This window comes from Carcharodon carcharias, chromosome 6 (assembly GCF_017639515.1).
Source record: "Carcharodon carcharias isolate sCarCar2 chromosome 6, sCarCar2.pri, whole genome shotgun sequence".
In the NCBI taxonomy this organism is placed as follows: Eukaryota; Metazoa; Chordata; class Chondrichthyes; order Lamniformes; family Lamnidae; genus Carcharodon; species Carcharodon carcharias.
In genome coordinates this window covers 112,657,411-112,945,768 of record NC_054472.1, presented here as the reverse complement: position 1 = coordinate 112,945,768, position 288,358 = coordinate 112,657,411, and the positions used below count along the sequence as shown (strand labels likewise).

The following is a 288,358-nucleotide window of genomic DNA, read 5'->3' as shown; positions in this document are numbered from 1 at the left end:
TAAATGCTGGTCATTTAAGACTATAGCATATTGCTTAAGTGACTTAATACTATAGCAGCAATAGTGAAACCTTTAGCATGCAACTGGCTTCCAGTCAGTAATGATCAAGAATTTAGCCTAAGGATATAATAAAATGTGATGCACTTGGTAAATAGTTTTTTTTCCCAAAATACCATTCTTGTGTATAATTTATTTGTACAGCTTCTCAGTAATCAGAATGCATGTTACAGAAAAGGTACAATTGATTGCACTGCTAAATTTTCCTCTATGGATATTTTTATGGATCTTTGTTCATCTCACAAACAAACAAGGCATGAATACATCAAGCCAAAACCATAAACAATAAAGAACTTGATCATATAAGTTTGCCACGGCCAGCAGTTTGTAGCTGAAGCTGCCATTTGTCATAAGATAAATAACAATGTGATTGTTATTCGTCATCGAAAGAGTAAAAGTAGTGTTTGGTTATCAACTCCTGGAAAGCAGACCAGGAAAAATAACTGAAAGAGCCTTTTAATGACATGTCTGAATAATAACTTAATGTTTTACTTTACCAATAGCAGTAAATACATGTAGCCATAATATTAATATCTTGAAATATATTCAATGTTTCACATAATTATGTTCTTTTCAGAGGGTGTTAGGACTAAGGAGATCAGCTAAGAATCTAGATAGCATGGCAAAAAAAATTCTTAAAGCCTGGAATCTAAAACACAAATATTTCAAAGAGAAAAATATGTTAAACAGAACCAGTAAGGCCTTTCAAAATTGCGAAGGAGCAAGAGGTTCCAGTCACCCTTCTTTATTTGATTTTTTTTGTCTTAAATCACTTTCTTTGATGACTCATAAAATAATATTGAAAATGCAGCACAGAAACAGGCCATTAGGTCTAACCAGTCCATGCAAGTGTTAAGCTTCACTCAGGCGCTCCCCCACTCCTTCTTCTTCCAACTCTATCAGCATAACTTTCAATTCCCTTCTCTCTTATATGCTTACCTAGATTCCCCTTAATGCATCTAAACTCTTCACCCCAACCTGTGGTAGCAAATTTCACATTCTTGCCATTCTCTGTGTAAGTAAGTTTCTTTTGAACTCCCTATTTGATATCTTGATGACTATCTTGTATTGATGGTCTCTACTTTAGCTCTTCCCCACAAATGGAACACGCACTCTGGGTGGAATCTTAGTCCCGCTAGTCGCTGGACCTAAGGCGGGACCATTTTTGGGTTTGGAATCCGAACCTCAATCTTCATGCATTGTGGCCACCCTTTACCTGAGCAAGCCAATTAATAGCCCACCTCTGGGGATCCTGACCAATTAGGAAGGACAGGTGTGATGACACAGGCATTCTGTTAAAATAAGGTTCCTATTTAAAGGGGTCATGGCATGTTACGGAAAAGCCCACCAGCACTTAGATTTTTCAGACTGCAGCAACCACAGGAATGGAGAGGAGACCTAGGAAGGTTGCCACCTGGATTTCCTGCTGCGTGATCTGAGGGGCAGTAGTGCGGTGAGCTTTCCCAAGGATGGAAGAGAAAAATCTCTCCAAACAAGCAGGCATGTGTGGAAGTAGCCAAGGAGGACAGCAGCTGGAGTGCGCTTCCTTTAACCTCGAGACAGTGCACTGAAAGGTACCAGGATTTCAGGATGGCATGGCAATGAGTGCCATAGCAATTTCAGGTGCCAAGCCTAACACTCTGACTTACCCAGCATTCCCCTGTGCAACAGGCCTCAGGTCAACAAACATTGCAAATCCACTCATTCCTCTCTTTGCAGTCACCTCACGACCCCAAACCAGCAGTCAGCATTAACTCTCACATTCAGCTTATTGATCTCTTGCACCCATACCTCACAGTCACCCACAAATCTGTCCTTCACTCCTCTCCATACAAAGCCATTCTGACCACTCATCAGATGCCACAGTGGCTTGCTGTGAAAGCCTGAGCTTTCTGAGGCAGTGGTGTTCAGACAACTTGAGTTGCAGTGGTGAAGGCTGGCAGCAGGGAAGTGAAGCTGTGCAATCATTTTTCAATGGCCAGAGCTGGAGCTCTTCAGTAATCAATGCCTTCAAAACTTGTCAGTTTCATGGAAGAAGCTCTTACCACTGTGTGCTCACCTCATTGACCCTGGTGAGTTGCTGACAGGTCAGGAAATATGCTGCATGGCTGGGAAATTCAGGATTCAGTGTTAAAACAGTTAATAGTTGGCTTTTTTAACAATCTCAACCACGACTTAATTACTTACCTGCCAGATTCCAGGGCTTCCCCACTCTTCGCAATTGCGCCCTGGGGAATTCGAGGGAGTGCAAGATCATGTCGGGATTCTGAACCAACATCACTTTTTAGATTTCTATCTTGCTTGCTCACGAGCCCATCTCTAAAGGCCTGGGAAAATGTTCCTTCTGTATCCAGTTTATCAAAACCTTTCATAATTTTAAAGATCTCTATTAGGTCACCCCTCAGCCTTCTGTTTTCAAGAGAAAAGTGACTCGGCCTCTTGATCCTTTCCTGATAGGTATAACCTCGCATTTCTGATATCATCCCTCTAAATCTCTTCTGCACCTTCTTCAGGTCTTCCATATGCTTTTTACTATATGGCAGCCTGAAATGTACACAGTACTGTAAGTGTGGTCCACTCACCTTTCCATACAAATTTAGCATAACTTCTCTAATTTTCATTTTGGCAATTCTAATTCCCAAACATACCTTCCTCTCTGGATAAATGGTCAGTAATGTGCCCAAAATGAACAGGAAACACTAGTCTGTCAATTTTTAAGCTACTGGAATTATTCTTATGGCTCCACAAGATCAATTATATCAAACATAATCTAGCTTAAACATAAACAATAAATAAATAAATTTGTAATAAAATGTAACATTTATGTATATCTTTTGCAGAAATTCTGAAGGGGAAATTATAAAATGTTACAAATTTAAATGTTATGCTATATTTTTAAAAACACATTATCCCCTTGTCTGCTTGTGAGCTATGGGAGCTTGCTAAAACATATCTGCCCCTCAATAAATATCTCAGTTTGTTCAATTCCATTACAGTTGGAGCACTATTGGATGTTTGCTTGTCTTTGTAGCTCTTGAGGTCTCTCCAATCATCATTCAGAAAGCTAGCATGTGCATTCACCATGGCACTAGCAAGCCAGAATCTTCCTCACCCTTCACTATAACCTTAATCTCAAGAAATTTTGCTCATTCATTCTTAGTTCATGCTATTCTTACCTACATGTTTATTACACAAGGAGTTGGGCAATGGAAGATAATCTAGAGAAAATGATAATCAGGAGCAGTAGGCAGAGGAGGAGGGAAGAAATTTAGATTATGATAATCATAACAAAGCTGGTGAAGAAGATGAGGATCAGACTATGTTGGATTCTCTGGATCAAAAGCTTGCCCCGTGTTCATCTGTTTCAGTCACTTCAATCTCATTTTATGTGTCACTTCCTTTCTCACTCCCAATCACAAGCTCAAAAACTTTGACTGGGTTGAAGTAAATATTATAAGTGAGAATGTAACACCAGGTAATTCAGAGATGAAACCAAAGAAGTAGGATTGTCATCTCCCCAGTGCAGGAAGTTACCCCTACTTTTGGGGTTGTGGGATGTTGATCTCTTAGGCACTTTCTTGTATGAAAATATCTTAGAAACAGACTCTTAGGTCAGTTTCCTAGGAAGTGCATCAACTGAAAGGTATAACTCTGAAGACTGTATTCTTATTTGCAGTAACATCAGGGAAGCTTTTGCCTCATTGGAGGCATCAATGGAGCGTGTAGCAACTTTATTGGAGTCTGATAATGTTCCCAAACTGATAAGTGACCAAAACCAGTACAGCCTCCTAATGCATTAAAGCACAGGAGTACAGCCTTGTGGCTGTGGGAAAAAGATTAGGCAGAACACCGGGTACCAGCTTTACAACATCCAGAGCAAGGATGCAGGCTCTTGTCTTTCAGGATCTGATAACTGCCATTAGTCCAGCTAACATGCTGAGCAGCAGACGAACAGTTTCTGGACCCAATAAATTAAAACAGCTGCAATCGATCAGCAGGCTTTCGTTTCTCAGGGCAGCAGCACTTGACAAGCATCCAGCCCATCTAGACAGGGCACCAAGCGTGTGGTACATAGAGGGACCACACAGGCAGCAGACACTCAATAGCTGCAACCTTTATCAAGTCTCTCCCAGAATCAAGCATGAAAGGAAGGTCACCTCAATCCCACAGAGAAGAAGCACTAAAATAGGAAAAGGAAAAGCACATTTATGCATCCAAGGGAAGAACAATGTGAAGAAAGACTAGGATGGCTAATGGTCATGTTTAAATTCCTTGTATGAAAAGAGAAGATGCATTTATTCTGTGCTCAGTTTTCTTTGGAGCTTACAAAACTTTGCGTGGTCATTTAGAGGTAAAGAGGCCTACTGTGTTGTGAGCTTCCAGGATGAATTCTGAATGAGGAACAAAAACAGAATTACCTGGAAAAACTCAGCAGATCTGGCAGCATCGGCGGAGAAGAAAAGAGTTGACGTTTCGAGTCCTCATGACCCTTCGACAGAACTTAAGTGAGTCCAAGAAAGAGGTGAAATATAAGCTGGTTTAAGGTGTGTGTGTGGGGGGGGGGGGGGGGGGGGGGGGGGAGAGAGAGAGAGAGAGAAGTGGAGGGGGTTGGTGTGGTTGTAGGGACAAACAAGCAGTGATAGAAGCAGATCATCAAAAGATGTCACAAACAACAGAACAAAAGAACACATAGGTGTTAAAGTTGGTGATATTATCTAAACGAATGTGCTAAATAAGAATGGATGGTAGGGCACTCAAGGTATAGCTCTAGTGGGGGTGGGGGGAGCATAAAAGATTTAAAAATATTTAAAAATAATGGAAATAGGTGGGAAAAGAAAAATCTGTATAATTTATTGGAAAAAAACAAAAGGAAGGGGGAAACAGAAAGGGGGTGGGGATGGAGGAGGGAGCTAAAGTTGTTGAATTCAATATTCAGTCCAGAAGGCTGTAAAGTGCCTAGTCGGAAGATGAGGTGTTGTTCCTCCAGTTTGAGTTGGGCTTCACTGGAACAATGTAGCAAGCCAAGGATAGACATGTGGGCAAGAGAGCAGGGTGGAGTGTTAAAATAGCAAGCGACAGGGAGGTTTGGGTCATTCTTGCGGACAGACCGCAGGTGTTCTGCAAAGCGGTCGCCCAGTTTACGTTTGGTCTCTCCAATGTAGAGGAGACCGCATTGGGAGCAACGAATGCAGTAGACTAAGTTGGGGGAAATGCAAGTGAAATGTTGCTTCACTTGAAAGGAGTGTTTGGGCCCTTGGACGGTGAGGAGAGAGGAAGTGAAGGGGCAGGTGTTGCATCTTTTGCGTGGGCATGGGGTGGTGCCATAGGAGGGGGTTGAGGAGTAGGGGGTGATGGAGGAGTGGACCAGGGTGTCCCGGAGGGAACAATCCCTACAGAATGCCGACAGGGGGGATGAAGGGAAGATGTGTTTGGTGGTGGCATCATGCTGGAGTTGGCAGAAATGGCGGAGGATGATCCTTTGAATGCGGAGGCTGGTGGGGTGATAAGTGAGGACAAGGGGGACCCTATCATGTTTCTGGGAGGGAGGAGAAGGCGTGAGGGCGGATGCGCGGGAGATGGGCCGGACACGGTTGATCGGACACGCCGATGCTGCCAGACCTGCTGAGTTTTTCCAGGTAATTCTGTTTTTGTTTTGGATTTCCAGCATCCGCAGTTTTTTGTTTTTATCTCTGAATGAGGAAGTTGGAAATGATCTGTAGATGAGGGAAATAGAGTAATGGCAGATGGTAAAGGTGGAAACGGATGAGGATATTTCATTGATGTCGATTCTAAAAGGCCTTCCAGCAATCTCTGAGGAATATTCTGTGATGGTTTTCATGTTGATCCCTTTCATGCTCCTGTGCTTCCAAAGTAACCTTTTTAGGATACAAAATTATACATGCACAGCAAGTTACCAATGTGTCAGTTACATTTTCAGGGATGTATTACAGATACCCTCTATCAAGGCACCAGAAGTGCCCCTTTAAAAATCCCAAACAGCTTTCTCAAGGACAACTTTAATACATAAGACATATATCTCTTTATGGCTCTCTTCAGCTTTCTTCCTGCAATTCATTGATGGGCTGTTATCCACAGTAGCAAGACTATATTAGTTGCATGCCATTTATTGCATTTACAGGGAACAAAGCATCATGATAAAACTGGATGGCTCTAACATGATGTTGCCTTTTGTCATTTTGAAACGAATGATTTCTCTGCTCTTCTAAAAAATAGTTTAAATGAAATGATGAGTGCAAGTCCAGATATTATATATGCTGATATCACACAGGTACCCCTGACTGCTTAAGAATGAGTAACACAAAAAGTGGGTGCCATGGTACAGTTTACAGACCTGAGTAAAGTTGTCCAGGAAGCTTGGCTGCAGGTCATAATACAAATACACAGTTCTCCATTAGCCACTTTGCTTGTCACAGATTTTCTCACTGATCCTCATAAGCTCTGCATAGGGATAATATGTTGTGAAATGTATTGTCCCTGAATCTGTTTCTTTTTTTTGTATTCTCTACTGCTTCTGTTACTCCATTAAATAGAGAACAGGGAAATTCCCATTGAAAATCCTATTACTGTTACTTAGATCTTATTTTGGATGAGGAAAAAAGAAATTCTCTGTGGTATCATAGGCTCTCAGGCTGTGAGAGGCAAGGTCTGGTCTGTCCAAAGTAAAGGAAACAAAACGCTCCAGAAGTTCTCTTTTAATTCCAGTAATCACTTTTATTTTAAAAAAATCCCATGTTATTTGGGTATTTAAATATTTTAATTACTTACCTGACAGCTCCACAGGGTTTCCTGCTCACCTGCAAAACTGCCTGGTTTAAACCTGAAAGTGGATAGGATCACGTTGGGTTTCCAACCGACCTTATGCGACTTTTTAGGACTATAATCCCCTGTCCACACCTGAACTCCCCCAACCCTTTGCATTTAAAATTCTACTCCAAGTGTCTCAAACACAGGTAAGCAGGGTGATTGTTTGAAGTACTCCTTATTCTGATGAAATGTGGAAATAATAGGGTAGTAGAAATGAGGTACATCAACTGTTTAGAGATAAATATGGGGAAGACATCTCAGAGGGTATGAGTCAATAAATAATGTCTTAGAATGAAAGATACAATAATGGATGTGGCTCTGAGTAAAGCATTGGAGCAAAAGAGCAACATGAATATGACAGACAAAATAGGAATAAACAATTAGCTAAACTAAAGGAGGAAAAAATGGTAAAAATAATCTAATCAAATTTATTTAGAGATGTGCAGATTACAATGGGATCAAAGACTTAGCCTGGATAAATGGGGGGTGGTGCTTGATAAAACAGTGAAGCAGCTGTAGCAAATGTTTAAGTTCTGAGCATGGTACAATACATTTGACGAACATTCCCACGAGGAATAAAAGGACTGCATTAAGGTCATGGTTCCTTGGATGAACTTTTAAGATTAACCTGAAAATAAGCACTAACAGAGAATATGACAAAGTTAAAACTAATGACACAATACAGTCTCGGGAGAAATACCATACTCTATAAATAGAAATTAAGAACCTAAAAAGGCATATGGAAAAGAACACCACCAGAAAGGGAAAAAGCAAAGATTTTCATAAAGGCATTAGGAAAACGATAATCAGTAAGGAGGAGAATGGATCCGCAATTGAAATTGCATGCTGAGATTGTAATTGCAGTCAAAGAAATAGCAGAGTTTCATGATGAAAACTTTCCTTCAGTGTTTACAGAGAAGAATGTGGAGAAAGCGTTCAAAGTCTGTGGATGAGGAAGTAAAGGAACAGTTAATAAGGAAACTGTTCTTAAGGAGCAGAGGGCACTTAAAACTGCTAAGTACCTAGCACTCATTGGAATCTTCAGGGATGACAGGGAGGAAGTAACAGAATCATGATTTTTCTAAAATAAAAGCAAAATGCTGTGGATGCTAGAAATCTGAAATAAAAACAGAAACCACTGGAAAAACTCAGCAGGTCTGGCAGTATTTGTGGAGAGAGAAACAGAGTTAACATTTTGTAGTAATTATGGTTTTATTTAGTGTATAATGTACCTTTAAGAAGAATACGGGTTAAGAGAGATCACATGATCTGTAGTAACCAATAGGAGAGTAGCACAGGCTACTTCAACCATCAGTATAAAGATAGAGTTGGAGTTTAAAACACATGTGTAGTTGCTGCTGAGTATATTGTAAATAAACTTAATGTTTCCACCCAAGAAGTGTCTGCTGATCAACTCTATCATTAGTAATACAACTCGGCCACATTGGGCGGGAAACTCCAGCCGAAAAGGGTGCAAAAATGCAAGACTCCACCAAGAAATGGGAAGAATAAAGAAAAATAGCTTAGCAGCAAAATGGAAGAATAATTTTAATAGAGGTGGGAACAAACAGTCTTTTAGTGATTGGCAGTTTAAAAAACTGGCAATGGGGATAAAACAGGATTGAACAGAAGAAATCAAGTTTAAAAGAAATTGGCACTATACCTCGCCCTGTGATTGTAAGTAGCAAGCTCTGTTAGAATTGAAGAAGCTGTCCTCTCTCAAAATGCGACATTTTGGGAGAATTGATCCTTTTGAACCTGCCATAGACGATAGGTCTCAATACATAGAACGGCTCAGGTTCTTTTTTCAAGCAAATGAGATTACAGGGGAAGAGAAGAGATGAGCGATCCTCTTGAGTACTTGTGGGAGCAAAACCTATGGTTTGATTTGAATTTTGACGGCACCTAGTGCCCCAGATTTGAAGAATTTCGATGAATTGGTGGACCTCATGAAGTGTCATTTTCAACTAAAGCCCTTACTCACGATGCAGAGGTTCAGGTTTAATTCGCAAAATAATGAGACGTGCTACATGGCAAATTTGAAGCAGCTAATAGAACATTGTGAGTCTGGTATGACTCTGAATGGCATGCTCGGAAATCGTTGAGTGTGTGGTGTGAAAGAGGTCTCTATTCAGAAAAGATTATTGTCCAAAGTGAATCTGGATTTCAAGAAGGCACTAGAGATAACGCTGGCCATGGAAGGCAAAGTAAGAGATTCAAATGCAATACAGGGTGTGCAAATTGGCGCTATCCTCCACATTGGACAGGAAAACCCAGCCGAAAAGGGCACGAAAATGCAAGACTTCGCTGAGAACCGGGAAACAGCTGAAGAATAAAGAAAAATAGCTTAGCAGCGAAATGGAAGAATAATTTTAATAGAGGTGGAAACAAGCAGCCTTTTAGCGATTGGCAGTTTAAAAAAATCGAATGCTTCTGTTGTCACAGAAATGGACATATAATGAGACAGTGCAAGGAAAGATTCAAGCAGGCTTGCAAACAATAGAAGAAGCCCAATGATATCTACAATGTAGAAGAGCCTGAAACAACAAATTCAGACATTTACTCATTGTTTAATCTGAAAGTTAGAAAGACAGAACCAATATTTGTCACAGTGAAAGTAAGTGGCAAACCTATTAGAATGGAATTGGACACGGGAGCTTCCACTACAGTAATTGGGTAACATACCTTCAGATATCTGAATAAAGGTGAACATCAATTAAGTTTAGAAGGAACAGCTGCCAAGCTCAAAACATATACGGATGAAGACAATCAAGTAAAAGGCATAAGCACAGTAACTGTCCATTATGGAAGCCAACAGTAAAGCTACCAGTGCTGGTATTGAGAGGCACAGGACTAAGCCTTCTAGGGGGAAATTGGCTCATGGAAATCAGCATTGGTTGGCCACTGGGATACCAAAAGGAAGCTGGAAGCGTTCCTGTTTTGAAAGAGTGTGTAAGGACTCAACAACTTGAAGAAATGCAGGCTGTCTTAAGCCAAAACCTGGGGAAGAGCAGCAGAAGAAACATGAAGAGACCCTGCTTGATGACAGGGTTCAAGACGAGGTGAGCAGGCTTCACAGGGAAAAAGAAAACCTGCTGAAAGACCTTCTCACACTATAGGATTCCCTCGGGTCAAAGTTGGTACCTCTGGAAAAGTATGAAGAGGAACAGAAAGAATTTAGCACTTTTTGAACAAACTGAAGAATGAGTTGGCAGGGAAGACACAACAATGCTCAACCTTCCAGGAGGCAGCACAGAAATACAAGAAAGAGACAGAAGACCTGAAGAATCAGCTAAATGAAGCCAAAGAGGTTTTGGAAGCAAAAGTCGCATATGTTTCCAAGAAGCAGACAGATAAACTCAGCCACTGAGTTCAGACAAGTTCAGATGGCATCTGAGAGAAGTCTGGCCAATAGTGAAGTCAAAAAGAAGGCTGAGATTAAAGTCTGCACTAGAAAGAAGAAGGCATGTAGAAAGAAGATACAGAAATACGAACAGGACTTTAATTCTGGCAGCATAGGAATACATTTTCGTACATTGGTCTGGCAATCAAATTGCAAACGCTGATGCCCTCAGTCATTTGCCTTTATAAGAAAATGATGAGCACGTCCCAGTTCCACAAGAGCCTGTTTTACTGTTAAATTTGTTAGATTCCTCGACAGAGTGTTCAACAGATCAGAGACTGGACAAGTCAGGATCCAGTCCTGTCTCAAGTATGAGAACAGGTGCTACTTGGTTAGTCATAGGAGCCTGCATCTGATGAGATGAAACTGTACTTCAACAGAAGACATGAAATAACCAGCCAGGATGGCATCTTATTGTGAGGATCACGAATGATAGTTCCTCCAAAGGGAAGGGAGCCACTTTTAATTGAACAGTACCCATCCAGGAATTTCCTGAATGAAGACCATAGCACGCAGCTGTCTATAGTGGCCTGGGATGGATGGCGAAATAGAGAGTTTAGTAAAACACTGTGTGCAATGTCAGCAACTGCAAATGTTGCTAGTGACGGCTCCATTACACCCATGGAAGTGGCCAGGTAGACCCTGGGTGCGGTTACACATTGACTACGTTGGACATTTCCTGGGAACAATGTTTCTGCTCATTGTCCTCGCCCATTCAAAATGGTTGGACATATATGAGGTGAAGTCACCAATGTCGGCCACTACAATTGAAAAACTATGTCAGAGCTTTGCCATTCATGGACTGCCAGAAGTGGTTGTTTCCAATAATGACACGGCATTTACAAGTGCTGAATTTCAACAGTTTATCAAGGTCAATGGTATCACTCATGTAAAAACTGCACCGTACCATGCTTCTTCAAATGGATTTGCCGAAAGGGCAGTTAAAACATTCAAGGCAGGCATGAAAAAGTTAACTGGCGATTACTTAGCAAACAAGCTAGCATGCTTTCTTTTTCATTACAGGACTACCCCTCACACAACAACATGTATCACACCTGGGGAGTTATTGTTAAAACATTATCTCAGGCAAGATTGAGGTTAATAATGCCAAATTCAGAGGGGAAGTTGGAAAGGAGTCAGGGAAGCCAGAAAACCAGACACGGCTGGCATAGTCATGAGAGGAAATTTACTGTGGGAGAGCCGGTATACGTGAAGAACTTCAGAGAAGGACCAAAGTGGTTACCGGGTGAAATAAGAGTGGTGAGTGGACCTTTATCTTACCACATGGAGGTGGTAGCCTGGATCATCTGTAGACATGTGGTCCATTTAAGGAAAAGAGAGACAAATCACCAAGAGTTGGTTCCACCAGCGACCTTGACCGGGCCTGCGTTTCCTGTTGAGGATACTCAACCCAGGGCAGACATGTCTGATGTTCCTGTAAGAGTTGAGGGTACAGAACTGCAAGTGCCCACTGAAGCACCTGATGTTCAGACAACTCCAGAAAAGGAGGTACCTGACAAAGAACCTGAAACTGTGGAGCTGCGACATTCCACACGTGCCAGGAAACCACCTGAAAGACTGAACTTGTAAATTCCTTACCAAGTGTAAATATTATGTTGTCTGAAAAAATATGTACTTATAAATATAAAATGTATAGCCAAGCTAAAGGGGGAGGAATGTAGTACTTATGGTTTTATTTAGTGTGTAATATACCTTTAAGATTAGTACGTGTTAAGAGAGATCACATGATCTGTAGTAACCAATAAGAGAGTAGCGCGGGCTACCTCAGCAATTAGTGTAGAGATAGGGTTGGAGTTTAAAGCACACGTGTAGCTGCTGCTGAGTATATTGTAAATAAATTTAATGTTTCCATCCAAGGAGTGTCTGCCAATCAACTCTATCATTAATAACACAACTTGGCCACTCAACACATTTCGAGTCCAATATGACTCTCCTTTGGAACTGATTTTTCTAAATTCATTATAAATGATACTGGGAATTTCCACGGTGGTTCTCTTGATCACTTGCCATAATGTTGGTGAAAGATTGGCATAAAATCCTTTATCCATGTATTCTGGCTTTCTGCTGAAATTAAAGCAGCTGAACAAGAGAAATTCTTAGTGAGTATCTAAAGGAGTACAGCAAGGCAAATGTTACTTCTCTGTCCAAAAATGGGGTAAGACCCCTATCAGGTAGTGCCACTGATTCCTCACCATCTTTCCTAACTAACCTGAAGACTGGATAAGTTGTCTTTCCGTTAATTATATGGTTATCACAGGAAAGGATAAGTACATTCTCACAGGTTCATCCTGGAGAAAATGGGCATGTTTAGAATGCATTTAAAAAGTACACTAGATGCCTGAAGTTGTAGAGTCACCCTCGCATGAAATGCAAATTGGAGAATTATAGAGGTCAGCAAGACAAATTTGTGGTTTTCCTGATCATTCAACCATCGATTTTAATAGATAGAAAATTTGTGAACAAATGAATTAGATGAGCTGACCTCCATACTAATTCTTGACCTATAGTCCAGGTAAGCTTTGTTGCACCAGCCTCCACACTCAATTCTCTGCCCTGTGCTCTGTTATACAGCACAGCAATTTCAGGTTGTAGCTTTTTTAAAATCTTTACTTTTGCCTTTGTCGCTTATTTACATATTCTTGTCATAGCTATAGAACAAAACCTGAAGTGTCCTGATAGGATATATTGTGCTATGACTGATAATTTATTATATTGGTCTTTAAATGATCTTTTGCCAGTCAGATGCAAAAGTTTCTATGTCAAGTAAAGTGGGTCGCGATCAGGCTATTCCTAAATACTGAGGTAAGCAGCTAGTGTCCCTCATTATCTATGGTCATGCGCAGGTGCATTTGTATTGATTCTGAAGTAGATGTTGAGGTTAAATAGCATTGAGTAGATGAAAATTATTCTGCAGCTGAATGTTTGTTGGAGGTACAAGTTATCTCATATGCCTGGTTGTGATGAAGATCTGCTGTTGTCTATCTAATCACTGAAGTCATGAACCATAGTTGCAGTTTCTAATCTAAATCCTCTAATAATAAGCCTTATAAACTGTCATTGTATTCAAATGCCACAATCAGAAGTTACTGGCTGAGAGTGAACTGTACACTAGCATGTAAATGCTTCCTGCTTGCATCACAAACTCCTTGCATACTGATACCTTTTTATTGATGCATGCCACAGGATTGACTGTTTTGCCCTTAATTGTTGGTGCTTCAATCTCAGTATGTGTGGAATGGATGATGCCTGAGATAACGGGAAAGGTAGCAATGGAGTAAAAAGTATGCTGCACCTCTGTGGAAATGGATTTAACTGCTACTCTTTCTGAACAATGCAATAGTCACATCTTGAGCATAGACAGACAAGATTTTCTGATTTGTACTGGAAATAACTTCCGATATGTTTAACTTACTCTTGGTGTATTGACTACATATTAAACAAGAGGTGCTTTATTCTTCCTTTTTCAAAGTGTACACACAGCAATTGACAAGTTTTCCAGTGTATATTTTTGGAGATTGGATTCTTTTCAATAAATCTGAATTTGAAATAATACGTGTATAAAATTATGAGGGGCATAGATAGGGTAGACAAAAAGGAACTTTTTCCCTTGCTGGAGGGATCAATAACCAGGCGGCATAGATTTAAGGTAATAGGCAGGAGGTTTAGAGGGGATGTGAGGAAGAATTTTTTCACCCAGTGGGTGGGGGAATCTGGAACTCACTGCCTGAAAAGGTGGTAGAAACCTTCATAACATTTAAGAAGAATTTGGATGTGCACTTGCGATGCCACGACATACAAGGCTATGGGCCTAGTGCTGGAAAATGAGGTTAGAATAGTCAGGTACTTGTTTGGCTGGTGCAGACTCGATGGGCCGAAGGACCTTTCTCTGTGTTATAGACCTCTATGACTCTATGCCTAAATGTACAACTGAACAGCTGATCAGGACACTCCTATAATAAAGTGCTGAATTAGTTTTGAATCATCATAATGAATGAGCAAACATTTATATAGCACACTTTATGGTCAACTGACTTCAAAAAGCACTGTACAGCAAGAAGTACATTCAGAATGTAGTCACTGTTGTCATGTTCACACAAATAGAAATGAAAATTCTCCGTTGGTAGGAGTCATACTCAGCACAAAGGAAGATTGTTGTGGTTGTTGGAGGTCAGTCATTTCAGTTCCATGACATCACTGCAGGAGCTCCTCAGGGTAGTGTCCTAGGCCCAATCATCTTCAGATGCTTCATCAATGATCTTCCTTCCATCATAAGGTCAGAAGTGAGGATGTTTGCTGATGATTGCACAATGTTCAGCACCATTCACGGCTCCTCGGATACTGAAGCAGTCCATGTCCAAATGCAACAAGACCTGGACAATATCCAGGCTTGGCTGACAAGTGACAAGTAATATTCGTGCTACCCAAGTGCCAGGCAATAACCATTTCCTACAAGAGAGAATCTAATCATCATCCCTTTAGATTCAATGGCATTACCATCGCTTAATCCCCCATTGTCAACTTCCGGAGGGTTACGGTTGACCAGAAACGGAACAGGACCAGCCATATAAACACTGTGACTGCAAGAGCGGGTCAGAGGCTAGGAATCCTGCAGTGAGTAACTCACCATTTGATTCCCCAAAGCCTGTCAACCGTCTACAAGGCACAAGGCAGGAGTGTGATGGAGTACTCTCCACTTGCCTGGATGACTGCAGCTCCAACAACACACAAGAAGCTCAACACCATCCAGGACAAAGCAACACATTTGATTGGTACCCCATCAACAAACATTCACTCCTTCAACCACTGACGCACATTGGCAGAAGTGTGCACTGCAGGAACTCACCAAGGCTTCTTAGGCAGCATCTTCCAAACCCACAACTGCTACCATCTAGAAGGACAAGGGCAGCAGATACATGGGAATACCACCATCTGGAAGTTCCCCTCCAAGCCACTCACCATCCTGACTTGGAAATATATCACCATTCCTTCACTGTCGTTGGGTCCAAATCCTGGAACTCCCTCCCTAACACCACTGTGGGCGTACCTACATCACATGGGCTGCAGTGGTTCAAGAAGGCAGCTTACCACCGCCCGCTCAAGGGCAGTTAGGGGTGGGCAATAAATGCTGGCCTAGCCAGTGACGCCCACATCCCATGAACAAATTAAAAAAAGAGAGGATTTGAGTTTAACATCTCATATGAAAGGTGACACTCCCTTAGTATTGTACTAGCTTAGATTATGTGGATGGAATAGAAAATTTCTGGAATGGAGCTTCACCCCACAACCACCTACTTCAGAAGTGACAGCCCCGCCACTGCGCCAAGGCATTTAGTTGTATGATATTTGCCATGTAATGAAGGAGGGCATCTATTAATTTTATGGAGCATTGAAAGGAAATGGTCAATTCTAGTGAAGTCTTCTACTAATACTTAGAAATATCCCATGGCACAGGGGTTTAATGCAGTGTACTCCTCAACAGCTTCATAATAAGAATGAAAGTGTCATTCAAATGTTACACTTGACTTCAGGTCTGGTTCTACCAGTTGAAATTTTAATATGGTTGGAATGGTTGATTCAGCAAAGAGGATTTTTCCCCTCAAATCTGGTTGAATGTATAACATTGTCAAAAAAACCTCCATTCACAAGTTGGATGATAACCTCTTAATGACTACCATGTTGTAACTATTTAACAGCTTGTGGATAGAAGAATTTACAAACAAAGCTAATAGCCTCCAACTTAATGAACAGATTGGGAAATAACCAATTTAAAGAAATACGAGCAGATCTCCTATGATGTTGCTGATGGGTAATGCAGGAAATGGAGTGGAATTTCTGATGCAAACCTTGGACTGTTGTAAGCCAAATGCAACAATACAGCAAATGTCCTGAAGTAATATTTTATAGTAGTGGCTTGAGGTTAGAAAGATATATTTTGTCATTGTGCTGTTAGAACTAAAACAAAAGAAGACTTTCACTAAATTAAATTAAAGAAAGACTTGTATTTATATAACACCTTTCATGACCTTAAGATGTCCCAAAGCGATTTACAGCCAATTAAGTGTTTTTGAAGTGTAGCCAAATTGTGCACAATAGAGTCCCAAAAACAGCAATATGATAATGGCCAAATAATCTGTTTTAGTGATGTTGGTTGAGGGTAAATTACTGGTCATAACACTGGGGAGAACTTTCCCATTCTTCTTCAAAAGAGTACCATGGGATCTTCATTCATTCATGAGGTTGTGGCCGTTGCTGGCAAGGCCAGAATTTGTTGCCCTCCCTAATTGCCCTTGAACTGTGTGGCTTGCTAGGCCATTGCAGAGGGGCAGTTAGGATTAAACCAGAGTGCTATGAGTCTGGAGTCAGATATAGACCAGCCAGATAAGGATGGTATATTTCCTCCCCTAAAGAACGTGTAGTAACTGAGGGTATTGCCCCTCCTCTGCCTATCAGGGGTCACATGATGCTCTGTGGAGGCTCTGACCAGTGAGCCCTAAGGGCGGGCAATCCGGGGGCTTCCTGACGAGATTTCTGATCGAGCATGTAGCACCTGAAAAGATCTCTACAATAAAATTTAGCTGTTTCTTGTTGAATCTGTCCACTCCATCAAGTCAGTATATTTGGCGACGAGGGTAAAATAGCTCGACTCTGCATCTTGCCCTGTTACCATGAATACATCGAATCTTAAGAAAAAAATTAAAAAACGACTACTCACCAGTCATACCACTCTTCGGCAGAATTGATCCATATAATGCAACTAAGGAAGACTAGAGCCAGTACGTAGAGTGACTCAGGTTTTATTTTGTAGTGAACGGAGGAAAAGCAAAAAGCTATCCTTTTGGGTGTATGTGACAGTCAGACGTATCATCTCATTCTCAACCGGACGGCCTCAAGTGTGTCCAATTCAAAGGCCTATAATGAATTAGCAGACCTCCTGAAAATGCACTTCCAGCTGAAGCCATCTGTAATAATGCAGTGTTTTAAATTTAATTCCAGGATTAGGGCCCTGGGAGAGTCCATTGCAACCTATGTAGCGAGCCTGAAATAGTTGACAGAACACTGCGACTTTGGGGACACATTAAATGATATGCTGTGGGACTGATTAATTTGTGGAGCTGAGGACAATGCCATACAGCGCCATTTAAATGCCATTGACAATTGACATCAACTTTAAGAGCGCCCTAGAAATCACCTTGGCCATGGAAAGTGCTGCGAGAGACCCGCAGGTTTTGCAACACATACCACCAATCATGGCCAAAAGCCAGACCCAGCAAAGCAAGATGCAACGTCTACTGTTAGAAACATGAACAGGCCTAGTAGAAACACATCAGCAGTGACTCCGAGAGTGAGTTGTTATAGATGTGGAGGTGACCACGGAAAGGATGCCTGTAAATTCAAGGAGGCAGAATGTCATTACTGCCATAAGAAAGGTCATGTGGTAAGGCAATGCAGGGCAAAGTCGAAGCAGCCTGCAAAGCAGCAAACCAACATGATTGAATTAAAGAATGAAGCAAAACCTAAAGCTGCCGACACTGGCATTAATTCCCTATATAACATGGCTACTGTGAAAACCGAACCTATCACTGTCATGATCCAAGTTAATGAGAAGTCACTAATAATGGAGGTGGAGATGGTGCTTCAACTACAGTGGTGGGAGAGCACACTTTCAAATACCTTACTGAAGGTGGACAGTCAACAACCACCAAATTAAGCACATACACAGGAGAACCCATTCAGGTAAAGGGCATCACCACATTCCCAGTGTCTTACAGGCAACAGACAGCCCAGCTGCTGATGATAATAGTGAAAGGAGAAGAGCCCAGTGTTTTAGGCCCAGACTGGCTACAAAAAATCAAGCTTGACTGGTCTGTGGTAGTTCACCTGAAATGAAGAAGAGTTCCTGAACTGCTAAGAAAACATGGTATCGAGATGAATTAGGGAAGTTAAAAAGCGTGCAGGCCAAGATATATGTGGATCCTCAGGTGATACCATGTTTCTTTAAGGCCAGACTTGTGCCTTACATGTTGAAGGAGGAGATGGATGCAGAACTGTGCCATTTAGAAAAGCTGGGTATTATGCAACCTATCCATTTCTCAGAATGGGCAGCACCCATACGGCAGAACTTTCCCCCCATCGGGGGCGAAGTTGAATGGCGGGCACGCATAGGTGCGCCTCTGATCGGTGCCCCCAATGGGGGGACGGCGCCATTTTACGTGGGCGGGCCAAATAAGACCCACCCAGTGCGACTTCCGCATGGAAGCGCTATGCGCTCCCTGTGTAGGTGGGGGGGGGGGGGGCGGGTGGAATCCCTAAATTGAGAATGTGCTCTTTCGCGCACATGCATGAAAGTGCACACTCATCTCCCTAAGGCTACGCGCAGCCTCAGGGAAATCAGCTGTTCTGTGACGAAAATTAAAAATAGAGAAAAAAAAAATTCCTGACATGAGTTGGGACATGTCCATAATTTTTACAAAAACTTTAAGAACATTTTTTAAAACCTACATGAAAGCTCACCCCGCCGGTGGATGAGGTTTCATGCATTTTCTAATTCCCGCTGGGACTCTTGGCCGGCCCACCAACTTTAAGGTTGGATGGGCAAGTCCATTAATTAGTTTAATGTTGGCCATTGACAGGTCAGCAGGCACACAGCTGATTTTGCTGCGCTCCCACCTACCGTAAAATTTAAATGGGGTGGGGTGACGTCGGGAGCTCTGCCCGACATCACTGCACAGCACTGTATGTGGCGGCGAGCGGGCCCCGGCCCCCTGCACACTGACAGGAAAATCCTGCCCATAGTTCCAGTGCTTAAACCTGACCAAACCATACGCATCTATGGGGACGATAAATTGACCATAAATAAGGTAACAAAACTAGACAAGTTCCCCATTCCGAAGATAGGCGACTTATATGCAAAGTTGGCTGGAGACAAGTCCTATACAAAATTGTATATGAGCCACGCCTACCTACAATTAGAATTAGATAGCACATCAAGAGAATACATGACTATTAACACACACAAGGATCTTTATCAGTACACTCGCCTACCCTTTGGAGTATCGCCTACTTGCGCTATCTTCCAGAGAACAATGGAGAGTTTCTTGCAAGGACTTCCCCAAGAGGTAGTATACCTAGATGATGTTCTAATCACAGGGTCAACCAAGATCAAACACTTGGCTAACATGGAGGAAGTGCTAAGAAGGTTCATGGACGCTGGTGTACGGTTATAGAAGGAAAAATGCACATTTCAAGTGCCAGAAGTTACTTACCTGAGTCACGGGGTAGATGCCATAGTTTGCATTTGATAGAAGAGAAAATTTGGGCAATAAAAGATGTACCCTCACCAAACAATGTAACCGAACTCAAGTCCTTCCTGGGTATGATCAACCACTATAGCCGCTTCTTGCCTAACCTATCAACTGTGTTAGCACCATCACACTTGTTGTTAAAAAAGAATCACCGCTGGCTGTGGAATTCACAATAGGAAGAAGCCTTTGTGGAAGTAAAGAAACCATTGCATTTGTCACGTTCATTGGTACACTACAACCCATCGAAAGAGTTGGTATTAACATGTGATGACTCTCTTTATAGAGTAGGAGCCGTGCTATCACATAAAATGGAAAATGGCTCAGAAAGGCCCATTGGCTGTGGCTCAAGAACACTCTCACAGCCAAGTAGAGTTATTCCCAGCTAGAAAAGGAAGGTTTATCGGTGGTACTTAAGGTGAAAAAAATTACACCATTGTGTCGGACCATAAACTGTTAATGGGTTTATTCAGTGAGGATAAGGCCATTCTGCTAATAGCATCAGCAAGAATACAACCTTGGGCTCTGACATTATCATGTATGAGTACACTTTTGTGTACTGTGTGGACATACTCAGTCGTCTCCTGTTACCAGGTAGCATTGTACATGCTCCTGTTCTACAAGAAGTAGTGCTATTACTGAACTTCTTGGATCCTTCACCTGTGTGTGCGAAGCAAATTAGAAATTTGACAAACAGAGATCTAATATTGTCAAAAATCAGAGACCTTGTTTTGCATGGATGGTCAAATTTGCCTTTATCTGAAAATTTGAGACCATTCCAAGCTAGAATCAGAGTTAAGCTCTCAAGATGGAATTTTATTGTGGGGATCAAGAGTTATTGTCCCATCACAAAGTAGAGAACCACTCTTGACAAAGCTTCACTGTGCACATTGAGGCATTTCAAAGATGAAAGTGCTTGCGTGAAGCTATGTCTAGTGGCCAGGCATTGACAGTGACAATGAATGCATGGTCAAGCACTGTCTCCACTGTCGGCAACAACAGACGTTGCCTGTTTCAGCTCCCCTGAATCCATGGAAGTGGCTTGGTCGACCCTGGGTAGACTAAATATCGATTATGTCGGACCATTCTTAGGTACAATGTTTGATTGTAGATGTATACAAAGTCAAATTGCCAATATCGAGCATCAACTTTGAGAAGCTGCTTCAGTGTTTTAACAAAAATGGCCTACCTGAAAATGTTGTTTCTCATAATGGTTCAGCCTTTACAAGCACAGTGTTTCAGAAATTCATGGACATGAATGGAATCCACCATATAAAGACAGCCCCTTGGCATCCCTCATTGAATGGTTTAGCCGAGACAACTGTATAAACTTTCAAGTCTTGTGTGAAAAGGTTAATAGAAGGTACTCTAGAACCTTGACTTTCCCACTTTCTTTTCAGTTATCGTACAACACTGCATTTGGCTACGGGTTCAACGCCATCTGAATTATTGAGGAAAGGCTGCCTGAATACATGGTTAAGCCTGGTGTTGCCAAATTTAGAGGAGAAGGTAGAGCAGAATCAAAGTAATCAAAAATTTAACCACAACATACACAGTAAAGCTTGAACATTCAGTGTAGTTGACATAGTATTCATGCAAAATTTCAGAAGTGGACCTTGATGGACTTGTGGAACCATTGTCTTAGAAACTGGTCCATTATCTTTCCAAGTACAAGTGGAAGATAGAATTGTCCATAAGCACATAGATCATAGTTGTGTTGGAGAGACTTCCAACAATCAACTATTCTGCCTGTGATTAACGTTGAAGCATCAATTCCTGAGGTGACTGATCGACCTAGAATAGACTTGCCCGATATCTCTGTAGAGTTGCCAAACCTTGAACTTTCTGATGATGTGTCTCATGCTGCAGTTCCAGGTCATGTCAATCCTGTTAAGGAACTTCAAGTGGTAGAGCTATGCCGCTCTAGCCATATAAGAAGAGCACCATAGAGACTTGATCTTTAATCACCTGAAATTGTATATATGTATATGTTATGGGATATTCAAATGCTTCCCTGTAAATAGAAGTTGTAAAAAGCTAAATGGGGAAGAAATGTAGTAACTGAGGATATAGCCCCTCCTGCTGTCTATCAGGGGTCACGTTGAAATCTGTCCGCTCCATTGAATCATTACAGGACGTCAATAAACCAGATGGGTTTTTACAACAATTGATTGTTGTCATAGTCGCCATTACTGAGACTAGCTTTATAATTCCAGATTTATTAATTGAATTTAAATTCCACCAAAAGCCATGGTGGGATTTGAACATTAAGCTCTGGATTACCAGCCCAGTCACATTACCACTACACCAAAAGTCCCAAAATCTTTCACATCCAACTTAGAGGTCAAAATATTTAACATCTCATCCAAAAGACAGCACTTCTGACAATGTAACATTCCATCCATGAAGTGTCAGCCTATGTTTTATGCTCAGTCCCTGGGTTGACACTTGAACTCACAACCTTCTGACTCAGAAGCAATAGCACTACTACTGAGTGACAGCTGACAGTCAGATAATTTAAATATCCTGAGGTATACAGCCTAAAACATTTTAGGAATACTAGGGTGCTGGAAAGAAACAAAAATGCGTGTGGCCAAAAAGAAGCCATGAGGCAGGCCCGGAAAATACCTGTGAAGGGAAATGAGAAATTTGGGTGTATTGGGTGTAAAGGAAAACGGGAAATGGGATTAATGAATGGGAACTGTAAAATACTTGAAGGGTGGCAGAGAACTAGTGTAGCTGTTGGACATAAAACCTGCTGCTATTAAAAGGGGCAAGACTGGCACTGGATGACAATGGCAGTCAGACTGAAGAAATGAGTAACAAACTTCAGGGTACCAAATCTGGATGCCTTGTTAATGGAGCTAAGGAGTAGGAAAGAAGGTCTTTTTGGTATTGGAAGCCAAGGTAAGTTACCTGCTCCCCTGATCCTTACCCTTCACAGTGCCAGTGCAGTTAAAAGTAGTATCTGATAAAGATTTAGGTGATATTTATTGCAAACATAAATATAGGGCAGGGAGATGATATTAAAGATCCTAATATTAGAAGCCTGCTGAAAGGTCACAGACCTGAAACATTAAATATGTTTCCTTCTTCACTGCTGCTGCTAGACCTGCTGACTAGTTCCAGTACTTTCTGTTTTTATTTCAGGTTTCCAGCAACCACAGTACATTACCTGACAAAATTTCCATCTTCGAGAGGGAGCCTGTAGGCCAACAGAGAAAAAATCAATAACGTTGTAGCAGAAACACTACCGTGGCACCTGAAGAAGCAACAAGGGACATTACAGGGACAGAAAAGCCGTGAAGAAGAAAGAAGCTTCAGCACTATCCTGGATCAAGTGATAAATTGAGGTTGGGCATGGAAGTGGTGATTGGCCTCACTGGTCTATCTTCCCACTATTTGCCATAATCTCACCCAATATAGCAGTGTGGAAGTGTGGGGGGATTGTGGAAAAGTAAGTTACAGTGAAGAGTTTAATGATCTATCCAGAACCTTAACAATCAGCTGGTAACAGTGGACTTATTTCCAGGCTGAAACTTTTAATTTTCATTTCAGCTGCCTTTGGCTACAGTCACTGAATTGGGAGCAGGATGCCTGAGCACAGATCAGGGATGCTATTTGGCTTCACTGTATTTGCTGCAGTCCACATTTTGAAGCACTGAGCCAAAGTACTCAAAACAAAACTAAGCAATTGTATGTATTCCTGTTTGATAGCTTCACCAGGTTGACACCTCATTTTTAGGTATGCCAAGTGCTGCTCCTGGCATGCCCTGCTGTACTCTACATTGAACCAGGGTTGATCCCCTCCCTGGCTTGATGGTAATGGTAGTGTGGGGGATTTGTCGGGCCACGATGTTACAGATTGTGTTCGAGTACAATTCTGCTGCTATTGCTGGCCCACAACACCTCATGGGTGCCCAGTCTTGAGTTGCTATGAGTATGAGTATGTTAATGCTACCTGTGGACATGGAAGGAATACACATCATTAGTCTGAGATCAGAAGAATGAAAGTTTCTCAAGTAATGATTTTTGTAGCGGCCATGAGGAGACACAGAAAGAAAGGATGAAGTGCTAGCTTAAGGAAAGGAAGTACAGGTTTCCTGGATGTCCTGCTGAAATTAGCAGCAGGACTTCTAAATTTTTTCAGCAGATTTTTGCCCAATGCAAGGGGAGGCGGGAGGTGTGGTGGTAATGTCATGGGACGTGTAATCCAGAGGCCCAGGCTAATGCTCTGGGGATGTGTGTTCAAATCCCACCATGACAGCTGGTAGAATTTAAATTCAATTACTAAAATCTGGATAAAAAAAGCTAGTCTAAAGATGACCATGAAACTTTGTTGTAAAAATCCATCTGGTTCACTAATGCCTCTTTATGGAAAGAAATCTGCTGTCCTTATCTGGTCTTGCCTACATTGACTCCAGACCCACATTAATGTGGTTGACTCTTAACTGATCTCTGAAATGGTCTAGCAAGCTATTCAGTTGTATCAAACCACTTAGAAGCCTAAAAGGAATGAAACCAGTCAGATCACCTGGCATTGATCTAGGCACTGGAAATGACAATGGCACACCCAGCCCTGTCGACCCTGCAGAATCCTTCTTACTAAGATCTGGGGGCTTGTGCCAAAATTTGGAGAGCTGTCCCACAGCCTAGTCAAGCCTGACATAGTCATATTCACATGATCATACCTTATTGACAATGTCCCAGGCACCACACCACCATCACCATCCTGTGCATGTCCTGTCCCACTGACAGGACAGACCCACCAGAGGTGGCAGAACAGTAGTATACTGTTGGGAGGGAGTTGGCATGGGAGTCTTCATCATTGGCTCCGGACCTCATGAAGTCTCATGGCATCAGATCTAACATGGGCAAGGGAACCTCCTGCTAATTACCACGTACCACCCTCCCTCAGATGATGAATCAGTGCTCTTCCATGTTGAACATCACTTGGAGGAATCTCTGAGGGGGGCAAGGATGAAGAATGTGCTCTGGGTGGGGGCATTCAATGTCCATCACCAAGAGTGGCTCGGTAACAACACTACTGACCGAGCTGGCCTAGTCCTAAAGGACATAGTTGCTAGACTGGATCTGCGGCAGGTGGTGAGGGAACTAACAAGAGGGAAAAACATACTTGACCCCATCCTCACCAACCTGCTTGCTGCAGATGTATCTGTCCATGACAATATCGGTAGGAGTGACCACCGCACAATCCTTTGGAGATGAAGTCCCACCTTCACACTGATGATATCCTGCATCATGTTATGTGGCACTTCCACTGTGCTAACTGGGATAGATTTTGAACAAATCTAGCAACTCAAGACTGGGCACCCATGAGGTGCTGTGGGCCAGCAGCAGAATTGTGCTCAAACACAATCTGTAACATCGTGGCCCGGCAAATCCCCCACACTACTATTACCATCAAGCCAGGGAGGGGATCAACCCTGGTTCAATGTAGATTACAGTAGGGCATGCCAGGAGCAGCATTTGGCATACCTAAAAGTGATATGTCAAGCTGGTGAAGCTATCAAACAGGAATATATGCGTGCCAACCTGCATAAGCAGCAAGTGATAGACAGCTAAGCAGTCCCACAACCAACGGATCAAAAGACCATAAGACATAGGAGCAGAAATTAGGCCATTCGGCCCATCGAGTCTGCTCCGCCATTCAATCATGGCTGATAAGTTTCTCAACCCCATTCTCCCACCTTCTCTCCGTAACCTTTGATCCCCTTACCAGTCAAGAACCTATCTATCTCGGTCTTAAATACACTCAATGACCTGGCCTCCACAGCCTTCTGTGGCAATGAATTCCATAGATTCACCACTCTCAGGCTAAAGAAGTTTTTCCTCATCTCTGTTCTAAAAGGTCTTCCCTTTACTCTGAGGCTGTGCCCTCGAGTCCTAGTCTCTCCTACTAATGGAAACATCTTCCCTATGTCCACTCTATCCAGGCCTTTCAGTATTCTGTAAGTTTCAGTCAGATCCCCCCTCATCCTTCTAAACTCCATTGAGTATAGACCCAGAGTCCTCAAACGTTCCTCATATCTTAAGCCTTTCATTCCTGGGATCGTTCTCGTGAACCTCCTCTAGACCCTCTCCAGGGCCAGCACATCCTTCCTGAGATATGGGGCCCAAAATTGCTCACAATATTCTAAATGTGGTCTGACCAGAGCCCTATAAAGCCTCAGCAGCACATCCCTGCTTTCATATTCTAGTCCTCTCGAAATAAATGCCAACATTGCATTTGCCTTCCTAACTACCGACTCAACCTGCAAGTTAATCTTAAGAGAATCCTGGACTAGGACTCCCAAGTCCCTTTGCACTCCAGATTTCTGAATTCTCTCCCCATTTAGAAAATAGTTTATGCCCCTATTCTTCATACCAAAGTGCATGACCTCACACTTCCCCATGTTGATTTCCATCTGCCACTTCTTTGCCCATTCTCTTAACCTGTCCAAATCCTTCTGCAGCCTCCCCGCCTCCTCAATACTACCTGTCCCTCCATCTATCTTTGTATCATCTGCAAACCTAGCCAGGATGCCCTCAGTTCCTTTATCTAGATCATTAATATATAAAGTGAAAAGTTGTGGTCCCAACACTGACCCTTGCGGAACTCTATTAGTCACCGGCCCATGATCTAAGCTCTGCAGTGCTGCCACATCCAGTCGTGAATGGTGGTGGATAATTAAACAACCCACAGGAGGAGGAGGCTCCACAAATATCCCCATCCTCAACGATGGGGGAGCTCAGCACATCAGTGCAAAAGATAAGGCTGAAGCATGTGCAACAATCTTCAGGCAGAAGTGCCAAGTGGATGATCCATCTTGGCCTCCTCTGGGAGTCCCAAGCATCACAGATGCCAGTCTTCAGCCGAATCAATTTACACCATGTGATATCAAGAAACGGCTGAAGGCACTGGATAGTGCAAAGGCTATGGGCCCTGACAATATTCCAGAACTTGTGCTCCAGAACTTGCTTCGTCCCTAGCCAAGCTATTCCATTGCAGCTACAATACTCGCATCTACATGGAAAATTGCCCAGGTATATCCTGTACACAAAAAGCAGGACAAATCCAACCCAGCCAGTAATTGCCCCATCAGTCTACTCTCGTTCATCAGTAAAGTAAAGGAGGGCGTCATCAACAGTGCTATCAAGCGGCACTTGCTTCGCAATAACCTGCTCACTGATGCTCAGTTTGGGTTCAGCCAGGACCTCTCAGCTCCTGACCTCGTTACAGCCTTGGTTCAAACATGGACAAAAGAGCTGAACTCCTAAGGTGAGATGAGAGTGACTGCCCTTGACATCAAGGCATCATTTGACCAAGTATGGCATCAAGGAGACCTAGCAAAACTGGAGTCAATGGGAATCAGGGGAAAATGCTCCACTGGTTGGAGTCATACCTAGCATAAAGGAAGATGGTTGTGTTTGTTGGACTTCAGTCATCTCATCTCCAGGACATCACTGCAGGAATTCCGCAGGCCAAAATACAGGGCAAATCCAACCTGGCCAATTACCGCCCCATTAGTCTACTCTCGATCATCAGTAAAGTAATGGAGGGTGCTATCAAGCGGCACTTGCTTCGCAATAACCTGCTCACTGATGCTCAGTTTGGGTTCAGCCAGGACCTCTCAGCTCCTGACCTCGTTACAGCCTTGGTTCAAACGTGGACAAAAGAGCTGAACTCCTGAGGTGAGATGAGAGTGACTGACCTTAAAATCAAAGCCATATTTGACCAAGTGTGGCATCAAGGAGCCCTAGTAAAATTGGAGGCAATGAGAATTAGGGAGAGATCTCTCCACTGTTTGGAGTCAAGGGTAGATGTTTGTGGTTGTTGGAGGTCAGTCATCTCAGCTCCAGGACGTCACTGCAAGAGTTCCCCCGGGTAGTGTCCTCGGCCCAACCATCTTCAGTTGCTTCATCAATGACCTTCCTTCCATTATAAGGTCAGAAGTGGAGATGAACGCTGATGATTGTACAATGTTCAATATGATTCGCGACTTCTCAGATACTGAAGCAGCCCATGTCCAAAGGCAGCAGGACCTTGACAATATCCGGGCTTGGGCTGACAAATGGCAAATAACATTCACGCCACACAAGTGCCAGACAATGACCATCTCCAACAAGAGAGAATTCAACCATAGCCCCTTGATATTCAGTATGGCAGTACCATCACTAAATTCTCCCACTAACAACATCCTGGAGGTTACCATTGACCAGGAACAAACTGGACTAGCCATATAAATACTGTGGCCACACGAGCAGGCCAGAGGCTAGGAATCCTGTGACGAGTAACTCACCTCCTGACTCCCCAAAGCCTGAGCACCATCTACAAGGCATAAATCAGAAGTGCGATGTAATACTCTCCACTTGCCTGGATGAGTGCAGCTCCCACAACACTCAAGAAGCTGGACACAATCCACAACAAAGCAGCACATTTGATTGGCACCACATCCACAAACATTCACTCCCTCCACCTCCGACACTCAGTAGCAGCAGTGTGTACCATCTACAGGGTGCACTGCAGGAATTCACCAAGCCCTTCCAAACCCACGACCACTACCATCTAGAAGAATAAAGGCAGCAGATAGATCAGAACACCAGTACCTGGAAGTTCCCCGCCAAGTCACTCACTATCCTGACTTGGATATATCACCATTCCTTCACTGTCACTGGATCAAAGTCTGGGAACTTTCTTCCTAATAGCATTGTGGGTGTACCTATACCACATGGACTACAGCGGTTCAAGAAGGTCACCAGCACCTTCTCAAGGAAAACTAGGAATGGGCAATAAATCCTGGCCCAGCCAGCAAAGCCCACACCCCGTGAATGACTAAAAAAAAAGCTGAGAGGAGATTTGATAGAGGTATTCAAAATCATGAGGGACCTGGACAGAGTAGATAGGGAGAAACTATTCCCACTCATGAATGGAGCAAGATTGAGAGGGCACAGATTTAAAGTAACTGGAAAAATAAGCAAAAACAACATGAGGTAAAACATTTTCATGCAGCAAGTGGTTAAGGTCTTGAATGCGCTGCCTGAGTGTAGTGAAAGCATTGAAAAATTAGTTAGACTGTTATCTGAAAAAGAATAATGCGCATGGTTACAGAAAGTACGGCAACAGCAACACGTGAATTGCTCATTCGGAGAGCCGATACGGGCACAATGAGACAAATAACCTCCTTCTGTGCTGTAACAATTCTGTGATTCTGTAGCACTTAAGACCTGTGCACCAGAACTAATTCTTCCCCTGGCCATGCTACAACACTGGCATTTATCAAACAATGTGGAACATTGCAAAGGTACATCCTGTCCACAGAAAGCAGGACAAAACCAATCTGGCCAATTACTGGCCACCATTCATCAGCAAAGTGATGGAAGGTGTCAATGATGATGGTGTCAAGCGGCATCTACTCAGGAATAACCTTCTCACCAATGCACTGTTTGGGTTCTGCCAGGGACACTCAGCTCCAGACCACATTACATCTTTGTCCAAAGATGGACAAAAGAGCTAAATTCCAGAGGTGAGGTGAGAGTGACTGTCCTTGACATCAAGGCAATAGCTGACTGAGTGTGGCATTAAGCAGCCCAGCAAAACTAAAGTCAATAGGAATCAAGGTGGAAAACTCTCCACTGGTTGGAGCCATATTTAGTATAAGGAAACATGGTTGTGATTGCTGGAGGCCAATCATCTCAGCCCCAGGACACTGCTGCAGGAATTCCTCAGGATAGTGTCGTAGGCACAGCCATCTTCAACTTCTTCATCAATGATTTTCCCTCCATCTTAAGGTCAGGAGTTAGGATGTTCATTCATGACGGCACACCGCTCTGTACCATTTGCGACTCCACAGATGCTGAAGTGGTCCCCATCCACATACAGCAAGACTTGGACAACAGTGAGAAGTGGCAAGTAACATTTGCACCACACAAGTGTCAGGCAATAACCATCGCCAACAAGATAGAATTTAACCATCTCCCTTAATGTTCAGAGAAATTACCATTGCCGAATTCCCCACTATCAACATCCTGGGGCTTACAATTGACTAGAAAACTAGACTAGCTGTATAAATACTGTGGCTATAACAACAGGTCAGAGACTGGGAATTCTGTAGCAAGGAACTCACCTCCTAACTCTTCAAACTCTTCCACCATCTATAAGGCACAAGTCAGGAATGTGATGGAATACTCTTCACTTGACAGGATGAGTGCAGCTGCAACAACACTCAAGAAATCCAAAACCATCCAGGACAAAGCAGCCTGCTTGATCAGTACCCCAATCATCACCATAAATGTTCCCTTCCTCCACCACCAGCACACAGTGGCAGCAGCCAAGGCTTCTTTGACAGCATTTTCCAAATCACCATTTGCGTGGCACTACCACCGTGCTAAATCGAATAGATTTCGGACAGATCTAGCAACTCAAGACTGGACATCCATGAGGCACTGTGGGCCATTAGCATCTGCAGAATTCTACTCAACCAAATCTGTAAGCTCATGGCCCAGCATATCCCCCACTCTACCATTACCACCAAGCTAGGGGATTAACCCTGGTTTTAAAGGAAGTGGCTGCAGGGATAGTGGAGGCATGGGTCGAAATATTCCAGGACTCACTGGATTTCAGGAGGGTCCCAATGGATTGGAAAACCGCTAATGTTCAAGAATGGAAGGAGACAATAAGCAGAAAACTATAAGCCAGTCAGCTTAACATCTGTCATAGGGAAAATGCTAGAGTCCATTATTAAGCAAGAAATAGTAGGACATTTAGAAAAGCTTAATGCAATCAAACATGGTCAGCATGGTTTAGTGAAAGGAACATAATGTTTGACAAATTTTCCAGAGTTCTTTGAGGATATAACAAGCAGAATCAATAAAGGGAAACTGGTAGATGTAGTGTACTTGGATTTCCAGAAGGCACTTGATAAGGATTTTTACACAAGATAGGAGCTTACAGTATTAGGGGTAATGTATTAGCATGGATTGAGGATTGGTTAACCCACAGAAGACAGAGAGTCGGGATTAATGGGTCTTTTTCAGGTTGGAAAGGCATAACTAATGGAGTGCCACAAAGATCAGTCCAAGAGCCTCAATTATTTACTATCTATAGTAATTACTTGGAGGAGGGGGCAGAGTGTAATGTATCCAAATTTGCTGATGATACAAAAATCAGTGGGAGGAATGTTGTGATGAGGACATAAGAAATCTGCAAGGGGATAGAGATAGGTTGAGTGATTGGGCAAAAACTTGGCAGATGGAGTTTAATGTAGGAAAGTGTGAGGTCATGCATTTTAATAGGAAGAATCAAAAGGCAGACTATTATTTAAATGGAGAGAGACTCAAAAAACGTGCAGCACCAAGGGATTTGGGTGTTCTTGTGCATGAAACATAAAAAGTTAGCATCATGACAGGATGTGGTAGGACTGCAGCTCTGTTTATCACTTGCTGCTTCTGCTGCTTGGTACGCAAGTGGTCCTGCGTTGTAGCTTCGCCAGGTTGACACCTCATTTTTAGGTTGCTCCTGGCATGCCCTCCTGCAACAGATCAGCCCTAAGCTCGGCAGTCCTACCACATCCTGTCGTGAATGGTGGTGGACAATTAAAATACTCACTGGAGGAGGAAGCTCTACAAATATCCTCATCCACAATAATGGAGGAGCCCAGTACATCAGTGTAAAAGATAAGGTTGAAGCATTCGCAACAAACTTCAGCCAGAAGTGCCAGTGGATGATCCATCTTGGCCACCTCCTGAGATCCTCAGCGTCACAGGTGCCAGTCTTCAGCTAATTCGATTCACTCCATGTGATATCAAGAAATAGCTGAAGGCATGGGATACTGCAAAGGTTATGGGCCCTGATAACATTCCAGCAATAGTACTGGAGACTTGTGCTCCAGAACTTGCTGCACCCTAGCCAAGCTCTTCCAATACAGCTACAACACTGGCATCTACCCAGCAATGTGGGAATTGCCCAGGTATGTCCTGTTCACAAAAAGCAGGACAAATCCAACCCGATGAATTAGCACCCCTTCAGTCTACTCTTGACCATCAGTAAAGTGGTGGAAGGTGGCATCAACAGTGCTATCAAGTGGCACTTGCTTAGCAATAACCTGCTCACTGACACTCAGTTTGGATTCCGCCAGGGTCACTCAGCTTCTGACCGCATTACAGCATTGGTTCAAACATGGACAAAAGAGCTGAACTGCCAATATGAGGTGAGAGTGACGGCCCTTGACATCCAGGCAGCATTGGACCTAGTGTGGCATCAAGGAGCCCTAGCAAAACTGGAATCAAAGGGAATCAGGGGGAAAACTCTCCGCTGGTTGGAGCCATACCTAGCACAAAAGAAGATGGCTGTGGTTGTTGGAGGTCAATCATCTCAGCCCCAGAACATCACGCAAGTGTTCCTCAGGGTAGTGTCCTAGGCCCAACAATTGTCAGCTGCTTCATCAATGACCTGGCTTCCATCATGAGGTTAGAAGTGGGGATGTTTGCTGATGGTTGCACAATGATGAGAACCATTTGAGACTCCTCAGGTAGTGAAGCACTTCATGTCCAGATGCAGCAAGACCTGGATAATATCAGGGCCTGGGCTGACAAGTAGCAAGTAATATTTGTGCCACACAAGTGCCAGGCAATGACCATCTCCAACAAGAGAGAATCTAACCATCATGCCTTGACATTCAATGGCATTACTATCACTGAATCCTCAACTATCAACATCTTGGGGGTTACAATTGACCAGATACTGAACTGTACTAGCCACGTAAATACTATGGTTATGAGAGCAGGTCAGAGGCTAGGAATCCTGCGGTGAGTAACTCACCTCCTGACTCCCCAAAACCTGTCCACTATCTACAAGGCGCAAGTCAAGAGTGTGATGGAATACTCTCCACTTGCCTCGATGAGTGCAGCTCCAACAACACTCAAGAAGATCAACACCATCCAGGACAAAGCAGCAAGCTTGATTGGCACATTCCACAAATATTCACTCCCTCCATCAGACAAACAGTGGTAGCAGTGTGTACCATCTACAAAATGCACTGCAGAAACTCACCAAGGCTCCTTCTGCATCCCCTTCTAAATCTAGGACTGCTACCATCTAGAAGGACAAGGGCAACAGATAGATGGGAACACCACCACCTGGAAGTTGCCCTCCAAGCCACTCATCATCCTGACTTGGAAGTATATCGCCGTTCCTTCATTGTCGCTGGGTTGAAATCCTGGATCTCTCTCCCTAAGAACATTGTGAGTGTATCTGCGCTACAGAGGCTGTACGGCTCAAAAAGGCAGCTCACCACCACCTTCTCAAGGGCAATTAGGGATGGGCAATAACTGCTGGCTTAGCCAGCAAAGCCCACATCCCATAAATGAAAAAAAACTCTCCAGAAATCTAGACACCCACTCTGTTGAGTTCTGCAGGGCCCCTCCAGAGCAGTTCCAGGTAGCGAAAGCCCTGTTTAAGCTCGCCAAAGGTCTGCTCTATCAGATTTTGTATGGAAGCATGGCATACTGCTCAAGTATGCATGGGTTCTGCACCAAATCATGAACCTTGGTGTCATTGGACAATAAGCTCTTTGATTTTCTGCAATGGTTCAAATACAGATGGCACTGCGAACTGCCACAAAATAAATGCATTACCACTGCTGCCAGGATATTGGGCATTGTCCTGCATGATACGTTGCATATGGTCAGGCAACAGCTGAAAGTTGAGGCAATGGAATCCCATTCGGCTGCAGTAAATCTCACAAAGCAGTGTGCTTGCAGTCAATCGCATCTTGCATGAGGGGAACCCTGCAATGCTTGAAAAGCTGCGTGGTCATGGCATTTGCTGCTCTCTGGCAAGATAGTGTCCAGCTGTCTTTGAACAGAGAGTGTCAATGACCTCCCTTGTGCAACAGTGAAGGGAAAACTGTGAGATATTGCATATATCTCTGCTTGCAACCTTACTGAAGCTCAGACATCTCCCACACTGTTGCCATTCGGGTCAGAAAGAAAAATTGCCTAAATACTCTGGGCAGATATGGCCTCAGCTGTGTGCCCTTCTCACCATCCTCTTCTTTCCTCTTCTAGAATCTTGCCCTGCTATGTGTCACCTATGCTCATTCTCCCAGTCATTATATATCCTAAAGCAAATGTCTACAATTGCACCCATGTCTGGGAGCCACAGGTTTATGCAGAAGCCTTAAAGTCAGAACCAAGTCCTTCAGCATATGCCAAACCACTCCTTGTTGACTTTAGCAACTCTGAGGAACTCTAGAAAGTACCAAATCATAGCAACAGCCAGGAGAACTCAATTGGCCATAAACCTGAAAGTAGTTGATCCTTTTAATCCTTTTAAATAGTTCTGGTGGCCAGGGTGGTCGGGGTAGGGGGTGGTGGTGGGGGGGTGGGGGAGGGGTTGATGTGGCTGTGGGAGAAGTGGTCCTTCCAGCTGTTGAATCTATGTTCAGCTATGATTAAAAGAAAGCGGTGGATGGATGACATAATCTGCCTACTCTCCATATGACCTCAACAACATGGCGTCTGATGCAACTTGAACTAAAAATATGCGTGTTTGCTGTGAAGCACATTTTGGACCTCTGAGGCCACTCGTGGCACCCAAATAACGAGCATAATGCAAATGGATTTTTAAACTCCTATCTCAGCATCCCCTACAGACAGTATTAGCACGACTCCTTAGGAAGAAGATTCCCATTAAATCTTTTAATGAAATGTGTACCTTCACACACAAATTTTTTTTGTCAGTTATTTGGGTGGTATTTCATTAATTATATATGTAACAATTAATTTAAATTAGTGGTAGAAAATTCTTTATTGTGAACATTGATCAGTGAATGTAACTAAAATCAAAATACATGCTATAAGTATTTGCATCCTCATATTTTTAAATAATCTGGTTAATATATTGGTTAGGTTTCCCTAAGGTGAACATCTGACAGTGTGGCAATGGTAATCTCAATTCAAGTTTAGTTTTATAATTTCACAAATGGCTAAAAGTAAAATCATATCATAACCCTTTCACTGAACACAAAAACTGAAAAACAGAGTTATTGCTATCTTAAAAATCCTTCCTGTGTTTAACAGTTTCTTCTTTTATTCATTATGCAACTGGAGACATATTATGCAGTGCCAGGATTCCTGCAGTACTAAATTCTGTTATATATCCATTTACATCAAAAGTGAGTAACGTTCTTTGTAAGCACAGGACTCTGGTGTTAGCATCTTCTAACTATAGAATTGTTCACTCTCAAATCTTTTGCACTTCAGTAACCCACTTAAAGTTGCTGCACAGAGATATCTGGTGGATTGAGCTTCACTGCCTCTTCATCTTTTGAACTAATGTATTCTTGATCACCGTTTAATGAAACTATATACCACATGGAGTTTCCACATTAGATAAGCAATGTGAGTCTCTCATCAAGCAAGTAGCTGTGGCTGTTAGTAATCTTTCAGATTCAGAGTTTGAGACTAGCAGGCTTCCTGATTTAAATAAACCCTTTTTAACTATAAAAAATTGACATGACATGATTGCTAAAAAAAAACATTTTAAATTTTTATGTTGCTAAGTATTGTAGTTGCTGTGAAAAAGCAAAACATGCATTGAAAATATAAAACATTAACTGGTCACTGAGGGGATCCAATTTACAGCCTGTGGAGACAACTCACATGGCTCACTGACACTGGCATTATCAGGTTTGTGGAGGGCACTCACCACAGCTAAATGCCATAAGGCAACAGAGATTTTCTACTGATGCAAATAAAGATATTTATTCCTCAACCACAATTTAATCTACAGTCAACCCTGTTTACTACTTATTTGTATCTACAGATAGTCTACGCTCAGAAACAGAACAAGACACTTCTTACTTTACTAAAGAATGTCATTATTAACCCTCCAAAGGCAGAAACAACAATGTACGTGCAAAGAAATATAGAGAACTATCAGAGCTCTGTTTATTCAGAAACGCTGTGAAATTAGTCTTATTTTATGAATCACTTCAATTCCACCACAACAGAAAAGGTAATTTGATCACCATTACATTAGAATGTTGAATTTGGCTGGGAGTCTCAGGTCTCAGCAGTGATTGAAAGTCACACTCCAGCAGATAGTGTGTTTCACTAGTTTAGATGGGTTCTTTGGAGGAGGCAGGGAAAAAGATTCATGTACTTCATGCACTGTTCATGCATGTCTCCTTCTGAATCAATCATGACTCAGCCATGTATATGTTATAAGGGTTCAACCATCTGTCTTCCCCAGCAAAGCTAATAGGGAGAAGTAGAAATACTCTTGTGAGGGAGGGGGGAAATGTGTACAAAATTACAGATATAATACATAAACCAGTAACTAAATAGTTAAATATTTTCACAATGGCTTCTGAACGTTCTTCCCCAAATACAGAATAAATCTCAGCATCAAATGGGAAGCAAAAATAGTGTACTTCTTTCCCCCCCGTTCCAATGGAGTTTGGCCTGTAAATCTCTCAGCTGTTTCAAGAACAACTCAGATCAGTGGCTGCACTTCCACATGTGACTTGTATAGATAATACCAAAGATCTGGGATTCCCAGAGAGTGCATCACAGGCACAATTTCCAAAGATCTACTCCTTGTGAATGTCACTTCCTTGATCACAATTCAATCTACAGTCAAACCTGTTTACTACTGATTTGTATCTACAGATAGTCTAAGCTCAGAAGCAGAACGTCAGGTCATAGAATCATTCCAAATATATCAGCTGTCACACTTGTGTGTAATTAGCACAGGAGATAGTGCAGACATATTGCTGTTATTGATGGCCTAGAAACGAAACAGATACTATTTGATTTCAATCGATAAAGTTCATTTTTGTGTCATTATTGTGTGGTGGCTGTAGCTGGCAACAGAAGCAAAATATCAAAGTTGTTGATGGTGCACGGGTTAGGGAAGAGAAAAATAAAGCTGGCAGCTCAATTTTTCCTCCAGGGATGGGAAACAGAAGTCAGCACTGTTTTGGTGCGTTGGTGGGGGGGCAGGGGGGCTGGTGGTAGGAGACAGTCACATTTGGAATTTCATGAAGACAATCCTCCTTAATTGTCATGGAGACAGGTTCCCTGTCCAATTAAGGACAGCAGCCAGGCTTTCAAATTTGGAGGGCCAATCAGAGGTCTTCCAGCTTGAGGGGAGCGACAGATTGTGATGGCAAGTACGTCAATATGAAGTGCCCCGTCACCAACTTTTTAAAAAACTTTAAATGAAAGGTGGTTCCTGCAGCCAGGCCATGACTACAGGTTTTGGGGACAGGAGGGCATGTGGCTGCAGCTGTAACTGGGTAGGTAGGCAGGTAAGCCTGCCTGGAGTGCAGGCCCCTGACTTGCTGCCAGGTGCCCACCTCCAGACATCTAAACTGTCCATCACTGGTGCAGCTAATGCCAGTCAGCCTTTTTTAAGTGGCTTAATAAGGTTCTTAATGAGAAGCATGGGCATGGGTAGCTCTGCCAGTTCCAAAGCTGCTTCCTCGGAAATGGCCTATGCTGGGAACAGCATCTGGAAACTGACACACTAGCATTTTTGCAACCTGTCCACCTCTGTTCCCTCCCCCGGATCCTAAAATCCTGAACTGGGTTTCTGCCAGTTGTGGCTCAGAGTGGATAATACCCTTTCCTCTGAGTTAGTAGATTGTCAGTTCAAGTCCCGCTCCAGATACTTGAGCACAAAAAATGAATCAAGGCTGACACTTCAGTGCAGTATTGTGGGAGTGCTGCATTGTCAGAGGCGCAGTATTGTGGATGAGAGGTCCCGCCTGCCATTTTAAGTGGATGCAAAATTTCCAATGGCACTATTTCATAAAAGAGTTATCCCTTGTGTCCTGGCCAATTATTGCTAAACCAACATACTAAAACAGATAATCTAGTCATGATCACACTGCTGTTTGTGAATGTTTGCTCTGTGCAAATTTGTTGCTGCATTTCCTACAACAATGGCGAAACTTCAAAAGTACTTCCATATCCACAAATGCTTTGGGGCATTCTGAGGTCAAGAAAAGTGCTATAGAAATGCAAGCCTTTTCTTTCCTGATCACTGACCTATAATGAAAAGTTTCAACCATGATGTCCAATGAATAGTCTCACCATAGTCAACATTCCATCTCATACACAAGAATGAACTCTTCAATGGGTATTGGGGCTACTGCTGGAAAAGCAGCACAGCAGAAAAAGGAATAAAAAGCCACTGTTTATAAAACACTTGCAAGAATAGAGAATTTACCTCAAAAATTTATCTTTCCCTCTACCGTAACACTAAACAAATGCGTGGAAAAGTGATCTAAAGTCTTGCAATTATATAGAATTGCATCAAATTTACAATGCAGAAACAAATCAGTGGGCTGGGTTTTACAGGGGGCAGTGGGGTCCCCAACCTGCGGCATAAATGACAGGGGTGAACCCACGCCTGCTCAGCTGGTTTGTGCCACAGAAATTTAATGGCTGTCAGGCCATTAATTGGCTTGAAGTGGAACTTCACCATCGATGAAGGGACCCGCCTCCAAGAACTGCCAAGCAATCAAATGGCTGGCAGCTGTCCGATCCTAGCAGCATCATAGAACAATGGCCACTACCAATATTGCAGCCAGTCCCAATGAAGGTGTTCAGTGATGCAGCCCAGATGGTGCACAGGGAGGCAATGGCATAATGATATTGTTGCTAGACTAGTAATCCAAAGACTCAGGGTAATGCTCTGGGGACCTAGATGGACTAGTAATCCAGAGACTCAGGGTAATGCTCTGGAGACCCAGATGGACTAGTAATCCAGAGACTCAGGGTAATGCTCTGGGGACCCGGGTTCGTATTCCACCACAGCAGATGGCGGAATTTGAATTCAATTAAAATCGGGAATTAAAAGTCCAATGATGACCATTGTCGATTGTTGTAAAAAAAACATCTAGTTCACTAATGTCCCTTTTGGGAAGGAAATCTGTCGTCCTTACCTGGTCTGGCCTACAGGTATCTCCAGAACCATAGCAAAGCAGTTGACACTTAAATGCCCTCTGAAATGGCCTAGCAAGCCACTCAGTTGTAACAAACTGCTACAAAGACACAAAAAAAAAGAATCCAGATGGACCACCTGGCATTGACCTAGGCACCAGAAATGACAAAGGCAATCGCAGCACTGCCGACCCTGCAAAGTCCTCCTTACTAACATCCAGGGGCTAGTGCCATAATTGGGAGAGCTGCCTCACAGACTAGTCAAGCAACAGCCTGACAGAGTCATCCTAACAGAATCATACCTTACAGATAATGTCCCAGAGTCCACCGGCAGGACAGACCCAGCAGAGGTGGCGGCACAGTGGTACACAGTCAGGAGGGAGTTGGTATGGGAGTCCTCAACATCAATTTCAGGACCCCATGAAGTCTCATGGCATCAGGTCAAGCGTGGGCTTGGAAACCTCCTGCTGATTACTACGTACCACCCTCCCTCAGCTGATGAATCAGTGCTCTTCCATGTTGAACATCACTTGGAGGAAGCACTGAGGGTGGCAAGGGTGCAGAATGTTCTCTAGGTGGGGGACTTCAATGTCCATCACCAAGAGTGGCTTGGTAGCACCACTATTGACCAAGCTGGCCAAGTCCTAAATGACATAGCTGCTAGACTGGATCTGCGGCAGGTGGTGAGGGAAACAACAAGAGGGAAAAACATACTTGACCTCAGCCTCACCAAACTGCCTGCTGCAGATGCATCTGTCCATGACAGTATCGGTAGGAGTGACCACTGCACATTGTGGAGGCGAAGCCCACATTCACATTGAGGATACCCTCCATCTCATTGTGTGGCACTACCATCGTGTAAAATGGGATAGATTTCGAACAGATCTAGCAACTCAAGACTGGGCATCCATGAGGCGGTGTGGGCCATCAGCAGCAGTAGAGTTGTACTCGAACACAATCTGTAACCTCATGGCCTGGCATATCCCCCACTCTACCATTACCATCAAGCCAGGGGATCAAACCTGGCTCAATGAAGAGTGCAGGAGGGCATGCCAGGAGCAGCACCAGGCATACCTAAAAATGAGGTGTCAAGCTGGTGGAACTATAAAACAGGACTACTTGCGTACAAAGCAGCAAGCGATAGACAGAGTTAAGCGATCCCACAACCAATGGATCAGATCTAAGCTCTGCAGTCCTGCCACATCCAGTTGTGAATGGTGGTGGACAATTAAATAAATCACTGGAGGAGGTGGCTCCACAAATATTCCCATCCTCAATGATGGAGGAGCCCAGCGCAGCAGTGCTAAAGATAAAGCTGAAGCAATCGCAACAATCTTCAGCTAAAAGTGCCATGTGGATGATCCATCTTGGTCCCCTCCAGAGGCCCCCAGCATCACAGATGCCAGTCTTCAGCCAATTCAATTCACACCACATGATATCAAAAAACGGCTGAAGGCACTGGATACTGCAAATGGGCCCTGACTACAATCCGGCAATAGTACTGAAGGCTTGTGCTCCAGAACTTGCCGCGCCCCTAGCCAAGCTGTTCCAGTGCAGCTACAACACTGGCATCTACCTAGCTATGTGGAAAATTACCCAGATATGTCCTGTACACAAAAAGCAGGACAAATCCAACCTGGCCAATTACCGCCCCATCAGTCTACTCTCCATCATCAGTTAAGTAATGGAAGGGGTCCTCAACTGTGTTATCAAGCGGCACATGCTTGGTAATAATCTGCTCACTGAAGCCCAGTTTGGGTTCCACCAGGGCCATTCAGCTCCTGACCTCGTTACAGCCTTGATTCAAACATGGACAAAAGAGCTGAACTCCTGACGTGAGGTGAGAGTGACTGCCCTTGACATCAAGGCAGCATTTGACCAAGTGTGGCATCAAGGAACCCTAGCAAAACTGGAGTCAATGGGAATCAAATGGAAAACCCTCTGCTGGTTGGAGTCATACCTAGCACAAAGGAAGATGATTGTGGTTGTTGGATGTCAGTCATCTCAGCTCCAGAACATCACTGCAGGAGTTCCTCAGGGTGGTGTCCTAGGCTCAACCATCTTCAGCTGCTTCATCAATGACCTCCCTTCATTCATAAGGTCAGAGGTGGGGATGTGCACTGATGATTGCACAATGTTCAGCACCATTCATAACTCCTCAGATACTGAAGTAGTCCATGTCCAAATGCAGCAAGACCTGGGTAATATTCAGGCTTGGGCTGACATGTGGTAAGTAACATGTGTGCCACACAAATGACCATCTCCAACAAGAAAGAATCCAACCATCGCCCCATGATATTCAATGGCATTAACATAACTGTACACATCCTGGGGGTTACCATTGATCAGAAGTTGAACTGGACTAGCCATATAAATACTGTGGTTACAAGAGCAGGTCAGAGGCTAGGAATCGCGTGACGAGTAACTCGCCTCCAGGCTCCCCAAAGCCTGTCCATCATCTATAAGGCACAAGTCAGGAGTGTGGTGGAATACTCCCCACTTGCCTGGATGAGTACAGCTCCTACAACACTAAAGAGGCTGGACACCAACCAGGACAAAGCAGTCCGCTTGATTGGCACCACATGCACAAATATTCATTCCGTCTACCACCGACCACAGTGGCAGCAGTGTGTACCATCCACAGGATGCACTGCAGGAATTCACCTAGGCTCCTTGGACAGTACCTTCTAAACCCATGACCAGTGCCGCCTAGAAGGACAAGAGCAGCAGATAGATGGGAACACCACCACCTGAAAGTTCCCCTCCAAGTCACTCACCATCCTGACTTGGAAATATATCGCGGTTCCTTCACTGTCGCTGGGTCAAGATCCTGGAACTCCCTTCCTACCAGCACTGTGGGTGTACCTACACCACACGGACTGCAGCGGTTCAAGAAGGCAGCTCACCACCACCTTCCCAAGTGTATCTAGGGATGAGCAATAAATGTTGGTCCAGCCAGTGAAGCCCACATCCCGTGAATGATTAAAAAGATCTGAGGCGGGGCTAAGCCCTGGAGGGGGTGGGGGTGGGGATGGAGGAGAGAGTTCATAATCTAAAATTGTTGAACTCAATATTCAGTCCGGAAGGCTGTAAAGTGTCTAGTCGGAAGATGAGGTGCTGTTCCTCCAGTTTGCGTTGAGCTTCACTGGAACAATGCAGCAAGTCAAGGATGGACATGTGGGCATGAGAGCAGGATGGAGTGTTGAAATGGCAAGCGACAGGGAGGTCTGGGTAATGCTTGCGGACAGACTGAAGGTATTCTGCAAAGCGGTCACCCAGTCTGCGTTTGGTCTCTCCAATGTAGAGGAAACCACATTGGGAGCAGCGAATGCAGTAGACTAAATTGAGGGAAGTGCAAGTGAAATGCTGCTTCACTGGAAAGGAGTGTTTGGGCCCTTGGACGGTGAGGAGAGGGGAAGTAAAGGGGCAGGTGTTGCACCTTCTGCAGTTGGATGGGAAGGTGCCGTGGGAGGGGGTTGAGGCGTAGGGGGTGATGGAGGAGTGGACCAGGGTGTCCCGGAGGGAACGATCCTTGCAGAATGCCGCCAGGGGGGTGAAGGGAAGATGTGTTTGGTGGTGGCAACATGCTGAAGTTGGCCGAAATGGCGGAGGATGATCCTTTGAACGCGGAGGCTGGTGGGGTGATAAGTGAGGACAAGGGGGAACCTATCATGTTTCTGGGAGGGAGGAGAAGGCGTGAGGGCAGATGCGCAGGAGATGGGCCGGATACGGTTGTGGGCCCTGTCAATCACCGTGGTGCAAAACCTCGGTTAAGGAAGAAGGAGGACATGTAAGAGGAACTGTTTTTGAAAGTGGCATCATCAGAACAAATGCGACGGAGGCGAAGGAACTGAGAGAATGGGGTGGAGTCCTTACAGGAAGCGGGGTGTGAGGAGCTGTAGTTGAGGTAGCTGTGGGAGTCGGTAGGCTTGTCACAGATATTGGTGGACAGTCTATCACCAGAAATTGAGACAGAGAGGTCAAGGAAGGGAAGGGAAGTGTCAAAGATGGACCATGTGAAAATGATGGAGGGATGGAAATTGGAGGCAAAATTAATAAATTTTTCCAGGTCCAGACGAGAGCATGAAACAGCACCGAAGTAATCATCGATGTACCGGAGAAAGAGTTGTGGGAGGGGGCCAGAGTAGGACTGGAACAAGGCATAAAGAGACAGGCATTGCTGGGGCTCAAGCAGGTACCAATAGCCACACTTTTTATTTGCAGGAAATGAGAGGAGTTTAAGGAGAAATTGTTCAGTGTGAGAACAGTTCAGCCAGAAGGAGGAGAGTCGTGGTGGATGGGGATTGTTCGGGCCTCTGTTCAAGGAAAAGGCAGAGAGCCTTCAGACCATCCTGGTGGGGGATGGAGGTGTAGAGCGATTGGACGTCCATGGTGAAGAGGAGGCAGTTGAGGCCAGGAAACTGGAAATTGTTGATATGATGTAGGGTGTCAGAGGAATTACGAATGTAGGTGGGAAGGGACTGGACAAGGGGAGAGAGAATGGAGTCAAGATAGCAAGAAATGAGTTCCGTGGGGCAGGAACAGGCTGACACAATCGATCTGCCGGCACAGTCCTGTTTGTGGATTTTGGGTAGGAGGTTAGGCGGGCCGTCCGAGTTTGGGAGATTATAGGTTGGAAGCTGTGGAAGGAAGATCTCCAGAGGAGATGAGGTCAGTAACAGTCCTGGAAACAATGGCTTGATGTTCAGTGGTGGGGTCATGGTCCAGGGGGAGGTAGGAGGAAGTGTCTGCGACATGATGGACCACATGGTCCATCACTGACACTTCCCTTCCCTTCCTTGACCTCTCTGTCTCAATTTCTGGTGATAGGCTGTCCACCAATATTCATTACAACATTTAATTTTAGGCTGATAACTCAGCACACCCTGACTACAGTATGTATCATGCGCAAGCTACACTGCAGTAAGTATCTTCCAAACCTACACCCTCCACCACCTAGAAGAACAAGAGAGCAGGCTCCTGAACAGTACCATGTGCAAGATCCCTTCCAAGACTCACACCAAACTGACCAAATCACCAGATCTTCATCATCACTAAATCAAAATCCTGGAACTCCCTTCTGAACAGGGCTGTGGGTGTACCTACACTACATAGACTACAGTGGTTCAAGAAGGTGAAACAGCACCACTACTCAAGGGCAATTATTAACCAGTAATGAATGCTGGTCTTGCCTGTGATGCCCACATCCCCTGAATGAATATCAAAAGGTTCCCTTTGGTGTAAACTATGCAAAGCTCATAGATAGGAACATTGGTTTTGAAGAAGAAACCAGTTCCATTCTATCTCATTTCTGCAGATATATGCTGAAGTTTCTTCACTTTCAGTTTTGGGAATAACCAACAACTCATAATCATATAGCACATCTAGTGTAATAAAACATCCCAAGACGCTTCAGAGTGGCACTGTAAAATGAAATATGACACCAAGGCACATAAGGAGATATTAGGGCTATTGACCAAAAGCTTGGTCAAAGAAATACATTTTAAGGAATAGTTTAAAGAAGGAAAGCAAGGTAGAGAGGTAAGGAGATCTAGGGAGGGAATTCCAGAGCTCAGAGTCTAGGCTGCTGAAGGCACAGTCACCAGTGGCAGAGTGACTAAAATCGTGGATGCTGAAGAGGCCAAAATTAGAGGAAGGCTTTATTTTATATCTATAAATCATTACAAATAATTCATGCTTGCTCATTTATGCACAGAGAATTAATATTCATCTTTAAGGATAGAACCTTTGCTCCCAAGATTGCTAAAAGTTAGGATCTATCAAGCTGGGATCAGGCTTGTTCAGGGTAATCTCAGCTGGCATCATAAAGTGGGGGCTCTTGTGGGATTTTAATCATGGACAGTGAGTGATCAGCGAAGAATTTTGAACCTTTGGCTTATTACGACACAAAAAGACCAAGTTTTGCATTAGCTTTGTCAGGTGCTAAATAGTGCATTTTCTGCATATGCTTCTTCCAGTGAGGCATACAAATCAGGAATGCCCCATGTTCAATCAAAAACACTCTCAGTTATATGGCACCGGATTTTGGCTACCATGATGGATAGCTCAAGTCAGGAAATTCCTGACTTGCCAGGCCCATTTCCATAAAAAGTACCCCAAAATGCATGGTTTTCGCTCCAGCAGGGGTGGATCTAGGATCTAGCCTGTCCTGCCAATCTTAGAAGCAGAGCGTAAATAGCCACGGTGGCGGGCGAGTGCTTAGTGCTGTTTAGAAGTTCCGCCTCAGTGTTCTAGGACTTTGTGCCAGTTGCCTTAGAGGTTGTTAGGCCCTCTAGCCCTCACCTGTCACAGCTCTCAATGCATGGTCCCTCATACCGCCATGCCACCTCCATAGTCACTCAACCAGGATCCACCATGGCAGACCTCAGGAGGCATGTGGAGATCAAAAAGATAAACTTCTAACAATCTAATACAGCTCTCGCTCCTACACACCTGATGGTGAAAAAAATTTTCACAGCTTTCAAATCTCCTCAAGTGGTTAATCTCTTAGAAAAACAAATCTCTATTCAGATCCAACATCAGACAAGCTAATCCTTTAATAGGCTGTTTAAACTGTCAATCAAACTGAACTCAGAACCCCTTTGCTGAGATAACTGTAGCCCTTTGGAAAATATCAACTAAGAGCTCTGTTGAAACTGCATGACCAGATGCTACTTTAATTTTCTAATGTATGCCTGTCGATCAAAGCAGGTCAGCAGAGGATTTTTTAATCTTTCACTTATAGCCGTGGCCCGTTTGTTTTTAAGTTTAAAGAGTGAGGCATTTAAAAAAATTCACATCATGACAGTTAGACAGACCTTATCTGCCCTTCAGGAGCATTTATGCCTATTCTATCAATTCTTGATTCTCACACTGTGGGTTAAACCCTTGCCACAGCCAAAATGAGCACTGAGTTCAAATGGACCTGAAGTGTTCAGGTTTCCCATTGTGTGACACACACCCCATCCCCTTTATCCTACCACCATAAAATTGGATCTGTTGGAAAAGGTACAGGACTTCCGCATCCGGGTCCCGCCTGCCACTTTTAAAAGTCCACAGAGCCTTCCCAACTCCACGAAAATCTGGCCCATGATTTCAGCTAAAGTGAATGTAGAAGAAAAACAACAGATTGGGTTAGGATATCAAGGATATTTTGTGGAATTTGATTGCAGAAAGAATCGAGCTCAGCTGAGATATTCTTCCTTGGTTCAAAAGCTAGTTGATGCTCTTGGCCGATGCTCATGCATGAACAATATGGCTTTGACAAAGAGTGCTGGGAGTCGGGTGAGTGAAGGAATTAGGTGAAGAGGGGAAGGAGGTGCTTCTCTGATTTTTTCACCCTATAGGAATTGGTTCTTACTACAGGGGGAGAAGTTAACTGTTTGGTGAGTATCTGGTAAGTGGTTAGGGCCTATTCTATTCCTGAGGTTTAAAATAGTATATGAACTGGTGGTAAGGTTAATAAAATATATAAGAAGAGAAAATAATTAATTGAAGGAAATAATTGAATAGCTAATTAAATCACATTAAGGGTGGCAGGTCAGCTGATGTCATGGCTGCAGCACATGGAAGCTCCTGGGTGGCAGTGTGATCCAGGGCAAACATGTCTGCAGTAAGTGTGTGTGGCTTAGGCTCAGAGACATTGAGCTGGAGGCCGAGCTGCAGACATTGCAATGCATCAGGGTGGGGGAAAGTTATCTGGACACTTTGTACCAGGAGGCGGTCATGCCCCTTAGAATAGGGTCTTCTGATTTGGTCAGTGGTCAGGGATAGGAGGGTGTAACTGCGAGTGAGGCAGGTAAGGGGACCCAGAGGGCAGGAGTGCAGGAGCCTCAGCCTTTGCAATTGTCTCACAGGTTTGGGGTTCTTTCAGCTTGTTTGGATGAGAGTGGGGGCTGCAGGGTGGATAAGGGGACTGGCCATGACACCATGGTACAGGAAGCCATTCTCTGGGGGTTTTTAAAAAGGAGTGTAGTAGTAGGAGGGGACAGTATAGTGACCCGGATTGACACTGCTCTTTGCAGCAAAGAGTGAGGGTCCAGGATGCTGTGATGTCTGTCCGGTGCTAAGGTTCAGCATCTGCTCAGGGTGGAGAGTAACTTGGAGTGGGAGGGGGAAGATCCAGTCATTGTGGGCCATGTAATTACCACCAATATAGACAGGACAAGGAAAGAGGTTCTGCATAGTCAGTATGAGGAGCTAGGCACCAAATTAAGAAGCAGAACCTCAAAGGTAATAATCTCTGGATTATTACCTGAGCCACGTGCAAATTGGGATAGGGCAGATAAGATTAGAGGAATGGATGTGTGGCTCAATGATTGGTGTGGTAGAAGTGGGCTCCGGTTCGTGGGGCACTGGCACCAGTATTGGGGAAAGTGGAGGCTGTACCATTGGGACAGTCTACACTTGAACCATGCTGGGACCAGCTTTCTAGCAAGCTGCATAACTAGGGAAGTGAGAGGATTTTAAACTAAATATTGGGGGCAATGGATTGAATTTATAAGATATGGTAAATCAAATAATAGAGACAAGGCAAGAGAGAAATATGGGAAATGATAAACAGACAGTGACAAGAAGGGATAGAGAGTACAGATCTAGGAGTAAATCAGCTCATAAGGCTAGTGGTTACAAAAATAATAAAAGAACAAACCTAAAGGCTCTCTATCTGAATGCATGAAGCATTCAAAACAAAACAGATGAACTGATAGTACAAATAGAAATAAATAAGTACAATCTGATAGCCAAATTAGAAATATGACTGCAGGATGACATAGATTGGCACCTGAATATTGAAGGATACATGACAGTTAGAAAGGACAGGAAGCTAGGAAAAGATGGATGGGTGGCACTGTTAACTATTGTCGGTATTAGCACAATAGAGAGGGATGATCTAAGTTCAGGAAATCAGGATGTTTAGGTACAGATGAGAAATGATACAGGCAAGAAGTCATTTGTTGGGTGGCGTACAGGCCCCCTTACAGTACCCACACTATAGGTCAGAGTATAAATGAAGAAATAATGGAAGCGTGTCAGGAGTGTACAAGGATAATCATGGGGGATTTTAATCTATATATAGGCTGGAAAAATCAGATGGGCAAAGGTAGCCTAGATGAGGATTTCATAGAATGTTCTTGGGATAGTTTCTGAGAACAGTGTGTTCTAGAGCCAACGAGAGAGCTGGCTATACTAGTACTATGCACTGAGATAGGATAAATTAATGACCTCATAGTGAAGGCACACCTAGCTAGCAGTGATCATAATATGATTGAATTTGACATTCAGTTTGAGGGAGAGAAGAGTGGTTCCAAGACTCGTATTTTTAAACTTAAATAAGGGCAATTTTAAGGGCATGAAAGCAGGGCTAGCTAAAGTGAACTGGCAAATTAGATTAAGGGTTAGGTCACTAGAGATGCAGTGGCAGACATTTAAAGGGATATTTCAGTATACACAGAATAGATACATTCCACCAAGAAAGAAAAATTCCAAGGGGAGGACCCACCATCCGTGGTTAACTAAAAAAGCTAAAGGTAGTATCAAATTTAAAGAAGAAGCATATCACTGTACAAGAATGGGTGGCAGGTCAGAAGATTGGACAGAATATAAAAAACAGCAATGAGTAACAAAAGGATTAATAAAATGGGAAAAATTAGAGTACGAGAGAAAGCTAGCTAGAAATTAAAAACAGATAGTAGGAGTTTCTATAGATATTTAAGAAAGAAAAGCCAACAAAGTGAGCATTGGTCCTATACAAAGTGAGTCTGGGGAATTAATAATGGAATTTAAGGAGATGACAGATGAATTAAACAGGTATTATGCATCGGTCTTTACTGTGGAGGATACAGTAACATCTTAGAAATAGCCATAAATCAAGACAGGGAAGGGACAGAGGAGCTCAAGAAACTTACAAGCACCAGGGAAGTGGTATTGAGAAAACCTTTGGAGCTGTGGGCTGACAGGTCCTCGGGTCCTGATGGACTTCATCCTGGGTCTTAAAAGAAGTGGCTACTGAGATAATTGATGCATAGGTTTTAATTTTCCAAAATTCCCTCAATTCAGGGAAGATTCCATTAGATTGGAAAATAGTGAATGTTACTCCTTTATTCAAAAAGGGGTGACAGAAAGCAGGAAACTATAGACCAGTTATCTGTCATAGGGAAAATGTTAGAAGCTATTATTAAAGATAGTATTGCTCTCCTTATTTAAGGAAGTATGTAGATGCTTTGGAAGCTGTTCAGAGAATGCTTACTAGACTAATACCTGCAATGGGCAGGTTGTCTTATGAAGAAAGTTTGGACAGGCCAGGCTTTTATCCTCAGCACTTTAGAAGAGTGAGGGGCTACTTGATTGAGAGATATAAGATCCTGGGGGTCTTTTGACAGGATGGATGTGGAAAGGATGTTTCCTCTTGTGGGAGAATCTAGAACTGAGGACACTGTTTAAAAATAAGGGGCTGCCCATTTAAGACAGAAATGAGGGGAATTTTTTTCTCTCAGAAAGTAGTGAGTGTTTGGAATTTTCTTCCGCAAAAGGCGATAGAAGCAGAATCTTTGAATATTTTCAAAGCAGAGCTAGATAAATTCTTGATGAGCAAAAGGGTGAAAGGTTACCAGGGGTAAGTGGCAATGTGGAGTTGAGGTTACAATCAGATCAGCCATGGTCTTATTGAATGGCAGTGCAAGTTCGAGTGCCAAGTGGCAATAGGCTCCTAATTTGTACGTTTGTATGAATGGCACCCATGAAACATACTGTACCCCACCAAGAAGTCCATTTGTCTCAGCAGGGAGAGAAGTGGAAGAAAGTCAATAAGAACAATATAGAACGTCGTACAGCACACATCAATGCAATACCTAGGGATAGTAATAAGGTAAGAAGACAAGCCAATATCAGAATACAAAAACCTACTCAAAACAGTTGGAATTCAAGTGCAATGCTTACATAGATAAAAACAGAGTGCAAGTGATCTGTTGAATTTTTACATTTTATAGAAGTAGAGCAAAGTGATCCAAGAGTAACCTAAATATGCTTTAGGCCTCTTTGGACAATGAAGCTCCTGTCCAATCCAATGTTGTGCATTACTATCAACCTGATGTATTCAGGATTAAGTTCATGTAGCTTCCCATTCTGATTTTCTATCTCGCTTGTAAGGAGGCACCTGGCCTTTGCTGCCTTGCTGTAAAGCTTGCTTATGATCAGGAACCCAGCAACTTAAAGAACAACTATTCTTTATTTCTGTGCATTCATGCTCAAACATGATCTTGTGCAATCTACCTGTTACTATGTTGCAATATAGTTGCTAAACTGTCAATTAAAGATAAATGTTAACTGTGGTTAAAAAGGGGTGAGCTGTGTTATCCATGAATTAGCACTCAAATTGGTGGTAATAACTTCAATAACCATTTTTATTTATAGGCCCTCTCGAAGATTCCCAAAGAATTGGAAAAGAAACATAAAAGAAATGGAATTAGTACAAAGTGAAGTGCTTACTCCCGTCAGGAAGTAGCGCCTTAGCTTCCAAGCTCCAGGGCAGTGTATTTGTGGGATGCCCCTAAGATGTGCTGGGGAAACCCCCTAAACATTTACAGGTAAGGAGTGATCGACAATTGCCCAGGAAGTTCAAGCTTCCTTTGGGCAATTGCCCTACACTGTGAACCTTCTGAAAATGCAATATAAAATGCAAACTTCAGATGGTTCCAACTGTCTTACAGCAATAGTTAACAAGAAAAGTTAGAAGAAGTAAAACCACTACTAGATTCTGGGTAGCTATTGTACTGACCTCCCCTGACCAAACCACAGAACTGTCCCCACCCCCTGGCAGTCCACAAGACACACTGCATGCCCCCACTACACCGCCTAGTGGACTCCCCACAACCCCCCATTAACCCCAGCCGGCACTACATCCCCCTCATCCACGGGACTACCCTCACCACGAGACTCCCCCCACCTCCAACTACCTCTCCGCCGACCTGACTCCACCCCGTCATCCCAGGCCCGACGCGACCCGATCTGGCACCCACCGCCAAGATCTGACCTCCCCCATCCAAGGCATGACCCGACCTGACACCCCACAACCCCCAAGCCCAACTCGACCCTTCCTCCCACCACCAGGCCAGGCCTGACCTGACATGATCCCAACCAGCCCCCACCACTGCCCTCCCAAGCCCAACCTGATCCTGATCAGACACCACCTCCCTAATCCCTCAAGCAAATCCTATCTATTTACCTTATAAACTTACTTTTTCCCTGGCTTGTCAAAGTGGCTGGACCTTTAAACTTACCCGCTTTACAGCAGCTACTGCCATAAAAATGGGGCTTACTTACCTTTGACTGAGCTGCCCTTGACTGTAGGCTTCAGGAACCTGATGTGCTACAGATCTCACCCAGCCTGAGTCAGAAGTTTGGGCGAGATGGGAGGGCTGGATTTTGAGTCCATGTCCAAATACAGCAAGACCTGGACAACATCCAGGCTTGGGCTGACAAGTGGCAAATAACATTCGTACCACACAGGTGTCAGGCAATTACCATCTCCAACAAGAGAGAATCCAACCATCGCCCTTTGATGTTCAATGGCATTACCATCACTGAATCCCTCGCTATCAACCTCCTAGAGGTTACCATTGACCACAAACTGAATTGGACTAGCCATATAAATACTGTGGCTACAAGAGCAGGTCAAAGGCTAGGAATAGTGCAACGAGTAAATCACCTCCTGACTTCCCAAAGCCTGTCCACCATCTACAAGGTACAAGTCAGGAATGTGATGGAATACTCCCCACTTGCCTGGGTGAGTGCAGCTCCCACAACACTCAAGAAGCTTGACATCGTCCAGGAAAAAGCAACCCACTTGATTGGCACCACATTCACTCTCTCCACCACCAATGCTCAGTAGCAGCAGTGTGTACCATCTACAAGATGCACTGCAGAAACTCACCAAGGTTCCTTAAACAGCACCTTCCAAACCCATGACCACTACCATCTAGAAGGACAAGGGCAGCAGATAGATAGGAGCACCACCACTTGCAAGTTCCTGTCCAAGCCACTCAACATCCTGACTTGTAAATATGCCACCATTCCTTCACTGTTGCTGGGTTAAAATCCTGCAGCTCCCTTCCTAACAGCACTCTGGGTGTACCTACACCTCATGGACTGCAGCAGTTCAAGAACGCAGCTCACCACCACTTTCTCAAGGGCAACTAGGGATGGGCAATAAATGCTGGCCCAGCCAGCAAAGCCCAAATCCCGTGAATGAGTAAAATAAAAGGTAAGTATTTACGAGCGGAATGGCAATCTGAATCAACCAGAAGTTACAAGCCCTACTGTTCAGTTTAAAATATGCATGCAATACATATACTGGCAATGTCTTACTGATTAACTTGTTATGGATAAATGGCAATTACATAGTTAAGGTTTAATGGCAATTACATTGTTCAACAGGTGATGAGTGTTTGTACGCCTGTAAATGAGGATAGCTGGGACACTGGCGTTTATAATTGGGTTGACTGCGAACTAAGTCAATAAACTCCCTCCAGCAAAGAAATCGGCTGTATCTTAGTTTTAACTTCACCAACTGCCATAGATTCAGTTAACACATACCACTTTGGCAGGACTAACAATGGTGTGGCGGATGGTTGGGGAGGGGGTGGTGAACGTCTCTCAAAAAAGACTGATGTTACAGTGTATTATGGTGAAACATGTGACTCCATAGAATGCCAGATGCATGTTTGATCTTGCGAATGTTGATTGCCTAATCTCAGGTGCTTAATTGTGAACAGTGTTGAAGAAGTTCCAGATGTAGGGGCAGCTGTCCTGGAAGTGCCCTTTTCAGAGAGGCATTGATCTAAATAGGTCTGTTTTTGACCTGTTGGCCAGTTTGGACAAAAAAGGGAAAAAGGGATTTATTTGAAGAAAAATTACCGAGGCTTCTCATACACCTTCTAGTGGTCAAAGCTGGAACAAGCATGTAATAAATTGTTGGCCTACCTTAACTCCATAGAGGATAGCATTAGTATGCTTGAATTATGCATTCCTAAACTGCTATTATATACTTTGTTCAGGTACTCATTTTAATTTTAAAAAACTTCTAGTTTACTGTTTAAAGATCATTGAACCCATTTAAACATTATAGGGGTGCCAATGTTTTTGTGTTAAAGGCTAATCCTATAATGCCATCACTTCAAAATTCACAACATGAGAACATACCTGGGCTTTTTGTGTTTTCAAAACTGAACCTTAAAGTTGGTTAACAGTCAATGCAACACTTCCAATTTTGAGAAAAATTTGCTCTGAAACTGCCAAAATTTGCATTTATTATAAAAAAGAAATGCAATTAATACAAGTGGTAGAGCTGAAAAATCAGTCTGTCATCTGTACTTACCCCGACCTCTTGACGTTTATCCTTGCTATCATGAATCAATTTCCAATGCTCTTCCTCCACATGTGTTTTCCTTTTCATAGCTATTTCAAGGTCTGCCTTAAATTTGGCGATGAGGCTTGCAGCATTATTTTTCTTGAACTCTACTGCTTCCAGAATTGGTCTTGAAAGAATAGATACACAAACATAATTAAGACCAAAACACTGATTTCATAGAATGGGTTACAGAAAGAGGCCATTCAGTCCATCGAGTCCATGCTGGTTCTCTGCAAGTTTGCAATAAAATTATGATAGGAAACTAAAGTCTTCACAGGCATTTAATACAGCCTCTTCAATATAATACAAAAGTGGAAAATTTATAACTGTTGTGACGCGGCAGATGATATATGGTAGGTGGATCAAATCCACATGGGAAACTTGATTACGCGGTCACAATAATTTTGCAATTTGTATTTTATTTTGAGAAGTGTGCCCCGAATTCAACAGAATCCACCAAGACTTAGAGATTTTTTTTAGAAAACTAAAACATTTATTAAGAAAAGAAAATATTTCAAGCACACACTTAGGTCTACAAATTACTACTATAATAACTCCTAAAACCCCTAATTAATCTGGCTTCCAGTTACACCCCCAATAAGGCAATGGTTAAAAAAAAGATTTAAACAGATCCAGGCAAGTCAACACAATACTCTGGACAGTAGAATTCAAAGTGGCTTTTCCTAGTTCAGTTTCTGTAGACAGCAGCTTAATGCACAAATACTGGTGGCTTTTCACACTTCTGTTAGATCTTGCAACGCCTTTTTCCCTCTGACACATGGCCTCTTTTCCTTTATACATGCTTCTCCCTTTTAATGCAAATTCCATTGTTCCCATATGTCTTTGGAACTTTATCTTTCTCATAATATAAATCTTTTCATGGTGCTCATATTATCAGTAATCTTTGGGAAAAATAAACACATAGCTTGGCCTAGCTTCTCTGGCTAGGTGTAACATTCTACCATCTTCTTGAAATTCAAACTACAATGGTTTATCTACAAATACAAATTCTCCTCACCTCACATTCTAAAACTTCAGCTATGTTTACACACCTAGCATTTCAAACCTAGCTTCTTTTGATAAGTCAAAGCCTCCAGACCAGCTGTCTCCAATTCAATTAAATCACGCACGCACACCCACACAGAAACCATCCAAACGCCACCATTAACCTACTATTACAATACATCACAATAATATTATGAGAATTATTATAATTGGGTGACAAGCCCAAAGCTTCTTTAGCATTTTCAATAGTTTTCGGATTATATTTTGCCTATTCTGTCAAGATTGAAGTACAACTTCCGAGCAACATGAACAAAAATGACCAAAAATACAGATCATATTTGAAATATGATGTGAGATATAGGGCAGAATTGTCCCAGATTTGCAATAAGTGTGGTAGTTGTTGGGAGAAACGATGTTTTACATGCTGGCCGCAATGGCGGCTTCTCACACTATATCGTCCCAGTCCTACTTCATTAATTGTGCATTCCCGGGAAACATGCCGTTTCAATGGTGGGTGGGCTCTAATTCGCCCGCCAAGCCACTGATTCATCACGCTAGGTGCCATATTTAAAGTGCAGCCGCGTGCACACATTTCAGTGCTTCCGGCCCACGACTGCTGCATGGAAGACATGGCCCTGAAAGGCAAAAAGACTGCAGCCCCTAGGTTTAATGACACATCCCTTTTAGACACAGTGGAGGCCCACTGTGATGTCCTCTACCCTGGCTCTGGCCAGAGGTGGGCAACAACATCACCAACCTGACTCAGGAGGCGGTGGTGGCGGTGGTTAGCGCCAATGCCCTGCAAAAGAGGACAGCCACCCTGTGCTACAAGAGGATGAACGATCTCCTCTGTTCTGCCAGGGAAAGTCACTTTTCACTCTCAACTCACATACTCACAAACCCATCACACATCCACAGGGATATCACACCTCAAGGGAAAACACCACTAATTCTCACACGCATACTCTCACATCTTCCTCAGACTCATATCCTCTGGAGCTCACAGCCTCATCCTGTCCATGTTTCTGCTCACTGCACAAACATTCCATGCAGTGCCATGTGTCCTGCTCACACTCTCTCCATCTGGTTTCTTGCAGGAGTAGCCTGTTCACATCAGCATGGAGAAGTCCCAGACAGGGGGTGGAGTGGCTCACATTAGGCCCCTCACTCACTTTGAGGAGTGTGCCATCGCACTGACTGGTGAGGATGTGAACCATGCCTGCGGTGACGGTGAGATCAGCGGTGAACACCCTCGTGAGGATCCTGCACCTCATTATCCCTCTCTAAATGCAAATGTGTGTGCTCTCTCTCCTGCTTTTGACTCTGCTGCCATGCACTAATTATCTCTACTTTATTTCACAGGGAGCTCTTAACCGACACCCTCAGTCAGCCAGTCCCTCAACTCCATCCACGTCCTCACCTCCAGCCAAGAGGACACTTCCTCCATTGAAGAGCTGGAAAGAAGCAGCCTGGAAGACCCGTCACAGTGCTTACCCATATCCTCCAGCAGCACAGAGATGCACACCTCCGTATTATCTTGTTCTTTGTTTCCAATTCAGAAAACCTGTCTGTTTAATTCTTTATAATCTGAAAGCGTACATAGTGGGACTCCTGCAGTACTGGCAAAGCACATCTTTGTTAAATTCAAAACAAAATCCTGTTATAGTCAGACCTTGAGTGGTAAACTAGGGGAGTCAATTTTTACCTTTCCTACATGGTTGTATCAATAGACAGATCTAAGCAGCTCCACAACCAATGGCTCAGAGTGAAGAACTAGTCCTACCAAGTATAGTCAAGATTGGTGGGAGAAGTATAGAAAAAGCATATAATTGTGCAAGGATAATAGGAGAAAGTGACTCAATTAATATCTCCATCTTCAAACATGGAAGAGACCAGAATATGAGGACATGAGACAAGACTGAAGCAATTATGTCAACCAAGCCAAATGGCTGATCCAATTCAGTCTCCTCCTAGTCCATAGTAAAATGATGGTAGTACTCATAAAAATGTTCCATCAAGTAATACTTATTCACCCATAGCCTGGTTGATAACGCTGAGTTGGTTCTGCCACAACTACTTGCCACCTAGCCTTTACACATCCGTCATTTAGACTTGGATGCAAGAGTTGAAATCTAGAGACGAGGTAATAGTAGCTGACCACAACATCAAGACAGCATCTGACTGGCAATGACACCAAAGAGCCCAAGCATAACTGAGGTCACTGGGGATCAATCAGAAAATTCCAGTGGCTGATTGGGCACAAAAGTAGATGATCATAATTGTTGAAGGCCAATCATTACAGCCAAGGATATTGTTGTAGAACTTCTTTAGGGCAATGTCTTTAGATGCTTCAGCAATAATCTTCCTTCTATTATAAGGTTAGGAATTGGCTGTTTGCTAATGATTCTACAGTGTTAAGCTGTAGTCATAACTCCCCAACAATGCGACAGCCCAAGTGAGGCTACCACAGGGCCTGGAAAACATCCAGGTTTGAGATAAGAAATGGCAGATAGCATTCAAACCACTTAAGTGCAGGGTAATTACTATCCCCAACAAGACAACTCCCACCCATCTTACCTTGGTCTTCAATGGGATCAGTATCAATATCTTGGGGCTTACCATTGACCAGAAGCTTAAACATACAGAAATGTCAATACAGTGACTTCTGTAGATTTTAATATACAGATAGACTGGAAAAATCAAATGGGCAAGGGTAGCCTAGATGAGGAGTTCATAGAATGTTTTTGGAATACTTTCTTTCAACGGCACGTTCTGGAGCAAACTAGAGAAATTAGAGTATGAGAGAAAGCTAGCAGGAAATATAAAGTCGGATAGTAAGAGTTTCTATAGATAGTTAAATAAGAAAAGAGTTAACAAATTGAGCATTGCTCCTATAGAGAGTGAGTCTGGAGAATTAATAATGGAAAATAAGGAGACGGCAGATGAACTGAACATGTAATTTGTATCGGTTTTCACCATAGAGGATACAAGTAACATCCCAGGAACAGCTGTAAATTAGGAAATGGAAGAGAGAGAGGAACTCAGGAAAATTACAATCACCAAAGAAGTGGTATTGAGCAAATTGTTGGAGCTGCGGGCTGACAAATCCCCAGATCCTGATGGACTTCATCCTAGGATCCACTTCATCCACTTGAGTGTGGCTTACAATAGAGTGCCAGAGTTGAGTGCTTCAGGGAGTTAAGCAGGTAAAAGGAAAGAGGTGTTTGGTTGCTTTTGTCTAAACTTTTTCAGCCTCCAAGAATTGATTCTTGCTCTACTACGGGAGAAGTTAGTTAATTGGGAGTATCTAGTAAGTTGTTAAGGTTTATTACATTCCTAAGGCTCAAAATGGTATATTTTAAATGAGAGGTGAGCGGGAGAGGATAAAACGCGTGGATCAAGAGGCCTACCTGCAGTGAGACCAGTGGCGGAGTGACATCACGAACCACAACATGATGCGAGTGCAGGGAAAGAAGCTGATTGATGAGTATTGCTAGTCTTTAAAGTAAAAGTAATCCTTAGTTTGTGTTTAGTTCCCTGGTCTTTCTTTCTCTTTTTCTTAAAAATAGCTTGATAAGAATAATATCGATACTGGTGTAAAAAATAAAATTAAGCACAATAAAATGTGAAGACCCAGTGATTCTTCAAGTGTAAATAGCAGGGATACTAGAGTAACTAATTAATAAATTCAATAAAATACGATGGTGATGGCAGGAACAATGATATGTTGCTGCTATGGCATGAGGTTGCTACTGGACATCAATGTGATCCAGAGCAAACACATCTGTCGTAAGTGTTTGTAGCTCAAGGAACTTCGGATCCGAGTTGAGGAGCTGGAGTCTGAGCTGCAGATATTGCACCACATCAATGGGGGGAATGTTACCTGGACACTTTGCTCCAGGAGGTGGTCACAACCCTCAGATTAGGCAATTCAAATTGGGTCTGTGACCAGGGACAGGAGGATGTAACTGCAGGTGAGGCTGGTGTGGGGACCCAGGGGATAGCATTCAAGGAGCCTTGGCCCCTGCAATTGTCCAACAGTTACGAGGTTCTTGCAAGCTGTGTGGACGAATGGGGACTGCAGGGTAGGATGAGCAAACTGATCACGTCACCATGGGATAGGGAGATATTCAAGTTGGGGGAGGAAATAGGAATGTAGTAATTGTGGGGGACAGTATAATTAAGGGGATAGATGTTGTTCTTTGCAGCCATGAGCGTGAGTCCCAAAGGATCTGTTGCCTGCCCAGTGTCAGGGTTAAGGACATCTCCTCATGGCTGGAGAGGAGCTTGGAGTGGGAGGGGAGGGATCCAGTTGTCATCGTCCACGTTGGTAGGACTAGAAAGGAAATTCTGCTGAAAGAATTTGAACAGTTAGGAGCTAAATTAAAAAGCAGAACCTCCAAGGTAATAATCTCGGGATTACTACCTGAGCCACAGGCAAACTGGCAGAGGGTAAATAAAGTCAAGGAGTTAAATGTGTGGCTCAAAGTTTTGTGTGGGAGGAATGGGTTTCAGTTCATGAGGCACTGGCACCAGTACTTGGGTAGAAGGGAGCTGTTCCGGTGGGACAGGCTTCACTTGAACTGTGCTGGAACCAGTGTCCTGGTGAATCGAATAACTCGGGCTGTAGAGAGGGCTTTAAACTAAATTGAGTGGGGGAGGGTTCTGGAGAGTGGATGAGTAGGCTTACAAAGCAAAAGGATAAGGCAGCATTGCAGGGCAGCTATTTAGGTAATGATACCCAGAGTGTGACAGGAAGGGCAGAGTGAACAAACATAAAAAAAGCAGCAATTAGGGTCAAAGGGGGAAAAAATGGTCAAAAGGCAAAAGTTAATGGCTCTTTACTTAAATGCACATAGTGTTTAGAACAAAATAAATGAATTAATGGCACAAATAAAGATTAATGGGTATGATGTTCATAGCCATTATGGAGACATGGGCCAGGATTTTCCTGTCGGCGAGTGGAGGGGGGGGGCCTGCTCGCCGACACGTAAATTGACGTGCGGTGATGTCAGGTGGGACTCCTGATGTCACTGCGCCCCATTTAAATTTTCAGGTAGGCGGGGGCTCAGCAAAACCAACTGAGGCCATTGACAAAGTCATTTAAGTAATTAATGGACCTGACTGTCCAACCCTTAAGGTTGGCGGGCATTAGAAAAAGCATGAAACCTCATCCATGGGTGGGTTGAGGTTTCATGTAGTATTAAAAAAATTAATTAAAGTGTTTTTAAAAGTTATGGACATGTTCCAATTCATGTAACAGTGTCACATGAGGGGACATGTCAGGGATTTTTTTATTTTCTATTTTTAATATTTTTTACAGTAGAGACGATCTTCCTGAGGCAGCGCTTTGCCTCAGGGAGATGAGTGCACTCTTTCATGTGCATGCGTGAAAGAGCGCACTCTCGGTTTAGGGAATCCCCTTCGCCCACACAGGGAGCGCATAGCGCTTCTGTGCGGACGTCACGCTGGGGGGGTCCTTAATTGGCCCGCCCATGTAAATGGCGGCGCACCCATCGAGGGTGCGCCTTTGTGGGCCCGCTCTTCAATTTCCCCCACGACGGAGGGACAATTCTGCCCATGGTTACAAGGAGTTCAAAGCTGGGAACTAAACATTCAGTATGTGACTTTTTGAAAGGACAGGCAGGAAGGAAAGGGTGGTGGCTAGCTTTCTTAGTACAAGATGGAATAAGTATGATAGCAAGGAATGATCTTGGATTGGAAGACGTAGAATCCATATGGGTGGAGGTAAGAATTAACAAGAGGAAGAAGACATTGGCAGGAGTAGTCTATAGGTCACCTAACAGTTTAGAGGGCAGGTAAAAAAGGCACTACATTAACCATGAGTGAGTTTAATCTTCATGTAGATTGGGAAAATCAAATTGACAGAGGTAGCCACGAGCAAGAGTTTATAGGGCAGGATCTTTGGGTCAGCGAGCGGGGGTGGGCCCCGCTCGCTGACATGTAAAATGACACGCGGTGATGTCAGGCATGCCCCCCAATTTCACCACATGTCATTCCGATCTTCAGTTCGGCAGGCGCACAGCAAAGTCAGCTGTGCATCCGCCGAATTGTCAAAGGCCTATTAAGGCCATTTAAAAACTAATTCAAATAATTAAATGAGCTGCCCATCCAACCTTAAGGCTGGTGGGCAGGCGAAGAGCCCAGGCGGCCTTCGCATTTATCATGAAATCTCATCCACGCGCAGGATGAAGGTTTTTAAAGTTTATTAAAAATTTTTAATAAAATTCATTGACATGTCCCAGCTCTTGTGACACTGTCACATGAGGGGACATGTCTTAAAAATTTTTTTTTTCTTTATTAAAATTTTCCAAAATCAAAATAATCTGCCTGAGGCAGCTCTGTGCCTCAGGGAGATTTCTGCGCTCTTATGCACACAAGCGCGTGAAAGAGCTCAGGCTCCGACCCTCCCTCCTCCCCCTGCCCGCACAGGGTGTGGTCAGCGCTTCCGGGTGCACGTCACGCTGGGCGGGCCTTAGTTGGCCTGCCCATGTAAAATGGCAGCGCGCAACCGATCGCGGGCGGCAATCGGCTATGACTCACCCATGCCCACTCCCGTCCAAAACCCCTGACAGGGAGAAAATTCTCCCCATAGAGTGTATTCGGGACAGTTTCCTAAAACAATGTGTTGTGGATCCAACCAGGGATCAGGCTATTTTGGATCTAGTAATGTGTAATGAGGCAGGTTTAATAAATGATCTGAGTAAAAGATCCCCAAGGAAACAGTGACCCTAATATGGTAGAATTTAACATTCAGTTTGAGATTGAGAAACTTGGTTTTGGGAACAATTGTGCCAAAATTAAATTAGGGTATTTACAAAGGTATGAGGGCAGAGTTGGCTGGAGAGGACTGGGAAAGGAGTTTAGCAGAAAAGATGGTTGATGAACAATGGGAGACGTTTAAGAAAATAGTTCATGACTCTCAACAAAGATATATCCTTGTGAGGAAGAAGGAAGAAGGAAGAAGGGATAAATCAACCATTGTTAACCAAGGAAGTTAAGGATAGTAACAAATTGAAAGAAAAAACATAGTGGCAAAGATTAGTGGATTGGGAAAGTTTTAAAAACCAACAGAAGATCACCAAAAAATAATGGTGAGAAAATAAACTTTGAGGGTAAACTAGCAAGCAATACAAAAATGGATAGTAAGAGCTTCTTTAAATATATAAAAAGGAAGAGAGGTCAAAGTGAACATAGGCCCCTTAGAGAATGAGGCTGGGGAAATAATAAAGGGACCCAGGGAAGGGCAGAGGAGTCGAATAAATACCTTGCAACAGTCTTCACGGTAGAAGACACGGAGAGCATCCCAAAAATACTAAATAATTAAGCTGGGGAGGAAATAAGTACAATGACTATCAATGGAGAAGATGTACTGGGGAAACTAATGGGACTAAAGGCCAATAGGTCCCATGGACCTGATGGGTTGCATCCTAGGATATTAAAGGGAGCAGCTATAGAGATAGTGGATGCACTGATAGTAATCTTCCAAGAATCCTTAGATTCTGGGAAAAGTCCCAGAGGATTGGAAAACTGCCAGTGTAATACCCTTATTCAAAAAGGGAATGAGACAAAAAAACAGGTAACTATAGGCCAGTTAGCTTAACATCTGTAATTGGGAAAACGTTACAGTCTATTATAAAGGATGTAATAGTAGAGCATTTAGAAATGCATAATCTAATCAAGCAGAGTCAGCATGGCTTCATGAAGGGGAAATCATGCCTGACAAATTTATTAGAATTCTTTGAGCAGGTAACAAGCAGGATGGATAAAGGAGAACCCGTCGATGTAATATATTTGGATTTCCAAAAGGCGTTCGATAAGGTACCACACATAAGGCTACTTAATAAGGTCAGAGCCCATGGTGTTGGGGGTGGTATATTTGCATGGATAGAGAATTGGCTAACTGATAGAAGACAGGGGGAAGAATTTTCCTGTCAATGACCGGAGGTGGGGCCCACTCGCCGACGCGTAAAATGATGCGCGGTGACATCGGGTGAGCGAATCACCATGCGTCATTTAGATTGTCAGTTCAGCTGGCGCACAGCTGATCCCGGCAAACTATCAAACGCCTATTAAGGCCATTAACAAAGTAAAGCTGTTAAGAATGCTGCCCGTCCAATCTTAAGGTTGGCGGGCAGGCGAAGAGCCAAGGCGGCCTTTGCATTTTTCATGAAGCATCATCCACAGGCAGAATGAGGTTTCATGAAAGGTTTATTAATTAAATAAAAATTTTTGAAAAAATTAATGGACATGTCCCAGCTCATGTGACAGTTTCACATGAGGGGATATGTCCTTAAAATTTTTTTTCACCTTTATTAAATATTCCAGAACTTAAACTGATCTCCCTGAGGAACCTCCATGCCTCAGGAAGATTTCTGCGCTCTTTCACGCGCATGCACTGAAGAATGCAGGCCCTGACTCAGGGAATCCCCCCCACCTGCACAGGGAGCGCACAGTGCTTCCGGATATGCGTCACGCTGGGTGGGCCTTAACTGGCCCACCCACGTTAAATGGCAGAGCACACCCGATCGGGGGCACCGATCAGGTTCACGCTCACTCCCGCCTGCCCCCTCACAACCCCCTCGATGGGGGAAAGTTCAGCCCAGGGAGTTGGGATAGAGGGAAATTTTCAGGATGGCAACCTGTGACTAGTGGAATGCCACAGGGATCAGTGCTGGGACCACAACTATTTACAATGTATATTAATGACTTGGATGAGGGAAGTGAATATACTATTGCCAAGTTTGCAGATGACACAAAAATAGGTGGGAAGGGAAGCGGTGAGGATGACAGAGTCTGCAGAATGATACAGACAGGTTAAGTGAGTGGAGAAAAACTTGGTAGATGGTATATAATGTGGGAAAATGTGAGGTTATGCACTTTGGCAGGAAGAATAGAGGAGATGAATATTATTTAAATGGAGAAAGACTGCAGAAAGCTGCAGCACAGAGGGATTTGGGAGGCCTCGTGCATGAACCATAAAAGCTAGCATACTCAGGGAGATCAGTTCAAGTTCACAATAATTTAATATAGGGAAAAGAAAAATTAAGGTCATGAAACTGTCACATGAGCAGGGGCATGGCCATTAATTGTTCCAAAATTTTCTATTTAATTAATAAACCCTTCATAAAACCTCATCCTGCCCTTGGATGAGGTTTCATGAAAAATGTGAAGGCTGCCTGGTCCAACTTAAAGTTGGACAGGAGCATACTTAACAACTTTAATTACTTTTTTAATGGCCTTAATAGGCCTTTGAAAATACAGCAGGCGCGCAGCCGACTTGGCTTCGTGCCCGCCGAACTGACAATCTAAATGACGCGCGGTGACGTCGGGACGCATGCCTGACGTCACTGCGCGTTATTTTAGGTGTCGGTGAGCGGACCCTGCCCCCGCTCACTGACTGGAAAATTCTCTGCTACAATACTGTGAGCAGTTTTGGTCCCCTTATCTCGGGAAAGGTATATTGGCATTGGAGGCAGTCCAGAGAAGGTTCACTAGGTTGATCCTGGGTATGGAGGGATTTTCTTATGAGGAGAGGTTTTGTAGGTAGGGTCTGTACTCATTGGAGTTTAGAGGAATGAGAGGCAACCTTATTGAAACATATAAGATTCTTCGGGGGCTTGATAAGGCGGATGCTGGGAGGTTCTTTCCCCTTGTGGGAGAGTCTAGGATCAGAGGGCATAATCTCATGGGTGGCACATTTAAGACCGAGATGAGTAGGATTTTTTTTGTGGAATTCTTTACCGCAGAGGGCTGTAGAAGCTGGGTCATTAAGTATATTCAAGGCTAAGATAGATTTTTAATCAGTAAGGGAATCAAGGGTTATGGGGAAAAGGCAGGAAAATGGAATTAAGGATTATCAGATCAGCCATGATCTCACTGAATGGCAGAGCAGACTTGATGGGCCAAATGGTCTACTTCTACTCCAATGTCTTATGGTCAGGGTCTTGAAAGAAGCAGCTAGTGAAATAGTTGATGCGTTAGTTTTAATTTCGGAAGGTTTCATTAGATTGGAAAATAGCAAATATAACTATTCAAAAAGGAAGTGAGACAAAGCAGGAAACTACAGGCTAGTTAGCTTAACATCTGTCATTGGGAAAATAGACTCATAAGGCTGACATTTTTGCTCGGCGGGCAGGTGCACGCTCAACCTACTCAAGCGTGAAATGACGTGCATTGACGTCAGCTGACCATGCTAATGTCAACTCACGGCCACACAATAGGTCCGTCAGTGGGCACACGCCAGAGCCGGCAGCTCAGTTAAGGCCGTTAAGTAATCAATTAAGTTAAATTTTTCACTGCCATTGCAACCTAATGGTTGATGGGCAGGCGAAAAGGTCAACCGGCCTTAGCATTTTTTTGGACATCTCAACCATGGGCAGGATGAGTTTTCCAAAAGCTATTAAAGATATAAGTTTTAAAATTGAATTAATAGCATGCCGCTGCTCTTGTGGCAGCTCCGTGCATCAGGGAGGTTATGAACTGCTCACTTGTGCGCATGCGCAAAGTTCACACTCAGCCCGCTCACTCTGAGTGTTGCTGCTCACATTTCATGCTGGGCAGGCCTTAACTGGCCCGCCAGTGTGAAATTGCGGCCCGTTCCCGATTGCAGGCGGTGGTTGGCTTCCCACCCACCTGCGACAAGCCTGCCCGCCAAGGACAAAATTCTGCCCATTGATGTTTACAGCACAGAAGGACACCATTTGGCCCATCATGTCCACACCGGTCAACAAAGGTCTGACTACACTAATCCCCTTTTCCAGTGCTTGGCCCATAGCCCTGGAGGCTATGGCAAATGCAAGTGAATATCTAAATACTTCTTTAAACAACTATAAGTTTCTGACTCAGCCACCCTTTCAGGCAGTGAGTTCCAGACTCCCACCACCCTCTGGGTGAAAACATTTCTCCTCAACTCCCCTCTTAGCCTTCTACCTCTTACCTTAAATCTATCCCCCTGGTTATTGACCCCTCTACTAATGGAAAAAGTACCTTCCTATCCACCCTATCTATGCCCCTCATTATCTTATACACCTCTATCAGGTCCCCTCTCAACCTTCGCTGCTCCAAGGAAAACAACACCAGCCTATCCAATTTTTCCGCATAGCTCAGACCCTCCAGCCCAGGCAGCATCCTGATAAATCTCCTCCACACCCACTCCTGTGCAATCACATTCTTCCTATATGGTGGCCAGAACTTCACGCAGTACTCCAGTTGTTGCCTAACCAGCGTATTATACAGTTCCAGCATAACATCCCTGCTCTTTGTATTCTACGCCTTGGCTAATAAAGGCAAGTATCTCATATGCCTTCTTAATCACCTTATCTACCTGCCCTGCTACCTTCAGGTATCTATGGATATGCATAGCAAGGTCCCTCTGATCTTCAGTACTTTCCAGGGTCCTACAATTCATACTTTGATCCCTTGCCTTGTTAGCCCTTCCCAAGTGCATTACCTCACACTTCTCTGGGTTGAATTCCATTTGCCACTGCTCTGCCCACCTGACTAGTCCATTGATGTCCTTGTGCAGTTTACAGCTATCCTCCTCACTATTTACTACCCTACCAATTTTCATGTCATCTGCGAACTTCTTGATCATAACCCCTACATTTAAAACCAAATCATTTATGTACACCACAAACAGCACAGGCCCCAACAATGAGCCCTGCAAACCCACCCCCCACCACCGCCCCCCCCACCCCCCCACCTGGAAACAGACTTCCAATCACAGAACATCTCTCTACCATCACCCACTGCTTCCTGCCTCTCAGCCAATTTTGGATCCAAAGTGTCACTTTGCCTTGGATCCCATGGGCTCTTACTTTTTTGACCCACCTGCCATGAGGGGCCTTACCAAAAGCCTTGCTAAAGTCCATGTAGACCACATAAAATGCATTACCCTCATCAACGCTCCTGGTTACCTCCTCAAAAAATTCGATCAAATTTGTCGAACACGACATTCCCTTAACAAATCCATGCTGACTATCCCCGACTAATCTGTGTCTCTCCAAGTGCAGATATATTCTGGCCCTCAGAATTCTTTCCAGTAACTTCCCCAACACCGAAGTTAGACTGATTGGCCTATAATTTCCTGGTCTATCCCTTCCTCCCTTTTTAAATAATGGGGCAACATTAGCAGTCCTTCAGTCCTCTGGTATCTCACCTGTGGCCAGAGAGGATTTGAAAATTACTGCCAGGGCCCCTGATATCTCTTCCCTAGCCTCCCTCAATCGCCTGGGAAACATCTCAACCGGGTCTGCGGATTTATCCACTATTTAGGCCGTTAAATCCAATAGTACCACCTCTCTCTCTATGTTAATTTCCTCTAATATTTCACAATCCACCCTGATGTCTATACCTGCGTTGTCTTTTCCCATTGTGAAGACTGACACAAAGTATTCATTGAGGACTGTACCAATGTCTTCTGCTTCCACACACAGAATACCTCTTTGGTCCCTAATTAGCCCTACTTCTTCCCTAGTTATTCTGTTGCTCTTTATATATTTTTAGAAAACCCTTTGGGGGGTTTCCTTTATTCTACCAACCAATGCTTTCTCATGCACTCTCTTAGCTTTCCTAATTTCCTTTTTAAGATTCCCCACCTGCACTTTTTATATTCCTCTAGGGACCCTGCCATATTGAGCCCTCGGTATCTGCCATAAGTTTCTCTTTTCTTTCTTAATCCAAACCTTTATGTCCCTTGACATCCAGGGTTCTCTGCACTTGGTTCCCCCCCTCCCCCACTTTGCCTGGATGGGAATATTTTCCCTGTAAACTCTCTTTCTTCCTTGAATGCCTCCCACTGTTTTGACACAGTTTTATTTGCAAGTAGCTGACAAGACGTGGCAAGTGTTAGAAGTTATTATTAAAGATGTCATAACAGGGCATTTAGAAAAGTTTCACACAATCAGGCAGACTCAACATGATTTTTTGTAAAGGAAATCATGTTTAATCAATTTATTTGAGTTCTTTGAAGGAGCCATATGTGCTATGGATAATGGGGAACCAGTGGATATACTGTACTTAGATTTCCAGAAGGCATTTAATAAGGCGCCACATCAAAAATCATTACAGAAAATAAAAGCTCAAGGTGTAGGGGGTAATATATTGGCATGGATAGAAGATTGGCTAGCTAACAGGAAACAAAGTGTAGCCATAAATGAGTCTTTTTCTAGTTGATGGGGTGTAATGAGCAGTGTGCCACAGGGACAAATACTGGGGCCTCAACTTTTTACAATATATATAAATTACTTGGATGAAGGGACAGATGGTATGGTTGCTAAATTTGCTAATGACACAAAGATTGGTAAGAAATTAAGTTGTGCAGAGGACATAAGTAGGCTACAAAGTGGCATAGATGGGTTAATTCAGTGGGCAAAGATCTGGCAAATGGAGTGTAATGTGGGAAAAGTGAAATTGTCTATTTTGGCAGGAATAAAAAAAAACTAAATGGTGAGAGATTGCAGAACTCTGAAATTCAGAGGGATCTGGGTGTCTAGGTGCATGAATCACAAAAGGCTGGTATGCAGGTGCATAAAGTAATTGGGAAAGCTAATAGAATGCTATCGTTTATTGTAAGGGGAATTGAACACAAAAGTAGGGAGGTTATGCTTCAGTTGTACAGGGCACCTATGAGACCTCACCTGGAGTATTGTGTACAGTGTTGGTTTCTTTATTTATGGAAAGATGTAAATGGATTAGAAGCCATTCAGGGAAGGTTTACTCGGCTCATACCAGGAATAGGCAAGTTGTCTTATGAGGAAAGGTTGGACAGGTTAGGTGTGTATCTACAGGAGTTTAGAGTAATAGGTGAATTGATCAAAACATTTAAGATCCCGAGGAGTCTTGACAGAGTGGATGTGGAGAGGAAGTTTCTTCTTGTGGGAGAATCTAGAACTAGGGGTCACTGTTTAAAAATAAGGGGTCATTCATTTAAGACAGAGAAGAGGGGAAATTTTTTCTGAAGGTCATAAGTCCTTGGATCTCTCTTCCTCAAAAGGTGGTGGAAGCAGGGTCTTTGAATATTTTAAGGCAGAGCTAGATAGATTCTTGATTAACAAGGGGATGAAAGGTTACTGGGGATTGGTGGGAGGTTACAATCAGATCAGCTATGATCTTATTGATTGGCGGAACAGGCTTGCTCGTATGTGTGTATGGCTATAAGAGCATGACAGAGGTTGGGTATTCTTCGAGTGGTTGTACAAGGATCGCATCTGAAGTGCGATGGAGTAGGTGATACTGTGATGGATACAGATGCAACAATACGCAAGATGTTTGACATATTTCAGGACAGGCAGTCTGCTTGATCAGCATTGCATACAAGTGCTCCAATCCAAGCACGTGCTTGCCTGAAATATGTACTATTAGCAGGATGCATCAGTGTAGTAAAGTGGAGTACCGTGTATCTTTAAGTGGATGCAAATGGACTAACCATGTGACAGTGCTGACCAATCACTGTTCAGCACGGGCTACTGGTTAACTGTTACTCTAGAGCTGGAGGTGGTTGTGGGATCACGCAAGGAATTAGTGCTCTGCCTTCTGTTGCAATAAACAATCACAGTTTGTTCTTGTGTCAGTCTCTCTCTGTTATTGATAGTGAGCATCAACTAACAAGTGTATATGAAGGCATGCAATTCGAGTTTACTTGAGTAGTGAACTCAAAGACTCAAGACATAAAAATCAGTGTAACTAACCAACTTACTGCAGCAACCCTTACCGGCCCTACAACATCTGCCACCAAAAAGGACAAGAGAGCAGCATCAGGGCAATACCAAGTCACATGTCATTCTCACTTGGGTTATGTACCATCACTCTTTCATTGTGACGGGATCAAAATTCTGGACTTTCCTAGTTAACACCATTATGAGAACGTCATCACTCGGACTTCAGTAATTCAAGAATGCTAACCACCAGCTTTTCCGGGCAACGAGAAAGATAATGAATAAGATCTGGCCAATGTCAACCACATCTTGAGAAAACTTTTAAAAGAATTCCAACAGGCATTGAAACCTACATATTTTATGAGCCCATATCTCTAATGGCTTTTTTGTTTAGGATGTTATAACTAATAAGCAGGATAAAAGGATTTAGCCTCTTGTGCTCACAAATACATGACACAATATTGTTATTCAATTCCACACTAATTGACAATAATCTGGTCATTCTCTTAGGCTATCAGGATAGGAAGTGTGGATATCATAAGAAAATGCTAACATAGAAAATATTAAGATTAATAATCTTTAAAATTCTTTCTGAAAGGCAATATGGAGTTCATTTTGTCTTTTGTATTTAAGTGGTGCCTTAACTGCCTGGGTGTAACATTTCACAAAATGGAAAGAACCAAAAAAACAAAATTTAAGGGTGGAATCTTCTGGACTTCTGGACCCAGTTTATTAATGGGCATGCTTACTTAGCACTTTAACTTGGCTACAGCATTAGCAGATCACCTCTGGTTTCCTTGACCAATCAGGGAGAGTAAGAGTTAATGCTTCCATTCTGTCAAGGGGGGAAATTTTAATTAATGGGGCCTCTATGTACGTTACAAGGGTTCACCAGCACTTGGATTTTTAAGGCTGCAGCAACCACAGGAATGGTGAAGAGATCAGGGAAGGCTGCTCCTTGGGTCTCTTACCCTTGTCTGGAGGTCCTGAGAGATGTGGGGCTGGAGTGAGGTGAGCTCTCCCAAGGGTGGGAGGAAGAGGACAACCTCTCCAACCAAGCAGGCATGGTTGGAAGTCAACAACTGAAGTGTGTGTCCACCAATCTTGAGACAATGCACCAAGAAGATCTTGGACCTTAGGAGGGCATGACAGCTGAGTGGTGTAAAGCTCTCTCAGATGCCAAGCTCCACACTTTGACTTGCTCATTCTCCTGCATACTCTCCCCAGGCCAACACATTCACTCATTCCTCTCTCTGCAGGCACCCACACGCCCATCTGAACAGCAAACACCCACACATATTTTTATCCTATTGTCCCCTCGCACCCATGCCTCACAGTCACCCTCCACAAATGTTGTCCTTCCCTCCTCTCCAAATGCTATTATGAACACTGTCACCTCTCTACATTCGCACCTTGCAGAAGAAAGCACACACTTGGTGACAAGCAGAGAGAAGTGCTTTGAATAGCAGCCTCTCACCTGGCCATAGCTGGAGCTGGTCAAACATTAATCAAAGCCAGCCCAGCATGTAGTTTCACTGAAGAAGCTCTCCTCACTGTGCACTCAACTCAGTATCCCTGGCAAGTTGCTGATGGTTCAGGCTACAGGTCCCCTAGCTGGGAAATCCTGAATTACGAGTTAAAACAGGTCTTAATTGTTCTTCTAACGATCTTAATGGGGGTTCTGGTTAGCTCAGTTGGCTAGACAGCTAGCATGTGGTTCAGAATAACGCCAACAATGCAAGGTTTGATACCTGTTTTGGCTGAGGTAGACTTGTGGCCTGCCTTCTCACCCTGCCCTCTAGTAAAGTCATGGCATAAGCTGTGGTTTAGTGACCCTTGAATAAACAAGGATGCTACCTGGAGAAGAAGAAGAATGGCCTTAATAACTTACCTGGCAGATTCAGGGGGCCTCCCCACCTGCCTTTAATCCCATCCTGCAGAAACCCAGATGTGGACAGGATATGTCAGTTGGGATGCCGACCCAATGTCAATTTTAAGTGTTATAACCACCCCCCCCACCCCCATATGCACACACAGACTCCAAGAATATGAATCAAAAACAGGTATCGGCTGTGTTATATACATTTTATCTGCAAATATTCTGTGGAATAAAACAGTCTTGAGTGAATATTCATGATATAGTGTTCCACTTTAATTTAAACTTAATGTATTGACTAAAAATTAAGAGTACTTTTCTTTCACTGCAACTCAATTGGGAATATAAGAATTCATACAAGTTTCCTTTTTGGACATTGACAAAATGAAAAATTAATATATCATTACAATTATGAAATAATCAATTAGTGCCTGATAATTTCTTACTGTAGATCCTTAATGCTATTTTTGTATTTTTCAATCTCCTTTGATAGCTTAGTTCTTAAGGTTTGCTTCTGCAAAAAATTTCCCTGTATAGTCTCAATTTGCTTGAGGGTGTCGTTAATCTGATTGACGCTGTCCAAATATTCTTTCTGCAATAAAGTAACGAAAATTATCAGCATTAATATAGATATAATAAGCAGCACAACATCCTTGCTTGACAGATGGAGAATTTTATGATCCAATACTAGAAATGAGATGCAGCACCCTTTATATAAGAAAGTGTGGGATTACTCTGACATTGAGGGAACAACTGGGCTTTTCTTCATTGGTGAAAAGAAAGCTGAAAGTGGGCTTGGTTCATGACTTTAAAATGCTGATTGATGTAAACAATATAAATGAAGGCTATTGACAGGTTTTCAGCAAAGAAGTAGGAGGCGTTAAAATGATCAAACCTGAAGTGACACTAGAAGTTACAAACAACTTTCTTGTCCCACAGGCTAATGGATATAGGAGTAGAGACCTGCAACAGCAGTTGAAGCTGAAGCAACTAACTGCTTTAAAACAAAGATAAAAACAAAAAACTGCGGATGCTGGAAATCCAAAACAAAAACAGAATTACCTGGAAAACCTCAGCAGGTCTGGCAGCATCGGCGGAGAAGAAAAGAGTTGACATTTCGAGTCTTTCGGGTCATGAGGACTCGAAACGTCAACTCTTTTCTTCTCCGCCGATGCTGCCAGACCTGCTGAGTTTTTCCAGGTAATTCTGTTTTTGCTTTAAAACAAACCTGGATAGATATCTTATCCCTGGTGATAAAATAGCTTTAGGCTAAGAACAGCAAATGCTGAAAGGACAGAATGAGGGTGACTGTAACTCCCAGGAAGTTTTGGTTGGGTGAAAACTAAAACTTAAAAAAAATTCAAACCCAATCCCAACCTGAGTCAAACCCACCCATGTCCAGTTTTAATGAAGGTGGGACAGGAGAGGATGGGCAACAAATCTGGTCTCCAGAAGTGAGTTGGCAGGAACAGTTTTTAAGGAGGCTGCATTCCTCTACTTCTACAAGTTGTTTTATTTTTAACCATTTCAACAGAGTTTCCCAAGGCTTAAGAAACATGAACGATAAAGGGAAACAAGGAGGGCCAGATGCATAAATTAAGTACAATGCTGCCTGTGGACTCAAAACAAGGAGTATTTCCTCCAGGAACAATAAACTTACCTGCCATCCAGTTTCACAGTCAGCAACTCCCCCCACGCCACTTCAATTTCTCTTTCGCCCTGTAATCTCTTCCCTCACCTCACGTCCCCACCCCAGATCACCATCTGCCCTCTCCACCCCTGATCTCTTCCCCAGCAAACTCTCCCTTTGGACAATTGAGTCCTCACCTGACCATGATGCTCTCAACCCCAACTGACAACACTCTTCCACCACAGCAATCTCTCCTCTCTGCCCCATGACATTAGGATGCTCCCGATGACTGCGATCTTGTCCTACCTCCCTACCTCTTCTCTGCTTCTCAGCTATGGGCTCATATCACAAGCCTTCCTACCCAACGGGCAGCCAGTTCATCAATAAAGCTGGTTATTGGATGGGAAACCACCAGAAAAATTTTAAAGACATCCTACAATTAATACCTGCAGGACATCTGGGAAACCATACTATTAGGTTACCTGTTCAGTTCTTCACCTCTTCCTGCCCCACTTCAGACTCTGTTGTAAGGTGGTTGAGTTGTGCTATTAATGGAAGAGTTGATCTGCAGACACTTCTTGGGTGGAAGTTTTCTGTTTACTTACAATATACTCAGCAGCAACTACACATGTGCTTTCAACTCCAACTCTATCTCAACATTGGCTACTGAGGTAGTCCGCACTATTAGTTACTACATATCACGTGATCTTGCCTAACGAGTATTATTCTTAAAGGTACATTACACACTAAATAAAACCATAATTACTACAGACTCTGAATGTACCCCACTGGATGCTGACCCAATTGGTATCAATGGTTCTTCTGCTGTAGGGCACTGGAAAATGTTTTCCAGAATACACTAAGCTAAGATTGAATACTGGATATGTGATGATGGATAAATGCTCAAAGTTTTGCTTCATTACTCCAAGGGATTATGGATTTTTATAACAAATGTTCATTCATTAGATTAAATGGGTGGGGCAGAGCACATGATTAGAGTAAGCTATGTGAATGTTAACAATATTTAATATCATAGTCACTCTAAATCTAAAAAGCCAGTCTTGGATACCAGAAGGTCTTTTTATTCTCAGAACTGGAGGAGGTGCTGATTTCAGGATTTCAATAGCTGCAGAACTGTAAAGTACAGAATTGTTCCTACTTCCTGAATGAGATAATATCTATTGTAAAAGTCTGAAAATAAGAATAATGAACAGGTCTTACAGACAAACGTGTATTTCTGCTGACTGGATCGTGTCTGTTGAGTTATCAATTATATATGGACATATGCAAACTGTTAAATGGTTTTCTTTGCATTGCTAATATGAACCTTGTTATATAGTGCTGTATGTCCAGAAAACTCATCAATTAGCATCTCTCATACTATTAGATGGCCTGAATCATTCTTTGCTTTTGGCTGGGAGAGTCTACAATTCCCAGGAAAATGGAGCCAATGTTCCTACAAGTTAAGACATAAATGATTACTGTATTTTTCTAAATCTTCACTGCATGCTGAGATTAGGGCAGATAGAGCAGATTCCATATTGTAGGCTTTCATTATGTGAATTACAACTCACGCACAAATGACAGACTTTAAGGAATATGAGACAATGAAGTCAGGCAGGATTTAATCAGCCAGTGATATGTTGTTCCCAAAAATATTCTCACCAAGAATGAAAAGTAAAATCTGAAAATGCTAGAAATTTAAAATCAAAACAAGAAATGTTTGAAATGGTATAGATCAGTCAGCATCTATAAAGAGAAAAGGCAAGTTGACATCATGAATAGAAGTCTTCATCACAGCTGAAAAATAATCAAACTTCTTAGTTGTGTCGAAAAGAAAAGTAAACAACACATATTCTAATAGCAAAGGGGAAATTATAAATTGGGTGACCTGAGAACTATGGATTAGAAAATTGCCAAAAGATATAAAAAGTCATTTTATTAATTGTCTTGGAAAGGTAAAATAACGTGCAAATAACTAAGATGGGCTAAAGGCATGGAAGAGATTCATACAAGGAAAAGGCAAGAAAATAGGGAAATAGGAGAGTTAAAACCTGCAAATGGATACCTACTTACTCCCTCTAGTATCTTTAAACAGAGTAATTGCTGGAGAAGATAAGTTGATAAATACTTAAAAACAACTAGGCTGAAGGATATTTATGTTTATTAAATTTTTAAAAAATGGTTCATCAAACACATATTCGAACAAACCACAACAGACTTATATTAAAATTAAATGGCTTAGTCCCTCCCTCAGATACTTGGACATGATGGGAGGAATTTTGACAGAAAAGGAGGCAGCTTTGGGTGCAGGAGGGGAGTTCAGTCGCCAAAACTGATGTCAGGTCAGGATCCTGCTACCATCCCACCCACTTCTGGATTTCACTCAGTCAAGTTTGAGGGCGACCAAGAAACCCTTTGAGTTGTCAAGTAAGTCATTCAAATAATCTAATAGGTAATTAAATACTGTCTTAACCAAAGGTTCTGCTTTAACTGCCAGCAGACTTATTTTGCATGGGAGCAGCTAATGCAGTTCTGAAGAACGAAGGGACAGCACCAGCAAAACCAATAGTGGTAGCAGTAGCAGAAGCAACAACAGCATCTGCAGTATCAGGTTCCTCTTTCTCAGTCAAATGCCACTTGACAGGGCAGAACAGGTGGACAGAGATCTAGCTTCAAGATGAGACCCCTAACACTGGGTTTACAGGCAAACGATCAGCTCTCTTGACATGTCTGAGCACCAGTGTTCACTGCAGTCCCTCAGATGCAGCAGCATACTTCCCATTAAGAGGGACAGATCTTGGGAGCAGCCATTCTCTGCATTCCTGTGCTTGCTGAATTTCAAAGATCCATGTGTATTTGAACTTTCCTGACCCATGCCAGAATCTCATTAATTGGAAATTCTTCCTTTGACAGATCCAGTTCACCATCCCGTCCGACCTCTCTAATTGGGTAGGGAGCTCAGAAGCAAGATGCTAATATCATGGTTCAGTTAAGCAACAATGGCATGGCCCACTGTAGAGCCCAATGGGTTCCAGACACATTGCAGTACCTACCACTCCGCCAGGGATCACCCATTGAAAATTCCACCCAATGTCTATTCTGGTACTATTACGTATCAGAGCAAGCTGGATCCTTTTCTGTGAGTGAATCTGCCTTCTAAACCCATTTATTATGAGATTATACAAACCAATACTACGGCATTGCATCAGACAAAAAAAAATACTTTTGAGCAGTTTCTCAGTATTTCAGGAGAAATCAGTAAAAGGGTATTTTAACTCCTTAAGAAAATTGCCCATCACTCCTAATTTTACTAATAGGACCATCATCTGTGAATCACAAGGTTGTTATATCAAGTAGCTCTCCAGGACTCAAACAGAAAATCTACATTGAAACTTTAGTGCAGCACTGAGAGAGTGCTACATTGTCAGAGGTTCATTGCATCTGTTCATGTGGATTTAAAAGATTCTATGGCATTATTTGAATAAGAGCAGAAGAGTTTTTTTTCCAGTATCTTGGCCAAAAGCCACTCTTCAACCAAGTCTACGAGAAACATATTAACTGGACAATTATCACACTGTTGTTTGTGGAACCTTGCTCTTTACCTTACTGTTTACAAAATGAATGCTGCATTTGCCAGTCACAACAGTGATTGCATTTTCAATACATTAGCTATGAAGCAGTTTGGGATATTCTGAGTATTTAAAAGGCACTATATAAATTCATGTACTTTCTTTTTGCAACTTCAAAATTTGTGCTCATTAGTTTCTGCTAGACTGTTTAGTTCTTCGCTTTCCACTGCTGCTATTGGCAGAAAAAACATTAGAAAGAAAAAATAATACAATGTGTAAATTTAAACATTAAATATCATGGAGGGATTTCAGAACTATAATCTAATTTTGCATTTTAGATAATTGATTTCATCCACTAAAGTCTCACTCTCATGGAGTAGAACATTATCTGATAGTCATTTGGTAGTACAGAACTTGAGTATTGCTGAAAAAAGAGACATGTCAAAGCTTTTCAACATGCACTCATCAGGACACTTCGAGAATGCCAATATAAGGGGAAAACAACTTTTTATACTGTATGAGAAGAGTGTGCTGATTGGTGGGCAAGCAGACTCTAACTGTTAGAGGAGTTTCCATGGACAATGCACCAATTGATGGTGACTGACAGTAAATTGGCAAGCATTGTTTGATTTAAGCCAGGCAGCTTGACCCTGATTGGTCAAGGCATTGCCTTGAGGAATGAGTCAGCAAATGGCTGTCACTTAACTTTTTTTTTAGCTGAAACAGGTACAATGTGTGTGCATGTTCTTTCTGTCTGCAAAGAACAGGGCCCAGAGTATTAATATATGTAGTTTCTAGTGCACGCAAATGCATCACACTGTGAGCCTGACTAACAATCTTAAATTGGTAGTCAGCGTAATTCTTAAATGAGGATTATTTAGCAAATGCTGTCCAGTCACAGAGTCACATTTAATGTTGGACATTGTGTTTCGAATTTTGCAAGAATGGGCTGGTTGGGAATGAATTTTTCCTCTAACTCAATATTCAATTAAATCATAGCTGATCTTCTTGTGTTTCAATTTCCACATTCCCATCTACCCCCGATAACAAAGAACAAAGAAAAGTACAGCATAGGAACAGGCCCTTCGGCCCTCCAAGCCTGCGCCGATCATATTGCCTGTCAAACTAAAACATTTTGCACTTCTGGGGTCCGTATACCTCTATTCCCATCCTATTCATGTATTTGTCAAGCTGCCTCTTAAACACCACGATCGGATCTGCTTCTACCATCTCCTCTGGCAGCGAATTCCAGACACTCACTACCCTCTGCGTAAAAAACTTGCCCCGCACATCTCCTCTAAAGTTTTCTCCTCTCACTTTAAATCTATGTCCCATAGTAATTGACTCTTCCATCCTGGGAAAAAGCTTCTGACTATCTACTCTATCCATGCCACTCATAATTTTGTAAACTTCTATCAAGTCGCCCCACAATCTCTGTCGCTCTAGTGAGAGCAATCCGAGTTTCTCCAACCTCTCCTCATAGCTAATAGCCTCCAGACCAGGCAGCATCCTGGTAAACCTCTTCTGCACCCTCTCCAACGCCTCCATATCCTTCTGGTAATGTGGCAACCAGAATTGCACACAATATTCCAAGTGTGGCCTAACCAAGGTTCTATACAGCTGCAGCATGACTTCCCAGCTTTTATACTCAATACCCCTGCCGCTGAAAGCAAACATGCCATATGCCTTCCTGACTACCTTATCCAACTGCGTTGCCACTTTCAGTGACCTGTGGACCTGTATACCCAGATCCCTCTGCCTGTCAATGCACTTAAGGGTTCTGCCATTTACTGTATAATTCCTACCTGTATTAGACCTTCCAAAATGCATTACTTCGCATTTGTCCGGATTAAACTCCATCTGCCATTTCTCCGCCCAAGTCTCCAAGCGATCTATATCCTGTTGTATCCTTTGACAATCCTCGTCACTATCTGCAACTCCTCCAACCTTAGTGTCGTCAGCAAACTTACTAATTAGCCCAGTTACATTTTCCTCCAAATCATTTACGTATACTACAAACAGCAAAGGTCCCAGCACTGATCCCTGCGGCACACCACTAGTCACAGCTCTCCATTCAGAAAAGCACCCTTCCACTGCTACCCTCTGTCTTCTATGACCAAGCCAATTCTGTAGCCATCTTGCCAGCTCACCTCTGATCCTATGGGACTTTACTTTCTGTACCAGTCTGCCATGAGGGACCTTGTCAAAGTCCTTAATGAAATACATGTAGATAACATTCACTGCCCTTCCATCGTCAATCATCTTTGTCACTTCCTTGAAAAATTCAATCAAGTTAGTGAGACATGACTTCCCCTTCACAAAACCATGCTGCCTCTCACTAATATGCCCATTTGCTTCCAAATGTTAGTAAATCCTGTCAAGAAGAATCTTCTCCCACAATTTCCCTACCACTGACGTTAAGGCTTACCGACCTGCAATTTCCTGGATTATCCCTGCTACCCTTCTTAAACAATGGAACAACATTGGCCATTTTCCAGTCCTCTGGGACCTCACCCGTAGCAAGTGAGGATACAAAGATTTCTGTCAAGGCCCCAGTAATCTCCTCCCTTGCCTCCCTCAGTACTCTGGGGTAGATCCCATCTAGGCCTGGGGATTTATCCACCTTAATATTCTTCAAGATGCCTAACACCTCCTCTTTTTTGACCTCAGCATGATCCAGGCTATCTACACACTCTTCCCTGGATAAATCAACTGCTAAGTCCTTCTCTTTGGTGAATACTGATGAGAAGTACTCATTTACTATCTCTCCCATTTCTTCTCGCTCCACACACAGATTCCTGCCTCTGTCCCTGAGTGGGTCTACCCTTTCACTGGCTACCCTCTTGCTTTTTATATATGTATAAAAGGCCTTGGGATTTTCATTAATCCTGGTTTCCAATGACTTTTCATGAGCCCTTTCAGCCCTCCTGACTCCTTGCTTAAGTTTCTCCTTACTTTCTTTATATTCTCCACGGACTTCATCTGTTCCCAGCCTTCTAGCCCTTACGAATGCTTCCCTTTTCTTTTTGACTAATCTCACAATCTCCTTCGTTATCCAAGGTTCCTGAAACTTGCCATACTTATCCTTCTTCCTAGCAGGAACGTGCCGGTCCTGAATTCTTATCAACTGATGCTTGAAAGCCCCCCACATGTCAGTTGTTGATTTGCCCTCAAACATCCACTTCTATTCTAGATTCCTCAGTTCCTGCCTAATATTGTTATAATTAGCCTTCCCCCAATTAAGCACCTTAACCCAATGACTCCTGTTATCCTTATCCACCAGTACCTTGAAACTTACTGAATTATGGTCACTTTTCCCGAAATGATCCCCTACTGAAACTTCGATCACCTGGCCAGGTTCATTCCCTAATACCAGGTCCAGTATTGCTCCTTCCCTACATCTACATATTGTCTCAGGAAGCCCTCCTGGATGCACCTTACAAATTCTGCACCATCCAAACCTTTAGCACTAAGTGATTCCCAGTCAATATAGGGAAAGTTAAAATCACCCATCACAACAACCTCTTTTACATCTTTCCAAAATCTGCCAACATATCTGTTCCTCAATCTCCCACCAGCAATTGGGAGGCCTATAGTAAACCCCCAACATTGTGACCCTTCCTCCTCCGGAGCTCTACCCATATTGCCTCGCTGCATGAGTCCTCTGAGGTGTCCTCCTGTCGTACAGCTGTGATTCTCCTTAACCAGCAGTGCAAATCCCCCAACTCTTCTAAATCCCTCTCTATCCTGCCTGAAACATCTAAATCCTGGAAAGTTTATCTGCCAATCCTGTCCATCCTTCAACCAAGTCTCGGTAATAGCAATAACATCATACTCCCAAGTACTAATCCAAGCTCTAAGCTCATCTGCCTTGCCTGTTATACTTCTCGCATTGAAACAAATGCATTTCAGAACTAAGGAAATATAGAAATGAGGTGAAATATAAGCTGGTTGAGAGGGGTGGGACAGGTAGAGCTGGATAGAGGGCCAGTGATAGGTGGAAGCAAAGAAGAGATTGCCAAAGATGTCATGGGCAAAAGCACAAAGGGGTGTTGACGGTGGTGATATTATCTAAGGAATGTGCTAATATTGATAAATTATCTCCACCTTTTAATCCATTTTGATCCCTTCTCCCCAACCCAGCCCCACTAGGGCCATCTGTCACTTGCTTGTCCTGCTTTCCAACCTTAATGTCACCATTAGCACATTCCTTAGATAATATCACCACCATCAACAACCCTTTGTTCTTTTGTCTATGACATCTTTGGCAATCTCTTCTTGCCATAAGCGCTTCAACAATTTGTTGCGCTCTGGAAGGGTGAGTACCATGTTGGCATTGGGCATTTAACCCAGCAGGTAGCCTTAGCCTCTGAGGGACCCCCCCACCACCAAGTCTTATTGTTATGACTGCATTGAATCATGTTGGGCATTTCTCATACGCTGTGTGGGCAAGCAGATAGTACCCATGCTTATATCAGCCTGAGTGGTTCATGAGGAGATGAGTTCTCCCCCGCACCATGTGTTGCTCTTAGTTGCACATGACTAGTCTGGGGGCAACCTGCAGGAGATACAGCTAGGCTCATTCTCAGAACTCCAACACATGTCCTATTCATGGTGATAAGATTGTGGAAGGGGAGCCTCAAGGTTTCATGGCCAAGATCCATCTGCTGCCCTTGACGCTGCACCTAGTTCTGCCTCCTTGCAATGGGAGCTAAGACCGTGTGTTTCTTAAAGTGATGGACCAGAATGTGTCCAAGGTGGCCATTGGGGGGGGCGTGGTTGAAGCAGGCATACTATCTTTGTGTGACTGATCAGCAGCAGTGGGGCGAGGAGGCACTGGAGGCCTGATATGAGCCACTGTGGTTGGGGTGCAGCGTGCACGTGCAGAGTCCATGTGTGATTAGCCGCAATAAATGGTCTTCTCTGTTTTTCAGGAGAAAATTGCTCACAATGCCTCTGAGCGTTCGCAGACTGGAGGCGGCCAGGTCCAGCTGATGATTTTAAGTCGATTCGAGCAGGAGGCCCTGGAGCTTGAGAAACGCCATGTACCCAGGTCCACAGGTATCAGTAAGGCTAGGGTGGAACAGCCAGGAATTTGAGGTCAACAGTGACATCCACTCAGTCTTCCCACCATCCATAGCACTGATGATTGTTTGAATCGTTATTATTGCAGCATTGCTCATTCACAGGCTGATAGGGTCAGAGGTGTGGGTCAAAAACAAACGTCCCTCGGCCCTTCGAGGAAGCGCGTGTCAACCATCTTCCAAAGTTGCCTTATCCCATTTCCGACCACTATTCCCATGGCCTTGTATGCCTTGGCATTGCAACTGCACATCCAAATGCTTATTACATGTTAGGAGGGTTTCTGCATCCGCCACCCTTTCAGCCAGTGCGTCCCACATTACTGTGTGCAAAAGTTCCTCATCACCTCACCTGTCAACCTCATGCCCCTTACCTTAAATCAATGCCACCAGGTTACTCATCCCTCCGCCAAGGAGAAAAATTCCTTTCTGTCAACCCTATCTATGCCCCTCATAATGTTATAAAGCTGAATAATGTCACCCCTCAATTTCCTCTGCTCCAGGGGAAATATCCCCAGTCTATGCTATGTCTCCTCATAACACCAACTCTCCAGCCCAGCAAGTATCCTGGTCAGCAACCTCTGCACTCTCTCCACTCCAATCACATCCCTCCCATGAAGCGCATTTCACAACTGCATGCAGAACTAAGCAGTGGCCTAGGCAGCGTTTTCTGCACTTACAACATGACCGCCCTGTTCCTATATTCTATTCCTTGGCTAATAAAGTCAAGTATGGCATTTACCTTCATAAACATCTTATGTACCTGTCCCACTACCTTAACGGGCCTGTTGACATGCCCAGCAAGGCCCCTCTGATCCTCCTTACTTTTCAAGGTCCTACCATTCCTCATGTATTTCCGTACCTTGTTTCTCTTGCCCAAGTGCATCACTTCACACTTATCCACGTAACATTCTATTTGGCATCCCTTAGGCCATCTGACCAGGCCGTCTGTATCCGCCTGTAATGTTTGAGTCTCCTCCTGATTATTTGCCACCCAACCAATATTCGTCTCCTGTCGTTGTGTGCACGTTAATGGGTCCATTGTCCTTGTTGTTAATTTCAACATCATCAGAGCCTGTCCACCAGGAGCAATTGCAGATGCCCCCTCTCACACCTGAGGGCCCTCAAATGTCACCTGTGTCACACCATTTCTGCGAGGCAGACATGAGTGCAGATACTAGCACCTCGGTGGGAACTGCAATATCAGCTAGTGTCCCAGGGCACAGTGAATAGGGCACTTCACAATCACTGGAGGAGCTGGCAGAGACAGAGAGTGCCAAAGGCGCCAGCAGCCGGAGGACTGCAGGGGACCAAGCACGTGCTGAGTCGGGGTGTGATGATGTGCCTCTGCAGTTGTCCGCAACACAGCAGCTACAGGAAATGCAGCTGAGTGTGTGGGAGCATCTGGGAGTGTTGCAAGAGACTGTGCTTCGCTTGGTGTCCGTGGTGATAGCGTCCATGCGGAGCATCAGTGCTGCAATGAACCTCATGGCAGAGGGTCATGCTTCCTCCATGGAGAGAGTGGTGACTCTCCTGGAGACTCTCGTGGAGAGGGGCTTCCAGGAGAACAAGCAGCTTTTCCTGGGTATACGCTCGGACCTGCAAGCCCTCACAGCCCCAATGGCCACAGCTGATCTTTGCCAATGTGGGAGATGGTGTGGGCTTCAAGCTTCCCAGCTCGTTGCCCATCCATTGAAGGTGAGCAGCGAGGTCCGGGTTGACCTCACATCAGCGGAGCAGCTGCCTGTCATATCTGCGGGCTCCTCTCATGGTGCTCTGGATGAGGGCAACAGCTGCTCCACCTCTCTCCCAGTGACCGCTTCATTGGGTGAGGCTGCGACGACAGGGGAAATGCCAGCTGTAGACCTGGCAGATCCCTCCCAGGAGGGGCCAGCACAGGCTCCAGGAGCCAGAGGATGGCCGCCAAAGTCATCAAGGCCAACAGGACAGCAGAGTCAGCAGGCTGTCTCAGAAGCCACTCCGAGCGATGGGGCGGTACCAAGACGTAGCATCCATAAACGTAAGCATAAGGCACCTTAGGCACACCACGGGTTTCTCACTGGTGCTTTTGTGTTGGCCCTAGATTAGGGAATTATTATTTGTTTATGGTTGAAAAATGTTTTGGTTTCATTTTGTGTGATCTTACGATGGAGAAAATTAAAATCATATGTGTTACTATGGCTTAGGGTGGCTCTTTTGTTCTGCATTTGGATGTTTTACATACATGACATGAGTGTTTGAGTGGACATTGAGGTTTATGTCCAAAGCCTTTAGTTGAAGTTGATGAAGTGGCAAATGTAACTCTTAAGTGCTGCGTATGGATGTGCCAGGCAAGGCTGGTCCTCCTGATCCATTTGTGTGGAACTAGCTGAAGGTTCATTGGATTAAAGTGTCCCGGGTGTCCCTACCTCCTTGTTGTAGTCCCAGGTCAACGTTTAGCCCTTCACCATTCCCCTGTGCTTCCTCATCCTCAGAATCTGTGCTGGACTCATCGTTTGCAGCCACATCCACTGCGTTAGCATCCACTTCATTGTCCACTGCGTCCCCCACTTTCCAGTGCAAGATTGTGGAGAGCGCAGCATGCAGCCACTATCACTGAGACATGATCTGGGGGGGAACTGGGGTACACCCCCGTGTGGTCCAGACATCAGAAGTGCATCTTGAGAAGACCAATGGCTCTCTCCACCACAGCTCTTGTGGAGGCGTGGCTCTATTGTACCGCTGCTCAGCTTCTGTTATTGGATGGCGGAGAGGCGTCATGAGCCACCTTCTGAGGGGATAGCCCTTGTCGCCCAGCAGCCATCCATAAAGCCGGGCTGGAGCATTGAAGAGCCCCGGCAACTGGGAGTGTCTGAGGATGTAGGAGTCTTGGAAGCTGCCTGGGTACCTTAAACAGTCTTGTAGAATCAGCATCCTGTGATCACACACTATCTGCACATTCATGGAGAGGAAGCCCTTCCTGTTGATGAAGGCACCGGGCACACCCGCTGGCACCTTGATGGCCACATGCATGCAGTCTATAGCACCCTGGATGTGGGGAAGCCAGCAATGGCTGGGAAGCCTCTGGCTTGCTGTATCTGGCTTGCCTTGACCCAGTGGAAGTGGTTGAAGGTCAATGCATGCCTGAACAGAGTGCCTGTGACTTGCTTGACACAAGTGTGCACAGCTGATTGGGAGACACCGCACAGATCACCCACTGAGCCCTGGAAGGAGCCAGAGGCATAGAAGTTGAGGGCAACTGTGACCTTCAGAGCTGCTAGCATGGGGTGTCCGCCCACACAGTTAGAGGAGGTCTCAGGGTCAATCATCTGACAGATGTAGCGTAATATCTCCCTTGACACTCGGAGCCTCCTTTGGCGCTGCACCTCAGTCATACTAAGGTAGCTACTTCACCACCTGTATACCCTGGCAGCAGGATAGTGGTGTCTTCTGCGGCCACTTCCACCTTGGACTACCTCTTGGCCTTGCACTCCTTGTGCCTGCACCTGTACTCCCAAAGGTGGCTCCCCTGGAGTCTGAATGTGCACTCTTGGCCTCCTCCTTATTCTAGCCCTCCCTCCTTCCTCAGAGGACCTGCCTCAGTAGACATGTCAGAACCCATAACCAGGTTAAAGGGAGGCCTCCAGGCCCGATAAAGATTCCTGACTGAAGAGTGCTGACCTGAAGGTTCAAAGTACACAGAAAGCTGCTGGAATTCGTTCTGAACTGTTACAGATCACACAGGTAAGTTTAAAAATCTTTCTGCAATAAATACTCACAGACCAGATTGACAACCCCACTGAGCCCTCTTATCCTGCCCGTGGATGAGTTTTATTAAAAAGTCTCTTACCTGCCTGCCCGTTGCGCCCATGTGCCGAGCCGAAGATTGCACAGGCACCTGAAAATCGGTGTTGATTGCCGATTTAAGGGCCTTAACTAGCCCGTTAATTATCGGTGGGCACGCGTCGAACTTCATCGTGCACCCGCCCAACGAAATATCTTGATGTCGGGCGGTGACGTCAGAACGCTCGCCTTACATCACCGTGTGTCATTTTACGCACTGGCGTGTGGGGGGGGGCGGTCCCCGCACATCAAGCAGAAAATTCTGCCCTTTGTTTCAAATTTACAGCATTCACAGTGTTTTGCCTTTATATAACCTGTTCTCTGGTTGGTTCCAGAATGTGCTGCTCTAAGAAACTATCACAAAACCATTCTAAGAACTCCTCATTTGGACTACTACTACTGCCAATCTGATTTTTCCAGTTTAAGTGTAGATTACTGCATCATGGCTGGAGATCTTAGTACTCAACCAGATAATCACTGTCTCACAGCAGTTCAGCAACCTGTGTTCCAGCACAGATGAGGTGTTCTTCCATTGGAGGGGTAACAACACTGTGGAGGATGATCCTGATGCTCTTTCTCAGGATCACAGAGGTGGTTCAATCTGAAGCTAAGCCCTCAAGGCCCAGAGCTGTTCAAGGGAGTCTTGCAAGGCCATCTACAGTCTCCCGGCGTGAAAGTCAGCAGCTTTCCACCAGCCATGGGTAGCACAGTGTAGCAGTATTAGGGCTGGCAAGGTGACACTAAGATAGGCACTAAGGGTGATTGGTTCTAAGGGTGTTTGCTGGATGAAGTTGTTGAATGAAGGTATTTGATGTTGAATAATGTGATAGTGAGTCTGAAAATGGATGAATTGTTAGGGAATGGTTGGGGGAGTTCATTTCAACAAAGTGATCGCTCATAATGCTGGTCCCTCTCACTCCATCCAGTTACATGTGGTGAATGTGGTCTCTTGCCTTCTTTTTCTTCTCTTCCTCTTCTGCCTCCCTAGGTGGTCCCCAGATCTCAGGAAGAAATGGCTGGCTTTCATAGTTGCATTGTTGCAGAGGGCGTAGCATACCACCACAAACATGGGTACCCTCTCGAGCATATACTGCAGAAATCCACCCTACCCCATGTCCCCTGAGCAACCTAATAAGTGAAACCATTATCTTAGGGGACCAATGGATTGTTCCACAGTGTAGTGGATAGTTTCATGTCTTTCTCTGATGGCCCTCTGACCTCGGATGGTGGGATGACGGAAGGGTGTCATGAGCTATTTGGGGAGCGGGTAGCCCTTGTCGCCGATAAGCCATCCTGTGGTGTGTCTTGAAGGCCCAAAGTCAGTCGATATTGCAGACAGACACAGAACAAAAGCATTGTGGGTGCTGCCAGGTTAATGGGCATTCATTGAAATGAACCTCTTGTTGTGGCAGGTTGGTCACCCTTGTAGCTGCACCATCACTAGCAGTTGATGGGGCGAGGGGTGGGGGGGTTGCAAAGCCACGTGTGTGCAGTTGATAGTGACTTGCACCAGCAGGAAGCCCACAATCCTGACAAACACTCATGCCCTTTCATCTTGATCTTCATTGATCAAGGGGAAGATGGCAAAGTCCCCTCTCCTCCTATATGATGTCTATGTCAGCATGCTGATGCTTCTGTGCACAGCAAACTGCAAAACTTTGCTGATGTCATCTGCTCCCAGCAGAATCTTGGTGTGTAAAATATAAGGTGATCTACACAGATATCCTGGTTTGAGGCTCGGAGTCATCGTGAGGAAGGTGGCACACTATCTCCTTTGTGAAGCCAAGCTTCCTGAGGCACTGCTCCTGGCTTATTGTGATTGGGACCTTTAAAAGACTCTTTCTGGGTTGGGACTTCTAAAGAAAACTGCGTTTTTTAATTCTTTCATGGGATATGAGTATCACTGGCTAGGCCAGCATTTTTGCTCATACCTAATTGCCTTTGAGAATGTGGTGGTGAGCTGCCTTCTTGAACTGCTGCAGTCTTTTTGCTGTAGGTACACCTACGGTGCTTGTTTTTCTTCCTCATGTTGCTGAGCAAATGCAACCACTGTCCTCCTACCTATATAAGTCAATGTAATTTTCTGCCTTCCTGAGGTCAGCAAAAGTCAGCAACTAATAGTGCTTCCACTGCCTCTAAGTGGCGATAAGCAAATTAATTTTGTGCCCATTTTGGCTTTGTTAACTCTAAATTATGTGCAATGCACTAATTTTCACACCACAATTTGCATGTAATTTTCCTCAGAAGGCTACATTCACAAGTGATATTACTAATAATCAAATAATCTGTATTTCGCTGAAACAATTTGCCTAAGCTATATCTTACAAGTAAACATCATTCATGTAATGATGCCATCTACTGAGCACTGTGGTAAGTGGCATGCATAAATAGGTCCAGCACATAAAGTTACCTGACCATCAATCAACTGATTTTGCAAGTCTTCCTTTCCTTTCTGTAGATTTTCAGTTTTCAATTTCTGGTTTCTTTTGAATGCATCTAGTTTTTTGCTCAACATCAAGAATGTCTACAAGAAAATACAGAAGAAGCAAACTAGTTAATTAAGGATGTTTGATTTTGTATGTTGTTATACAAGCACCACTTAATTCTGCAGTCATGAATACGCACTTCAAAAAGTAAATGAGATTTATTGTTTCTGAAAAAAGTATTTTCTACTGCAATTTTTGGAAAATACCACGTTTTGTCTTTCAATAAAGCTACTTTACCTAATGTTAAAGGATGCAAAATAAAGTATTGACCCTGATCTTCAAGTCAGTGGCAGAGTGTGAGCGCATACTGCTGACCCGGTTTAAAACTGTGCCCTTACCTTTCCATGCTGGAGCCTTTGGCTTTTCCTGTCCAGGCTCCACCTTGGATCCAGCAACAAGCAGACTGGGGAAGCTCCATAGCAAAATGCAGTACCAGCAAAGCCACTCCTTTCAAGTGAAGTAGTACTTCACTTGCAACTACTTCAATTTGGTCTACTGCATTCGCTGCTCCCAATGCGATCTCCTCTACATTGGAGAGACCAGTTTTCATTTTTGGGGGCACAGGCTGGTGAGCAGTGTTGGGTGTGCAGGTTGAGGGAGTGAGCATTGTCAGCAGGTGGGCATTGTCAGGGGTTGAGCATTGTAAGGGCTGTGAGGGTGGTGAGTCCTATCTGGCGTGTTGGGTGGGTGGTGAGCAGTGTTAGGAGTGTGGTGGAGAGGTGAGCGGTGTCTAGGTCTGCAGGGAGGGTGAGTATTGTCAGGAAGGACGAGCATTATTGGGGCTGCGGGAGGAAGAGGAGGGGAGGAGCAATATAATATTAAAGCAAAATACTGCGGATGCTGGAAATCTGAAACAAAAACAGAAAATAATGGAAAAGCTCAGCAGGTCTAACAGCATCTGTAGAGAGAAAGACAGAGTTAACTTTGAGTCCATATGACTCTTCTTCAGAGATAAAGAGAAGTAAAAATGTGATGAAATTTATGCTGATTAAGGGCGGTGGAGCAGGTGAAGCCGGATAAAAGGCCAGTGATAGGTTGAAGCAAAGGAGAGATTGACAAAGATGTCATGAACAAAAGGACAAAGGGGTGTTAATGGTAGTGGTACTGGCTAAAGGAGGTGCTGATAGTGGCATTAACATCAGAAAGCAGAATATGGTAATAGCAGGACAAGGGTAGGCACTCTGGAAAGAATGAAATGAACAAGTAACAAATGGCCCTAGTGGGGGTGGGGTCGGGGGAGGTGGACGGTGGCTGGAAAAAAAGATCAAAAATAGGATAAAAGGTGGGGATTAAACAATGAATAAAAATGGAAATAAATAAAAATAAGTGGATAAAAAATGAAAATGAATATTGAAAAAACGGGATAAAAAAGGTGTTAGGATGGAGCAGAGAGTTCATGGTCTGAAGTTGTTGAACTCAATGTTAAGCCCAGAAGGTCGTAAAGTGCCTAATCAGAATATGAAGTGCTGTTCCTCCAGTTTGCATTGAGCTTCACTGGAACATTGCAGCAGGCCAAGGACGGACATGTAGGCATGAGAGCAGGGTGGTGTGTTGAAATGGCTAGCGACAGGAAGGTCTGGGTCATGCTTGCAGACAGACTGAAGGTGTTCCGCAAAGCGGTCACCCAGTCTGCAATGTAGAGGAGATCACATTGGGAGCAGCGAATGCAGTAGACCAAATTGAAGGAGATGCAAGTGAAGCGCTGCTTCACCTGAAATGAGTGTTTGGGCCCTTGGATGGTGAGGAGGGAGGAGGTAAAGGAGCAGGTGCTGCACCTTCTGCAATTGCATGGGAAGGTGCCATCGGAAGGGGATGAGGTGTTGGGGGTGATGGAAGAGTGGACCAGGGTGTTCGGAAGGGAATGGTCCCTATGGAATGCTGACAGTTTCTTTTGCCAATTTATTTCAGTAGGAGAATGGTGGTAAATCAGTGGCTCCCTCCCACAACTCTTTCTCCAGTACATCGATGATTACTTTGGTGCTGCTTCCTGCTCTCGTCTGGACCTGGAAAAATTTATTAGTTTTGCTTCCAATTTCCACCACTCCATTATTTTCACATGGTCCGTCTCTGACACTTCTCTTCCCTTCCTTGAACTCTCTGTCTCAATTTCTGGTGATAGACTGTCCACCAATATCCATTACAAGCCTACCGACTCCCACAACTACCTTGACTACAGCTCCTCACACCCCACTTCCTGTAAGGACTCCATCCCATTCTCTCAGTTCCTTCATCTCCATTGCATCTGTTCTGATGATACCACTTTCAAGAACAGTTCCTCTGACATGTCCTCCTTCTTCCTTAACCAAGGTTTTCCACCCACGGTGGTTGACAGGGCCCTCAACCGTGTCCGGCCCATCTCCCGCTCATCCGCCCTCACACCTTCTTCTCCTTCCCAGAAACATGATAGGGTCCCCCTTGTCCTCACTTATCACCCCACCAGCCTCCGCATTCAAAAGAGCATCCTCCGTCATTTCCGCCAACTCCAGCATGATGCCACCACCAAACACATCTTCCCTTCACCCCCCCGTCGGCATTCCACAGGGATCGTTCCCTCCGGGACACCTTGGTCCACTCCTCCATCATTCCCTACACCTCAACACCCTCCCAGGGCACCTTCCCATGCAACTGCAGAAGGTGCAACACCTACCCCTTTATTTCCCCTCTCCTCACCGTCCAAGGGCCCAAACACTCCTTTCAAGTGAAGCAGCATTTCACTTGCACTTCCCTCAATTTAATCTACTGCATTCGTTGCTCCCAATGCGGTTTCCTTTACATCTAGCACTCCATTAGGGTCACCAGTCCTCAATGGAGGAAGTCACGCATACACCTGCTTGAGACACGGCAGCACTATGGCCTGGATGGATTCCTTTGTCCATGTACGGATGCACATAGCCTCTGACAGCTCTGTCAGATGTTTCCTTATCTCATGCTGTACATGGTCAGAGGTGAACTCCAGCTGTTGCTATCACACATGTGTCCCCATTAAACTGCTGGTAGTTATAACATTGATCATGGATGCTTTAGTTTAGCATCAGAACTGTAGCCAGCACTTCTGTAGAGGTCAAGGCATTTTCTGCTCCTTCTGTTTCTTGGGTGGTGGTCTGCTGCAGATTCGTGTTAAGCTGTCACACAAGTTATTGATTCCACAATAAAGGAAAAGAGTTCCTAATATTGCTTCAAGAGAGAGCCTATAGAGTCAAGAATCATAGCTGTCAGTTGCAGTACATTGGAGACTAATCACAGATGTACATATTTATGCTATTCCTGAAACATCTTTCTTTGTAGTTGAGTACCCATTAGGGAATCTCTTCCATGTCCTCCTCTGAGAAGGTGTCATATTTTAAGCCATTTCTCATTTCTCTAGCTCTCTCATTGTCTGTGAATTACTAATACAATCTAATTTCCACACCTCCCCTCCCCACTGCCCCCCCACCTCCACAATGTGGCAAAGATTAGTGGTAAGCCAGAGGATAGGGAAAGTTTTAAAAACCAACAAAAGATGACAAAAAATAATAAAGGTGGAGAAAATAAACATTGAGGTTAAATTAAGTAATATAAAAATGGACAGTAAGAGCTTCTTTAAATATATAAAAAGGAAGAAAGAGGCCAAAGTGAACATTAAAGAATGAGGCTGGGGAAATAACAATGGGGAACCAGGAAATGGCAGAGGAGTTGATAAATACTTTGTCTCAGTCTTCACAGTAGAAGATACTATAGCATTCCAAAAATACTAAATAATCAAGAGGGAAAAGTGGGGGGGGGGGGAGGAGAAAATAAATACAATAACTATCATTAGAGAAAAAGTACTAGGGAGACTAATGGGGCTAAAGGCTGATAAGTTCCCTGGACCTGATGGGTTGCATCCTAGGATAATAAAGGAAGTAGCTGCAGAGGTAGTGGATGCACCGGTAGTAATCTTCCAAGATTCTGGGAAAAGCCCCAGAGGACTGAAGAACGGCCAATGTAACACCCTTATTCAAAAAGGGAGGGAGGCAAAAACAGGCCAGTTAGTTTAACATGTGTCATTTGGAAAATGTTGGAGTCTATTACAAAGGATGTAATAGCAGAGCATTTAGAAATACATAATCTAATCAAGCAGAGTCAGTATGGCTTCATTAAGGGGAAAATCATGCCTAACAAATGTATTAGAATTCTTTGAGGAAGTAACTAGCAGGATAGATAAAGGGGAACAACTAGATGTAATATATTTGGATTTCCAAAACGTGTTCAATAAGGTACCGCCAATAAGGCTATTTAATGAGACAAGAGCCTATGGTGTTGGGGGTAGTGTATTAGCATGGATAGTGGATTGGCTAACTAACAGAAGACAGGGAGCTGGGATAAGGGGGGCATTTTCAGATGGCAACCTGTAACTAGTGGTGTGCCACAGGGATCAGTGCTGGAGCCTCAATTATTTACAATATATATTAATGACTTAGATGAGGGAAATGAATGTACTATCACCAAATTTGCTGATGATACAAAAATAGGTGGGAAGGCATGTGGCCAAGATGATACAAGGAGTCTACAGAGGGACATAGGCAGGTTAAGTGAGTGGGCAAAAACTTGGTAGATGGAATATAATGTGGGCAATGCACTTTGGCAGGACAAATAGAGGAGCTGAATATTATTTAAATGGAGAAAGACTGCAGAAGGCTGCAGCACAGAAGGATTTGGGAGTCCTTGTGCATGAATCCCAAAAAGCTAACATACGAGTTCAACAGGTAATATGGAAGGCAAATGGAATATTGGCCTTTGTTTCAAAGGGAATGGAGTATAAAAGTAGGGAAGTCTTGCTAAAACTATACAAGGCACTAGTTAGATCACATCTAGATTACTGTGAACAACTTTGGACCCCTTATCTAAGGAAAGATATAATGGCATTGGAGGCAGTCCAGAGAAGGTTCACCAAGTTGATCCTGGGCATGGAGGGATTTTCTAATGAGGAAAGGTTGAGTAGGATGGGCCTGTACTCATTGGAGTTTAGAAGAATGAGTGACAACCTTATTGAAACATATAAGGTTCTTAGGGGCCTTGACAGGGTAGATGTTGAGAGGTTGTTTCCCCTTGTGGAAGAGTCTAGGACCAGAGGGCATAATCTCAGGGTGAGGGGTTGCCCAGGTAAAATTGAGATGAGGAGGAATTTCTTCTCTCAGAGAGTAGTCCATCTGTAGAATTCTTTACCACAGAGGGCTGTAGAAGCTGGGTTGTTAAGTATATTCAAGGCTGAGATAGACACATTTTTAATCAGTATGGGAATCAAGGGTTATGGGGAAATGGCAGGAAATTGGAGTTGAGGATTGTCAGATCAGCCATGATCTCATTGAATGGCGGGGCAGACTCGATGGGCTGAATGGCCTACTTCTACTCCAACGTCTTATGGTCTTATGGAATTTTTAAAAACACATGGTTTTGTTGGCCTATTTTGGTTGCATAGTATAAGACTTACATTTAAACTTTGATACATAATTTTGTGACCTTATTACATTAAAATTTGTGTCAATAGTAATTAATATGTTTATATCACTGACCTATATTTATTCACTATACTTGTCAGTACCTTTCAACATTGCAATGACATTCTAAAAGTAATCACTGCTTACAACATTTGTACACTTTATTTTTAACTACCATAATTATTCTAGGTTGCCAGATAGCCATTCTGTATCTTTTCAAAATGTGAAAAGTGTGAAACTGCATTCTGACATATGACTTATACCACGCCTTCCAAGACTCAAAGTGAATAATGATATCATTGCCACAATTTTTGTTGTTCTTCCACTTTGGAGGGCCATCAACATCTTTCACTGACATCAAAGCGTTATTTTAAAATCATATGTTATGGAGTTACTTCTGTATATTGATACAGGAGTACAGCCTATAAATATATTGTCAAAATATTTCCTGTCCCAAGAAACAAATAACAAACTGAATCCAGCTTGACAGGTTACCCTCCGGATCAGGGTCTTGAAGCTATTAATGTACATGTTATTGGAAATTATTTTTTTTAAATAGAGGTTTGGTCTTTGTGTTAACTGGATTAAAGCCAGCTACTGGATGCTTTGATGTATAATAGTTTTGAGGTGTAAACAGAGGGGTAAAGAGTATATTTGCATTTTGTTGAATGGAGTATTCAAGAAGGGGAGTGAAATCTTGCACCTAGCTAGGAGACACCAAGCAATGTTTATATTACAAATAAAATTGATACTATGAAAGGCGGTTTATTGTTAGAAGAGTGGAGTTCAAAGTGACTGGTAATACAATGGGAATTTGCATTCAAAGGGACAGCTAGGTTTAACCTGAGAGGTTTTGTGTATGGAAGTCAGAGGCATGCAATATCTAAGCAGCTGTAAGCCTACAACTGTCTGCAGAGGAATCAAATTGAAAGGAACCTCATTTTGAATTCATAAGGTGAACAATGCTTTGTCTGGTGTCTGCTTAAAGTCTATGGGTTGTTGTTGCCTTAGTGGAGAATAATTTGGGAATTTATTAAAAGTTACGATAGCAATAATTTGTAGCCATGTGTATATGTTTAATTTGTTGTAAATTAATAAATGTCTCATTTGGTTTGATATAAAATCCTCTTGAGAACTGGTGGTCTTATTCCTGAATTTAGAGCTGCATCTCAAACATACCAAGTGAAAATATAGATTCTCACAGCTGTTTAAAGTTTCTCTCTGGGATTTTAAATAACAGCTTTTACCAACTGCTGTGTCTTAACAGGTACCCAAACTATAATGGGGTCATGAGCTCCCTCTCCTCCAAGGCAGCAATGGCGCCAGTGGAGCGTTCACTCTGATAGGTTAGCCCTGGCATTAGCTACAAGACCTGATGACATGCATGTGAGCCATTACTTTTTTTGGCAAGGTTTGGTGAGCATGGCCAAATGAAAAGAGCTCCAAGGCCCATTCGCTGCATCCAATAGAGCCAGCAAAACTGTAGGGGAAAAAAATATCGTTGCCTGCTCTCCAATTAATCACATCATTCTGAACAGCTCTCAAAGCTCTTTGCACGCCCACGATGACTCTCACAGCTCCACCCCTCCGCCTAACAGCTCTTACAGCTCTTCACCGCCCCCCACCTCCCCCCCCCCCCACCCCCTCCATGGCTCTCACAGCTCTATCCCTCCCCCATAACAGCTCTCATAGCTCATATCCTCAATAACTCTCACAACTCTATTCCCCCATCCCCCAACAGGTCCTATTGCTTCAAGCTCTAACCGCCAACAGCTCTTCACTCTCCGACAGCTCTAATCCCCCACAACTCTCACAATTTATTCCCCCAAAAGGGTCTCACAGCTCTAAACTCTAACCCCAACAGCTTTTAGCCCCCCTGCCACCGGCAGCTCTAACAGCTTTACCCCCACTCCAAAGCTTTCACAGGTCTACTTCCCCTCAGCTCTGTACCTCCCCGCCCACAGCTCTTACAGCTCTTTGCCCCCACCCTCAGCTCTATCCCCCCCTTGCACAAGCTCTCATAGCTCTACTGCCCCTATTGGTCTCACAGCTCTAACTCCCACTCAGCTCTTGAAGCTTCACAGCAACCACAGGTCTGACAGTTTTACCCCCACCAGCTCTCCAGCTCTTCCACCCTGCTTAGCTCTTGCAGCTCTACACCACTAACCCCACCCCCACCCTCCCCCCAGAGTTCTCACTCTGGGGTCACGCCAATTTTCCAGGGATCACAGTGGGAAAATGTTTGGGAAGCACTATTTCAGATATGTGTACTGCTTTGCGTAACATGATCACTTCAAAACGTTTTTGTCAATTGAAGCCATTTAGATTTCTTTTTAGGACAAAATATGAAATTACCTGTAAACTACAACACTTACCTTGAGTAGATTCATGCAAGGTTCAAAACTAAATGTTTTTTATGAAATTATAAAATGATTCTTTTTACTATAGATTCAATGGGATGTTTACCCCTTTTGAATTATCAAATAATCTTAACTAAAATTCTCCAAGAAACTTACTTCATTGTGGGTCTGGTGTATGGCTTCAAATTCTTTAAACTTGGCTTCAATATTTTCAACAATTTTCTCAGCTTGTGTAACCTTCTTTAAAACACTTTCTCTCTTCTGATCGATACCATCTTTAATGCGAACCATTTCTTCAGCCTCTGATTTAGCTTTGGCCTATGTTTGGGAAACAGCACCACAGTACAATTATAGCTACATATGTCTGTGAAATATATATTTATTTTTAAAAAACTATTTTTAACATTTAAGTTTTACGCATAATCAGTTATTGTAAGTGATTTCAGAGGCACATCAGTGCAAAACAGGTAAAATAGGCTAGATTTTATGGCCTCCTGCTGACACATTTGAAAGCAAGGGGGGCTTCTAAAATGCAGAGTGTGGCCTTCCCACCGCCTTCTGGCCTGCTCCTGACCAGTCTCCCATTTTACAGGGTGTGGGGGGTTGGGGTGGGGGAGGCACAGGCAGCCCACTCGCCCTTGGGCCTATTGAGACAATGGCCACTAAGTGCCTCATTCCACCTCCGGTGCTATTTAATCCATGGCAGCAGGAGGCCTAAACCAGGTGGGTTGTCCAGTAGCTTTTACTGCGCGATCTGGTGTCAGGCAAGGCAAGGAAGGATGGAACCTCATTTGGGGGTCCCCTGTGCCCATTGGAGGTACCCCCACTGCCAAGGTCATATCCCCTTTTAACCTTTCTCCACTGACACCCCCCCCCCAAACACCCTCCATCATCCCTGGCCTCTCAAACCCGGCCCCACAACCCCCTCAGACTCAGCCCCCTGCCAGCCTTTCAAACAAAGCTTGCACCTAGCAGCCCTACATTGCACTTGACTGGTGGCATTTGAAGACAGGTAACCAGCATTGAAGATGCATGGTTCATTTGTGAATTATTTGGTCGTTCTTAATATATGGCCTCAATGTATCTCAGTGCAGGTAAAGAGATAGTTATTTCTATAGACATTAAAAACATCCATCTTCAGTGTAGTCAACAACTTATCTTACGAGAATATCATAGGTCCTTTACCTGAAGTCTTGATCGCAGTACAATTGCTTCTTTGATTCTTTTCTTTAAATTTCCTATCTCAGCCTATTGGTGAAAATAAACAGGTTTAAAAATGGATTGTAAACACTCTTACCTAACTGCAATGGACTTTCAATGGCAACAACTCTCATTTCTTGAAATTACAGAAGCCAACCCTACAAAAACTCAAAACATCATACACATAGGCCTCAATTTTTCAGTCGATGTGCGGGGGCGGGCCCGATACACCAGCGCATAAAATGATGTGCGGTGAGGTCGGGCGTGTGTCCCGCGCTGTCTCGTGATGTTTTGTTTGGCGGGCATGGGCCGGAGTCAGCTGCGCACCCGCTGATATTTAAACAGCCTATTAAGGCCATTAAGGAAGTAATTAATGTAATTATTTATTCTGCTCATCCAACCTTAAGGTTGGTGGGCAGGCGAAAAGGCCAAGCGGCCTTCACGTTTTTTAGGAAACCTCATCCACCATTGGGATGAGGTTTCCTAAAGCTTTTACCACTTCAATAAAAAATGAGGAGACATATTTAATTAATTAAATTTTCAAACCATTTATTTGTTTATTTCAAAAGCACTTCAATCTCCCTGAGGCAGCTCCGTACCTCAGGGAGATTGAAGCGCTCTTTCGCGCGCGTGCGCGAAAGTGCACTGGCCCCCGACTCTCCCTCCTCCCCCGACCGCACAGGTAACGCTGAGTACTACAGCTAGCGTCTTACTCTGGGCGGGCCTTAATTGGACCGCCCACGTAAAATGGTGGGGCGGAGCTGATCGCAGGCACCGGTTGGTTCTGCGACCACCCCTGCCCGCTCCCACCAAGCCCGCCCGCTGACCGAAAAAGTCAGGCCATGGTCTAGTAATATAGTTGATCATCACATAAATAGGACTGCCCTGATTGTGAAACACATTTTCGCTGATGACTGTGCAGTTGATAATAACAAGAAGTTTCAACAGTTCCTAAACAATATTGCTGCTGCAAATCAATTGCATGATGTACTAGGCTCCAGATGATATGAAAACTGAAATAAAGCTTACTCTTAAACTTGGTCAAGGGTCCTGACTGTAGCAGGGCATGAAACAAACGATGGCAAAGCTCACTCATCTTTGAAGGATGCTATTCACTACAATTTATAATATTAATTGGGCAAGGCCAACATATAATTATTCTTCAGAAAGTGGGTTGTGAGCTGCCTTCTTCAACTGCTACAGTTCATGTGGCATATACATACTCATTGTTGTTAGGAAGGAGTTCTAGGATTTTCAAGGCCATGGGCCAAGTGCTGGGAAATGGGATTAGGTAGGTAGGTCAGGTGTTTCTCATGTGTCGGTGCAGACTCGATGGGCCGAAGGGCCTCTTCTGCACTGTGATTCTGTGTGATTTTGACCCAGTGATAGTGAAGAAGCAGCAACATATTTCCAAGGTGGTATGTGACTTGGGAGGGGAACATGCGAGTTGTGGTGTTCCCATGGGCTGTTGGCCCTGTTCTTCTTGGTGGTGAAGGTTGTGCATTTGGAAGTTAAGTTTCTTGCCAATGGTAACCCCCCCCCCAGATACCGATGGTGGGGAATTCAGTGATGGTTATTCATTCATAGGACGTCAGCATTATTGGCTAGGCCAGCATTCATTGCTCATCCCTAATTGTCCTTGAGAAGGTGGTGGTAAGCTGCCTGCTTGAACTGCTGCAGTCTATGTGGTGTAGATGCACCCACACCCTAGCGGCAGTGAAGGAATAGAGATATATTTCCAAGTCCGGATGGTGAGTGGCTTGGTGGGGAACTCGCAGGTGGTGATGTTCCCATCCGTCTGCTGGTAATACCATTGAATGCCGAGGGAGATGGTTAGATTCTCTCTTGTAGGAATAAAGCTATTTTAGATCTCGTAATGTGCAATTAGGTAATTAGTAATTGCGTAGTAAAAGATCCACTGGGAAATAGTGATCATAATACAATTGAGTTTCATATTAAGGTTAAAAGTGACATACTCCAATCACATACTTAGTGTTCCTGCAAAACCTCACATCCCCATGATCACTGCCAGCTATTCAAACATGAAAGCCACATCATTCAAAGGCATTGCACCACACACACTGCTACACTCTGTCACTCTTATAGGACAACTTGGCACTAATCAGAGATTGAAGCACCTAACCAGCAGAGGACAGGCACCTGGAGGAGAAAGAGTTTGCACCTATTGGAGTGGCCATGACTGAGACTGTGGCCAGTGGAAAGACTCAAACCAAAGATGACAATTTGCTCACGCTTAACCTTCCTTCTCCCATTCCATTTCCCGTTCAGCCCAAAATCACTTCTGATTTACAAGGCATAAGTGGAGTAAGCATGTACCTCCTGTTTTCCATCACATGCATCATCACAACCTTACTCTTGTCCCTTTCTCCTTTCAGATAACCAACTGCCAGACAGTGTTGAAAGTAAAAGAGGTAGCAGACTAGGAAGACAGTAATGGAAAAGAAACACCATCACTCACTTTCACATTCACAGCCATCAGTTCAGGTACCAACATGGTGCATAATTTAGAGATAGCCTAAAGATGCAATCTGCACGTGGTGAGACACTGCACTGGGCATGAAAGGTCTGCAGCAAGGGCCAGGGACAAGGGTAGCACAGGTGCCAGCTTGCCAGTGGGTGAGGTTGAACACAAGTTTTGCTTTGGAGAATTCAGATGAGCACTTCGATGTGGTGGCCTACAGAGGAAGGTTGATGGGCATGCACACTGAAATGCTTGGTGCATTGGCCAGCCTGCCTGGAAGCCTGCTGCCAGTGTCAAGGAGCATTGAAAATTTTGCCACCAACTTCACACAGGGCGCTATGCAAGCTTGGCGCCCATCATCTCCAGCGTGAAAGTGGTGACCAACTCCGTGTGAACCCATGCAGACCCAATCTTGAAGTATAGTGACTGGTGGCTGGTGTCTCAGCTTCCATTGCACCAGAAGTAGCTTCCACAAGAGGTCTGAGTGCTGCAGTGGAAGCTCAGGCTGAAGTTATGTAAGTTTGACTTGTTGCTACACAAGCTTACCCAATTGCCATCATGGCTGTGGATGCCACTGCTCAAAGGATCTCAGCAGTTCAGCATCTGTCCTCTAACACATTACTAGGATTGCTGAAGTGCTGCCCTGGGTGGAGGAAGTTGCAGAGATTCTGTGGAGCACAAACCAGTTGTCCTCTCTCCTGATGACCACACTCTGCCAACTCTCTTGTTGTTGTCTGTCAGCTTGCCAACATAGACTGGTGCCACCATGATGCGAGAATGTATTCCCAAGACAAGCTTTCTAGTGCCAGAGCTGGCTGAGGTAATCCTCCTAAGGTCAACTGCAGCCTCCTCCACTTAAAGTCAGCAGCCTTCCAATAGCCACAGTGTAGCAGCTAGGGTAGCGTTGCGTTGGTGCACTAGGACAGGCAAAGACACATAGAAGACAGGCACTAAGGGAATGCGCAAGGGTGATTAGTTACCTATGTATGCAATATTGTGCGGTTTGATTAACAAATTTGGTTTGAGATGTTTGTTTTCTGATGGGTTCTATTTTAGCATTGTGCCCAAGAGGATACTGTGATAGTTGGTAATAGAAGGAGTCAGGCTGGCGCCCTCGGGCACCCAAAGGGAGCAGGAGCAGCAGCAGGACACCTCTGGGTCATCCACTCAGGCATCTCAGAGATTGTCTACACCCTCCAAATCCCCTTTGCCGGTGACCCCTTCAACCTTGTCCTCTGTTACCGCAAAACGAACAGCTGGCCCACAGGAGGGCAACCAAAGGGAGCAGGGGCCCTCCAGGCCTCGGCTCTCTAGAGGACGACCACCAAAGTCATCAAAGTCAACAAGGCAAACTAGACAGCAGGTTGTCTTCACTCTTGCCGTGAATATTGGGGGAGCACCTAGAAGAAGTGGTAGGCCACATTTTCTAAAGAAATTTTGATCACAACTTGTTTTACTGGTGAAGAAATATTGTCACAAATCCAACCTTGGTAAATATAGTCACTTTCACTGTATCATGTGTTCTGTTTCTTTTCAGCATCATTGTTAAAGCTTAGCAAATGCACCCGCCCCACCCCTGACAAAAGTACCTTTCCTGCACACAGCCGACCCCATGGGTGATCCTGCATGAGAAGGACATAATACCAACGACCCTCACTGTCCCTTCACCCAACCCTGTTGAATCCTCAATCTCCCAGCCTACTGGCTCCCTCTGCCCCCTGTAACCTTAACCATACCCTCCTATCATGACCTCCTGAGTTTGCTCCCCAGAAGTCAACAATTGACTCCACCAACCCCTCCCTGTGAGCACACCTGGACATTCACCTGCTACTCGGCTACCAACATGGCCCTTTCCCAACCTTCCCCCCGTTCCCTGTATTGCATTGCTACATGACTGTGAAACCCTTTTCTGCACGCACAAAACAACACCCCCCTCTAGGTCCCCACACCCCCATGCCATCTGCAGTCCTCCAAGCCTTCCTTAACCCCCGCAAACCTCCTTCCCCACCTCTCAGTATCTCCTGCTGACTTCCATCCCGCAGCACTGGGATCCGAATCATCATGGCAAAGTCCCTGGAAGAATGTCTGAAGCCTGAGTGAAGTTTCTGCATAGATAACTCCCACCTTCCGAAAGCAGCTTCGCGGAGGAGCCATGTGGATGAGGCTCCAGACATCCTGCGATGCACGTTTGCATGTCTGATAGATGGAGGCCTCCATCTTCTTCTCATCAGATGTCCACAAGCTGACGAGGCCCTTAATATAAGTCCCGACTTTTGTATGCTACATTAGTCCAGATGTGTTCTGAACCAGAGTGGTTTCCTGCTGGCATTGCGAGAATTGGGCATGGGGGGAAGATTCCAGTCAACCCTTCCATTGCATCCCATTAGCGGGATGCAAATCGGTTTCACACTGGCCTCCAACGGGAATCCCGATCTGCCATGGTGGGCAATATCAGAAAATCCTGCTGCCATTTCACACTGGCGTGAAACCAATTTTTAGACCTCCTGCTGAATTCTACCCTGCCCCACTTGCCATTGATCCTGCCGACGGGCCCATGGGAGAATTCCGCCCACCATTCTCGACCAGCTCTGTAGCTTGTGGCTGCAGCAGGAGGCAGATTTCAGTGTGGATGTCCTGAATGATGCAAAGATGGCTGTGACACTGCTTTTCACTAAGTTCAGGGAGGAGAATTGCTCCCTAAATAACTGGGGCAGAATTGCCAACGTGTAAAATGATGCACGGTGACGTCAGGCACACGTCCCGAGGTCACTGCGCGTCATTTTGACCCTCAGTTCAGCGGGCGTGCAGTGAAGTTGGCTGCACGCTCGCTGAACTGTCAAAGGCCTATTAAGGCCAGTTAAAAACTAATTAAAGTAATTAATTGAGTTGCCCGTCCAATCTTAAGGTTGGCGGGCAGGCAAAGAGCCCAGGCGGCCTTCACATTTATCATGAAACCTCATCCATGGGCAGGATGAGGTTTCATGAAGGGTTTATAAATTAAATCAATTTTTTAATTAAAGGTCGGCTCATGTAACACTGTCACACGAAGTGACATGTCTTAATTTTTTTTAAATCACAATTTTTCAAAATCAAACTAATCTCCCTGAGGCAGCTCTTTGCCTCAGGGAGATTTCTGTGCTCTTTCGCCCGCATGCACGAAAGAGCAGACTCAGCCTACTTCCCCCGCCCACATAGGGAGTGCTCAGCCCTTCCGGATGTGCGTCACGCTGGGCGGGCCTTAACTGGTGTTAGTTTGGCCTCCTGCGGAGAGACCTTCTTCCCTCCTCCTAGGTTCTCTTCCAACAATTTGTATTGCTCTATGTCATCTCTGCTCATTCTCCTCTGGCCAAGGGGTTGCAAACTATTGCAACTATACCTGGGAACAGGTATTCTGCACAGAATCCTTGATATCAGGTCGGAGTCCTTAAGCACTTGCCACACAAATCATTGTACACTTCAGTAACTTTAAATAACTGTACTGCTCACCAAACATTTCTTCAATTGCAGCAAAAGCCAGTGGAAATCAAACAGCAACTAACCTGAAAGTGGGTAATGATCCCCTTAAATAGCACAGCTGGGCAGTCCTTCCCATTGCTGAATGCGTGTTCAGCTGTGTATGTTTAAGAGAGCACATTAGAGGAAATGTTGAGTTTCAAAATGGCAGCGCTGGCATCAAAACTACAGCCAGAATTTTCCTGCACCACCATGGCGGATCCTGCACGGGGGATGCGGCGAGCCATTCAAATTTCCATTCACTTCAGCGGGAATGGATGATCCTGCTGGCGGGAAGGGCCAGAAGATCCCAGCCTACATTACATAATGATTGGCATCACAATCTGCTTACTTTGTACACTTTCCCTGAAGATACACTAACACCCTATTCAAAATGGCATCTGCGCGGCCCACACACCTTGAATGGCATCAAAACAGCACCTATAATCCCAAACAATTGGTGCTCGAGTGCCAAATTTTGCAGCCTAGCTGTCCACAATGTCAGGCAATTGTGATTGAAACTGAAAAAGAAACCTGTAACAGCATCAATAAAACATGGAACAACACCAAGGATTACATAGACAACACTCTATCCCAGTGGTCTCAAACCTTTTTGATTAAAGGACTGCTTTTCAAATAGATTAACAATCATAGACACCCCCATCCAAATTATAATACTATATAATACTCCTAATATTAAAGTGCTACATGTAAAGATTTAATAAGAGTGCCTTTAAGAAAGCAGGTATTTACTTACAGGGTTAAATGAGTTGGCCTGCTTATCATTACATAGTATGTGTAGTACTAAGTATTTAAAAACACTCACCTCTCTTGAATAAGGCTGAACTCACATGGCGACCTGAATAGCCTTGGTAACTGACTATTTCTATGCCTCTTGCAGCACTCCTCCATGTGCACTCCCCTCCACTGTGGGACAGCCAACCCACTTGGTGCTGCACAAGTAGCAGCAATACTGTGCACCCACCTCCAGACTCACACCAAGCTCAACTCTGTCTGCTGCATCTCAGTTATCTCACAGACCACCTGGAAGGTCTACAAATCCCAGGTTAAAAGAAAGACCAGGTTAAAAGGTCCAAACTATAGCCTCATCTTCTAATCATTCATCGATTAATTTTAGGAAATACTATACATGCTTCCTTCATTATTTAATTAGAGGACATTTTGAATGAAATAAGTAATGGTTTATGTAACAAAACAAAAATAGGTCAACTTAAAATATCATATTTTCCCCTGGGTCCTGGGGAGTCTAATATCCCGTTGAAACCATACTAATTTAAAGAAATTAGGAACAAACTGAAATACTGAAAATATTAGAAACTGAAACCAAACATTACACGAACCACCAGCTGAATTGTAATGCAACAGTATTAGGTACTTAAGCACGAACAATGCCACTAAGTAGAACATTTTTCTCCTTCCTTTCAAATGCCAAGCATCACAAGATTCAACAACTCTTATATGCCAACATCTCTCTGGATCTTTCTTCCCTTTCACTTTCCTCTGATTGCATTCCTCCTTCCAATCTCATCTATTGCCAGACTCAACATTGAGTTTAACAATTTCAGAGAACAAGTACTGCTCCCATTTTCTCTGACATCAAAGGCTGATAATTTTTCTGCTCTTCATTAAATCACTTCTGCCTTTCAACTTTTCACAGCCTTCCCTTTTGTTCTTTCCTCCCCTCCTTTCTTCCCTGCACCTTGTTACCTCAGTCTGATGAAAGGCCACAGATTTATTTTTCCATTGCAAATGTTGCCTGACCTGTTGAGTATTTCCAGCATTTTTCTGTTTATATTTCGGATTTCCAGCACCTACAGTATTTTGCCTTTTGTGGAAATAAACCCGTGTTCTGTTTTCTACTCTGCTAAATGACCAATCTGAGTCACAAGGAGGGGATGCAAAGCAAAAGAGGTGCCATCTACCTTCATGGTGTGGAAAAATTGGATAGGCTAATCCATGTTAAGTAGTAATCACATCGCACACAACCGAAGGGGGATTATCAAAATATCTGAGAGCAGATTAGTTACCACTTTGGCAATATCAAGATGTATTCAGGCAGAATGAAGAACATAAACACTTATTATCACCAGTGCAATTAGGAAGATAAAGCTGGAGCAAAACTTATATCAGTATCTCAGTACCTGCTGGTCAGTATTTATTTGTTACAGACTTTAAAGTTGAGAGATTTTTAAAATTAAGTTAATTGAGTTATATATTGCATGCAGCGAGCTCTTTTCATTAATTTTTGCCACTGACCAGCATTCATAAAGGCAAAACGTCAGAAATAGATTCAACTGAAATGCAAGCTGTAATCTAAAATTAGAAGTATGCCAAGCCTAGTTTTATCTTAATCATGGTCAAACTTTTGATGTATCAAAATCATTCGACAAATTTTTGGATTATAAAGGACTTTAGCACTAATCTACTGAAACCAAAATGTTCTGAGGTTTGCATATTGTATCAGTCACAAACCTTCAATTGATCTTCCTGATCGGCCATTGTCTTTGTCAGCATAGACAGCTTTGCTTTCGCTGTATTTTGAGTCCTCTCCACTTGGGAGTGCTGTTTCTTCATGGTGCGCAGCTTGCCTTTATTAATTTTTAAAACTTCCTGCACTTGCCGGATCTCTTTCTTGATTTTATTTCTTTCCTGCCGACTTTAACAGATATGTTTTCAATTTTTTTTAAAATGAAAATACTGATGGTCGAATAAAAATCAGATTATTTTACATACCTTTCTTTAATGTCATTGTTCAAGGTTTCAATCGTCAATTCAATCTCTTTGTTTGTGTTCTCCAAATGTGTAAGGTTATTTCGTTTTTTGTGAAGTGCTTGTTGTTGTTCTGACAATCCAAAGTCTCCAGTTTGTACCTACAAAAACATAAAATAGATAAAATCACCCCAACCAAGAGTCAGAGCAAAGTATACTACCAGCAAGAAAACCATTAAGGAATAGTAATCGATTACTCAAAGCATTTACAAGATACATGCAAAAGAAAATAAACATTTTTTATATAAAAAGTTCCAAGTACTCATTTGGAACATTTCAAATTTTAACACTTACAAAGAAATTGTTCAATTATCAATTTTCTATTGGCCAACATGCTGGTCAGCTTCACATTCTAATGGACTCCGCCAAGAAGTGGTAAATAATGGGTTGCAATACCACTAGTTACTAATATTGACTGTGTGATCAGAAGGAAACCAAGCATTTGTTAATCTACTGGTATGGGGAGAAGGTTATTTGTGGGGAAAGTCAACTCTGATGCACCTTTTAGAAATCAGCTTAGTTAATCAGTGGAGAACTCAAGTCCAGTTACCACTTTAATCAGAGAATGACCAGTGACCCAGATAGTTTATTTTAGGGAGACAAAAATAACAGAATAAAAAATTAAAAAGAAACAACAAGAATGGCATAAGTAGAGGTAAGAAATTAGGTTAACTGGGTACATTCTCGGTTAAGGAGTAATAATTGAGAAACTAAAGAAGCTAGAGGAAAAAGTAGCAGGGGTTGAAAGTGTAAAATGATAAAGAAAAACAAAATATAGAAAGAAAACATTATTGTAGGGGAAGTATATTTTTTCCCCATTCCTCACCTGTTTTGTCCATTCTGGAGGCATTCATTTCACTGGTTGCTAAAATTGCTGATGACACAAAGATAGGTAGGAAAGTAAATTGTAAAGAACAAGTAAGGAGGCTACAAAGTGACATAGATAGGTTAAGTGAGTGGGCAAAGATCTGGCAAGTGGAGTATAATGTGGGCAAATGTGAAATCATTCATTTTGGCAGGAAGAATAAAAAAGCTTATTATCTAAATGGTGAGAGTTGCAGAGCTCTGAGATTCAAAAGGTGTCCTAGTGCAAGAAGCACAAGAGGTTAGTATGCAGGTACATCAGGTAATTAGGAAAGCTAACAGAATGCTATAATTTATTGTGAGGGGAATTGATTACAGAAGTAGGGAGGTTATGCTTCCGTTGTACAGGGCATTGGTGAGACCACATCAGGAGTATTGTGTACAATATTGGTCTAGGTAAATGCGTTAGAAGCAATTCAGAGAAGGTTTACTAGGCTAATAACAGCAATGGGCAGGTTGTCTTATGAGGAAAAGCTGGACAGGTTAGGCTTGTATCCACTAGAAGTTAGAAGAGTAAGAATTGAAAATTAATTGAAAACTTTAAGATCCTGAGGGGTCTTGACAGGGTGAATGTGGAGAGGATGTTTCCCTTTGTGGGAGAACGAGGGGTCACTGTTTGAAAATAAGGGGTCGCTCATTTAAGACAGAGATGAGAAAAATTTTCCCTCAGAGGTTTGTGGATCTTTGGAACTCTCTTCCTCAAAAAGCGGTGGTAGGAGAGTATTTGAGTATTTTTAAGGCAGAGCTAGGTATATTCTTGATTAACAAGGGGGTGAAAGGTTTTCAGGGGTAGTAAGGAATCTGCAGTTGAGATTACATTCAGACCTGGCACAAAGGAAGATGGTTGTGGTTGTTGGAGGTCAGTCATCTTAGCTCCAGGGCATCACTGCAGGAGTTCCTCAGGGTATTGTCCTCAGCCCAACCATCTTCAGCTGCTTCATCAATGACCTTCCTTCCATCATAAGGTCAGAAGTGGGAATGTTCGCTGATGATTGCATAATGTTCAGCACCATTCGCGACTCCTCAGATACTGAAGCAGTCCATGTCCAAATGCAGCAAGACCTGGACAATATCCAGGCTTGCACTGACAAGTGGCAAGTAACAGTCGTGCCACACAAGTGCCAGGCAATGACCATCTCCAACAAGTGAGAATCTAGCCATTGCCCCTCGATGTTCAATGGCATTACCATCACTGAACCCCCTCCACTATCAACATCTTGAGGGTTACCATTGACCACAAACTGAACTGAACTAGCCATAAAAATACTGTGGCTACAAAAGCTGGTCAGATGCTAGGAATCCTGCGACAAGGAACTCACTTCCTGACTCCCAAAAGCCTGTCCACCATCTACAAACCACAAGTCAGGAGTCTGATGGAATGCTCCCCAATTGCCTGGATGAGTGCAGCTCCCACAACACTCAAGAAGCTTGGCACCATCCAAATAAAGCAGCCCGCTTGATTGGCACGATATCCACAAATATTCACTCTCTCTACCACTAACACACAGTGGGCAGCAGTGTGTACCATCTACAAGATACACTGCAGGAATTCACCAAAGTTCCTTAGACAGCACGTTCCAAACCCATGACCACTACAATCTAGAAGGACAAGGACAGCAGATAGATGGGAACACCACCACCTGGAAGTTCCCCTCCAAGTCACTCACCATTCTGACTTGGAAATATATCACTGTTCCTTCACTGCCGCTGGGTCAAAATCTTGGAACTCCCTTCCCAGCAGCACTGTCAGTGTACCTACAGCACATGGACTGCAGCAGTTCAAGAAGGCAGCTCACCACCACCTTCTCAAAGGCAACTAGGGGTGGAGAATAAATGCTGGCACGGCCAGCGAAGCCCATATCCCATGAATGAACAAACAAAAACATGGTCTTATTGAATGGCAGAGCAGGCTCAAGGGGACCTGTGGACTACTCCTGTTCCTAATTCATATGTTTACAATGGGCAGATGATCCACTTCACCAGATCACAGCAACTTGCACTTATATATCATGCTCAATGTAATTAAATGTCCCAAGGCACCTCACAAGAGCATTATCAAACACATTTTGACACTAAGCCACAAAAGTTGATTTAGGACTTATGGAGGTAGGTTTTAAGAATGTTCTTAAAGGAGGGAGAAGTAGAGGTGCAGAGATTGTAGGAGCATTGGAAGGAACAAAGGAGCAGGTTTAAGCCATTCAACCTGTTCCACATTCATGGTTGATCTGTTTCTTAACTCCATCTACCAGTCATGCTTCCATAACTCTTAATACTCTTGGCCAACAACAATCTATCAACCTCAGTTTTTCCATTTTTAATTGACCTTGTCTCAACAAATTTCAAGTTGCAGATTTCCACTACACTTAGTATGAAGAATTGTTTCCTGGCCATTTAGAGAGTGCCCCTTGATCTGGACTCATTCACCAGATGAAATAATTTCTCTCTATCTATCCTATCAAATCTTTTAAGCATCTTAAACACCTCAATTAGATATCCCTTGTTTTGACCAAGTGAGAAGGAGTGAATTGGCTCCCCTCTATTCCACCTTTTCGGTTGGTCATAACAAAGGCTTAAGTTTCTTTTTCAAAAGGATATGCCTTTTCTGAATCAAAATATATATAACTATTTATGCAATGAGCAATAAGGAGTCAAACAAAGAAAGTGTTCTTGAGTTAAAGAAAGAGCAAATTTATTAAACACTAAACCTAAGAGAAAAAAAATAATAAAAATGCACGTCACACACACACAGGTATCAGAAATAAGGCAAGTTAGAGCCCAATTAGGAAAAGTTAAAGATATACAGTTAAGTGTCCTTTGATTATCCCTGAGGCGTAGATTTTAAACAGTGCGGCCAATTTGGATTAGTTGGTTTTGTGGATGCGGTCAGATTTTGCAATTATTACGAGATTTCAGTTCGTTTTATGTTTTTGGTTATCAGGTTCGCTTTGTCTAGCGAACTTAGCTGCACCCTTGATATTAACACATTAGTTGGTGCTTGAAACAATATCGGCAGAGAGACTGATTAACGGAACAGACACTGGTAGTTTATTGGAACTAAGAACAGAGCACTAACACCATGTGTGCGTCTTCAATCACCCCCAGCTCTAGACTTCCAACTACCCAAGAAGCCCGCGCTGTGTAGTGATTGGTCAACATAGTCACATGGTCAACTAACTACATTCTTTTAAAGGTACATAGCACTCCACTTTACCACAGTTCGCTGGTAGGTTTCTAGTAATGTCGTCTTCTGAACCAGATAATATACTTGTTCCAAAAGAGAGAGAGGGAGAGAGTGCAGCTTTTCAGCCTATTTCCTCTGCTGAAAATTTTCTTGACATTCTGCATCACATGCAATCTCTCCCTGCAGTGGCTGGCAGCCTTACACTGCAATATTTCACCCCATGTGTATTTCCAAGGGGTTTTGGCTGGGTCGGGCTGTGGCAGCCATTGTTTCAATATCCAGCACTTTGCATTTTAAACAAAAACAAAAATGCCTCGAAAAACTCAGCAGGTCTGGCAGTATCTGTGGAGAGGAGCACAGTTAACGTTTCGAGTCTGCAAGACTTTTCAACAGAACTAAGGAAAAATAGAAAAGGGGTGAAATATAAGCTGGTTTAAGGGGCGGGGGGGACAAGAAGAGCTGAATAGAGGGCCAGTGATAGGTGGAGATAGCCAAAAGACGTCACAGACAAAAGGACAAAGAGGTGTTGAAGGTGGTGATATTATCTAAAGGAATGTGCTAATTAAGGGTAGAAAGCAGGACGAGCAAGGTACAGATAGCTCTAGTGGGGGTGGGGTGGCATGAAGGAATCGTAAAAGGCTAAAAGGTAGAGATAAAACAATGGATAGAAATACATTTAAAAATAATGGAAATAGGTGAGAAAAGAAAAATCTATATAAATTATTGGAAAAAGCGAAAAGGAGGGGGAAAATCGGAAAGGGGATGGGGAGTTATTTTCTTTGGAACAAAGAAGGCTGAGAGGTGACTTGATTGAGGTGTATAAAATTATGAGGGGAATAGATAGAGTGGACAGGATAAAATTGTTCCCCTTGATGGAGAATTCTAGAATCAAGGGACATAGATTCAAGATAAGTGGCAGAAGGTGTAGGGGGGACATGAGGAAGAACTTTTTCACGCAGCGGGTAATGGGTGTCTGGAATTCGCTGCCCTAGTTGGTGGTAGAGGCAGAAACTTAAAACTCTTTTAAAAAGTACCTGGATCTGCACCTAAAGTGCTGTAAACTGCAGGACTATGGGCTGGGTGCAGGAAGGTGGGATTAGAAAGAGAACCTGGGTGTCCTCGGGCTGGCATGGACAAGGTGGGCCGAATGGCCTCCTTCTGTGTTGTAACTTTTCTTTGGTTCTGTGGTTCTATGGTATGGAGGGTAGGCAGGAATGTGGAGTTGAGGCCGCAATCAGATCAACCATGAACTTAATAAATGGTGGAGCAGGCTAGAAGGGGCTGAATGGCCTACTTCTGCTCCTAATTCATTTGTTCATATCACAAGCGGAATAAGCAGTGAAACTCATGCAGAGTTAACCACTGATAAGCAAGATGAAACAGACGAAGTTTTAGACTTCACTACAAGTGAAGCACAGGATACAAAACCAGAATTTCTACTGGAAGCAAAAATCCAATTACAGCCCAGTAACACCCTAGAAATCAGATTTGTAAAGAGTGCCTGTGTTGGAGCTAATAAATTCACAAGTTGTAGAGGTGGACAGTGAGGGGTTAAAACCAATCCAAGCCGACCAGGCTGACAATCCGAAAAATTTGCATGTTAAAAGCTTCTGTACTAAAGAGCATGACGGCAGGGCCAGTGAGAAGCACAGAATACCCATGCAGATAACCAAGAGCAGAAGAGCAGCTTGGCTGTTAAGACCAATATTGGAGCTAACAGCCAGGCAAACCAACCAAACCCTTTCGACGATACTTAACCCGGAGTTACAGGAAGGAGAAAATTATCTGTCGTACTTACTACCAAAAAAAGCAAGTTCAGAGCCTTGATGCCAGCTTAATCTTTTCAATTGAAGATAGGTTTTGTTTGTGACCAACCACATGAAAAGGCGAAAAAAACAATGCAAAAATATGTTATCCAGAGCCTAACATAGTTTAGGATCATCTGGCTATCAAGTCCCCAGTAGAGCAGAATAGTTGTAATTTGAGTAAGAGAGTGAATGAGAGTGAATATGTCTTTGTTTGGTGTCTTGCTTTTTTATATACTTTGTAATGAAATGAGAGTGGTTCTCATTTCCTCTCCTGTGACGCAGAGGTGCCATAAGGCTATGCTCCTTTACTTTAGAAAATATGGCTGTTTAGCTTTCAGCTGACTGGGAATTTTACAGTTTGAAATGAGACAGAACAAACTACTTAAAAATGCAAGGCCACCTTTCAAGGTGAAGGTGAAAAACAAACAAATTAGAGACTCATTGAATCTTGTCACTGTCTAAGGAAGAGACATTAAAATCAAAACATCAAGCCGTTGTTTCCAGGACTGTTACTGACCTCATTCAGCCCCTTCTAGCCTGCTCCACCATTTATTAAGTTCATGGTTGATCTGATTGTGGCCTCAACTCCACATTCCTGCCTACCCTCCATACCATAGAACCACAGAACCAAAGAAAAGTTACAACACAGAAGGAGGCCATTCGGCCCATCTTGTCCATACCAGCCCGAGGACACCCAGGTGCCCTTTCTAATCCCACCTTCCTGCACCCGGCCCATAGTCCTGCAGTTTACAGCACTTTAGGTGCAGATCCAGGTACTTTTTAAAAGAGTTTAAAGTTTCTGCCTCTACCACCAACTAGGGCAGCGAATTCCAGACACCCATTACCCACTGCATAAAAAAGTTCTTCCTCATGTCCCCCCTACACCCTCTGCCACTTATCTTGAATCTATGTCCCTTGATTCTAGAATTCTCCATCAAGGGGAATAATTTTATCCTGTCCACTCTATCTATTCCCCTCATAATTTTATACACCTCAATCAAGTCACCTCTCAGCCGTCTTTGTTCCAAAGAAAATAACCCCAACCTATCCAATCTCTCCTCGTAGCTATACTTTTCTAACCCTGGCAACATTCTTGTAAATCTCCTCTGCACTCTCTCCAGAGCCAATACATCCTTCCTGTAATGTGGTGACCAGAACTGCACACAATACTCCAGTTATGGCCTCACCAGTGTTTTATACAATTCCAACATTATATCCTTACTTTTATATTCTATACTTCTGTCAATGAAGGAGAACATTCCATATGCCTTCTTTACAACCTTGTCTACTTGAACTGCTGCCTTCAGGGACCTGTGTACTTGTACGCCAAGATCTCTCACTTCATCAACCCCTCTTAGTATATTCCCATTTATTGTGTAATCCCTGTAACTGTTTGACCTTGCTAAATGTATGACCTCACACTTCTCTATGTTAAAATCCATCTGCCACTTTACCTCCCACTCCACCAACCCATCTATATCGTTTTGGAGATTATGGCTATCCTCTACATTATCCAGTACTCGGCCAATCTTTGTGTCATCTGCAAATTTCCCAATCATGGCCCCCACATTCACGTCCAAATTGTTAATATATAAAACAAACAGTAAGAGTCCCATCACTGAGCCCTGTGGAACACCACTTGAGACAATTTTCCATTCGCAAGGGCATCCATCGACCATTACCCTTTGTTTCCTGTTACAAAGACAACCATTTATCCAGTTTGCCACAATACCCTGAATCCCATGGGCTTTTACTTTCCTGACCAATCTTCCATGTGGGACCTTGTCAAATGCCTTGCTAAAATCCATGTACACAACATCCACTGCACTACTTTCATCAAACCTTCTTGTCACTTCCTCAAAGAATTCAAATTTGTGAGGCTTGACCTTCCCTTAACAAATCCACGCTGACCATCCCTGACTAGTCCATCCCTTTCCACATGACAGTTAATCCTATCTCTCATGATTGATTTTACTCATTTGCTTACCACTGATGTAAGACTAACTGGCCTATAATTGTTTAGCATTTCCTTTGATCCCTTTTTAAACAATGGAACTACATTTGCATTTCTCCAGTCCTCCGGTACCTCCCCTGTATCTAGTGAAGATTGGAAAATCATCCTCAGATCATCTGCTATCTCCTCCCTGACTTCTTTCAGCAGCCTCGGAAACAATCCATCTGGCCCTGGCGACTTATCAACTTTCAAGGATTTCAACCCTTCGAGTACTTCCTCTCTCTATTTATGACTATCCCGCCCAATGTTCCTCCTGGACTACTATATCTACATCCTCCCTTTCGCTTGTAAACATGGAGACAAAATATTCATTCAAAACCCTTCCCATATCCTCTGCATCTACACACAAGTTTTCATCTTCATCTTTGATAGGTCCCACTTTTTCCTTAACTAAACTTTTAGCATTAATGTATTGGTAAAACATCTTTGGGTTATCTTTAACTTTACTTGCTAATCTGTTTTCATGCTCTCTCTTTGATTTCCTTATTTCCTTCTTTAATTCGTCCCTACACTTCCTATATTCACCTAGGCCATCAGCAGTGCTTAGTTCTTTGTGCCTATCATACGCTTTCTTTTTCTTCCCCTGTATTCCTCTAGACAGCCAGGGAGGTCTAGATTTGGCAGTACCACTCTTATTTTTGTAGGGGACATGGCTACTTTGTACAATTAGGATCTTGCTTTTTAGTGCTTCCCACTGGTTTTCCACTGTTTTATCCTCCAGCAGTGCTGTCCAGTCCACCTCAGCCAAGTCCCTTCTCATTTCTGCAAAATTTGCCTTCCCCCAGTTCAAGACTTTTACTCCGGCATTCTCTCTGTCCTTTTCCATGGTAATGCTAAATCTGACTAAATTGTGATCACTGTCCCCGATATGGTCGCCAACTGTCACTTCACCCACTTGCCCTTCTTTGTTCCCCAAGACTAGATCTAGAATTGCATCTCCTCTCATTGGGTTTGTGACTAATTGGTTGAAAAAATTTTCCTGGACACACTGCATGAATTTTTCTCCCTCAGTGCCCCTTATATAGTTTGAATCCAGTTGATATTAGGATAGTTGAAGTCTCCTATTATTATTGCTCTCTTGTTCTTACAAGCAGAAATTTGCCTACATATTTGTTCTTCTATCTCCATTTCACTATTTGGGGGTCTGTAGTATACCCCCAGTAGTGTGACTGCCCCTTTTTTATTTCTAAGCTGAATCCATTAAGCCTCGTTTGTTGACCTATTTAGTATATCATCCCTTCTCACAACTGGAATTGATTCTTTAACCATTAGTGCTACCCCCCCTCCTTTTTTATCTCCTACTGTATCGTGTCTGAAGACTTTATAACCAGCTGCTGGTTTTGTCCCTCCTTTAGCCAGGTCTCCGTAATAGCAATGACATCCTGCTGCCATGTGTCTACCTGTGCCTGTAACGCATCTACCTTGTTTGTAATACTCCTTGCATTGAAGTATGAACAGTTTAACCCCATCAATTTCCCTTGCTGGACACTTTGTAAACTTTGCTTCTCCTGTAACTCCATGTCTATCACAACGTCTCTAGCTAATGTTCTACTTCCATTTTTCTGATCTGAATCTGACCTATCTGATCCTACTCCTGGGAACCCATCCCCTGCCACACTAGTTTAAATACTCCCCAATAGAACTAGCAAAAGCCCCCGCAAGGACACTGGTCCCAGCTCTGCCTGGGTGCAGCCCGTCCAGTTTGTACAGGTCCCACCTTCCCCAGAACCGGTCCCAGTGCCTCAAGAATCTGAACCCCTCCCGGCTACACCATCTCTCCAGCCACATGTTCATTTGGTCCATCCTCTTATTCCTGCTCTCGCTAGCATGTGGAACTGGGAGTAATCCTGAGATTACTACACTTGAGGTCCTGCATTTTAATTTATCTCCTAACTCCCTGCACTGAGCTTGCAGGTCCTCATCCCCTAGTTTAACTAAGGCGTTGGTACCAATGTGTACCACGACCACTGGCTGCTTACATTCCCTCCCCAGAATATCCTGCAGCCGCTCCGTGACATCCCAGACCCTGGCACCAAGGAGGCAACATACCATCTTTGATTCACGTTTGCAGCCACAGAAGCGTCTGTCTGTGCCCCTAACTATTGAATCCCCAATCACTATAGCCCTGCCACTTGTTTTCCTCCCACCCCGCTGAGCAGCAGAGCCCCACGGTGCCATGAACTTGGCTGTTGCTGCTTTCCCCTGAGAGGCCATCTCCCCCAACAGTATCCAAAGCGGTATATCGGTTAGAGAGGGGAATGACCACAGGGGACTCCTGCACTACCTTCCTGAGTCTTTTACTGTTCCTGATGGTCACCCATTCCCTTTCTGCCTGTGTAATCTTCACCTGTGGTGTGACCACCTCACTAAACGTGCTATCCACGACTTGCTCAGCATCACGGATGCTCCACAATGAGTCCATCCGCAGCTCCAGCTCCGAAATCTGGTTAGCTAGAGGCTGCATTTGGACACACCTTCCACACACATGGTCAACGGGGACGCTGGAAGCGTCCCTCATTTCCCACATCTTGCAGGAGGAGCATATCATGGGTCTGAGATCTCCTGCCATGATAACCCTCTCAATTTAGCTAGATACTCCCTTAAAAAAAATACGCTAGCTCAGGGCCTTATTTATGTTAGCTAGGAACCTTGTTTCTTGACTAATTGTACTTGTACAGTACTATATACTTTTTTTTAGCTCCTACCAAAATACTAAACAATGAATAACTAATAGATTGAAAAAAAAACTCACCAGGATTTACTCACCAATCAGTCGCTTTTTCTTTAAAATCCACTTTCAGAAAAGTGTCCCTTGCAGGTCGGGTGCACTCCTGAAGGCACTACCTCTTCCTCTCTTTCTTTTTTTTTGGTTTGAGGAGGAGGGAGCGATGGAAACACTACAGCAATGTAACGTCCAGGGCTATTCTGTTCTTTGACAGTGGGTCCTCCTTGATTCCCTCCTGAGTCGCGGTGTCTGCGGTGACTTTTCCCAGAATGCTTCAGTCACTTCTCACCAGCGCCCTCTGTTGAATGCCTTGTTAGCCAAGAATTTAACTACCTCTGCTTTAAAAATATTCAATGACCCTGCCTCCACTGCTCTATGGGGAAGAGGGTTCCAAAGACTCACAACCCTCTGAGAAGAAAAAATTCTCCTCATTTCCATCTTATATGGGTGGCTATTTATTTTTAAATTGTGTCCCCTAGTTCTAGTCTCCCACAAGGGGAAACATCCTTTCAGCATCCACCCTGTCAAGTCTCTCAGGATCGTATATATTTCAATATGCAACATTTCCATAAGTATTGCCTGCTTTGGGATAGGTTCTGCTCTCTTCCTCTTTTGTTTTGGGAATGGACGTTCCCCTGACCTGTTCCATGTCCCTGGAACACTACTGTCCCAAGTGGATGTTCAGCTCTTGCTGAACTCCCTTGTGGCCCTTCAACTGAATGGGGCATTGCCCTCACTCTTTCTTGGTCTGTTAGGGAACTTCTTTGGCCCCCATTTAAATATGCCTGAAGGTGTCAGCTAAACAGATCACAGGCTCTCTTCCTTCATCCTTTTTAACCTTTACAGCCTTTCATGGACCTCTTTTACTCCTGCTGGCCTGGCTTCAGCCCTTTAAACTTCCTCAGTTTTTATTTTTACTCTTTTTGTTGCTGCTGACTGTTCCTTTTGCGACTATAACTCCCACGAATTCCATTTTGATCCATTTTACTTCTGCTAAGCTATTCCCCTGCATTTTTAAGTTCAAGTAGCCCTTCCCTATCTACTCCAATTATTATGGGTTCTCTTAGCCCCTGTAAGACATCTGAAACTCTCTTGGTTCCCTGCACTCTTACGTATTCCTGCTGGCTTTCTCCAGCATTTTCAGCCTCTCTAGACTGCCCCTGACCTTTCAGGAATATTATTCTCCAGCCTTCCATGGCTGCCTCTATGCCCCTGCACAGTTCACATAGTCTCATCTTCCTTTCTTGCTGTTTTCTTTGGAATTCTCTCTCCTCCTTTCGTTCCTGCCCCTCTCTCTCTTTTTTCCCTTTCCTCAAATTCCAAGTTCCAATTTCCTCTGCTCCAATCTTAATTTTTCTGCTACTAATTTATCTGTTTCAGTGTGCTCAATTTCCAACTCTAGGTGTTTTGCCACCCTGGGCAGAACTCCACCTCTAGGTGCCTAGCTGCACCTTTTAATTCTTCCAAGGATAGTGCCCTTAACTTCTCAGTAGTTAGCTCATCTTGCTCTATGAAAGCATTAACATAAAATGTGGACATTTTTGCAGTTTAGTATTATAGGCCCAAGAAAATCCTTTCCAGTTTTAACATTTTTTTTTGAAGAAACAATTTACTTTCCCCACTGTAATTCTTTCATCAATCTGTGGGGAAAAAATTCTGGATATGAGCCTCCAAATTTGTTATCACATGATGAGGTGGGTTAAACTGGCTCCCTTCTATTCATTCTCCTCGGTAGATCACAACAAAGGTTTAAGGGTCTTTTTCACGAGGATATGCCTTTTCCAAATCAGAATGTATTTAACTATTTAAGCTGTGAGCAATAAGGCGCCAATCAAACAATGTTTTCCTGAGTCAAAGAAAGAACGAATTTAGTAACCACTAAACCCAAGGGAACAAAATAATCAAAACGCAACATCACACACACATGAAGTTAGAGTCCAGTTACAAAAAAGGTAAAAGAATATATGGTTAAATGTCCTTTGATTGTCCTTGAGGCGTAGATTTTTAAATGTTGTGGCCAATGTGGATTAGCTGGTTTCATGGATGCAGTCAGATATAAAAGATGGTACACTTCTAATGAGATTTTGGTTCTCTGGCAGATTTCTAGTAATGTTGTCATCTGAACCAGGTAATATACTTGTTCCAAAGGAGATAGAGGGAGAGAGTGCAGCTTTTCAACCTATTTCCTCTGCTGAAAATTTTCTTGACTCCTGTGTCATGTGCAATCTCTCCTTGTAGTGGCTGCCCTGAAATATTTCACCCATTGTGTATTTCCAAGGAATTTTGGGTGGGTTTGTCTGTGGCAGCCATTGTTTCAATATCCAGCATTTTGTATTTTAATGTCTCTTCCTTAGACAGTGATGAATTTTGATGGGTCTTTGATTTCTTCGTTTTTCACCTTCACCTTGGAAGGTCTCCTTGCATTTTTAAGTAGTTTGTTCTGTCTCATTTCATATTGCAGAATTTCTAGTCAGTTGAAAATTGGTAAGTCATATTTTCAAAAATTAAGGGGCATAGCCTCGTGACAGTCACTATCCATCTATATTTAAAGAAATACAAGTCCAATCTAGGAAACATGTCGCAACCCTGTCATAATATGAAGTGTATGTTCTATTTATAAATGAGAGCTGTTGCTAATTGGGAAAAGTTAGGGAAATATTCTTAAATATATATAATAACCAGTTTCCACTTGTGTGGGAAAAGAAAAATGGAGTGATGTGCCTGTGATCTCTGCGTTTAGTGAATAAACCTATGGGCTTAATTTTCCCCCCGTCGGGGGGTTGTGCAGGGGCAGGCGGGAGCGAGCGCAAAGCCGAACCCAATCGGCGCCCCCGATCAGGTGCGCGCCGCCATTTTATGTGGGCGGGCTAATTAAGGCCCGCCTAGCGTAACGCTCACCCGGAAGTGCTGAGCGCTCCCAGTGTGGGCAGTGAGGTGGGGGGGGGGGGGGTTCCCTGACACAGAGCTGCCTCAGGGAGATTTGTTTAAAGTTCAAACATTTAAATAAAGAATTGACAATATTTTAAGACAGTGCCACATGAGCTGGGACGTGTCATGGAACATTAGTTTAAAAATTTATTTAATTTATAAACACTTCATGAAACCTCATCCCGTCTGTGGATGAGGTTCCATGAAAAATGCGAAGGCCGCCTGGGCTCTTCGCCTGCTTGCCAACCATAAAGTTGGACAGGCAGCTCATTAAATTGATTTAGTTTTAAACAGGCCTTAATAGGTCTTTGGCAGTTCAATGGGCGCGCAGCTGAGTCCCACCGAATTGAAAATCTAAATGATGTGCGGTGATAATGGGACCCCAACCGATGTCACCGCACATCATTTTACACATTGGCAAGCGGGCACTGCCCCCGCTCACCAACTGGAAAATTCTCCCCTGTATTTAGGAAAGCCTGGCTCCAGATTCCTCTTTTACTCAGGGCAGGATTTTGCCCTTGGCGGGGTGCTCAGCAGGGGTGGTCGAGGGCGGTCGATAAGCCGACCTCCACCCGCGATCGGCTGCGCACTGCGATTTCATGCAAGCGGGCCAATTAAGGCCCACCCTGCATGCATTGTGAGTGGTAGCGCTGAGCAGTGCTTGTGTGGGGGGTGAAGGGCAAGCCAGGCCTCGTGCGCAGTTCATGCATGCGCGAGAAAGAGCGCTTCAATCTCCCTGAGCCACGGAGCTGTCTCAGAGAGATTGAAGCACTGGTTAAAAAATTAATAAAGACAGTAAAACTTTAATAAAACATGTTCCCTCATGTAACTCTGTTTTTCATTCCAAAATAAAGTTTTTATTTAATGTTTATTTGCTTTAGAGAACCTCACCCCGCTCGTGTTTTCTAAAAAAATTTAAAGGTTGCTTGGCCTTTTCACCTGCCCGCCAACCATTAGGTTGGATGGGCAGCATAGATTTGAATTTAATTAGATTGTTAATGGCCTTAGGAGGCCTTTTAATTATTGGCGGGCGTGCAGCCGACTCTGGCATGCGCCCGCTGAACGAAATATCGTGAGAATGCACGATGATATCGGGACGCACGCCTGATGTCATCGTGCGTCATTTTACGCTTGGGCGTGTCAGGTGCATCCGCACGCCGAGTGTAATATTCTGCCCTCAGTGATGATTCGCGAATTACAACAACATGGCTTTATAATTCAACCCTTTTATCCTGAGTATCATTCTAGCAAATCTGTGATGCACCCTCTCAAAGGCCAATACCTCCTACCCGAAGTGCATTGCCCAGAACTGAATGCAGTACTCCAAATAGAGCTTTATCAGAGCACTTTATAGCTGTAGCATAAATTCCACCCTTTTGCATTCCAGCCTCCTTGTGATAAAGGCCAACATTCAATTAGCCTTTTTTTATTTTTGTACATGTCTACTAGTTTATAGTGATTTCTGAACATGAGCTCCTAAATCTCTGTTCATTCATTGTTTCTAGCTTCTCATCATTTAGAAAATACCCTGGTCTGTCTTTTTTTTGTCCATAGTGGATGACCTTAGTGCACTTTCCCAAACTAAACTCCATCTATCATAGTTTCACCAACTCCCTTAATTTATCAATGTCTCTTTGCAACTCTCTGCTCCAATCTATATTTATTTACTGTGCCAACTAATTTAACGTTGTCATAAAACTTAGATATGCAAGTCTTCAGTCCTTCATCTAAGCCATTTAGAAATATTGTGTAATGAAAAGCTGAGGCCTCAGTACAGACAGATCATTGGGAAAACCTACTCTCTGACCACCTCCTAACCAATTTCCTATCCTGTACCTCCCTCCAAATTCAGTGTCTTATTTAGAATCTTACTGAATACCTTCTGAAAGTCTGTATAAATAACATCCATAAGTTATCTATTTCCTCAAAGTAGTCAATTAGGTTCATTAGGCATTATATCCTTAACAAATCAATGCTGTCTCTCTCTGATCAGCTCATTTTTGTCCAAATGCTCAACCACTCTGCCCCAATAGCAAATTCTAGTAACTTCTCCATCAATAGTGTGTAGAAGAGCATACCAAGAGCTGCACCAGGTGCACCTAAAAGTAAGCTGCCAACCTTATGAAGCTACAACACAGGACTACATGCATACTAAACAACGGAATCCAGTGTGCCATACAAAAGAGATGTCATCCCACAACCAACAGATCAATTCAATTCAATTTATTGTGCGTTTGGAAATTTATTTCGGATACATTGCTCATTCGTTAAAAAATTGCATATAAATGAATAATAACAATAAAAAGAAAGAAATTACCTTACCAAAAAAAGTCTAAATTTGACTAAAATATATGTCAAGAACTATTCCAGTACATTAAAATAATCAGTCAATGAGTCCCACCATGGGCAAAACCATACCAGGTTTGCAATAAGTACGGTAGCGGGCAGGAAAAAAGACATTTTACCCGCCAGCCGCAATGGCAGGTTTTCGTACCATATCATCCTATTGCTGGCATGTCCCGTCGCATTAATAATGCCTTCATGGGAAACACGCCAGATCGCTGGTGAGTGGGCTCAGAGATGCCCGCTACGCCGTGATCTCAGTATTTCCTCGCTCTGGGCGCCATAGTTATAGCACATGAGAGCGCAGCCTACTGCATGTCTCCAGACCAGGATTACTCCAAGTAACAGATGGCCCGGAAAGCAAAGGAGACAGCCCCAAATTTAGTGATGACTCTCTGTGGCACCTGCTGGATGCAGTGGAAGGCCACCGCCATGTCCTCTACCCCACTCTGGCCACAGGAAGTCCACCAGAGTCACCAATCGAGCCTGGGAGGTGGTGGCAGTGGTGGTCAGCTCAACCAGAGGACAGAGGTGGTCAGCCAGGAAGAGGATGAATGCTTTCATTTGTTCTGCCAGGATAAGTCAACCTCCCCATCACTCTGAACTCACACACTCACAAGCCCATCGTACATCCTCAGGGATCTCACACCTCAAAGGACAACACCACTAACTCTCACATACACCCTCACTTCCCCATCAGGCTCATATCCTCTTCCTGTTCATGGCTCCGCTCACTGCACAAACATTCCATGCAGTGCCATGTATCCTGCTCACACTCTCTCCAATTGTTTTCTTGCAGGAGGAGCTAGCTCACAACAGCAGGGAGAGGTCCCAGACTGGGGGTGGAATGGCCCACATAAGACCCCTCACTCACTTTGAGGAGTGTGCCATCATGCTGCCTGGTGAAGACGTGTACCGTACCTGCAGGGACGATGAGGTTGGCGGTGAATCCACGTGAGGATCCTGCACCACATCATCCCTCTCTTAACACAACTGAGTGCTCTCTCTCTCCTGCTTTTGACTCTGCTGCCATGCACTAATATCTCGGCACCCTCAGCCAGCCAGTCCCTCAGCTCCATCCAGGTCTTCACTTCCAGCCAAGAGGACACCTCCTCCATTGAAGAGCTGGAAATAAGCATATTGAAGATGCATCACAGTGCTTACCCACACCCTCCACAACAGAGACACACACCTTGGTGGGACCTAGATATAGAGCAGGCTTGGGTTCACAATCTGGTGGTCAGCACAAGGATACGAGTCCACAGCAGGAGAAGGCAAGTTAGTTGAGCTCCCTGGCACTCGCAGTACTGCTGGGGAAGAGTTATCCATGATGCCCGAGTCAGACGTCAAGCCTCTGGACTTGGCCTTCCAACTCACCTTCTCTCTGATGAAGCGGAACCCACATGCGCATGCATGGAGGTCTCAATCAGAACGCTGGTGGATGCACTGGAGAACCTGGTCCAGCAGAACGTGGAAATGCACTCCATCAAGTAGCCATGGGTGAGTTCCTGCAGTGAGTTCCTTGGAGTCCTTCTAGGTGCTCATTCCCCACAAGGAGTCAGGCCGGGGCCCTCAGACACCCAAAGGGCAGAGAGAAATGTCAGCTAGACACCCCTGCGTCATCCACTCAGGAATCCCAAAGGCTGTCCGCTCCCTCTGAGTCCCCTTTACCTACAACCCCTTCAGCCTCGTCCTCTGTCACGACAGAGGGAGCAGCTGGCCCACAGGAGGATAGCCAATGCAAGTCAGGGCTCTCAAGGCCTGAGTTCTCCAGAAGACACACGCCAAAGTCATCAGAGGCAACTGAGCCAACCATTGCACAGGTTGTCTCCAGCCCTGCTGTGGATGTTGGGGCAGCACTGAGAAGAAGTGGTAGGCCTAGAAAAGTTAAGAAACTCTGATCACAAGTGGTTACATGAGTGAACACATTTTGTCACTTTATAATCTGAAAATACATTCACTTCCACTGAATAATGTGTAATGTTGTCTTTCAGCTTCAGTGACAGGCTTTGCAAATCCTCCAACTGCACTCCCCGCCCCAATAACAATTCAGCTGCATGCAGCTGGACCAAGAGTAATTCTGGAGGTAGATATGTGTGTGTGTGTGTGTGTGCGTGTGTGGTTGGGGGTGGGGGGTGGCGGTGGCAATGGGAGTGCAGGGCCTCTCAGTGCCTTGTGCAAGCATTCTCCCATGAACGCAGAGCCTTCATCCCTCAGCACTCATCTCAATGTCCCGAGCATTTTCAATGCTGCCTGTTCTCTGTCAGTTGTCCATCTGAGCCGACCTGCATCTCTGCCCACCCACTGATCACACTCCCATGCAGCACCTGTGCCCATCCAACGTGAGGCTCGGCTCACTTTCGATTTCGACAAGAATGGTAGTCGTTAAGTTTCTGAATAGCTGCCCCATCCTTTCCCCTCCCCCTGTCACCCATGTCCTTTCCCCCATCACTGTCCACCCTCCTGGCATCACCTTCCCACTGTCACCTACCAACCTGAACCCTTGTCTTTCCAGGATGTCCATGTGAACGTGCATGTTCCCTACCTTCCTGAGAATCCCACCCCCATTGACCTCCCCGATCTGGTCCTTCCCTGGGTCTGTGTCTGCCTCTGAGTCCCCACCAACCACCCTCACCATCCTTTCTACCACTACCTATGGACCCTCACCATCCTACCCTACCAGCTCCTTCTGCCCCCTCTCAAACCCACCAACCACTCCTACCATGCCCACCCTAGGTTCACTCCCCAAGGAGGCAGTCATTCACTCCACCAGCTGCTCCCTTGCACATTCACCTGGACAAACACCCCATATTCTCTCCTCCATCCTTACCCTTCCTCCCTTCCCAGATATCTTCCTCCACTCTTACTCTCTCCTCCCCCAAGACACCTTCCCCTCTCTGAAATCCCACCCTTACACCTTCCTCCACTTCATACATCTACCTACCCACGCCCCATTCTCCCTGTTACACCCTTTTACCCCCATACTCCCCCCTGCCCCCCTCCTAATCTCGGCCTCAACACCTTTGTGTCCCCCCTTCCAACCTCACCTTCTTCCACCTCCCCACCCCCACCACCACTACCACACCTTTCTTTCCCAGTAAAACCCAGAACTTCCCGCCGGTGTAACAGAAAATCATCCCATTACCGAGATGCAAAACAGGTTCATACCGGCCTCCAGCAGGATTCCTGTTCCATCATGGCAGACACCATCGGATGATTCTGCTGTGCTTTCACGCTGGTGTGCAACGGATTTCTGCTCCTCACACTGAATTGTCACCACCGCCCACCCCCTCCCACCCGCCATGACACCTGATGTCAAAGGGACTGGAAAATTCTGGCCCATGAGTGCACATCCTCATCCATTCATCAGACTCCTGTCAAAACTTCTGATAAGTTTTAACAGGAGCTTGATAAGTTGATGACAATATGCACGCATGATGGGATTCAAAAATTAATTTTCCCTGCATCTAAGGGATTATACCCTTTTCCCAGAACACATCCAACATTAAGACTGCGACAAGGGGTGAGACGCACTGTTCATAACACTTCCATTAAAATTTTTCAAGAACAGATTTCGTCAAGAAAGATCTGTTCATCAATAAGCTTTCCTGTCTGGTTCAACAATCTCTGTACCCTTAAAGGGTCTATTTTTATAAGACAGCAATATCAGGGGAGACATCCGAAAAGGATAGCACTCTCAACTGCAGCCATATAGAAGAGTTTCATAATTATGGGATCTAACTGAAAGGACTTTAACTTTCTGAGGTATTATAATTGTGTATGTCCCTTGGCCACCATATCTCTACACTGTTTCCCCCAATTCAGCTTATCATCTACTTTGATACCTGGATACTTACAGCTGGTAACTATTTCAATGTCCACGTCATGAATCCTCATGGGAACAATGTCATCAACTGGCTTTATCATGAACTGGGAATATCATTAACTAGCTTGAATCTGTGGAATTTTTTACCGCAGAGGGCTGTAGAGGCTATGTCATTAAGTATATTCAAGGCTGAGAAAGACAGATTTTTAATCAGTAAGGGAATCAAGTATTATGGGCAAAAGGAAGGAAAGTGGAGTTGAGGATTATCAGATCAGCCATAATCACATTGAATGGCGGAGCAGACTCGATGGGCCAAATGGCCTGCTCCTATGTCTTATGGTCTTATTTTTTAATTCTTTCGTATTTTCATTCAATTTAAGAGAATTATCAATGCGCTATTTTACAAACCTTTCCACCGACTTCCTATAGTTTACTTTGCTATTTCTGATGAGACCCATAACATATGAACATACAAATTAGGAGCAGGAGTAGGTCATTCGGCCCATCGAGCCTGCTCCACCATTCAATGAGATCATAGCTGATTTGATTTTAACCTCAACTCCACATTCCTGCATACCCCCGATAGCCTTTCACCCACTTGCTTATCAAGAATTTATCTATATCTGCATTAAAAATATTCAAAGATTCTGCCACCATCACCTTTTGAGGAAGAAAGTTCCAAAGACTCATGACCTTCTGACAGAAAAAAATTCTCCTCATCTCTGTCATAAATGGGTGACCTCTTATTTTTAAACAGTGACTCATAGTACTAGATTCTCCCACAAGAGGAAACATCCCTTCCACATCCACCCTGTCAAGTCCCCTTATCATCTTATATGTTTCAATCAAGTCACCTCTTACTCTTCTAAACTTTAGTGGATACAAGCCTAGCCTGTCCAGCCTTTCCTCATAAGACAACCCGCCCATTCCAGTATTAGTCTAGTAAACGTTCCCTGAACAGCTTCCAATGCATTTACATCCTCCCTTAAATAAGGAGACCAATACTGTACAGAGTACACCAGATGTGGTCTCACCAATGTCCTGTATAACTGAAGCATAACCTCCCTACTCTTGCATTCAATTCCCCTCACAATAAACGGTAACATTTTATTAGCTTTCCTAATTACTTGCTGTACCTGCATAGTAACATTTTGCGATTCATGCACTAGGATACCCAGATCCCTCTGCATCTCAGAGCTCTGCAATCTCTTACCATTTTGATCATATGCTTCTTTTTATTCTTCCTGCCAAATAGACCATTTCACATTTTCCCACATTGTACCCCATTTGCCAGATCTTTGCCCACTCACCTAACCTATCTATATCCTTTTGTAGCCTCCTTATGTCCTCTTCACAACTTACTACCCTACCTATCTTTGTGTCATCATCAAATTTAGCAACCATACCTTCAGTTCTTTCAACTAAATTATTTATATAAATTGTAAAGAATTGAGGCACTGACACTGATACAGGTGGCATACCACTTGTTACATCTTGCCAACCAGAAAATGATCCATTTATGCCTACTCTCAGTTTCCTGTTAGCCAGCCAATCTTCTTTCCAGGCCAATATGTTACCCCCTACACCATGAGCTTTTATTTTCTGCAATAACCTTTGATGTGGCACCTTATCAAATGTCTTCTGAAATTTGAAGTACATTACATCCAAGGGTTCCCTTTTATCCACAGCATGATACTTCTTCAAAGAACTCCAGTAAATTGGTTAAACATGATTTCCCTTTCACAAAACATTGTTGACTCTGCCTGATTACCTTTAATTTATCTAAGTGCCCTATTATAATATACTTAATAATAGCTTCTAACAGTTTTCCTATGACAGGTATTAAGCTAACTGGCCTATTGTTCCCTGCTTTCTGTCTCCTTCCCTTTTCGAATAAAAGAATTACATTTGCTATTTTCCAATCTAATGGAACCTTCTCTGAATCTAGTGAATTTTGAAAACATAAAACCAATGCATCAACTATTTCGCTAGCCACTTCTTCTAAGACCTAAGGAAGACATCCAACAGGACCCAGGGACTTGTCAACCCTCAGTTTCAACAATTTGCTAAGTACTGCTTCACTGGTGTTTCCTGATTTACAGCTATTTCTGGGATGTTACTTGTATCCTCTATAGTGGACACCAACGCAAATTACTGGTTCAACTCATCTGCCATCTTCTTATATTCCATTATTAATTCCCCAATTCTATAGGACCAACACTCACTTTGTTAACTTTTTTCCTTTTTAAATATCTGTAGAAACCCTTACTATCGGTCTTTATATTTCTAGCTAGCTTTCTCTCATACTCTAATTTTTCCCTCCTTATTCATCTTTTAGTCATTCTTTGTTGTTTTTACATTCTGTCCAATCTTATGACCTGCCACCCATCTTTGCACAATTATATGCTTTTTTTTAATGTTTGATGCTATCTTTAACTTTTTTAGTTATCCACGGATGGTGGGACCTCCCCTTGGAGATTTTCTTTCTCCTTGGAATGTATCTATTCTGTGTGTTCTGAAATATCCCCTTAAATGTTGGGACACTTCAGCTCTATTGACCTATCCCTTAACCTAAATTGCCAGTTCACTTTCGCTAGCTCTGCTTTCATGCCCTCATAATTGTCCTTATTTAAGTTTAAAATATTAGTGTCTGTGTTATCAGCATATTTCAGGATCCTTATGTCATCGTGCTCTGATCGACAATCATTCATGTAGAGGATGAAAAGTAATGGTGACAGTACACAGCCCTGTATTATTATTATATTAGTTTACATGGGCTCTAAATAATTCCCAAAAACTAACACCCATTGAGTTCTGTTGTGAAGGAAATCACAGATCCAAAGCAGGAGAGTAGGATTAACATCAAGGTTTATCAGGTTCTCAATACGCTTGAATGGACTTGAATAGAAAGATCAGTCCAGCCACAGTCGGGAATGGTGATGGCCAATTAACAACTAACAAGAGAAAACAAATCCATGAACATCTCCACCCTCAATGATGGCAAAGTCGAGCATGTGAGCGCAGGGAACAAAGCTGAAATGTTCACAATCATCTTTAGTCAGAAGTGTCAATCATCTTTAGGGCATCTTGGTCTCTCCTGAGGTCATCACAGATGCCAGTATTCTGTCAATTCATATGGTATCAAGAAACAGCTGAGCGCTCTGGATACAGAAATGGGCCCCAACAACATCCCAGCTGTTGTGTTGAAGACTTGTTCTCCAGAATTAGTCGTGTCTCAAGCCAAGATATTCCATTACAGCTACAATATTGGCATCTATTTGCTAAAATGGAAAAATGCCCAGGTATGTCCAGGCACCTCATGTTAAAGGAGAGCAATAATGCAAAAGCAAGGGCTACAACTCAATCAAAGTGCAGCTGGTGCATGATCACGCCAAAAAATTCCACTAACCTGGAAGCATCCACAATGCTTTCATCCATTGACAATCTGCAATAACCACCATCTTTGGGCCACCAAGACAAACAACAGGATGGTTGCTCAAAGACAAAGGTCGGGATTTTCTGGCCCCGTCACAGCAGATGCCCCTGCAGTGGATGCAGTGAGCCATTCAAATCTCTGCTGGCTTCGGCGTGACTGGAAGGTTTATCCAGAAATACATCAGTAATAGAAAGAAAAACAGAACTAATCATCCTGGTGCAATATTGCAGGTGTTGGTGCCAGTGTTCCAATGTGTTACCTTATTGGTTGCAGCATGGTTGATGGAAGGCTGCTGATATTCACTGGGGGCAGACTGCAAATGATTTTGGAGGACAACCTCAAGTTTCGCTGGATCTTGAAGGCCCAGCTTTGGACTACACCGCCTCGCCATGGGCAGCAGTATTGGTTGGTTGATTGAGCAGCAACAGCGAGGGCAGTGCTGGAATGGTTGGAATGGGAGCAAGAATGCGGTCATGCTGAAAATGGACTGCAGGTTTGTCCTCCAAGGTGCCACTGTCACTCCCATAGGGCAATACCTTATCAATCTCATCTGCTAGAGTACAGGTTGCTGTGAGAGATTGCATGCCTGTCGAGCAATGAGATCCATATCCACAATGGCAGCTGTCTGTGTCTGAATGGCAGCAGACACAGACTGCATGTCAGCAACTGGTGTTTTTCACTGTGACACTGATACATTGGCAGGTTTCGCTTTGCTGTATTGGAAGCTGAGACGGCAAATGCTCCATCTTAGGTTGGTTTTGCAATGTTGCCACAGAGGTGCTCACCACTTCCACAGTGAAAGATAGGCTCCAAGATCTGCATGGTGTCCTGTGCCACATCCTCCATGCTCCTAGCCAGTGATTGCAGACCATCTGGCAGACCCGTCAATGCACCAAGCATCTTAGTGTGCATGTTCATCAGTATTCTCCTGTTGTCTACCCAAACAAGATCCTCATCTGAGTCTCCAGCAGCAGAATTGGTGTATGACCTTGGTCTCTGGGGAGTTTGCACGAGTTGACCTATTCCCAGGTCCAGGCTGCAGTTCACTCCTACTCGGAGACTCTCCATGTTCAGATCCTGGTATAAACTAACCTGTAAAATTCTGAGTTCTAAAGTTTCTGAGCTGGGGGCTGCGTAAGATGGTGCTTCTTCTTCAAAGTTATCATCCTTCTCTTGTCCTTCAGTGGGTGCTGAGCAGTCAGCATTCCTTGGCAATCTGGAAACACAAAGGTATAAGAGGAGTGTATGGATAAGGGCAGGGGCTGGGGAGGAAATCAGGTTGTCCAGGGTACCCCATCTGCAGTTTCGATTTCATGCCACCTTTCAGGATGAGGCTGAGGAGTGAGTGGAGAATGTGCCAACAACTTACCATCACCCATGATGGCCTCTATTGCACCGAATGCTCAGGCTCCGTAGCATTGCTGCCCATGATCCGCAGGGCCATTTCCTTGGGGATGTATTTGTCTTGTTCCTCCTCTGGTCCACTGGTTATGCAGGAGAAGAGCCAGAAAGTCAATGCCTGTGTATCTCTGTGAATGAGCGATGCCCTCCATTGCAGGTATGTGAGTGTATATGTTTGTGCATGTGTGGCCGATATGCTTTGAAGATATGTGTGGTTTAAGGTCTGCTTTAAGGATGTGAGGGCTGAGTCCTGAGTGTCAGAGTGTGAGAGTGATAGGCGTGTGTTTTGTAAGTGTGAAATGTGATGTGCAGGTGCATTCACTGACCTTGACCACCCAAATAAGGCCACTAAATTTTTCAGCATTACTGCCAGGTCTGTAGTATGATACATTGGGCATTTAGTCCACACCACAAGCTCCCAAATCCTTCTCAGGGTCACTCTGAAGGGCTTTTTTGTCCCCTGCTGGAGATAAATCCTACTTCCACTATTATTGTGGGTTTATCTAAGGATTCATTGCCTTCTTGCTCTAGAAGAGATCTTGCTTGAGGCAATGGTCTTTTGTTCAAAAACATCTATTTACAAAAGTTAAATAAGACCAAGAAATAGCTGGAGCTACTCTCTGACATACTTCACACTCATCCCGTCTCAATAAGTGACATCACTGTGTGACATAGCTCCTTACACACATGCTCAGTAGCTATCATTAGAATTAACCCTTACACTTCCTGGCTTCACTCCTGGAAGAATGAGTCAAGGGTAGTTTTGCCCTCTCCTTTCCTTTGCGTGACGCAGTTTCTCTGTCCATTGCCAGTGCTGCAATTTCCCTTTTATAGGGACTACAAGTTTAAAAAATAGAGCACAATTTTTCTGAAGAACTCTGCTCGTCCTCTTGGAGTGTGCAGAGGATGCCTGCACTGGATACAGTGCTGGACAAGGGCCACACTTATCACACCACATAAATGGAATTTTATGTCTTACCCACCTGGTTTCCAACGGCCACAAAAAGGCCATGAATAGGCCTCCCTGCTCAAAAATTACAGTGATTAAATCTTTTGCCCAGTATGTTACAGCAATGAGAGAAGCTGAAGAAATTTAACTTTGTACAGTGCAGATTAATACGATTTCCTCGACACAGTAATGAAGATTAAAAGACAAATTAATTCATCAATATCCAAAAGTCTGCTCAAAAAATTTGGAACTCAAATGGAAAGCTTATATAAATAAGAACAAAGAAAACTGAATACGATGGGTGCAATATTACAGACTTAGTTTTATAAAGGCGTTGGGATCTTTTCTGTTTCGGCAATGTGGCTCTCCAGCTTGTGGACCTTCTGCGCCATTAGGCTGTGTTTACTTTCAGATTGGCACTTACACTGAGTGTTGAGGTTAAAACATCAAACTTTTAATGCAGCCACCAATCAACAGTACAATGCAATGTGTGGTAAAGTGGAGTACCATGTACCTTTAAGAGAAGGCAAGTGGACTAACCATGTGAATGAATTGGCCAATCAGTGCACAGCGCAGGCGACTAGTTAACTAAGTCTCGAGCTGGAGATGGTTGTGGGAGCGTGCAAGGATTTGGTGCTCTGTTGCAATAAACAATCACAGTTTGTTCTTATGTTGGTCTCTCTCCATAATTGATAGCAAGCATCAACGAACGACTGTATATGAAGGCATGCAATTCATGTTTGCTCGACTAGTGAACACATAATCTCAAGGCATAAAACTGGCAGTGAGGGTGAAGATAGCAAAATAGCATCATTTTTCTTCTCTGTTTTTTGGGCCACAGAAACTGTCACTTTGCATTCAAATGCCCATTCCAACGTCTTAAATGTTTGAGCTTGCAAACATCACTCATGCATCTTCAGTGACTCCACTGGTTTTATCAGGAACTATGGCTTCTCACCAGTCTGGAAGTCATTTCAGAGCTACTCAAGCTTGGAAAACTTACCATTAATTGTTACAGAAATGCAAGTGGAAACACCGCTTTGTGTTACGTAAGGTATCAAGTTCACTTAATTGGGTGGGAAGCAGGCTATTACCAACTGGTATTGTTGTGGCCAGTAAAGGGAAACTTACGATAATGCCCCATGGAAAGAAGATTCCAGAAAGATTATTAAATTGTTTTGCATTTCCTTTGGGATACATATTCTCCTGACATTCAAAACTATATGAACAGTTTCAGCATTACTCATAAACTCAGAATTAAAAAGTAGATTGACCATACAGTATTAGTTCTGCTGATGATACCAAACTGTACCTTCAGGTGAATCTTCTAACTCCCTACTTCTGCAAGAAAGTTTACTCATTGGAGGTGCACATTGACATTCAGACATGTGCACAATTTTTCAATCATTTAATGGTTAAAAGCCAGATAATCATGTGTGATACATTCCTGAATTTCTAATATGGACTCACAGCAGGCAATTTTCCCTACCTAAAGCACAACGTCGGGGAATCACTCCTCCAGTGCAAATGGAAAGAATCGAGTTGAACAGGTACAAATTTTTGGCCATCATTGATTCTGAAGTCATCTCCAAGGTTAGATATACAAAAAAATGACAACAAGAAAATGGAGTCAAGAAATCCTACAAAAATTAAGGGGTTGGTTGAGAACCGAGAAATACCAAAGTCCCATCCATTTTATTCGGCTCTTAAAAGTCTCGTGGAAGTGAGGCAGCATAAAAAGTGCCAACCTCATCTAACAAGCAAAGGGATATAAATGATGGAATGGCATCAACTATCAAAAACCCCATAATATCCAGCAGCACTACATCCAACTTAACTCATATCTTTAAAAACTCAGATATGAGCTCATATATCAGTGGATTAAGGCAGAATAACGCTTTGGTGTGCTTTAGATTTCCCAAAGTACCCAGATTTTCCAACCATCACTGAAGTGATTTTCAATTTGTTTTGGTTTTTAACCTGTTGGGCAAAATGAATATTTTTTACAAAAAAACATTTCTCTGACAGTATTCCAGATTTACAACAGAGTAAGAGCAGTTGGAAAAGAATACAGGGAGGCACCTTTCATCAGCTACACAGGAGGAGAATCATACCATTCAATTTAGATCAGGGCTGACCTGTGACCTAACTCCACACCAGCCACACCTTCAGTGCAAACTAGCATCCTCACATGTAATAGGCCAGCATCTTGAGGCTAGGAACACACCTATAATATTGCATAGTCATGGCTGTCTAGCAAACATTTCAAGAGTCACCAAGTACAAACTCGGTCCATTGCTCTGCATCAGGCAGGTGGAGAGTGGGAACTAATGTAGGGTAATGTTTACCCATAAAGGTCGTCACGATTTAAGACAGCAGGCCAGCAAGAAAAGCTAAGGTCCCCAATGATTATTTAAACTGTAACCCACACCCAGACTTGATGGTAATTATATGGATGACATTGAAAAGTGCACTTGGTTGGAATGACCTCAACACAGATCGAAATAGAGAACAGGCTTCGGTGCAGCAGCAGCACGATTAAAAAGAATACTTTCCAAGGGCTACACTCATGCAGCCACATTATAAGATCCTCTGACACAAGTGTTTCATACACATTGTCCGATCACCATGTTCATATGGCAACTGGCTTTGTTCATGTCACTTCTGTGGACAGGGCTAAGATTGACCGAGGCACCATAGACCTGAGGGACATGATGGGAGATACTTGAGAGGGGGTGCAGCTGTTACATTTAGATTACCTCAGAACATTGTATCACATGGACGACCTGAGACTTTGAGGCAGAAAATCAAAATATATTTACCCATGAGCAAAGTTTATACAGTGAGTGAACACCAGTGCCATCATGGTGCTGTCAGTGCTTCTTAATTTTTCTTACCCTACTGCTATGCGGAGATGCATCCACAACAGCCGCTGCAGAGGTGGAGACAGCCTGCTGGCTGCTACGCCTGTTATCTGAGATGACCTTGGCGCGGGTCCTCTGGAATCTGACTTCTGGAAGCCCTGGCTTGCTAAGGGTCTCCTGCTCTGGGTCAGGTGCACCCTCCTCAACCTGACCTTTTGGAGTGGATGGGGTCACAGGCAAAGGGATTTGGAGCAGCTGGATACCCTTGGAGTGTCCTGTGTGGAGGCCCCCAGGTTGTCCGGATGATATTCCTCCTCCCTGTTGCTGCCCGATGACCCCTTTTTGACTCCTTGAGTAGAAGGGGCACCTGGAGGGAGGTTGAAGTGCCCCGTCCTCCTCTTGCCTAGCCACTGATGGATCCCACTCATGGCTACAGCGATTGTGTGTACGTCCAAGCACATATCCAGCAGAAACTGCTAGACCAGGGTCTCCATGGCAGCTGCCACCCTTCCAATGGTGACCTCGATGCACTCATATGCAGTAGCCAGGACATCAGACAGAACGTGGATAGAGTCGTCCATTCTTCATTCTAATCCGGTGGCAGCCTTTGACAACCTGCCTGATGTTCCCCTGCCTGTCTTTGGAGCTCAAACATTTCTCTGAGGGCCAATTCCAGAGGCTTATCAGCAGGGACGTGGCCTTCAGCAGTCCTCAATGTCAGAGACCTTGGCTGTGACTGCCAGCATGTTCTGTGGACCTATTTCTATGCTGTGTTCACCAGACAATGACCCTGAGCATACTCTAGAACTTTTACACAGAAACATAGAAAATAGAAACATAGAAAATAGGAGGAGTAGGCCATTGCCCTTCCAGCCAGCTCCGCCATTCATTATGATCATGGCTGATCATCCAACTCAACAGCCTGCACTTGCTTTCTCCCCATATCCTTTGATCCCTTTCGCCCCAAGAGCTATATCTAACGCCTTGAAAACAAAAAATGTTTTGGCCTCAGCTACTTTCTGCGGTAGTGAATTCCACAGGCTCACCACTCTCTTGGTGAAGAAATTTCTCCTCATCTCAGTCCAAAATGTTCTACCCCATATCCTCAAACTGTGACCCCTGGTTCTGGAATCCCCCACCATCGGGAACATCCTTCCTGCATCTACCCTGTCAAGTCCTGTTAGGATTTTATAGGTTTCTGTGAGATCCCCCCTCATTTTTCTGAATTCCAATGAATATAATCCTAACCAACAAAATCTCTCCTCATCTGTCAATCCCACCATCCCAGGAATCAGTCAGGTAAACCTTTGCTGCACTCCCTCCATAGCAAGAACATCCTTCCTCAGATAAGGAGACCAAAACTGCACACAATATTCCAGATATGCTCTCACCAAGGCCCTGTACAATTGCAGCAAGACATCCCTGCTCCTGTATTCGAATCCTCTCACTATGAAGGCCAACATACCATTTGCCTTCTTTACCTCCTGCTGCACCTGCATGCTTACCTTCAGCAACTGGTGTACAAGGACACCCAGGTCTCGTTGCACATTCCCCCCTCTCAATTTATAGCCATTCAGATAATAATGTCTTCCTGTTTTTGCTACCAAAGTGGATAACCTCACATTTATTAACATTATACTGCATCTGCCATGCATTTGCCCACTCACTCAGCTTGTACAAATCACATTGAAGCATTTCTGCATCCCTCTCACAGTTCACCCTCCCATCCAGCTTTGTGTCATCTGCATTTAGTTCCCTCATCTAAATCAGTAATATATATTGTGAATAGCTGGGGTCCCAGCACCGATCCCTGCAGTACCCCACTAGTCACTGCCTGCCATTCGGAAAAAGACCCGTTTATTCCTACTCTTTGTTTCCTGTCTGCCAACCAGTTTTCTATCCATCTCAATACATTACCCCCAATCCCATGTGCTTTAATGTTACACGCTAATCTCTTATGTGGGACTTTATCAAAAGCCTTCTGAGTGTGCAAATAAACCACATCCATTGGCTCCCCCTCATCAACTCTACCAGTTACATCCTCAAAAAATTCCAGTAGATTTGTCAAACATAATTTCTCTTTCATAAATCCATGCTGACTCTGTCCGATTCTGCCACTGTTTTCCAAGTGCTCAGCTATTAAATCTTTTACAATGGACTCTAGAATATTCCCCACTACCGATGTCAGGCTGACTGATCTATAATTCCTTGTTTTCTCTCTACCTCCCTTTTTAGATAGTGGGGTTACATTAGCTACCCTCCAATCTGTAGGAACTGTTCCAGAGTCTACAGAGTCTCAGAAGATGACCACCAACGCATCCACTATTTCTAGGGGGGCCACTTCCTTAAGTACTCTGGGATGTAGATTATCAGGCCCCGTGGAGTTATCGTCCTTCAATCCCATCAATCTCTCCAACTCCATTTCCATACTAACATTGATTTCTTTCAGTTCCTCCCTCTAACTAAACCCTGTGTTCCCCAACATTTCTGGTACGTTATTTGTGTCCTCCTTTGTGAAGACAGAACCAAAGTATGTATTTAGTTGGTCAGCCATTTCTTTGTTCTCCATTATAAATTCCCCTGTTTCTGACTGTAAGGGACCTACATTTGTCTTCACCAATCTTTTTCTCTTCACATACCTCTCGAAACTTTTACAGTCAGTTTTTGTTCCCCACAAGCTTACTCTCGTACTCTATTTTCCCCTTCTTAATCAATCCCTTGCTCCTCCTTTGCTGAATTCTAAAGTGCTCCTAGTCCTCAGGTCTGTTGTTTTCTCTGGCCAATTTATATGCCTCTTCCTTGCATCTAATACTATTTCTAATTTCCCTTGTAAGCCATGGTTTATTCCTGATTTACTTTTGTGCCAGACAGGAATAAACAATTGTTGCAGTTCACCCATGTGGTTTTTGAATGTTTGCCATTGCCTATCCACCATCATCCCTTTAAGTAACGTTTCCCAATCCATCATAGCCAACTCGCGCCTCATACCATTGTAGTTTCCTTTATTAAGATTGAGGACCCTAGTCTCAGAATCAACTACATCACTCTCCATCTTGATGAAGGATTCTATCATATTATGGTCACTCATGCCCAAGGGGCCTTGCACAACTAGATTACCAATTATTCCTTTCTCATTGCACAATACCCTGTCTAGGATGGCCTGTTCTCTAGTTGGTTCCTCAATGGATTGGTCCAGAAAACCATCCCATATACACTCCAGGGATTCCTCCTCTATGGTATTGTTACTAATTTGATTTGTATACACAGATTAAAGTCATCCATAATTATAGATGTTCCTTTATTGCATGTGTCTCTAATTTCCTGTTTAATGCCATTCCCAACATCATCACTACAGTTTGGAGGTCCATATACAAACCCTACCTAATGTTATTTGTCCCTTGGTGTTTCTCAGCTCTACACATACAGATTTCACAACGTCAGAGCTAATATCTCTCCTCACTATAGCATTAACTTCCTCTTTAACCAGCAATGCAACTCTACCGCCCTTTTCGTTTTTGTCTGTCCTTCCTAAATACTGAGTACCTCTGGATGTTCAGTTCCCATCCCTGGTCACCCTGCAGCCATGTATCCGTAATCCGACTATATCATACCTGTTTACATCTATTTGCACGGTTAATTCATCCACTTTAATGCACAAAGCCTTAAGGCTTGTCTTTTTAACATTATCTGTCCCGTTCACTGAGGCCCTTGATTTCTCTGCCTATCACTTTCCTTATTCTCCTTTCTATCTTTTGATCTTGTCCTTGATTCCCCCTCCTCTGACTCCTTACATAGGTTCCCATCCCCCTGCCACTTTAGTTTAAACCCTCCCCAACCACTCTAGCAAATGTTCCCCCTAGGACATCAGTCCCGGTCCTGCCCAGGTGTAACCTTGCTGTATTTTTTGCTGGTGGCTGTAATGCAGAAGCGATAATTAGTGATTGGCTAGACAATCACCTATATTAAAGAGCACTCAGTCATTGTCCTGATTGGCTGATGACTATTGCATGGACCCTCACTGGCTTGTTGGGAGACACCAATCTCACCTTCCGCATTGGAATGGTCCCTGTCCTTGCTAGCCAGCACTGGTGTCTGCTCCTAGAAGTGGGTAAGTGGCATCAACTCTGGCATCCCCCCTCCGGTGTGGGATCTCTCCCTCTCGCTGTGGGCGATCTTGTCCTGCATAAAGAAAGGTGGATAGACTGCGAGCACAATAGATGAAAGAGCAGATCATAATCATGCATGCCTGCTGTGTGTGCTGAGTGGTCACAGTAAGGGCTGAAGCTGCAAGTTTTGCAGGACGTCACACAAGATGATGATGTTGAAGTGTCTGTGAGACAGTCGGTGGTGTGTCCCTCCTGATGATACTGTGTTTTTTTTTAATTCATTTACAGGATGTGGGTGTCATTGGCTAGGCTAACACATATTGTCCATCCCTAATTGCCCTTGAGAAGGTGGTGGTGAGCTGCCTTCTTGAACTGCTACAATCCATGTGGTGTTGGTACACCCATAGTGTTTGGGAGTGTTAGGGAGTTCCAGGACTTTGACCCAGCGACATTGAAGGAAAGGCGATATATTTCCAAGACAGGATTGTGAGTGACTTGCAGGGGAACCTGCAGGTGGTGATGTTCGTATGTATCTGCTGCCCTTGTTCTTTTAGATGACGTTTTGTTTATGACAGTTTTTGCAATCTCTCCTTTGCCTTCACCTATCACTGGCCCTCTATCCAGCTTCACCTGTCCAACACCCCCCCCCCCCCCCCCCCCCCCCCCCCCCAACCAGTGGAGAGTTTTCAACTGATTCCCATTGACTCAGTTTTGCTAGGGTTCCTTGATACTTGGTCAAATGTTGTCAATGCTTGATGTCAAAGGCAGTCACTCTCACCTCACCTCTGGAGTTCAGCTCTTTTGTCCATGTTTGAACCAATGCTGTCATGAGGTCAGGAGTTGAGTGACCCTGGCAGAACCAAAGTAAGCGTCAGTGAGCAGGTTATTGCTAAGCAAGTGCCGCTTGATAGCACTGTTGATGACACTTTCCATTACTTTACTAATGATTGAGAGTAGACTGATGGGGCGGTAATTGACCGGGTTGGAATTGTCCTGCTTTTTGTGTACAGGACATACCTGGGCAATTTTCCACATCGCCAGGTAGACTGGAGACTGTGGACTGTAACCCTTAGACTGCCTGATGGCCTTATGAGAATGTGAGTTGGGGGTGAGAAGAAGGTTGACTTACCCTGGCGGAGCAGATGAGATCATTCATCCTCTTCCTGAACTGCAGGGCAATCCTCTTCTGTGGCCCACATGCGCTTGCCTCCCGGCGACCCAAGTTGGCGTGGTGAGATTGGTGGGCCTCCCGCTGCCATCTCTGGGATAGAAAGCATCTCACCGGCACTGGGCTGCCTGGAGGAGTCTCTCCGGGGGCTGTCGCTGAACTTTGGGGCAGATGGTTTGGATCTTCTAGATGATATTCTGACTGAGACAGTCAGCTCACAATTGTCAATTATGAATGTGCATGAGGGTGCTGTTTAAATATGGAGCCCAGACCTTCGACCTCATTAGGTAATGGTGAGGCAGACAAATCCCAGCCAAGAGATTTGATGAGCTGCTTGTTGATGCATAAATAATGAACTGAAAAGCAGATGATCTGGCGTGAGAACCTGCCCCGTCACCCAGCGGGAATCATGCCGACTTTCCTGCTCGCCACCACACTTAGTCTCCAGAATGAAAAATTCTGTCCTGAATGTGTACAAGTATATCTTAATTTCACTCCTGAAAGATCTGGCCCTATTTTCTAAATGATGCTCTCTAATCCTAGACTCCGAAACCAACAGAAATAGATTCTCTCCACCGACCCAATACGTTTCCGTAATATCTTGAAAACTTCAATCAAATCACCCCATTAGCCTTCTAAATTCCAGGGACAACAACCCTAGCTTGTGCAATCATTCCTCATAAGTTAACCCTTAGTGTCCAGGTATCATCTCGCAAATCTACAATGGACAAGTGAAATATATCCCAAGATGTGGTACCCAGAAATGCTCACATATTCGAGATGTCGAGTAACCACGGTTTTGTATAGCTGAAGCACAACTTCTACCCGCTTGTATTCTAGTCCTCTAGATATAAAGATCAGAATTACATTACCAACTGTGATTATTTTATGTACCTGCTCATGACATTTTAATGATCCCTGCATGTGGCCTCCTAAGTCACTTTGGGCCTTCACTGTTCCTAACTTCTCACCTTTTAGAAACTTTCCTGTTTTATCCTTTTGAGGTCCAAGTGGGATCTGTCATATTTGTCTACATTGAAATCTATTTTCCAACATTCATTAAAATTCCTTTTGAAATTTTCTGCATCCATCTACACTATTAAAGTGCCACTTATTTTTGTGTTATTGGCAAACTTAGATATGTGGCTTTCTAAATAGGGTGAGTAATTGAAGTCTCAACACAGTCTTGTGGGACACCTTTAGATACATCCTGTGAATTATCCATATTCTCTGTCTCCTGCCACTCAGCAAATTGTAAACCAGGTCCATAATTTGCCTTCAATTCCCTGTGCTTCAACTTTTGAGGGAATTTATCAAATGCCTCCTGGAAGTCCATATAAATAACATCCATAGACATTCACTTGCCCTCTACTTTCGTCTTTTATTTAATCAGGTTCATCAGGCATGATCTGCCCTTTACAAATCCACGCTGGCTCTCTGGTCAGCTGAAAATTTTCATGGTGTTCAGCCACCCTATCCTTAATTATAGATTATCATAATTTCCCAGCAATTGATGTTAGGCCAACCTGTCTTTAATTCCCTGATTTTTTTCTCTCAGCTTTCTGACATAGTGAAGTGGCATGCATAATTCTCTAATCTAAAGGAATGTTCCTCAAAAAAAGAGAGCTTTAGAAGATGATAGGGTATCTGCAATGTTCCCACCTACTTTGTTTAGATCCCTGAGATGGAGGCCATCTGATCCTGGGGATTTTTCACTCTTCTTAATGCCATTATTTCTTCATTGTTGTTGTTCTGATTTGGTTAATTTTGTGAGTCCCTGTTCCTGGTTCAACATCAGGTTGTTTGAGATATCTGGCATGTGCACATCTTCCTCTACTATAAATACTGACGCACAGTAATTATCCACCATTTGCTTATTTTCATTGACAATATCACCTTATTGGTATTCATGAAGCCCACTTTGCTCCTCACCACACACTTTTATCCTAAAATAATTGTAAAAAATTTTGTTAATTTTGTTATCCCTTCTAAGTCACTCCCCTTTAGTGGCTCTTACTGTGGGTGGAATTTTCCCAAGTTTGCACTAAGTGCGGCAATGGGCAGATAAGACGGTGTGCTGCCCGCTGATGGTGAGTTTTCACGCCGTATCATCCCGAGCCAGCTTCATTATTTAAGCACTGCTGGGAAACACGCCATTTCCATGACGGTAAGGCTCCTCATTCGCCGGCCCGCCATCGCCGCTGCATCATGCCGGGCACCATGTTCAAAGGCTAGCCACAAGCAAGCTGTTATTGCTTCCAGCTCACCACTGCTGCCTGGGAGACATATCCCTCAACGGCAAGAGGACTGCAGCCCCCTGATTTAATGATAAGTCCCTCGTCCGACTGCTGGATGCTGTGAAGGCCTGCCGGGATGTCCTGTACCCCGGCTCTGACTGCAGGATGTGCAGCAATGTGACCAATCCGGCTTGGGAGGTAGTGCCAGTGTTAGTCAGCAACAACGCCCTTCAGAAGAGGACAGCCGCCCAGTGTCGCAAGATGATGAATGATCTCTTTTATTCCGCCAGGGTAAGTCACCCTTTTCATCACTCTCAATGCACACACTCACAAACCCAGCACACATCCACAGGGCCCTCACTCACTGCCAGTACAAGGGACAACACCATTAACACTCTCACACTCACCGTTATTGTCCTCATCTCGTCCATGGTACCACTTACCACCTGCACAGGCCAGGCACATTTATCATCTGGTCTGGCAGTCGTCCTGCTTATATTCCCTCCGTCTCTATCCATACAGGACAAGCTGGCACACAAGAGAGAGAGGTTGCAGATCAGTGATGGAATGCCCAAAATCAAGGTCTTTACAGACTTTGAAAACAGAGCAATCCAGCTGGCCGACAAAGATCTGGACCGTTCCTGTGTTGCTGATGAGGTCGGAGCTGCTCTACTAAGTGAGGATCCAGCAGTGCAGCATCCATCAGCCAACCATGCCGTGAGTGATGTGTCTCTCTCACAGGCCACTGCCATGCACTAATTATCTCTCCATGCTTTCGTAGGCACATCTGCCAAATAGCCGTCAGAGTCCACGACCCAGGGCCTCCAATCATGCACCAAAGAAATCTCTGGAGGACCTGGAGACACCCTCCCTGAAGTCCCGTCACAGCGCTCACCAACACCCTCCACCAGTGCAGAGACACACACCTCGGTGGGTCCCAGCTTTAGAGTAGCCCCGGGATCACAATCTGGTGAGCACATCACACTGTCTGATCCACTGCAGGCGGTGGCAGGGACTTGCCACGTGTCCGGCACTCGAAGAACTGCTGGAGGACAGAAATTTGCTGAGTTTGATTCAAATGATGAGCATCTGGACTCAGTCATTTCACAGTTGCTGGAGCTACAAAGGCAAACTCAGGAACATCAGGAAGGGATTTCTGCTGCACTCCTCAGATTGCAAGGCACGATGGAGGAATCTGTCTGCCTTCAGGCTGAGGTGCTAGCGCTGGCATGTCAGCGCACCAAGGTCAACACTGGTAGAATGGCGACTCTCATGGAGACCTTGATCCAGGACTTTGCTCCTGCACTGCTGCGTGGGCTCAACTCCATTGCTGATGCCATAGTTGGCCTACAACAGTGTGTATGTGAGAGGGGTGCCAGGTATCTCGATCTCACTCCAGCTACCCTTGCTGCTCAAGGAGTCAGCCTGGGGCTCCCAGGTACCCTTAGGGAGGAGGTTCCGCAGGTGCACATTCCGGACCCATCCATCCAAGGTGACTCCAAGGGTGTCCAGCCCATCGACTTCCCTCTTCCTGTGACCTCAGCAGCTCCAGCTCCACAGGCCGAGGAGGGTGCTACTGCCCCACAGCAGGACACTGAAAGCAGGCCGGGGCCCTCCAAGTCTCGGCCCTCCAGAGGATGCCCGCCAAAGTCATCACAGAAAGGGCGTCGCAGACAGCAGGCTGCCTCCACTTCTGCTGTGGATGTCTGGGGAGCACCAAGGCATAGCTGCAGGGTTAGGTCAGTTAAGGAGAGTTATTTGCACAGCCAGGACATAGGTGTTAATCACTTTACATACTGTTCACTGTTGTCAATAAACACCCAAGAATGTCTCCCTGCCTATGGTACCTTGTTTTGATGAGCAGTATTCTTGTCACTCAGATGTGAAACCTTTCTGCACAAGATGGTCAGCTCCACCAAAGTGCGAGCTGCAGCATGAGACTCATTATACCGCCGCTCTGCTGCAGTCTGAGGCCACTGCATGGGAGTCATCAGCCACAGCCTCTGTAGGTAGCCCTTGTCACCAAGGAGCCATCTCTGCAGCTTCTGCGGACTCTGGGAGATTCCAGGGATCTGTGACCAAATGAGGAAGTAGAAATCATGCACACTCCCTGGAAACTGTGTGCACACCTACAGGTTGCATTCCTGGTGGTGCAGTCAATCTCACCTTGCACCTGTGGGAAACCCGAGATCGGGGCGAATCCAATTGCTCTTGCATCCTAGCTGTCCTGGTCCCTGGCAAAATGCACAAGGTTGTGTAACCTCGCAAAGAAGGCACCTGTGACCTCATTTGTGGGTGGAGGCTTGAGAGACCCCATAGAGGTCACCTGTGGAGCCCTGAAAGGAGCCACTGGCATAGAAATAATGCACCACAGGAGGGGCGATGGCGTAGTGGTATTGTTGCTGAACTAGTATTTGAAAGACCCAGGGTAATGCTCTGGGGACTGGGTTCAAATCCCACCAAGGTCCGCAACCGATTCTGACATTTATTCCCAACATGAAAGTTGGGAAGACAAAGTTACAGTGCAAGTGAATGGTAAACCATTAAAAATGGAAGTAGACACGGGTGCTTCTACCATTGTAGTAAGAGAACACACATTCAGATATTTAAATCAAGGTGATCCACAATTAAATTTGGAACAGACATCTGCCAAGTTGAAATCTTACACAGGTGAAGAAATCTAAGTAAAATATATCACCAGAGTAACTGTTCATTATAGACATCAACCTGCACAGCTACCAGTGATGGTGGTAGAAGGTGAAGGGCCAAGCCTTCTAGGGCATCACTGGTTGAAAGAGATTAAATTAAACTGGTCCGAAATCTTCCAGTTGAGAGCAGTTGGACTACCAGAGCTGCAAAAAAAAATGACACTGTCTTCAAGGATGAACTGGGAAAAATCAGAGGCCTACAGGCCAAGATTTACATGGACCCAGAAACAACTTCTTGCTTCTTGAAAGCAAGACTGGTGCCATACGCCCTGAGAGAGAAGGTTGATGCTGAGCTGAACCAGCTAGAGAGGCTGTCTTCGCAACTTTCATGTTGAATAATGAATAAATGTCAGAATCGCTTGTTTCTGGCTTTTCTACACTATAGACTTCAATGGACTTCGTTTGTTGTTTGAAGGCCTGTTTAAGTCTCGCTTTGCACTGTCTCATTATGTGTCCACTTCTGTCACAAAAATAACATTCTACTTTTCTAAATTGCCAATCACTGGATGACTGATTGTTTCCGCATCAATAAAAGTTATTTTTTGATTTCGTTGCTAAGCTGTTTCCTCTCATTTTTCGGTTAGCATCGCGGCAAAGTCCCAGCTTTTTGCGCCACTTTCGGCTAACTATTCCTGTACGATTAGGAGAATGGCGCCATTTTGCATCCTTGATTTGCTTGTGAATCCCTTACAGCGCTTTCCATCACCAGCGCTATTTCTAATGCTTTCTTAAAATCAAGATTCACTTCAGCCAGCAATCTTCACCGAATAGTGTCTTCCTGTATGCCACATACTAAATGATCCCTGAGCATGTCATTCAGGGTTTAACCGACATCACAATATTCCATTAGTTGTTTTAATTTCACCACATAGGTAGCAATTGTCTCCCATGAGGCTCTATTCCATGAATTGAACCTGAAGCTCTGCATTGTGACTGAGGGCTTGGGTTGAGAACGTCCCTTAACGAGGTCTTCTAATTCACTGAAAATCTTTGAATCTGGGGCACTGGGGGCAATCAAGCTTCAAATTAATCTGTAGGTCTTGCTCCCACAAATACTCAGGAGAATCACTTCTCTTTTCCTTCCCTGTGATTTTGTTTGCTTGAAAGAAGAACACAGGGTGTTCTATGTATTGAGACCAATCATCTGTGGCTGGCTCAAAGGGATCAATTCTGCCAAACTGTGGCATTTCGGATGAGTATATCTCCTTGTATTTTAACAAACTTAGATACAATCGCTGGGTGAGCTACATCATCGAATCTGATCCCATCCTCGTCACCAATCTGATATAGAGTTGACATTTAGACAACTTTTCTTAGTGGAAACATTTAATTTTATTTACAAGACAACAGCAACAACTACACATGTGCATCAAACTCCACAATTAAAGAAGAACTCTTCTCTCTAGAGGTTCCCTGTGCTGTTAACACACTGGTGCACACAGATCATGTAATACTACAACACAGGATTATTCTTAAAGCTACAGTCCTACATTTCCCAAAACTATAATTACTACAGAAAGGGAATCTGCCATCCTTACCAGTCTGACCTATATATGACCCCAGACCCACAGAAATGTGGTTGACTCTTAACTGCCCTCTGAAATGGTCCAGCAAGCCACTCAAGTTCCAAGGCAATTAGGAATGGGCAACAAATTCTGGCCTTGCCAGCGTCACTCACATCCCATGAAAGAATAAAAGAAAAAAAGAAATAAGAGCAAGAGTGGACCATGTGGCCCCTCAAGCCTGCTCCACCATTAATTACAATCATGGCTGATCTTCCCCCACTCCAATATCCTTTGACACCCTGGAAAATCAAAAATCCATCTTTCTTAGCCTTGAATGGACCACCCTCAAACCTCTGGGGTAGAATATTCTTATGATTCACAATCCTCTGAATGAAGAAATTTCTCCTCATCTCAGTCCTAAATGGTTGGCCCCTTACTCTGAGATTGTGCCCCCATGTTTGAGATTACCAAGCCAGGGGAAAGAATCTTTCAGTGTCTACCCTGTCAATTCCCCTTTAGGACCTTGCATGTTTCAATATCACCTCACCTTCTCCTAAATTTACTCAACCTTGCAAGATTGGTCAACCCTCTTATCTTAGGATCCAATCATCTTTGCCGAACCGCCTTCAAGGCTTGTATATCTGCCTGAAACACGGGGCTGAATTTTACAGGCCACCCACTAGTGGGAAAGCGGGCAGGTGGACCCGTAAAATAGGGCGGTGTGCCATTGGTGGTGTGCTTTGCTTGCCCACTTAAGGGCATCATCCCGCTGCTGTTCAGATTTAACAAGCAGTGGGAGAGGCCTGCACCCAACATGCAGTCTGGCAAATTTGACCCTGCAGTTTGCTGGCCTGTGAAAGGTGGGGGTGACTCCTTTCCAGGTCCCCAGTGCCATCCAGAGGATCCCCACACCCTCCACAGTTTTCCCTCCCTGCATAAAACCTCACCCCCCTCTTCTCCACAGGAAGCTGGTTGCCTGCCGCTTTCTGTCCATCTCCTCCACCCCTTCTACCCCCACTGAGGCTGGCACACCCGCTGCCCCTCAAGAAGAGTTCCTGTTGTTGTTCTTGAAATTTTTCTTGGATTTGTCTGGCAACAAAGGCCATGTTAGAGGTTTCTCTGCAAGGTCTAAAGTCACATGAAGTAGGTGATTCAGGAGAATACATGCCAGGATTTTCTCTGCTATGGATAGAAGGGAAATACCACAATAGTTTCCACACCATGATTTATCTCCTTTCTTAATGATAGTTATAATCATCACATTCCTGAAGTTGTGGGTGAGTTCTTTTTTCCTCCAAAGCCAGCAGGATAAGTGCCTGGGGCATATGCCCACCAGCTTTGAAGACCTCAGCTGGAGTACAATCAGGGCTGCAGACTTTGTTGTTTCTCATTCGTTTGATTGCTTGTTGCAACTCTCCCATCAATAGTGGTTCACTCATGGATTCTACCACAGGGTACCAGGGGATAGCCTGAAGAGTATCAGCTGCCACTGTGAATTCACAGTTGAAGGGTTGTTGAAAATATTCTTTCCAGTGTTGATGGATGTCATTGTCATCCTTAAGGTAAATGCCATTCTGTGAGGAAAGGGGATTTTGTTCATTTGACCTTGGTTTAGAGATGGCCTTAATGGCTTCAAAAAGGCTTCATATTGTTGGATCTCTCGGGCTTTCTCCTCCCACCACTTGTCCTTCATCTTCCAAATTTGTCTTTGGGTATCAGATTCGAGCTATTGGAATGCTGCCTTCTTGACTTGTGACTTTGGATTGTTCTGCCAGGCAATGAAGGCTGCTAGTTTTTGGTTCAGGAGGTTACATACTTCAGCACTGTTTTCATCGAACCAGTCCAGTGGACAACGATGCTCAAACCTAATGGCCTGGGCACAGGAGTCTAGTACAGCTGACTTTAACTGTTTCCACTCTTCTCAAATGGAGTTGAATGTGTGAAGATTTTACAGATTGTTTGTGAACTGCACTTGGGATTCCTCTCTTTGCCGGGCTGCTTTAGAACTAAGACATTGATGTTCTTTCACTTGGACTTTTGGGTCTTGCAAAGTCTGTTCATCATTGATTGAATAAGTTGATGATCTGTCCAGCAGGCATCAGTCCCCCTCATGGATCCAGTGATACAAACATCACTTAGATATTTGACTTGAGCAATGACATAATCCAAGAGATGCCAATGCTTTGAACTACGATGCCTCCATGTGGTTTTCTATTTGTCCTTCCAGCAGAAATGAGTGTGTGTTATGATGAGGCCAGGCTGAGCACACTTTGCCAGCAGGAGGGCACCATTTGCAGTGGCTTTTCTTACCCTATTTTTCCCAATGGTTCCACTTCAGACATCGAAGTCATGGCCAACCCTGGCATTAAAGGTCCACAGAAGGATGATCTTATCTTCTTTGGCATGGCAGTGAAGATGTCATCAAGGTCAGAAAAGAACTTATACTTAACATTTTCATTGGAGTCAAGGGTCGGGGCATAAATGCTAATGACGGTGGCATATTGGTTATGGCTGAGCTGGAGGTGAAGTATCATGAGCTTTTCACTTATAAAATTGGAGTTCCGGAAATGCATCCAAGATCCTAATCCAGTTGGCAAAACTAACTCCGAGGACTTGAGAGTCACTGCCAGCCATTCCTTTCCATTAGGAGGTGTAGCCCTCAGCTTGATCCTTCACTTGCCTCTCCCCAGGAAGGCAGGTCTCACTGAGACAATTTGAAGGCTTGATAGCTCACATGGTACAATTGCAGATCTTCTTTGTGGACGATCACCCTGGAGATTATCTATAAGTTAATAACATTCCAAGTTGTAAAATTTAAAGTTTTCTTTCTTTGATCACAAAGTTGGTAATCCTCTGTGGTGTGGTTGCCTAGCCAGAAAAAAATTGGCTAACCATTTTTTACGGAACCTTTTTTGGCTCCCTCCCCATTTGGGGTGAGCAGAGGATATCCTGAAGGGGACTGCTCAGTCACAGATACTACTGCTCAAAGCCACCTCTGTCCCAACACAGGTGTCTAACAACCCTCATGCATCTGTCATCTGTGTGCAGATTCTTGACTAGGGACTCCCAGGCTCACAGCACTGTCCCCATCATCAATCCTCCATCGCGACAGGACTTGGCAAATGCACCCTGGTAGAAGCTTGAGTGTGACTTTGTTTAATGTGAGGACCTTGGGGCACCATCATTGTCCACATGACCTTGATGGACGGGTGGTCAGATTTTGATGATATGTCGGCTGGGATCACCTTACTGCTGCAACCAACTTCTGCCTTCGCAGCCAGTGAGATGCATTTGAGGATCTTTTGGACCAAACGTTGTCTGGCACAACCATCCCTACCCCCACCCCCCACCACCAACCTTTCCACCATGAGTGGCTCTACCAGGAACAAAGAGGTCCCGATGGTATTGCTCAAGGAATCATCAGAGCACAAAAGCATCTTCCACCACCTCAAAATGGCAGTCCACATAAGGAGGTTAGATTAATTCACTGGATAAGGAGTGTCTGGCAATAGGAATAAATGAAGTATTTCTCTCAAATAGCATACAACAACAGATTTTCATCAGTAATGTTAATGTACATTGTGTGACAAGAATGTTTACCATGAGTAGAAGAGCATTACAGGAATTTACAGTATCGTTCTTACTGGTCTGGGAGTGCATTAATTCAGGAATTTGTGAAATTGTTACTCCCACCCACACATTCAACTATAGGAAATGAGTATCTTGACAAAAATTTTCAAGCTACAACTCTAGAAAGTTCCAAACAACAGGTGAAAAGTAGAGATAAAATCATAGAATCACAGAATTATTACAGTGCAGGAGGAGGCCATTCAGTTCATCGTGTCTGCACTGGTTCACTGAATGAGCATTTCACCAAGTGCCATTCTCCTGCCTTCTCCCCATATTGTTTCTTTTCAAATAATCATATAATTCCCACTTGAATTCCTCAATTAAACCTGCCCCGCCACATTCTCAGGGAGTGCATTCCAGACCCTAACCATTCGCTGTGTGAAAAAGGTTTTTCTCATATCACTTTTGCTTCTTTTACCAATTACCTTTAATCTATGCCCTCTGGTTCTCGATCCTTCTGCCAATTGCAATGGTTTTTCCCTAAACAAAAATAAAAATACCTGGAAAAACTCAGCAGGTCTAGCAGCATATGTGGAGAGGAACACAGTTAACTTTTCGAGTCCGTATGACTCTTCAACAGAACTAAGGAAAAATAGAAAAGAAGTTAAATATAAGCTGGTTTAATGGGGGGGGGGGGGGGGGGTGGGTAGAGTTGGATGGAGGGCCAATGATAGGTGGAGATAGCCAAAAGATCTCACAGACAAAAGGACAAAGGGGTGTTGAAGGTGGTGATATTATCTAAGGAATTTGCTAATTAAGGGTAGAAAGCAGGACAAGCAAGGTACAGATAGCCCTAGTGGGGGTGGGGTGGGGTGAAGGGAAGGGATCAAAATGGATTTTCCCTATTTACCCTGTCCAGGCCCCTCATATTTTTGAATACCTCTATCAAATCTCCTCTCAGCCTTTTCTCCAAGGAAAGGAGTCCCAATTTCTCCAATCTATCATCGTAACTGAAGTTTCTCATCCCCAGAATCAGTCTCATGGATCTCTTCTGCACTCTCTCCAATGCCTTCATATCCTTCCTAAAATGGGATGCCCAAAACTGTATGCACTACTCCAGTTGAGGTCTAACTAGTATTTTATACAGGTTCAACATAACCTCCTTGCTCTTGTACTCTATGACCCTATTAATAAAGCCTAGGATACCATGTGCTTTATTAACTGCTCTCTCAGCCTGTCCGGCAGGATTTTGCCCTAGATGGGCATGCGAGCCCCACTGGCTATGCACTTCCTTGCGGGGGTGGGGGGAGGGAATCCCCAACTGTCAAAGTACGCTCTTTCGCGCACGCGCACGAAAGAGCGCTCTGCTCCCTGAGACAAAGTGCTGTCTCAGGGAGATTAGTGACAGTCCAGAAAACTTTAAAAATAGAAAAATTAAAAAATTATTAACATGTCCCCCTCATGTGACAATGTCACATGAGATGGGACATGTTAATAACTATCACATAAAATGTATTAAAGTTTTTAAAAACAGACATGAAACTTCATCCCGCCAGTGGCTGAGGTTTCATGTATTATCAGAAGCCCGGTGGGGCTTCTGGCCTGCCCGCCGGCCTTAAGGTTGGACAGGCAGGTCTTTAGTTATCTTAATTACTCTGTCAATGGCCTCAATTGGCCATTGACAGGTCAGCGGGCGGACAGCTGATTTCACTGTCCGCCCACCTTCCTAAAAATTCAAAGGGGGTTCCTCCCGACGTCATCCCGCATCATTTTCCCGTTGGCGAACGGGCCCCGCCCCCAAACCACCAACAGGAAAATTCAGGCCTTGATGACTTATGCACATACACACCCAAGTCCCTCTGCTCCTGCACCGCCTTTAGAGTAGTACCTTTTTTATGCTGTCTTTTCATGTTCTTCCTACCAAAATGTATCACCTCACATTTCTCCACATTGAACTTCATCTGCCACCTATCCATTATTCCACCAACCTGTTTATGTCCTTTTGAAGGGTTACACTCTCCTCCTCACAGTTTACAATGCTTCCAAGTTTTGTATCATCTGCATTTTGAACTTCTTCCCTGTACACCAGGGTCCATATCATTAATATATATCGGAAAAAGCAAGGGACCCAATACTGACCCTGGGGAACGTTACCACAAACCTTCTTCCAGCACAAAAAACATTCATTAGCCATTACTCTGTTTCCTGTCATCCAGCCAAATTTTGTATCCATGTTGCTACTGTCACTTTTATTCCATAAGCTATAACTTATTTCACAAGTCTGTTGTGCGGCATTGTATCAAATGCCTTTTGGAAATCCAAGTACACCTGCACTCCTGCACACCTGAGCAGGGAGCCACACTTGACCAAAACATAGCTTAGAGAATTGTCACAATCGTGATTTGTGACTTCCATTCCATACTGGAAGCGTGGGACTCTTGAATTTTCTTTGAAAAGAAAACCACAAATGAAGGTAATTTGACAGAAAACAGAAAATGCTGCAAATTAAACATCCAAAAGAAAAGGATAGCCTAATGTCATATTCCTTCCTCAAATTATTAAAAATGGGGAACAGTCGTCTCTTACTCTGTCTTTAAGAGTTTTTCTAAGTTCGCTGCAAGACATTGTCAGGGCACTTATCATGTCTTGTTTTTCTGCATGCTTACTTTTCAATTGCTTCACCTGCAAAAAAATCAAGGATTACTAATATTAATCCAACTTTTAGAACTCCAAGGCTTAAAGTATTTAAAAACTATTCACTTTTAATTATTTTCAATAGGCAACTCATAAATTTTAGGTAAATAGCATCATAGAATAATGCAACACAGGAGGTCATTCTACTCACTGTGCTTATGTTAGCACTATCCAATTAGTCCCACTCCTCTACACTTTCCTCATAGTCCTCCAAATCTTCCACTTCAATATTTAACCAATGTCCTTTTGAAAGTCTTATTCAATCTGCTTTCAGCTCCCTATCAGTCACTGCATTCCAAATTAAAATAACTCGCTGTATAAATTTTTATTTCCACATGTTGGCTCTGGTTCTTTTGTCTTTTACCTTCGGAATATAGGAACATAAGAACAGGAGTAGGCCATTTAGCCATTCAGGCTGTTCCACCGTTCAATGAGATCATAGCTGATCTGCGGTCTAACTCCATACAGCTGCCTTTGCCTCATACCCCTCAATACCTTTGTATTACAACAGTCTATCAATCTCAGATCTAAAATGAACAATTGATCTAGCATGAATTGCTATTTGTGGAGGAAAGTTCCTAAATTCTACTCTCTTTTTATATGTACTAGGGCTTCCTAATTTCATTCCTAAAAGATCTGGCTCTATTTTTTAGATTATGCCCCATAATCTGAGACTCTCTGAACAACAGGAATGTTTTCTCTAAATCTGCCCTACTTGTTTCCTAAATATCTTGAAAAACATTGATCAAATTCCCTTTAAACTTCTAAATTCTGGGGAATACAATCCTAATTTATGTGATTAACCCTTGCGAATCCAGGTATCATTTTGGTAAATCAACACTGCTCTCCTTCCAAGCCAATATATCCTTCCTAAGGTTTGGCACCTAGAATTGTTCACAGCCCACCAGGTGTAGTCCAGCCACACCTTTGTATTGCTGAAGCATAACTTTTACCCCTTGAATTCTAGTTCTCTGGATATAAAGACGAGCATTCCATTCGTCCTTTTGATTAATTTCTGTGCTCGTTCATGATATTTTAATGACCTATGCACCTGAAGCCCAAAGTCCCTTTGGGCCAACATGTTTCCTAGCTTTTCAGCATTTAGAAAGCTTCCTGCCTATCCTTTTAGATCCAAAGTGGATGATGACCTCACATTTGTTTATATTGAAATCCATTTGCCGCAGTTTTGTCCAGTTATTTTACCTATCAAAATCTCATTGTGATTTTATGCTTCCATCAACACTGCTAACAAATCTGCCAATTTTGGATCATCAAGAAATTTGTATTTATGGAATTCTATTCCTTCATCTAAGGCGTCAATAAATAAAGTGAACAGTTGGGGCCCTAACACAGATCCTTCTGAGATGCCACAAATCACAAATTGCCAATTAGAGTACCACCTGCCCATTTTCCATGCTTTCTGCATCCTGCCATTCAGCCAAATTCCAAACCAGGTCAGTAATTTGTCTTCAACTCCATGAGCTTCAAATTTAGCCAGAATTACTTGGAAAAACTCAGCAGGTCTGGCAGCTTCGCTGGAGAAGAAAAGAGTTGATGTTTTGAGTCCTCATGACCTTTCAACAGAACTGATTGAATATTAGAAGAGGGGTGAAATATAAGCTGGTTTAAGGTGGGGGGAGGGAGAGAGAAGTGGGGAAGGGTGGTGCGGGGCAGTAGTGTGGTTGTAGGGACAAGCAAGCAGTGATAGGAGCAGATAATCAAAAGATGTCACAGACAAAGGAACAAAGAGGTATTGAAGGTGGTGATTATCTGCTCCTATCACTGCTTGCTTGTCCCTACAACCACACCACCAACCCTCACTTCTCCGCAACCTCCATCCCACCTTAAACCAGCTTATATTTCACCCCTCTCCTAATATTCACTCAGTTCTGTTGAAAAGTCACGAGGACTCGAAACTTCAACTCTTTTCTTCTCCGCCGATGCTGCCAGACCTGCTGAGTTTTTCCAGGTAATTCTGTTTTTGTTTTGGATTTCCAGCATCCGCAGTTTTTTGTTTTTATTCAAATTTAGCCAATTGTCTTCTATGAGGACTTTATCAAATGTCTTCTGGAAGGCATATAAATATCATCCATTGACATTCCCATGTTCACTGCTTCATTTCACCTCTTCAAAAAACTTAATCAAGTTTGTCAGGCATGATCTACCCTTTATAAATCCATGCTTGCTCTCTCTGACCAGTTGAACATTTTCACCATATTCTCAATGATAGACCAGTAATTCCTGACAACCTGTCAGGAAGATATAATAATTTCCATAATGTCATTGGAATTTATTGTAAAATAGAGTAATAGTGGAATGTGTATGTGTGTGTGTGTGTGTGTGTGTGTGTGTGTGTGTTTGTGTGACTTAATTGAATTAGAGGCAGCTGGACTGGGTGCTTTGATGTAAGAAGAGAAGTTAGATTTGAAATGTTCATTGGGTAAACATGGGGAAGTTTTAGAATTTAAAGTGTAAAGGGAGCATTTGCATTCTAAACAAACTATAGTGGCTTGAATTCAAAAGAGGGGGTGTAATGTATACTTAGCTAGCAGAAGTAGTAAGAAATAGTGTGTTTACTTAACTTTTCCAAAGATTACTGGTGGAATTGGTACTAAGATAGATTTTTTATTAGTAGAGAGGTAAAGTTCATAACACACAGTGAAGCAATGAGAATTAGCATTCAAAGAGGAAAATATGTATAAAGGAGATAAAGCTGTTTGTAAGTGAGGCAGTTTACGATCCAACAAGTGTGAAAAGCCTGAAGCCTGTTTGTGCCAAACTGCTGTCTCCAGGTTATGAGAACTCACTTTGAATCCGGCTGTTCAGGGTACTGTTTACTTTGCCCGGGTCTTTTAAAATCTATGTGTCTAACTGTTGCCTTAACAAAAGTGTAACTGGGAGTTAAATTAATTAGGGGATTTAGAAGTTATTATAGTAGTAATTTGTACACATACGTGTGTGCTTAAAAAACTTATCTTTTATTAATATATGTTTAATTTAGTTTTATAAAATCCTCCTAAGACTCGGTTTTTTTATTACTTATTACAAATTCTTATTACAAAGTCCACATCTCAAAACATACAAATTGAAAATTAGTAGTAACAGTTATTTCAAGTTTCCCTCTGGGATTTGAACATCTGCTGTGTCATAACAGGGACCATAATCCTCTGGTTTCCTTCTCTGACCTTTCTGACATAGTGAAGTGAAATGCATAATTTACTAATCCAATCCAAAGGAATGGTTCCCAAATTGAGAGAACTTTGGAAGATGATAGGGCATCAGCAATGTTTTCACCTTTTTTTAAATCCTTGAAAGGGAAACCATCTGGTCCTGTGAATTTGTCACTCTTTAGTGCCATTATTTTCTTCATTAATTTTATATGGCTTAAGTTAAGTTTGGTGAGCCCCTGTCCTTGATGCAACATAAAGTTCCTTGGGATTTCCAGCATGCTGACTTTTCACTTCTGTATATACTGACACAAAGTAATTATTCAGCATGTTCACTATTTCTTTATTTTTATCGACAATATCACCATTACCAGTTTTCAAGAAGCCCATATTGCTCCTGATCACACTCTTTTTCTTAATATAATTGTAAAAATATTTTGTATTTTCATACTCCATTTTTGTAGCTGTTACTGTTTTGTCCGCCTTTGCTGTTCTTTGCATCATTCCCAGTCACCAGGATCTGAGCTATTTTTTGCATTTTTGTATGCTTTTTCTCTTATGTTGTAACTTACCTCTTCACTTGTCCATGGCTGTCTTTTTTGGCAAATAGAGCCTTGCCCCTTGGCAATATAAACAGGCTCTGTCATTACATTAAATTATAGTTTTGAATACTCCCGCTGATCTTCTGTCATTTTAACCATTAACAGGTTTGTCCAGTTTGTTGTGGTCAGTCTCTGTCTCATTGAAGACAGCCATATCTAAGTGTAGAATCTTAATAGTTGTTTTGCATTTCTCCCTTCAAACGCTACTTTGAACTCAGTCATATTACAAGTACCATTAGATAACTGTTCATGCTGCTAACTAAATCTGGCTCAGTATTCATTACTAAATCTAATATGGCATGCCCCCTAATGGGTTCTAGGGCATGTTGCTGCAGAAAACTAGACTGGACACCTTCAGAAATTCGCTGCATTTCTGCCATGTGTTAGTCTGCTTATCCCCTTTTAAAACTAGTCTGCCTTTACTATATGCTTGTCTAATCTCTGCATCCATATACTTCACAGCTGTCACCAGAGGGCCTTTACACAACTCCCACTATAATCTTAAATTATTTTCTATTTCTTAATTCTATCCATAAAGTCTCCAACTTAATCCTCTGATTATCAACCCTTCTATCACCGGAAACAATTCCTCCTTATTTATTCTACCAATCCTTTCATGATTTTGAATACCTCTATCAAGTCTTCCCTTAACATCTACTCTATACCCAATTTCTTTCCATTTAACTGAAGTCTTGCATCCCTGGTACCATTCTAATAAATACTCTCTAAGGCTTCGATGCCATTTCCTAAAGTATGGTGCTCCACATTGAACACAATACTCCAGCTGGCATCTACCCAGTGTTTTAATAAAGGTTGAGCACAATTGCCTTGCTTTTATACCTTATGCCTCCATTTATAAAGCCAAGGATCCCACGTGCACTTTTAACAACCTGACCAACGTTTTCTTCCACCTTCAAAGACTTGTGCACATATACCCCCCAGGACTCTCTGTTTCAACACCCCCTTAAAAATTGTACCATTTCTGCCATAACTTGTGTGGCAAAAACTCAATGTATGTACATAAACAGGTGTCAACTTCGGCAAGGGAGGTAAAACAATTGATAGTGGATTAGGCACCTGTTATATATCCCACATGATTTTTCTTTCCATGTCAATGAGTTAGGTATATAGCCAGCAGTTGATCTAATCTGCAACATTTTACACCCTTATTAAAGCTTCCGCTGTACTTCTGATAAAGTACACAAGTGGAGCAGAAGCAGCTCCAAGGAAATTCCTGGCAAATATTTCACTCAAGGTGCTTCGGTAGGCATTTTGGATTTTAAAAGATAGACATTTCTTACTTCAAAATCTAATGGCTTTGGAGTTGACTTATTAGACATGATTTTATGAAATCATGTTCCAGGCATAGTTGCACAGATGCTGGGACTGCGTTTCAGGAAATCATGGCTATACTGTGAATCGGAAGTGCACATTCAGAAAATCAGCCCGAGTAAATGCAAATTAAAAACTTACATCGTCTATCCTGATATCTTTTTGTTGTGTCAAATCAGCAGATTCATTAATAAGCTGGTTGTACAATTTTTCTGCTTCTGCAAGTAGATCCAGAATTTCCCTCTCCTGAGTAGTATAAACATCAAAGAGGGCCATGGCATTGATCATGTCCTTGCTATTAAATAGAAAGATTGTGTTACAAAGCAGTGTTGAAGCTTTTATAAATATTTTTTCTCTCTTTCACAGGAAGCATTTTGAAGAAACAGGAAGACCATAGATTATAAATAAGATTCAGTGCAAAAAATTTAGATATAAATAGCCTAACAAAATGAACAATTCATAATTCAAATACAGATTAGTTTAATAGCAAACAATACTTGTCAATGAAATACCCAGGGCTATACAAAAAAACCAACACACATAATTATTGATCTATCGTTATGTACTGCCTTTAATAATATTCTTAAATATGTTAACCTTTTTAATAGCATTTTTAGTATAGGTTTCTGACTGGCCCTTCTTCATGTAAACAATAGTTAGACAGGCCACTGCCTTTATGAAAAAAGTGTTAAGCAAACGATTCTTTATTTGTTTGCAACACAAAAGGCCATATTAACCCATCAGTTCCTTTCTTACATGTTGAAACAACAATAAGACACACTTATTTGAGTTCTTCTATCCCAAATGAGCACTGGTGAGTTGTGGGGTGGATTGAAATGAACCAAATTCACTCTTGATTAATTTACACTCAGTTCTTGGAATTAGAAACAAATTAAATACTAGCTGTAAGCCACCATAATCTTATCATACAGCAAACCTTCCTGTGTAAAGAATAAAAAGTGTTTTTACAAGTGTTAACTGTGTTACAGAAGGGACTCCCATAATTCAAAAATTAGCGCAGCATTCTAAGAAAGTATAATGTTACAGCTGAAAATCTAAATATTATGACAATCTCGCTAATCATTTTGAAATTGATGTTTCTTACAATAGCTGTAGCGTTACAATAATAGTTAATTACTGTCACTCTTTTATGTGTTGCAATAAAATCTTAACAGGAGTCTTATATTAAAACTGTTTCCATTTACCCCAAATTATTAATGAACAGAAGCAAACAATGGAATTTTGCTACACTGGTCCTATAAGTGACAGGAAATGCTGAGGATGAAATTTTGACACATTTCCAGTGTAATAACCAGAATTCAACTCCAAGCTTTCTCTGAAAAGTTTCTGCAGCTCACATTTGGGAGGGTGGGACATAGAAACCAAGGCCTGGATTTTCACCGAGTCGGGATGTCTCAGGAGCCCTTTATAAATGGCGGGTGGTTCCCAATTCCAGTTCTCAGGCTGTCTGATTTTCAGGACTGCCTTTAAAGGGGTCAGGCTGGCTCCTGTCAAAAGCTTGTATCTGGCACTTCTGACCTGGCCAGCTTCATTGTGGAGATGGGCATATTCTACTATTCCTCAATGTTCATGGAGTCGGGCCAAATTTTTAAAGAGCCATGGTTAACGATGCCACAGTGGAGTCATGAACTTTAGTCAAAAGGTCCTCCTCATGTCCCCTATATCATTTCCACCTACCCGCTATGGCCCCTCATGCCCCCATGCCAAGCTCTGCCCTTCTGCCCACCCCCATTTTAAACAGCCCGCCAGAAGTCCATTTGGCTTCCTCCAAGCTTCTTCCTGGGTCGACTGACTCGACTCCAGCCAGCACCCACCACCTGGCAATGAAGACCCCACCTCTGTGGGCACTTTCTCCTAAGGCAGGTGGGCTGAGTCAGGGAATTTCCCAACACCGGCTACTCGCCTCAAGGATGAAAATCCAAGCCTGAGAATCAGGAACCGACAATTCAGCCCCTCGTGCCTATTCTGTTCTTTTATAATCATGCCTAACCTGCACCTCAACTCCATTTATGCAACGTCAAACAATTCAAGTCTGAGAAACCAAGAATGGTGGCAACAAATTGGCTACAATTTTCCATGCCCGGTGGCGTTGGGCATCATGGTGGGCGTAAGCAGACAACATGACAGGAAGGCCAAAAATCGGTTTCATGACATTGTGAAACCAGTTTGCAATCGTCCGCTTGCCTGTCAATGGCGAGCCATGTTTCCTGCCGCCACACATCGGGAACTTCAGTTTAATACATCTGCATATCATTATAAGCCCAGCTCGCCAGAATCATTCCCCAGGTTGGATCATCTGAGCATGTTGGCATGAACATAAGCGACGTGCACCTGGCATGCTGCACCTTACTCAGGACTTTGAGGCTTGTTTGCCTACCTTGCTTTGGGTAGCACTTATGATCATTAATGCCAGGCATCGCAGGCAGCACCACATCACTTTTAGGGGGACTCCCAGGCCGGTCTCTACTTATGAGACCAGCCATAAGGCAGGGGTGGCTTTTCAATAGCTGTAGAGCTATGGCTTGCTTGGGAAAGTGGGAGAAGTGGCCTCAGGCTGCAGGGCTAGGGTATTACTGAGGAAGCAGAGTATCCCAGGATGTGTATGAGGACACATGTTGATCTGTGCAAGTGGCCTCAAGAAGGTGAGAGCTGAGGAGGCAGTACCCAGAGGACATGAGTCCAGTTGGAGATGTGAGGGTGTGTGTGAGAGAGTGAGTGGTGACGTCCCTTGAGCTGGCAGTGAGTGAGATGCTCGTGAATGTGTGATGGGCTTGTGAATATGTAAGTTTAGTGCGATGAGATGGTTGTCTTACCCTGGTGGCACGGATGAAATAATTCATCCTCTTTCTGCACTGGATGGCGAACCTCTTCTGTGCAGCATTGGCACTGATCACCACTGCCACAGCTTCCCATGCCGGAGTAGTGACACTGATGGGACTTCTGCTGCCAGAACAGGGGTAGAGGACATCATGGTGGTCTCCAACAGTGTCCAGAAGGTTTCCTAGGGATATGTCACTGAATTAAGGGGCTGCAGTCTACTTGCTTTTAGGGGCCATGCCTTCTGTAAAGCACTCCTGGGCTGGAAGCACTGAGAGGTATGTGTGCAGCCGCACTTTAAATATGGCACCTGGCATGAGGAAACGTTGAGGTGACAGCATGGCAGGTGAAATGCCTGCCAGTGAAACGGCGTATTTCCCAGGAATACATGATTAATGAAGCGGGATTGCGACGATACTGCACAAAAACCTCCCATTGCGGCCAGAGGTAAAATGTCCTTATTTCCGCCCGCCACTACACTTAATGCAAATCTGGGACGATTCCACCCATTGTGTTTGGCCAAGTTCAGACATAAGCATTGCGTTTAAGCAGACATAAAGAAAATAAACACAATTAACTTCTTTTGTCCTGGGGAGAGATGTCCGATGCAAAATTGGTCTCCGTCGATAGCCTATGCCTCTTAAAGTGGAAATGCATTCTGACTGGTAGAGTTGAATCAAAAGGTGTTTCAGAGAAGGAATATGGGTACCAATGGAGCAATAGGCCAGATAGGCGGCTGTCAGGGTCTCTGATGAGGTGCTGTTTTTAGCCCAAGTGACAGAAAACAGGAGAAAGAGCATGTACCTGCAGGAGGCTAGGAAGACCTCAAGGCATGTGCTGCTCAGGGAATGGGATGGTTAGAGAGAAATTAATTCAAGGAGTGTGGCCCTGAGGTTCTAGCTACAGTGCCGCAAAAAGTTGAATGACCTCACGAGTGGTCAAGGTCAGTGAATGCATCTTCAAATGCAATCTCCTACCCACCACACCACCAAACTCACACATTGCTCAATGCACCATACCCATCACTCACCCATCAGCAATCTCTAGCAATCAGAACTCAACCCTAACATTCATATGCTCTAGCATCGCCCTCACACACTTACCATAACTGCAAGTGTCACACCCATATCGCATAGCTTCCATATACTTCTAGCTATTCAGTAGTGACAGGCACATCACCCAAACACCTTGCAACATACTCAACAACAAGAATCACACAGGTACCAGTTTTCCAAAGGGAAATGTCACACATGGGTACTGCTGCAAAGGATTGGGATGGGGCTATCGATGGACCAATCTACAAAAGAAGGATGATATGTAGGCACAATGAAATCCTTAGTGCATTGGCAAGCCTGCCAGAAAGCCTGCCCTCGATGTCAAAGAGCATGGAGGAGTCCAGCACCAACTTGGTACACAAGGCTTTGCACAGAGATTGGTGCCCATCATTTCCATTGTGGAAGGGATGACCAACTTCATTAGCACATTTGTGGACCCAACCGTGATGCAGCATCTGATGGCTGATGTATCAGCTTCCATTGCAGCAAAAGCAGAAGCCACTGCAAGTCTAGATGCTGCTGTGGAAGCTCAGACTGAAATCATGCAAGGTCAGCATCCTGACGTGCAAGCTCAGACTGCTGCCATCATGCTTGCAGATACCAGAGTTCAAAGGGCTTGCAAGGTGTTACAGCAGTCCAGCAACCTGTCCTCCAACAAATTACTAGGATTGCTGAGATGACGCACTAGGGGAGCGGCAGTAGCTCCAACAGCACGACGTACTATCCTGTTTCAGGGTATGTTCCCACCACTGCCAGTGCCCTTGTCAGTCAGTCAGCCCAGATTGCTGCCACTCAAGCTGAGGTGGTGCAGTCCAAATAGGGCCTCTATCTCAGAGCTACACAGAGCAAACTTCACACTGAAAGTCAGCAGTCCTCTATTAGCCACATTGCAACCACTGGGATTGAACTGCATAGGAGCACTAGCTCTGGCAAATCACACAGATGACAGGTGCTAAGGGAATGCACAAGGGTGATTAGTTGACATTTGTATGCAATATGGAATATAAGATCCTAAGGCTTCTTGACAGAGTGGATGTGAAGAGGATGTTTCCTCTTGTGAGAGAATCTAGAACTAGGTGTCACTGTTTACAAAGAGGTTGCCCATTTAAGACAGAAATCAGAAGATTTTTTTTTCTCTCAAAGGATACTGAGTCTTTGGAACTCCCTTCCTCAAAAGGCAGTGGAAGCAGAGTCTTTGAATATTTTCAAGGCAGATTCTTGATAAATAAGGCGGTGAAAGGGTATGTGGGGTAGGCAGGAGGTTACAGTCAGATCAGCCATGATCTTATTGAATGACATAGCAGGCTAAAAGGGCCTACTCCTGCTCCTAACTCATATGTTCGTATATTTGATTTATAAATTTTGTGACTTTTATTTCAGTATTGTTGCCAAGCAGACACTGTGATGGTCAGTAACAGAGGGTGTGTGACTGTTGGTGAATGAAGAATTGGACTTGCATTTACTGATATTGTAGTTGGAAGAGTCAATCACACACAGCCTGGCCAGAAATGGGCTATGTTGGTTGCTTCCTCTATATCTCTTCCTTCGCTACTTTCTCTTCCTCCTCAGCTGGTCGCAGTATAGCTATTTCAAGGGCTGTTCCCTGATGATGGCGAGGTTATGCAGCATGTAACAGACCACCATGAGTCTTGATACACACTGTGTCGAATACTGCAGGGCTCCTCCTGAACAGTCCAGGTAGTCGAAGCATCCTTCAAGTACCCCAATGGTCTGTTCTATCACATTTCAGATAGTAACGTGGCTTTCAGGATGGCTCTTGTCGCCCCATAGTCACCTATTGGTTTGTCAGAATGGCTCAAAAGCAGATGACGCAGCAGACGTCCACACACTGAAGGTATCATAACTGTTAACAAGATATGGGACACGAGCCTGCATGATACACATGCATATACTCACATGCCAGCTGAATGTGCAGGAATCCCTTTCAACTTCAGTACATCACAGAGTTGACATGTGGCATCACAAAGGGACAAGTGTACAGTCATTGATACCCTGAAGCATAGGAGAGCCTGCAATCCTTGCAAAGCTGTGTGCTCACTATACCTGCTTCACTATGGCAAGAGAGAATGAAATATATTCAGCTCTCCTAGAATACGGAGCATCAGTCAAGACAAAGGCCTGGATTTTCATGGAGTTGCAGAGACTCCAAGGACCTTCCAAAACTCCAGACAGGAGGCATATTCAGAAGTGCCATCCAAATTTGACAGATCCTATTTTCACTGGAGAAGGCAGGGAACAGGATTAGGACGTGGCTCCAACATGTGGGAATCCCAAACTCAGCTGGGCCATTTGTACTCAGTGCTGAGTTCAAACAGACCTCATTTTCGCTGGAGCAAGGGCCTTATTCTGCAGTTTGGGAGTCACAACTTTAGAGAAATCATAAATGCTCTTGAAGGGTGAGTAAAGTCTGTGGAACTGTCAGCTGTAAAGTTATTTAAATAACCAGCGCTTTAAAAATAGAAAAAAAACTGCCTGCCTACGTCTGTGAAATCTCAAAGCCGTCAAGTTACTTAAATGGCTAGCCATTTAAAAATTTAAAAATACTGCCAGCCTATGTGTGGGAAAGTTGAAAAAAAATCTGTTCTAGCAGTTTTAATTCCTGTTTGTTGACATAACCCTAACTACTATCATTATAGCATTAATAACACTTGGCTGCTTTCTACAAGCTGGGATGGGGGGAGGGTTGAAAGTTCACAGTTTTATTGACAGCTTAGGGATTATAAAAGGATTAGCTGTGTTTGATGTGGGGTTTGGAATACAAATGTTTGTTTTTTTTAATCAGGAATTAAGTCCTTGAGGGTAGTTAACTATGCTGAAGGGGCTTTCATGAATGGGACATTTTTTTACATATAGTGAAATTTGGAATAGATAATTAGAACTTTATTTTTATTCCATCTCAGCATGGCTCCAGGGGCCTGGCAGATACTGGGTGCGTTGGCATGGAGGATGTAAGGGCAAAGAGTGACAGGTGGGGGGCATGAGTGAGCACTGGGTTGACATAGGGACTATAAGGGGCTATGGGGGTTGATGAGGAACATGGGTTGGCATGAGTTGTCCCTAAGTTCACATAGGGGCTCTAAGGGACCACTGGGCTTGGTAGAGGGGCATGGGTTGGCATGGAGGGAATGAGGGACATTGGGGATGGGTGGTGGCATGGGTTAGCATAGATAGGTCATGGGGAGTGGATGGGAAGGTGAAGTGTATATGGGGGTCAGGGCTAGAGGGCTGAACATTTAAGAAAGCAACTGAGACAAAGTCCCAGAGAATCAAGACAGGTCTTTTAACCAGCCTGCCTCGGTACTCAGCAACCTCTGCAGCTGCCTCCTGCGTCTGGGGTGGTGGGCCATCTCCACCCCACACCCATACTCTCCCCCAACCCGGAATGAATATCATGTCATTCAGGGTATTTCTTCCCAAGGTGGGTGTGGTGAGCTGGTAAATTTCCCGATTCCTACTACCTGACCCAGGAGTGAATACCCAGGCCAGGAGTAGACATCAGCAGTTTTAAAAAATTCCATAAACCACCAACTACACCTACAGTCACTGATCCCTAGTGGCAGTTGCAATCAGCCTGAAAGTATTTAATGATTCTGTAAAACAGTGCAGGTGGAGGAGGAGGTGGGGGAGGGGGGGGCGTTTGAGGGGAGGAGGGGGGGCTCCTTTCTGCTGAGGTTAAGAGAGGGAATTAGCTAGAGATTGAAAATTGCAGCACTGGCATTAAATCAGCATCATAATTTCCCCTCTCTGCATGCATAGTTTTTATTTCTTCCAGCAAATGCTCCCTACACACATGTTCTCACCAAATAGGCATGCGGCATGGCTTGCAACAGTATTATGCAAATGTGCTGCAGACAACATTTTGGAGGCAAAATGGCACTCCTACTGCTGAAAAATCGGGCACCATTCTGACTTGAACGCATTAATTTAGTTAGGCAATTGTTACCCGAAGGAGGTTTTTTTTATAAACTAATAAAGTCCTTTGAGCTTGAACAAAAATTCTATCTTTTGGGAATGGGAACTGAATAAAAAGTAAATACTGCTGCAACAGCTTTTTGGAATTTCAAGGTAAATATCTTTAAATTGTTCACTTAAAGATGATCAGAATATTCTTACCGGAGGTCCGCTGTTTTACTCTCTATTGAGGCAAGTTCCTCGTGCATTGCTTTTTGTCGCAAATGTGCTTGAGTACTTTCACCAACAAGGTCCTTATTTGCTTCATTAAGGTCCCAATCAGCCTTCTTAAAGATTTCAGTCATCTATAAAGGAGTGAAAAACAGTTTCTGTATAATAAACTTTAGATTATTTATAGTGAACATAAACTTCTTATATTTTGAAGAAAATCAAATCTGTATCTACAAATAAGAAATTGCATTGATTCCATTGGGGACAGAATGCTCTCCACTTATCTGGATGTGTGGCTCCAAGTACACTCAAGAAACTCAACACCATCCAGGAGAAAGCAGCCCGCTTGATTGGCACTCCATGCACCACCTTAAACATTCGCTCACTCCACCATTGACACACAGTGTCAGCAGTGTGTACTATCTACATTGCACGGCAGCAACTCACCAAGCCTCCCTCAACAGCACTTTCCAAACCCGTGATTTCTACTACCTGGAAGGACAAGGGCAGCAGATGCATGGGAATATCATCACCTGCAAGTTCCACACCAAGCCACACACCATCCTGACTTGGAAATATATTGCCATTCCTTCATCACAGAGCCACAGAATTATAGAAAAGTTATGGTGCAGAAAGAGGCCATTCAGCCCATCATGTCTACACAGGCCAATAATCCCACTTTCCAGCACCTGGGAGTGTCATAAAGCAATGCTTGATGCCAGACCACATAAGAAGATTATCAGATGGTCAAAAGCTTTGTCAAAGAGGTAATTTTCAGGAGTGGCTAAAAGGAGAAAAGAAATTAGAGAGGAAGAAAGGTTTAAGATCAAAATTCCAGATCTCAAGGCCTAGGCTTGCAGTTCCCAAACTGGGAGAACTGGGGTTTCAGAAGCAGCCAATGGGGCCGCGACCTCTTCCTCCTCCGAGACTGCGCCCCTCAATGGCATCGAGGCCCAGGTGTCATCTGGTCCTGCCCTTGCCCTGCTCGTCTCTCTCTCTAAGTCAGTGAGGAGAGACCCATTTGGTGTTAGCAACAAGATAAACAACAAGTTTGATATGTGACTCATTGATTTTTTGCTCCCACACTTCATTCTTCTTCTATTGAATCTTTCTAGTGGATCCAATCTTGGCACTGGCAACCTGGTCCCCAGGATCCTTTTTGGTCTTCTCAAGACCATTTAAAAATGTTGCCTGATCTTTGGCTGGGGCTAGCAGAGCTGCCAGAATTCTTTCCTGGCCACCCCTGGTTGTTTTAGGGTTGGGGAGGCTAATTACAGTGTATACGTGTGTGTGAAGGGGGACGTGGTTACTATATGTGCATGGTGGAGGGAAGGGGTTGATTAGAATGTGTGTGTGTGTGGAGTGGACAAAGAGGTTGATTACAGTGTATATGTGTGGTGGGGGAGGGGCTAACTACAATGTGTGGGATAAGGTGATCGATTACAGTGTGTAAAAACAAAAAAACTGCGGATGCTGGAAATCCAAAACAAAAACAGAATTACCTGGAAAAGCTCAGCAGGTCTGGCAGCATCGGCGGAGAAGAAAAGAGAAGAGTTGACGTTTCGAGTCCTCATGACCCTTCAATAGAACTGTGTATGTGGGCAGAGAGGCGCTGATTAAAATGAATCTGTCTGTGTGTGTGTGTGTGTGTGTGTGTGTGTGTGTGTGGCAGGGGTACTGTCTTCCCTGAGTCTTCTGTCACTGGGAATATGGATAGCTTGGCTGGAACCTCAGCAGCCAGTAACTGTTGTATGTTATTTTCCATGTCTGTTCAGAAGCAATCCACTTTCCTCAGAAAACCTGGAAAACCTGAGTTGGGAGGAGCACATCTCCACATTCAGGTAAGTTACTTCTCTTGTGAAGTAAATCCATTTTATTTTAAAACTGCATTGTGTACAGCAAAATCCAGTGAAACCGCAGCTTCTGGAACAATGAATATTATTCTGTGTCATTTGAAATTCTCAGTAGACAATTAAAAGTTTATTTGGCTCATCTCACATTAAAATCAATGATGTCAAGCTGGCCTTTAGGGAAGCTTGGTGTGATGTTGCTATAGATCAGTGCTGATGAATTCAAATGCAAATGTCGATACTATCTGCTGCTTCCTGGCCAAGGTCCATGAGCTGGATGGGTGAGTACACAAAAAAATAACAATTTTGCAAAATAATTTAGAAAAACTTATTTTCATATTTATATGATGCATTATATGTTGATCTATAATACACATGCTTTGATAATTATACACGGAATATTACTGTGCTGTTTTATTGCTGTTTTGGTTTTGTTGGTGTCTGGGGTCACATTAATTTTCAATTGTTAAAATGGGGTTACATTGGAAAACAGTTTGGGATATGCTGGTTTATCAGCTGTGAAGCAATTACTTTCAGAATTATATGAGCAAAGATATGTTTGAGGATTGTGAGGGTAGAGGAGATTACAAAGATAGGGAGGAGTGAAGCCATGGGGGGATTTGAAAATAAGGATGAGAATTTTAGAGTCAAGGAATTACCTAACTGGGAGAGCCAATGTAGGTCTGCGAATATAGATATGATGGGTAAATGGGACTTTGCACTAATTAGGACGCTGCCGCAGAGTTTTGGATGGTCTCAAGTTTATGGTGAGGAATACTTTGGAATAGGCAAATCCAGAGATAAGAAGGACATGAATGAAGGTTTCCACACAGAAATATGGAGTGAGATTTTTTCAAAATGGCCCCGTTGTCAGTGTTGTTTCTGGATTGGAGACTCACATGGATTCGAGGCAAGACTGCAGGACCTCACCCACAATATTGCAAGCAGAAGGCAAATAAGAGCAGGCAGGCAGGGAAGGTGGCCAATTAAGGACACCAGCAGACCTTCCAAGCTGCCAGCCCATTCAGAGGCAGCTCTGGAGCCTTGGCAGTGGCATTGATAGAAGTGACCGCTGCTAAAGCAGCTAGGAGAACGTGAAGGTGCTTCAAAATGGAGGGGTCCTTGGAGGAGTAAGCATAACTTTTATTTTTATAATGAGCCACGTAGATAGGCCCTGATAGGCTCTAGTGAATGGAAAGATAACCTCTCCAGCAGCAGAGATGGGGCTGCAGAGGCAGCCTTTGCTGCTAGTGACGCCCTACTTGGGCCACAGAGCCTATAACACCATAGTGCAGGGAGGCCAGTTCCATGCAGCTGGAGGCCTCCCCTTGTGGCGCGGGCCAATTCACCACTGGCAAAATGCCAGTGACCTAGGAGAATTGTCATGAGTTGGGCTTTTCATTACTTAAATTGCCTGCCCACCTCTTTTCACCGGACAGCTGAGCTACAGCCGATCCTGCCACTGGAAATTTCTAACACAGCTCCCCGCTATCTTCCTGCCTTCTCCGCCTCCCAGCCTGTTACCCCAGGACCGATAAAATTCTACCTGTAGTCTTAAGGTCCAGAATTTGAAGCCTTTAATATATCCATGCTGACTATCATTTATTAGACTATACTTTTCAAAATGCCAACTAATTTTGTTCCAGATTAAAACCTTTCCCCACCACTGACATTAGACAGAATGGCTTGTCAGGTTTCTCCTGCTCCCTTTTTTTAAATGGGGGTCTAAAGCTGCAATCCTCCAGTGCTCTGAAATTAATTCATGTCAAGATCAGAAGATTCTGGCGAGAGCCTCTGCAATTTCCATCCTTATTTCCCCCAGCGACTTATGATACCAGTCCATCTGGACTGGTTGTTGTTTCTAGTTTGGCGACTGTCAATCTTTTAAGTAACTCATTTCTCTACTTTTATCCTACCCAATATTGTTACTACTTCCTCATTTACTACTACATTGGCAGCATCCTTTTCATTAGTGAAGACAGATGCAAAGTACTCATTTAATACGTCAGCCATGCACTCTACTTCCATAAGGTCATCTCGTTTCTTGTCCCCTCCTTTGACTACTTTTCTATAAGTTATATGTTTATAAAAGCCATTTAGATTCCCTTTCATGTTGGTCATTAATCTATTTTCATATTCTCTCTACTTGCCCCTTCTAATCCCTTTTTTAGATCTCCTTGATACTTTCTGTATTCAGCTTAGTTCTTTACTGTATTATGTGAACCTTATATTTGTCCTAAGCTTCCTTTTCCCATCTCATTGTAACCTCTATATATTTCATCACCGAGAGAGGTCTAGTTTTGGATGCTCTTCCTTTCCCCTCTTGTGGGGACATATTTTTATGTACCTAAAGCATCACCTCTGTGAAGGTTTCCAATTGTCAAATTACTGTTTTGCCTACCAATTTTTGATAGCAATTCTCCTGGGTCAGATCTGTTTTCAACCTACTAAAATTAGCCTTCCTGCAGTTGAAAATTTTCACATTTGCTTTTTCTTATTCTTTGTACATAATTACTCTAAATCTGATGATACTGTGATCATTGTTTCCTAAATACTCTCCGACTGGAACTCTACCTACCGTACTTCATTCCAGAACTAGGTTCAGCACTGCTTTCTTCCGTGTCAGACCAAAAACATAAAGAAGGTTCAGGAATTGGATGATGTGTTTTTGGATGATATTACTAAGGGACAGCATGTGGCTGAGAAATAGGAGGGAGCCAAGGAAAGATCCTTGGAGAATTCCAAAGGTAATGGTGTGGATGCAGGAAGACAAGCCATTGAAAATGATTCTCTGGCTGCACCTGGACAGAGAAGAATGGAACGAGACAAGTGCAGTCCCTCACAACTGGACAATTGAGAAGTTAGAGAAGTTGCTATGGTCAACCTTGTCAAAACGTTTGCAGACAGGTTAAGAAGGACATGAAGAGAGAGTTTACCATGATCACAGTTACATAGAATGTTATTTGTGACTTTGAGTGCAATTTTAGTACTGTGGCAGGGACAGAAAACCAATTGGTGCGATTCAAATCCAGAATTCTGAGAAAGATCAGCACCAGTTAACCTCCTCGTAAGGACTGTCACTGAGAATTCTTCTGAGTAAAGGTCAGTGTGATGATCTCTTCCATATACTTCTGCCTGCGAAGCAGCTAAGGTGACTTCCCCACCAAATCCAGGCCTTTTTCTATTAACTATGCCACAATGGATTAACATGAGCATACTGCAGTTGCTCCTGACCTGTTCAGGCAGGAGAGTATCCCTCTAAGATGTCACCTTCTAGATGTATGTGCTTCATCATAGCACTTCTGCGTTGCTGTTTGAATCACTCAATGGGATCTGTCTTCATGACAGCAGGATGACAGATAGGTTTTGTCATTCACAATCCATCCATTGACAAGGATTTTAATCTCTGAAAATGACAGGAAAAGCTTAACTTCAAGGGATGGCTACCTCTTGACATCTACCAGTGTGCCTGAGGCTGATGCAGGAATTTTTTTGCTGTAAAAGCCTTTCCTGTTTTAGGAGCTCACAAAGCAACAGAATTGTCACAAAATTTGGGAAAGCCAACAATCATGTAAAGCTGGATGACCCTATCTAGCTGCTGTCTTGCTAAAATGTAAAATGTAAATTCCTGTTAATGACAGTTGTCAGATAGATGTATGACCATACTGAACCCTTGCTCATGTTATGGATATTTCCCTATGTCTTCCTCAAATGAGCCTAGGCATAGAAACATAGGTACACAGGACATAGGAGCAGAAATAAACCATCCGGCCCTTCAAGCCTGCATCACCATTCAATAAGATTGTGGCTGATCTGGCTGTGGTCTCATTCCACTTAAATAAAAAAAATTAAACATTTATTTAAGAATTAAATAAACAGAAATTGAGTATGTTCACCATCTTCACAGCCAGAGAGAGCAGTGCTCCCCTATTTCCTATTTGGTGAAGCACACTTTCCTCACTAGTCATGTGACCATTGTGGCCCATATATTCTATGAAGGGGAGGCAGCTGAGAATATCCAGTGAATCTATTCTCCTCAAGTGCTGCCCAATTACCCTTTCCTCCTGTGCTGCTTATTGGTATGCATAGGAAACATCACACTTTCTCTTGACAAACCTCTTTGGAGGTGGAGAAGAAGGCAGATGGTGAAAAGCAGGACTGAATGGACTGACCAATTTTGAGCATTTTCTGCTTTTGTTTCACATTTCCAGCATCTCCAGTTTATTACTTTTAGGTTCTAGTTATGATCTGATACTAGTTGACAAACCTCTTCCATTCAATTCTATAATACTTTTTATAATACTACTGACACTGTTGCATACAGTGGGCATCATTATTACTGCTGACTACAATTGCTTTGTCAGGTCTCTCCAGAGCAAACTCATTAACTATAAATAAAGCAAAATACTGCCGATGTTGGAAATCTGAAACAAAAACAAATAATTGCTGGAAAAACTCAGCAGATCAGACAGCATCTGTGGAGAGAAAGACAGTTAACGTTTCAAATCTGTGTGACTCTTCTTCAGAACTAAAGAGAAGCAAAAATGTGGTGAAATATATACTGTTTAAGGGGGGTAGGACAGGTGAAGCTGGATAGAAGGCCAGTGATAGGTGGAGAAAAAGGAGAGATTGCAAAAGATGTCACAAACAAAAGGTCGAAGGGGTATTGGTGGTGGTGATACTGGCTAAAGGAGGTGCTAATGGTGACATTAAGAGTAGAAAGCAGGATGAACAAATGACAGATGGCCCTAGTGGGGCTGGGGTGGGGGGAGGGGACCGTGTCAGAGAAAAGATCGACATAAGCTAAAAGGTGGGGATAAAACTATGAATGGAAATACATTTTTAAAATAATAATAATAGAAATAGATGGGAAAAAATATAAATATAATAATTAAAAATTAAATATTTGAAAAAAAGGGATCAAAAAGATGAGAAGATGGAGGAGAGAGTTCATGATCTGAAGTTGTTGAACTCAATGTTAAGTCTGGAAGGCTGTAAAGCGTCTAATCAGAAGATGAGGTGCTGTTTCTCCAGTTTGCTTTGAGCTTCACTGGAACATTGCAGCAGTCAAAGACAGATATGTGGGCATGAGAGCAGGGTGGTGTGTTTACATGGCAAGCAACAGGAAGGTCTGGGTCATGCTTACGGACAGACTGAAGGTGTTGTGCAAAGCAGTCACCCAGTCTGCGTTTGGTCTTTCCAATGTAGAGGAGACTGCATCGGGAGCAGCAAATGCAGTAGACCAAATTGAAGGAAGTGAAAGTGAAGTGCTTCTTCACTTGAAAGGAGTGTTTGGGTCCTTGGACAGTGAGGAGGGGGGAAATAAAGGGGCAAGTGTTGCACCTTCTGTGATTGCATGGGAAGGTGCCGTGGAAGGGGGTTAAGGTGTGATGGGGAAGTGAACCAGGGTGTCCTGGAGGGAATGGTCCCTACAGAATGCCAACTGGGCGGGGGGGGGAGTGGCTGGCTGAAGGGAAGATGTGTTTGGTTGTGGCATCATGCTGGAGTTGGCAAAAGTGGCAGAGGATGTTCCTTCGAATGCGGAGGCTGGTGGGGTGAAAAGTGAGGACATGGGGGACCCTATCATGGTTCTGGGAGGGAAAGGAAGATGTGAGGGCAGGGGCGTGGGCGATGGGTCAGACATGGTTGAGGGCCCTGTCAACCACCGTGGGTGGGAAACCTCTGTTAAGGAAGAAGGAAGACATGTCAGAAGCACTGTCGTGGAAAGTGACATCATGGGAACAGATGCAACAGAGGCGAAGGAACTGAGAGAATGGAATGGAGTCCTTGCAGGAAGCAGGGTGTGAGGAATTGTAGTCGAAGTAGCTGTGGGAGTCAGTGAGCTTGTAATGAATATTGGTGGGCAGTCTATCACCAGAAATTGAGACAGAGAGGTCAAGGAAGGGAAGGGAAATGTCAGTGATGGACCATGTAGAAGTGCTGGAGGGGTGGAAATTGGAAGCAAAGTTAATAAATTTTTCTAGATCCAGATGAGAGCATGAAGTGGCACCGAAATAGTCACCAACTATTTCACGGAGAAAGAGTTGTGGGAGGGGGCCTGAGGAGGACTGGAACAAGGAATGTTCCGTATACCCCATAAAGAGACAGATATAGCTGGGGCCCATGCAGGTACCTATTGCCACACCTATTTGGACTCAAAATGTTAACTCTGTCTTTCTCTCCACAGATGCTGTCAGACCTGCTGAGATTTTCCAGCAATTTTTGTTTTGGTTTCATTAACTGTAAACTTGTTAATGTGTCATATAATTGTTTGTATGGGACCTAACAAGGTCCAACATAGAAAAGCAATAAAGTCCTTTCTTTATCCATTCATCCTCATCCCCGTTTCTCCAATCACCCTTAATCTGATGAAAGCCTGTCAAGCCTAACTTTGGGTGGAATTTTCCATTCCAGAGACTAAATGCAGTGGCGGGCGGGAAAGTTGGCATGGTTCCGCTGGCCGATGTGGCAGGTTTCTGCACCAGATCGTCCACTTTTCACCTCAATGTGTATGCATGAATGAGGAGCACATCGTATCTTGTGGTGGGGCAGGCTGGGATTCATCCGCCCCGCCTTTACCTCATCAGCTCGTATTTCTGAGCACCATATTTAAACAGCACCCACACACACAGTCACTCTCTGCAGCCCACGGCTTGCCATGGTGAATAATGGCTCAGAGAAGAGACAAATGCAGATGCCCAAGTTCAGCAACAAGGCACTGGTGGCACTCCTCCAGGCAACAAGGACCAGCAGGGGATCCTTTACCCTATGTTGGGAGCCGGATGTCCACCATCCTCACCATCAAGGCTTGGGAGGAGGTTGCCAGGGTTGTCAGCACCAACGCTCCTCAGAAGAGGACTGCAATCCAGTGCAGAAAAAGGATGAATGATCTCATCCACTACACCAGAGTAAGTCAACCTTCTCCTCAATCTCAACTCACACTCTCACAAGGCCATCAGGCATTTGCAGGCTTAAAGTCCACAGGGATCTCACACACTATCAGCACAAGGACATCACCACTGATCTCTCACACTTTTACATCTTCATCTCGTCACATCCGGCACAAGTTGTGTCTTCAGCCTTTACATAGGTCCACTCAACACACAAAAAAGCAGGCATGCTTATTATCTGCTTTGGCATCCATCCTACTCAAAGTCTGTATATCTATATGCAGGAAAAAATCACCCACAACAATAGGGAGAGATCCTAGATCGGAAGGGGAATTCTGGAGCTCAGGCCTCACCACCTTTAAGAAGCAGGCAATAGAGCTTGCTGGCGAGGACAGAGACCGTTCCTGTGCTGGAAGATTGGTGTCTCCAAAAGGCCAATGAGTGTCCAACCAGTAGTCTTCGCCCACCCGCCAAACCTGAGTGCTCTTTAATGTAAGTGATTATCCAGCCATTCACTAATTATCTCCTCTCTCTACTACAGCCAGCAGTAAGAAAAGGAGGCATACTATCAGTCCCACCCCCAGTCCACACTGGATGAAAATCCTGAGGACCCTCCAGATGAAGAGCCGTCACTGCATTCACCTGCACTCTCCACCAGTGCAGAGACACACAACTCGTTTTACAGCAGGCTCAGGATCACCATCTGGTGAGCACAGCACAGATTCTGGTCCACAGCTGGCGGAGGCAGTACCAGCCAAGGTCACTGACACACGGAGGACAGCTGGAGGCCAGGCTCCTGCTGAGTCCAAGTCCAATGACAAGCAATTGGAATTGGCCCTCAGTGCAATTCTGGAGTTTCAAAGACAGGCAGGAGTACAGCAGGCAGGGCTGTCAGAGGCCAGAATCAGATTAAAACAGAGCTTTAGGGCGTCCATTCACGTTTAGTCTGATGCTGTGGCACCGGCATGCTAGCCCATCGAGGTCACCACTGGAAGGGTGGCGACAGTCTTGAAGACCTTGGTCCAGCGGTTTGTGCTGGATATGGGCTCAGACCTGCACACCATCACTCTAGCCATGAGTGGGATCCATCAGTGGCTATGCGAGAGGGGGATGGGACACCTCAATCTCCCTCCCAGAACCCGTTCTCCTCAAGGAGTCAAGGAGGGGCTCTCAGGCACTCACAGGGAGGAGGACCATGAGCCAGGTATCCTGGGTCAATCCATCCAGGATTCTCCTGTACTGTCCACCCACTCCAAATCCCCTCTGTCTGTGAACCCGGCAACTGCAGCTGCTCAGGCTGAGGGTGGTGCACCTGCCTCTGAGCCGGAGATCCAAGGCAGGCTGGGGCCCTCCAGGCCTCAGCCCTCCAGAGGACACCCACCAAGGTCATCACAGACAACAGGGCATAGCAGTCAGCAGGCTGCTTCCACCTCTGCTGCGGATGTCGGGGTTGCACCCAGACGTAGCGCTAGGTTAAGAAAATTTAAGAGCACAAAGTTGAGAAGGGTGTTTACTCATCATATATACTTTGCACATCTGTAAATATATTTTGCTTATCAGAAATTCTAATCCAATGAATGACTCTTTTTGCTGATGTAATGCTCCGAGATAATATAAGTGTAACAGGTGTTCCACTTTCTCACTTGTCTCCCATTGTGTGCCTCAGGTCTATGGTGTCTTGCACATTCTGAGTACAGTGAGTTGTCTTTCCCTCCACAGCAGTGACATGGTGGTTGGGCAATGCATTTCTTATACTTGTGTCAGAGAATCATGTCATGTGACCTCCTGAGTACAGATTTTGCAGTTTGGTTTCTTCTCCTGATGCTGTTGCACTGAAGACTAGTCAATGTAGATCTTCTAGGTTTTAATGTCAATCTGCATTGGAATCAATTTAACTTGGCGCATCTTTCAATGGCTTCCATGTAATCTGTCAGGCTTGAGTGTGGGTTACATTTCAAGTAATAGTCAGGGATCTTAAGGTGCTCATGGCAGCCTGCAGTGTGATGTCGTGACCACATGTACAGCTAGGTACCCCTTTAGAAGTTCCCACTCCCCACCTGCATGATGCAGACCTATGGACCTAGATAACACTTGGTGACTCCTGAAATGTCTACTAGATGCAATGACTGTGCAAGATAAGAGGTGTGTGTCTAGGCTCATGATGCCAGACTATTAAATGGGAGTGTGCCGCTCTGGATCTGAAGGTCTGGTTTGCATGGCTTGACGTGATCCCTGAGCCAACTCTCTGATGAGTAATCAGCATGGTTATCTGATCACCACAATGCCTTCAGTGTGCCAGGTTTTCTTATGTTTATCTGAAACAGCTGGAATGAAAATGTGGAAGCCTCAAATAGGATCAGAGCGAAGCTCCACTACATGTGATGTCTGCTCTTTATTAACAACGAAGTTACACCTAAATATAATGTCGACATTTCCTGAGCCACAGATCCTAAAGCAATGCTGGATGTGAACTTGAGAAGCTTCATACGATAGTTGGGTCATGAGTGCTTGTCAATGATTAGATGTTGATGGTGCTGCTGAAACATTCTCTGTGCACACAAAGATGACCTGATTCGCAGGCTCGCATCCAAGACTGAGAATGATAGGTCACTGCTTCCTAAAAAATAATCTCAGGCTGGGGTCTCAGTATGAGGGTGAGGCCAGAACATTATTCTTACATGAAGAATGGTAAGAATGGCCTGTGGAGAGATGTCGCAGTCTGGATTCAAATTAGTCCTCAGTCCTTCACGCAAGAACCAGGGATTGATGTTTGTCCTCTTTGAGGTGCCTTGTAACATGCCAGGCGTACTGCCATGAGTGCACTGATGTTCGCAGTGCTGTTTCTGCCTCTTGAAGATTGCCATAGTCAGTGAAATGATGGCGTAAAGCTTGAAGACATTGTACCATGTCAAATTTCTTCACAGCGCATGCTAGTGGCGTTGTTATCCCAAAACAGAACAGCTATATGTTCCAGAAGCTGCCTAGCCTTCCAACGGTGAGGTCATCATCACACAAGGTTGTGACAACACATTCTGCAATTGATGTGCTTCATTAAGATGCTGAGGATAGTTAAGAAGGTGCTAATATTGAGTCTATATAGAGGGCACAGGTAAAAGGGGCTTGTATGAGCTATGCATCTTCATCGTCCTGGAACCTTGTAGTTACAAGGATCTCACGGGTACATCTGCTGTGTCTGTCCTATCCTATCGCCTCTTCCCCTGGGGCCTCAACATTCCGTCCCTCATTGAGCTCATCTCTCTTAACGTCCTCCTCATCAGAGGAGGCATGCAGCTCCTCCATCTCTTCATCTGGCAACTCATGCCCCCTTTGAGCACCAGGTTGTGTAGGGCACAGCAAGCTACGATGATGGGGGCCTCCCTCTGGGTAGAGCACTGGAGAGCGCTGCCTGACTGGTCCAAACATCTGAAATGCATCTTCAGCATGCTAATGCTCTGTTCAATCAAGGAACAAGTCACAAAATGAGCCGCATCGAACCTCTCCTCTGAAGCACTTTGTGGCTGCCAAACGGGTGTCATTAGTCACATCTTTTAGGGTTAGCCTTTGTCACAGATGAGCCCATCCTGGATGAGCTGAGGGCTCTCGAAGATCTGCGGCACCTGTGAGTGACTCAAGATATTAGAGTTGTGTGAGCTCCAAGTGTATCTCACACAGATCTACAAAATCTGCTTTTGGTGGTTACAGATCTGCTGAATGTTGAGATAGTGGAAACATTTTCTATTGATGAGTTGTAGCAGCTGCTGCCAAGGAGCTCTTAAAGCCACACGTGTGCAGTCAATGGTACCCTGCACCTGTGGGAAGCCAGAGATCACTGCAAATCCCACTGCTCTGGCAGCCTGGCAGCTTCATCCAGGATGAAATGGCATGCCTTACTGAATAGTACGTTGGTGATCTTTTAGATGCATTTATGAACGGTGGATTGTGATATTCTGCAGAGGTCTCCAGCAGAGACCTAGAACAACCAATTGTGAAAATGTTGAGGGCAGCGATCACCTTTAGAGCCAGTAGCAATGGATGGCCTCCCAGGCCGTGCAGCATAAGATCCTCCCAAAGAATATGGCAGATGTGGGCAACCACATCTCTCGACAAGCGGAGGCGTCTACAGCACCGTTGTTCGTTCATCTGTAATTATGAGAGGCGAGACACCCGGGGTCTTACCAAACACCTCCATGGAATTAGTATCTCTGTCTCAGCTTCTGGGTCATCATGGGACCATACTAGCCCATGTTCCTCAGGGCGAGGCTCTTCCCTTTGCTCTGCCTGACAGTGACAGGCCCTTCTTCTCCTTAGTTCCATGAGAGCCATGAAAAAGACAGCAGTTTATGCACTCCTCCTTGTCTCTGTGGCAAAATTGAACAGAGATGTGATTGAACATAATCCTGCAATATCACCTTCCATTGCCAAGCTAGGTAGTCATTGTGAAGCCCTTGGGCTGACTTCATTCCAGGAATTCCATTCTCAGATCCTCCTTTGCAGCTGTCACACAGCCTTAAGGATCACTGGAAGCTGGACCCCGCCACCCCAAAACAGCCCATGCATGACAGTGCTTTCACAAAGGGGGTTGGATCTGGATGAGTACAGCCAGGTGCTATGAACCTCAGGCAGGTCATTGTCAGGCTGCCTCCTTTGGACTAGAGTAGAGCCCAGCCTTGCACTAATGTGATGACTGTAATTGTTTAGGCATGTAAAGTCTGAACCTCTCAGCTGCCATGTGTAGAGGTTTTGGAGCTTTCTGGCATATGCACTTTACTTAATGCCCCTTTACATCTGGATCCCTTTGACCTTTGCCCTTTCCTATGCGAGGGGCAAATGGTCATTCAAGCCCAATCAGCATTTGGCCCCAAGCCACAATGGATTCTTGCAAGAATGTGCCCCATGAGTTAAGGTGCCCAAATCCTTCAGTTGGCATTTGAATATTCCTTACATGTCTTAGCTGAGCCTTGCTCTCCATGTCCTGAAGCAGAAATTATTAGGGTGCCCCATTAATCAGCCCAAATGTGCAATAGTCAACTCCTCCCACAAGCCCTCAGAACCCTCTTCTACCGATATGTTTCTTAGGTTACTTTTCAACTGCATCATTCCATCGGCTGGCAAAATGGTACTGCCCCCATTCTACTTTGAGGCCAGTTTCCAAAACGCACCTGCGATCATCCACGTCCCTCCTATGGTCTTGGAAGACCATTATGTGCAAGTTTCCCTCTCTCCAATCATTCTTCTTCCTCCCCCTCTAATTCTGGAGCCCATCATAATTCTGGTGGATTTCCGTGTCCTCCCCCACCGAACCATTTTCTACTGATGTCCCGATGACTCATTTCAACCTGACCCCTCCCCATCTTGATGCCCTATGCACAGTGACCTACCAAGAGCACTGCCCCCTCCCAAGAGCATCGAGTGCCCCCCTTTGAGTTACCAGTTCCCCATTTACAGGTTTCAGATGTCTCCCCTGACCGTGACTGTGCCATCTGTGGCCCTGTACCAAACCACCAACCCATGTGTGAGGCACTAACCATCCTCTGCTCATCATGCTGTTCACGACTGACACAGAGCCTTTTAGCATGGTGCACATAGCCCCAGGACTGTCCTTGCTTTCTGACCCCGACTCTCTGGTGCGCACAGCCCCCAGACTTTCACTTATGCCCCCTCTTCTTCACCACCCCTCCAATTCATATCCCCTTCCTTCTTGTGCTCCAGTCAACTCCCAACCCACTACCCCCCCCAGTCACATGTCTCTGTCCACCCCTTCCCTCCCAGGCTCCAGGCAATTCTCCCACCACTACGTTTCTCTGACAGCGTCTTCCCTTGCCTCTGTCTTGCCTCACTGCCTTCCCGCCCCCGGCCTGCCGCGTCAAGCGTGTGCCTTATAAACACCCCCTGCTCTCTCACTGGTCTAACCTGAGCATCTTGGCACTGAGTTGGAGCAGCCATGAGTGTAGCTCAGTGAAATGCAGGCGAGCGTTGCGTGCACAAACCTCAAAGTCACGAGTGAGGTGCAGTTCACCAGGTGTACATCTGTTATATCCAGTTGCGATTCACAACGGTCTAATAGCTGCCAGCGTGGCCATTTGATTTGGAATGTGGGTGTGATTCCACCGAGGTAAATTTTTAATGAGCATGCATGAGATACAAAGGCATGCAAAAACGGTTCTCAACATGGCATAGCAGGCAGCCGAATCCACCATGGAACTCGGGAGTGTAAAATTGCAAACCATTTTCATGCTGGTGGGAAACTAACTTTTGGCCACACTCTGAATTTTCCGACCCAATCTCAAAGATGCCCATTGCTGGCGGGACCAGAAAAGTCTGCCTGTTAACTTCATTTCTTAACTCCACAGACAGGCTGAATATTCTCAGCATTTCCCATTTTTATTTCAGGTTTCCAGCATTACGGCACTTTGCTCTTGTGCAGAATCACTGTTATTTAAGAAAAATTAGGAAAGAATACAAAAAAGTCTATTTCAGGAGATTAATTGCCATGCCAGCTTTTACTCTGGTTCTTGTAGCAACATTCTGTTAATCTGAAATATTCCCTATATCAACTGCATGCTGATTTAACACAGAGGACTTCTGAGGACAGACTTGGTTCACACTGAGAGGTGAAAGAGTATAATAGATTCCAAAAGGGTAGGGCCGGTCACAAAAGAGGAGGTATTGCTTTGTTTCTAAAAGATAATACACTTTGCAACAGAGATGGGGAATACTGGTCAGCAAGAGGAGTTGATTTTTAACAACTGGTACAGGTGTCCAGGGCAACAAGCAAAATGAACACTGCCTATGTAAACATATCACACTGTAACTACAACTGCCTGCCAACAGTGCTACTTCAGCACCTCCACTAGAGGTAGTGTATTAAGTTTACATAGGCAATTTCCACTATAAGTGTGGACAGAAAAATTATTCATTCTGAGGCAGTCGTTGTGGCTTCTATTTCTCATCCCTAATTGCCCTGAAAAGGTGATGTTGTGTCTTCTTCATGAAGTTTAACTTTAATCATATATTTTGTCCTAATTTTTACATAATACTTTTGAGCTTATATCATTATTATTATAGATGGGCAGAGGTAAGGGTTTCTGTTCAGGAGTTGCTTGTTCAGTAATTTCCAGCCCAATGGGGAAATCCATTGCTGGACTTGATTCTGTAGAATGAGGTGGATCAAATTGATCAAGAGCAAGATTTTCCTTCTGGGGTGAGGAAATTTACATCAAGACTGTTTCTGGGTCCTGACCCCGGTCCCACGGGTGGGGAGATGCGGGCGGATGGTGGGGGAGGGCTAAGTAGTCACAGCCCACGGTTTTTGTGGAGGCAGGCTACTAGTTGGTTGGAGGGTGGGTAGAGCAACCAATTAGCTGCTGTGGGTACCGGAATGGAGGCTGGACTGAAGAAGTGCAGACCCCATTTAAACACATCAGGACGGCCATTATGTGGCTGCCATTTGCAGGAGAAAAATCACAGAATCATAGAATTGCTACAACACAGGAGGTCGTCATTTGGACCATAACATCTGTGTTGGCTCTCCATAGGAGCAATTTACCTAGTGCCATTCCCCACCTTCTCCCCATAGCCCTACACATTCTTCCTTTTCACATAACAATCCGGTCTCCTGTTGAATGCCTCAATCGAACCTGCCTCCACCACACTCTTGCACGCCAACCTCTTTACAATAAAGGCTAAAATACCATTTGACTTCCTAATTACTTGCTGTACCTAAAATATTAACTTTCTGTGATTTGTGTACATACACAACCAAGTGCTGCACATTAATATTTTTTATTCTCACTAGTTTCAATATAAGCTTTTAAAAATCAAGAAAAAAAGTACTTCAGCACCATCCAAACGATTCCATGCAAACTATTCAAACTTTAGCCAAGTATAGGAAAGCTCCAAAAATGCATACAATTGCACCAGCAGCCATTTGATCGCCTTTAAATAGTGCAGGTTAGGGAGTTGGGGTGGGTCCTTCATTTTGTTTAATCCTGTTCAGCTGTGTGAGGATAAGACACAGCATAGACTAGAATGTAGAGTTTGAAAATGGCAGCACAAGAGTCAAAACGGCTTTGCGCACTGATAATGTCATAATTCTGCAGTATCAGTTAAGTGCATGCACACAAGATAGCATTCAGCACATTTTACAGAGGAAATGCAGATGCACATGATGAATCCCATTTTCAAGGGTTAAGAGATTGTGTACCTTCTAAAAAAGCAGTGCTATCGAACCCAATATTTACCCCATTCAGTTTTATACAATTTCAAATGTTTGGAAGAAACAAAATAAGAATACATTTATGTAAAATATTTAAATAACATTGTGGAATATTTTCCATGTAAAATATTTGTTTGAACATTATTCTCTGTGATTTGAATAGAAAAGCAAAGTTGAATATGTGCTTGCACGAGGGCAAGATAGAGCAGAAATGGAGAGGTATGAAATATGAAAAGATAAAAAGATGAAACAAACCGTGGAGAGGTTGGTGGCAAGTAAGTGCAGAATAGGTTGTGCATGAGTGACAGTTGAGTGACAAAATTGAGTGTCTGAAGTACTGAAAAGTTTCAGGAAGTGATTAAGTGACTTCCAGAGAAGTTAGTGATGATGAACACAGAAGAGGTTGTTAATGGGATGAAGTCTAAACAGAAAAGAGGAAGTTAGGGCAATAACAATAAAGAGTATGTGAGGTAAAGTTAGGATCACACAAATGGTAGTACACCATTCAGCCCTTCAAGTCTGTTCTACCATTCTATAAAGTCATGCTGATTTATACCTCAACTTCATTTGGAAATGTCCTAGCAGATTGGAAAGCTGCAAATGTAACACCTCAATTCAAAAATGGAGGGAGACAGAAAACAGGAAACTAATTCAGCAGGAGGAGGGGACATAGAATGTTAGCAGATTAGGGACACATCATAATACAGTAAAACAATCAAGTCAGAGGGAGTACAGCTGCATTAAGCTTCAAGGGAGTAAGGCAAGGCTGGATGGCCTCTACTTTAATGCCAGGAGTATTACAGGTAAAACGGATGAGTTAATGGTGAGGATTGACACGTGGAATTGTGATATAGTAGCCATCACTGAGACGTGGTTGAGGAATGGGCAGGATTGGCAGTTCAAAATTCCGAGATATAGAATCTTCAGATGAAACAGGGGAGGGGGTAAAAGAGGAGGAAGCATTGCATTATTAGTTAAGGAGTCAGTTACTGCAGTAAGGAGAGATGATATCTTGGAGGGGGCATCGAATGCAGCTTTGTGGGTAGAGCTTAGGAATAAAAAAGGAGCAGCCACATTGTTAGGTGTTTATTAGAGACCCCCAGATAGTCAGCGGGAAATTGAGGAGCAAATATGTGCACAATTTGCGGAGGTGTGTAAAAGCAATAACAATAGAGTAATTATATTAGGTGATTTCAACTTTCCCGACATTAATTGGGATAGACATAGTGTTAAGGGCTTGGATGGAGTGGATTTCTTGAACTGTGTACAGGAGAACTTTTTAGGTCAATATGTAGAGGGTCCAACAAGGAATGGCGCAGTTCTGGACCTAATTCTGGGGAATAAAGCTGGATAGGTGGCTGAGGTGTAGGTGGGGGAACATTTCAGTGATAGCGACCACAACATGGTACAGTTTAAGTTTGTTATGGACAAAGAAATAGACAAGTTGCAAAAAAATGTTTTGGATTGGGGGAGAGTGGATTTTAGTAAAATAAGGCAGGATCTGGCCAAGATACACTGAGAACATTTACTTGTGAGGAAAACTACAGAGGAGCAGTGGCGGGGAGGGGGGGGGGGGGTTCAAAAAGGAAATGGGGAGGGTACAGGTTCAACATGTTCCCTCTAGGGTGATAGGAAGGAGTAACAAGCCCAGAGAACCATGGATGACGAGAGGTATTCAGGTTACGATGAGAAGGAAAAGAGTGGCTTTGAGCAGGTACAAGGGAAGCCAGTCAGTGGAGGCATTAGTGGAGTACAGAAAGAGCAGGGTGGACCTTAAGAAAGCAATTAGGAGAGCAAAGGGGGAATATGAGAAAGCTCTGGCTGGTAAAAGTAGGGAAAATCCCAAGATATTCTATAAGTATATCGATGGGGAAGAGGATAACCGGGGAAAGAGTAGGGCCCATAAGGGACCAAGGGGGCAATCTATGGGTGGAGCCAGAGGACATCGCTAGGGTGTTGAATGAACACTTCACATCCGTCTTCACACAAGAGAATGAGGATGAAGATATCAAACTCGGGAAGAGAGGCTGCGAGGTTCTTGAGCAAATTGATATAGGGAGTGACAAGGTATTGGAGGTGTTGGCAGGCTTAAAAGTGGACAAATCTCCAGGTCCAGATAATTTGTGTCCCAGGCTACTGAGGGAGGCAAGGGAGGAGATCAAGGGGCTCTGACCCAAATTTTTAATTCCTCTCTGGCTATGGGGGAGGTGCCAGAGGGCTGGAGAACAGCTAATGTGGTTCCGTTATTTAAGAAGGGTTGTAGAGATAAGCCAGGGAACTACAGGCCAGTGAGTCTCATGTCAGTGGTAGGGAAACTACTGGAGAAAATTCTGAAGGAGAGAATCTATCTCCACTTGGTGAGGCAAGGTTTGATCAGGGATAGTCAGCACGGCTTTGTCAGAGGAAGGTCTTGCCTAACAAATTTGATTGAATTTTTTGAGGAGGTGACCAGGTGTGTAGATGAGGGTACTGCAGTTGATGTAGTTTATATGGATTTCAGCAAAGCCTTTGACAAGGTCCCACATGGGAGACTTAGAAAGAAGGTAAATGCACATGGGATACAGGGTAATTTTATAAGGTGGTTTCAAAATTGGCTCAGTTGTAGGAGACAGAGGGTGATGACAGAAGGATGCTTTAGTGACTGGAAGCCAGTATCCAGTGGCATACTACAGGGATCCCCTATTATTTGTCATTTATATAAATGACATAGATGACTATGTGGGGGGTAGGATTAGTAAGTTTGCGGATGACACAAAGATTGGCTGGGTGATTAATAGTGATGTTGAGTATCTTGGGCTACAGAAAGATATAGATGGGATGGTCAAATGAGCAGGTAAGTGGCAAATGGAATTTAATCCTGAAAAGTATGAGGTGCAATACTTTGGAAGGAGTAATTTGGCAAGGAAGTATTCAATGAACGGCATGACACTAGGAAGTTCTGAGGAACAAAGGGACCTTGGCGTGTGTGTCCATGGATCTCTGAAGGCGGAGGGGCATGTTAGTGGGGTGGTGAAAAAGGCAAATGGGACACTTGCCTCTATCAATCAAGGCATAGTTTACAAAAGTAGGGAGGTCATGTTGGAGTTGTATAGAACCTTGGTGAGGCCACAGCTGGAGTACTGTGTGCCGTTCTGATCGCCACATTATGGGAAGGATGTGGTTGCACTGGAGGGGGTGCAAAGGAGATTCATCAGGATGTTGCCTGGTATGAAACATTTAAGTTATGAAGAGAGGTTGGATAGACTTGGGTTGTTTTCGTTGGAGCAGAGACGACTGAGGGATGACCTGATCACGGTGTACAAGATTATGAGAGGCATGGACAGGGCGGATAGGGAGCAGCTTAGTTGAAGGGTTAGTCACAAGGGGACATAAGTTCAAGGTGAGGGGCAGGAGGTTTAGTGGGGATGTGAGGAAAAACTTTTTTACCCAGAGGGTAGTGACGGTCTGGAATGCACTACCTGGCAGGGTGGTGGAGGCAGGTTGCCTCACATCCTTTAAAAAGTACTTGGATGAGCACTTGGCACGTCATAACATTCAAGGCTATGGGCCAAGTGTTGGTAAATGGGGCCAAAGGGCCTCTTCTGCACTGTGTGAATCTGTGATTCTGTAGACCAGTTAGTCTAATTCTGTCATTGAGAAATAAGAACATAAGAGACAGGACCAGGAGTAGGCCATTCAGTCCTCGAGCCTGCTCTGCCATTCAATGAGATCATAGCTGACCTTCTATTTCAACACCATTTTCCTGCACTATCCCTGCAAGAATCCATTATAAAGGAGGTAGTAGCAGGACATTTAGAACATCATAATACAATCAGGCAGAGTCAACATTGTTTTGTCAAAGGAAAATCATGTTTCACAAATGTATTAGCATTCTTTGAAGATGTAACAAGCAGGGTGGATAAAAGGGTACCAGTAGATGGTGCATTTGGATTTCCAAAAAGGCGTTCGATAAGGTGCCACACAAAAGGTTACTACACAAGATAAGAGCTCATGGTGTAGGGGGGTGATATATTAGCATGGATAGAGGATTGGCTAATAGGAAGCAAAGAGTCAGGATAAATTGATCGTTTTCAGATTGGCAAACTTTAACTAGTGGAATTCCACAAAGATCAGTGCTGGGGCCTCAACTATTTACGATCTGTATTCCTGACTTGGATAAGGGAACCAGCAGTATTGTAGCCAACTTTGCTAATGATATAAGATAGGCAAGTTGTGAGAATACAAAGAGATATAATACAAGGGATATCGATAGGTTAAGAGTATGGGCAAAAATTTGGTAGATGGAGTATAATTTGGGAAAATGTGAGGTTGTCCACTTTGGCAGGAAGAATAGAAAAGCAGAAAATTACTTAAATAGAGAGAGCTGCTGCAGTACAGAGGAATCTGAGTGTCCTAGTACATGAATCACAAAAAGTTAGCATGCAGATACAGCAAGTAATTAGAAAGGCAAATGGAATGTTGATAAAAACAAAAAACCACAGATGCTGGAAATCCAAAACAAAAACAGAATTACCTGGAAAAACTCAGCAGGTCTGGCAGCATCGGTAGAGAAGAGTTGAGTTTCAAGTCCTCATGACCCTTCAGCAGAACTGAATGAATATTAGAAGAGGGGTGAAATATAAGATGATTTAAGGTGGAGGGGGGGAGAAGTTCGGGGGGTGGTGATGTGGCTGTATGGACAAGCAAGCAGTGATAGGAGCAGATAATCAAAAGATGTCACACACAAAGGAACAAAAAAGTGTTGAAGGTGGTGATATTATCTAAACGAATGTGCTAATTAAGAATGGATGGCAGGGTACTCAAGGTACAGCTCTAGTGGGGGTGGGGTGGAAAGACTAGCAGGGCATACAAGATTTTAAAAATAATGGAAATAGGTGGGAAAAGAAAAATCTATATAAATTATTGGAAAAAACAAAAGGAAGGGGGAAGAAACGGAAAGGGGGTGGGGATGGAGGAGGGAGCTCAAGATCTAAAGTTGTTGAATTCAATATTCAGTCTGGAAGGCTGTAAAGTGCCTAGTCGGAAGATGAAGTGCTGTTCTTCCAGTTTGCGTTGGGTTTCACTGGAACAGCGCAGCAAACCAAGGACAGACATGTGGGCAAGAGAGCAGGATGGAGTGTTAAAATGATAAGCGACAGGGAGGTTTGGGTCTTTCTTACGGACAGACCGCAGGTGTTCTGCAAAGCGGTCGCCCAGTTTACGTTTGGTCTCTCCAATGTAGAGGAGACCGCATTGGGAGCAACGAATGCGGTAGACTCAGTTGGGGTAAATGCAAGTGAAATGCTGCTTCACTTGAAAGGAGTATTTGGGCCCTTGGATGGTGAGGAGAGAGGAAGTGAAGCGGCAGGTGTTGCATCTTTGGCGTGCGCATGGGGAGGTGCCATAGGTAGGGGTTGAGGAGTAGGGGTGATGGAGGAGTGGACCAGGGTGTCCCGGAGGGAATGATCCCTACGGAATGCCGCCTGGGGGGTTGAAGGGAAGATGTGTTTGGTGGTGGCATCATGCTGGAGTTGGCAGAAATGGCGGAGGATGATCCTTTGAATGCGGGGGCTGGTGGGGTGATAAGTGGGGACAAGGGGGACCCTATCATGTTTCTGGAGGGAGGAGAAGGCGTGAGGGCGGATGCGCGGGAGATGGGCTGGACACAGTTGAGGGCCCTGTCAACCATCATGGGTGGAAAACCTTGGTTAAGGAAGAAGGAGGACATGTCAGAGGAACTGTTTTTGAAGATAGCATCATCAGAACAGATGCGACGGAGGCAACGGAACTGAGAGAATGGGATGGAGTCCTTACAGGAATTGGGGTGTGAGGAGCTGTAGTCGAGGTAGCTGTGGGAGTCGGTAGGCTTGTAATGGATATTGGTGGACAGTCTATTACCAGAAATTGAGACAGAGAGGTCAAGGAAGGGAAGGGAAGTGTCAGAGATGGACCATGTGAAAATGATGGAGGGTTGGAGATTGGAAGCAAAATTAATAAAGTTTTCCAGGTCCTGACAAGAGCACGAAGCAGCACCGAAGTAATCATCAATGTACCGGAGAAAGAGTTGTGGAAGGGGGCCGGAGTAGGACTGGAACAAGGAATGTTTCACATACCCCATAAAGAGACAGGCATAGCTGGGGCCCATGCGCGTACCCATAGCCACACCTTTTATTTGGAAGAAGTGAGAGGAGTTAAAGGAGAAATTGTTCAGTGTGAGAACAAGTTCAGCCAGACGGAAGAGAGTAGTGGTGGATGGGGATTGTTCGGGCCTCTGCTCAAGGAAGAAGCTAAGGGCCCTCAGACCATCCTGATGGGGGATGGGGTGTAGAGGGATTGGACGTCCATGGTGAAGAGGAAGCGATTGGGGCCAGGGAACTGGAAATTGTTGATGTGACGTAAGGTGTCAGAGGAATCACGGATGTAGGTGGGAAGGGACTGGACAAGGAGAGAGAGAAGGGAGTCAAGATAATGAGAAATGAGTTCTGTGGGGCAGGAACAGGCTGACACAATCGGTCTATCGGGACAGTTCTGTTTGTGGATTTTGGGTAGGAGGTAGAAGCGGGCCATCTGAGATTGGGCGACTATCAGGTTGGAAGCTGTGGGAGGAAGATCTCCAGAGGAGATGAAGTCAGTGACGGTCCTGGAAACAATGGCCTGATGTTCAGTGGTGGGGTCATGGTCCACGGAGAGGTAGGAGGAAGTGTCTGCGAGTTGACGCTCAGCCTCTGGTCTTACTTTCATTGGAGTTTAGAAGAATAAGATTTGATCTTATTGAAACATATAAGATGCTGAGGAGGTTTGACAGTGTTGATGCTGAGAGCATGTTTCCCTTTGTGAGGAATATAGAACTAGAGGGCACAGCTTAAAAATAAGGAGTGTCCCATTTGAGGAGGAATTTCTTTTTCAGAGGGTCTTTATTGTTTGGAATTCTCTGCCAGAGAGCAGTGGAGACTGGTCATTGAATATATTCAAGGCTGAGTTAGGTTTTTGATCGACAGTCAAGGCAGTCAAGTGTTATGGGGGCAGGCCAGGAAGTAGAGTTAAGGCCACAATTAGATCAGCCATGATCTTATTGAATAGCAGAGCAGGCTCGAGGGGCCAAATGGCCTACTCCTACGTCTGTTTCTTACGATCTTATTTGCCCAACTTTGTTCCATATTCCTTGATACTCTTAACAAAAAAGACAGAATAGTTCAGTATTAGGATCACAGTTCTTTTTGGTACTTGTCATAAAGATATTAACGTATATAATGTTATTGGAAATTATTTCAAATTAGACTTGTAGTAGGGTCTATGTCTGTGGGTGTGAGTATGCGTCGTAATTGGATTAATGCCAGCTAGTCTGGGTGCTTTAATGTACAGTAGTTTTGAGCTGTTAACAGTAAGTTAGAGGGTACATTTGCATTTTGTTGAATAAACCATTCAGAGACTAGGGGTGAAATCTTGCACCTAGTTAGGAGACACCAAGCAACATGTTTATATTACTAATAAAATTGGTACTATGAAAGGGTTTTTTGTTAGAAGAGGTGGAGTTCAATGGGCTTGGTGATTCTATGAGAATTTACATTCAAAGGGAAGGCTATGTATATACAGAAGAGTTCTGTGCATGCAAGTCAGAGACATGTATGTTCCAAGCCTGTAAGCCTACCATTGTGTCTGCAAAGGAACCAAATTGAAAGGATCCTAATTTTGAATTTGTAAGATAAAATGTGCTTTGCCTGGTGTCTGTTTAAGTATGGGTTATTGTTGCCTTGGGGAAGATTACCTGGGAGTGATTAATTTGGGGATTTGTTAAAGAATTATTATGGTAATAATTTGTAGACATGTGTATGTGTTTAATACCTTGTCAAATTAATAAATGTTTAATTTAATTAATATTAAAAAACCCCTGGAGGCTTGGTGGTTTCATTTCTGAATTCATAGTTGCATTTCAAACATGCCAATTGAAAATATTAGGTTATGACAGTTGTTTAAGATTTCCCTCTGGGATTTTAAATAACTCAGCCTTTGCCAACTGCTGTGTCATAACATATCTATTAATGACTTGTATTTGGGTTTACAGGCCATAATTTCAAATTTTGAAGGTGACATGAAACTCAGAAATGTAGAAAATAATGTGGAGGATAATAACAGACTTCAGGGAGACATCTGTCAAGATGGGCAGCCACATGACAGATGAAATTTAACATAGAGAAGAGTAAAGTGATAGACATTAGTAGGAAGAATGAGAAACAATATAAAATACATGGCACAATTTTAGAGAAAAAGCAGGAACAGAGAGACCTGAAGGTGCATGTGCAAAAATCTTTGAAGGTAGGAGGACAAGTTGACTGATGCAGCTGTGAAAAATGCATATGGAATCGTTGGTTTTATTAACAGAGGATCAGATTACAAAAGCAAGGAAGTACTTCCTTTTATGCAAAGCCTTTCCAAGATACTGGTTAGGCCTCAGATAGGGTATTTTGTTCATTATGGCATCTCACTTTAGAAAGATGTCAGGATCTAAGATAGAATGCAGAAGAGCTTTACTAAAATGGTACCAGAGACAAATGACTTCAATTATACAAGACTCCTGGAGAATCTGCAGTTTTTCTCCTTAGAGCAGATTAACAGGAAATTTAATAGAGGTGTTCAAAATAACAGGCAATCTTGATAAGAGTAAGTAACTGCTCCAATGCCAGAAATGTTGATTAGCAGGGGACACAGGTTTAAGGTTATTGGCAAAAGCATTGCCAATTGGCAGAGGATTTTTTTTAAGAACGCAGGTGAGTGATTGTGATCTGGACTGCACTGCCTGAAAGAGTATTGGAAGTAGGTTCAGTAGTAACTTTCATAAGGGAATTGGATAAATACTTGAAGGAAAATAATTACAGGATCATAGGGAAAGAGCAGGAGTGGGACTAATTGGATAACTTCTTCAAAGAGCTGCCACAGGGCAAAATCATTCTGCATCATTCTATGATCTATCCAATGATGGTCAGAAAATAAACCCTCTGGTTCCCCTCAAGATTCATCCCATCCTAGCCCCAGGTGCACATCATTCTCTAGTTTTCTCTCCTATCTCAGCTCATGTCCTATTTGAGTTCATCTTGTCTATGACATTCACCAGCATCTCCATTCCCACCAAAGCTAATCAGTCAACTTCCCTTCCTGGTCTCCATGTTAACTAATATTGTTAATGGCTCCCTCTCCTCAGGCACTCTTCCTTCTTCAAATTTGCAATCATAGCTCTTCACAAATCACCTTTTATCCTCTGTCTCTGCAAACTGCCATCCCATCTCCAACCCTTATTTCCTCTTTCGTCCTTAAACAAATTGCATCCCAAATCTATGCCCACTTTTTCTGCAATCCCCTACCCAATCAGGTTTCCATAGCTGCCACAGCACTGAAATAGCCCTTAATAAAGTCAGATATGACATCTTATGTGACTGTGACCATGGTAAACAATGCTTCCTCATTCTTCTTGACCTGTCTTCAGCTGGTAACATGGTTGACCACAACATCCTCCAACACTTCTGTCCATCAGCTGGAAGGAGCAGATCTTGCCTGGTTTAAATCTTATCTATGCATTTAAAGCTAGAAAATCACCTGCAACAGCTTTTCTTCCTGCTCCATAACCTTCGGAGTCCACCAAGGATCTATCTTTGTCCCCCTCCTATTTCTCATTTGTGATGCCTCCAGCATCTGAAAACACATCAGGTTCCCAACTCTACATCAGCCTTTCCACTGTATCTCATTTGTCATGCTGCTTTCCACCTCAATTTCCTCCAACTATATTGGGAAGAGTGGAGCCACTGATGCCGCCTCAAACTTTATTCCCTAACCAACAACTCCAGCCCTTCCCATGACAACCACCTGAGTTTGAACAAGACCTTTCATACCCCTGGTGTTGCATTTAACCCTGAGATGATCCACCAAGGCCATGTTCACATCAACACTAAGACCACCTCTGAAAAATCACCAGTCTCCACCCTGTCAGAGTTTGCATGCTGCTGAAACCATAATCTACACCTTTGCTCTCCTGAGTGACCTCCCATAATACACTTTCCAAAACCTTGAACACATCCAAAACTTTACTGCTGATATCTGAACTGGTAACAGGTCCCATTCACCCATCAAATCTGTGCTTGCTAACTGAAGGTGGCTTCAGGTCTAGCAATGCCTTGATTTTAAATTTCTCATTCTTTCCTCCATGGCCTTTCCCTTCCCTATTTCTGTAACTCCTTCAGGCCTACAACCCACCAGGATTTTGGTGCTCCTCCAATTATGGACTCATACGCATCCCCAATCTTAATTAATCCACAATTGGTAGCCATGCCTGCAACTGTCTGGCCCTAGGATTCTGAAATTCCCTCCCTAAGCCTCTTCGCTGCTCTTTCCTCCTTTAAGGCACTCCTTAAAAGCTAATTCCTGTCCTGATAACTCCTTATGTGATTAGATGTCAAATTCTGTTTGATAAAACTCCTCTGAAGCACCTTTACTACGTTAAAGACACTATAAAAATTCAAGTTGTTGTTGACCCAGCTAGCCTATTGCTCAAAATTGTGATACCTTGTGCATCACAATATAGATGCTCCCCACCTAATTCAAAATCTATCAATCTCTGTGTTGAAAATTTCATTTGACCCAGCATCTTAAAAGAAGAGTGTTCCAGATTTCCATGACCACTCATGAAAACTTGTTACCTAATTTCACTTCTAATTGGCCTAAGTCTAATGTTAAGATTATGTCGCCTTGTTTCTCTGCATCCACCCCATTGAATACCTTTACTATTTTAAACACCTTGATAAGCTCACCTCATAACCTTCTAAACTCAAGGTAACATGTCCTCATAATTTAACTCTATAAGCCCTGGTATATTCTGGTAATTCAACACTGTACCCCTTCCAAGGTCAATATACCTTTCTCGTGACTTGGTGCCCAAAACCAAATGTTGTACTCCATAAGTGCTGTGACTAGCATAATTTCCTCTATTGTTTTCCAAACCCTGTGAGATAAAGACCAGCACTGCATAAGGTTATCCGGATGTTTTTAGTGCACTAGCTTTAGGGGTTTGTGTACATGGATACATAAATCCCTTTGATCCTTCATAATTTTTAAGCCGTAATTTTAAGTCAGTGGGATTTTATGGTCCCGCTGAAGTCAATGGAGTTTAGAATGGCTCGCTGCATTTTATGGCCCTGTCCCCACCGCAGGGAGCCATACAATTCCAGCCACAGGCTTCCCCCATTAAGAAATATTTTTATTTGTCTCTTGGTCCAAAATGGATGACTGCACTTTAAACTGACCTAAAGCTACCCAAGATTGGCCAAAAAAAATGAAAATCTTGAAATCAATTTGAGTACTTTCACCAAACTGGTATACAATAACGTGACGAAGGAGGCCAAAATTCAAATTCATTAAAAAAAAGGCAAGAGTTTATTTAATTCTTCAACAGCCTCATTATAACAGCAAAAATATACTTTTTCAGTGGCAAGTTTACAAAAACTGCATTGTAACACACAAACTGTGTTATGTAATTTTCATCACTGAAATGTTTGCGATGTCAGGGACACCATGAAAAGAATATGAAATGAACTAACTTTAATCATATCCCATTGTAATCATCTAAATGGGAATGTTATCAAAAGGATGAGCAGACACTCTACTTCAAAAATGAAATAAACAGGAAGATTCAGGAATTCACTTTAGCTTCTCCCTGATCCTGATTACGGCCGTTATGTGCTCGTACACCGGTCATAACGACCGTTATCATGGTTTTGCTAGTCTTGTATCTAGGCAGTCTTTTGTGACACATCCACATCTTTTTTCAAGGTTACATTATCACATTATTTTCCTTTCAGATTGTTTGTTTCAATTGCCTTCTAATGAATTATTTTAATTGCATTACAGTTCATTTTAGATGTCACATACTGGTGTCCATCTTTGATGAAAATTAGAGTAGAAGAATAATTGAATCATCACAAAGAGAGTATTACTTCAATGTGCACGTTATCTCAGTTTATCATATATATTCCATCAAACGATAAAACAATTCTAATGTCTCCAACATTTACATCTGCTCAATTTTAAATTTAACCATTAAAATGTCTCCAGTATTGAAGAAACATTCATGCCTGAAGGTATTAAAGCTTTAAGGGTGTTGAAAAAGTAAAAAAAAAACCTCAAAAGTAAAAACGTTTAACATAATAGGTAATGCTGACCTTCATTGACCTTAGCTAAAACCAGGATGGCTGTCCCAGACTCTTAAAGATTTTCAGAGAGGGGTTTCCTGAGCACATCCAGAGTAAGCTTCAAGTTGCTCAGCAGACAGACAGTAATTAGAGCAGACAAGCTTGCATAGGCAAAAGACATAACACTGTATTTCCTGAAAGTGACTGACCAGGCACCAGAAACAGCTACGCATGCACACATGGCTCTCATTGCATCCACTGTTATGTGTGCAATTTCTTCCGCCACTGACATCATTGGTGTGCACCTTTGACATGTTGGTGCCGCTACTTGTTTGCGTCTGTACGAGCGGTGATGCCATTCACTCAGCTGCTCCCTCTGGCACGTCCTGTCCACACTGAGCACTCACCAGCCCTATCCCGAGCCCTTGCCTCTTGTCTGCAGCTGGGTCTGCTCCCTCCACTGCTCTGAGCCCTTGTCAGCCCTTTCCTGAAACCTTGCCATGCGGTGCTCCTGTCTCTCACTGTCTAGCCACAGTCCATATGCAATGGTGATAATCAGGATGCCCCCACCCACTGCCACCCTCAGCCCTCCCGTGTCTCACTAAATGCATGGCAATCTTAATATCTTTTACCCTACAATCAGTTTTTGCAAAACTCAATTTATAATGCAGGCAATTATATAGCTTAAGTACATGTGAACAGTCTGGGAAATAACATCCCCTGCAAAGTTTCACCTTGTAAGCAGAGTTTACTGACTACCATTTGGATTGCTTCTATAGGAGCTAACATACACTTCAATACAGAGCGAATTCCATAAATCTGCTTCAGTTTTTCTACAGATCTGCTGTATTAGAGTTCTTCAGCTGCTGGCTTTGATGTCACTGGCAGTTCAACTGCTTGTGATGGAAATGCACCCTTTGCAGTTGTGGCATCACCAAACTCAGTAAAGACATAAATAGAATGGCTCAACTAAGTAGTACTCTACCCTTTGACTCAGGCAGTCATGGATTTAAATTCCATTCCAGGTCTTAAACACATATCCAAGGTATTGAGGGAGTGCTGCATTGTTTAGATGGGGTATCTTTCAGACAATGCCAGGTTGGGGTGCCCTTTGTAAAATTTGTTTATCACTGACTGTTGCATGTGTAATACACACTGGCATCAGTATTTGCAGGAGCTTGAAAATTAAACCAGCAGTCCTTGAAGGGAACTCTGAAAGTTATTACCAGAAAGGTAAGTTTGAACTTGATCACTTTTCTTATTGTGAAGCTGGGAGTCTGCTGGCTACCACTAATGCCTCTTCACCCACACTCTCCTTACATATTTGGCAGATATACGAGGTAGCGCATCTCAGTGCCTCCCAGGAGCTGCCTCTAGTGCTGCAATCGGCATATATTGCTTGTCAATAATAAACAAATGAGGCTAGAAACCCAGTTTCCTGTTCCTGCCACTAGCTTCTATAGGCGCATGCAACATGTGCAGCACTGGGATGATGCCCTAATGTGAGTGTGATCCAATTTTTATGGCAAGATAAATAGATGTAGAAGATCCGTTGCCCTATGTAAAGAACAGCAAGGAACTCTCCTGGTATCCTGATCAACATTCTTTTCTCAACCAAAAACTGCACTTATCAGTATTTTGATTCGCTGTTACACAGGTTAGCTCCTGCAACAGTGATAATATTTCAAAAGTAATTGTGTGTGAAGGATACTAAGATTGCACAAGGACCTGGAAGTGCCATACAGATGTAGGTTCTTCCTTTATGCCATGAAATAACTTATGAAATAAAGATATCCCCCATTAAAATGCATTCTAAAGAGCATGTTTGTTCTAGTGCAGTTTTCAAATTAAGGAAAATTCCCCAATAGTGCTGCTGCCACTTTTATTTTAGCATGGTTTCTGAGTCCTTTTTTAAAACAAACTGCCACTCGCCGCCTCCCTCTTCAACCCTCCAAATTAATGTGTCTTCCGCTTGCCAACCCTCCTGCTTGCTGCCTCTCCTGCCTGTCGACCCTCCTGCTCATCAACTCCCTCCCCGACCCTTCTGCTCACTGACCTGTGTTCCATTCCCCCACTTGCTGCCTCTCCAGACTCACCACCTCCTTCCCCGACCTGCCCTCTCGCCGACCCTCCTACTCATCGCCTCTCCCAACTTGCTGCCTCCCTTCCCGATCTTCGCACTCACCAGCTGTCCTACTTCACCACCTCTCCCACCCTCCAACCCTCCTGCTCTTTGCCTCCCTCCCCAACCTCCCTACTCAATGACCTTATTGCTTGTCGCTTCCCTTCCCAAGCCTCCAACTTGCTGCCACTCCTGCATAACAATCCAACTGCTCCTTCCCTTCCAATCCCAGCTCTTCTCATTCCCTCACTCGTTCCTTCCCAGTCACTACCCCACTCCCAAGCCCTCAATCACAGCGAGGATTCAGGAGAGGGAAACGGCAAACGAGAGGAAACAGCAGAGGAGCTGAGTGGGGCCAAAAACCAGCGAGAGAAAGCGAGTTCTCAGAGAAGCTGAACAGGGCTCTCTATATTACACAGTTTGTGTGTTCTGTGCCGCTTTCAGAAACAAAAATCGAGATGTGACATGACAGGAAAGTCACAAGTTGATAGGCTGGTGAGTATTGCTCCTTAGGGACTGAGTCTAAATGACTGGCAGGTTAAAAACTGTAAAAATATTAAGTATTAATAATAAGTAGCAATTAGCAAGTGGTGAACCTTATCTTTTATTTTATATAAGGTTTATAACTACTATTAAAGTGTGTTAAGTGTTAGTAAGGTTTATCAGTATTAGTAAGGTTTATTAATAATTGTAAAGTTTATTAGCAGTAGCATGGTTAACTAATAAATATCGAAATGGCAGGGCTGCTATGACCTCTAGAATGCACATTTTGTGCTATGTGGAAACTCCAGGACGTTTTCCATAACCTAAGAATCATTTGTGCAGGAAGTGTAGTCAGTTGCAGCAGCTTGAGATCCGGGTTTTGGAACTTGAGCAGCAGCAGACATCACTGTGGCGCAGTCATGAGGTTGATATGGTCACCCTGCAGTTTAAGAGTATGCAAGGAGAGAGGGAATGGGTGATGAATAGGCAATCAAAAAGGAACAGACAGGTAGTGCAGGAGTCCCTGGAGTGCACCCCACTCTCCAACCAGTGTTCAGTTTTGAACACTGATGAGAGTGATAGTTCATCTGAGGATTGCAGCAAGATCCAAGTCCATGGCACCACAGATGGCTCAGCTGTGCAGAGGTATAAAAGGAAGGCTGGAACAGCAATAGTATTCACTTGCACATGGTACTAGGAGTAATCCAGAGGTTACTACTTTTGAGGTCCTGCTTGCTAATTTCCTACCTAGCGCTCTAAATTCTGACTGCAGGACCACATCCCTTTTTCTGCATATTTCAGTCATATGAATGTGGACCACGACTGCTGGCTGTTCACTCTCCCCTCTTTGAGTGCTCTGCAGCTGTTCAGTGACATCCTTGACCCTGGCATTAAAGAGGCATTGCTCGATGTAGTCTATAGACCACCAACTAGTGAGAAGAATGTAGAGGAACAAATTTGCAAGGAATTAACAGGGAGGTACAAAAATTATAGAGTAGTAATAATGGGGTACTTTAATTACCTGACTATAGACTGGGATAGTAGTTGTGTAGAGGACAGAGAGTTCCTAGAGTGTATTCAGGAAAATTTTCGACAGCAGTATGTTTCTACTCCAATGAGAAAGAAGGCACTACTAGACTTGGTTCTTGGGAATGAGCTGGGCCAAGTGGATCAAGTGTCAGTAGGAGGACCTTGACGGAACAGTGATCATTGTATCATAAGGTTTAGGTTGACTATGGAAAAGGACAAAGAACAATGTGGAGTAACATTACTGGGAGAAAACCAACTTCACGGGGTAAGAACGGATCTGGGCTGAATAAATTGGAGTCAAAGGTTGGCTGGGAAAATGTAGCTGAACTATAGGCTACCTTCAAAGAAGAGATAGTTTGGGCATATTGAAGGTAAATTCCCTTGAAAGGCAAAAAGAGGGCAAAGAAATCGAGAGCTCCCTGGATGACAAAAAAGATAGAAGTTAAGATAAAGATGATAAAGTGTTCTTCTGATAGATGTCAGGTAGAAAATACAATTGTAAACCAGGATGAATGTAGAAGGTTCAGAGGAGAAGTGAAAAAGCAAATGAGAGAAGCAAGTGGGAATGTGAAAAGAGATTGGCAGGTGACATAAAAGGGAATCCCAAAGTCTTCTATAGGCATATAAATAGTAAAAGGGGTAGTAAAAGAAAGAGTAGGGCTGATTAGGGAACAAAAAGAGGATTTACGCATGAAGGTGGAGAGGTGGGGGATAGCTGAGGTACTAAATGAATACTTTATGCCTGCCTTTACCAAGGAAGAAGGTGCTACCCAGGCAGTGGTGAAAGAGAAGGTAATTTGGACAATAAAAGGGTTTAAAATTGATAACAGGGAGGTTTTGGATAGGTTGTGTGTGCTTAAAGTTGATAAGGTGCCAGGACTGGATGAGATGCATCCAAGGATACTGAGGGAAGTGAGAGCAGAAATTGTGGGGGCACTGGCCATAATTTTTCAGTCTTCCTTATACTCTAGGGTGGTTCCAGAAATCTGGAGAATTGCAAACGTTACGCCCGTGTTCAAAAAATGGTTTAAAGATAAGCCCAGCAACTACAGGCCAGCCAGTTCAACTTCGGTGGTGGGGAAATTTCTAGAAACAATAATTCGGGACAGAATTAATAGTCACATGGACAAATGTGAGTTAATTAAGGAAAGTCAGCAGGGGTTTCTTAAGGGAAAATCATGTTTAACTAATTTGTTGGAGATTTTTGAAGAGGGGGATGATGAGGACAATGCTGTTGATGTGGTGTACATGAACTTCCAAAGGCATCTGATACAGTCCCCCACAACAGCCTTGTGAGAAAAGTTATGGGTCATGGAATAAAAGGGACAATAGCAACACAGATACAAAATTGGCTGAGTGACAGGAAATAAAAGAGTAGCGGTTAATGGATGTTGTTTGGTCTGGAGGAAGGTTTGTAGAGTCAGTGTTGGCACACTTGCTTTTCCTGATATCTATTAATGGTCTAGACCTTGGACCACAGGGCACAAATTCAAAACTTGTGGATAATACAAAATTTAGTAGCATTGTGAACTGAGAGCGGGATAGTGCAGAATAGCAAAATGACATAGGTAAGATGCTGGAATGGGCAGACAGGCGGCAGATGAAATTCACTGTGAAGAAATCTGAGGTGATTTATTTTGATAGGAAGAAAATGGAGAAACAATATCAAATAAAGGATACAATTCTAAAGGGGGTGCAGGAGCAGAGGGACCTGGGTGTATCTAGAAGTCATTGAAAGTGGCAGGACAGGTTGAGAGAGTGTAAATAAAGCATATAGTATCCTAGGCTTTATTAATAGAGGCATAGAGTACAAGAGCAAGGAGGCTATGCTGAACTTACATAAGATACTAATTTAGCCTCAGCTGGAGTATTGTGTCCAGTTCTGGGCACCCGCCTTTAGGAAGGATATGAAGGCATTGGAGATGGTGCAGAAAAGATTCACAAGAATGGTTCCAGGGATGAGGGACTTCAGTTATGAAAATAGACCAGAGAAGTTGGGATTGTTTTCCTTGGAGAAAGGAAGGCAGAGAGGAGATTTAATAGAGGTATTCAAAATCATGAGGGGTCTCGACAGAGTAGATAAGAAGAAAGGATCAAGAATGAGAGGGCACAAATTTAAAGTAATTGGGAAAGAAATAAAAGCAATGAGAAAAAAAAATTTCACGCAGCGAGTGGTTAGGGTCTGGAAAGAACTGCCTGAGAGTGTGTTGGAGGCAGATTAAATCAAAACATTCAAAGGGGAATTAGACTGTTATCTGAAAAGGAAAAATGTGCAGGGTTACAAGGAGAAGGCGAGAGACTGGCACTAAGTGAATTGCTCATTCCAAGATCTGGTGCAGACACAATGGACTGAATGCTCTTCTTATGTGCTGCAACAATTCTCTGCTTCTGAGGCAAGGATTGATGAGCAGAAGGGCTGGAAGGGAAGCAGCAAGCGGGAGAGAACTGCAGAGAAAAGTAGCAAGTGTGAGGATCAGCGAGTAGGAGGGCCAGGAAGGAAGTGGAGAGTAGGGGGGTCGGCGGGGAGGCAGTAAGTGATGGATGCAGTGAGCTGGAAAGGTAGCGAGAAAGAGAGAGCAGGAGATAAGTTGAAAGAGTTTAGTACTGAAGTCATTAAGAGTAAGTTATTAAAAATTAATAAGAAGATTTTTTGAGCCAGTTAGGTTCAAGGTGGCAAATAGGCTCTTCATGTAAAATTTACAGGTCAGAAACGTAAACCCATCCTTATTACATGTTTTCTTATGGGAAAGTGATTTTCATTTAGCACACTTTTTTTTAGGAACACATTAGGAATGTAAAACAAGGAAGGGATAGTTGTATAGCATCCAATGCATTAAACAGTATTAGGCTCATTTCATTATATCTAAGATTGTTTCATGATAAGTACCTTTTTTTGTTGCGCTACAACATCATTAATAATGTTCCATTCCAAATCCAGCTTTTCCTCCAGTTGATCTTCAAGTTTTTCCATTAAGTTTATTTCTTCCTGTAGTTTCTGGTTCAGTACTTCTGCATCGGCGATTTGATTTTGTAGATTTTTTAAATGATATGCTTTGACCTCAACATGCCACTGTAATTCATATATATCCTGTGAGCATAGCTCATGCTCTGTGTAAGAAAAGGATACGCAATTTCAGTTAAAAGAACAGAAAATGTTGGTAATGTATAGAAGGTAGATTAGCTTCTGGAATTGGAATATTCAGGTTTACTGCTTAATCATAAACAACATAGTGAGATGGAGAAGTCCATTCTATTGCAGTGACAAGAATAACTCAGGATATGTCCAAGAGAAGAAAGGTGAATGGAGAACAAACAAGTCAAAAACTCAGAGATAAAAACAGAGCAAGTTCTGTCGAAGGGTCATGAGGACTCGAAACGTCAACTCTTTTCTTCTCCGCCGATGCTGCCAGACCTGCTGAGTTTTTCCAGGTAATTCTGTTTTTGTTTTAAGTCAAAAACTCAAATCGCTTAACTACTTTTCACAAAGAAGTCATTAGTGGATATAATGGCCAGCAACTTCCAAGCTCCGGGACATAACTGGGGAGTACCCAAAGATGGGCTGGGTAATCACCCCCTGCAAGTCCTCAGGTAAGGATTGCATGGCAATTGCCTGGGAAGTTCAAACTTCCATTGGACAATTGCCCTGCAACTGCAATCATCTGAAAGTATGATTTAAATCACAAACTTCAGATGGTTCTGACTGTCTTAACAGAATAGTTATCCAAGAAAAGTTAGACAAATTAAAACCACTTCTAACTCCTGCGTAACCATAGTACTGTTTCCCCACCTCCATGCACAGAACCTCCACGGGACTCTCCCCGCAGCTTGGCCACTTGATCCTCCCCCAGTGACCACCCACCCAGGTAACCATACCCCGACCGACCATCCAACCCCAACCACCCCCCACCACCCCCCCACCCCCACCACCAACCACCCGACACCCCACCACTGATGACCCAACCTTCCCAACCAACCGACCCCCACTAACCAACAGACCCCCACTTCACACCCCCACTGACCACCTGACCTCACCCCCCCACTGACCATCCAATCTCGCCCCACTGACCAACTGACACACGCTCACCTCCATCCCCCCACCCAACCAACTGACACCCCACCTGACCAACCAACTCCTCCTCCCACCCTCCCCAATCCTACCCACTTACCTTACAAACTAATCTTCTCCCTGGCTTCTGAAAGTGGCTGAACCTTTAAATTTACCTGCCTGTGTGGTTTCCTTACCTCTGACTCGCCAGCAATTGACTGAAGACCTCAGGTACGTGCTGCACTACACGGTTCTCGCCTGGCCTGAGTCAGAAGGTTGGGCGAGAAAAGAATGGCTGGATTTCCAGGTAAGAAATGAGGAGCAGAGTGGCAATCCATTGAACCATGGCACCATAGAAAAGGTACGGCGCAGAAAGAGGCCATTCAGCCTATCATATCTGTGACGGCTGAAGGAGAAAAAATAAAAAACTGGCTGCTAATTCTAATCCCACCTTCCAGCGCCTGTACCATAGTCTTGTAGGTTACATCACTTCAGGTGCAGATCCAGGTACCTTTCAAATGAGTTGAGGGTTTCTGCTTCCATCACCAAACCAGGCAGCAAATTCCACACACTCCCATCTGAGTGAAGAAATTTTTCCTCATGTCCCGTCTAATCCTTCTTCCAATCACCTTAAATCTGTACCCCCTGGTAACTGACCTCTCTGCTAGGGGAAACAAAGCTGGGAGGCAATCTCTGCCTATTCTATCTAGGCCCCTCATAATCTTGTAGACCTCAATCAGGTTATCCCTCAACCTCCTCAGTTTCAAGAAAAACAACTCCAGCCTATCCAATCTTTCCTTAGAGCTGCAATTTTCAAGCCTTGGCAACAATCTTATAAATCTCCTCTGTACTGACTCCAGAACAATTATGTCCTTCCTGTAATGTGGCAAACAGAACTGTACACAAAATTCCAGCTGTGGCCTACCCATTTCTAATCTATGTGTATGTGTGTTGTGTTTGTATTATTTTTCCTCGCACTTAGCAACTAATAAACTCACTCTTTCTTTGACTCAAGAGAGCCTGGTTAAATTGGCTCCTTTTAAAATATAAATACAGTTGGACTAGGAAAAGGTATCCATGAGGGACAGGATCCTTACTAAATTAATTTTGTTGCGACCCTAGCGAGCTGGCGCTTGTATCATCCTTGCTCCCACCCTGGCTGCAGGTCAGTCGTGCTCAGTGTCTCACTGCATATAGATCCTACCTTTACATTGTTTTCTAAATTATGCACAGTGTCAAAATCTGGTCTAATGGCTGCAAGTAAGAAATCAAGTGACCCTATTACTACCAAATTGCTGACTACCAAACTTCCTTTCATGGGCCCTGACTTAGCTTATGTTGTTAATTATTCCCTCTCCTCATGTACTCACTCCCTTCCCTTCAAATCTGATGTCTTCACCACTCTCATCAAATAATCCAAAATTGATCCCTCTGTCCTTGCAAGCTCCCACCCATCTTCAACTACCTTTTCCTCTCCATAGTCCTTGAATGTGTTGTCATTTCACAAATCCAAACCTAACTTTCCCAGAACTCCATGTTTGAATCCCTCTAATCAGGTTTCTGCCACTACCACTGCACTGAAATGTTCTTTCAAGGTCCAAACCTATGTGACTGTAACCACTTACACTGTCCCTCCTCATCTTTTTCAACCTGTTGGTAGTCTTTGACACAGTTCACTACACCATCTTCCTCCAGTGAATGTCCTCTGTGATCCAGCTTTAGGTAGAGAATCACCTGCAATGGCTTCTTTTCCAAGCTCCTGCACCATTATCTCTGGAGCCGCCAAAGAATCTATCCTTGGCGCACTCCCATTTCTCACCTACATGCTGCCCCTTGGTGGAATCATCCAAAATCAGAATTTTAGTTTCCACATATTGGGCAGAATTTTATGTTTGTCAACCGGAGAGGCCTGACCCAATCAGTGGTGGGCGCGGAGCCAATCTCTGCCAGCAAAACGGGCCATGCCGCCATTTTGCGCGGGAGGGCCAATTAAGGCCCGCCCAGCACATTGCAGATTCCTGTGTACAGCGGGAATTTCAAATGTGTGGCAGGCGTGTACAGATGGCCCGTTCCAATGGCAGTCTGTATAAAGGCCAGGCAGCCTCCTTTGGGCTGTTCACCATGGCCAGCGACCAGTCAGCACAGCCGGCTCTAGAAGAGGGCAGAGCAGAGGAGGGGGGCAGGCTGCAGGGTAGGCCAGCGGGGGGGGGGGGGCCAATGTGCCGCGCAGTTCTCTGATGCCTGCCTTGCTGCCCTCCTCAGAGGTTGCAGAACGTCGGGAAGTCTTGTTTCCCGAGGGTGGGAGAAGGAGGGTCCCCATGTTACCAAGCAGGCCTGGCAGCAGATGGCGGAGGTCTTGAGCTTTCAAGATGCTGTGCGGCAGACAGGAACCCAGGGCCACAAATGCTTCAATGATTTGTTGTGCTCTGGAAGGGTGAATACCATGTCGGCCTTGGCCATTTTACCCAGCAGGTAGTCTTAGCCTTTGAGGCCCCACCCCGCCCCCCACATCTTAGTATTGTTACTGCATTGGGCATTTGGCGCACGCTGGGTGGGCAAACAGATAGTGACCACACTTACATCAGCCTTACTGGTTGAGGAGAAGATGGGTTCTCCCCGCAACATATGTTGGTGTTTGTCGTATTTGAGTAGTCTGCGGGCAACCTGCAGGGGAGGCAGTTAGGCACATACTCAGAACTCCAAGACATGTCTAATTGATGTTGATGAGATGGTGGAAGGGGGGCCTCAAGGTGTCATGGCCAAGAGCCATCTGCTGGCCTCGGCGCCGCACATAGTTGCGCCTCCTTGCCATGGGCGCTAAGACCCATATGTTATTCAAAGTGATGGACGCCAAATGTGTCCAAGTTGGCCACTGGGGGAGGTGGTTGGGAGCAGCTGTACTATCTTCTGGTGACTGATCACCAGTAGTGTGGACAGGAGCCACTGGAGGCCTCAGATGGACCACTGTGGTTGGGGTGAGGCGTGCGTATGCAGAGTACATGGGCGATCAAGCCCAATAAATGCTTTTCTATGTTCTGCAGGCAAAAATAGAACAAAAAAGCCAGGAGCGTTTGCAGACTGGTGGTGGCCACGCCATGCTGCAGCGCCTCACTACCTATGAAGAGCAGGCCATGGAGATGGGGAGGAGACAAGTGGCCAGGTCGGCAGGTGTCGGTGAGGCTGGGATGCAGTGGCCAGGTATTTGAGGCCCACAGTCCCATCCACTCTGTCTTCCCACCATACAAAGCACTTATGATTGCTGCAATCGTTTATACAGCAAAACTGCTCATTCACAGGCTGATACAGTCGGACATGTGGGTCATACACAAAGGTCCATTGGTCCCTTGAGGATGCGGATCTCTAGAACCTTCCAAAATCACCTTATCCTATTTGTGACCACTATCCCCATGGCCTAACATGCCATGACATCGCTGCTGCACATCCAAAGACTTATTGCACCTTAGGAGGGTTTGTACCTCCACCACCCTTTCAGCCAGTGCATCCCATATTACTCTGTCCAAAAGATCATCAGCACCTCACCTGTCAACCTCATGGTATTCAACTTAAATAAAAGCCACCAGGTTAGTCATCCCTGCGCCAAGGGGAAATGTTGCCTTCTGTCCACCCGTTCTATGCCCTTCATAACGGTATGAAGGTCAGTAATGTGACCTGTCAATCTCCTGTGCTCCACGGCAAAGGTCGCAAGTGTCTGCAATGTTTCCTCATCACTCCAACTCTCCAAGCCAGCATGCATCCTAGTCAGGAACCACTGCACTCTGTCCACTCCAAAGCCATCTGTCCCTTGAAATGCATGTCACAACTGAACGCAGAAGTGTAGCTGTGGCCTCGACAGCGTTTTCTGCACTTGCAACATGACCTCCCTTTTCCTACATTCTATTCCTCGGCTAATAAAGACAAGTCTGGCTTTTACCTTGTTAAACACCTTATGTTCCTGTTCTGCTACCTTAACGGGTCTGCCAGCAAGGTCCCTGTAACTGTCCTGACTTTTCATGGTCCTACCATTACTCATGTATTCCCGTACCTTGTTTGTCTTGCCCAAGTGCTTAACCGTACACTTAACCACATAACATTCCATGTGGCATTCCTTAGGCCATCTGACCAGCCTGTCTGTATGTGCGTGTAATGTTTGGGCCTCCTCTTCACTATTTACTACCCCACCAATGTTGGTCTCCTTACGTTCTTGAAGGTTGAGCGCATTGAGCCTGAGGGGGAAAGGGATGAAAGGTGTTACTGACTGAACGCTAACTGATGCACTGTCCTTGTTGTTAACTTCAGCATCACCACCGCATGGCCGCCAGGACAAAGTCCAGAGCCCCTCTTCCACACCTGAGGGGCGTCACTTGCAACTTGCGTCACATCATTTCAGTGAGCCAGGCACCAGCGCAGCGTCTACCATATCGGTGAGGATTATAACGTCGGCTAGTGTCCCACAGCACAGTGGAGAGGGCACTTCACAATCGCTGGAGGAGATGGCACAGACAGATAGCGCCAGCAGCCAGAGGACTGCAGGGGACCAGGCACATGCTGAGTCGAGCAGTGATGAGGTGCCTCTGGAGATGTACGCCATGCAGCAGCTGCAGGCCAAGCGGCCGGGTGCGCGGGAGCATCTGGCAGGGTTGTATGAGGGTGTACTTCACTTGGTCTCTGTGGTGGAGGAATCCAGGCAGAGTGTCAGTGATGGCATGAAACTCAGAACAGAGCTTCAGGCTCCCTCCATTGAGAGATTGGCGACTCTCATGGAGAAGGGCTTCAATTGGATTGAGAATCTTCTGATTGGGTTACGCTCTGACCTGCAAGCCCGCACAGCGCTAATGGCTACAGGTGGTCATTCGCAATGTGGGAGATGTTCTGGGCACCAAATGTCGCCACTCATTGCCCATCCATCTGCGGTAAGTAGTGAGGTCCAATGCGACCTCACGTCGCGCAGCAGCTGCCTGTCATCACTGTGAGCTCCTCTCAGGGCGCTCCGGATGAGGGCAGCAGCTCCTCCGCCCCTCTGCCAGTGACCGTTGCATCCGTTCAGGCTGCGACAATTGGGGAGGTGCCAGTTCTGGAACTGGCCACTCCCTCCCAGGCGGGGCCAGCACAGGCTGCACGGGCCAGAGGACGGTCGCCAAGGTCATCGAGGCCAACAGGACAGCAGAGACAGCAGGCTGTCTTACAAGCCACTCTGAGCGATGGGGCAGCACTAAGACGTAGCTCCCGCAAACATAAGCATAAGGCACGTTAGGCACTCCACGGGTTTGTCACTGGTGATTTTGTGTTGGCCCTAGATTAGGAAATGTTTGATTCTCAACGTCAGAGCGACGTTTGTTAATTTTTTGGTGGCAATAAAGTCCACTTTTCTGACCATGGCTGAGGGTGTTTCCTTTGTGCTGCATTTGTCTGTTTCACAGACATACGTGTGTTTGTGTGGACATTGATGTTTGTGTACTAAGTCCGTAGTTGCAGTTGATGAGGTGGAAGATGTAGCACTTAAGTACCACGTGTGGAAGCGCCAGGCAATCCTGGTCCTGCATATCCATGTGTGTGGAGCTAGCTGAAGGTTTGTCGGATTGCAGAAGTGTCCCGGATATACCCGCCTCCTTGGTGTAGCTGTGGATTGGCGTCCTGCCCCTCATTATTGCCCTGTGCTTCCTCGTCCTCTGAGCCACTGCTGGATTCGTGTGCAGCCTCATCCACTGCGTTAAGGTCTTCATCGTCAACTGCATCCCCCCTTTCCAGCGCTAGTTTGTGCAGAGCGCAGCATGCTACCACTATCTCAGAGACGCAAACTGGGGAGTACTGGAGTGCGCCCCGAGCGATCCAGGCATCGGAAGCGCATCTTGAGAAGACCAATGGCTCTCTCCACCACAGCCCTTGTCATGCAGTGGCTCCTATTGTAGCGCTGCTCAGCTTCTGTTCTTGGATGGCGGAGAGGCATCAGGAGCCACCTTCTGAGGGGATGGCCCTTGTCACCCAGCAGCCAGCCATCCATCCATCCGAGCCTGAACACCAAAGACCCCCGGCACCTGGGAGTGTCTGAGGATGTAGGCGTCGTGGGAGCTGCCTGGGTACCTTGCACAGACTTTAGAATCAGCATCCTGCACACTGTTTGCACGTTCATGGAGTGGAAGTCCTTCCTGCTGACGAAGGCACCGGGCTCACCTGCTGGCGCCTTGATGGCCACATATGTGCAATCTATTGCACCCTGGACATGGGGGACGCCAGCAATCACCGTGAAGCCTCTGGCTCACTGTGTCTGACTTGCCTGGTCACAGCGGAAGTGGATGATGGTCAATGCACATCTGAACAGAGCATCTGTGGCCTGCTTGACACAAGTGTGCACAGCTGATTGGGAGACACCGCAAAGATCACCCACCGAGCCCTAGAAGGAGCCAGAGGCATAGAAGTAGAGGGCAACTGTGACCTTCAGACCCGCTGGCATGGGGTGTCCACCCACACAGTTAGGGGAGATCTCAGGCCCAATCATCCGACAGAAAGAGTTCACTGTCCCCCTCGACAGTTGGAGCTTCCTTCGGCACTGATCCTCAGTCACATTGAGGTAGCTGCTTCGCTGCCTGTATACCCTAGCAGCAGGATAGTGGTGTCTTCTGCAGCTCCTTCCACCTGGGACAACCTCTTGGCCCTGTGCCCCTTGTGCCTGCGCCTGGCCTCCCAAAGTTGGCTTCCCTGGAAGCTGATTGTCCACTGCTGGCCTCCTCCTTATTCTAGCCCTCCCTTCCTCCTCAGAGGAGCTGCCTCCAATGGAGATGTCAGAACCCATAACCCCAGGCTAAATGGAGGCCTCCGGAAAGCTGCAGGCCTGATAAAGATTACTGTCTGCAGACTGGTGAGCTGAAGCTTTAAAGTACAAAGAAAGCTGTTGGAAATTGATCCGAATCACACAGGCATAACATTTTCTGCAATAAATACTTCACATAAAACATGAACAACCCCTCTGAGCCCAAATATCCGACCTGTGGATGAGATTTGTTAAAAAGTCACTTACTCACCTGCCCGTTGCGCCCATGTGCCAAGCCAAAAATCACACGGGCACCTCAAAATCAGCATCAATTGCCAAGTTAAGGGCCTTAACAAGGTCTTTAATTAATGGTGGGTGTGCGTTGTACTTCATCATGCACCCGCCCAGCTAAATATCGCAATGGCACGCGCTGACGTCGGGACACTCGCCCAACATCAGCACGCGACACTTTAAATGCTGACATGCGGGGCATAAAATTCTGCCCATTGTTGGAGAACCATATATTCAAGGGCTGTATTTTCTTTTAAACATCTGTAAGGGCATCGTATCATTTGGACACTTGGAAAACAGACATGGATTTTAAAATAAAGGTTGTGAGTTTACCTTGGACTGTGAGCAAGCATGCCTTTTCCAAGAAATCACATGACTTCAGGTAAATGACCAGCATGGCACTTGAGGAGGGGAGCTATTTGCTTATTTGAACTGTAATTGCTTTAATGGCTAGGAAAAAAAAACTGTTTTAAAGGCAAAGGTCCTGGTGATTTACTAAATATCACTTAACAAAGATGTTTTATGTTTTGAACTTGTTTCTTTGAACTCAGTTGGGAAAAACCAAGAAAGGGGAAGCTGCCCAACCCCTGCCCTTCTTGCCTTGTTTGAAATACTGTGTGGTTATCAGTATTGAGCTAGGAACCCTCATCTCAGTGGAACTCATCTGTGTTTGGAAATCTGAGAGACTGAGACAAGGGGGAGATCCCAAGGATTGATCTGGTTATATCCTCCACCATACCGAAGCTCCGTTGGCAAGAACATCCGGACATCTACAGTGACTATTGATCCATTTTCACACAAGGGAGAGCCAGTTCGACAGTGTCAAAACCCTGTGAACTTTATCCTTTTCATAAAGTATTTCTTTAACCACCAATCTCTCTAAGAGATCCTATTTCTTTGCCCATTCTGTGTGAGTGCTGGGGTATCTTAAAAGGGAGTGATATTTACACTTCCAGGTTACAAATTGTGTATTAACCAGTTCTTTCAAGTTGTTGTAAAAAAAGGTTTATTTTATAATCAATCATTCTGAGTTTATTGAAAGAAGCCCAGTTAAAGTCTCTTTTATTCTGGGTCTAACAGTAGCAAATGTAAGCAATTGGCCATTTTGGTGAGTGAATTAAGCCTTTACACTAATACTGCAACCTGGAGAGTAGTGAGCCCAGACAAACTGTGCACTCCTCCCATCCCAGTCCTAACAATATACGCTGACAATAACTAGCTTTGCCTCACCATCGCGTCTATTGACCCTCCACCATATCTGATTTATCACACTGCTTGTCCGACATCCTGTATTAGATGGGCATAAATTTCCTCCAAGCAAACATAGGAAAGAGTGAATTTATTGTGTTTGGTCTCCGTCGCTAACTCTGTTCTCTAACTTCCAACTCCGTTCTTCTCAGTCTGAGGTGGAATCAGTCTGTTTGAAACCTGGGGAAGAATTTTCCCGTCGGTGAGCAACGGCGGGCTCTGCTGGCCGAAGCGTAAAATGACACACGGTGACATCAGGCAGGCATCCTGACGTCACCCCTCTTCATTTAGATTGTCAGTTTGGTGGGTGTGCAACCATACCAGCTGCTCACTCGCCGAACTGTCAAAGGCCTATTAAGGCCATTAACAAAGTAATTGAATCTGTTATGAATGCTGCCCGTCCAACCTTAAGGAACATCTGTAATTATGGGTGACTTTAATACGCATATTGATTGGGCAAATCAAATTAGTAACAATACTGTAGAGGAGGAATTCCTGGAGTGTATACAGGATGTTTTTCTGGACCAATACGTTGAGGAACCAACGAGAGAACAGGCCTTCTCGACTGGGTATTGTGTATTGAGAAAGGAATAATTGGCAATATAGTTGTGCGAGGCCCCTTGGGCATGAGCGACCATAATATGATAGAATTCTTCATCAAGATGGAGAGTGACATAGTTAATTCTGAGACTTGGGTCCTGAATTTTAATGAAGGAAACTACGATGGTATGAGGCGCGAGTTGGCTATGATGGATTGGGAAACATTACTTAAAGGGATGACGGTGGATAGGCAATGGCAAACATTCAAAGACCACATGGGTGCACTGCAACAATTGTTTATTCCTGTTTGGCACAAAAGTAAAACAGGAAAGGTGGCCAAACCATGGCTTACAAGGGAAATTGGAGATAGTATTAGATGCAAGGAAGAGGCACACAAATTGGCAAGAAAATCAACAGACCTGAGGATTGGGAGCAATTTAGAATTCAGCAAAGGAGGACCAAGCGATTGATTAATAAGGGGAAAATAGAGTACGAGAGTAAGCTTGCGGGGAACATAAAAACTGACTGTAAAAGTTTCTGTAGGTATGTGAAGAGAAAAGATTGGTGAATAAAAATGTAGGTCCCTTACAGTCAGAAACAGGGAAATTTATAAAGCGGAACAAGGAAATGGCTGACCAACTAAATACATACTTTGGTTCTGTCTTCACAAAGAAGGACACAAATAACATACCAGAAATGTTGGGGAACACAGGGTTAAGTGAGAGGAAGGAACTGAAAGAAATCAGTATTAGTAGGGAAGTGGTGTTGGGGAAATCGATGGGATTGAAGGCCAATAAATCCCCAGGGCCTGATAATCTACACCCCAGAGTACTTAAGGAAGTGGCCCTAGAAATAGTGGATGCATTGATGTTCATCTTCCAAGATTCTATAGACTCTGAAATAATTCCTACAGATTGGAGGGTAGCTAATGTAACCCTACTATTTAAAAAGGGAGGCAGAGAGAAAACAGGGAATTATAGACCAGTCAGCCTGACGGCAGTAGTGGGGAATATTCTAGAGTCCATTATAAAATATTTAATGGCTGAGCACGTGGAAACCAATGGCAGAATCGGACAGGGTCAGCATGGATTTATGAAAGGGAAATCATGTTTGACAAATCTACTGGAATTTTTCGAGGATGTAAGTAGTAGAGTTGATGAGGGGGAACCAGTGGATGTGGTTTATTTGGACTTTCGGAAGGCTTTCGACAAAGTCCCACATAAGAAATTGGCATGTAAAATTAAAGCGCATGGGATTGGGGGTAGTGTACTGAGATGGATAGAAAACTGGTTGGCAGATAGGAAACAAAGAAAAGGAATAAACGGATCTTTTTCCGAATGGCAGGCAATGACTAGTGAGGTTCCGCGGGGATCGGTGCTGGGATCCCAGTTATTCTCAATAAATATTAATGATTTAGATGAGGGAACTAAATATAATATCTCCAAATTTGCAGATGACACAAAGCTGGGTGGGAGGGTGAGCTGTGAGGAGGATGCAGAGATGCTTCAGTTTGATTTAGACAAGCTGATTGAGTAAGCAAATGCATGGCAGATGCAGTATAATGTGGATAAATGTGATGTTATCCATTTTGGTAGCAAAAACAGGAAGGCAGATTATTATCTTAATGGCTATAAATTGAAAGAGGGGAATGTGCAACAAGACCTGGGTGTCCTTGTACACCAGTCGCTGAAGGTAAGCATGCAGGTGCAGCAGGCGGTAAAGAAGGCAAATGGTAAGTTGCCTTCATAGCCAGAGGATTTGAGTACAGGAACAGGGATGTCTTGCTGCAATTGTACAGGACCTTGGTGAGACCACACCTGGAATATTGTGTGCAATTTTGGTCTCCTTATCTGAAGAAGGATGTACATGCTTTGGGGGAGTGCAGCGAAGGTTTACCTGACTGATTCCTGGGATGGCGGGACTGACATATGAGGAGAGGTTGAGTCGATTAGGATTATATTCGCTGGAGTTCAGAAGAATGAGGGAGGATCTAATAGAAACCTATAAAATTCTAACAGGACTAGACAGGGTAGATGCAGGAAGGATGTTCCCGATGGTGGGGGAGTCCAGAACCAGGGGTCACACTCTGAGGATATGGGGTAGGCCATTTAGGTCTGAGATGAGGAGAAATTTCTTCACCCAGAGAGTGGTGAGCCTGTGGAACTCGTTACCACAGAAAGTAGTTGAAAGCAAAACATTGTATGTTTTCAAGAAGGAGTTAGATATAGCTCTTGGGGTGAAAGGGATCAAAGGGTATGGGGAGGAAGCGGGAGCAGGCTATTGAGTTGGATGATCAGCCATGATCATAATGAATGGCGGAGCAGGCTCAGAGGGCCAAATGGCCTACTTCTGCTCCTATTTTCTATTTTCCTATGTTTTCAAACCCTCCCATGCCCTCACCCTTCTTATCTCTGTAACCTCTTCCAGTCATAAAACGCTTCAATATTATCGTGCTTCTCCCATTCTGGACACTTGATCATCCCTAATTTTAATCACTTTACAATGGTGGCCATGCATTCAGCTGCTTAGGCCATGAGCTCTGCAATTCCCTCCCTAAATCTGGGATTGGGGTGATCTGAATTCAGCATGAATGAGGCTAGGGTAGCAGTTGTTATGAAATGCTGTGTGAAGATTGATTTTACCTTGGCATTCTTGTCAGATTATTTGTCACTATCACTACCACTGGGTCAAAATCTTAGCGCTCCCTCCATTAACAGCACTATGGGTGTATCTGTGATCTGCAGTGGTTCAAGATGGAAGAACACCGCTGCCTTCTCAAGGGCAGAATATTATGCTTGGAGTGCCTGACACACCCGATTGTAAAATGACGCACGATGACGTTGAGTGTGCGTCCCAACGTCATCGTGCAGTCTCACAATATTTTGTTAATTAAAAGGCCTATTAAGGCCATTAACAATCTAATTAAATTAAAATTTACGCTGCCCGTTCAACCTAACGGTTGGCAGGCAGGTGAAAAGGCCAGGCGGCATTTGCCAGGTGGCACGAGCAGGATGAGGTTTCCTAAAGCAAATAAACATTAAATAAAAACTTTATTTTTGAATTAAAAATATGCCCAAGCTCATGTGACATGAGTCACATGAGGGGACACGTTTTATTAAATTTTTAGTCTCTATTTTTTTTTACACAACGCTTCAATCTCCCTGACGCAGCTCCGTGCCTCAAGGAGGTTGAAGTGCTCTTTCTTGCACATGCACGAACTGTGCGCTAGGCCCGGCTCTCCCTCCTCTCCCTGCCTGCACAGGGAGCACTCAGCGCTGCCACTCATGATCCACGGAAGGCGAGTAAGGCCCGCCCTGCGTGAAATCGCAGTGCAGAGCCAATCGCGGGTGGCGGTCGGCTTTCCGACTGCCCCCGCCCGCTCCCACCAGGCACTCCCACCAAGGGGGCAAAATCCTGCCCAAGGGAAATTGGGGATGGGAAATAAATGTTGGCCTTTGGCAGTGTGCCATGACTGAATAAAAGCATTTTTTGCAGTTTTCCATCAAAGTTTTGGAACAACACTCCTTGAATTTACTTCTTTTGTGATTTCTTCGCAGTGCCTCCTCATCATATATGTGACGGCTTCTTGGCCCTCCACCCCCAACATATAAAGAACGTACCGCCTTTTCTCTTTGCCCTTGCACCTTTTCTCGCACAGAGAATATTGGTGCTTTACTAAAATAAGCAGGAACCATTAATTTAGCATGTTGTCTGCGGCGGAACGTTCGCTCACAGTTAATCACATTCTGTGATCCCCACGCCCATCTTTAGAGGTTTTCCCAGTCCAATTTCAAAAATAATTTCTTAGCTTTTCTTGTTTCAGCTGCAATTGAAAACAACTGTGTTCCAATTGAAGTAATGATAGCTAAAATAGGGGACATCAAATAACAAGCAAATCAAAATGTAGTAATAAGGGCTTTCTGATTGATTCCTAGACTTGCTACAAATTGTCTACATATCGGGCAGGTAATGGGAAACTGAATATGGGTTCAGATGATTATAAAATATCTCAAAGCGTTTTTCAGAAAGCAATATGCACATTCCCCAGTGTCCTAGTCAATATTTATCCATCAATCAAAAATAGGTTAACTAGCCATTCAGCTCATTATGGCTGCTGTCTGCAAATTAGCTGTCTTGTTTGCATTCATAACAACAGTGAGTACAATTCATTAGTTGAAAAGTGCTTTGGGATGTCCTGAGGACAGGAAATGTTCTACATGGCTTAAAGTTCTTTTCTTTCATTTATGTAGGACATCCTGAGAATGTGATGAGGTTCTGGATAAATGCAAATTCTTTACTTAAAAAGATGCAATTCCTTAAACTTTTATTTTGATCCTAATTTATTTTAAACCAAATATTGACAACTAATTTATGATAACCGTATGTTGGAATGTTTTTGAATTTGCTTCCAAGCAAATTTAATGTTCTTAACTCAATAAACCAATACATTGAAAATAAAATAATTAAATAATAAGTAAAACAATTAAAATTAAAAACAGAAAATGCTGGAAAAACTCAGCAAGTCTGGCAGCATCTGTGGAGAAAGAAACAGAGTTAATGTTTCCAGTCCGTATGAATCTTCAGAGCTCAGAGCTTTACTGTGTTTTCTGTGTTTAATTCAGATTTCCAGCATCCACAGTATTTCGCTTTCATCATTGAAAAGAGCTGTTTTTTTCTTCATATTACAAAAAAAAAACCCAAAATACTATTCATGCAGTCATTCTAATACCTTTTTGTACAGCTTCAGGAAGCTCCTGCAGCCACCAGAGTGACAGTTGATCAATTTTGTTTCCAAGTGTTGCCACCCGCATTCTTTCTGCTTTTAAAGCCTCACTTTTCTTTTGGCATTCAGCTTTTAGTTGTTCCATCAAGCTGATGATCTCTGAGAGGACCTCCCTTGCCTCTTCTTGCAAAGCTGTCGTTTGTTCATATTCTACATAAGAAGCAGGTAGTAGTAATTGCAAAGGCAATCAGTTTTGCCTAAATCAATGACCAAAGTGGTAAAATCGGATAAAGACTTTAAACACACAAACACACACTTCAATTAAAATTGGGCTTTACAATTTAGAATTCCATCCTGCAAATGCTAACCACTACATTTCATAGTCTCCACAACCCAAAGTTCTATGTAAGGTGATAAAGTAGCCCAAATGGTTGCCCATTTTGTAGCGTCCTTGACTCAGGTGTCAGCTTGGTAACGCTGATTCATATTTCAACATGACAGCAATTCTAGACATAGAAGTTGTGTCCTGAATTCCAGTCAAGTTTTTGATGTTAACAAAAATTTAATCAGAATTTGTAAGTGATCCAGTGAGCCAACTTTAAAAAAAATTTCAAACAGTTCGCTATCCATTGGTTATATTAGTGTGGGATTTTCCTGAATTATGATGTATCTGCAACTTTCCCCACAACAGGTTTTGGTCACATAGCACCCTATCCTCACTAACTTATTTTGGCTCCTGGCCTCAACTCACTGAAATGAAAGTTCTTCAGCACATCTTCAAATCCCTCAATTGCCTTAACCCAAGATGTTTTAGAATTGTCCTCCAGTCTTATATTTCATTCCTATCCTTTCACTCTGGCATTCTGTGCACCTTCAATTAATTAGAAAACCTTCACTTGCTCATTAAGTTTTCCTCTTTCTCCACCTTTAAAAACTTATTTAAAGCTCATCGCTTGAACTAAGCTTTTGATCACCTCCCCTAACTCTCCAACCAGTGCATTCCCTTAATTTGTTAACTTGTCTTTTCCCTTTCTATAAAGTGCCCAAGAAAGACATTAGAAATGCTATATCAAGGTAAATTGTTGCCAATATTGTTGAATGAGCAAACCAAGATGTTTCCTACATTACAACAGTGACTACACTTCAAAAGTACTGCATCACTATAAAACATTGTGAGACATCTGGTGGTTGTGTAAAGCGTTATATAAATGAAGTCTTTCCTTCTTTTATTAGAGAGAAGTTATAGGAATGGGCGATACTCAGGCTTAAATTCCATGATTTGGTGCACATTTTTATAGGGGTCATCAGTAGCCTTGATCAATATGTAATTAATATCAACATTTATTCATTTTTAAGGAAGATAAAGATAAACATAGTACAGGAGATACTCCAATTTTGTAAGAAGTGCCCTTAGCAGTAACAGGGAGTTGGGGGAGCATATTTTTAAGTAGTCCTGGGAACATTGGTTGAGGGTGTTTGGACAGGTGCATATGAACATACGGACAAGGAGCAATAGAAGGCAATTCAGCCCCTCGAGCCTGCTCCGCCATTTAATAAAGTCATGGCTGATCTGATTGTAACCTGAAATTTGCATCCCACCAATAACCTATCACTCCCTTGCTTACCAAGAATCTATCCACTTCTGCCTTAAAAATATTCAAAGACTCGGCTTCAACCACCTTTTCAGGAAGATAGTTCCAAAGATTTACAAACCTCCAAGTGAAAAAATTTCACCTCATCTGTTTTAAATGGGCGACTCCTTATTTTTAAATAGTGGCCACTAGTTCTAGATTCTCCCACAAGAGGAAACATTCTCTCCATATACACCCTATCAAGGCCTCTCAGGATCTTAAAGGTTTCAATCAAGTCGCCTCTTACTCTTCTAAACTTCAACAGCTACAAGCCTAGTCTGTCCAACCTTTCCTCATAAGACAACCCACCCATTCCAGGTATTAGCCTGGTAAACCTTCTCTGAACTGCTTCAAAAACATTTACATCCCTCCTTAAATAAGGTGACCAATACTGTGCACAATACTCCAAATGTGGTCTCACCAATGCCCTGTACAACTGAAGCACAGTCACACAGTCTAAGTCATTAATATAGATTGTAAATAGCCAAGGCCCCAGCATCCCAGTGGTCACAGCCTGTCAACATGAAAATGCCCTATTTATCCCTAATATCTGCTTCCTGTCCATTCACCAATCCTCTGTGCATGCTAATATATCGCCCCCAAGTTCATGATCCCTTTTCTTGTGCATTAAACTTTTGTGTGGCACCTTGTTGAATGTCTTTTGGAAATCCAAATATGCTACATATACTGGTTCCCCTTTATGTAACCAGGAGGTATATTCTCAAAAAACTCTAATAACTTTGTCAAACAGGATTTCTCTTTCATAAAACCATTGTGTGCATTATAAGAAGCGGAGAAGCAGAATGTGTGGGCACATGAATTTATCAGGATTCCCAATGGTGCAGGGAGCTCTCAATTGCACACATGTGCAGACCCCCAACCCCCCAAATCAATATGCCTTTCCATTAACATTCAGTTGATGTATGATCCCAGCACACAGACCATAAAGTCAATGAATGCCTGCTATCTTGGCAGCAGCCACAATGCCTTTATTTTGAGGCAGTTTGTCATTCTTTGAGCTTCCAAGAAGATCCAGAGGGTGGCTGTTCGGTACCAGGGATACCCCTTTTATACTTACCTGGCTGATGGCCCTGCTCCATCAATGAGGGCAACAAGCTTATAATGAAATAGTGTCACCAGGAACATAGTGGAGCAGACCACCAATGTGATAAAGAAATTCTTCCTTTGCCTGAATCACTCAGGGGGAACCCTGCAGTATATCTCCAAGTTTGTGCCAGTATGCTGCACCGCTCGCAACATTCGACCACCATGAGGGCACAGGCAATGCAACTGGGAAGATGCCTCACTAGGAGTAGGAAGTGAAGGAGGAAGAAAGGATGCATCTGGGACACCTTCACTCCTGACAAGCTGTCCAGGATCAGATGCTCAGACTCTGCTTTCCACACATGAACTTCCCTTCACCATCATGACTCCACGATCCCCCACCTCTTGTATACCACCCCATCAAAGTCCTCATCTGAATCCCCTATAGTAGAACTTGTCTGCTACCTTGCCCTCTGATGAGCTGGTACACAAGCTATACTTTTGCCTTGGCTTAGCTGCAGATCATTTGCGCCCAGTGTTTCATCACTTGTTGATCTTGACTCTATACTAGCCTCTAAAGTTCACACAGTGCAATATTTGAGCCAATGGATATGATCAAGTAACAGTGCTTCTTCATCAGTGATGTGCTGCTTCTCTAACTCTTCCACCTGAGGCTGCTTTGGCTGGGCAGGTGGTTATCTGAAACCACCTTTGCTGTTGTAGCTCATGTTCCATTCAGACTATTTCCTATAATAGCCTCCCAGCCCCCTGCGAAAACATGGCCTCTCCTCCTAAAGACCTCCATGACTGAGGCCTCTAGCACCACAACCATGAATCTGGGTGCCCACATGCTGCCCTGATGTTCCATTTTCTTGATTTCCTCTTGCAGCCTTTGCAATGCTACAATGAGCAGCAGCTTCCTTTCTGTCATTATGGCTCCCCTTCAACAGGCACAGGCTGCTTTTAAGACCCGGAGGCTAGCTGGAATACATGCTAGCCTCACAAATCAGAAGGTAGTACAAAGTTTGCATACAGTCTACCTCAATAGGACAAGGTGCAGGTAGGTTGCAAATTATGAGACCTGCACCCAAAAGTGGGTGCAAACTAAGTTTTAATCCTAGTAACCTACAGATGCCACCAGTATTTGTAGATATCACAAGAATGATTTCCACTGTCTCAAATGCAACATAGCATACAAAATATATTCCTCCAAATTTCTGCAGTCAACATTTAACTCCAATCAGCCTGAATTATTTGTGCTCTACCAAGTTACCATTATAGGACAACTTATTGCAATACTGGTTCATGATACTTATTGCTTCCACCTGAAATCATGCTGAATGTGCTTCCAACTAATCTCAAATGTCAACTAAACTTTAATAAACCAGGTTTATAAATCCACAAAGTTTGGTCTTCTGAATCCCTTAGGGAGGGGCGAATATTCTGTCCAGTCTGGAGGAGTCGAGGAAAAGCATGGTCAATAATTCCCAAAGGCAACATTTTTTTCAAGTAGGGAATGGATAGCAGGAAGACTGAAAAGAAAAAAACAGTTCCAATTTTTGTGCCAAAGGCACAGGAATTAGCCAGTAACCTGAAGAGGAGCAATATGGCACCAGGGGAAATACCCACAAAAAACTGGGGACAATTTTTGGGCCAGTGAAGTGGAGTCATCAAGGGAACTCTCAAATTGAAAAGCAGAAGTTACAATACCAAGCTCTTGATTAGTCAGAATCAGGTGCATATAATCAGGGTAATACAGTAAATATGAGGGATTTTAATCTTCATACAAAATGGACAAACTAAATTTGCAATAATACTGTGGAGGGCAAGATCATGGAATTTATCCAAGATAGTTTTCTATACCATTATGTCAAGGAAAAAACTAGGGAACAGGCTACTTTGGATCTAGTATTGTGCAATGAGAGAAGGTTAATTAATAACCTTATAGAAAAGGGGTGTCTAAGGAAGACTGAATAATATGATCAAATTTTATATTGAGTTTAAAAGTAATTTAAATTCAAAACATCTTAAATGTAAACAAAGCAAACTAGATAGGGATGAAGCGGGAACTGGCTATGGTAGGCTTGGAAAGTACATTAATAGATGACAATAGGTAAGCATTTAAATAATTAAGCACAATTGGCCATAAATATATATTCCTTTGAGACTCAAAACCCCACAGAAAAAAGTGGGTCAACCATGGCTAACAAGAGAAGTTAAAGACAGTGTTAGATCAAAGGCTTATGATATTGCCAAAAAGAATAACAAGCCCGAGGATTGCAAGGATTTTGGAATTCTGCATAGGAGGACTAAGAAGTTGATCAGGAAATGTAAAAGAGAATATGACAGTAGATCAGCAAGGGACATGAAAACAGATTATAAATGTCTCTATGGGTGTGTAACTAGGAAGAAATCAGTGAAAGTAAACATGACCCAATAGAAGCAGATAAAGGAGAAATTATAATGGGGAATAAGGAAATGGTTAAGACATTAAACAAATATTTTGTGTCTTCTACAGTGAAGACAGATACAAAAAACATTATTTTTCTTTCACGGGATGTGGGAGCCACTGGGTAGATCAGCATTTATTGCCCATCCCCAGTTGCCCTTGAGAAGATGGTGGTGAGCAGCCTTCTTGAACCACTGCAGTCCATGTGGTTTAGAGGCACCCACAGTGCTGTTAGGGAGTTTAAAGATTTTGATCCAGTGACAGTGAAGGAATGACGATATAGTTCAAAGTCAGGATGGCATGTCGCTTAAGGGAACTTGCAGGCGGTGGTGTTCCAATGCATCTGCTTGTCCTTATTTGCCCTTGTCCTTCTAGGTAGTAGAGGTTGTGTGTTTGGAAGGTGCTGTAGAAGGAGGCTTGGTGAGTTGTTGCAGTACATCATGTGCATCAGTGATGGAGCTCCCAATCACCATCAGCATTACCTTCTCAAGGAATGTCATGCAGGTGTGCTTTCACCTCCCAGAGCAGATTTTGCTGTCACCTCTTACGTGTAATCTTGTCCTGGAAGAGAGAGTGGTGATTGTGAATGAGTATATTAACAGGTGAATTTGTGTGTGCGTGGTGTAGTCTATAGCCCAACAACCAGTGGGAAAGATATAAATGAACAAATTTGCAAGGAAATTACAGAGTAGTGAAAGAATTAGAGTGTAGTTATAATGGGAGACTTTAATTATCCAAATATATAGGAACTGAATGCTTAAGGTGGTGGATGGGGTGTCAATCAAGTGGACTGCTTTATCCTGAATGGTGTCGAGCTTCTTAAATGTCGTTAGAGCTGCACTCATCCAGGCAAGTGGAGAGTATTCCTGACTTGTGCCTTGCAGGTAGTGGACACACTTTGGAGAGTCAGGGTTGAGCTACTCGCTGCTAAACTCCCAGCCTCTGACCTGCTCATGTAGTCACAGGGTGGAATTTTATGTGCCCACTGGCAACGGGCGTGATGCGTGGTGTGCGTGAACAATATGTGGCAATCGGTTTCACGACAGCGGGAAGGCAGGTAGCGATCATCCGCTCAGCCTACCGACGGGGGACCGCATTTCCCATCAACGGTCGTCAGGGAACTCATTGTAATAGATCAGCATATATTAAAAGGCCAGCCCACCAGGCTCTCGGACCCCTGCCATATCATCTGCCCACGTCAGCAGGAAAGCCTGTCAATGTGTTTCACAATAGAACACAGGCGACATGCACTTGGTGGCCTTTGGGGGAACTGGGGCTGCGTGAACAGCATCGTTCTGCAGAGCTCACCAAGGCCGCCTTTTGCTTTGCAGGCTTCAGGGGCACCGGGTGGGGGGGGCGCGTCTGGGGGCAGCTGCTGTCCAGCCTCAGAGACGACTGTTGTCGGGGGGCTGCCCGAGGCTAACTGCGGACGTGACTATTGGGGGGAAGTGGGGGTGGGGGGGGGGGCACTGCTTGATCCCTTGCACAAGAAATCGAGGTGGTGGTAGGGTAGGCGAGGGAAGTGGCCACTGACCATTCCTCTGCAACTGAGGCAGATCAGGCACAGCCACAGTGATATGATTGGGGTCAGGCTCCTAGCCTGCCCGCCCAAGCAAGTAACACGAAAGCACCAAAGTGCCACCAAGTTCTCCAGACCTTACCTCCCCGCTGCCTCCCCAGCACAGACTGAAAGACTGTGACCACTTTACTGAACCGCAGAGCAGTTGGACTGCACACATTGTACAATCTCCTCGCAACACTGGCCATGTAGCAGTCACTGCTGGAGGCGCTCGCAGCCCCTTGCAATCTCAGCATCCCAGTTAGGAGCAGTCTCCCCCATGTCTCAGGATGACAGGACAGCCATGCAGCGCACTCATCTGTGGGCATCCGAGGGGTGACCAGGACTCTCTGGGAAGCCTTAAGGGGCCGTCACACAGGGCCAGGAAAAGTGCTAAGTACAGCCGTGCTAACTACACCTCTCTCTTTCATGCCGCAGGAGGACCACATCAGGAGCATGGAGCCTGGTGACCTAGCTGTGTGCCTGGTGGCCTACAGACAGCAGAAAAGACGGAGGAGAGAGCAACTGGCTCCTGGCCATGCAAAGGCAGGAGCAGCAACCTCAGGAAGAAGAGGCTGCTAGGGTTCCTGCACACGCTGCCCAAGAGCGACAGCGAACCATGGCTGGTCGGTACCTAGCCACAACCAGGATCTATAGACACCGCCTGTCATTCCTATAGATGACCAAGGATAAGTGTCGCTGACGACTGCACATGCCAGGGACTTGGCCACTCACATCTGCTACTTACTGCAGGACCTGATACCAAGGGGACATGGAGGGCAATGGCTGTGAAAGTGACCACGGCGCTCAATTTCTATGCCAGTGGCTCCTTTCAGGGTTCCACAGGTGACCTCTGTGGGATATCACAAGCCATCACCCACAAATGGATCCATGAGGTCACGGATGCCATCTTCTTGAAAGCACACAACTTTGTGCATTTCGCCCAGGACCAGGACAGCCAGGATGCAAGGGCCATTGGATTCTCCCTGATCTCGGGATTCCCACAAGTGCAGGGTGCGATTGACTGCACCCATTTGGTGCTCAGATCTCCATCACTACACATGATGGACTATATCAACCACTCACTGAATGTGCAGCTGGTTTGTGACCACCAAAAACACATCCTGTAGGTGTATGCACGGTTTCCAGGGAGTGTGCATAACGTCTACATCCTCAGTCGGTCACAGATCCCTGGAGTCTTCCAGGGTCCACAGAAGCTGCAAGGATGGCTCCTCAGGAAAAAGGGCTACCCGCAGAGGCCGTGGCTGATGACACCCAAGCGGCAGCCTCAGACTGTAGCAGAGCGATGGTATAATGAGGCTTATGTTGCAGCTTGCAACTTGGTGGAACAGACCATCAGGATGCTGAAGGTGAGGCTCTGGTGCCTGCACTGGCCTGGTGGAGCCCTGCAATATAGTCCGCAGAGAGTGTCACGCATCGTTGTCATCTGCTGTGCCCTTTACAACCTGGCGTTGAAACAGGGAGGAAAGCTGGTTGAGGAGGAGATGGAGGAGCTGCACATCTCCTCAGATGAGGAGGACGCTGATGGGGATGAGGCTGAGGAGATCCTCGGAAATGATGATGACAGGGATGAGGCCCTTGCACAGGCTAGACGAGGCAGGCCTGCTTAGCAGGCCTTCATAGCTGCCAGATTTGTGAAGGAAGATAACGATATGCAGTGAGGTGACACCATAGATCCTCACATTGCATTTGTGAACGTTTGACTCCAGTCTGGCTTATGGCAGCGCAAATACGAGAATGCTCCTGTCATGCAGATGCAATGGTCGCTCGGTTGCTGGAGGATGATGACGACATGCAGTGAGGGCACTCCATTAATCTTCACTTAGCCTCCGAGAACGTCTGACTCCTATCTGGCACTCCATGATTAAGGTCATATCATAGAGATGCAGCCAAGAAACTTTCAAGTTCTGATGCTTTGTCCGCCTTCAGCACCTGAGCCCTTCAGGAGCTGGAGCACAGCATCAGTGGTCACAGATGCTGAAGAGCTGAGGGCCAGCCCCTCCTTAAAGGTGATGAGAGCACATTGTGAGAATGAGAGAACTATGTGGTGCCTGCCCATTCTATACAGGCAGCAACAACAAGCACTTTCGAGGTGCAGGCAACAGTAATGTTTCCAGGTAGTATGAGGCTGGACCATCACTTTGGTCTGAAGGCTGCACAGAGCACAGGGAAGAGGCCCTAGACTGAGACACTTGCCTTTATGTTGTGCAGATGGGTTTCACATCTGATGACAAGAACACTGCTCATCAGAACAAGGAGCCATAGACAGGGAAACGTTCTTGGGAGTGTATTTACAATAGTGAACAGTATGTACGAGTGATTAACACCCATGCCCAGGCCGTGCAACTAATTCTCCTTAACTAGGCTCAACGTCTTGTTGCTCCATAGACATCCACAGCGGAGGTGGAGGCAGGCTGCTGGCTGTGACGCCCTGTCTGTGATGACTTTGGCGGGCATCTTCTGGAGGGCCAAGACTTGGAGGACCCCGGCCTGCTTTCAAGGTCCTGCTGTATGGCAGGGGCACCCTCCTTGGCCTGTGGAGCTGGAGTTGCTGAGGTCACAAGAAGACGGGAGTCAGATGAGTCAAACACTCCAGGAGTCACTTGAATGGATGGGCCCGGAATGTGCACCTGCTGATCCTCTTCCCTATGGGCGCCTGGCAGCCCCAGGCTTACTCCTTGAGGAGCAGGGGCACCTGGAGTGAGATTGCGCTGCTGGGCACCCCTCTCACATACACAATGTTGGAGGCCAACTATGGCATCACCGATGAAGTTGAGCCCATGCAACAGTGCAGGAGCGAAGTCCTGGAACAAGGTCTCCATGGCGTCTGCCACCCAGTGTTGACCTCGATGTGTTGGTATGCTGACACTATCACCTCAGCCTGAAAGCAGGCGAACTCCTCCATCGTGCCCCTGAGGAGTGCAGACATCCCTTCCTGATATTCCCGAGCTTGCCATTGCAACTCCAGCAACTGTGACATGACCGAATCTAGAGGCTCGTCATCTGACTCGGACTCAGCAAAGTTCTGGCCTCCAGCAGTCTTCCGAATGCCAGACACCTGAGAAGTCCCTGCCGCCACCTGCAGTGGATCAGACAGTGCGAAATGCTCACCAGATTGTGATCCTGGGGCTACTCTAAAGCTAGATCCCACTGAGGTGTGTGTTTCTGTGCTGGTGGATGGTGTGAGTGAGCACTGTAACGGGATTTCAGGGAGGGTGCCTCCTGATTCCTCTCCAGAGGTTTCTTCAGGGCTTGACAAGAAAGGATCCTGGGCCATGGAATCTGTCGGCTATTTGGCAGTTGGATGTTGCACTGCTGGATCCTCATTTGGTAGAGCAGCGCCGACCTCACCATCAGCACAGCGGTCCAAATCGTGGTCGGCCAGCTGGTTGGCTCTGTTTTCAAAGTCCGTGAGGATCTTGATTTTGGGCATTCCGCCAAAGGTTTGCGGCCTCTCTCTCGTGTTGTGTGCCAGCTTGTCCTGCATGGATAGAGATGGAGAAAGAGTAAGCAAAACGCCTGCCAAGCCAGATAATATGTATGCCTGGCCTATGTGGGTGGTGAATGGTCCCATGGACGGGATGAAGACAATGATGGTGTGTGCAAAAGAGTGAATGGTGACGTCCCTTAAACTGGCAGTGAGTGAGGGCTCTGTGGATGTAGGATGGGTTTGAGAGCGTGTGAGTTGAGATTGATGAGAAGAATGACTTACCCTCTTCCTCTTATCGCACTGGATGGTTGTTCTCTTCTGAAGGGCGTTGGCGCTGACCACTGCAGCCATCACCTCTCAAGTTGGACTAGTCACGTTGCTGCCCATCCTGCAGCCAGAGCAGGGGTACAGGACATGGCGCTGGGACTCCACGGCGTCCAGTAGTTGCTTGAGGGACCTGTCATCGAAGCAGGGGGCTGCAGTCTTTTTTCCTTTGCTGACAATGTCTTCCATGCAGCAATGGTGAGCTGGAAGCAATGAGTGCTGTGCTTACCACTGGACTTTAAACATGGCACCTGGTGTGATGCGTTGGTGAGGTGATGACCGGTGGGCAAAAGAGAGCCCGCCCACCATGGAAACAGCACGTTTCCTGGGAGTACATAAATAATGAGGCAGGTTTGGGACAATAGGGCGTGAAAACCCAGCATTGAGGCCGGCGGGTATCCGTCCACCACCTCACTTCATGCAAATCTGGGAAAATTCTGCCCACAGTATTTGCCTGGCTGGTTCAGTTCAGTTTCTGGGAAATGGTAACCCCCCCAGGATGTTGATAGTGGGGGCATTCAATGATGGTAATGTCATTGAATGTCATGGGGAGGATATAATGGGGAAGAAAGGATCTGGTGAAAATGAGGAAAATAAAGAAATCAGTATAAGAAAAGAAATAGCCCTGGAGAACTTAATGGGATGAAGTGGTGACAAATCCCATGAACCTGACGACCTGCATCCTGGGGTTTTAGAAGAGGTAGCAGCAGAGATAGTGGATGCATTGTTTTTGATCTTCCAGAATTCCTTAGATTCCAAAACAGTTCTCAAGGATTGGGAGGTAGCAAACATAACCCCGCTATTTAAGGAAGGAGGAAATGAGAAGACAGGGAAATATTGGCCAGTTAGTCTAACATTAACAAAAACAAAAACAGAATTACCTGGAAAAACTCAGCAGGTCTGGCAGCATCGGCGGAGAAGAAAAGAGTTGACGTTCCGAGTCCTCATGACCCTTTGACAGAACCAGTTCTGTTTTTGTTTTTGTTTTGGATTTCCAGCATCCGCAGTTTTTTTGTTTTTAGTCTAACATTAATGCTGGACTCTATTATTAGGAACATAGTAACAGGGCACTTAGAAATAAATAAGATTAAACAGCTTCAACATGGATTTATGAAATGGAAATCACATTTGACAAATCCATTAGAATTTTTTGAGGATGTAACTACAGTAATAGGATGGATCATAGGGAAACCAGTGGATGTAGTGTATTTGGATTTTGTAAATGCATTCAACAAGATGACAAACTGCTGACTCTTTCTATCTCGCCCATGGATGAGATTTTTGAAATGGTCGGCTGGCCACCTGCCCGTTTTGCCCGTGTGACGAGCACGAAATCACACAGGCAACAAAAAATCAGAAGGATGGTGTGTAATGGCAAGCGACCAGAAGGTCTGGGTCATGCTTGCGGACATGTCTTCCTTCTTCCTTAACCAAGGATTCATGCCAACTATGGTTGACAGGGCCCTTCAGCCATGTCAGACCCATCTCCCGCGCCTCTACCCTCACACCTTCCCCTCCCTCGCAGAAACATGATAGGGTCCCCCTTGTCCTCACTTTCCACCACCAGCTTCCGCATTCAAAGGATCATCCTCTGCCATTTCCACCAACTCCAGCATAATGCCACTACCAAACACATTTCCCTATCACACACCACGCCCCACAGCGTTCCGCAAAGACCGTTCCCTTCTGGACACCCTGGTCCACTTCCCCATTACCCCCAACACCTCATCCCGTTCCCAGGGCACTTTCCCAAGCAATCGCAGAAGGTGCAACACCAGCCCCTTTACCTCCTCCCTCCTCACCGTCCAAGGGCCCAAATACTCCTTCCAAGTGAAGCAGCGCTTCACTTGCACCTCTTTCAATTTGGTCTACTGCATCAGCTGCTCTCAATGTGTCTCCTCTACGTCGGAGAGACCAAACACAGACTGGGTGACCGCTTTGCGGAGCACCTCTAGTCTGTCCGCAAGCATGACCCAGATCTTCTGATTGCTTGCCATTTCAACACACCACCCTGCTCTCATGCCCACATGTCTGTCCTTGGCCTGCTGCAATGTTCCAGTGAAGCCCAACACAAACTGGAGGACAACACCTCATCTTCCTATTAGGCACTTTACAGCCTTATGGACTTAACACTGAGTTCAACAACTTCAGGCCACGAACTCTCTCCTCCATCCTCTCCCCCTTTTTCCTTTTTTCTACATTCATATTTATTTTTTATCCACTTATTTTTAATTTTATTCATTTATCTGTGATCTTATCCCCCTTTTTTCCCCTTCTATCCCATTTTCCATCCCTTTTTTCTCATCACTCCGTCCCCTCCAGGATCATCTGTTACTTGTTCCATGTTGTTCTGTCACACAATGCTACCCTTGTTCTGCTATTGTCACATTCTGCTTTCTTACCTTTATGCAACTATCAGCACCTTTCTAGCACTAACCCCTGCCATTAATATTCCCTTTGTCCTTTAGTTCATGACACCTTTGTCAATCCCTCCTTTGTCCCCACCTATCGCTGGCCTTCTATCCAGCTCCACCTGCCCCATTCCTACACAGTTACCTTTGGTGTCCCTCAAGGATCTATCCTTGGACCATTCCCACCTTCATTTAATCACTGCCCCTTAGCAATATCATCTAAAAACAATTCAATTTCCACATATATGCTGATGACACCTAGCTCTTCCTCAGCAGCACCTCTCTCAACCCTTCCACTGTCCACAAATTGTCAGACTGCTTATCTTACATCCAGTACTGAATGGGCAGAAATTTTCTCCAATGAAAAATTTGGAAGACTGAAGTATTTATTTTTGGTTCCGCCACAAATAATGCTCTGTCGCCACTGACGTCACTCGCCATGGCAACTGTTTGAGGTGGAAACCAGACTGTTCACAACCTCAATGTCATATGTGAGCTCAAGATGAGCTTTCAAGCACATATCCATACTATCAATAATATTACAATCAGTTAGGAACTGTTAACATTTAAAGAAGAAATCTGAACACCCAGCAATTAATTAACTATGCCACATGATTTCACCTTTTTGATAAAAACAAACTTTATTGTATATAAAAGAGCAATTAAACAAAGCAACCTCCATCAATTTAACACTAAAGCTTATAAAGATTTATGCTATAAATTCAGCTTTGCTTTTCACTTCAGACTAAGCATTCCCTTATCTTACAAAATCTTGAAGGTTCATTCACTTTCCCTGTGACCAACCCACAAGGTTTGACACGGCTCTCTGGAGTGTATTTTAATTCTCCTTAGTATTCCTTTGAGGTAAGATTCTATGGGGGTTCTTCCATTAGTTTTTTGGCTACGCAACCCTCCACTTTTTCTTTACAGACCTCACAACTGTGGATGCCTCAGTTCCTTGTTCAGGTTGCTGACAGATATCTAACTGCCTTCCCACAGCTTCCCAAGCTAACTCTTCTGCCACAAGGCTCCATGAGGATGACTGTTGATTTTCTAGCTGCAAGCTAGAGCAAATCTTCCAGTTGCTTTTCCCTCAGAAAATCCAATGTTAGAAGCTATTATTAAAGGTGTTATAGCAGGGCACTTGGAAAAATTCAAGGTAATCAGGCAGAGTCAACATGGTTTTGTAAAAGGGAAATCATGTTTAACCAATTATTGGAGCTCTTTGAAGAAGTAACATATACTGTGGATAAAGGGGAACTGGTGGATGTACTGTACTTAGATTTCCAGAAGGCATTTGATAAGGTGCCACACCAAAGGTTATTGCAGGAAAATAAAAGCTCACGGTGTAGAGGGTAACATATTGGCATGGATATTGGCTAGCTAACAGGAAACGGAAAGTAGGCATAAATGGGTCATTTTCTGGTTGGCAATATGTAACAAGTGGTGTGCCACACGGATCAGTGCTGCGACCTCAACTTTTTACAATTTATGTAAATGACTTGGATGAAAGGACTGAAGGTATGGTTGCTAAATTCTCTGATGACACAAAGTAGATCTAAAAGATAAAAGCAAAATACTGCAGATGCTGGAAATCTGAAACAAAAATAAAAATAGTTGGACAAACTCAGCAGGTCTGACAGCATCTGCAGAGAAGAAGACAGTTAACGTTTCAAGTCCGTATGACTCTTCATCAGAATTAAAGAAAAACAGAAATGAGGTGAAATATAAACTGTTTGAGGGGGGTGGGACAGGTAGAGCTAGATAGAGGGCCAGTGATAGGTGGAGGCAAAGAAGGGCTTGCCAAAGATGTCATAGACAAAAGGACAAAGGGGTGTTGACACTAGTGATGTTAGCTAAAGGATGTACTAATGGTGACATTAAGGGTAGAAAACAGGTCGAGCAAGTGACAGATGGCCCCAGTAGGGGTGGGGTAGGGGGAAGGGATCGAAATAGGCTAAAAGGTGGAGATAAAACAATGGATGGAAATAAATTTTAAAATAATAATAGAAATGGGTGGGAAAAGAAAAATATTTTTTAAAAATATATAAATTATTAGAAAAAAGGGGAATCGGAAAGGGGGCGGGGTGGAGGAGAGAGTTCATGATCTGAAGTTGTTGAACTCAATGTTAAGTCCGGAAGGCTGTAAAGTGCCGAATCAAAAGATGAAGTGCTGTTCCTCCAGTTTGCGTTGAGCTTCACTGGAACACTGCAGCAGGCCAAGGACGGACATGTGGGCATGAGAGCAGGGTGGTGTGTTGAAATGGACCAAGGTCTGGGTCATGCTTGCAGACAGACCGAAAGTAATCTAAAAGATGCTTTGACACTATCCGCTCAAAACACTCCATGACTAGCGATGTAAGAGCAACTGTCTGGTAATCATTCGGCTCAACAGGCCATCACTTAGTAACCGTTCTTAGAAACCGGAACGATGCGGGCTGATTTCCAACAACATGGAACAGTTTTCCACTGATCTGATCTGGGCTACATGCTTTCTATGAATTCACTCACTTGAATTGCTTCTCTACCTCCCATTTGTTGGTAGTAACAAGAGATTGCTGTAATTCATGAAGTGAGGCCTGCTACAAAATTACATATTCCTCAAACTCATCATTTTCAAACCGGCTAAAAATCCATTCAGTGCATTTGCAAAATCATGAGGATTGTCTGAGGAAAAAAGGGTTTATCTCTCCTTTTTGATGTAAAGCCTAACATTTTAGGCATACACTTCCATGTATCCCCTGGGGTTATTTGTCCTAAAACAATTATGCAGCTTGTCTCTACATGCAACTTTTGCTTTCTGGCTTTCAATACTCACTTTTAATTCATTAAGTCTCTGTTTATATTTTCTGCTAGCTTTCCTTCATACTCCAGTTGCTCCCCTTTTATTTTTTTTTAGTCATCTTTTGCAGATTTCTAAAACATTCCCAATCTTCTGGCCTACCACTAATCTTCGCAGCATTGTAGCCTTTTCTTTCAATTTGATGTCACCCTTAACTTCCCTTAGTCAGCCAAGGATGGTGCACCCATCTGACAGGGTCTTTGTCCTTTAATGGAATAAATCTTTGATGAGAGTTATGAAATATCTCCTTAATTGTCCATCTCTGCTTCTCTACTGTCTTCTATTTTAACCTATCAACCAGTCAATTTTTACCAATTCTGTCTTCATACTCTTAAAATTACCTTTATTTAAGTTTCAGGCACTAGTTAAGGGCCTATATTTTTCACTCTCAAACTAAATATTAAATTCTATCAGCTTATGATCACTGTTGCCTGGAGGATCCTTTACTATACAGGTATTCAATTAATCTTGTCTGCTGACACATTACCAGGTCCAAAATATCCTGTTGCCTGATGGCTCCAGAATGTATTGTGCTAAGAAACTGACCCGAATACAGGCTACCTTTGCCAATTTGATTTGTTCAATCAATGTTAAGATTAATGTCACCCATGATTATTGCACCAGCTTTCTTGCAAGCCCTGATTATTTCTTAAGATAAAAGCAAAAAAACTGCAGATGCTGGAAATCCAAAACAAAAATAAAAATACCTGGAAAAACTCAGCAGGTCTGACAGCATCTGCGGAGAGGAACACAGTTATTTCTGATTATTTCTTGATGTATCTGTTGTCCTACTGTGTAGCTGCTGTTAGTGGGCCATTAAACCATTCCCACCAATAACATCTTTCCCTTGCTATTTCTTATCTCCACCCAAACTGATTCTACACTTTAATCCTCTGGACCAAGATCATTTCTTGCCATTGTGCTGATATCATCCTTGATTAACAGCGCCCCACCTCCTTTTCCTTTCTTCATGTCCTTCCAAAATGTCAAGTACCCTTGAATATTCAAGTCCCAGCCTTGGTTACCTAACAACTACATCTCTGTAATAGTTTATTTCTATTTGTGCTAACAGTTCATCTACCTTGTCGCAAAAGCTGCGAGCCTTTAATTCTGTCTTTTTATTGTTTGTGTCTACTCTGACCTTTTTTTCTGGTGCACTCTTATGTTTATACATTCTGTCCCTTCCCATCATGGTCTGGTTATCATTACCTGTAACATTACCCTGCACTATTGCCTTGTCCTTTCTCATTAACTTTCCTAATCTCCCCTCACATGAACCCGTTGCCCACTATTTAGTTTAAAGTTCTCTCTACAACCCTTGCTGCACAATTCACCCGTTCTCTAGTCCCAGAGTGATTAAGGTGAAAGCCATCAAAACCCATTTCTCCCACACCAATCTTTGAGCTACATATTCAACTCTCTAATCTTATTTACCCTCTGCCAATAAGCTCATGGTTCCGGTGGTACTCCAGAGTTTATTACCTTTGTGGCTCTGTCTTCTAATTTTGTCCCTAGCTGCTCATGCTCCCTTAGCAGAACCTCTTTCTTAGTCCAATCTATGTCACTGGTACCTACATAGGCTGCAACAACTGGATCCTTCCCCTCCCACTCAAGTTCTTCTCCATCCTTGGGGAGATGTCCTTAGCCCTGGCACTGGGCAGGCAACACAGCCTTCAGGACTTGTCTCAACAGGGAATCGTATCTATCCCTCTAACAACATTGCTCCTTACTACAACTGCATTGCTTTAAACTACCCCTCTTGAATGGCCAACTGCACCATGCTGCCGTGGTCAGTTTGCTCATCCTCCCTGCAGTTCCTGCCATTGTCCACACAAGCTGAAAGAACCTTGAATCTTTTAAACAATTGCTAGAGCTGAGGCTCCTCCAGTGCTACCTTCTGGATTTCCATATCTGCCTTACTCATAGTCACAGCCTCCTGTCCCTGACCATGAACCAAATTCAAAGTAACTAGCTTAAGGAGTGTGACTGCCTCGTGAAACAAAGTGTCCAGGGAACTTTCCTCCTCCCTGATGCATCGCAGTGTCCAAAGTTCAGACTCCAGGTCATCATCTCTGAGCTGAAGTACCTCTAGCTGCAAGCACTTACTGCTATGGATCACACAGATGTCCACCACACACCACATGCTACAGCTGTAACACATCAACAGCTCTGCCATGTTTACTGTGTTTTGTTTAACAAATTAGGTTTAGAAATACCACTCAATGATTATTTGTAGTTATATCAAATGATTTAACTAATTAAGCTATAAATTTAACATAATACTTATATCTAACTCCCCAGTACCAGTTTAAGCTACTGCCCTGATTTAGAGTGGGGGAAAAAACTTAAAACTCACCAACCTCTCACCTACCTACTCACCTAATTAATGCTTTCAACTTCAGCTCTCACATGCCTCAGCTGGTCTTCAGCTCCTTCTCTCAGACCACTCGTTTTTGTAAAGATCAGAACAGCAACTTCTCCTTTGCTAGACCAAATTTCCAGGCTTGCACTCAGTCACGAGCATGGGGAAGCTCCCTAGCTTGGCAAAGCCATCTGCATATTCTATCTGTTTCTCTCTGATCAGATAAAATACCTCTGTTCTGCAGCAGTCGACAGCAAACTGGCAGGATGTTAGAGATGTTGCATGCTCCAATCTGGAAAGGTCCCAATGCAAAGAAACTCATGCCAATGCCATGACCTTCAAAGCCACTGGCAGCACCACCCATGCTCTGTTTAGAGACTGCAGGTTTGCCTGAGATGGCAGATTTCAGAGAGCACATGCTTTGTAAAACAGCCGACATGTACACTGTTCTAAGCTTATGTTGAGGTAAAAGAAATACTCCTGAGTGGATAAGGCTTCCTTGCTAAGTGTCGTTCTTCCCCCTCAACCCCTTTCTTTACAAGCAGTTGTCCTTTTTTGTACTGCCTCTATTCAATTGCCCTCTCATGCTGCAGGCCAAAGGTTACTGTCACTACAGCACCCCAGACTGGGAATAACTAGCCTGACCAGATCCTTGATGTCAGAACCAAGGCCTGCACCTTCACTATGTGCAGTGCCATTCCTTGTCGACTTCACCAACTTTAAAAAGCAGCAAAAACCTCACTACAACTCTACAATCTCAGACAGAGCCAATAGAAATCAATCAGCAACTAACCTGAAAGTAGTTGAAGATCCCTTTAAATAGTAATGGCAGCAGATCCTTCTTGCTGCTAAACACATAGTTAGCTGTGCACATGTCAGCTGGAGTGGCAAGGTCAAAAACGGCAGCACTGGTGTCACAGGTTTCCTATTCTATATACTCATGGCGCACTTCCAAACACCTACACTAATGGCATCTGTCGCAGGTGGAACCAGAAGTGTCCATGCACAGCATGGATGCCACTTTGATACCAAACATCACCTATAGCGCCAAAACAAATTTTGTAGCCCATAATTTTAATGAATACCCATTATTCTTTTCTGTTGTTTGTCAATACAATTGTTGCTCAAAAAATAGATATAGTTACAGCTAATATATAAAACAAGACTTAATTACTTTTAACTTTTGAATTTAAAGGAGTATTTTGTGTAAAGGTTAGGTCAGAGGACCAATTACAAGTATATTCTATAACTTTTTATAATAGTCATACCTGTTGCCTCAAGTCCAACACCTTTAACACAAAGGTTAGGTGAAGTCAGGTCACTGGAAAGTGTTTGATTAAAGTTATTTTCAGCTGGCATTACATATCTACAAAAGGCAGAATTGGAGCAAAATATGTGTTACAAACACTCTGGCCAACATTTAACAGTATTATCATAACCAAATATGAACTGTAATTTTATATAATTTTTTAAAATGTAAGGCTTACATGGAAAACATTTAAATTTTCAATCATGTTTGTTATATAATTATATTTGTCAGTTAGAAATGATATTTTCACATTTTCAAGTTTGATACTCATTTCTTATATGTAATTTTGCATAAAACCATAGCTGAAATTGAGTATCTTCCGCAAACATTATATTTTTTTCTCCACCCCATTTACATGTGGTTCTACAGCACTTGTATACCTTACCAAGTGGCTATTCTTCATGCTTAAGAATAGATAGTATGGAAAACATCAGAAATTCATCCTCACCTCATACAAATAAATTTCCCAGTAAAGTTTAATGTCTAACCCTCAGGCATGGGAGTTGGGTGATTTTACCCTCAGATCAGAGGAATGCAGATTAATTGTACTGTTCCTACTGACAACCCTGGTCTTTTTTGTAAATTCAGCACAGGCCAGGAATCAAAAGTAAAAGTTTTTGCTTTGTATGATTCAGTTCTACATCCTTACGAAGTAAATTTTTAGAAACATTTACAACAAACAAAAAAAAGTGAACATAAATCACATTTCAGCCTCAGCCCACAAAATTCAGCTGAATGAATTCAATCCACTCAAAGTATTTCGGCATTATCAAACAAAGCAGCTGTGACGCATATTGCAGTTGTTCACCTGCCGCTGAAACAACCATGTCTTTGTTATCTCTAGACTATACTATTCCAATGCACTCCTGGCCGGCCTCCCAACTCCCACCCTCCATAAATGAGATGTCATCCAAAACTCTGCTGCCAGGGTCCTAACTTACGGCAAGTCAAATTCCATCATGGCCTCACCCCTCCCTACTTTTCTAACTGCCTGCAACCTCACTCCAAAGATACTTTTGCACCCACAATTCTAGCCTCTTCATCATCACTGATGATATTAATCACTCCACCATTGGCAGCTGTGCCTTCAGCTGTCAAGACCCAAATTCAAGAAATGCCTTCCAAATAATGCTCTTCCTCTTTACCACTCATCATTTAAGGCACTCCTTAAAACCTACCTCTTTGACCAAGCTTTTAAGCATCTGCCCAAATATCTCCTTATGTGGCTTGTGTCAAATCTTGTTTGATAAAACTCCTGTGAAGCACCTTGGCACATTTTAGAATGTAAGTGCAAGAATAATGGAAGTTTCAAGGTTGAGAAACTTTAAAAGTACAACTTTCAACTTATCCTTGCGATTGGAGAAAAAATAAAATTGGATTGAAATATTCCTTCACGAGGTATTTCAAGGAAAGCACTTTGCTTCTAAAACAATAAAATATTCACTTATCTAGCATTCTCACCTCTCAGCATTCCCATTCATATTTTCTGAAAATTGACTTCCGTCTCGGGTTTGCGGCTGTACAGATGCTGTAAACTATAAGACAAAGTTTGATCTAAATCATGTTTCAGGCGAAAACAGTCAACACAGAGAATGTTTATGGTATTACAAACAGTTGACCATTACTATAGCCAAGACAAGCACAATTAGAAATTCTGGCTCTGATCTTTAGCTGGCTGCAGTCTATTTTAGCAGATATTCTGAATATCTATTAAACATGACAATGTCTGTAGCTGCCATATCCCCCGCTCTACCATTACTACCAAGCCAGGGGATCAACCCTGGTTCAATGAAGAGTGCAGGAGGGCATGCTAAGAGCAGAGCAGTACCAGGCATATCGAAAAATGTGGTGTCAACCTGGTGAAGCCGAAGCACAGGACTACTTGCCTGCCAAACAGCATAAGCAGCAAGTCATAGACAGAGTTAAGCAATCCCACAATCAACGGATCAGATCTAAGCTCTACAGTCCTGCCACACCCAGTTGCGAATGGTGGTGGACAATTAAACAACTCAATGGAGGAGCAGGCTCCACAAATATCCCCATCCTCAATGATGCAGGAGCCCAGCACAGCAGAGCAAAAGACAAGGCTGAAGCATTCACAACAATCTTCAGCCAGAAGTGCCAAGTGGATGATCCATCTCAGCCACCTCCAGAGGTCCCCAGCATCACAGATGCCAGTCTTTAGCCAATTCGATTCACTCCAGGTGATATCAAGAAACGGCTGAAGGCATTGGATACTGCAAAGGCTTTGGGCCCTGACAATATTCCGGCAATAGTACTGAAGACTTGTGCTCCAGAACTTGCCACGCCCCTACCCAAGCTGTTCCAGTACAGCTACAACACTGGCATCTACCTGGCTATGTGGAAAATTGCCCAGGTATGTCCTGTACAAAAAAAGTAGGACAAATCCAACCTGGCCAAAAACCGCTCCATCACTCTACTCTCCATCATCAGTAAAGTAATGGAAGGGGTCATCAACAGTGCTATCAAGCGGCATTTGCTTAGCAATAACCCGCTCACTGACGCTCAGCTTGGGTTCAGACTGGGCCACTCAGCTCCTGAGCTCAGTACGGCCTTGGTTCAAACATGGACAAAACAGCTGAACTCCAGAGGTGAGGTGAGAGTGACGGCCCTTGATACCAAGGCAGCATTTGCCCGAGTGTGGCATCAAGGAGCCCTAGCTTCCTTCCATCATAAATTCAGAAGTGGGGATGTTCGCTAATGATTGCACAATGTTCTGCACCATTCATGACATTTCAGATATTGAAGCAGTCCATGTCTAAATTCAGCAAGACCTGGACAATATCTAGGCTTGGACTGACAAGTGGCAAGTAGCATTCGTGCCCCACAAGTGTCAGGCAACGACCAACTCCAACAAGAGAGAATCTAACCATTGCCCCTTGATGTTCAATGGCATTACCATCACTGAATCTCCCATTATCAACATCCTGGGGGGTTACCATGGACCAAAAACTGAACTGGACTTGCCAGAAAATACTGTGGCTATAAGAGCAGGCCAGAGGCTAGGAATCATGCGACGAGTAACTCACCTCCTGACTCCTCAAAGTCCGTCCACCATCTATAAGACATAAGTCAGGAGTGTGATAGAATACTCCCCACTTGCCTGGGTGAGTGCAGCTCCCACAACACTCAAGAAGCTGGACACCACCCAGGACAAAGCAGTCCGCTTGACTGGCACTACATCCACAAACATTCACTCCCAACGTACAGTATCAACAGTGTATACCGTCTACAAGGTGCACTGCAGGAATTCACCAAGGCTTCTTAGACAGCACCTTCCAAACCCATGACTACTACCACCTAAAAGGAAAAGGGCAGCAGATTGATGAAAACACCACTGCCTGGAAGTTCCCCTCCAAGTCACTCACCATCCTGACTTGGAAATGTATCGCTGTTCCTTCACAGTGGCTCGGTCAAAACCCTGGAACTCCCTTCCTAACAGCACACTGTGGGTATATCTACATGGATTGCAGCGGTTCAAAGAGGCAGCTCACCACCACCTTCTCAAGAGCAATGAGGGATGTGCAATAAATGCTGCCCCAGCCAGCGAAGCCCACGACCCGCGAATGAATAAAAAAATGTATATAGTTAACAGGAGTCCCATATTTGATTGTCAACTTATGCTTTAATTCCTAGCTTCTGCTGAATTAGATTATCTTACCTGAAGCATTTTCAAGAGAAATGGGTGGAGTAAGTTTACCCTAGTTGCTCCAGTCAGATCATTGAAATTGGTTCTGCATTGCACTCCTTGGGATATGCCATCAAGGGCTACAATGATCTCTCACTAGTGTGTAGCAATACAGGCCGTAGCCTTATTGAAAGATAATTTCACCAAAATATTCAATGCTCAATAATTTATTTCTCCAAATCATACCTGTCTGAACCAAACTTCAGTCTTTGCTTCCAATTCACGGACATGGCGAATCACTTTGCAGACAAACGGTAATGCAACTTTCACCCAATCACAATCATGGCATGCAGAGGAACCAAGATGGCATGAATCTTTGTTCATCGCTTGATGGGGAGAAAAACAAAATTAATGAACCTAATGAAATTTAGCTTCTGTTCTTTCTATCCCCCAAATTGATGAGTATGTATTTTGTGAGCCTGTTCCGCCATTCATTATGATCATGGCTGATCATCCAACTCAATAGCCTGCTCCCACTTCCTCCCCATACCCTTTGATCCCTTTCGCCCCAAGAGCTATATCAAACTCCTTCTTGAAAACATACAATGTTTTGGTCTCAACTACTTTCTGTGGTAATGAATTCCACAGGCTCACCACTCTCTGGGTGAAGAAATTTCTCCTCATCTCAGTCCTAAATGGTGCACCTCATATCCTCAGAGTGTGACCCCTGGTTCTGGACTCCCCCACCATCGGGAACATCCTTACTGCATCTACCCTGTCTAACCCTGTTAGAACTTTATAGGTTTCTATGAGATCCCTCCTCATTCTTCTCAATTACAGCGAATATAATCCTAATCGACTCAATCGCTCCTCATATGTCAGTCCCACCACCCTGCGAATCAGTCAGGTAAACCTTCACTGCACTCCCCCTATAGCAAGTACATCCTTCCTCAGATAAGGAGACCAAAACTGCACACAATATTCCAAGTGTGGTCTCACCAAGGTCCTGTACAATTGCAGCAAGACATCCCTGTTCCTGTACTCAAATCCTCTGGCTATGAAGGCCAAAATACCATTTGCCTTCTTTACCACCTGCTGCACCTGGATGCTTACCTTCAGCGACTGGTGTACAAGGACATCCAGGTCTCGCTGCACATTCCCCTCTCTCAATTTATAGCCATTCAGATAATAAACTGCCTTCCTGTTTTTGCTACCAAAATGGATAACCTCACACTTATCCACATTATACTGCATCTGCCATGCATTTGCCCACTCACTCAGCTTGTCCAAAGCACTGAAGCATCTATGCATCCTCCTCACAGCTCACCCTCCCACCCAGCTTTGTGTCATCTGCAAATTTGGAGATATTACATTTAATTCCCTCATCTAAATCATTAATATATATTGTGAATAACTGGGATCCCAGCACCGATCCCTGCGGTACCCCAGTAGTCATTGCCTGCCTTTCGGAAAAAGACCCATTTGTTCCTACTCTTTGTTTCCTGTCTGCCAACCAGTTTTCTATCCATCTCAATACACTACCCCCAATCTCATGCGCTTTACTTTTACACGCCAATTTCTTATGTGGGACTTTGTCGAAAGCCTTCTGAAAGTCCAAATAAACCACATCCACTGGCTCCCCGTCATCCTCGAAAAATTCCAGTAGATTTGTCAAGCATGATTTCCCTTTCATAAATCCATGCTGACTCTGTTCGATTCTGCCACTGTTCTCCACGTGCTCAGCTATTAAATCTTTTATAATGGACTCAAGAACTTTCCCCACTACCGACGTCAGGCTGACTGATCTATAATTCCGTTTTCTCTCATGACTCACACATGAGGGAAACCTGAACTCAGCAGGGCCATTTGAACTCAATGGGAATTCAAACATATTCCATTTCCATTGGAGCAAAGGCCTTATCCCACAATGTGAGTTACGAAATTTTAGACTAGAGTAGATGCTCGTAAAAAGACAAATAAGATCTATGGAACTGTCAAGCTGTCAAGTTCCTTAAATAGCCTGCCCTGCAAAAAAACGGTAAAAAAAAGCATACCTGTCCATGTCTGGGTATTGAAAACATCTGTGATTGCTGTTTTAATAGCTATTTGTTTACATAACCCTCAGTGCTTTTATCATAACATTATTGCTGCTTGACTGCTTTGAACCTATCATTGTCGTGTTGGATGGCTGCAAGTTCATAGTTTGACTGACAGCTGCAAGAGGTTATTAAAGGATGGCTACTGCTGAGGCCGTGGCTAACGGTGGAGTTGAAGCCATCAAAAATGACAGTGCCCTTATATCTAATCTTCCTTCCCACATTCCACCTCCCCCAGATGCAACACTTCCTACTGATTTACAAGTTGAAGATCATGTAAGCATGCATCACTAACTTCCCCCACCTCTTCTTGCACCACAACATTACCTTGTGTTTTTCTCCTGACAGATGACCAAGATCTGCAAACTGGCTGACAGTGGTGCAGCAGCAAGAAGTGGAAAAGGAAGAAAAGGCTGATGAAGGAACAGCAAATAAACTGTGATAATTAAGATGCACCGTCACTCCATTTCACAATCATAGCAAAAACAGAATTACCTGGAAAAACTCAGCAGGTCTGGCAGCATCGGCGGAGAAGAAAAGAGTTGACACATGGCCCCAGCTATGCCTGTCTCTTCATGGGGTATGTGGAACATTCCTTGTTCCAGTCCTACTCTGGCCCCCTTCCACAACTCTTTCTCCGGTACATCGATGATTACTTCCGTGCTGCTTCATGCTCTCGTCGGGACTTGGAAAAATTTATTAATTTTGCTTCCAATTTCCACCCCTCCACTACTTTCACGTGGTCCATCTCTGACACTTCCCTTCCCTTCCTTGACCTCTCTGTCTCAATCTCTGGTGATAGACTGTCCACCAATATCCATTACAAGCCTACCGACTCCCACAGCTACCTCGACTACAGCTCCTCACACCCCACTTCCTGTAAGGACTCCATCCCATTCTCTCAGTTCCGTCGCCTCCGTCGCATCTGTTCCGATGATGCTACATTCAAAAACAGTTCCTCTGACATGTCCTCCTTCTTCCTTAACCGAGGTTTTCCACCCACGGTCGTTGACAGGGCCCTCAACCGTGTCCGGCCCATCTCCCGCGCATCCGCCCTCACGCCTTCTCCTCCCTCCCAGAAACATGATAGGGTCCCCCTTGTCCTCACTTATCACCCTACCAGCCTCCGCATTCAAAGGATCATCCTCCGCCATTTCTGCCAACTCCAGCATGATGCCACCACCAAACACATCTTCCCTTCACTCCCCCGGCGGCATTCCGTAGGGATCGTTCCCTCCGGTTTACCCTGGTCCACTTCTCCATCACCCCCTACTCCTCAACCCCCACATATGGCACCTCTCCTTGCCCACGCAAAAGATATAACACCTGCCCCTTCACTTCCTCTCTCCTCACCGTCCATGGGCCCAAACACTCCTTTCAAGTGAAGCAGCATTTCACTTGCATTTCCCCCAACTTAGTCTACTGTATTCGCTGCTCCCAATGCGGTCTCCTCTACATTGGAGAGACCAAACGTAAACTGGGTGACCGCTTTGCAGAACACCTGCGGTTTGTCCGCAAGAATGACCCAAACCTCCCTGTCGCTTGCCATTTTAATACTCCACCCTGCTCTCTTGCCCACATGTCTGTCCTTGGCCTGCTGCATTGTTCCAGTGAAGCCCAACGCAAACTGGAGGAACAGCGCCTCATCTTCCGACTAGGCACTTTACAGCCTTCCGGACTGAATATTGAATTCAACAACTTTAGGTCTTGAGCTCCCTCCTCCATCCCCACCCCCTTTCTGTTTCTTCCCCCTTCCTTTTGTTTTTTTTTCTATTCCAATAATTTATATAGATTTTTCTTTTCCCACCTATTTCCATTATTTTAAAATCTTTTATGCTCCCCCACCCCCACTAGAGTCATACCTTGAGTGCCTTACCATCCATTCTTAATTAGCACATTTGTTTAGATAATATCACCAACTTCAACACCTCTGTGTTCTTTTGTTCTTTTGTCTGTGACATCTTTTGATGATCTGCTCCTATCCTAACACCCGCCCCCCCGAACCTCCTTAAACCAGCTTATATTTCCCTCTCCTTGTAAAGAAAGATCAGTTCTGTTGAAGGGTCATGAGGACTCGAAACGTCAACTCTTTTCTTCTCCGCCGATGCTGCCATACCAGCTGAGTTTTTCCAGGCAATTCTGTTTTTGTTTTGGATTTCCAGCATCCACAGTTTTTTGTTTTTATCACAATCATAGCCACTAGCACAGATTCTGACACTACACATAATCTAGAAGATAGCATAGAGGAGGATTCTTAACATGGTGAGACATTGGGTGCAAGGGTCCTGCAACCTGGGCAAGAGAGAAAGATAGCACAGGTGTTGACTTGCCAGAGATGACGCTGCACACAGGTTCTGCTGCAGAGGACTCAGATGAGCACTTTGATGGGACAGTCTACAAAGGAAAGCTGATACATATGTACAGCAAAATGCTTGGTGTATTGTGAAGCTCACGAAAGCCTGCTATCACTCTCAACAGTATACAGGAGTCCTGCACCAACTTGGCTCAGGACTTCACACAGAGCCTTGAGCCCATCCTTTCAAGCATTGAACTGGTGGTCAGCCACCTTAACACACTTGTGAAGCCAACAATGATACAGTGCCTGATGGCCAATGTCACAGTTTACAATGCAGCACAAACAGAAGCCACCCAACATTATGCAAGGTCAGCTGCCATGCACGTTCAGACTTCTGCTATCATATCTGTAGATTAGTTTGCAATGGGGCTCGCAGGGTGTTACAGCTCTCAAGAACTATGCTCCAATAGTTTATGAGGATTGCTGAAGGTTAGGATAACGTAGCAGTGATTACATGGAACATAAACACGTTGCTTATTCATCTTCCCACCAATGCTACTTCAAAAATGCTCTTGCTGTTGTCTCTCAACCTGCCAGTCCAGACTGCATCACCCATGCCAAGATGATGCATTCTATTGCCAGCCATTCTGGACCCAGAGTTGCTCAAGGTCGTCCTGCAAGATCATCTGCAATTATCTCACTGAAATGCCAGCAGCCTTCTAACAGTCATGGTGTAGCCACTGGGTAGCACTGAGTAGGAACACTAGGACAGGCAGAGGTTCACAGACACTAAGGGAATGCATAAGAGTGATTATTTGACATTTTTATGCAATATAGGTTTCATTTATAAAATTCACTTGGAATGTTTATGTTATGTGGCTTTTCAAGAATTTTTTCATTGTGGTCAAGCAGTTGTTGTGATGGTCAGTGACAGAGGGGAGGTTTGGATTATTGGTGAATGTAGAATTGGGGTTATGATTACTGATTGCACACAGATGAGTTCTTCACCGACGACCTGCCCAGAAAGAGCTGACTAGGTTGACTCCTCCCTCCTCCTCCTCCTGAGCTGCTTGGTGTTTAGCTGTTGGCACAGGTCATCTCTTCACGATGAGGTTATGCTGTATGCAGCATGCCACCATAAATCTTGACACCAAATCTGCCAACATGTTAACAGTCTGCTCTATCTCACTTTATCTGACAGCATGGCTTGTATTGTACGTACTCTGTGCATGGAGGTGATTAACCAGTTGTCAGCAGATAGACTTTGTTGTCCACTAGCCACCATTTGATTTGTTGAAGTGGCTCAAATGCAGACTCCTGCAAAAGGAAGGTATCATGACTGCTGCCAGACACTGACCTGCACGATTTGCTGCCCGTGGTTACACTCCAGCTGTACAATGAGAGACTGCAATTCCTTTCATTTCCGGGTCAGACAACTCAACAAAAGCTAGACATTGGGCTGAATTTTTATGTCCATGTGGGGGCAGGTGAGGTGGGTAGGTGCACAAATACATATGGCCTAGTAGCTTGCTGGTGTGCTGGTACAATCCCTGGCTGAGGCCATTTTCCTGGTGGCCTGGAAGGAGCCTCCTGGCAACAGATTGGTGGGGGAGTGGGGTGGGGTGGGGAAAGGGGGCAGCACCTTAGGCAGTCTTTGAGGCCCTCCCTGCCTGCCTAGTCACAGCTGCAGCCACAGTCCAGTCTATGGAAGTGTTCTCTACAATGGTTACCTGGCCCTTGAGGCCATTTTTTAATTTAAAATTTTTTAAAGTTGCAAAGAGGGTAACTTAAGATGGGGGCATCCTCTCTCTCTCTTACCTGAACTGCAGGCTGCTACTCCTTCCGAGTTGGGGAACCTCCTATTGGCCCACCAACTGTGAAAGCTTGTCTTGGACAGTAAGCCCGCCTTCTGCAGGGTGACTGTTTCCCACACAGTGAGTGGTCGTGACCCCATTTGACGCTGACCAGGTCCAAAACCCAAAATCCTGCCCAAATCAGGGAGATTTCCCCATCATATACAAAACGATCTACATTGCAAGTGGCTGCCAATTTATAACTGGGTTAAGAGTTAGAACCATTAATGGTATAGCCTGAAAATGTGGCTAATATATGTAGCCCAGGGTTTTTACCTTGTCGGGCAGGTGTGGCAAACAGGCCCCAGAGTGGTCGCGAAGCCAATCACCACCCTCGATCGGGCCCCAACATCGATTTCACGCTGGCTAGCTAATTAACGGCTAGCCAGTGTGAAACGCACATCACAGTGCTCAGAGCTGCCAGGGTTGGGTCGGAAGGAGGGCAAGTGGGGAAGTTCGCACATGTGCATAAGTGCATGCAATGAAAGCTCCATGAGGCACAGAGCTGCCTCACGGAGCTGAAGATTTATAACGTTAAAAATAAAAAGGTTAGCAATGTTAAAATCATATCCCCACTCATGTGACTCTGTCACATGAACAGGGACATGTTATGAATGAATTTTTAAAATTTTTATTTAATTTTTTATTGCTGTTGGAAACCTCATCCCACCTGTGGATGTGGTTCCCCAAAAAATCCAAAGGCCGCTTGGCCATTTTGCCTGCCTGCCAACTGTAAAGTTAGACAGGCAGCGATAAAATTCATTCAATTAGAACTTTTGTGGCCTTAATAGCTCTGTTAATTGTTGGCAGGCGGTGCCTAATCCCCCGCATGTCCGCCGACTGAAATATTGCACACGACATTTTATGCTCAATCAGGTCGGGTGCGTGCCTGCAAATTTCTGCCCATAAAGTTTCAGCTACAATTTTTAAATGTAATTACATTCAGAAACTCAGAGTATATTAAATTCAACCTAAAAGGATTAGATTCATGTAGAACTATTTAGATGAGGTTTGATTGGAACGTTAGGATATTCCACCATTATAGCACCATGTTGGATGGCTTTTGTTAGGGGTCACACAGCAGCAGTTTTAAAATTGCGACACCTAGATAAAGGGATAAAACCCAAAGTGTGAGACATATATCAAGGCTGAAAAAAAGGGTGAAGTCAAGGCTTCGGAAAGGGAGCACACAAACTTCCAAAAAACTCATCTACCCAACCCTTCAAGCGCCACCTGCCCCACATATGGCAGAGTCCACATTTTGGGCTTAACAGAACCTATCGAAACTGGGTGGAAGCAAGTCAACCCGGATCCTGAGAGACCACCTAAGAAGTATAGTTAACAGTTCTTCTCTTCAGATACTATCCTCTCTCTCTCTCCTTTAAATCTGTCATTATCATCCCACCCTTCCAAAAAAAATCCATGGCTTCATCCTTGCAAACTACTGCCCCATCTCCAAACTTCCTTTCATCACCAAAGTCTTTGAATGTGTTATTGCCTCCTAAATCTGTGCCCATCTTTCCCGGAACTCCATGTTTGAATTCTTCCAAACAGGTTTTTACCTGTGCCACAGCGCTGAAATGGCTCTTATCAAAGTCACAAATGACATCCTAAGTGACTATGACAAAGATAAAGTATCCTTCCTCATCTATCCTGATCTGTCTGCAGCTTTGATATGGTTGACCACACATCCTCCTCCAACATCTCTCCACTATCATCCAGCTGGCTGCAGTCATCTGGTTCTATTCTAATCTACCTAATCATATGCAGGGTATCAGTTGCAAAGGCTTCTCTTCCTGTTTTCACGCTCCTAGCTCTGGTGTGCCCCAAGGATCTATCCCCTCCTATTTCTTATCCTTTGCTGCCCCTTTCAACATCATCTCAAAACAGTGTTAGTTTTCACATATATGCCATCGATATCCAGATCTATCTCACCACCAACTCTCTTGACAACCCCATTATTGCTACATTATCAGACTGCCTATGCAACATCCAGTGCTGGGTGAGCAGAAATTTCCTCCAATTAAATTGGAAAGACCAAAGCCACTGTTTTGGTCCTCGCCTCAGACTCTGTTCCCTAGCTATTGACTCATTCCTCTCCAATGGAAACTGATTGAGGTTGAACCAGACATGGGCCAGAAACTTACCTATGTCAGCTGGACCAGGCGGGGGCAGACGCAGAGCCAATCGCCACCTGCAATCGGCTGCATGCTGCCATTTTATGTGGGCGGGCCAATTAAGGCCCACCCAGCGTAAAACGCGTTCCGTAGCACTCAGCGTTACCTGTGCTGGCGGGGGGAGGAGAGAGAGTCGGGGCCTGCGCAAGAATGCAGCAATCTTCCTGAAGCACAGAGCTGCCTCAGGGAGATTAAGCACATATTGAAATGTTTTAATAAAGAAAGAGAAAATTATTTAGACATGTCCCCTCATGTGACAGTGTCACATGAGTTTGTCAATTTAGCAAAATTTATTTATTGATTTTAGTAAACCTTCTGGAAACCTCATCTCGCCTGTGGATGAGGTTTCCTGAAAAACACGAAGGCTGCTTGGACTCTTCGCCTGCCCGTCAATCTTAAGGTTAAATGGGCCGCGCTATTAATTAGCTCAACTACTTTCCTAATGGCCTTTATAGGCCTTTGACAGTTTGATGGGTGCACGTCGGAGGCAGCTGCACGCCCTCCAAACGAAATATCTAAATGACATCGGGACGCACGCCCGATGTCATCACGTGTCATTTTGCACGATGACATGTCAGCCCACCCCCGCAAGCCGATGGCAATATTCTGGCCATGGAGTTCCAGGAAAACTGGGAACAGATTTTGGAAGTGACAACACATGCCTTTGGGGCAGAAAGCAAGGTTGGAGGTTGGGTTTGTAAGAACACTGGAGGCAATGGTAGGTTTTTATGAGGAGGGGGTGATGGTATCAGATTTAAAAGGAGAGAGGGACAACACCTGAAGGGAGAGAGCCTTTTATAATATTGGCTGCCATGGGGATCAGAGGGGAATTTGGGTGATCAGCAGTTTAGTAGGAATAGGATCAAGGGAACACGAGGTGGACCTCATGGACAAGTTGAACTCAGAGAGGGCATGAGGGGAGATTGGAGAGAAACTAAGGAAAGATGCATGTTCAGGGAAAGAGCAGGGGGAGCATTAAAGAAAGTTTGGCCAGGTGGACAAGTGAAAGGGAGAGGGTGTGACAGACATAACTGATTCAATTTTCTCATTCTTGGTGACCAAGAAGACTATAAGCTCCTTGCACTTATTGTTGGAGGTGAGGATTGCAGGGACAGGAGTTTAAGAAGATGGTTTGCATTAGAGAGAAGAAGCCAGGGGTTATCATTGCATTCCAGGATGATCCTGGAATAGTGAATAGTTTTAGCAGGCGAGAGCAGGGCCTGATAGCAGTCCAGCCACATTTGATGGTGGACGGTTGAACGCTATATCCTTTCAAGTCTGCACCCCTTGGACTTAAGGGATTAGAGGTGAGGGGCATACCAGGGGGAATGGCCAGTGTCTTGAATGTTTAATTAAGGTATTACAGATGTTAAAGATAACTGTTTTCAAGATACATTTCAGTTTTCAATTCTTTAAATTGAGTTTTAAGCCTTTTCAAAATGGAAGCATGAACAGACATCCTGACACCTTTCTGCATTTGTTCAAACCTTGTCAGACTTTTATCTCTAGAGCTAGCTATGAAGAGTCATTAAAATGCAAAGACTCCTCCAGGGATATCTATTGACTCTTTTAAAAGGTGTTGTGAAAGTCCTTTAGCTCCTAAGTGAACAGGGGACAGGATGGGACTACAAAGGGCCTCAACATAATTAATTTTCTTGCTTGTTTCAAACAATGACTTACTTAAAATTAACACAGCAAGCTATGTTTGCGTTTTTGAATTGTTTAAAAGAGACTGTAAGAAGCCATTTTGTTTGGCAGTGCACAGAGAATCCAGAAGACCTCAGGAAATCAGTTCCAGCCCACAGCTCTCAACTGAACTAACTGTGAACAGCATGTGAGGGTTGTGTTTCACGCTGCCATCGGGAGTTGCACAGTGTAGATTCTGGAACGGTTCCTGCAGATTGGAAGGTAGCAAGTGTCACCCCACTATTTATGAAGGGAGGGAGAGAGAAAAACGAGGAACTACAGGCCTGTTAGCCTTACATTAGTAGTAGAGAAAATGTTAGAATCTATTATAAATGATGTGATAAGTGGACACTTGGATAATAATGATCTGATTCGGCATAGTCAACATGGATTTATGAATGGGAAATCATGTTTGATGAGCCTATTGGAGGTTTTTTTGAGGATGTTAGTAACAGAATTGATAAAGGGGAGTCGGTGGACGTAGTATACTTGGATTTTCAGAAGTCTTTCGATAAGGTCCCTCACAGGAGTTGGTTAGCAAAATTAAAGCATAAGGGATAGGAGGTAATGTATTGGCATGGATTAAGGATTTGCTTACTGACAGAAAACAGAAAGTAGGAATAATTGGGTCATTCTCGCATTGGTAGGCTGTGACTAGTGGGGTACTGCAAGATCAGCATTCGGGCCCCAGCTGTTCACAATATATATCAATGATTTGGATCCGGGGACTAAATGCAATATTTCCAAGTTCGCAGATGACATACAACCAGGTGAGAAAGTGTATTGTGAGGAAGATGCAAGAGAATTTGGCCAAACTTAGTGTGCGGGCTAGAACATGACAGATAGAATATAATGTGGATAAATACAAGGTTATCCACTTTGGTAAAAGGAATGGATGTGCAGAGTGTTTCTTAAATGGTGCGAGATTAGAAAGTGCAGATGTACAAAGGGTCCTGGGTGTCCTCGTCAATAAGTCACTGAAAGTTAATATGCAGGCGTAGCAAGCAATCAGGAAAGCTAATGGAATATTAGCCTTTATTGCAAGAGGATTTGAGTAGAGGAGAAGGAAACTCTTGCTTCAATTGTATAGAACCTTGGTTACACCGCACCTGGAATACAGTGTGTAGTTTTGGTCCCCTTACCTCCTCCCGACCCAACGCTGAGCACTGTGATGTGCCACAGAGGGAATGCAACAAAGGTTCAGCAAATTGGTTCCCGGGATGGCAGTTCCTATGAAGAGAGATTGGGGAAACTGGGCCTGTATTCTCTAGGGAGTTTCAAAGCATGAAAAATGAACTCATTGAAACTTACAAAATACTTAAAGGGATAGACAGGGTAAATGCAGTTAATTGGCCTGCCCACACGAAATGGCAGCACACAGCCGATTGCGGGCAGCGATTGGCTATGCACCCGCCCACGCCCGTTCCCGAATCACCCACCCAACAAGGAGAGATTTCTTCCCTAAGTATCTTTTCTCCTTTATCTGCATTTTGATCCTTGTATCTATATTTTAGTTACTAACTTTCCCACTTCTACTGAACTAACTTTCAGCAGTAATCTTGTAATAAACTAACTTTAATCTTGTTTAAGAATAAAGCTTGACTCTGGGTTATTTTTAAATTGAATCACTCGCAAATTAAAAAGGGGGCTACGTGCACACACACAAATTCTTAAACTCATGGACCACTTTGAGGGAATTCCCTGAGGCTGAGGCATGTTGGAGGGGGGGAGCAAAGGCTGCCCTGCGGTTGAAAGAAGTGCACAAGCACATGCGGGTTGGCAGGGGAGGGGAGCGGCCACGCATGTATCAAGGACCATTCCTCTACAGCTAAGACAGTTCAGACGCAGCCACATTGACATGCATGGAGTCAGGCCTCTAGCTTACCTGCCCACTCAAGCAATGCAGAGGCATGAAAGTGCCACTGAGTGCTCCAGAGCTTTATTCCCCTTAGGCACAGATTGCAAACTAATGAGTGTTTAAGTGGACTGCAGAACAGTTGGACGACTGAACACGTTTAACAATCTCCTTGCTAAAGCTGGCTGTGGAGCAGTCACTGATGGGGACGCTCACAGCCCCTTGCAATGTCATCATCTCGGTTTGGACCAGTCTCCCCCATGGTTCAAGCTAACAGTGCAGCGTTGCAGTGTGGGTCAGGAGAAGGCCTGCACCCGAGCTGAGAGCACAGCATACAGTTCAATGGGCAAAGCTGCCGCCAATCGGTCAGTTGGAGTGGGGCGGAGGTGGCTGGGGTTTCAGGCAGCCATGTAGTCCACTAAACTCTGGCCATCCAAGTGGTGGCCAGCACTCTCTAGGATGCATTAAGGGGCCTTCAGACTTAACCAAGAGAGGTTGTTAGTATACCCAAGCTAACCCATGAGTCTCTCTCTTTCATCCTGCAGGAGGAGTACATTAGAAGCCTGAAGCCTGGTGAACTAGCTGTATGCCTCATGACGTACAGAGAGTGTAGACGACAGAGAAGAGAGCAAAGGAGACTGCACAGAGGGATGAGCAACATCCTCAGGGACAACGAGCCGTTGTTCATTGGCGCCTAGCTAGAGCCAGGGTCTATAGACGCCATCTTTCATTCCTGCAGATGACCAGCAACCAGTATCGTCAAAGACTGCGCATGTCTAGGAACTGGTCGATCACATCTGCCAGCTACTGCAGGATTTGGCGCCACAGGGACCTGGGGGGGCATCCACTGCCAGTGGCAGTGAAAGTGACTGTGGTGCTCAATTTTTATGCCAGTGGCTCCTGTCATGGCTCCACAGGTGACCTCTGTGGGATATCACAAGCCTCCACCCATAAATGCTTGCATGCGGTCACAGATGCCATCATTGCAAGGACACACAACTTTGTGCATTTTGCCCGGGGCCAAGAGAACCAGAATGCAAGAGCGATTGGATTTGCCCAGATCTCGTTTCCCACAGGTGCAGGGTGCGATCGATTGCACTCAAGTGGCGCTCAGATCTCCAATGCAACAAGGGGTCAACTATGTCAACCACAAGGGCTTCCAGTCGCTGAATGTGCAGCTGGTGTGCGACCACCACAAATGCATCCTGCAGGTCTGCGTATGGTTTCCAGGGAGTATCCACGACTCCTACATTCTCAGCTGGTCACAGGTCCCTGATGTCTTCCAGGGTCCACAGAGGCTCCAGGGTTGGCTCCTAGGTGACGACAAGGGCTACCCGCAGAGGACATTGCTGATGACATCTGTGCAGCGGCCTCAGACTGCAGCAGAGCGAGGGTATAACCTAGCTCAGGCTGCAACACACAACTTGGTGGAGCAAACCATTGGGATGCTGAAAATGAGGTTCTGATGCCTGGACCAGTCTGGTGGAGCCCTGCAATATAGTCCACAGAGGGTGGCTGTCCTCTTTTCTAAGGCGTTGGCGCTGATCACCGCTGCCACTACCTCTCAAGCCAGATTGGTGATGTTGCTGCCCATCCTGTGGCCAGAGCTGGGGTTGAGGACATCACAGCCGGCCTCCACTACGTCCAAAAGGCACTCAAGGGACGCGCCATTGGACTTGGGAGCTTTCAGGGCCAAGTATTCTGTGCAGCAGCCCTGGGCTGGAAGCACTAAGAGGTGAGCACGCGGCTGCACTTTAAATATGGCACCCGGCATAACGAAGTGGCGAGGTGATGACTTGGCCGGCGAATGAGAGCCCGCTAGGCATGAAAGTGACATGGTTTCCGGGAATGCATAATTAATGTGGCGGGTTTGGGGTGATACGGTGTGAGAAGCCACCATTGCGGCCAGCGGGTCAAACGTCGTTATACCCACCCGCAACCGCACTTAGTGCAAATCTGGGATGATTTTGCCCTGTGCATCTCTTATCTTCTAATTTGTAATTTGCTGTTCAGTATCACAGTATCTTTACAGTGCCAAAGGAGGTCCTTCAGCCCATCGAGTCTGCAATGGCTCTCTGAAAGAGCATTCCACCTAGTCCCACTCTCTTACCTTGTCCCCATAATCTTGCACATTCTCTCCTTTCAGATAGCAATCCAATTCTCGATTAAATCTGCCTCCACAACCCCCTCAGGAGGTTTGTTCCAGCCTCCAAACACCCTCTAGGTGATAAGATTTTTCCTCTCATCACATTTACTCCTTTTGCCAATTATTTTCTTTTATTTCTTGCCAATTAACACAAAATGAAATGTGACAGTCATTACAGAAACTGCAGGCAGGCACACTCTTTTTAATATTGATGTGCTTTCTTCTGTTAACTCTATTTACAGTTGAAAAAAATAATTATTACTACTACATATGCTCCTCAGACACAGGCAATATATGACAATTCTATTTAATTAAATAAATTAATTAGTTTAAAAGTTATAACTATTAAAACACTGTGGTTTTGAATCAAATGAGCAGGTAATTTTAGATCGACTGCTTGCCCAATGTCCTACACAAGTTGAGCAGTTAATTCATCATTCTTAATATGGAGAAGGCCAAGGTCATTGTCTTCGATCTCTGCCACAAACTCTGTCCTCTAGTCGTTGACAATTCCTCTTTCCCTGCAACTGTCTGAAAATGAACCATTCGCAACCTTGGCATTATATTTGAGGTCAAAATGAGCTTTGAAATACATGTCCATTCCATCACCAAGAAAGTCTGTTTTCACTTCTGTAATATCGTCCCACTCCACTCCTAACCCAGCTCATCTGCCACTGAAACCCTCATCCTGGCCTTTGTTACCTCCTGTCTGAACTATTCCAGTACTCCCCTGGTCAATTCTCATCTTGTATCCTTGTTAACGTGAGCACACCCAAGACTCTGATGCTCCAAAAATAACTCATACCAAATCCTGTTCACCTGTAGTGCTTGTGCTCACTGACCTACATTGGCTCCTAATTTGGCAACAATTTCATTTAAAATTCTCATCCTTGTTTTCAAATCCCTCCACAGCCTCTCTGTAAGCCCCATCAACTATACAACTCTTTGAGATCACAAATGATCCAATTCTGGCCTCTTGAGAACCCCTGATTTTAATCGCTGCATCATAGACAGCCATTCCTTCAGCTACCAAGGCTCTGTAATTTCTCTCTAAGTCTCTTTCTCTGTCTCTCCTAATTTAAGAAGCTCCTTCAAATCTTACTCTTTGACCAAGCTATTGGTAATTTGTCCTAATTGCCCCTTACTTAGCTCGGTGTCAAATTCTGGTTAATGATTCTCTTGTGAAGAGGCTTAGGATGTTTTACCACTTTAAAGGCACAATCCAAATGCAAGTTATTATTCACATTTCCACTTCCACTTCACATTTCCACTTCTCTTCAGCTCTGAAGAAGGGTCATAGAGACTCAAAACGTTAACTCTGTTTCTTTCTGAGTTTTTCCAGCATTTTCTGTGTTCGTGTTGTGCATTGTTGATGCGTTATTGTTGATGATCTGTGAAAACCAGGTACCTACTTCGTAGATGAGCAGACACTCCATTATTAGGCTGACTTAATAGTTGCACCTCCGACATTATATTCCTGGTTGTGGTTCCTATGTAAAAACACAAAAAAGTTTCCCCTTTAAAATCATTACACTAAAACTGAGTGCTAACTTAACTTTAATATTTTAATACTGTAGTTAAATAGAATCATAGCCTGAAAAAGGCCAATAAACTTATATCAACCTTCAGAATATTATGGACCAGATCTTTCCATCAGCTGTGCGCATTGCTGCTGCCCATGAAGATTTCTGCACTCCCCGAAGCATGTTGCAATATTTCAGCCAGGACTTCTGATCCCAGCTGCAGCAGGGATGGGTCAATGATAACATCCCCACTGAAGACCGACGAGCGTAGGAGAAGACGGACGAAAGAGGACTTACCCTCTACTTAAGAAATTAACTGCCATATTCAGGTAAGTTTTAAAAGATGTTAAGTTTTTAGTGAGTGGGTGAGTGAGTGGGTGGGTGAGTGGGTTGTCAGGTTGAGTTGCATGGGTGGTAGTTGGGTCAGGGAGTAATTTTGTTGGAAGAGAATGGTGGAAGGAAGTCGGTTCAGGCACATGGGAGACGGGTCGTGGGGGGAATGGTAGACAGGTCAGAAGGACGGTAGATGGGTCAGGGGGTGGCGCAGGGTTCAGATGGGATGGGTGCATGGATCAGGGGGTTTGTGGACAGGTTGAAAGGGGTGGTGGATGGATTAGGGGGGGCATGGTGGATGAGTCAGCAGGGGTGGTGGTGTAAGAGAGGGAGCTGTGTTGAATTGGGAGGGTAGACAGATCGGGGAGTGGGGGTGGGACAGAGTTGCATTGAATCCAGGGGTCGAGGTTGGGGTTGGGGGAGCTATTTGAGGTGCTCATTTCAATTACTCTGCTAATCACTGTTAGACCAGGTGTTAACTAGCGTAACATTTCCAGGCTAAGTATCCAGGTTAGTCCCACATATCTGATTTAATTCTCTGACAGAGCTCAGTGCCAGAGTCTTGTAGGAAGGCTTTGAGCAACGCAAAAGAGCCTATCAGATGTTTAAATTTCCCGGGCAATTACAGCGCATTTGCACATGCAAGGACTTTTGCGGGTCCTGACATGCAACACAGACTTAAGTCAAGATTTCTCTGCTCTGGACATGAGTAAATTCTGGCCTATATGTTTACCTCTTTCCCAAAAGAAACTGAACATATTTCCACAAATAAGAGAACTTTCATGTATAAACAGAATAGTTGGCACATATTAAATATTGGGTTCAACTCATGACATCAATAAAAGTAATTTACAACATTGATGTTAAGCTGATTACTCAATGAATATTTCCAGTATTCAATGCCTCCAGTTAACAGATCTTCCCTATGTCCGTTGGTGCATGTTTAGAAGCATGGAATGATTACAGCACAGTAAGAAACCATTTGGCCCATCATAGCTGTGTCGGCTCTTGGGTCAAGCTATCCAATTAATCCCATTCCCCTGCTCTTTTGCCATATGCCTGTAAATGTTTTCCTTTCAATTTATCCAATTCTTCTTGAATGTTACAATTGAATCTGCGACCGATACCTTTTCAGGCAGTACATTTCAAATCAGAACAACTTGCTGTGTAAAAAAAAGTTTCTTCATGTGGTCTCTGGTTCTTTTGTCAATTACCTTCAACCTGTGTCCTCTGGTAGTTGACACTGTAAACAATTTTGTCTTCTTTACTCTATCAAAACCATTCATAATTTTAAACACCTCTGTCAGGTCTCCTCTTAATCTTCTCTGCTCTATTATTGTTGAATTCAAAGGACATTTAACCACTATGGATCTGAACCATATCTTACAGAAAATGTGTAATAATCAAACTCAGGCCATTTTAAAAAGGGATGCTTCCAAGCCACGTTGAAGTTCAACAATTCCCAGCCTCTCACCATTTAAGAAATAGTCTGTATTACTGTTTTGCTTATCAAAGTGGATAACCTCACATTTCTCCACATTGTATTCCATCTGCTAAATTTTTGTCCATTCACTTAGCCTCTCCAAATCCCCTTGAAGTGTCTTTGATCCTCCTCACAACTCGATACTTCCATCTACTTTTGTGTCATCTGAAAACTTGGAAATATAAATCTTTAATTCCTACATCCAAATCATTGATATAGATTGTGAATAGCTAGGGCCCAAACAATGATCCTTGCGGTATCCCACTAGTCACAGCCTGCCAAGCTGAAAATGACCCATTTATTCCTACCCTGTTTTCTCTCCAGTTCTCAATCCTTGCCAGTATATTCCACCCAATTTCGTGTCCTCTAATTTTGTTTACTAACCTCTTGTGTGGGATTTAATCAAAAGCTTTCTGAAAATCTAAATATACCACGTTCACCTGTTCCCCCTTATCTATTGTTAAGAACAATGTAGACTTTTAAGTTGTATTTATATACATATTTGTGTGTTAAGAAAGGTATAAAATGGTTCCAGTTTCATTTAGGTTTTGTTTACTAACCTTGGCGCCTGGGTGTCTGGATAGACTTGTCACTGAAAGGTTTCAGGCTATTTGGGTTTGTTTGTAAACATAAATTTTTAATGAGATCTTAAATCCTTGAAGTGAAAGAGATGGCTTAAAAGGGATTAGAAGTTCAGTGGTTTGGGAAACAAAAAAGGGGCCTCTGAGCGCTCGGTTCCGAGACAAGCACGCACTGCGAAGGTATCCGTCAGGTGAGGAACGCTGCATCGCTTGTAAACTGTGTGAGACTGTCTGTCCTGCTCAGGCAATGACAATTGAGGCTGAGCCTAGGGCTGATGAGAGCCGGAGAACAACATTGATATGACAAAGTGCAGTTACTGTGGTTTCTGTCAGGAAGCTTGCCCAGTTGGTGCCATTGTAGAGGGTCCTAACTTTGAGCTCTCCATTGAAACACACGAGAAATTGCTGTACAACAAGGAAAAACTTCTGAACAATGGGAGAAAGTGAGAAGTCAAGATTGGAGCCAATATCCAGGCTGACTACCTGTACTGTTGAAGCATGCTGACTCAATAGAATAAATCTAACTTTTCAGGCCAAAAAAAAGTGGAAAAAGCTTTACTGTTGCCTACCAACTGTAATCCAGTGACACAGAGACAGAAAAAGACAGGAATGGAGAAAGAGAGAGAGTTCACTGTGTGTGTCAGAGAGAGGACAGGGCTAAATTCTCTGAGAAGTAAAACTACAAGGATATTGGAACAGTAGTTAACTGAATAATCAGTTATGGGACTCAGTAAAGTGATCAGTTTAGCAAAGGTGTTACCAGAAAACTGAGATTAGGGAACTAATTTGCTTGCTCTGCAGTTGACAAACAGTGAGTTTAGAGTGCAGTTTTTGGGCGTCTCATGGAGAGATATAAGTTGGGTGAGAAGCATCAAATGAATGCTCAGGAGTTCACGGGAAGAAAGCTGTTTGCAACTGTGCCAGTCCCAAACAAGAAGCTTGTGAGTCAAGCTAGTGGCAACTCTTCACTGGTTTGTGTGTCTGTAAAGGTATTGCTGAAGTAAAGGAATAGTGGGGATTTGAATCATCTTTTTGTGTATGCATCGAGAGTTTTCCAACCTTTATGTCTGGTATAGTTCGCCTTTCTTGTTTTAATAAATATTTTATTATGTGCATTAGAAGTGCATCAGCAGGCTCCTGTGAATTTGTTCAGTAACTTTCAATCATGGTTTCTAAAAAAAAAGTTAGGGTCTATCAAGCCAGGTTTCTCCGTAGGAACTGACATGTCCAATATTATCATCAGCTGGGATCATAATACTATTCTTCTAGTAATATCCTCAAAAAGCTCAAATAGGTTTGTCAAACATGATTTCCCTTTTTATGAAGCCATGTTGACTGCCCAATCAATGTTTCATTATCAAAAGCTTTATTATACATTCTAGCATTTTCCTTACTGCTGGTGTCAGGCCAACAGGTCTGTGGTTCCCCCAAATGCAGACTGGGTGACCACTTTGCAGAACACCTTCAGTCTGTCCGCAAGCATGACCCAGATCTCCCTGTCGCTTGCCATTTCAACACCCCACCCTGCTCTCATGCCCACGTGTCTGTTCTTGGCCTGCTGCAATGTTCCAGTGAAGCTCAACGCAAATTTGAGGAACAGCAGCTCATCTTCTGACTAGGCACTTTACAGCCTTCTGGACTGAATACTGGGTTCAACAATTTTAGACCTTGAACTCTCTCCTCCATCCCCACCCCTTTTCCGATCCCCCTTTTTTCCAATAAGTTATATAGATTTTTCTTTTCCTACCTATTTCCATTATTTTTAAATATATTTTCATCCATTGTTTTATCTCTACCTTTTAGCCTATTTCGATCCCTTCCCCCACCCACCCCTACTAGGGCTATCTGTACCTTGCTCGTCCTGCTTTCTATCCTTAATGTCACCAAATAACGCATTCCTTAGATAATATCATCTTCAACACCTGTTTGTCCTTTTGTCTATGACATATTTTGGCTATCTCCACCTATCACTGGCCCTCTATCTAGCTCTACATGTCCCACCCCCCTCCCTTAAACCAGCTTATATTTCACCTCTTTTCTATTTTTCCTTAGTTGTGTTGAAGAGTCATACAGACTCGAGACATTAACTGTGTTCCTCTCCACAGATGCTGTCAGACCCGCTGAGTTTTTCCAGGTATTTTTATTTTTGCTGTGGTTCCCTGAATTCTGTCTTCCTCCTTTCTTAAATAGTGGGGTTACATTTGCCACTTTCCAATCTGCAGGAACCATTTCAGAGCCTATAGAATTTTGAAAGATGACCACCAATGCATCTACTATCTCTACAGCCACCTCTTTTAACACTCTGGGATGTACAACACCATGTCAAGGGGATTTGTCTACTTGAAGTCCCATTAATTTCTCTAGTGCTATTTTTTTACTAATGTTAATATCTTGCAGTTCCTCATTTGCACTAGTCCCTTGACTTTGCATTATTTCTGGGAGGTTTTTAATATGTTACTCCGTGAAGAGAGTCACAAGGTTTAGTTTCCCTGCCATTTCCTTATTCCCCAATATAAATTCTCCTGACTCTGCTTGTAATAGACCCAAATTTGCTTTGCTAATCTTTTCCTTCTTACACATCTTTAGAAGCTTTTATAATCTGTTTCTTGCTGGTTTACTCTCATTGTCTATTTTCCCTTTCTTAATCTTTTTCTTGGGCCTCCTTTGCAGAATTCCAAAGTGCTCTCAATTGGGTAAATTTAAATGCCATTCCTTTGATCTAACACAATCCTTGATTTATTTCATTAGCTACGGTTAGAACATTTGCGTTGCTGGTTTTCATGCATTAAAGGGATGTATTTTTGTCGTAAACTATGTAATAGTTCTTTAAATGTTAACGACTGCCTGTCTACCATCATACCTTTTAGTGTAGTTTCCCAATCAACCTTAGCCAATTTTCCCCCCATGCCCTCATTGTTTTCTTTGTTCAGATTTAAGATCCTAGTCTCTGATTGAACTACATCACTTTCAAACTTAACGTAACATTCTATCATTTTTTTTTATTCATTCACAAGATGTGGGCTTCGCTGGCTGGGCCAGTATTACCCAACCCTAGTTGCCTTTGAGAAGGTGGTGGTGAGCTGCCTTCTTGAACCGCTGCAGTCCAATGTGATGCATGTATACCCACAGTGCTCTTAGAAAGGGAGTTCCAGGATTTTGACCCAGCGGCAGTGAAGGAACGGCAATACGTTTCCAACTGGTGAGTGACTTGGAGGGGAACTTCCAGATGGAAATACCACCAACTATTGGCTGCCCTTATCCTTCTAGATGGTAGAGGTCATGGGTTTGGAAGCTGCTGTCGAATGAGCCTTGGTGAATTCCTGCAAAGCAGGTTATAGATGGTACACACTGCTGCTACTGTGCGTTGGTGCTGGAGGGAGTGAATGTTTGTGAATGTGGTGCCAATCAAGCAGGCTGCTTTGTCCTGGACAGTGTCAAGCTTCTTGAGTGTTGTGGGAGCTGCACTCATCCAGGCAAGTGCGGAGTATTCCATCACACTCCTGAGTTGTGCCTTGTAGATGGTGGATAGGCTTTGGGGAGTCAGGTGGTGAGTTACTCGCATGATTTCTAGCCTCTGGCCTACTCTTGTTGCCACAATATTTATATGGCTAGTCCACTTCAGTTTCTGGTCAATGGTAACCCCCAGGATGTTGATAGTGGGGAATTCAGTGATGGTGCTGCCATTGAACATCTGGGGGCGATGGTTGGATTCTATTTTGGTGGAGATGGTCATTGCCTGGCAATTGTGTGGCACGAATGTTACTTGCCACTTGTCAGCCCAAGCCTGGATATTGTCCAGATCTTGCTGCATTTGGGCATGGACTGTTTCTGTATCTGAGGAGTCGCAAATGGTGTCGAATATTATGCAATCATCAGCGAACATCCCCACTTCTGACCTTATGATGGAAGGAAGGTCATTGATGAAGCAGCTGAAGATGGTTGGGCTAGGACACTACCCTGCAGTGATGTCCTGGAACTGAGGTGATTGACCTCCAACAACCACAACCATCTTCCTTTGTGCTAGGTATGACTCGGAGAGTTTTCCCCCTGATTCCCATTGACTCCAGTTTTGCTAGGGCTCCTTGAGTCCACACTTGGTCAAATGCGGCCTTGATGTCATGGGCAGTCACTCTCACCTCAGGAGTTCAGCTCTCTTGTACATGTTTGAACCAAGGCTGTAATGAGGTTAGGAGCTGTATGGCCCTGGAGGAACCCAAGCTGGGTGACAGTGAGCAGATTATTGCTAAGCAAGTACCGCTTGATAGCACTGTTGATAACCCCTTCCTTTACTTTATTGATGATCGAACGTAGACTGATGGGGTAGTAATTGGCCAGGTTGGATTTGCCCTGTTTTTTGTATACAGGACATACCTGGGTAATTTTCCAAATGGCCAGGTAGATGCCAGTGTTGTAGTTGTACTGGAACAGCTTGGCTAGGGGCGCAGCAAGTTCTGGAGCACAAATCTTCAGTACTATTGCTGGTATGTTGTCAGGGCCCATTGCCTTTGCAGTATCCAGTACTTTCATCCGTTTCTTGATAACACATGGAGTAAATCAAATTGGCTGAAGACTGGCATCTGTGATGCTGGGGAACTCCAGAGGAGGCCAAGATGGATCCTCCACTTTCCTAAAGGCTCCCCTACAACAAGATTATTAATTAGTCCTTTTACTTTGCACAATACTAGATCTAAAATAGCCATTCCCTCGTTGGTCCCTCAAAGTACTACTCCAGAAAATCGTCTTGCATACATTCCAAGAATTCGTCCTCCACAACATTAGTACTAATTAAGTTTACCCAGACTATATGTAGATTGAAAGCTCCCCTGATTACTGTATTACCTTTGTTACACAGACCTTTAATTTCCTGATTTATACTGTGATTTTCCTTACCACTGCTGTTTGATGGCCTATAACCAACTCCCAACAATGTTTTCTGACCTTTGTGTTACGATCCTAGGTGATGCTACTACTGGATAAGCCAGGTCCCAGGGTGGAACCCAGATTGAAAGATCCTAACTTTTAATTTTTGTTTAGAAACATGGAAAGTGGCTACTGAACAGAGTCGCGGGAGTCAGCTGATGAACTTCTAACAAAAGAAAAACATTTATTAAACAAGAAAAGATCATCTATATTACAATATTCCTTCACCCACGCTAACACCTTTACAGATATATACAGATTTGTAAGGATACTACAATTTCCAAAAGCTATCTTATACTCCAATGTCCACAGTAAGTACACAGTCCATGTAAACCAACAGGTGACCTATGGTCAAGTGCACCACTCTTTGAAACCAAGTGACAGATGCCACCCAAACAGATGTTATGGATCCCTCATCAACTCCCCTCATATGCTTGTCATTCCGTGAGCCAACCGGTCTCACTGAACTTTCAGATGAGGGTTTCCAATCTCCACTCTCTCGAGGAACTCGCTTTGGAATCTTCTCTCAAACTATGCTTTCTCTCAGACGCCTTCCAAGGATCCACCTCCAGGGTTTTGAACTCTCCTTCTGAAGAGTCTTCAGCCTCTTCGCTCGATCGCCATGTGCATTCAAGCTTCCTTCTACGCACTCTCTCGCAAATACTCAGTTGTGCCAACAGAACACCACTGCTTCACATTCCCACAGTAAAGAGTTACAGACCTTTGGCTATCTCCTTGGATCTTCTGGCTTCTCGCAACCCTATATTGCTTTAAATCTGCGACCTGCTTCCCCCTCTAAGCTTGGAGCCTTTCTCTGCTCCTCACTCTTAACTTCATTTTAACAGCACCTTTTCCAGATTCCTGTTCATTCCCTTTGACTAGAAAGTCTTCTCAGGAACCCCCATCTTCTGTTTTCTGGGAAACCTGCTTCCTGCAGCTCCCTGCTGTACAGCACCTCCTGGCAGTTAGTTTCATCTTTAGTTTAAACTTGTTATCTGTCCCTTTCCTATGCTGTTTCTGTTGTCACTTCCTTCAAGCTTAAAGCAGACTGAGCAACCACAATCAAACTGCTATTGGTTTCTGTGCGTGTGTGTGTGTGTGTGTGTGTGTGTGTGGTGGGGGGGGGCTCTCTCTTGGTAACCCTGTTACTAGGCAACAGCACAGTTTTTTTCAACTACCCTTCAAGGGTCATAAAATCTCATTAAGGTGCAGGCAGCTTTTAAAGTGAAACTAAGACTCAGGTTTCATCCTTTTAACCCACAAAAGAAATACAAATTAAACTTAAAGATATGCTTTATTCCTAACACACCCAAATATACATATAACTTACTTAAACTATCTTTATTTCTTAACACTAGCTGTTTCTTTGATCTACCCAAACTGATTCTACTTCTTGGTCTTTAGAACTAAGGTCATCTTTCACTACAGTATTAATGCCCTCTTTAATTAATAGACCACCCCACCACCTTTTCCCAGCTTCCTGTCCCTCCTGATTTTTGCATATCTTTGGATATTCAGATCCCAGCTTTGAGTTCCTTGTTACCACATCTGCGTAATGGCTATCAGGTCATATGTATGAATTTCTATTTCAGCTGTCAATTGATCTGTTTTATTGTGAATGCTGCAGACATTCAGATACAGAGCTTTTAATTCAGTTTTTCTTACTGGTTTTGTAAACTCTGGCCCTATCTGCTGGCACACTCATAAGTTTGCAAGCACTGTTCCTTCCTGCCATACTCTTGAGTAAATGGACAATTTAGAGCAGAACTGATTATAACCTTCCTGGGGCTCTGGAGACTATCAGTCTAACCACTGTAAACATAGATGCTGCTGCTATTGTCTCCAGGTGTGAACAGATTATGCCTTCTTGCCAGCAAAACAACCTGGGTTTCCCTTTAATCTTTAACAGCCCCTTCGCCCAGGTCTGTTGTTAGGCAGACTTCAGAACCAGTCACATGACTCACTCCATTTTATTCTAAATTAAAGATACAGTCCCAAAATATAACTATCTCATAAACATCCCCTATTTGTAACAAAATAAATAAACATTAAAACTGAGTTGTTCAAGTTACAGTACTCACTAGAGGGAGGGGAAATTGCTAGATATCAGAAAGTACATCATTTCTCAGCTCACAAACTTGTATTGGATCATAGTCATGGTTGCCATTCTATAAAAAGGATATAGAGGTATTGGTAAAGGTGCAAAGAAAGATTTGCAAAGGTGCCACCAGAACTTAACAACAGAATACATTCATCAGGAAACAGTGAATATTTCTGTAGGAAAAGAGGTCAGGGAATGACTGATGGATGTCTTTAAGATAATAAAAGGGTTGACAGGACAGACATAGAGAAAATGTTTCCACTTATAAATATAAGATCGTCACTAACAGATCCAATAAGAAATTCAGGAGAAACTTCTTTAGCCAAAGAGTGGTAAAAACATGGAAGATACTACCGCTAGAGGTAGTTGAGGTATATAGCATAGATGTATTTCAGGGAAGGTAGAGAAACACATGGAAGAGAAACGAATAGAAGAACGTGTTGATGGAGTTAGGTGAATCAAAGTGAGAGGAGGCTCATATGGAGCATAAACACCAGCATGGACTCAAAGATCTGTTCCTGTGATGTGCATTCGGTGTAATGATCACTGTTTTGTCAAAGGCACAATCTAGGAACTCTGTCCACTCTCAAGAAAATGATTAATTCAACCGATTTTTGGGAGAGATGAAGGGGAAAAAGATGGAAACGTAATTAATTAAAAAATTATAAGTCATAGAACTAACATAATCACTGCTATTTTACAGATACTTACAGCACACATCTCTGGCTACATCTTGCTGTGTTATCAGTCAGACAGCGCTGTAATTCCTGCCGCTAAAATCTCCCAATGTTTGGGCTCCGCGCGGACGGCCCCCCCGGTTGCCAGGCAGCGGCAGTAACCAGGCAGCGGCCGTAACCAGGCAACGGCGCCTCCAGCACAGGGTGCCGCCTCCTAGCCTGCAGCAATCTTCCATACAACCACCGAGCGCCAGCAAATCGCACGAAAGTGATTCTTCAGACACGTCCTGCGTCTTTTGACTTCAACTCTTCTCAATAACTAATAAAAACAAACGACCCCTCAGAAGAGATGAAGACTCGCGAGAGGTGGTGGGAATGGGGGCCGTGGTGTGCGTGACCTTTGACTCGGGCGGCGCCGGGGAAGCTGGGTATTGTATTGTTTTGGGAGGGGGTGGGGGTGAGCTGTCAGCTGGAGGGTGCAGGCTGGAGGGGGGAGAGCTGTGTACTACTGTATGTGCTAGTGGAATTGTTGTCTTCTAGTGTAGTCCTTTGCTGCTTGAGTATCCCCCTTTTCCCCCTAAAAATAAACAATTATATGTTCTGAGTGAAAAAGGAAAAAAAGAATGAAAGACAAAAGGAAAAAGAAGGACCGCACTTGGGCTGAGGCGGCCCGTTTGGTATGCCTTTTTTTTCTTCTTTTATTTTTAATCAAATCCAGGTCAGGTCAGAGCCAAGCGGATGCAGCAACTGCTGTTGTCTGCCTAGGGCTTTGTTTACTGAGGGTGCATCAACAAAACTGGGCTCTTGTTTCGTAAAGTTTTCATTTCTTTTTTCTTAAAATAATGCAAAGAATCTTACAGGAATAATTTTAAGCCAATAAACTAACCTAGAAATCAGTGGGGTGTCAGTAGGTTCCAGTTATATATCTGTTGTAAAAGAATGCAAACAATAAATTATTGGTGATCTCAAAATCTCGTCTACAGTGTTTACACTTGATTACATTTTTAATTTATTGAACTGGATGATTAAGAACAAACATGATTTTTAGCTAGTAACAACAGATCTTCCTTACACAATATTTGCCTTATCAATACCAATACTATAGTTGTTTATAGGAATAAATATCCTCCTAGCATATTGCCACTCAAAAAAACTTATTTTCTCATGTCACTTAATGCTGCCTTGCTACCATGTTTACATTACAGTAAGTGAGGAACAGAGCAGTGGCAGTAAAGCTTTAAACCCAAACAGGTAGTGGTAGAAACAAATATATGATATCTTATGCATAATTTAACATTTTATCTAATTTATTACAGCCACGAATTAAATTAATTTGGGTTGTTTTGGTACAATTCCTGGTAGCTACAACCTTCCACCACAAAAGGTGACCATAATTTGGCATAAAATGGTAATCTTTCTTAGCCCAGAAAGATAACTCAAATGGAAAAATTAAATTACAGCAGTAGAAGTCCAGAGGTTGTGAGGAAAGCACACTATAGGGTTGAGTAAAGGGAGCTTTTCTTTGCGTCAGGTTTTTTTATGTCTGACCCAATGGCACTAGGTTCCCAAAACTGAATGATTGTCTATTTGCCAGTCCTGACACCATTTGCCTTTATAAACACAAAAATTAGACAAAAAATAGTTATCTTGAATTTTAGCTGCATCGAAGTTTCCCTTCAATTACTGTTGCATGTGGATATTGGGTTGTAAAATTGCATGTAGGATTTGTGAAGGAAACTCAAGAAGCAAGGTAACATTGGACTTCATATTCTGCAGAAGAAGTGATTTTTAAGCTTTGCGTTTTAATTATATCACATTTAGCTTTGGGATTAAATGTAGAAAATAAATATATTGACATTTACAATGCAATTGTGAAAGTTAGAATGGTGGCAGACTTATTCAGACATGATGTGGACTGAACCCTTAGTTTAAGTCGCACAGCTCAGATCATATTGCTTAAAGCTCCAAATGTAATGGAAAGAGTCCAGGTTGAAATACAGTAACAGGGGAGTTGCCAATTGGAAGCTGAGGCTTGTCCAGTACAAGTTCACTTGATATTTTTCAACTGAGATTTAAAGAATGTCTTGAAGTTGCTGAAGAAATATTGAAACAGGGAGGAAAGAATGTGAGGCCATAGTGAGTGATAGATGAGCAAGCATGAGGGTTACACTGATGACAAAGGGAGAGCCTTCCCAGGAAAAGGACAATGGAGGAAAGAGGTCAAGGTTTTCATTCTTTTGAGCTTTTAACATTTAAAATTCAAATGTCTTTAACATATTATTGGGGTGAATTTTTTTTTATTTTAAATGTGAAATGGCTGCAGTGTCAAAAGACTTCTCTGTGCATTCCTGAGTTCCCCACCCCCATATGTGAATGCATTACAGTCAGGAAACAATTGTGAGCCTTATTGGACCTGATCGAATACAAGTGTTCTAAAGATATATCAACAGAAAAGAAGCATTTTTTTTATATCCTCATATGTGGTCTTAAAGGTTACAATATAGTTTTGGTGTGCAGATGACTTCATAAATTGCTTGAGCGTCACTGTGATCTTTATAAGCTGTGAATCTCTTAATAGTGTTACAGTCTCATAGGCTGGAAAATCTGTTTGTGGTGATTAGAAATTGGTATGTGGGCTATCTGAGGATGTTGTTAATTCTCTGCATTATTAGCATTAAAAATACAGTATGTTAAGTATGACTTTTATCCCTGCATTTAAGTACCGCCTGGATAGAATTGCCTCTTAAGATTTTGTAAAATATGTAGATGAAGTTTGTATGTTATGAAATTAGCAAGGAAGCTCACTAGCAATGTCATTTACTACAGTTACTAGTTTGACTTCACAATGGTGCTAGTTAATACTATTGAGTTAAACTACCAGGTTAGCACTGCCGTGTATTTCAGAAAAGTAGAATTTGAGGCTGCCCATTTAATCAGATACGTAAAACTCTGCTTGAAGTACCAGTGATGTTTGTGAAGCTAATAAAGGGTCAGTTCCTTGTTAGCTCTTGATTATCATTAAAAACAAATAGATTGTCATTGAAGTTTTATTTTTTTTAAATAAAGCTGTACTAGGTCAGATGACATGGAAATTTATCACCGTGTTCAAGAATCTCCAAACCAAATTACTAAGTAGAGTTTTTGTTGATGTGATCTAAGACTGCATGCACTCTTCCCTATTTGGATACAGCTCATTTGCCAAAATCCAGACAACTTACAAAACCCTTGGCCGAACCGATTGTACATAGTTGTTTTATTGGAGTTTAACCAGCAAAAATTGCATAACCAATCAACACACAGCACCCTAAATTGCCATTCATAAAAAAGTATTTAATCTCATTAATGCAAATTGAGATTCCAACCCAACTTTAAAGTATGAAGAGACATTGTCTTAATTCAATGTTGCACATGAAGCGTGCATGAACCGTGATTTTTGGTTAGTTTTTGTGCCTTCTCAGCAGTTTTACCAGCTGCTTGCTTTGTTGTGCCACTTGTCCTGACACCATGGAGGCAACTTACCATTCAGGACTCTTGGTTACAGCTACGAATCAGATCGTCTGTCCTACAGTTATGGATTTCCCAATGCTACTATGCACCCATTCTGGTATGAAGAACCAGCTGGTCCTTGAACTTCGCATTCTTGGTGTTCAAGTGATACAACAACAACTTATATTTATTTCATATCTTTAATGCAATAAGACTTACCCAGGCGATTCACAGGATCATTATAAAACAAAGTATGACACCAAGTCACAAAAGGAGATATCATTTCAGATGCCCAAAAGCTTGGACAGAGAAGTAGGTTTTAAGAAGTGTCTTAAAGGAGGAAAGCAAGAAAGAGAGGTGTAGGGAGAGTATTCCAATGCTTTGGGCCCAGGGAACTAAAGGTGCAGCCACCAATGGGGAAGCAATTAAAATTGGGGATGCAGGGTGGAGCAATTAAAATTGGGGATGCACAAGCGGCCAGAATTGGGGGGGGGGGGGCAGATATCTCATAATGTTATGGGCCTGAAGGAGATTACAGAGATAGGAAGGGGCCAGGTTATGGAGGGGCTTGAAAACAAGGATGAGAATTTTAAATTGGAATTATTGAACTGGGTGCCAGTGTAGGTCAGCAAGCATCAGGGTGAAGACTGAACAGCATTTGATGTGTGCAGAGTTTTGGGTGACTTAAGTGAGTGTATTAGAATTGTCAAGTCTGAAAATAACAAGGCATAGATGAAGATTTCTGTAGCAGAACAGCTGAGGTAGGGGTGGAGATCAGTGATGTTATAGAGGAGGAAATACACAGTCTTGGTGATATTGTGGCTGAAAGCTTATCTCAGGACCAAATATGACACCAAGATTGTGAATAGTCTAGTTTAGCCTCAGACAGTGGCCAAGGAGAGGAACAGAATCAGTGGTGAGGGAGAGTCCATAAACAATGGCTTCAGTCTTCCCAATATTTGATTGGAGGAAATTCCTGCCCATTGAGTAGTCTGACAATTTAGAGACGATGGAAGGGTCGAAAGAGGTGATGGTGAGATAGAGCTGGGTATCATCAATTGTATGTGTGGTAACAGGTATGTTTTTGGATGATGTTTCCAAAGGGGAGCATGCAGATGAGAATAGGAGGGAGCCAAAGATAGATCCTTGGGGTTCACCAGAGGTAACTGTGGTAATGGGAAGAGAAGCCTTTGATGGCGATTCTCTGGCCAAAGTTAGATGGATAAGAATGAAACTAGGTGAGTGCAGTCTCAACCAGTCGATGACAGTGGAGAAGCATTGGAGGAGGATGTGTGTTCACGAAGCTGCAGACAAGTCAAGAAGGACGAGGAGGGGAAGTTTACTTTTATCACAGTTACATAAAATGTCATTTGTAGCTTTGATAAGAGCCGTTTCGGTACTATGCCAGGGGTAGAAATCTGATTGGAGGGATTCAAGCGTAGAGTTCCAGGAAAAGATGGGCAAGAATTTGGTAGGTGACAACACGTTCAAGAACACGAAGAGTAGGATGTGAATGGATCATATTTCCTTATCCATTGTTTGTTAACAGATGGTTAAAGAAACTGAAACCCCTCTCCAAGCTGTTCTACAGATCCCACCAGCACTCACTGTCGAAATAAAATGAAAGGAAACAATCAAAATGATGGAATCCGTTTTAATTCTGAATCTTTTTAACCAAATCATTTCTAAATTTCCCTAGTAGCAATTTCTAGTTTTTTTTAAAAGATGCAATTTGGTGACATTCTGTTTTTTTTCCCCATCTTGTCCACATTAATCTCTAGTCTTTACCTCCCAAAAGGAAATCTGTCATTGGCAACTTGAATTACTGCAGCTGCATTTCTTAAAGTACAGTTGATCGCTTTTAGTACTGCACATGGGTAGTTGAGACCATATACCTGGACCCCAGGTTGGAACTATTTCTACCCCTATTTCATTGAGTAATGCCATGGCAGATCAGCTAGAATTTAAATAATATTTGTTCAAGTATTCTAATCATTTTAGAAGAAAATCTGATGTCTCGAAATTCTTGTTCTAAAACTGAATATAATTACTTAGTTGGATTTTCTGTCCTTTACTGGTGGTAGAAGTTGTCTTGTCTATCTCCATTTCAGAGATTCTGGTTGGATGACTATATCAGTTCCTGATCAAATGTATTGATTTGTAAAGCACCGCACATCCCTGCTCCTCCCCCCCATCCCCCAAAATAATAGCCAGATCTAAGCAGTTATTGAAACAATTGTTCAGTTCAGAAAGCTGGACATCATATCTAAACAAATTGTGCAATATATTTATATATAAATTACGGTTTGCTTTTTAACTCCTGATGTAGCATGGCAAAATTAATGTAGCCAATGTTAAGCTAAAATTAAAGCAAAACACTGTGAATGCTTGGAATTGTAAGGAAAAACACAATGTGCTGGAAAAACTCAACAGATCAGGCAGCACCTGTGGAGAGAGAAACAAGTTAACATTTCAGGTTGATGGCATTTCAGTACTGAGGGAGTACGCACTGTTGGATGAGGTGTTAAACAAAGGCCCAGGTGTCCGTTCAGGTGGATGTAACATATTCTATGGCACTGTTTCGAAGAAGAGCAGAGTAGTTATCCCCAGTATCCCGGCCTATATTTAACCTTCAATCAACATCACAAAAGAGCAGATTATCTGGTCATTACCTCTGCCACTGAAGGTGGGCACAGTTGGTCTGTTTGTCTGTAATCAACATATCTCAAAAACTAATGGACAGGTTTTAATGAAACTTGATGCTCAGATAGGGTATGGCCCAAGGAAGAACTGATTAGCATTTGGTGAAGATCCTGGAAATTTTCAAAGGACCTGTTCACATTGGGAGATAGGGAGAATTGACATTTCTTATAATGTTGTTGGTTGTTTTATTTAGAATGTTGTTGATTGTTTTAGAATATTGTGGGTGGCTCAACTGCTGTGATGGAATTTGTCACAGTTGTCAAAATGTGATTGGAGTTTTCAAAGCAGGTTGTTGGATGTGGACTGGCTTATGGGTTCCTCAGTGAGATCAAAGCTCTTAATAAAAAGTATTTAAATTTTCAGCTTTGTAATTGCAGTGCATCAACCAGACAAAGTAAAACCTCAGGGAAAAGCAATGTAATTGTAATAATCCAAAACAAATTGTAATAATGTTGAGTTAACACAGCATGGCAGAGGGCGCTCTATTTGAGTGCCCTCTTCACTGTTATCTCTGTTTTACTGTTTGCTGTTTGTTGCTGTTTGTGCACAAATTGGCTGTCACATTTCCAACATTACAGTAGTCACTACACTTCAAAAGTACTTCATTGACTGTAAAGTGCTTTGGGAGGTACAGTGGTCATGAAAAGCACTACATAAATGCAAATCTTTCTCTCTCCATAGCTATTGCCAGACCTGCTGGGTACTTCCAGCATATTCTGTTTTGATTTAATGCTAAGCTAAATATTTGTTAAAAATGCTTAATTTTTGTCACATACTTGTTCATTGTGACATTTTGAACTACAAATATGAAATCCACAGGAGGGGTAAAAAAAAAATCATAATTTTAGCACAATTCCTGTGAACAAAGTTCCTCAGGGAAGTATGTTTGGCCCACCTCCCTTTTATCAGATATGAATGTTAGCAAAATGTTCCATTGCTAATGATGCCCCAGCTTCAGCTATAAATAAGTAAAATCAAAAGGAAAAACTACAATTGCTGAAAATCTGAAATGCAAAGCAGATCAATTAGCATATGTAAAGGTTAGAAGAATGTAAAGTTAAAAGACAGGTTTATGACATTACAGGTGTGTCCCCTTTATCAGAACTGAAGGGTACACACTCAACATGATAACCTATCTTTTCTTTTTACAAATGCTTGATGATCTGTTTTGTACCTTCAGCATTTTCTTTTTTGTTGTAAACATTTAATTCACTAACTTGGTAATTTTAACTCTTCTATTTTAGGACAAATGAATGGAAAAGATGGAATCAATGTCAGCAACTTCAAATTTGTGGAAAGAATATATCCACTTAGTGATGGCAAATCGGGGTATAAATATTCCATCTGCTTCTGTTAGTACAGTCCAGAGCAATAGACCTGATGAGAATGGGCTAGTCTGTGCCCAAACCCAAACTCTACAATAGAGAGAGATGTGGCAAGACCGTCACTACCATGCAAGTTTTTGATAGCAGCTGTGAAGAGTTACTGCAGGAATACAAGAGCTTTTGCAAATGTCCTGTAACTTTTTCTCACCAATACAAAAAAAAACCTGTGGCATAATTTCATAGATATTTTCTTCTGCCTGTGGAATTCTCAAAAACTGTGAGCCCTTGGAACAAAGCCCCATGAATGGAGAAAAGATGTACAGAAAGCTACCTTCACATACTGAGTCAGGGTTATTGGAGCATACTCCAATCTGTCTCAGCTACCATCAGGGACAGTTCTATGATTTATCTGCTTTTATTTCAGATTCCCTGTATCTATAGTATTTTGCTTTTATATATATCATTTATCTACTTTGATACAGTTGACACCATGCTTCACCCAGTCCTTTTGCCACTGATTCTTTTATATATAGTTCAAATTGATAATAAATTGATAATCCAGAACATTTACAAAAATAGTTTAGGTGTGAAATAGACAAATGGCACTGCTGTGGTTGTGTTAATGAACAATACTGAACCATTCCGAAGAGAACTACCCTGCATCTAATCCATAAAGAAAGTGCTTAATCCAACATTGAGTTCAAAAGCAGCAACATAATATGCACCTAATTTATTTGTTGGAAATAATATTCCCTTATCCAAGTCATGATATACGTGGTGAAAAGCTGAGGTCCCAGTAAAAATCCCTGGAGCACACCATTCTTCATTCCTCATAAATCAGAGTACAATACCTTTATCGATACCCTCTGTTCCCTACCTATGAACTAATTATTGACCTTGTGTCACAGGTTTACCTCTACGTCTGTGTGCCCTTGTTTTTGCTAATAATCCCTTGTGTAAGATATTATCATATGCCTTCTAAAAGTCATATGGATCACTAATTTATCCACCATGTTAGTAACCTTACAAAAAATTCAACTAGATTTTTCAGGTAATGACTTACCATCACAAATCCATGTTGTTTCTCTGTCAACTGATTTTTGTCCAAATGTTACTCTGTCTCTGACGACACATTCCAACAACATCTTTACTGTTGATGTTAAACTGACAAGACGGTAAATTGCCTGATTTATCTCTCCCATTTTTAATACCGGGGTGACTGGCATTTGTGATTTTCCAATCCAATGGCGCAATTCCTACATGTAGCAAGCTTAGGAAAATTATGACTGTTGCATCTGCAATCTGTAGTGCTGTTCACAATTAATTTGTGACCTGGAATATGGTGTTTGATGCTCACTGTTTGCCCATTATTGTATTACAACAAGGTTATTAAAGAAATATAACAAATGACTGTATCAAGGTAAAATGGTAGACATTTTAGTGTTATTGGAAAAAACAGCCTCAGAGATATTCTTTCTTTCTGAAATGTCTTATTTTCAATTATTAACATAAGTTTATTTTGCTTAACCTCCCACAATGGAATTGTAATATTTTCTTAAGATGCAAGTTAGTGTACCTAGAACTTTCCTACTCCTAGTTTCCAATAATCAGCATCTTGAACAGATGGCCATTCATCATGATCCAGGCTTGGCTGACTGACTTTGGCTTCAATATCCAAGGTCAGCATCTAAGCACCATATAATCATCCCCATCTGTCCCTGCTGCAAACATTAGTCCCCTTCAACAATGCAAAAACAAATCCAAACAACAACTGTTACTTTGGAACTTGTATTTAATGGCTTAAGTTTTATGAAGTGATGGATTTTTTTCTCCTACTCATACTCAGATATATGTAAATACTCTGCATGGCTTTCATATGACTTTGCTTGAAACAGTATACTCTGGATATTGTATTTCCATAAGGGGAAATTTGAAGGAAAAACTCCAAGGTACAGCTCTTTGTTATACATATAATTCGGCCACAGCATCTGAAAAGCCCCATCACCCAAGGCTGCAATGAAATCTCCAGCTCATACCCAATGCCCAAAAAAGAGCTGGAGTGTGTGTGTATGTGTGCATGTGCGTATGTGTTGTGGACAGGGGAGACGGACTTACATTAAACAACCAATATGGTGGATCATTTTCTTGACCTTCCCCCAACTCCCCTGCAGCCTGAGAGTGTTAGCTTGTTGTGTGCTTTATGCTATAAATGAAAGCATTATAAAGATTTGTTTTTAATTGGTTCATTTTGCAGTCGTTGTTGTTTCCAGGCTGCTGGTCTAGAAAAAGAAAGAGTAATTGTTTGACTGGTTGTCCTGGGCTTCTGGGAGCTTTTTTTTAATCTGTCTGGTCAATGGACTTGGTTGTTATAGGAGCAGAGACCATTTATCAAATGTTTTGATTTAGTGAATAGAATATATGTGCTAATAATTTTCTGCCCATTGGGGGTGGAAGTGCGTGGGTGGGCGGCCCTTCGATCGATGCCCCCAATCGGGGATGCACTGCCATTTATCGTGGGCAGGCAAATTAAGGCCCACCCAGCATGATCTCCACACAGAAGCACTATACACTCCCTGTGTAGGCAGGGGGGGAATGGCAAATGCAGAAGTGCACTCCTTCGCGCATGTGCGCGATCTCCCTGAGACTAAGTGCTGCCTCAGGGAGATCGGTTCCCAAAGGGAAATAGTTATTCTTTGGAAAATTTTATTAACCATCTATGTCCCCTCATGTGACAATGTCACATGAGTTGGGACATGGACATAACTTTAAGTAAAAGTAAATCTTAATTTTTTAATTCAGTTATGAAACCTCATTTCGCCAGTGGATGAGGTTTCATGCTTTTTCAGAGGGCTGCTAGCACTCCCGACCTGCCCACCAACCTTAAGGTTGGACAGGCAGGCCTACTAATTGCTTTAATTGCCTTTTGTATGGCCTCAATAGGCCGTTGACAAGTCGGCAGGCGCACAGCTGACTTGGCTGCACCCCCACTGACCTGAAAATGCAAATGACGCGGGATGACATCAGGAATTCCACCCGACTTAGTCTCAAGGAGATCGGAGTGCTCCTTCACACGCATGCATGAAGGAGCGCACTTCTGCCTTTGTCATTCCCCCCCCCCCAACCCTGGCCCATACAGAGAACGCACAGTGCTTCCGTGCGGGCTTCATGCTAGGCGGGCCTTAATTGGCCCACCCACGAAAAATGGTGGTGCGCCCCCAATTGGGGGCGACGATCGGAGGGCTGCCTGCCCATGCCCGCTCCCACACCTCCCCCACAATGGGGGGAAAGTTTTGCCCTATGTTAAACTCTTGCTATAGTAGCTATTTGAACCAATTTTAATGTCTGTTTATGCAAATTTGTGGTATTTTTGTGGTTGTGTACTAAAAACAAAATTTGTAGCTATATAAATAAATCAAAGGAGCAACTAGTTCCTGAGACAAAGTTTGAGAATCCATTGGGTGGATAGTGTTTTTGTGATTAAGCTTTTGAAGGTAAAATTTAACTTTCATGGTCCTGTCTTGATTGGATTACTCCAATCAAAGGATTTTCATTGTCAGCCTTGTATTAATTTTTGGCAAATATGGTGGTTAACAGTCTTGACTTATTTAGTAACAGAAATGTGGCACATGACTCTGTTAAAACCAGCTTTTGTCAGTTGTCTAATGACTATTGGCAATCTTCCTAGGTGAAGGTAATTGGAATGTCTTTGGGGCTAAGGTGATTCCTAGAAAAAAAGACTTGATGTGCAAAGATTCCAGCAGACTCTTCTCACAAGTGGCAAGCTCGATAGACTTGATACCTGAGCCAGGCATATCTGAAATCTTCCAGGACATTGCTAAAAATTAATCCACCAGCCAGCCTGGTTCATCAGTGGGGGTGAGGAGGGGTGGGCCTGTCACTGAGAACTGGAATTTTCCCTACTTGTTTCCAGATAATCCTTAATAGTTAGGAGGTTTCTGGTTGGAAAAGCAATGGGAAACTTAGGAGCATGCTGTTCTGATAAGTTGTTCAGTACTGATTGGGTAAACTCCAGCAATACCTCAGCACATACTTGGAATCCCTAAAACTTGTCTGATCCCTATTTACATCCAAGTTCTCTGGACGAAAGTGAGAAATTCTGGCTATATGGAGCTATTTCCAAAGAAAGAATTATATAATGGGCAAGGAGAAATTTTACCTGCGTATATTTCTAAGTGGCATGATTTAAACAGTGTAGATTATGGGGATGAGTTTCCATGTATGGTGGACAACCAGTTGACCAACTTAAATAACTCTTTCTCAAAGAGGAACAATGGAACGAAAGGCCAATGTGGTAAAACAGATGGCAGTCTGAGAATCATACAATTTTCATTTTGTACTTCAGACGACCAGATCTTTTCATACAGCTGAACTTTGCATATGGTATTCATCTTATAATTAAGAAATCAAGAAAACGTTACAGGTACAAATTAACAGTAACCAGTTAATATCAACTGTTGTTTGCTTTTTTTAAAGTGCTCTGAGTTGATTAGAGAACTTGGTTAGTCTAAGTAAGTTCTAGCTGGAAGGAAATCTTGTTGCAAAAATCTACTACCAACTATAAAAGGCAATACCAAGCAGCCATGTTTAAATTATTATATTTTCTACTAAATTATCAGGTCAGTTAAGATTTAAAAATTATGTATTTAAAATTAGGTGATGAATTCTGTGGATAATATTTGACAAACGGGGAAAAAAGCAAAATCATCTGCAGATAGTGGACAGCAAACCTTCATGGGAAGGATAATTTAAAGTAATTTTTAGCCCAGAATTTCCTCTGAACTGCTTTTGCACCAATGTCATTTCAGTGAAAGTGCAGCAGAAACTCCATAAGGTGAAGTTATGGTGGCAGAACAACAGTAATTACGATAAAAAATTTTCCCCGTTATCTGAGAGTAGAGTGAACTTCTTTGGTGAGGCTGCCTCAGCCAGGTACTGATCATTTATGCAGGAATAGCTCTTTACAAAACCATTGCAGAACTTTCAGTCACTGCTATTGGGAAGGGCTAGTATGTTTAGCCCTCAGTTATCCTGAGGGATAACATAGCTAATGGAATGCTGACCAGACAGTGTCCAAGCTCATTTTTAAAAATTTGTTCTTGGGATGCGAGCGTTGCTGGCAAGATCCATCCCTAATTGCCCTTGAATTGAGTAGGTTGCTACGCTATTTCAGAGGACGGTTAATAGTCAACCACATTGTTGAGAGTCTGGAGTCATATGCAGGGCAGACGGGGTAAAAATGACAGATTTCCTCCCCTGAAGGACATTAGTGAAACAGATGAGTTTTTAATGTCAATCCAGTAGTTTCAGGATTATTACTAATGATACTAACATTTAATCTAGATGTATTAATTAATTGAATTTAATTTCAATTTTAATTACTCCAAATGCCATTATGGCATTTGAACTCATGTCTCCGAAGCATTAGTCCAGGCTTTGGATTACTAGTCTAGTAACGTTACCATTATGCTACTGTACCCTTTGCAATATTGTATATGAGACCACAACAACTGTAATATGCAGATAGTAATTAGTACATAGAAAGTAATCCTTTCAGACAGAGTTTTATACAATGAACAGCAACTTGCACTTATATGATGCATTTAACATAGTAAAACATTACAAGGCATTTCACAGAAGTGTTATCAAACATAATTTGACAATGAGCCACATAAGGAGCTATTGGGACTAGTGACAAAAAGCTTGGTCAAATAGGTGGCTATTAAGTGTCTTAAAGGAGGAGAAAGAGATAGAGAGGCAGAGAGGTTAGGGAGAGATTCAAGAGCTTAGGGCCTAGGCAGCTGAAGGAATGGTGGAGCGATTAAAGTTGGAGATGCACAAGAGGCCAGAATTGGAGGACCATGGAGATCTCAGAGGTAGGTCTGGAGAAGGTTACAGAGCTAGGGAGTGGTGAGGCCACACAGGGATTTGTAAACAAGGATAAGAATTTTAAAATCAATGTACTGCTAGACCAGGAGTCAATGTAGGTTAATGAGTACAAAGGTAATGATCTTTGTTCTACCTCTGTCTCAGGTATACAAATGGTTGTTTGGTAGTACAGAACTTGAGTATTGCTGAAAAAATAGATTTTTTTGTCAAAGTTTTTTGTCTTGCACTCAACAGGACAATACCAATGTCAGGAGAAACATCATATTTATACTGTATGAGAGGAGAGTACTGATTGGTTGGCAAGTGGACTCTGATTAATTGCCTGATTAGTTGGGCATTGCCATGGAGAATGCACCAGGTGATGATGACTGACAGTTAACTGCTAAACATTGTTTGAAATTTAAACCAGGCAGCTTGACTCTGGTTGGTCAAGAATTCCCGACTCTGTGAACAGGAGTTTTAAAAATGACCACATACAGGTCGAATTTTTGTTCTGGTGGGGCAGGCTGGATTTCAAGTCGGGCCCACAGGATGAGAATGAGTGCGGAGGCTGCTGGGTGTGGAGGCGGGCTGGATGGAAGGCCTGCCTTTGTGCTCCAGCACTCTGTTGAATTAAATTTTAAAGAAGAATAAAACAAAAAACAGCCTGCCAGCCCTCATCCTCCACACACTCCCTATGCCCCATCCATGCAATCTATACCAACCCATGGCCCCTCATACCCCTATGCCAACTCATGCCAGGTCATGTGCCCCACCTACCATCCTTTATCCTTACCCCTCCATACCAACTTACCTAGTATCCCTTGACAATTCCTTGACAGTTTTCTTACAATTTTGACAGATTTGACAGTTCCTTGACAGCTGAACAGTTCTTTGACAACCAGATAGTACTTTGACAGTTTCAATGACTTTGAGCGTAAAAAGTGCATAATCATGTTGAATTCTAACAATCCCAAAGGGTGCCTTATCTCTCCCAAAGGTGTCCCAGAATCCTATCCAAAGGGGTATCCTGGCTTTCCAAATGAATCCACCTAATTCAGACCCCTCTTACCTGTTCTAATCTGCACATTTCGGGTTTTACACTCCTGGCTTATCAAAATCCCTCATCAGGCAGCTGATGAGTTAAATGGCCAGCTGCATACACGTGCAGTGAACCCTGGCCCAACTCGAGTCCTGCCCCTGCAAAGATGGGAAATGCTTGGTTCAGGGGCGGGAGCTAGAATTTTCGGCCTTTTCCGGGATTTCCGTCATGACAGAGAGCCTCTGCATTGTGGTGAAATCTGGGCCAAGGTCATCTGATACTGCTGATGCACAATTCTGAAAAGCCCATGCATGATTCTATAAATTTGAAAAATATGTAAGCATTGGAAACTAAGAAAACATGCATCTTTCCATTTTAGTGAGTCGCTTAAAAAATACTGCAACTATATTGGCCCAGATTTTGGGGTCAGGAGCAAATGACTGACAGTGATCATTCATCACATTTAGACTTGCCCATAGACTTTCTATGGGCTTTTCCTCTACAACTTGCTGTGATCAGGAATCCATTTTGCTGAGCTGGACTCGACTGGAGATCTAGGACTTGTGTGCACAGGCCAAGCAACTGTGTGTCTCCTGAACCAACCAGATTGAAAAATCCTTACTGACACGTGCAGGGCTGAGCCTTAACTCCCAAAAACTTGTGGGTTGGAAATTGGGTCAGAGGTTAAAATTCAGAAAGTCTAAAATGGGTCCCAATCTGCCTCTCACCTGCCGACTTCCAGTTAAACAGAACTGGAATGGAGGCAGGACAACCAATCTGCTCACAGCAGGTGGATATGCCACTGAAACATTATAGTGAGGCCCTGTGCCTTCATTTAAATGGTCATTCATTTTTAATTCATGCTGGGTGGTTTCCAAGGTCTTGGTACATCCGATGGTTAGAATGATCGCAATGAGCAAACGCCATGAGCTAAGTGCCTTTACAGCACTGCTTGTGGACCAGGAGGAACAAAAATGTTTCCTCCAGATCTAAAAAGCTAAATCATCCTCACTCCATGATCTGTCAGTTTCTCCCACTGCAACTACCATCTGTGTCCCTGCTTAGCCATATCCTTGTGATGTCGGATTTTCCACCTGACAAGCCTGTAGCCTATCAATCAGGCTGGTTGTAGATGGAACAAACAGAAAAAAAAAATCCAAGTTTCCTCAAAACAGGATGGAATGCATCTCCAAGCACAGTCTGAACCAGAAAGTGTAAGTTAGAATAGTTAATTTAGGGCCAAATTATGTACAGAAAACATATCAGTTTCCACATGTAAACTGATAAGTCCCAGATCTACATTACTACCAGCTCTCTCAAATCTTCCACTGTCTCTGGTTGTCTAATATCCAGTAGTGGATTGGCATAAATTTCCTCCAATTAAATATTAGGAAGACCACAGCCATTGTCTCTGGCCCCCATCACAAACTGCATACTCAAACTATTCCATCCCTCCCCCTGGTAACTGTGAGGCTGAACCAGCCTGTTCACAACCTTGATGGCATACTTGATCCCAAGGTGAATTTTCAACCAAATATCTGCACCGAGTCTAAGACTACCTATTTCCACCTCCATAACATCGCCCAACTCCAGCTTTGCCTCAGCTCTTCTGCTGACAAAACACTCATCCATGCCTTTGTTACCTGCAGACTTGACTATTCTAATGCACCCTTGGCTAACATCTCACATTCTACACTCCATAAACCTAGGGTTATTCAAAGCTTGCTTGCACCAAACCCCTGTTCTCTCTGACCTACCCCAGCTCCCAGTTAAGCAACATCTTGATTTTTAAGATTCTCATCTGTTTTCAAGTCCCTCCATAGCCTCATCCCTCCCCATCTCTGTAATCTCCTCTCATCCCATAAACTGCCGAAATATCTGACCGCCACCAATTCTGACCTTTTGAGCATTCCTGATTTTAACCACTACATTGTTAGTGGCTATACCTTCAGCTGCCAAGGCTCTAAGCTCTGTAATTGCCTCTCTACACTTCTCCATCTCTCGACCTCTCTCTTCTGTTTTAAGACACTCCTTAAAGCATATCTCTTGGCCAAGCTCTTGGTTATCTACCCTAATATCTCCTTATGTGGCCTTGTCATATCTCCTTATATTTTATTTATAATGCTGTTGCAAAGCATCTTGAAACTTTTAACTTAAAGGCACTATATAAGTACAAGTTGTTGTTGTAAGTACCAAAACTTCACACCTTTCTATCTATTTTGATGCCGAGTCTCTCAGTGAGATACCAATACAACAAACCTTCTTGGAGGAGCAGGGTAACTTGCACAGCAACTTCTGATCTCTGCGTTTAACTGCCTATATGTGGTCGTCGAGAGTTACTGTTCGATTTACTCTTTAATTGCAGTGAGCACTGATAGCTTCATCACTATTTTCACTGAGTCTTTACTGGGCCACATATTTTTTCTCTTACAAATTTCTTCTCTCCTCTCCAAGTCCCAAAGACAAGTGACACATTGTACTGTTGATCAACAAGTATTGGGTGCCTTTTGACACCGTCCGTTCTTCATATGTAAGTCTGGTTAGTTAGCATACTTATCAATCCTGGAGATCACAATTAAGCCACACTGTGGGCTTCTGACCCTAACGGAAGAGTTTGGAAGCCTACAGGAAATCCTGCCCTAGGTGTCAGGTACACAGTGCCTTTTTGAACCAGTTGGGGAATTCATGTCTATTATATTGTTGAGAAGCTTGCATGAAGAGCCATAGTGTAGAACATGGTCAAGGCTGAAAAGGATAAAAGAAAATTTGAGGAGGTTCTGCACAAGAGATTATTAGCAGAAATTAGAGCACACAGAATTGGAGGTAGCCACATTGACTGGGTTAAAGAAAGCTTTAAAGAAAGAGAAATAGCGAGGTGTGGAGTATTCAGGCATTCCAGAGTAGGAATGAGGCAGCTCAAATATTCAGGTGGTGTCTGGTCACAGAAATTTGATACGGCTTGTGAATGTTAGTCAACCAGGAGATTCTCCTGACTCTTTATTATACAACAGTTTATGATGCCTGCAATCATTGAAGTGTCCGAGAGGACACCAACTTATATTCATATAGCATATTTGATGTAATAAAATGTCTCAAGACACTTATTAACAGTAATATTAATAAAAAAACATTTTTAAATTTTATTGATATCAAGCTGTAGAAGGGGAAAGCTTGATCAAAAAGGTTAGGTTTATAGGAGCTCCTTAAAAAGGGAGAGAGAGGCAAAGTGGTTAAGAGAAGGAATTTCAGAGCTTAGGGGCCAGGCAACTGAAGGTTAAGGGATAGCATGTAGATGAGAAGCAGAAGGGGGTCAAGAATAGATTCTTAGGGAACTCCAGAGCTAATAAAGAGAGACTGGGATTAAGCCATTGAATGTTATTCTCTAGCTATGATTAGAAAAAGAGGAATGGAACCAAGCTTGGGTGGTTCCATCAATCTGGACAACAAAGGAGAGGCATTGGAGGAAGATGGTATGGTCAACTGTATCGAAAGCCACAGGCGGGCTAAGAAAGATGAGAGGGTGTCACAGTCACAAAGGATGTCATGTGTGACTTTAAGAAGAGCAATTTCAATATTGTGGCCAAGCAGGAGCCCTGATTAAAGGGATTCAAACATGCAATTTTGGGAAAGGCAGGCATGGATTTGGAAAGTGACAGCACGTTCAAGGATTTGAGAGGATAGGAATGTTAGAAATGGGACAGTAGGTATAGATGCTGAGAGATCAACAATAAATTTTTTGAGGAGAGGGGTAATGCCAGCAGATTTGAAAAGAGGGGTCAGTATCAACGGTTAACAATATCAACTTACATGGGATTCAGTAAGAGACATTGAATGATCTATAGCTTGGTTGGAATAGGATCGAGGTCTGTCTTACATGATACACGATAAGGTTGGAGAGAGCATGGCAGGAGGTGGGATGGAATGTAGAGAAAGACATGAGTACAGGACTAGGGGAAATTTTTGGGAAGTTTTTCCCTAAAGGCTAGGGAAAGGGAGGAAAGCAGCAAAGGCAGGTCCATGGATGGTCTTAATCTTTGTGACAAAAAAGTCCATGAGCTCCTCATACTTATTGTTAGAATTGAAGGTGGAGGAGGCAGGGGACGATGGTTTAATAAGATGGTTTGTAGTAGAGAAGAGAAGATGGGATTATCTTTACGTTGATGGATGATCTTATAAGGAGCAGAGACCAGAGCCACCCTTTGCGTCCGTGGCTGATGACCCAGTCAGAAGCACCAAAGTCCAATTATGATAAGAGGAATGCCATCACCCAAAATATCATGGAGCACATCATTTGGGATGCTAAAGCAATGAATATGTTATTTAAACCATTCGGGCATAACCTTGTTGTACAGTTTATCCAAGAAGAAGAGGAGACTGATGTGGAAGTATCTGAGGTGCAGGTTGGGAGATTTTTGCAGCATACTGATCGATAACTGCTTCCAGTAATTAACATATCTGGCCCTTCACCAGCATTTCATTCCAATGAAATCTCCCAAATTCTACAGGTCCAAACAAAAATGTAGCCTGTTCACACTGCTGAAGCCTATCAATTGTTACTTTAAATAGCCAATCATCTCACAAAGAAGTATTGATGATATTATTATAATTTATTTTGTGTCATCTAGATTAATGAAATGTTCTTATTCTTAACACCTCAGTAATTCTACAGTTATGTGTCTGTTGCCCACTGAAAATATTGCTTGCTCCATGCTGTTCCGATCTTGAGTAAATGCCTTATACATGACTGCAGCGATGTTAGATGTGCACCACTGTGTATTCTCCATACACCTCTGATAATTGCTCAAAAGATGTCATGAAGCCTTTTTGCCTTTCTGGTAGTTGCCATTTGAAAATGTCGACAGAAACGACTCCAATCCCTAACTCATACAGCAAAGAAACAACTTGAGCTTCCAACCTGGCCTACTGTTTTCTAGTAATCTCCTAATACTTCCACTTACCCTTCCTCACTCATGAAATGATACATCACCCAATGTTTCTTCCTTAGATTCTACTACTAGTGTTAGTCCTTGGGACCTGTGGAGTGTTTGATGTAGTTTACTAGAATGGGAAGAACATATAGGGAGAGTAAGGGAAGATGAATTAAAAGACCATAAGATGTAGGAGCAGAAGTAGGGCCTTCAGCCCATCGAGTCTGCTCTGCCATTCAATGAGATCATGGCTGATCTGATAATCCCCAACTCCAGCTTCCTGCCTTTTCCCCATAACCCTTGATCCCCTTACTAATTAAAAATCTGTCTATCTCTGCCTTTAATATACTTAACAACTCAGCTTCTACAGCACTCTGCAGTAAACAATTCCACAGATTAACTACCCTCTGAGAGAAGAAATTCCTTCCCATCTTAGTTTTAAATGGGCAACCCCTTACTCTGAGATTATGCCCTCTGGTCCTAGACTCTCCCACAAGGGGAAACAACCTCACAGCATCTACCCTGTCAAGCCCCCTAAGAATCTTATTTGTTTCAATAAGGTCGCCTCTCACTCTTCTAAACTCCAATGAGTACAGACCCAATTTACCCAACCTCTCCTCATAAGAAAATCCCTCCATACCCAGAACCAATCGAGTGAACCTTCTATGTACTGCCTCCAACAGCAGTATATCTTTCTGTAGATAAGGGGACCAAAACTGCTCGCAGTATTCTGGGTGTGGTCTAACTAGTAACTTGTATATTTTTAGCAAAACTTCCCTATTTTTGTGCTCCATTCCCTTTAAAATAAAGGCCAACATTCCATTTGCCGCCCCTATTGCCGGTTGAAGTTGTATGATAGCTATTTGACATTCATGCACAGGGACTCCCAAATCCCTCTGTGCTGCAGCTTTCTGCAGTCTTTCTCCATTTAAATAATGTTCAACTCCTCTCCTCTTCCTGCCAAAGTTCATAACCTCACATTTTCCCGCCTTATATTCCATCTGCCACTTTTTTGCCCAATCACTTAACCTGTCTATATCCCTCTGTAGACTCCTTGTGTCATCCTCACCACTTGCCTTCCCACCTATTTTTGTATCATCCGCAAATTTGGCGATAGTACATTCACTTCCCTCTTCTAAGTCATTAATGTATATTGTAAATAATTGAGGCCCCAGCACTGATCCCTGTGGCACTCCACTTGCCTGTAACTAGTGGCCCCCATATCCAAACTCTGTCTTCCATTAGTTAGGAATCCTCTATCCATGCTAATATACTACCCCCAATACCTTAGGCCCTTATCTTATTAAATAGCTTTACGTGCGGTACCTTACTGAATGCCTTTTGGAAATCCAAATAAATTACATCTACTGGTTCCCCTGTATCCAACCTGCTAGTTACCTCCTCAAAGAATTCTAATAAATTTGTCAGGCATGATTTCCCCTTCATGAAGCCACGCTGACTCTGCTTTATTAGATTATGTAATTCTAAATGTTCTGCTATTACATCTTTTATAATATACTCTAACATTTTCTCAATGACAGATGTTAAGCTAACTGGCCTACCCATTACATGTATATGAGGGAAAAGTGGATAGAGGGCTATGCTGATAGACTTAAATAAGAAAAGATGGGAGGAGACTTGAGTGCAACAATAAGCACTGGCCTGGACTGGTTGGGCAGAATGACCTATTCCTATGCTGTGTATTCTATGTAATTGGGAGCATTGCTATCTTCCTGTCCTCTTTCAAGGCTCTTCCTAAAACCCAAGTCTTTGACTATGTTTTATGTCGCATCTGCTGAAATCATACCCTTTAGCTCTACACTTGTTCTTTAGCATTTCTGTCAATTCCCTAAGGATATTTTACTATGTTAAACAGACCATTTAATAGGCTGGTGTATGAAAGAGGGATTCCTTTTCATGGGATGCTGGCACCAGTCCTGGCACAGGAATGAGCTGCACGATGGGATGGGCTCCACCTGAACTGAAATGGGACTCGGGTCCTAACAAAAAAGGTAATCAAGGAGGTGGCAAGAGCTTTAAATTAATAAGTAGGGAGGAGAAGGAACTGGAGGCAATTATGCATTGGGAGGAACCACATACAGTAAGGATTAGTGAGACATGGCTACAGAAAAATCAGGATTGAGAATTAAACATTGCAGGGTCTAACATATTTAGAAAAGGTAGAGAGGAAAAAAAGAAGGTAGAGTAATTGCACTTATTTGGGATGACAAATGGCAGTAGACAAAAGGGAACCAGCTACCCAAGACAAAAGTAGAATCCTTATGGCGAGAGATAAAAGATAATGAAGGACTCATAACACTGATAGATGTAATCTACAGAGCAACTAATAGTGGAAGGGAGGTGGGGAAAGAATCATGCAGGCAAATTATAGAATTGAGTAAAAAAAACATAGAATAATAATCATGGGAGGTGTCAACTACCTTGATATTAATTAGAAGATGGAGTAAAGGGGATAGGATGAATAAAGACACAGGGAACAATTGAAGGTTAGGAAAGAGGCGTACATTAAGTACATAGACTGCAGAGGAGTGTATGATAATAGAGAATACAAACAGCTTAGAAGTCAAAAACCCACAACCGCCACCATCTAGAAGGACCAGGGCAGCAGATACATGGGAACACCACCACCTAGAAGATGCGCCCCCCCCCAAGCCACTCACCACACTGACTTGGAAATATATCACCACTCCTTCATTGTTGCTGGGTCAAAGTCCTGGAAGTCCCACTCTAAGAGCACTATGGGTGTACCTACAGCCCAGAGACTGCAGCAATTCAAGAGACCAGCTCACCACCACCTTCCCAAGGACAATTAGGGATGGGCAATAAATGCTGGCCTAGCCAGCAACACCCACATCCTGTAAATTAATTTTTAAAAAAAGTTAGGAAGGCAAAGAGAAACCATGGAATTAAATAGTCAAGGAGCACAAAACCAAACAGTAAAATATTTTACAGGCACATCAATTAAAAAAAGGGAATGGGAATGAGACCATTAAGGGACAGACAGGATAATAGCTATTATTATTATTATTATTATTTTATTAGCTATTCCACGCTAGGTAGGATGTTTGTCTTCCATGAGTCCGAAGATTATTAGCTATCCCTCGCTAGCGAGGGTAATTGTCTTCCATGAGTCCAAAGGTGGCTAATGAGGCCCAATCAGGATCTGCAGACTTTATAGTATGTAGGGCATTTGTTGTCATGTGAGATGCCTGATTGTGCATCATCAGTTTGGATCATGCTGTGTTCTTTTTGCCGCTTTTGCTTTTCCTCTTCATTTGTCATCATTGGGTCTTAAAATGCTGGGATCCTTCCCACAGACCCTGCACCATCTGGTTCAGTCCAAGGTGATGGTCTCCCAGGAGTTAACGTAAATATTCCAGTTCTTCATGTTGGCTTTCAGCACATTCTTGAAGCACTTCTTCTGTCCTCCCCTGGTGTGTCTGCCCTGAGTAAGCTGTTAGACGAATACCTGCTTTGGGAGCCTGGTATCTTACGTCCGAACTATATGAACAACCAAACGAAGCTGATGGCAAATGATCATAGCTTCAGTACTTGTAGTGCCTGCTTGTGAGAGGACACTGATGTTGGTTCATCTTTCCTCCCCCTTAATACATAAGACCTTTCACAGGCAGCATGGATGGTATGATTCCAGTGCTTTGAGGTGCTTCCAATACATTATCCTTGCTTCAGTCCCGCATAGCAAGGTAGGGATCATGATCACATGGTAGACCATGAGCTTGGTTTCAGTTTTGATGTCACGATCTTCAAACACTTTCTTCCTCAGGTGGCCAAAGGTTCCACCAGCAGATTTTAGGCAATACTGAATTTCTTTGTCAATGTCAGCCTTCTGTGAGAGATATCTTCCAAGGTACGGGAAGTATTCCATATTTTTCAAGCACTCATCATGAATCCTAATCAATGGGGCTAGGGTGTGTGCATTTGGAGCTTGCTGATGGAGGACTTTGGTCTTCTGAATGTTGAGTGTAAGTCCCATCTTCTCTTATGCCTTAGGAAATACGTCAACAATTTTCTACCACCGGCTATGATAGAGAGATGGCAGAAATATTAAATAATTTTTTTGCTTTGGCAATTTCAAGTGAGAACAGGTAGGCTTGACATTGATTGATGAGAACATCAATGCAATACATGGATTTAAAATAAAAAAAGGATGTATTGAATAAAGTAAACAAACTCAAAGGGGATAAAGACCCTGCTTCAGATGGATTGTAACCACTTATTTTAAAAGAATCCAGGGAAAAGATAGAGGCATTACTAAGCATATTTGATAAGTTATTAGAGAAAGGTGGAGTGCCAGAGGACTGATGGATAGCAAGTGTAATTCCTATATTTAAGAAGGGGGACAGAACATGCCCAGGGGATTATAGACCAGTCAGCTTAACGTCAGTGGTAGGAAACATAATGGAATTCCTAATAAAGCAGAGAATGGAAGAACATCTAGAAATAAGAAATTTAATAACAAATAGTCAGCATGGATTTCAAAAGGGGAAATTTTGCTTTCCAATGCATACTGAATTTTTTTGAGGAGGTAGCAGAGGGAGTTGACGATGATAATGCAGTAGATGTCGTTTACCTGAATTTTCAAAAGACCCTGAATAACGTGCCCCATAATAGACTAATGAATAAGGTTAGAGAATGTGGAGTAGGGACAAGTGGCAGAATGGATTGCTAGCTAGCTTCGAGACAGAAGGAGAGAATGGAATAAAGGGAAGTTATTCAGTGTGGCAGAAGGTGGGAAGTAATGTTCCACAAGGATCAGTGTTCCATACTCAGTGTTGGGATCTGTTCACAATTTCTAAATTTGCTGAGGACTAATTGAGGTGGGGGGGGGGCAGTGGATAGTCAATACTGAGAAGGACTGCAACAAATTATAGGAGAACATTAATAAACTTGCAGAATGGGTAATAATTGGAAGGTGAAATTCAACACACATGAATATGAGGTGGTACATTTTTGTAGGAAGAATAGGGAGGCCATTTATTACATGGAAGATGCAAGTCTAGGTGGGGTAGAGGGACAACGGGATATCAGAGTACAAATACATCAATCATTAAAGGTTGCATCACAGGTTAACAAAACCATAAAAAAGCAAACTAAGCACTGGGCTTTATTTCTAGAGGGATAGAACTGAAAAATAGGGAAGCTATGATAAACCCATCGAACCTTGGATAGCTCACACTGGATAGTACTGAATGCAACACTAGTCACTATATTAGAAAAAGGATATGGAGGCTCTGGAGAGGGCGCAGAGAAGATTTACAAGGATGGTACTAGAAATGCATAGGTGTATACATCAGGAAAGGACTGACAGGCTGGATCCCTCGTCTCTTGAAAAAAGAAGGCTGAGGGGGCGACGTAATAGAGGCCTTTAAAATTATGAAAGGTTTTGATGGAGTGGATATGGAGTGAATGTTTCTCTGTTTTGGGGAAGAGAATAAGTAGAGGTCATCAATGTAAGACAGTCACCAAGAAATCCAGTAAGGAATTCAGAAGAAACTTTTT

General features: G+C 43.6%; 1 protein-coding gene across 1 annotated transcript; it reads right to left on the bottom strand.

The window, feature by feature from the left end:
- Window positions 1-52,393: 52,393 nt before the first annotated feature.
- LOC121278821 (coiled-coil domain-containing protein 178) lies at window positions 52,394-263,577 on the bottom strand. The gene is made up of 19 exons (XM_041189276.1): window positions 263,482-263,577; window positions 262,751-262,837; window positions 253,242-253,319; window positions 237,967-238,106; window positions 235,533-235,606; window positions 234,031-234,128; window positions 214,697-214,900; window positions 199,986-200,206; window positions 164,349-164,491; window positions 156,463-156,616; window positions 151,113-151,208; window positions 104,858-104,994; window positions 104,597-104,780; window positions 96,115-96,177; window positions 95,086-95,247; window positions 87,038-87,151; window positions 70,969-71,114; window positions 52,931-53,090; window positions 52,394-52,414 (listed from the first exon to the last, which is right to left on the bottom strand). Exons 3-19 carry the CDS (start codon window positions 253,297-253,299, stop codon window positions 52,394-52,396), a joined length of 2,175 nt encoding a protein of 724 aa, XP_041045210.1. The 5' UTR covers window positions 253,300-253,319; window positions 262,751-262,837; window positions 263,482-263,577.
- Window positions 263,578-288,358: the final 24,781 nt, after the last annotated feature.

Coding starts and splice junctions, on each gene's coding strand:
- LOC121278821 (XM_041189276.1), bottom strand. CDS start 253,299: ATGTCGGAGGTGCAACTATTAAGTCAGCCTAATAATGGAGTGTCTGCT. Junction 164,492..199,985: donor TTGTAGCGCAACAAAAAAAG/GTACTTATCATG, acceptor ACTCCTTTATAG/ATGACTGAAATCTTTAAGAA. Junction 95,248..96,114: donor TACTGCGATCAAGACTTCAG/GTAAAGGACCTA, acceptor TCCCAAACATAG/GCCAAAGCTAAATCAGAGGC.